Below are 263230 nucleotides of genomic sequence, written 5' to 3' on the forward strand. Positions count from 1 at the left end.
GCTGTCCAGCCATATCTCTGCTGCAGTATCTGAGAAGCTCAGGCTCTGATGGCAGAAGGTTCACTCCTGACCTTCCCACAGCCCCATCGCAGGTGGGCTCCTTCCTGCCACCCCCACATGTGCTGTCAGTGGACCCCTCAGAATCTGTTGCAGCTCCCCCACCCCACCCTGGTCCAAGGCCGTTGACTACGCCAGTTGGTGTATCACCTCAGGACTGGCCTTCTGCTTCTTTCCTTGGACCCCAAATCTATTCTCAACATGAAATGGTAACTCTCATAACACATTAGCTGCAGAATGTCCCTCCTCTGCCCAGAACCATCCAGGGGCCTCACTCAGAGCCAAAGCACAAGAGCAGAGGTCATGGGCCTGAGGACAGCTCGAGTGATGGACCTGTGTGTTGTGTTGATGGAGGTGATAAGCTCCTTAGTGTACACATAGGTCAGAACTCACTGACGTGCGTGTGTTACCCTGTGTGGTTACACCTCAACAGGGCAGAACAGAAAGAAGGAGCCAGAAGCCAGGACACCAGCAGAGAGAGGAGACCCCATCCCATCTCGCCCGTGCCTCCTCCCTCCCCGGAGGTGAGCGGCGCGCTCTCCTCTGCCTCCCAGCCACCCCCCAGGGACACCCGTCCTCCACACCCAGCGCCCCCCCCCCCCGCCCACTCCCCTCCGTTTGAATGTCCTCTCCTTCCCTGATGGGCCATTCCAGTGAGGCTGTCTGAACAGCAGAGCAGAATGAAGCGGGCTCTCTCTGCTTATCTTTGTAACACGACTCCTCAGGAGAGCCGTCTACACTGGCCCACCCAATTTCCTTTCCTGTTTGGTTTCTTAACCCTGCAGGCTTCTGCCCTCCCCCAGAAAAACACTCTGGCCCAGGTCACCCCAGATTCTGTGAGCTGCGTCTGCCATCACCTCTGACCCGCCACGCTGCTCTCTGCTCCTGGAAGCTCAGCCCCTTGGCTGGCAGTCCCGTGTTCTGCCCTCTAACTGGCAGCTTCTTGGACCCTGGCCATCCTCGTCTCCTCTCTCTGCGGCCACACTGGCCAGTGCTTTCACTCTGCCCCGTGCTCTTGAGCTCTGCCCGATGTGAGTGAAGCTCCTGGGCCTGTGCACCGCCGTGTCCCTCGGTGACTGCAGGTGGCGAGCTTCCCCACCTTGGCCAGCAGGGCTCCATCTTTTCTGCTACTGGCTCACAAGCACCTGGGCTCATACCTGACTCCTCCGCTGCTGTTTCCCCACATCTGGTTCATAAGGAGGTCCTCTCAGCTCTGTCTGCACATGTGCTAGATGCGGCCGTGGCTCTCAGCCTCCGCAACTCCTGGCCTGGGCCCACCTGTCCTGTCTAGGTGGCTGCCATACCCCACCACCCCTGGTCTTTCCTGGACAGAGCAGCCAATGAGCTGACCCTCAGCCTCTAGGTCAGAGTGCGCCAGGCCTCCCTCAGCCCCAATCACTGCTCCAGTTCCCAGAGGTCCCACCTCAGGCCTGGGCCCTGCCCTGACTCTGGCCTGGCCTCCTTGGCCCTCCAGGACATGCTGGGCCCTCACACCTTGAGGCCACGGCTGAGCTGCTCCCAGGCCTGAATGGCACTCTGGCCAACCACAGGGCTCCTCCCGCCCTCAGACCTGTGCTCAGATATCTCCTGAGGCCTCTCTTGACCAATCTGGCAACAGAAACACAGAACTTGACAACTTATCTTGTTGGCAAGACTCTCCTCTTGGGTACTGTTGGTGGCAACAAAGAGGGGATGGACAGTATTCAGCACAGCAATGTGGGCATCATCCTTGGGCTCAGAGTCCCCAGGTAGGAAAATACCCTAAAGATACACTGTGTGTGTATGTGCTCACTTTTGTGGTGTCCGACCCTTTGTGACCCTATGTACTGTACCCGCCAGGCTTCTCTGTCCATGGGGTTTCCCAGGCAAAAATACTGGAGTGGGTTTCCCTATCTTTCTTTAGGGAACCTTCCCGATCCAGAGATTGAGTCTGTGTCCCCTGCATTGCAGTGGGATTCTTTACCCACTGAGCCACCTGGAAAGTCCCAAAGATACAAAGTACAAAAGATACAACAGGGCTGCTGACTGCAACATAATTTATAACAGAAAAGCTGGAACAGTCCGTAGGTATGGATGCAAGTACTTAATAAACCATTGACCCTCTACACAGGGGTTCTTGCATCTGTAATAAGGGTGCAGACACCTGTGCATGCTGTCATGGGGTTGCTTCCAGGATGGTGTCCAGGGCACAGCATTAAGGTGGCCAAGCAGGAGAAAAGGGTACCCAGACTGTGGGAGTTACTGCATGTTCCATGTATTTGTCTGGACTAGAAATCTGTGAAGATGGTGGGAGCAGTGGGACTTCAGTCTCCCTGGACCCCTCATAAAACATAGGGAGGTGCAGAGGCCCAGAAACAGTCAGGTGGCTAACACTGACCTCAAGGCCCCATGACAAGCAGATAGAGACAACCTCTTGGCTTGCTTCCTAAGGTCAGCATGTGTGTGGAGGGACTGAAGTCACCCTCCCACCAGAGACAACTAAAAACGGCCACACCAGGCAGTGCAGGCTGTGACCCGAGAAATGGACAAATGGGGCAAGCCACAGTTCGGAAGCCAGGGTGCTGAGGCTTCGGGGAGGCCACAGGAGAGGAGGGCGCTCCAGAACTGAGTCCTGGGCTGAGCCCTGATAAGGAGGTACATGGAGGAAGCTGTCTGGGGCTGCACAGAAGCTCTGAGAGGCGCCGAGACAGATGTTCTGGGAGGTCATGACAGGCGGGCATGTCCCACCAGCCCAGGAGCACTCGTGGGCCAGGCCCCAGGCCAGACGACCTAACCCTCAGCAGGAAGGCAGCCCCTACCAGCCTACATGGAGATGCGTGGAGGGAACAACAGGGTGTCCAGAGTCTGACCTCGCCCAGGACAAAGCACAGGCAGGAAGCACTCTACAAGGACAGTGCCTTGGGTTGGGTCCAGCAGACTCGCCAGCGAGCAGAGGAGAACGCCAGTCACCAGGGCCGACGTACAGCTAATGCCAATGCCAGAACCAGAAAACAGACACTACAATGGATTTTATACCCTATCCACGTGTTCAAAGGCAGGGAGGTGGCTGGGCACTCTTGGGCATGGATCAGGAAATGAAAGGGGCCAGAAAGCAAAGGCGTGGCACGGACCCCTGTGGACAGGAGCCAGGAGCCACATGTGGGTCACTGAGCATCGAAAAGAAGAATAGCAGCAACAGGTTACAATACCTAAACCATGAATGCATGATGCTACTTAAAAACCCAGCGCGGTGGCAGTGTAGGGCCCTGAGGAACCAACGCATAATTTTCAAACCTGATGGATGATGGGAGAAAATCAGGTATCTTCCTGGCCTTGCATACAAACTGCGTCTCAAGGTAACCAAACACCTGATGAGGGACCAGTTTTCTTTATGAATATCCCAGCTGATAAATGAAGAAGTACAGAGTTAAAATACTATTATTTCACAGCCCTAATGGGAATGCCTCCACAAACTATCATACAACTGCATACATTTCACATGCTAGCAAAGTAATGCTCAAAAGCCTTCAAGACTGGCTTCAACAGTATGTGAGCTGAGAACTTCTAGATGTAAAAGCTGGATTTAGAAAAGGCAGAGGAACCAGTGATCAAATTGCCAAAATTTGTTATATCACAGAAAAAGCAAGGGAATTCCAGAAAAATATCTACTTCTGCTTCATTGACTATGTCAAGCTGTGCTAAGTTGCTTCAGTCGTGGGCGACCCTATGAACTGTAGCCTGCCAGGCTCCTCTGTCCATGGGATTCTCCAGGCAAGAATACTAGAGTGGATTGCCATTCCCTTCTCCAGGGGATCTTCCTGACCCAGGGATGGGACCGGTGTGTTTTAACGTCTAACCTACGATGTAGGAGACAGAGATTCTATCTCTGAGTTGGGAAGATTCCCTGGTGAAGTACAGGGAAACCCACTCCAGTATTTTTGCTGGGAAACCCCATGGACAGAGAAGCCTGGAAGGCCACAGTTCATAGGGTCACAAAGTTATGACCAACCTAGACAGCATATTAAAAAGCAGAGACATTACTTTGCCAACAAAGGTCTGTCTAGTCAAACCTATGGTTTTTCCAGTAGTCATGTATGGATGCGAGAGTTAGACCATAAAGAAAGCTGAGTACCAAAGAATTGATGCTTTTGAACTGTGGTGTTGGAGAAGACTCTTGAGAGTCCCTTGGACTGCAAGGAGATCCAACCAGCCCATTCTAAATGAAATCAGTCCTGAATATTCATTGGAAGGACTGATGCTAAAAGTTGAAGCTCCAATACTTTGGCCACCTGATGGGAAGAACTGACTCTTTGGAAAAGACTCTGATGCTGGGAAAGATTGAAGGCAAGAGGAGAAGGGGAAGACAGGATGAGATTATTAGATAGCATCAGACTCGATGGACTTGAGTTTGAACAAGCTCTGGGAGTTGGTGATGGGCAGGAAATCCTGGTGTGCTGCAGTCTGTGGGGTCACAGAGTTGGACACAACTGAGTGACTGAACTGAACTGAAGACAGTCAAAGGTTTTGGGCTTCCCAGGAGGCACTAGTGGTAGGAAGCCACCTCCCAATGCTGTTCAGTTCAGTTCAGTTGCTCACTCATGTCCGACTCTTTGTGACCCCATGGACTGCAGCACGCCAGGCTTCCCTGTCCATCACCAACTCCCGGAGTTCACCCAAATTCATGTCCATTGAGTCGGCGATGTCATCCAACCATCTCATCCTCTGTTGGCCCCTTCTCCTCCTGCCTTCAATCTTTCCCAGCATCATGGTCTTTTCAAATGAGTCAGCTCTTCGCATCAGGTGGCCAAATTATGGGAGCTTCAGCTTCAGCATCAGTCCTTCCGATGAGTATTCAGGACTGATTTCCTTTAGGATTGACTGGTTTGATCTCCTTGCAGTCCAAGGGACTCTCAAGAGTCTTTTTGAACCACCATTCATAAGCATCAGTTCTTCGGTGCTCAGCTTTCTTTATAGTGCAACTCTCACATCCATCCATGACTACTGGAAAAACCATAGCTTTGACTATATGGACCTTTGTTGGCAAAGCAATGTCTCTGCTTTGTAATATGCTGTCTAGGTTGATCATAGCTTTTCTTCCAAGGAGCAAGCATCTTTTAATTTCATGGCTGCAGTCACCATGTGCAGTAATTTTGGAGCCCCCCCAAAATAAAATCTCTCACTGTTTCCATTGTTTCGCCATCTATTTGCCATGAAGTGATGGGACCAGATGCCATGATCTTAGTTTTTTGAATGTTGAGTTTTAAGCCATCTTTTTGACTATCCTCTTTCACTTTCAGCAAGAGGTTCTTCAGATCCTTTTCCCTTTCTTGCCATAAGGGTGGTATCATGTGAATATCTAAGGTTATTGATATTTCTCCTGGCAATCTTGATTCCAGCTTGGGCTTCATCCAGCCCAGCATTTCACATGATGTACTCTGCATAGAAGTTAAATAAGCAGGGTGACATACAATATATAGGCTTGACATACTCCTTTCCCAATTTGAAACCAAGTCCATTGTTCCATGTCTGGATCACAGCACAGTGTGGAAAATTCTTAAAGAAATGGGAGTACTAGACCACCTTACCTGCCTCCTGAGAAACTTGTATGCAGTTCAGGAAGCAACAGTTAGAACCGGACAGATGATACCACTCTAATGGCAGAAAGTGAGGCGGAACTAAACAGCCTCTTGATGAGGGTGAAAGAGGAGAGTGAAAAAGCAGGCTTATAACTCAACATTTAAAGAACTGAGATCATGGCATCTGGTCCTATTGCTTCATGGCAAATAGATGGAAGAAAAAGTTGAAACAGTAACAGATTTTATGTTTGTGAACTCCAAAACGGACAGTGATTGGAGGCACAAAATTAAAGGATGCTTGCTCCTTGGAAGAAGAGCTATGACAAACCTAGACAGCATATTAAAAATCAGAGACATCATTGTGCTGACAAAGATCCATACAGTCTAAGCTATGGTTTTTCCAGTAGTCATGTATAGATGTGAGAGCTGGACCGTAAAGAAGGCTGAGCAACAAAGAATTGATGCGTTTGAACTGTGGTGTTGGAGAAGACTCTTGAGAGACCCCTGGACTGCAAGGAGATCCAACCAGTCTACCCTAAAGGAAATTCGTCCTGAATGTTCATTGGAAGGACTGATGCTGAAGCTGAAACTCCAATACTTTGGCCACATTTTGTGAATAACTGACTCATTGGAAAAGACCCTGATGCTGGGAGAGACTGAGGAGAGAAGGAGAAGGGACGACAGAGGATGAGGTGGTTGGACGGCGTCACCGACTCAGAGGACATGAGTTTGAGCAAGCTCCGGGAGATAATGAAGGACAGGGAAGCCTGGCGTGCTGCAGTCCATGGGGTCAGAAAGAGTCTGACATGACTTAGTGATTGAACAACAGCAGTGTGAATGCCAACCTAAAAGAGAGATGGCCAGACATCCGTGCCTCCTGATCAAGGCAGTGCCGCCTGAAACCCCCAAGCTTGCTCCGTCTGCCCAGGTGCTCCGTGCCTCACCCCGCCCACGTGTCCACTGCTGACCACCCCCGCGAGCACCCTCAGTGGGCAGCACAGTCTGTCCAGTGTCTGTCCTAGGTCATCTCCAGCAAGGGGGAAGAGCAGCCCCCGTGAGCCCCCGAGAGGGAGCCAGGCCCCCAGTGGTGGGGTGTCAGTGGGGCCCCACCTCTGGGAGCTGAAGTTTGAAATGGGCAAAGACCTGAACAAACACCTCACCAAGTGACCTACCGATGGCAAACAAGCATGTGAAAAGATAGACCGCATCAGATGTCATCAGGGAAAAGGGAACCAAAGCAACATTCTGGCACCACTGCATACCTAAGAGAACGGCCAAAACCCAGAACACTGATGACAGCAAATGCTGGTGAGCACGCAGAGCTCTCGTCACTGCTGGTGGGAATGTGAAATGGCACAGTCATGCTGGAGGGTACCGTGACAATCTCTTAGAAAATAAAGATTTCCTACCATTAGATTCAATAGTCGTGCTCCTTGGTATTTACCCAAAGGAGTGAAAATTGCACAGAAATATTTAAAGCAGTTTTAATGACAGTTGCCCAAACTGGAAGCAAGCAAAATGTCCTCAGTAAATGGATAAACTGTGGTCCATCCAGACAATGGAATATTACTCAGCATTAAAAAGAAACGAGTTATCAAGCCATAAAAAGACGTGCAGATTCTTTACCCTCTGAGCCACCCTGAAGAGACATGGAGAAACCTTAAATGTGTATTTCTAAGTGCAAGATGCCAGTGGGAAAGGCTGCATACTGTGTGATTACAACTTTATGATGTTCTGGAAAAGGCAAAACTGTGGAGACAAAGGAAGGATGAGTGGCTGCCGAGGGTCTGGGTGGAGAAGGCGAGCAGGCGGAGCACGGATGGCCTGGAGGGCAGTGAGGCTGCTCTGTGTGAGACGATGATGGTGGACACGCATCAGCACACGTTTGTCAGACCCGCAGAACACAAGCCGTGTCAACAACGAACTTTATGCAGTGTCAACAGACACCAGTACTTACCAATGTATCGACATTGGTTCAGCAATTACAACAAACACACTGGTGTTAATAGGAGACATCATGTGCAGGGGCTGGAAGACAGGGGACATGTGGGAACTCTGTATTTTGTGACCAATTTTTCTGTAAACCTAAGTCTGCTCTAAAAAGTATCTCTCTCTAAGTCACTTCAGTCGTGTCCGACTCTGTGTGACCCCATAGACGGCAGCCCATCAGACTCCCCCGTCCCTGGGATTCTCCAGGCAAGAACACTGGAGTGGGTTGCCATTTCCTTCTCCAATGTGTGAAAGTGAAAAGGGAAAGTGAAGTCGCTCAGTCATGTCTGACTCGTAGCGACCCCACGGACTGCAGCCCACCAGGCTCCTCTGTCCGTGGGATTCTCCAGGCAAGAGTACTGGAGTGGCTTGCCGTTGCCTTAGTATAGCGTGTTAATTAAAAAACAAATTACTAATCAATGTAATGAAAGAGTATGATACTTATATTCTGAAAACTAGGGAACATTTTTGAAGGAAACTGAAGAAGACCTGAACAAATGGGGAGACATCCATGTTCAGGGATCAGAGACAAAGTTAAGATGTGAATGTTCTCACAGCTAATCTATGACCTATATCAAAACCCAGATGGCTTCCTCGCAGATATTGATAATGTGATCCTAAAATGTGTGTGGAAATTCACAAGATCCAGAATAGCCAAAACAATCTTGAAAAAGAACAAAGTTGGAGTACTCCCATTTCCTGATTTCAAAATTTACTACAAAGCTACAGTAATCAAGACAGTACTGGCGTAAGGACAGAAATCCAGATCAATGGACTAGAACTGAGAGTCCAAAAATGAGCCCTCACATTTACGATCAACTGGTTTTCAAAAAGGATGCCAAGACAAATCAATGGAGAAAGCATAATCTTTTTAAGAAATGGCGCTGGGAAAACTGAATATTCACATGCAAAAGAATGGAATTGGACTGCTATCACATATGTATATAAAAAATTAACTAAAAGGCACCAAAGGCTTAAATGTGAGAGCTCAAACTTTTAAACTCTTAGAAGAAAGCATGGGTATAAATCCTGGATTAGGCAATGGTTTCTTAGCAAACAACACAAGCAAGAATGGGTAAGTTGAACTTTGTCAAAATGAAAGACACATGTATTTCAAAGGACACCATCAGGAAGTGAAGAGAAACTCAAATTTTTACGAATCATAATCTGATCAGAGATTTGTACCTAGAACACATAAACAATATGTAAGTGGGTGTCCCTGGTGGTACAGTGGATGAGAATCTGCCCGCCAATGCAGGGGACACAGGTAGATACCTGGTCTGGGAAGATCCCACGGGCCGTAGGGAACTAATCCCGTACGCCACAGCCACTGGGCCAGCCTGCCGCCACTACCAAAGCCCACAGCTCATATGTTTTCTTCCTGTGCTCCGCAACAAGAAAGGCCACCACAGTGAGAAGCCCACATAGTGCAATGAAGAGTAGGCCCTGCTCCCTGCAATTACAGAAAGCCTGCACATAGCAACAAAGACCCAGCACAACCAAAAATAAGTAAATAAGTAACAAAAAATCTTCCTCAAAAAAAGAGTATCTAAGAATACAAACAATGCATAAACTCTTATAACTCAACAATAAAAAGACAATTAAAAAAGTGAACAAATTATCTGAATAGATATTTCTCTAAAGAAGATACACAACTGGGCAATAAGCACACATAAAGATGCTCAACATCATTAGCCTATAGGGAAATGCAAAACAAAACCCCAGATACCACTTCTCACCCGCTGGAATGGCTAGAGTCAGAGGGACAGGCGAGGGACTAACCTGGTGGTCTGGTGGTTAAGACTCCACGCTTCCACTGTGGGAAGGGGAGGGGTTCGATCCCTACTCAGGGAACTAGGATCCCACATGCTGTGTGGTGAGGCCAAAAAGAGAAAGACAGGCAAAAACAAGTGCTGCCAAGGATGCAAAGAAATCGGAATCCTCAGGCAGTGTTGATGGGAATGTAAAATGGTGCAGCCACTTTGGAAAACAGTCTGGCACTTCCTCAAAAAAATTAACCGTGAAGTTAGCATATTACCCAACAGTTCCACACCTAGGTACAGACCCAAGAGAAATGAAAACAAATGTCCTCCCAAAACTGGCATATAAGTGTCTATTATTGGTAAAAGTCTCAAGTTGGAAACGGTCCAATTCCATCAGCTGATGAATGGATAATGAGGTAAATCCATTTAATGAATGAAATATTATTTGACAATAAAAAGAAAGGAAGAACTAACATGCAGAAACATAGATGAACCTTGAAAACATGACTCTCAGTGAGGAGGGCAGTTGTTGTTCAGTGGCTAAGTCCTGTCAAGCTCTTTGCGGCCCCATGGACTGCAGCACGCCAGGCTTCCCTGTCCTCCACCATCTCCCGGAGTTCACTCAAACCCATGTCCATTGATCGGTGATGCCATCCAACCACCTCTTCCTCTGTCGTCCCCTTCTCCTGCCTTCAATCTTTCCCTGCAGCAGGGTCTTTTCCAATGAGTCAGTTCTTCGCATCAGGTGGCCAAAGTACTGGAGCTTTGGCTTCAGCATCAGTCCTTCCAATGAGTACTCAGGGTTGATTTCCTTTAGGATCAGCACTACAGTTCAAAAGCATCCATTCTTTGGCACTCAGCTTTCCTTATGGTCCAGCTCTTACATCTATACATGACTACTGGGAAAAAAATTGCTTTGACTCTACAGACCTTTGTCAGCAAAGTGTTGTCGCTGCTTTTTAATATGCTGTCTAGGTTGGTCATAGCTTTCCTTCCAAGAAGCAAGCATCCTTTAACTTTGTGGCTGCAATCACCATCCACAGTCATTTTTGGAGCCAAAGAAAATAAAATCTATCACTGTCTCCACTTTTCCTGCATCTATTTGCCATGAAGCAATGGGACCAGATGCCATGATCTTAGTTCTCTGAATGCTGAGTTATAAGCCAGCTTTTTCACTCTCCTCTTCCACCCTCATCAAGAGGCTCTTTAGTTCCTCCTCACTTTCTGACATTATAGTGGCATCATCTGTATATCTGAGTTTGTTGACATTTCTCCTGGAAATCTGGAATCCATTTTGTGATTCATCTATCCTGGGGTATTTTGCACGATGTACTCTTCATATAATTTAAATAAGCAGGGTGACAATATACAGCCTTGTTATACTCCCTTCCCGATTTTGAACCAGTCAGTTGTTCCATGTCTGGTTCTAACTGTTGCCTCTTGACCTGAATACAGGTTTCTCAGGAGGCAGGTAAGGTGGTCTGGTACTCCCATCTCTTTAAGAATTTTCTACAGTTTGTTGTGATCCACACAGTCAAAGGCTTTAGCACAATCAATGAAGCTGAAATAGATGTTTTTCTGGAATTCCCTTGCTTTCTCTATGATCCAACAAATGCTGGCAATTTGATCTCTGGTTCCTCTGCCTTTTCTAAATCCAGCTTTTATATCTGGAAGTTCTTGGTTCAAGTACTGCTAAAGTCTAGCTTAAGAGATCTGGGGTATAACCTTGCTAGCATGTGACATAAGCACAATTGGGCAGTAGTTTGAACATTCTTTGGCATTGCCCTTCTTTGGGATTGTAATGAAAACTGTGTCCAGTCCTATGGCCATTACTGAGTTCTCCAAATTGGTTGACATACTGAATGCAGCACTTTAACAGCATCATCTTTTAGAATTTGAAATAACTCAGCCTGAATTTCATTGCCTCTTCTAGCTTTGCTTGTAGTAATACTTGCTAAGGCTCACTTGTCTTCGTATTACTGGATGACTAGCTCTAGATGAGTGACCACACATTGTGGTCATCCAGGTCATTAAGACTTTTCTTGTGCAGTTCTTCTGTGTACTCTTGCCACCTCTTCTTAACCTCTTCTGCTTCTTTCAGGTGCTTACCATTCTGTCCTTTATTGTGCCCGTCCTTGCTTGGAATGTTCCCTTGATGTCTCCAGTTTTCTTGGCTAGCTCTCTGGTCTTTCCCATTCTATTGTTTTCCTCTATTTCTTTGCGCTGTTCCTGTAAGAAGGTCCTCTTATGCCTCCTGGCCGTGTTCTGGAACTCTGCGTTCAGTTGGACGTACCTTCCCCTCCCCCTGGCCTTTTGCTTCTCTTCTTTCCTCGACTATTTGTCAAACCTCCTCAGACAGCCGCCTTGTCTTCTTGTGCTGCTTTCTCCTTGCGACGGTTCTGTTCACTGCCTCCTGTACCGTGTCAACAAACCTCCGTCCACAGTTCTTCCAGCGCTCTGTCTGCTAGATCCACAATATAATCATAGGGATTTGATTTAGGTCATACCTGAAAGGCCTAGTGGTTCTCCCTACTTTCTTCAGTTTAAGTCTGAATTTTGCAATAAGGACTTCATGATCTGAGTCAGCTCCAGGTCTTGTTTCTGCTAACTGTATAGAGCTTCTCCTTCTTCAGCTACAAAAAATATAATCAGTCTGATTTCAGTATTGACCATCTGGTGATGTCTGTGTGACGGTTGTTTCTTGTGTTGTTGGAAGGTGTTTGCTATGACCAGTGCGTTCTCTTGACAAAACTCTTGTAACCTTTGCCCTGCTTTGTTTTGTACTCCAAGGATAAACTTGCCTGTTACTCCAGGTATCTCTTGACTTCCTACTATTTGCATTCCAATCCCCTATGATGAAAAGAATATCTTTTTTTTGGTGCTAATTTTAGAAGGTGTTGTAGAGCTTCATAGAAGTTGTAGACTTCAGCTTCTTTGGCATTAGTGGTTGGGGTGTCGACTTGGATTACTGTAATGTTGAATGGTTTGCCTTGGAAATGAATTGAGATGATTCTGTCATTTTTGATGTTGCACCAACTACTGAATTTCAGACTCTTTTGTTGACTGTGAAGTGAAGAAGAATTAAAGAGCCTCTTAATGAAAGTGAAAGACAGTGAAAAAGTTGGCTTAAAGCTCAACATTCAGAAAACTAAGATCATGACATCCGGTCCCATCACTTCATGGTAAATAGATGGTGAAACAGTGAAAACAGTGGCTGACTTTATTTTTCTGGCCTCCAAAATCACTGCAGATGCTGATTGCAGCCATGAAATTAAAAGACGCTTACTCCTTGGAAAGAAAGTTATGACCAACCTAGACAGCATATTAGAAAGCAGAGACCTTACTTTGCCAACAAAGGTCCGTCTAGTCAAGGCTATGGTTTTTCCAGTGGTCATGTATGGATGTGAGAGTTGGACTATAAAGAAAGCTGAGCTCAGAAGAACTGATGCTTTTGAACTGTGGTGTTGGAGAAGACTCTTGAGAGTCCCTTGGACTGCAAGGAGATCCAACCAGTCCATCCTAAAGGAGATCAGTCCTGAGTATTCATTGGAAGGACTGATGTTGAAGCTGAAACTCCAATACTTTGGCCACCTGATGCAAAGAGCTGACTCATTGGAAAAGACCCTGATGCTGGGAAAGATTGAGGGCAGGAGGAGAAGGGGATGACAGAGGATGAGATGGTTGGATGGCATCACCAACTCAATGGACATGGGTTTCGGTGAACTTCGGGAGTTGGTGATGGACAGGGAGGCCTGGCGTGCTGTGGTTCATGGGGTCGCAAAGAGTCGGACACGACTGAGTGACTGAACTCAACTGAACTGTTGACTATGATGGCTACTCCATTTCTTCTAAGGGATACTTGCCCACAGTAGTAGATACAATGGTCATCTGAATTAAATTAGCCTATTCCCATCCATTTTAGTTAACTGATTCCTAAGAAGTCGGTGTTTACTTTTGCCTTCTCCTGCTTGACCACGTCCAATTTACCTTGATTGATGGACCTAACATTCCAGGTTCCTATGCAGTATTGCTCTTTACAGCGTCGGACTGTACTTTCACCACCAGACACATCCACAACTTAGAGTCATTTCCACTTTGGCCCAACTTCTTAATTCTTTCTGAATCTATTAGTAGTTGCCCTCTGCTCTTCTCCAGTAGCGTATTGGCCTCCTTCTGACCTGGGGCGCTCATCTTTTCATGTCATATCTTTTTGCCTTTTCATGATGATCTTGGGTTTCTTACGGCAAGAATATTGGAGTGGTTTGCCATTCCCTCCTCCAGTGGACCATGTTTTTCAGAACTCCCCACCATGACCCGTCCGTCTTGGACGGCCCCACAAGACATCCTCAGAGCTTTATTCAGCTACACCAGCCCTTTCACCGTGATAAGGATGTGATCCGTGATGGGGATATTGACATGGGGGTTACATCTCAATACAGTGTTATTTAGAAAAGAGGGTTACAAAAGAAAGTGCTAAATATTTAGAACGGATAGAAATTAAAGTGCTACATGTCTATCTCCATGGTAAAAATATTAAATTAGATAACACGCCACAAATATGCACACAGATGTACATAAATGACCATCTCACACAATACACAAAACAGTTATATATCCATCTCAGAAACACATATGAAAGGTTAGATACCTTCTCCCACCATATATAAAAAAAATGAAATCTTTATTTCATGTGAGCGTGTGTTAGTCACTCAGTCGTGTCCAACTCTTTGTGACCCCATGGACTGTAGCCTGCCAGGCTCCCCTGCCCATGGGATTTCCCAGGCAAGAATTCTGGAGTGGGTTGCCAGTTCCTTCTCCATCTTTATTTCATATTATATACAAAATATTAAATATTCAATCACAGCACACACTCAAAAAGATACCATTTCCAATGTACCAGAAAATTTGATAACTGTCTCATACTATACATAAAACATCATGCCATACAATGGACAGAAAAATGAGTATGAATTTCAGTCGAATAAGCAAATAAATTAGCCACTCACAAACACACACACACACATACCCTTATACTTTTCCAACTCAGAACACCATGCTAAAATATTCATCATGCCATATCCACACTAAGAAAATTGGATATCCATCTATAAGTATTTTTAAAAAATAGATCCTAGCAGCTTTCCATGAAAATCTCATATTTCTGTTTCTGTGTGGTCCAGGCACTCCAAGCAAGGCCATTTACAGCCAAGTCAGGAAGGTCCATCTCAGAGACATTCCAGGGTAGACAGGAATGCCCCCTCCAGGGAAAGGTCTGCTTACATTCCAGAGTAAATGAACATTTCTCTCTGTCTGGAAGGCAGGGTGGGAAGTCCCCAGGCAGTACCATATGAGATCAGAGTTCCTAATTTCAAGGTTCTTCTGAAACACACACATCTGCATGCTGGTGGGGAGGAGCTGGAGGAGCTGGTCTGGGCGTTACCGCTGCTGCAAGGAACTAACACTCTTTGCCTCTGACCCGGGGGTTGCTCCCACAGATGGGACACTGCGCTGGGTCACCCTGTCAGCTGCAGGGAGAACTGTCTCAGACCCTTCACCGTTTCTGATCTAACTGTTCATTTTACATCAAAGAATGAGATGCCCGTTTTTTCCATTCAGGCAGAAAAATTAAGTAACCCTTTTACGTACTGCTGCTGCTGCTAAGTCACTTCAGTCGTGTCCGACTCTGTGTGACCCCATAGACGGCACCCCACCAGGCTCCTCTGTCCCTGGGATTCTCCAGGCAAGAACACTGGAGTGAGTTGCCATTTCCTTCTCCAATGTGTGAAAGTGAAAAGTGAAAGTGAAGTCACTCAGTCATGTCTGACTCGTAGTGAACCCATGGACTACAGCCTAAAAGACAAAACCCATCTCACACCTCGCATACCTTGGTAGCTGCTAACCACGCAGCCTTACAGAGCACACCGTGCACACACACTGGACACCGTCTCATGCCAGACACACGGAATGGATGGCCACCCGGCCACGCATGGCGTCGCCTGCTGGCGTCCCTCGCTCCCTCCCTGTCCACCTCCGCGCACTCCAACAGGACGACCTCACACCGTGCATACACAGAATGCTGCCCATCCTGCACAGACATTCACCAAAGGGAGAAAACCAGCTCCTATTTCTCCAACAGGCTGAATGGCTCTGAGAAGCACAGTGCGGGGCCCCAGGGTCCTCTGTGGGAAGGACTGGCAAGCTGGGTCCCACATACTTTTGCCAGGACTTTGGGGTGTATGTGACCCTGTGCTGCCCTCCCCCAGCTACACTGGAGAGAGACCGGTGGTAGATGGGGCGTGGCCCCTGAGGGCCTCTTTCTGGGCAGTCAGAGCCTTTCTGCATTTGAGTAAATATGATCACGTTCCAGGGCAGTTTGGTCAAAAGTTCTCAGCAGACAGACCCCTGCTCGGCCTCCCACGTGGAAGTCGCTGTCCTTCTGAGGAGCTGGAGAATCCGGATTCTGATTTGCTTACTCAGTCCCTGCCAGGGTGGTACCTAGGTGTGTGGTATTAGGGTGTGTGTGCAGCAGGGGCTCAGACTCCAGGAGAGGGGATGCTGTGCTTCAGGACCAGATGGTCTGGCGGGTCCTGCCCCATCGGTGAGCTTGTGGGCCCCCTTGGAGAACCTGCCAGGCAGGCTAGGGCTGGAGACGCAGGGGCTGCCGTGGGGGACCCAGGGAGAAAATGCACCCACCCCCAGCCAGTGTTCTCAGTCACAGCCACCTGCTGGCCCCATCCCCTCCAGGGTTTTGGGTGTGGGCAGACTGGTTCTTGCCCTCATATGGCTGGCAGTCTCCTGAGGGGAGAAGATAAAAACCAAGTAAACAGCAAACAAACAAGATGGAGCAACTCCTCGTGTAACACGAGCTCTCTTCCCTGATATTATTGCGCTGCCTTCGCTCCAGTCTTGGCAGAGACGCCCTTCAGTTGCCTAATTATGAGCAAGAGACACTTTAAGAAAGACACGCTGGCCTGGAGAAGCTTCAGTGAATGGCTGTGTGGGATGCGGATAGGAGTCTGTTTTTGATTCAGAAAAAAAGAAATGGAAACTCAGTTTTGGTCATTATTCTGTGTGCTGAATGTTATTTTAAATAAGCGTTTCTAGATAATTTTCGAAGCAGCATGCAAGGTGGGTTTGTGTGGAGATCAAAGGGTGTGTATTTCCGAGATGTGATGGCTCCAGAGCTGTGCACTGGGATTCCAGGCACAGAGAGACAGGCGTGTGCATGCTGGTGCAGCGTGAGTCAAAGCTGAACAGTGGAGGAGCTTACCCTAAGAAACTTGTCCAGAATTTAAACAAACTCTCATTAAATGTCAGTAGAAAAAGTCATTGTTTCCAAATGAATGTACTTTCCACATTATGTAAGTTTTTAAAAGTTAAGCTTCTTATTTTGAGGTAATTATGGATGCAAATGCAGTTGTAAGAAATAACACTAAGATCCCTTGTACACTTTGCCCAGTTTCCCCCCAGTCTAACTTCTTGCAAAACACGGATGTCCACAGTTACAGCCATAACACAGATATGAATACAATCCCTGATCTTTTTCTCCAGTTTCACTCACACTCATCATGTGTGTGTACCTGACAGGAGCGTATCAATGCCACAGTCAATGTACACCTGTCCTTTTGTGTCCTTTGTCCATATTCTAACTGCACTGCTTTTCTGTTGAGTCTTGAAGGCTCTCTATATGTTCTAGATTCCGGTCCTTTGCTGGGTACGTGACTTGCAAATATTTTCTCCCTGTCCACGTCTGCAAAAATACCTTGGATGGGAATTGCATTAAGCCTACAGATCAACCTGAAAACATCTGCCATATTTACTACGCTGAGTCCTCTGATCCATGAACATAGTATATACCTCCATTTTTTCAGGTCTTCATTGGTTTCTTTCCTTACTGTTGCAAAATTTTTAGCATACAAATTCTCTGTACACTTTCCTAAGCTAACACCCAAGTATTTACTTTTCTTTGATGTAACTGCAGCGAGCAGTGGCTGCGTGGTGCTGGAGCGGCGAGCGGCTGAGAGGAGATGCCCCATGTACAAGGTAAGACAAACCCCAGTAAGACAGTAGGTGCTGAGAGAGCGCATCAGAGGGCAGACAGACTGAAACCACAATCACAGAAAACTAGCCAATCTGGTCACACGGACCACAGCCCTGTCTGACGCAATGAAACTGAGCCGTGCTGTGTAGAGCCACCCAGACAGATGGGTCATGGAGAGGTCTGACAAAACGTGGTCCACTGGAAAAGGGAATGGCAAACACTTCAATATTCTTGCCTTGAGAACCCCATGAACAGCATGAAAAGGCAAAAAGATAGGACACTGAAAGATGAACTCCCCAGGTCAGTAGGTGTCAATATGCTACTGGAGAAGTAACTCCAGAAAGAATGAAGGGATGGAGCCAAAGCAAAAACAACACCCAGCTGTGGATGTGACCGGTGATAGAAGCAAGGTCCGATGCTGTAAAGAGCAATATTGCATAGGAACCTGGAATGTTAGGTCCATGAATCAAGGGAAATTGGAAGTGGTCAAACAGGAGATGGCAAGAGTGAACGTCGACATTCTAGGAATCAGTGAACTAAGATGGACTGGAATGGGTGAATTTAACTCAGATGACCATTACATACACTACTGTGGGCAGGAATCCCTTAGAGAAATGGAGTAGCCATCATGGTCAACAAAAGAGTCTGAAATGCAGTATTTGGATGCAGTCTCATAAATGACAGGATTATCTCTGTTCGGTTCCAAGGCAAACCATTCACTATCATGGTAATCCAAGTCTATGTCCCGACCAGTAACGCTGAAGAGCTGAAGTTGAACGGTTTACAATGACCTACAAGACCTTCTAGAACTAATACCCCAAAAAGATGTCCTTTTCATTATAGGGGACTGGAATGCAAAAGTAGGAAGTCAAGAAACACCTGGAGTAACAGGCAAATTTGGCCTTGGAGTACAGAATGAAGCAGGGCAAAGGCTAACAGAGTTTTGCCAACAGAACTCACTGGTCATAGCAAACATCCTATTCCAACAACACAGGAGAAGACTCTACACGTGGACATCACCAGATGGTCGACACCGAAATCAGATTGATTATATCCTTTGCAGCCAAAGATGGAGAAGCTCTAATCAGTCAGCAATAACAAGACCAGGAGTTGACTGTGGCTCAGATCATGAACTCCTTATTGCCAAATTCAGACTTAAATTGAAGAAAGTTGGGAAAACCACTAGACCATTCAGGTATGACCTAAATCAAATCCTTTATGATTATACAGTAGAAGTGAGAAATAGATTTAAGGGGCTAGATCTGATAGAGTGCCTGATAAACTATGGACGTATGGTTCATGACATTGTACAGGAGGCAGGGATCAAGACCATCCCCAAGTAAAAGAAATGGAAAAAAGCAAAATGGCTGTCTGAGGAGGCCTTGCTGTGAAAAGAAGAGAAAGGAAAAGCAAAGGAGAAAAGGAAAGATATTCCCATTTGAATGCAGAGTTCCAAAGAATAGCAAGGAGAGATAAGCCTTCCTCAGTGATCAATGCAAAGAAATAGAGGAAAATGATAAAATGAGAAAGACTAGAGATCTCTTCAAGAAAATTAGAAACGCCAAGGGAACATTTCATGCAAAGGTGGGCTCAATAAAGGACAGAAATGGTGTGGACCTAACAGAAGCAGAAGATATTAAGAAGAGGTGGCAAGAACACACAGAAGAACTGTACAAAAAAGATCTTCATGACCAAGATAACCATGATTGTGTGATTGCTCACCTAGAACCAGACATCCTGGAATATGAAGTCAAGTGGGCATTAGGAAGCATCACTATGAACAAAGCTAGTGGAGGTGATGGAATTCCAGTTGAAGTATTTCAATTCCTAAAAGATGATGCTGTGAAAGAGCTGCACTCAATGTGCCAGCAAATATGGAAAACTCAGCAGTGGCCACGAGACTGGAAAAGGTCAGTTTTCATTCCAATCCCAAAGAAAGGCAATGCCAAAAAATGCTCAAACTACCCAATTGCACTCATCTCACACACTGGCAAAGTAATGCTCAAAATTCTCCAAGCCAGGCTTCAGCAATACATGAACTGTGAACTTCCAGATGTTCAAGCTGGTTTTAGAAAAGGCAGAGGAAAAGTAAAAAAAAAAAAAAAAAAAGAAAAGGCAGAGGAACCAGAGATCAAATTGCCAACATTCACTGGGTCATCAAAAAAGAGAGTTCCAGAAAAACATCTATTTCTGCTTTATTGACTATGCCAAAGCCTTTGACTATGTGGATCACAATAAACTGTGGAAAATTCTGAAAGAGATGGGAATACCAGACCACCTGACCCACCTCTTGAGAAATCTGTTTGCAGGTCAGGAAGCAGCAGTTAGAACTGGACATGGAACAACAGACTGGTTCCAAATAGGAAAAGGAGTACATCAAGGCTGTATACTGTCACCCTCCTTATTTAACTTATATGCAGGGTACATCATGAGAAAAGCTGGGCTGGATGAAGCACAAGCTGGAATCAAGATTGCTGGGAGGAAATATCAATAACCTCAGATAGGCAGGCAGATGACACCACCCTTATGGCAGAAAGTGAAGAAGAACTCAAAAGCCTCTTGATGAAAGTAAAAGAGGAGAGTGAAAAAGTTGGCTTAAAGCTCAACATTCAGAAAACTAAGATCATGGCATCCAGTCCTATCACTTCATGGCAAATATCTGGGCAAACAGTGGAAACAGTGGCTGACTTTATTTTGGGGGGCTCCAAAATCACTGCAGATGGTGACTGCAGCCATGAAATTAAAAGACACTCCTGGGAAGGCAAGTTATGACCAACCTAGATAGCATATTAAAAAGCAGAGACATTACTTTGCCAACAAAGGTCCACCTAGTCAAGGCTATGGTTTTTCCAGTAGTCATGTATGGATGTGAGAGTCAGACCATGAAGAAGGCTGAGTGCCGAAAAATTGAAGCTTTTGAACTCTGGTGTTGGAGGAGATCTTGATGGTCCCTTGGACTGCAAGGAGATCCAACTAGCCCATCCTAAAGGTGATCAGTCCTGGGTGTTCATTGGAAGGACTGATGTTGAAGCCGAAATCCAATAATTTGGCCATCTGATTCAAAGAGCTGATTCATTGGAAAAGACCCTGATGCTGGGAAAGATTGAGGGCAGGAGGAGAAGGGGACGACAGAGGATGAGATGGTGGGATGGCATCATGGACTCAATGGACATGAGTTTGAGTAAACTCTGGGAGTTGGTGATGGATCGGGAGGCCTGGTGTGCTGCAGTCCATGGGGTCACAAAGAGTTGGACACGATCGGACAACTAAATTGAACTGATGTAACTGTAAAGCACGTGTCTTTAATTTTGGTTTCCGCATGTTTAAAGTTGATGTACGTAAAAGTGATCGATGGTTCTGTGCTGCGTACTCCACCAGGGCCCTCAGGAGAGGGAGGAGAGCTCTGCGTCAGAGCAGGGGGTCGAGAGGAGGAGGAGGGAGAGCGCAAGCCAGCCTCCTGCCTGCAGGGGCCTCAGGAGGAGGACTGCAGGGAGTTGGGTGAGGTGTGGCCCTCAGGGGAGGAAGGAAGCTGGACAGGAGACTGCCCGCCCACAGGAGAGCTCCTGTGAGAGAGAGGATGTGGTCCTTCTCTCCTTCCGGCCTTCAGTTCAGTTCAGTCGCTCAGTCGTGTCCGACTCTTTGCGACGCCATGAATCACAGCACGCTAGGCCTCGCTGTCCATCACCAACTCCTGGAGTTCGCTCAAACTCATGTCCATCGAGTCGGTGATGCCATCCAGCCATCTCATTCTCTGTTGTCCCCTTCTCTTCCTGCCTCCAATCTTTCCCAGCATCAGGGTCTTTTCAAATGAGTTGGCTCTTCGCATCAGGTGGCCAAAGTATTGGCACTTCAGCTTCAGCACCAGTCCTTCCAATGAATATTCAGGGCTGATTTCGTTTAAGATTGACTTGCTTTATCTCCTTGCAGTCCCAGGGACTCTCAAGAGTCTCCTCCAACACCACAGTTCGAAAGCTTCAATTTTTCAGCACTCAGCCTTCTTCATGGTCCAACTCTCACATCCATACATGACTACTGGAAAAACCATACCCTTGACATTTGTCAGCAAAGTGATGTCTCTGCTTTATAATCTGCTGTCTAGGTTGGTCATAATTTTTCTTCCAAGGAGCAGTTGTCTTTAAATTTCATAGCAGTCACCATCTATAGTGATTTTTGGAGTCCAAGAAAATAAAATCTGTCACTGTTTCCATTGTTTCACCAACTATTTGCCATGAAGTAATGGGACTGGATGCCATAATCTTAGTTTCTTGAAGGTTGAGTGTTAAGCCAGCTTTTTCACGCTCCTCTTTCACCTTCATCAAGAGGCTCTTTAGCTCTTCAGTTTCTGCCATTAAGGTGGGGTCATCTGCGTATCTGAGGTTATTGATATTTCTCCCAGCAATCTTGATTCCAGCTTGTGCTTCTTCCAGCCCAGCGTTCCTCATGATGTACTCTGCATATAAGTTAAATAAGCAGGGTGACAATATACAGCCGTGACATAGTCCTTTCTCAATTTTGAACAATCAGTTGTTCCATGTCCAGTTCTAACTGTTGCTTCTTGACCTGAATACATGTTTCTCAGACGGCAGTAAAGTGGTGTGGTATTCCCATCTCTTTAAGAATTTTCTAGTTTGTTTTTCCACAGTTTGACCCCCACAGTCAAAGGCTTTAGTGCATTCAATGAAGCAGAAATAGACGTTTTTCTGGAACTCTTGCTTTTTTATGATCCAACAGATGCTGGCAATTCGATCTCTGGTTTCTACCTTTTCTAAATCCAGCTTGAACATCTGGAAGTTCACGGTTCACATACTGTTGAAACCCATCTTGAAGGATTTTGAGCATTACCTTGTTAGCATGTGAAATGAGTGCAATTGTTCAGTACTGTCCACATTCTTTGGCATTGCCTTTCTTTGAGATGGAATGAAAACTAACCTCTTCCAGTCCTGTGGCCACTGCTGAGTTTTCCAAATTTGCTGGCATACTTAGTGCAGCACTTTAACAGCATCATCTTTTAGGATTTGAAGTAGCTCAGCTGGAATTCCATCACCTCCAATAGCTTTGTTCATAGTAATGCTTCCTAAGGCCCACTCGACTTCACACTCCAGGATGTCTGGCTCTTAAGTGAGTAATCATACCATCATGTATATACAGATCATTAAGACTTTTTAAATAGTTCTTCTGTGTATATTTGCCACTTCTCTGCATCCACTAGGTTCTTACCGTTTTTGTCCTTTATCTGTCCATCTATGCTTGAAATGTTCCCTTGGGATCGCTGTGTTCAAGCCCACAGAAATCTACGTCTCCTGCTTTCTCAGTTGCGAACTGCAGACTCCCAGGTAGGGGGAGGTCACCGGCTCCTCCTTGGCCACGGTCCCGTGCTCTGGCACAGCCCTGTCCCTGGGTAGGAGGACAGGCTAGTCTCCCCCTCCCCCTCTGCCGGCATCATCTCTGCCCGTCCTCCCTCAGTGCTGCTTCTCTGCAGGGCTGACTCGAGTGGAGTCTAGAGCACTGATTGGAGGCGCTTTGCAAACTGACTCCAGCCTTCTCCTCCAGGTTGGCCTCCAGCCTCCAGCTGTTACTTATTTGGACGTCAGGAAATTGGTGGGTGGCGGTGGCGGAAGGGTTCTTTCCACAACCCCTTTCAGGAAATGCGGCCTTTCTGCGAGGCAGTGACTTTCCGGAGCCGCTCCTGACCCACGTGCCTGAGCGCATCCATCGCAGGGACCTCACAGAGGCCCTGCGAGGGCATTTTGGTCCCCTTTCAGCCTGACTAGCGGTAACCCCTGCCTGTGGGGCGGGTTCTGACCCGACCCCACCTCCGAGGGCGGTCCGGGCCCATCAGCGCGGCTCCAAAAGTCGGCGGCCGGGGTGCGGCGGCAATGGCGGGGCCGGCAGGGGACTGGCCGGAGGCCGCAGCGGCGACCTCGGCCCGGAGCGCGCTGGGGGGCTACCGCGCCTACGCCCGCCGGTGGGTCTTCCTGCTGGTGATCAGCCTGCTCAGCTGCTCTAACGCCACGGTAGGGGCTGGGCCGGGGCCTGGCGGGCGGGGCAGGGCAGGCCTGCGGGACAGGCCGGGACCTTGCCGAGCCCGGCCCGTCGACGTCCGGTGCGCGCCGGGCGCCGCGACCCGTTGGAGAATCGGCCGCTGAGAACTCGCTCGGCCAGTCCCGGGACGCAGCCCTCCCGTTTCGCGCCGGCGGAACCGGCCGGGGAGGGCCGCCCGCGACCTCAGCGCGGGCCGGGGGCGGAGAGCCCCTTCCTTGGCCGAGGCTGCGCAGGGAGAGCGGGTCTCCTGTCTGTCCTCGCGGGGCCTGAGCCCAGGCCCTGAGATCCGCGGTGGTTTCGACAGGAGCCCTCTCCTGCCTCCATAAGTCACTGTCCACAGCCACGGAGGGCTCCTCCCGCGGTCTCCCCTCTCTGCCAAGCGCGCACCCACCGCAGCCTGGGCACCCGCTCTGACCCCCCTACCCGCCTCTCTTCCCTGGACCCTGGCCACCCTCCCTGGGGTGTCTGGCTCACTTCCAAGGTCCTTCACCAGAGGCCTTTCTTGCCTGCCCACTCAGTCCCTTTCTTCACAGCCACCCAGCCTGGGGTCGGCAGTGACCCTTCAGCTGTTCTAGAACCGACCCCACTGCTGGCAGGGACAGTGCTCATCATTACAGCCCGAGACCAGAGAAGCCCCTGTGAGAACCAGGTCTGCTGGTTCCGGGGCCCCAACTTTCCCAACCTGCTGCTCCCCAAGACTCGCCTCTTGAGGGCCCAGGCCCTCTGCTGGCCTAGCACGCACCACAGCTCAGCCAGCAGACCTTTCTCTGCTCCTCCAGCCCCGGGCCGTGCCATCCAGAGTGCCCTGGACTGCATGTTCTTCCCAACCTGAGGCTAGTGGCTACCTGGCAAGCGGTCAGGCTGCAGAGCTACGGGGCCCCCGGATCTCCTCCCGTAGGCTGCCTGAAAGAACACCGTTCAGCCTCACACCGGACGTCAGGGAGTTGGGCAGCGAGGGGTGGCCACAATCATGAAATGCAAAGCAGTGGGGGCGGGGGGCAGTGGAGCCCGAAGCTCAGGGAGGCCCCGAGTGGTGGAGGGAGGTCAGATGCAGAGACCCTGACGAGGAGGGGCTGAGCAGGTGAGGGCAGCCCTGGAAGGTACCACCTTGGAGAGGTTCTTGGGTGACAACCCCTCTTGGACGTCATTGCAAACTTTTTGGGACCTCTTTCCTCCTCCCCTTGCTGGCCAGCCCTGTGCTGGGACAAGTGGCACGCCCAGCCTGGGACTTCAGAGACATTTTTCTCTACAGCAGTTGCCGGCCTGCGTCTGAACACTGTGAAGCCAGGACTGGGTTTGGGTGCAGTGGTTTGAGAATCAGAGTGGGGGTCTCTCTCAGCCCCCTCCAGCTGCTTCAGTGTCTGGGGGTGGATGTTGGAGGCTGAGGCTGTGCCCCCGCACTTGTCTCGTCCACAAGTCGTCATGGAGCAGACAGAAATCACACCAGGACTTGTCACGGTCCCCACGGGGTCGCGGCAGGTAGCTCAGGTCAAGAGGTGCACCCTCGCTTACTCCTCCTGCGGCCAGACGCGCAGGGCCCTCGGTCCCAGGCGGGCTGGGAGGCGTGAAGGGCACGTGGGTGGCGCTTGCAATGAGGCCTCAGTGGCCCTGGGGTGGTCTGGGTGAGGGCCAGCGTGGGGGACAGCCCCCCACGTTCTCAAAGGACGCACAGGGCCTCCCGGCAGGCTGGGACACATGGAGGAAGTCCACGCCCTGGGCACACAGTTGCCCCCACGTTGCTGTGTGCGTTTCAGACCTGTCTCTGCCCCACTGGCCACAGGTTCTGGGGAGGACTGAGGTGCGAAGCTGGCGAAGGTGGGCTGTGCTCAGAAGGCGTGGCAGCCAGAGCCAGGCTTTCTCGCCGCTGGATCAGCTGGGCAGGAAGCTGGTGGCCCGCACCAAGCTCTTCCTGAACCTAGAAGCTCTGTCCTGAGAAAAGGGAAGGCAACTGTTGCCCAAGGTCGCTGTCATGTGGGGCTCTGTGGTCAGAGCTCTGTTCGGGTTAGGAGGGCTGGGTCCTGCGGCCTACGCCGTGGGGGCAGGGTGTGAGGCCCGGGTGAGCTTCCGCCCTGCGGTGTCCTCTCAGAGGTGGAGTCCGCGGGCTTTGCTTTGTGGCACCTGCATCTCTGGACCAAACCAGGACGCCTCCCCGCTCCCTCCTGCAGTAAGCCCGGGGCACCTGGGTGTCCTCCGCGGGCGCCACATGTCCACGGAGCGGCCCCCACAGTGCGCGCCTCGGCCTGTCCCGTCCGGGCAAATACACATCCGCGTGACGGGGCCGGGGGGCCCTCTCCCAGCCCCTGGCGCTCCAGCCTTGGCCAGCCGCAGTCTCAGTGCCCCCCACCCTGGCATAGTGGCCATCTCTCTTCTGCTATCAGCCCCAGGCCTTCTCCTCGGAGGGTCAGTCCTGGGGGCCTCGCTGTTCTGCAGGGTCCAGCCAGGTTGTCCACCTCTGTCTGCCCTGGGACCGTGTCTGCGAGGATGGTTCCGGTCCTCTGCTCCGACATGCTGTCTGAGCCCCCAGCTGGTGCCTCCCCTGTGGCATGACCAAGTGAAAACCCCAGCCCTGACGGGACCCCAGGACCCTTTCTCTCCCTCAGACCAGCCGGCCGTGCCCAGGCAGCTGGCAGCCGCAGCGTCTGCGGTGCCCGCCCTGGGCTGATGCCAGCCTGTGTCTCGCAGCTGTGGCTCAGCTTCGCGCCTGTGGCTGACACGATCGCCCAGCACTTCCTCCTCTCCACCGAGCAGATCAACTGGCTATCACTGGTCTACCTCGTGGTGTCTATCCCGTCCGGTGTGGTGGCCATCTGGGTTCTGGACTCCGTTGGACTCCGCTGGGCGGTGAGTCAGACTGCACACCAGGGCCTGCTCTGGGACAGGCGGGTCCCTGAGCGTGGGATCGAGGGCCACTCCCTCCTCCTGAGATCCGAGTCCTCAGGCAGAGCCACTGGGTGGCGAGTGGAGGCTGGGGCGCTGGGGGATGTCCCAGCTTCTGGGCGGCTCTTCTGACCCCACCCTTGCAGACCACCCTCGGCGCGTTCCTGAACTTCTCGGGGAGCGTGATCCGCTCCATGCCCTGCATGGCCATTGGCACCCAGGACCCGTTTGTCTTCCTCCTGGGTGGGCAGAGCCTCTGCGCCCTGGCCCAGACCCTGGTCATCTTCTCTCCAGCCAAGCTGGCCACCTTGTGGTTCCCTGAGCACCAGCGAGCCACAGCCAACATGATCGGCACTATGTGTGAGTCTCAGTGAGGCCGGCGTCCCCTCTGGCTTAGTGTGTGGCCGGGCGCCTCAGTGCGCTCCCCGCTCTGGGGGGCAAGGGCTCCTCCGTGTATGGGGGCCCAGCCTGCCTTCCTGAGCTGACACATGTCCCTGTCCATCTAGCAAATCCCCTGGGTATTCTGGCGGCCAACCTGCTGTCTCCCATCCTGGTGAAGACGGAGAAGGACATCCCTTTGATGGTGCGTGTGCGCCTCTGTGTTTGGTGTGTGGTGTGTGGCTGTGCTTGAGTGTCTGTGTGTGCGTGAGCGTGCGTGTGTGCGTGCATGTGGGCGGGCTGTGTGTGCATGCATGTGTGTGGGCTGTGTGCATGTGTGTGTGCTGTGTGTGCTAGTGTGTGTGTGCATGTGCGTGTGTGCACGTGTGCGGGAGTGGTGGGCTCGTGCCCCGCACTGTCCGTGTGAGTGTGCACTTGCGCCTTCTGTGGACACGGGTGAGTGCACCGCATGTACGTGGGGCTTCCTCCGTTGCAAGTACTGGGCACCTTCCGATCGTCAGGCACAACCCCAGGCGCTGGGATGCTGGGTGTTTTCCTTGGAGGAGAGAGAGCAGCAGGGCAGCGAGAGGCTGGCTGCAGCAGGATGAGGCGCTGTGGGGGTGGCAGGGAGGAGGATGAGGGACCAGAGAGAAAGGCACTGAGGTTGAGACTGAGAGGTGCGGCTGCCAAGCAAGGGGATGGCGGGGGGAAGCATCAATCCAGGTGGCAGGCGGTTGGCTTGATGTGATGGACACCCTGGGGGGATCTGAAGGGGCAGTGATTCCATCTGTTCCAGAACGGCTCCGGGAACGAAACACGTGCCCAGGGTGTGCAGGGAGAGAGCCTGGGCTTTGATGCGTCTGGGGAGTGGGGCGCACTGAGGGCCTTCTAGCTGGGTGAGGGTTGGGGTCACTCACAGAGGTGGGAGAGGGGGTCCAGGTGACAGTTGGATAGAGCTCCCAGAGATGGTCACCCTTGGGTGAAATTTTCAAAGCCAGGCATCTGAATGCAGCAAAGTAGAGGAGGCCCCGAACGGGCCCTGGGCTTGCTGGCGTCCACCTGTAATGACAGGGGGGGCAGGCGGTGAGGAGGCAGCGGCTCGTCTGGAGCCTGGGGAGCAGGCCTGAGGCACCCGTGTGCGTGTGTGTGCGTCCACGGGGACCTGTGTGAGTGCATTGACGCCCGTGTGCGTGTGCGTGCATCAACGGGGACCTGTGTGAGTGCATTGACGCCCGTGTGCGTGTGTGTGCGTCCACGGGGACCTGTGTGAGTGCATTGACGCCCGTGTGCGTGTGCGTGCGTCCACGGGGACCTGTGTGAGTGCATTGACGCCCGTGTGCGTGTGTGTGCGTCCACGGGGACCTGTGTGAGTGCATTGACGCCCGTGTGCGTGTGCGTGCGTCCACGGGGACCTGTGTGAGTGCATTGACACCCGTGTGCGGGTGTGTGCGTCCACGGGGACCTGTGTGAGTGCATTGACGCCCGTGTGCGTGTGCGTGCATCAACGGGGACCTGTGTGAGTGCATTGACGTCCGTGTGCGGGTGTGTGCGTCCACGGGGACCTGTGTGAGTGCATTGACGCCCGTGTGCGTGTGCGTGCGTCCACGGGGACCTGTGTGAGTACATTGACGCCCGTGTGCGGGTGTGTGCGTCCACGGGGACCTGTGTGAGTGCATTGACGCCCGTGTGCGTGTGCGTGCATCCACGGGGACCTGTGTGAGTGCATTGACGCCCGTGTGCGGGTGTGTGCGTCCATGGGGACCTGTGTGAGTGCATTGATGCCCGTGTGCGTGTGTGTGCGTCCACGGGGACCTGTGTGAGTGCACTCAACACCCGTGAGCGTGTGTGTGCATCCACGGGGACCTGTGTGAGTGCATTGACGCCCATGTGCGTGTGTGTGCGTCCACGGGGACCTGTGCACGTGCATTGATGCCCGTGTGCGTGTGTGTGCGTCCACGGGGACCTGTGTGAGTGCATTGACGCCCGTGTGCGTGTGCATGCGTCCACGGGGACCAGTGTGAGTGCATTGACGCCCGTGTGCGTGTGTGTGCGTCCACGGGGACCTGTGTGAGTGCATTGACGCCCGTGTGCGTGTGTGTGCGTCCACGGGGACCTGTGTGAGTGCATTGACGCCCGTGTGCGGGTGCGTGCATCCACCGGGGACCTGTGTGAGTGCACTCAACGCCCGTGTGCGGGTGCGTGCATCCATGGGGACCTGTGTGAGTGCATTGACGCCCGTGTGCGTGTGTGTGCGTCCACGGGGACCTGTGTGAGTGCATTGACGCCCGTGTGCGGGTGTGTGCATCCACCGGGGACCTGTGTGAGTGCACTCAACGCCCGTGTGCGGGTGCGTGCATCCACGGGGACCTGTGTGAGTGCATTGATGCCCGTGTGCGTGTGTGTGCGTCCACGGGGACCTGTGTGAGTGCATTGACACCCGTGTGCGGGTGCGTGCATCCACCGGGGACCTGTGTGAGTGCACTCAACGCCCGTGTGTGTGTGTGTGCGTCCACGGGGACCTGTGTGAGTGCATTGACGCCCGTGTGCGTGTGTGTGCGTCCACGGGGACCTGTGTGAGTGCAGTCATGCATACCCTCCTCACAGCTAGGCACCTACATTCTCCCTGCCGGCCTCGCCTTCCTGCTGGCTACTGCATGTCTCTGGGAGAGTGTGCCCCCCACCCCGCCCTCTGTGGGGGCTGCCCAGTCCACCTCGCTGTCGTTCCTAGCCGGGCTGAAGCTGGTCAGTGCCGCGCATGCTGTGGGCCCCGGGGGTCGGGGGGCGCGGAGGGGGAGGGGCAGGCCGCCCCTGGAGCCCCTACCTGTGCTGCTGAAGCTCTGGACCCAGCCACCCCTCCGCTTTAGCTCGCAAGGAACAAGGCCTACATCGTCCTGGCTGTGTGCTTCGGGGGTGGCATTGGCATCTTCTCCAGCTTCTCGGCCCTTCTGGAGCAGATCCTCTGCGTGAATGGCTACTCCAGCGTGAGTGCTGGCCCCAACCTGGGGGCCCCCTGCCCGGACACAGCCTTGGGGGCCTGTTGACCTTCTGGTGGCTGTGGAGTGGCCCACAAGCTTCCCAAGTGCTCTCCCCACACCTGGACGGGGTGACCTCCTGTTAGGGTGCTCCTGAGATGCTCTATGAGTCTGTCTGCAGACAGTGGGTGCCAGCCGTGGTCTGGGGTGCTGGCAGAGCCCACCTGCTCCCTCGGCCCTCCGCCAGGCCAGTGGGTCCTTCTGGCATTGGACTCGCAGCATCTCTGCTGTGCCTGCTGTGGTCTGGCTTCAGCACTGGGTGTGGGGTTCAGTCCCTGAGTGTTCCCAGTTTCTCAGAAATGACAGGTACCGAGGGTGTCTGTGGAAGCCAGGCCCTTTCTCTAGGACCCGTCCAGTTCCTAGGTGAAGGTGAGACAAGGAGCACACCCAGGGAGGACACCTCCCGCCCCCGAACCTTCCACGCCGCCCTGCTTGGGCCCCGGGCGCTGCTCGGTGACCCCGTCGTCGGCTCCCTGGTGCTGGCGTACATACTGAGGATGCGTGCCGTCTCCTGGGGTCAGGTGATGGACAAGGTGCCCCCTACCCTCCAGGAATTTGCGGGCCTCTGCGGGGCTCTCTTCATCGCGTTTGGAGTCTTGGGGGCAGTGGCTCTGGGCCTGTACGTGGACAGGACCAAGCACTTCACTGAGGCCATCAAGATCGGCCTCTGCCTGACGTCTCTGGCCTGCGTGGCCTTTGCTGTGGTAAGAGTCCTCTTGAGCTGAGACCACCTTGCAGAGGGTGAGAGTGGGGTGCCCCAGGGGAGGGGCAGCTGGCAGGTTGGCCACAACAGACACCCAGACCCACTCAGACCCAGGCGCCCCCGCCGGGGTGTCCCTGGAGTGGTGTGGGCACCATGGCCCCTCCAGCCCTGGCAGTGCCCCGCCCCCGGCAGGGCCCGGAGTCCAGGCTGGGGCACTTCTGAGTCCCGCCTTGCCAGTCTGTGCGGCTCGCTGCTCAGGTGTCCCAGCTGCAGGGACAGACTGTCGCGCTGGCCGCCATCTGCTCGCTGCTGGGCTTCTTCGGCTTCTCGGTGGCGCCCGTCGCCATGGAGCTGGCGGTCGAGTGCTCCTTCCCCGTGGGTGAGGGCGCCGCCGCGGGCCTGGTCTTCGTGCTGGGGTGAGTGCCCGTTCCCACGGCTTTCCTGGGGACCCAGGGACCCTCCCCTTGCCCCCTCCCCCAGGACGCACCGCGGGCGGCCCGAGTGCCAACTGTGTGCTGCCCTCGGGGTGCCGGGGGCAGCACCGGGGTGGGGCTGAGGGCTTCGTGGCTGTGCAGGCAGGCCGAGGGCGTCCTCCTCATGGTACTGCTGACCGCCCTGACCGTGCGCCACGCGGAGCCATCTGTCTCCACCTGCCGGGATGGCCAGGGCCCGCTGGACTGGAAGGGTGAGGGCACCGGCCAGGAGGTTCACCCCACCCAGCCCTGGAGTCTCCCTTCCACCGGCCTTTTTCTTGGCAACCTCCGCTGTCCTGGCGGGCGGGTGCAGAGTGCCCACTGCGGGGGCGAGGTGGGTTGGGGTGGACCTGAGGGCAGCAGGCAGAACCTGGAGCGCAGCCTGGCAGGAGCAGCTCTCATGGGAGCCCACCTGTGACCCCACGTGTGAGCGGTTTTGACATGAGACCAGAGACAGGAGACAGAGTAGGAGACGCACAGAAAGAGACAAGAGTGGGGTCATGCTGCACGCCCACGGCCTCAGACCTGGTGGGGCGGCCTGGGGGCTCACGGCCCCTGGGCCTGCGAACCTGCCTCTTGGGGCTGGGCAGGGATCTGTGCACGAGGTTGCTCTGGGGTCCGCTGCCCCTGGGTGAGGGCCCAGGCGCTTGGGGCACCAGGCAGAGCTGGGCCATGTCTCCCCAGTGCCCGTGCTGCTGATGGCCAGCCTGTGCGTCCTCTTCAGCTGTCTCCTGGTGCTCTTCTTCCACACCCCGTACCGGCGCCTGCAGGCTGAGGCTGACGCCGGCCCCTCCGTTCAGGAGGATGCATGCCCAGCAACTGCAGCAGCCCTGCACCACGCGCCCTGCCTGGCAGCCACGCCCTGAGGCTCTGCCGCAGCACCCTGGCTCCCAGCAGCCCCTTCCTGGGGCGGGTGCTCCTGGCCCTGCCGCCTTCCTCCTGGGAGCCCTCCAAGACGTCTCAGGGGCCCTGCAGAGGGCCAGAGGCTGGAGAGCAGCTGGCTTGAGAAACAGAGGACCTGGGGTGTGCAGGGGAGGCAGGGACATGGGCTGTGGGCCCGCTGGCTTGACCTGTCACGACTGAGGCTGTGGCCGCAGCAAGAAGAGCTGCTGCTGTGCAGACAAGAGGTCACTGGCCAGGGGCACCCCAGTGGCCAGACCAGGCCCAGGGTGAGGGGGAACCGAGTGGGTCTGGGATTCCGAGGGCCCCAGCGTGGCTAAGTGTGGAGTGGACAGGGGTGAGGAATGCCTTCCTTGAAGAAGCCCGTACCAGAGCCACCTGTGTTCCACCTCTGCTGACCACTGAACGACCAGTCCTCCAGCCTGGTGCCAGCACAGATGAGCAGGAGACAAAGAGTGGACCCCAGGCAGATGCTGCTGCTCCCTGAAGACCCTTCTGCTCCAGGGGGTTACCCCCACCCCAGACCTTCTCCAACCCATGGACACTCCCACCCCCAGGACGCCGCCTCTGCCCAACAGAGACACTGTTTGTGGGTTCTGCCCACTCTTTGTGGGCAGGAAGCTTTGTGGGTTCACATTTATTCAACTGGCCACAGCCCCGTGGGGTGGGGTATCTCTCACTCCTCTTCCCATGGGCGAGCACGTGGCTCAGCACCCTGTAGCCCAGGAACAGCTGGTTGACCTGCGGGTTTGGTGGGTGGTGTCAGGCCCAGGCTGGGTGGAGCAAGTGGGAGGATCCCCAAGGCTGCAGCCAGCAGGTGAATTACAGGAACTGGACTCCAGGCTCTGTCTTGTTTCTGAGCATGGGGGGAAGGAAGCTGGGGGAGGCCCTGCAGGGCAAGGGGTGGGGACAGGGCTGGCGTCCCCCTTCCTGGACACTGGGCGTCCCACCCTCCCAATGCTGCAGCTTCTAGGGGCTGATGCACATCCCCCCGGAGCCCCGAGGGTCATGCTTGGGCCTCACAGAGGGCCTTGGGGAAGGATGTAGGGTGCCAGGGGCCATACCTCTTCAGCAGTCATGTTGTCGGCCTAGGACAAAAGCTGCCGCCTGCTGCTGAGGAGAGCAGGGAGGGGCCAAATTAGGCTGTTCTGGGAAAGGCACTGGCCCTGAACTGGAGGGGTGGCCCCAGGGGAGCCCTGTGATGGGTCCTCATGGGGGCAGGTCTGCCCCCTTCAATCACACCTGCTCAAATGGCAGGTACCTCTTGGGAGCCTGGCCCTGGGTGAGTCCTGGGCACTAGGGGGGACCACAGGGAGCCATCCCTGACCCCCACATCCTTGGGGCAACAGCGTGGCACACTGAATAGTCCTGTTCCTGAGGCTGAAGTAGCCCCAGAGGGACTAAAAGCCCAGTGACAGTCTGAGTGGCAGTGACCGCTGGCCCATGCGGGTGTGGCTGATCCTGCCCTGGGTTACCCTGAGGGGCTCAGGATCCCAGGCAGGCTGATCAAGATCTGGAAGCTGGGGCAGGTGGGGTGGAGGCTATGGGTGGGCCTGGCTTCCTCCCGTCCTGGTGGTGCCCAGGTGCCCACGGTCACGCTCACTAGTCTGTGTCGGCACTGCCCTTGCCACTGGGGTCCAGCACCTTCAGTGCGCTGAGGACAGTCTGCTCGGGGTCTGTGCCGGCCAACACGAGGCCTCGCGCCTTGGGTGTCTCAGGCGCTAGTCCCGCCCCTCGCCACACAGGGCTCCACGTCCTTGCCCTCTCGATGCTCTAGGTGGCCTTCCCACTCCAAGCACTTGACGGCCTCAGCTCCCACCCCAGGGTACTGTTGTTGGAGTCCCCTTGGTCCTGCCAGGCCCAGAGGTGGGTGATTTCTCAGTGAGGGACAGAGGCCCCCACCAGCCGGTGGAGGAGAGATGGGCCTTGGCTGGGGGCCAACAGGGCCCCCAGATGTGGGTCCCGGAATGCCAGGTCCTGGAGATTTTCAAGAGGTCTGCAAGTCTGGGTTTTATGTGAGATGTGCAGACGTTAGGAGTCAAGTGCGTGCACACAGAGTGCTGGCAGACCTGAAGCTGGCCTGGTATTCACCACTCAGCTTCTCCCCAAACACGTTCAGGAACATGGTGAAGTTGATGGGCCCTGAGGCCTCCTTGAACGGGGCATCCAGCTAGTCATCCTTGATTCTGATCTCGCCTGTTGCAGGAATGGGGGTTGGGGGGGTCACAGGGCAGGAGTATCAGCGGCCCTGGTGGCCTTGTGGTTGGTACAGGCGCCGCGGGGCTGCCCCCCTCCATCATTCTCCAGGTGTCCCCAATCCCTGTTGCCATGGGAACTGTGTGCAAGCACAGCAGGTTCAGTTGGGAGACTGGCCATCACTACCCACCTCTGGGCAGCCTCTCTGCACACCTGGGCTGGGTCAGCTGTGTCTTCCCTAAGATGACCAAAGAGCTGGTGGACAGAATACCCCATCAGCGCGACCCCTGCCTCCCCGGAAGAAGGCAGCAGAAATGAGGGTGAGGGCCTCTCTGACGTGGACATTGAAACTTGGGGCTGCAAGGTCCTGAGGGCTGGAGTCGGGAGACCGAGGGCCCAGGCTCTGCTAGACCGGCCTTCTCGGGAGGACCCGAGCCCCTTTCTGCCAGGGAGACTCCGCGGGGTGGGGAAACCCTAGCTCTGCCCGGGGGCTGGGAATGAGGCTGGTGGTGGGCGGAGGGGCACCCACGGCCATGCCGCCCCAGGAAGGGGCCACACGGCTGACCTGGCCTGTGAGTCCAGAGGGCCGGACACGGCCACCCCCTCCGCCGGGAGCCAGCTTGCGCTCAGGCTACACTTTGTGCCCGGACGCGGGATTCCCTGCCCAGGCCTCGAGCCCCTTCCCGGGCCGTCGCCGGGGCTGGGCCGGGGGCACCGCGGCCCGGACAGGCCTGGGTGTGGCTGCGGCCGCACAGGAGCCACGGGCGGAGCGGGACAGGCAGGAGCGAGGGCGCTCGGTTTCGCACTTTGTACCGTGGTCTCACACTTTTCAAATATTTGTACCCGAGGGGTGCGGGCCTCGATTTGAGCTCAACCTGGTTAGAAAACGTCCGGCGACAGGAGGGTCCCGCCCGCCGCGGGGAACGCGAACTCGCAGCCGGGCCACTGCGCATGCGGAGCCCGCCGCGCGCCGCGCCTGGTGACGTCACCCGGCGGGCGCGCGGGCCGTTCGCCCTCCGGCCGCCAGGGGTCGGCACTCGGCGTCCCCGCGCTGCGGGTGGCGCATGCGCACGCCCGGCCGCGCGTCTGCGTCTGCGTCTCCGCCGTGTTCAGGGCTTTGGGGCGTCCCCTTCGGTCCAAATTGTGCTTCCGGGGCGAGGGTCACGGACAAGATGGCTCCGCCGGTGCAGGTCTCTCCGCTTATCAAGGTGAACCAGGTTCCGCAGCCGCCGCCTCTGATCGGCTCTGCGTGGGCAAAGCGCTTGAGCGCCTCGGCGGGGCTCGGGGCCCCGGCCCGGCGCCCCCGACTCTCAGCGCCCCCCGCCCTGGCCCGGAGGCTGCGACCCGCCATCGGGCCCCGACGCCGGGGTGCGACCCCCGCTCCCTCACCTCTCAGTGCCGCGGACCCCCGCCCTGACCCCGACCCTGTGGGCTGCGACCCCCATCGGGCCCCGACGCCGGGGTGCGACCCCCGCTCCCTCACCTCTCAGCGCCGCGGACCCCCGCCCTGACCCCGACCCTGTGGACTGCGACCCCCATCGGGTCCCGACGCCGCTTGTGCGACCCCCGCTCCCCCCACCCCCTGCGCATCCCGGACCCCCGCCCTGACCCCGACACTGTGGGCTGAGACCCCCATCCGGCCCCGACGCCGCGGGTGCGACCCCCACCCCCCTCACCTCTCAGCGCCCCGGATCCCGACCCTGTGGGCTGAGACCCCCAGGCGCGGTCCCCCCTGCCGCCCCTGACCGCTTTTCCCCACAGCTCGGCCGTTACTCCGCCCTGTTCCTCGGCATGGCCTACGGCGCCAAGCGCTACAGTGAGTGCCCGCGGGCGTCTGGGGCCCCCCCGGCCGGGGCAGGAGAGGGGCGGCGCGGGAGGCCCTTGACCTGAGACCCGAGAGGGCCGGACCCGCGCGCGCGGCCTGTTGGAGGTTGGCGGGGCAGCCCCTTGCAGCACAGAGGACTGAGTGCCGGGCGGCTGGGTGCCGGGGGTGGCCGCGGGCGTCCTGTAGCTGCTCTCCGGGTCTGGCTCTCCGTTAGAAGGCGGGTATCAGGCCTTTACCTACATCCAGGTAAAGGAGAATGGGAATCCGGCGCCCCTGGCACTCGGTGTACCTGAGGATGGCTTTGCCTGGGAACTGAATTCCTTTTAGAGCTTCAGTGAAAACGTTCACTGGATACCTCCGCCTTCCCTTTGACAGATTACCTGAAACCTCGGGCAGAAGAAGAGAGGAGGCTCGCAGCCGAGGAGAAGAAGAAGCGGGATGAGCAGAAGCGCATCGAGCGGGAGCTGGCGGAAGGTGCTCATGCGGCTGGCTCTCCTAGATTTGTCCCCTGCCCCGCGTTGGGTTTTCAGAAACAACTGCTGCTTCATACGGAGCACCAAGTGGAGAGGAAAGACCGCTTTCTCCGTTTTCACTGGCCCCTGGGCCATCCTGTGCGGGGTGGGGTGGGGTGGGGAAGGAAAGCTGTTGTGGGGCACGGGTGCTAACCTGTCTTTAGTGAGGCTGGGCCCCTGGGCCTTAGAGGTGGACTGTCTCACCCTTAGAGGCCACGCAACCAGAGCTAGGCTCCACCCTCCCTGACTGCAGGCGCAGGTCCCAGTGAGGACCCGCAGGTCAAGGAAGGCTGGGGACAGAGTGGAAACAGACCGTAGCCAGGCTCCATGAGATGAGATGCTGGATGGTTTAACCCCCAAAATCTAAGGTGGCCCTTTTGGGCGGCGCGCCTGTGTAATGGTGTGTTTTTCTTCTAACTTTGCAGCCCAAGAGGATACCATATTGAAGTGAGCCTGCTCTTCTCCAGAGCAGTGTGGATGAATAAAGTTTTCTGTGCTCTGTGAGTCTCTGACTTTCCTTTATTGTCCCCAGTAGTTTGGTTTCTTGACTGACTCAGTTGTATGCCAGCTTTCTCAGATTATGTGTAGTGTGAATGGAGAGGAATCCAGAAAAACTAATCAGTGCTTCAGTGATTGGTGCATAAACAGGGTGGAACACAGAGAAACTTCATCGCTTGCTCTGGGGGCTGGGGGGTGGGAGTGAGGATGCGAGCCCCTAAGGATGCAGTTTGCAACAGAGGCGTAGCTTGCTCAAGCATCATGGGTGCTGCTGAGCTTCTCCGCTCAGCCCTGGCTTAGACCCTTGGACAGGCAGGAAAGGGGGCAGGCTTTGCCAAGTGGGAGGGGTGGGGGTGTTCTGATGCCCTTAGAGGTAGAACTTGGATTTCTTTTCTCCTTTTGCACATTCTCCTCTTGACCCCAGGTAGGGGATTTGGCCTCCTGAGGACTTGGCTGGGGTGCAGCTAGCTCTTCAGTGGGCTTCGGCCTTTGTGCCTGAGCAGACAGCAGACTCTGCCCCTGCTGGCTGCGCCTCTTCAAGCCCAGTGCAAACATGCTAACTTGCTTCAGTCGTGTCCAACTCTGTGCGACCCCGTGGACTGTAGCCTGCCAGGCTCCTCTGTCCATGGGATTCTCCAGGAAAAGAACACCAGAGTGGGTTGCTCTGCCCTCCCCCAAAGGATCTTACCGACCCAGGGGATGAACCCTTGTCTCTTACATCTTCTGCATTGGCAGGAGAGTTCTTTACCACTGACGCCACCTGGAAAGCCCACAAATGTTATATATATAATATGCGCGTATGAGGCCTGGTGTCAAAAGTTGCTATTCCAGCTTTGTGCCTGGAGTGGACTTCCTAGGCTTCGAGTCCCAGTTCATTTGTTTTCCCTGTTTTCAGTAAAGGTGAGGCTGGAGTGCACACCCCCTAGGAGATCCTGAGGTTGGTGGGTGGCTGGCATTGGGTCCACCTGGGAACTGGGTGGGGGACACCAGTCACCCACTTTTGTCCCCAGGTGTCACTGTGAGCTGAAGGTTGTGTGGGGCCCGTGCTTCCCCTGCCCGCTGCTTCCGGGAGCGGTGGGAGAACGTGGCATCTGAACCAGCCTTAACCCAAGTGACTTTGCAGCACTGGCCGTGGCTATAGCCAAGAGGAATTTCCAGTGTCTGGAAACAATTGCTTTGAAGCTAACATTACAAGTTAAAGTCCTTTATCAGATATTTAGCACCCATTTCAAGTGTGAGTCATGTTTTCTATCTGGGTCTGACGGCTTTTCTTCCCGGCTCAGAACCATTTGGTCCTTGGAGGCGTGTAGTTGCTTCCATGAAGGAAACCTCAGGGATGCAGGAGGACTCGGGCAGGCCACAGGTGCGGATCCCTCAGCAAGGTTCAGAGCAGCTCTCCGGGCAGCGTTTATTAACAGATTGTTTCTGCACAGATCACTCAGCTCTGATCACTGGTCTCACAGCCTGGACCTTTCTGGCAGGATTTCTGGTTGGTCACAAATGAATGTCTTCCGCCACATAAAAAAGAGCAGAATGTTTTCTTTTGATTTTATTCTAAATTTCTATTCACGTGTTTGTTCCTAAACCAGATGGGAATTGGCGTCTATGTATCCATTTCTCCACCTGTATACACATAAATACATGTGCAGTTGTGAATATATTCACCCAGTGCTTTCAGACACACAACTCACAGACCCTTTTTGAAGATCTCTTGGTATGATATGTATCCAAAAGTCGGATGAGGGTAAGATAGGCTACACTGTTCAGATCATTCATCGTTGGCTTTAGTTCATAAAAACACAAACCTTAAAAAAGTTCAAAGTATCCAAATGGTCTTCAGTCACTTTCTCAGGCTCCCTAACCTCTTGTACCAGTGGTTAGAGGTGGAGTCCCGGGGTGGGGGTGGGGGTGGGGGATGGGGCAGGGGGCCTGCCGACTGCCTCAGAGAATGCAGCAGGTGGAAGACCGCGGTGCCGGGCCGCCGTTGCAGATTTCTGAGCCCGCTGCAAGAGAAGAGAAGACAGTGAGCGGGGACCACGGGAGGCCCAGCGCCTCCAGGCGCCCTGCGGGGGTAAGGGCAGGGCAGGGGCTGGTGTGCCTAAGCCAATTAGCCCGGCCGATCCTCATTTAGTTCCTGGTGACGCTCCAGCAGTGGCCTCGCAGCTGGCTGGTTTCTGTTGGTTCTCTCCTCTGCGGACGTTTCAGAGAATGGTGATGACAGCCGCAGGGCATAAGCAAGGCTCGAGGATTCTGATTTGGGGGCACCGGCTGGTGACAGTGGCGCTGTGCTCCCACAGCGCTGGGGGTGGGGCGGGGAGGTGGACAAGCTCTGCACCCAGGACGGGAACACCATGCGAGGTGACCCCTAGCTTGCCTCTTGGGTTCCATGGGTCTGCTGATTCAGCTGTGAGGCTGGCGTGGGAGCGTAGATAGAGTTTATGAGCTACTTAAGAGGGAACTGCTGATTGATGATGGGAACAGAGGCGCTGAGGTGGCTTTCCTCCGCTTTATAAAGGTGACTTCCCTCCAGAATCCCTGACCCGGACCCCGAGTCAGACCGGGCTCGTCAGCCGCACTGAGTCAGGCAGCCTGTTAGCAGGGGATGGGCCTCCCTCTGGAGGGGTGGCCGTCTCTGCAGTCCAGAGCCTGGCACACTGGCCACAGGGCCGCCCGAAGCCTGCCCTGTCCAGACGAGTGTCGCCTCACAGCCGCCCCCTGCAGGCCAGGGCCGGGCCGCATGGCCTTGGTGGCGGCTGGAGTGGAGCCCAGACCTTTCTTGGCTGTGGTTGCCGCTTCCTTCTGGTCCTCCAGGGCCTTCACCTTGGCTTCGTGCTCGTCGGCCAAGGCCTTCCACTCCTTCCTGTTGTTCTGCAGCCGGTCGAACATGGGCAGGATCTCCTCGTGGAAGCGGGAGAACTCCTGCAAAGGGGACAGCAGTCAGACCATGTGCCCAGAGGCTCCTGGGCGGGCTGGGCCGGAGGTGGGGCACCTAGAGATGCCACATCCCCAGCAAAGACCTAAAAAGGGAGGAGGCCTTGTGGTTTGTGTCCTTGAAGTTGGAACAGGAGTTGCGGGGTGAGGTCCTGAAGAACAGAGTAGAAAACATCCAAGCTGAAAGGACATTCTCTCGCAAGGGGGCTGCGAAGGGTGGGCAGACGTGCGGGTCCTGGGGCTCCTTCACCCTCCTACATACAGCGCGTGTCACACAGGGCACGTGCTCACACATGAGCACGTGTGGACACAGAGGCTGTGAGGGTAGATGGAGGCGGGGAAGGCGCGGGAGGCGGGTGCCTGGTGGGCCACGTAGGCGAAAGCCTGAGGCCCAGCATGTGTGTCTTGGTCCCGCCTTCCTCCTAGCACTCACAGACCCCAGCCCCCTGGTGGAGGCAGAAAAGGGAGCGGCTGCTTCAGTGAAGGGAAGCACAAGGCCTCGGGGGCTGAGGTGGGGAGTGGGACAAGGTGGTCAGAACCCAATGCCCTTCTTGGAGTATGGGGTCTGCCCCCGAGACTGCAGCAAACAGTGGTGGCAGCTGACCTTTGGGAGGGCTCTGCCCCCACCCCTTGGTCAGTCCCCAGAGCCGAGGTCCAGCACCTGCCCCAGGTCCTTGGCTCACATCCCACTGCCCCCGGCTCTGCCCAGGTGTTTGCGGGGCCGGGCACACCCAGCTGGGGTCTGGACCAACCCCATCTTCCCAGGGCTCAGACCCTGAATGGATGCATTGCACATACCCTGAAGTCGGTGCCTTGACAACACTGTGCAGGCCCTGCATGGGGGTACCTTTAGATGAGGTTCGAGAAGGGATGTTTGGGGTGTGACATTGGGGTGTGCAGGAGGACGCTCTGGGAGGGAGAGACTGGGGTGGGAAATTTCATGATCCTTCTGAGGGACTGACAGAGAGGGGACCCCCTTGAGGTGAGACTGACGATTTTAAGTGCAGATTTGAGCGGGGAGGAGCCCCACAGCAGTCCCCACCTCACCCCTGCCCCGCAAACCCAGCCAGGCCCTGGGCTGCCCTGCTCACCTTGTACACGAAAGTGCACACGAAGTCGATGAAGCCGACCTGCAGCTTGGGGAGCTCGGCCGCCTTGTTCCGGTCCATCATTGGCTTAAGAGGAGCGGGGACGCTGTAAGGCCCCTGACACCTCCCTGAATCACAGGACTCAGCCCCACCCCCGCCTGATGAACCTGTCCATGCAGGGGCTCACCTTGGAAGGGAAACCCGGGACCCCCCACTCCCCTCCAAGACACTACGTCGTTCTGGGGAGCTGCCCTAGGTGGCGCTGGGCCCCTGCCACGCCAGCCCCGGTGCGGAGCTTTTAGCCAAGTTCCTCCGGCTCCCCCAAGAGCTATCCATGGTCCTGACCTGAGACCTGGTCCACAACTCCTAAGGGGCAAAGCCCAGATACTCTGAAGGAGCTGATTTAGTGTCCAGCCTCTGGACTGCCCCCCTGAGCTGCCTCCTGGCAGTCTCTTCCTCGCAGCTGCCCACTGTCTGGAGCTCAGCGTGCTGGAGTGAGTCATGCAGGACCCTAGCAGCCTAGCCCGGGGAGACAGACAGGCTGCCTGTCCTCCTGCCAAGATGCGGGGTTGGTCAGGGCACCCTTCCTGCAGTCTGCACCTGGCCCCGGGCCTTCACAGCCCTGTGCTCAGAGAGCTCTTCAGAGGCTGGAGTTGGCCTGTGAGGCCAAACCTCCCTCCGTTTCTTCTGCTCATTGTTGGGCAGTGCGCGTGTCCTTGTCCCCACACAGCTGCCAGTTCGGTCTAGCAACAGATCTCTGACCCCCACATTGCCGGCCCAAAGACCCTGGCACCCTGTGGGCCTGTGGGCAGAGGGAGCTCCGCCTCCCCACTCACGCCCACTCCTGTGAGGCCTGGTGGCTGCGGGCCCCGTGTCCTTCCAGCAGTGGGTGGTCCTGCTCTGCACACCACCCCAGCCCTGCTGCACACGCCCCACCTCGGCTACTCCCTCCACGGCCACAGCCACGTCCAGGTGAGCCCTGGACTCCGGCCACCAATCTCCCGCCCAGCACTCTCCCCATGGGCCAGGCCTGCCCCACCCTGAGCCTTCCTGGAGCAGCTCGCAGCCACACAGGGGCTCAGCGCAGAGATGCCTGGGCCCACGGTGGCTTTCGGCCAGGAGCCGCAGCCTGGCTCTGCGGCTTCGGCAACAGCGTTCCACCTCTGCGGGGTATCACAGCTTTACCCAGATCCAGGCTCATGCCACGTGACCCCACAAAGTGAGAGTTAGGCCCCAGGATTCCAGAACCCCCGGGGGTCCCCGGTCTGCACCCAACCAGGCCTGAGGCTCCCAAGAACCGGGACAGGTGTGGAGGATACTGGAAGCGACACTCACAATGGGCTGCTGATCTAGAACCGTCCTCTCCAAGTCCCCTTGTTCCCAGAACTCAGCTGCCACCAGCAGGGCGACCTGAAAGCGCGCACAAGGCAAGCACTGGTGGACTCAGCGCGTGGCCAGTGCTGTCCTGAGACCCTGCCAGGGCGGCCAGGGCCCTCGGCCTCCTGTGCCCTGGACTCTGGTGGCCCTACTACTGAAGCTACACCGCCGTGGTGCCCAGGGGCGCAGCAGCCTCCTCCAGCGTGGTGGCTCTGGCTGGGCCCCAGAGCTGGGCAGCCACCCTCGCCGCACCTTGCAGACAAGTGGGGCGTTTCCCTACCCCAGGCCCCACTTAGATGCAACCCCATTGGGACTGGCAAGACGTCCAGGGACCCACGTGACTCTGACCTTGCTCTGGACTTCCCAGGGCTTGGTGATGGCAGACAGGTCACACGCCGTCATCATCATGGCCCTGTGGGCAGATGGAGCTCCAGGTACGCCCAGCCTGGCCTCCCTCCCTGCCCTCCACCCCTGCGAGGCCTGGTGTCCCTGGGGGCACAGATCCAAGCGCCAGTGTCCTTACAGTAGTGGACGTCCTACCCTGCACACCACTCCAGCCCTCCCCTGTCACCCCAGGCTGCCAGGGATGAAAGGCAGCAAGTGTTTCTTGGGGGCCAGTGATTTACACATAGCTCCTCATTGGGCCACTGGGACAGGCCTGGGGCTGGACTAGTTCTGAACCTCCACTTTGCAGATGAAGGAGTGGAGGCTCATAACGTGAGCAAATTATTTAACTGTGGACTCGGCCTGTCTGATTCCAAATCTTGCAGCCTCCCCCGAAAGGAGAGTGGCTGGGGTGGGGGCACGGGCGCTGTCCGGAAGTGAGCTGCTCGGGCTCTAGGCTCCTAGTCCCGCCCGCGGAGCTTTGCAGGAGGCGCTGCAGTCGAGGGGCCGAGCCACGCCCTGCTCACATGACAATCTCCTTCCTCGTGGTCTCCAGGGACAGGTACTCTACCCAGCTCTTCCTGTCCTCGTAGTTCTTGGACTCATCCACAATCTTCTGGAACATCGTCCTCTTCCTGAACCCGAGGGACAAAGGGAGGGAGTCGACCCCTCCCTCCCACTCACACAGGACCCCGCCAACGTGTCCTCCTTGGTCTGCGCCCCACCCACCCTCCCAGAGAGGAGCCAAGGCCGGAGTCCAGGCCTGGGGTCCTGGGGCGGGGCACGTGTGTCTGGGGCCCCAGGTACCCCTCCGCCGGCTCCTTCCCAGCAGGGTCCCAGGGCGCCCGCGGGGCTGCGAGCGGCACCCACTTGAAGTAGAGCGCCAGGTCCGTGGCGATGATGGCGATGTCCATAAGGTGGATCACGTGCTCGTGCTGCCGCCGGTTCAGGTTCTGGTAGATGTTCAGGGTCTGCGCGGGGTTGGGGGCTCCCGTCACAGCTGCGTGCCCTTCTGTGCCTGTCCCCCACTGCCTCCTGGAGGCCGTCTATCTGCCTTCCCCATGCCGCTGGCCATCTTCTCCCCAAGGGTCATGGGCCCCAGACACTGGTGGCCCCGGATTGCACTGGGGGCGTGTAACGCCCACCTGCCCTCAACACCCGGGATCTGAGCCCCAGCCCCCAGGGGTCATTTCCAAACTGGAACCACCAGGCGGTCCCATCGCCCCATCGTTTCAGAGTCTGCGTCCCTTCTCCAGCCCAGAGCAGCGTGGTGTGGTCGCTGGCGGTGGAGGTTCAGGGGTGCGGGCGAAGGTCAGCTGGCCAGGGACTACGGGACAGGGAGGGGAGGACACGGACCTCCTCGGAGAGCAGGAACTTCCCGAACTCCAGGTGGTGTCGTTCCAAAATCGAGGAGCCGTGGAGCTTGGCTAAAGGGTTCTGGGACCTGTCACAGAGGTTTGGCTAAGAACAAGCAGCGGGCAGAGGCCCCAGGGCAGCCTGTGTGCCCAGCACCCCAGGGAAGGGGCCCCAGGACATGCTCTTACTTCATCTGGTAGAGGTTGTTGGTGCCGCGATGGTCGATGTCGTGGCACAGGCCGGCAGTCACCATGGCAAAGGCCTCCAGGTCAGTGTAGTAGCTCTTCAGCTTGCCCGTCTGCAGAGACAGGCGTCCAGATTCCTGCTGCCCGCCTGCCTTCCTGCCCTGCCTGGCCCCCTGGAGCTCAGCAGAGCCTGCCGCCCCTCCCCAGCTCGCTGCCTGCCACCTGCTGGGGCCCTTGAAGGCCCCACATCCAGGCTCCCCGGGCGCCACTGAGGGGGCAGGCGGCTCCTCCCAGCCCCAATCAGACAGGGCGCCCTCTCCCCACCCCTGCCCAGTCCACGCACCATGAGCAGCGTGAACATGGTCTGGGCCACGTTGAAGCCGTGGCGCCAGTTGTGGTAGGTGATTCTCCTGTAGCCCTTGCTCACGGAGAACAGGAACCGCACCAGAACCTGCGGGACGTGCAACACGGGGTCCAGGCTCCGCAGGCCCAGTCCCAGAGGTGCCCTTCCAGCTGGCAGCAGCGCAAAAGGCTCACGGCCCTCCCCGCCCTGCGGCCCTCCTGTCCTCCAACCGCCTCCCGGGTGCCGCCTAGGGGCGGACAGTGTGGGGGCCGGGGAGGGGGAAGGACGGGGAGAGGGGTGTGCGGCTGGGGGTGGCAGGGAGCCGGAGCAGCGGAGCTGAGGCCGAGAACAGCTCCAGCGTCCACAGGGTGCCTGGGGCCTCCATCCTGCTGCCAAACCTCAGGTCAGGAAAGGACCTCCGGCGAGGGGTCTGGGATACTTGAGAAGAAAATGTCCATTTCAGCCGTGGCGTCTGAGTGGGGAAGGATGTGTGGGCACCGGGCACACAGTGGTGGAGAAAGAGGTGGTTGCTGAAGGTCCAGAGGCTGAGGGGCAGCAGGAGCGCGAGCCTTCTTCTGAAGGGCAGTTGCGTTTGGATGATAGAACACGAGCTCAACCACTGCTTCCACAGCGGTTTTTAGGGTCAGAAATTATTTGGAATTCTTGCATTCTGTTAGTATTTTCTATAATGTATTTCTTTTGTATTTTCCCTTAGTTTTTTGTGCAGCGTCTTAGAAAATGCCAGACTGCTGCGCTTGTCCTGACCGTAAAGTAAGATATTCTCTGACTTGACTTGGGGAAGCAGATGCTCCCTGAAGGTGGACTCGGGCAGAAGCTGGAAAGCCACAGGGAAGCAGCAGAGCTGGGAAGGTGGTCCCTCCCGGGGACCAGCCCCGAGGGGCCCTCTGTGCTCACACCTAGACGGCACCGTGTGCTTTCTGCTTCTGCTGGGCCCCCTGCTCCCGACATCAGACCCCCGCAGCCGCCCAGTGATGTGTGATCAGACTGCCTGCAGCATCTGCGTATCACAGTCTCCATCCGTCCGTCCGTCTGGTCACGTAGTCTCCACACACTTGCCGTGTGTATTTTGCCGGCCTGCACTGTCCATTCTCTGTGGACATGGCTTGCCCCCAGACTTCCTGCGGGAACTGGGATCCCGACCATCTCTCTCTGAGCACCTGGGAGAGCTGGGACCCTGGATCACAAATGAGCCCTCACCTCCTGGGGGATCTGGAACTTTCGAACCACACCCAGCTCATAGTACATCTGGATACCGCATTTGACCAGCTCCAGCTCCGTGCACTCCAGGTCTGAGAAGTGGAACTCGTAGATGTCAAACTTGGCGGGCCCCGGCAGCACGTCCTTCTGTGGGAGGGACAGTGGGGCTGAGGGGCAGGCCTGCTCCTCGGCCCCTCTCGGGGTCCTCTGTCCAGCCTCAGACAGCCAGGGGTCTCAGCTTCGGCCTGCAGCTGAGGCGCTCTCAGCCCTCCTGGCTCACCCCTTTCCGCTCCCCTTCTCCCGCCCGTGGCCCAGCAGCAAGAATTTGCCTCCTGGGCAAGTGAAGTTGTGAGGAGACACAGAGGTTCACACACCCCTGGGCGCATGCCGAGATCGGCAAGGACGTGTGAACACACAGGCATGTGGAAGGGCACACAGATGCACACGGTCACGGGACCGCGCTTGAGCGCAAACGCCGCAGGCCCGCCCTCTGCCTCGGGGGCGGCACCTCCCTTGCTCAGGGCGCCCCGCCCCGCCCCGGGCAGGACCTGACTCTGACCAGGATTTTCCCCAGCTCGTCCTCCTCGCAGTCGGCGGGCTCCTTCCCGAGGCGCTCTCTTGTTGGCTGGGAGAGAGGAAGTGTGCTGAGACGGTGACGGCGTCAGCTGCACCCCTTGTGGCTGTGGGACAGGGTGACCCCTCGGGGAGCCCCAGCCGGAGCCTCTGGCCTCAGAGACAGTGGCGGTGGCCTCGGGCCGGCTCTTGTTCCCTCCTCACCGGTCCAAGCTCTCCGCCCGGACAATGATGGTGGAACCCTCACACAGCACGACCGGAAGGGCTGGGGTCACTGCTGGGGGCCTGCGGCCAGGCAGGGAGCCCCAGGCAGCGCAGTGTGTGCAAGTCTAGGCCACGGCCCCGCTCCCCGTGGGAGTGCCGGACGTACCAGGATCAGCTGGATTTCCTCCCGGTCGCATCTCACGTGGTACAGGACCATGTCCTGGGCGATGTCCTTGCGGTTCTCCAGCTTATTCATCTTGTCATAGGTGTCAGTGTTCAGCACCGACCACCCCAGGAACTGTGTGAGGGACTGCAGGCGTGCGTCACCCCACGGGCACCCCGGGGCCGGCCCCCAGGCCTGGGCCCCCACCACCCAGGGGGCGCCTCCGGAACCCCACCTGTGACAGCTGTTTACCTCCATCAGGACTTCATCCTGCTCATCGAAGGGCTTCCCGTCCTTCCTGTTGTAGAATGTCGCGACCCCCACGATCTCCTCCTTCTTGTTGACAATGGGCATGGAGAGGACGTTCTTGACGATCCACCCAGAGTCATCCAGAGGCCCCTCCTGTGGGGAGAGGTGTCCAGAGCTGACCGCTGCCCTGGGTCTGACCCTGGGCCTGCTCATCACCCAGGGAGCATGAACCTCGCTTCTTCTGCCCTCAAAGGGCAGAGGCTGGGTCTCTGCTCCCGTCTGTTGGCCCACCATGCCTGCGAGCCAGTGGTGACCTCTTCCTGGAAGAGGCAGAAGACGTCCATCAGAATGCCTCACTGTGCAAGCGCTGTGATCACATCAGTTCCCGCTCTTGGAGGCCCCCCCACCCCGCTTGACCAAATGCTCTGCTGCCGCGTTCCCAATAATTGCTGAACAAGGGGCCTGGCGTTCCCCCAGGCCCCACAGGCAGTGTGGTGGGTCCCCACTGGTGGGGGGTAAAATATGGACCCTGGAGGAGGCCCTGAAAGATAAAGCCCAGCTCCACCAGTCCATGTGACCTGGGCCTCCTTTGGAAAAGAGCCCACCCTGGTCATGTGTTCCCAGATGGAGCAGACGTGAACCCTCGCTGGGTGCAGCCGCAACCATCCAACCAACAGACCTGCATGCACGGAACATGCTTCGCTGCCTTTAGCCTGTGAGATCTGAGGTTGTTTCTTAAGCAGCAAAAACGAATTCAGTCCACCATTTCTGAACCACAGCATCTTTTTTCCTAAAGTACAGTACACATTCCATTAAGAATAGACAGATACCTGAAAATTGAACATTTCATCGGCAGGGGCATTCATAATGTTGCAGATCTGAAAAAGGATCAGAAACACAATTTCACTTGAAGCGGCCAAATATAGAGTATGATTCTAAAACAGACTGTCCAATCTGATGAGCTTCTATGTAGGCAAGCTGGGGCACACAGGCCTGTGGGAAGGGCTGGGGTGCCATGGATCAGGTGCAGGGCTCTGGGGGACTCACAAAGCCACTTTCTGCCACGTAGGTTGGAAGGCCGCTGGCAAGGGCCCAGTGGTCGGCCGGGGGCGAGCTGTGGGGAGAGAAGCAGAGGGCTGTGGGCAGGCGCTCGGCTGTGTGTGTGCTGATTCCCTTCCCCGGGCTCCAGGTGGGTGTGGGAAGCCGGCAAAGACTTGAAGATGGGTGGGCAGGCCAGGGCTGGGTCTGGGGACACCTGAGCTGCATCGCGCCTCCTTCTCTGCCGGCGAGGAGGCCCTGCTCTGCAGGAAGCCTCGCCTCTTCCTGGGAGCCACAGGCTTCCCCCGGCAGGCCTGGCTCTGGGTCCCGCTCCCTGCGTGGGCCCCGTGGGGTGGGGTCCTGATGGGCGTCTGGGCCTCATACAGCCATGTGGCTGTGGGGCTGGAGGTGACCAGCTGTCCCCCCACCCTGGTCTCTCCAGGCTGCCCTCACCTCCACTGGTCCTGCTGCCCACTGGGCTGGTCCCTCCCGTCCCAGCCCCCGGCCCCCGGCTGTGCAGTGTTGGGCCTCCCTGGAGATTCCGCCTGCGGGCTGGCCGGGTGAACCAGATGAGACCCTAAGGGCCTCAAAGGCCAGTTGCTGCTGACAGGGCCACCCGGACAGCCCCGCTGAGCCTTGAGACATGGTTCATGGGACGTCAGGCCTCCTCGTGACCCCGGGCGTTTCCTCCCGGAGCATTGGGTCAGTCTCCCTCCGAACTCCCCGCGGCGCAGGGAGTGCCAAAGGGTGTGGGGGTGAGCCAGGGGCCGCGGGCTCCACCGTGACGGGTCCTCAGCCCCGTCCAGCCTGGGCCCTCGGGTAACACTTCTCAGAACCCTGACACTCACGGGATGACCTTGATGTCTTCCTTGCCGTGGAGGATGTAGTCGATGACTTTGTAGAAGAGAATTTCCTGAGAAGCAGACCGCAGCAGGCTGAGGGGCTCCCCGACGGGGACCTCACCACACACACCACACCCACACACACGCCATGCCACGTCAGTCCACAGAACGACACGCAGGCACACACGTGCACTGTGCACACGCGGGGACCACCACCGACTGTCCTGGGACACACGTTCGTCTTCCCTCCAGCCACGTCCCCCGACACACACTGGCCTGTGTCCGTCACACAAGTGCGTGCAGCAGAGCAGGCCTGTGTGTCTCCCTCACACACACCTGTCTCTTGTATAACTGGGACAAGTTGTGGTCACAGCTGGCCTTTCTGCAGATATTCCCACATGTCCTTGGCACCCAGAACCCTTGGAGTCCCTGAGACAGCCTGCTGTCACCCCACTTGACAGGAGGGGAGATTGAGTCACGGCTCTGACGTGTGACCCCGGTTGGACACGCAACGTGTGGCTGAGGTATCTGCACACGTCCCTACCCCGCCCACACCCCCACGCGGCCCCGCTCGGGCAGAGGTTAGAGTGATGTAAGAGCAGATGCTGATCAGCAAAGCAGGCTGACAGCCCTCGTCAGGACCGGGCCCGGCCCTTGGCCCCAGAGCACTGCGGGGGTCTGGCGCTGGGGAGACGTTCTCAGGGGCCTGCCCTCTGGAGCTGTCAGAGAGCCAGCCAGCCCTCCACCCTGTCCCCACCTCGCCACAACCTCCCGCCCGGGTTAGCTGGGGCGACCCTGCCCCTCGGTGGAGCTGGGCCAGGAAGCCAGGAGCAGGGCAGTCCTGACCCCCTGCCTGCGACTCACTCGGCCGTCAGGCGTGCGGGGGCCTGAGTACGCCTGGGCCTCTCCCATCAGCACGGGCCACACATCAAAGAATTCCTGGAAGAGAAGAGAAAGGAGCGGGGCACCGAGTCAGCAGCAGGGCAGGATGAGGCGGGCCAGGGGGCCTGTGGGCGCTGGGGCCTCACCTTCTCCTTGGTCATGTCCAGGAGGCCCACTGAGTACCGGTCACAGTTCAGATAGGCCCGTACAGTGTAGAAGGCCTTGTGAAACTGCCTCTCGATGTCTGTCAGCTCCTCAAACACCTTGTTGGCAGACCACAGCAGCACCTGGGGGGTGACACACCGCTGCGTCCGTGGCCACACACCCCCCCTCGTCTGCACAGCAGCACCTGGGTGAGGGCTGTCACACCCGAGGCACGCACTTCCACCCGTGCACACGGAGCCCGGGATGCGGACAGTGATGCCCCAGGGACGCGGACAGTGGTGTCTCTCCCAGAGTCTCTGCAGGGTGCCGGCACCCGAGGTTTGATCCGGCATGTGACCCTCGGCTCCCTGCCTCAGGGTTCCCAGAAGCTTTCTGGCAGCTAAGTTCTCCGGGCTTTGGCCACATCCCTGCCACTCACTCCTCGGTGCTGGCCTCAGGCTGTGTGGTGAGTGAATGAGTGAAAAGTTAGATCAATTGCCATGAGCTTGAAAGACAGCGATCTGACCAGCCAGCACTCCATAACCCGCTTGTGAGAAGCTGGGGCTTGAGGACATGAATTTGTTGTTTTCTGGACATCAGGCGCTTTCGCGGTCTCTGCAAAGTGAGTTGAGAGCAAGAATGCAATGACACGCTCTAGGAGGGCCTGACCAGACCCTGCCCGGGGTCATCAGTCCCGACCAGCCCGGCTGCTGTGCAGGGTCAGCCTCCTCCCAACCTCCTCAGCCGCCCCCGGGGCCGGACCCTCTAGGCCCCACCCCTTCACACATACACTCCCCGCCTCCCTGCCTCCTGACCTGTAAGGAGGGTGGCCTGGTGCCTGGTCACGAGGAGCCAGCCTCCTTGCCTGGCTCCCTTCCTGCCAGTTTGTGAGCATCTGTGGCAATGTGTGTATTTGAGAGTGACTGTGTGCACGTCAGTCACCTGTGCCTCTACCCCCAGAGGCCTGCTGAGCTCCTTGGCACCAGTCCTGGCGGGAGCAGAACCTGTGCCACAGATGTCAGGGGAGGGGCGGTCGGGTGCCCAGGTGTGTCACGGACAGCTGAGCTTGGGGCGGGGGTGTCTGGGCCGCAAGCCTAATTTCTGAGTCGTCTGAGTACGTCAGTCCCCAAGCCTGTCCTCCAGGAGAGGGATGGAGTGAGGAGGAAAGGACTCGGACATCACAGCACAGCCTCCAGGGGAGGCCCCCCTCCAAGTCCACCTTGCCCCTCCAGTGCTGCAGCCGGACCAAGGACCAGTCCCCATGCTGGACGCTGCTCTGAAGCAGGTTCTACCATGGTCCCAAGGAAGTGGGTGCTCAGTGGGTCAGGCAGCGTGTCCACGGTGGTTTAAAGCCAGATGCGAGGCTCACCCCGGGCCTCTGCCTTCCCCTTCTTCCTGTTTCTCTCTGACTTGAGTCTGGGGTTCCGTCTCATAGGGTGAGGGCATCTTAGGGGGCACCTGTAGCCACTGCCACATCAGGTTTTAGAGCATTCCAGCCCCAAGAAGGTCCTCAGCCCCCAGCCAACACCCCAATGCTTCCTGGAACTGCCCCACCGACTGCTGAGTGCTCAAAACTTCGTCTAAATGGATTCATGCAGTGCCTGTCCCACGCCCGTCCCCCTCTGCCTGTCCCATGTCTGTCTGGGCGGCTCTTCCCAGACCAGTCTGCCCTCCCCTCTCTGTGGGTCTTGGACTGCTTGTCTTGACTGCAGCAAGCTGTGCTGTCTTGGTGGTGCCCCTGGAGCCCCTTCTCTGTCTGAGTGACCAGGAGCCTGTGGTCGGCGGGAGCTGCAGTGCAGACCTTCACAGATTCATTAGGGGTGTTCCTCTTTAACGCTCCAAGATGAAGTCTGGGAGGGGCCACCTGGTGACCCTGGAAGTGAGGGGCATCCAATTACATTTGGGGACAGATAATGCAGAGGCCTGCACCGCCCCTGGAGTGGGGAGGCTGGCCTGTGAGGCCTAAGCTTATGCTCATACTATGGGGGGGATATCAGGCTGCCTGGAGGGCAGGGGGAAGATGGGAAAGGTGACCCAGCTTGAGCTCTCAAGGCCCTTATTTAGGGGCACGTTCTCGAATCTTAAAGAATTCTGAGAATCAGTTGTTAAACATAGCCATTACTCAAGTTAAATGATGCTAACTTAAAAATTAAGAAAATTAGGGAATTCCCTAGCTGTCCAGTGGTTGGGACTGTGCACTGTCGATGCTGAGGGTTTGGGTTTGATCCCTGGTCAGGGAACTAAGCTCCCACAAGCCACATGGCCAAAGAATGGAAAGAAAGAAATTACATGAAGGCAAAAATAACAAATATGCAAATGATTGTTTCCCCGTCATTTCACTCCAGGCGACTGTTATTCGTATGCTTATGGTTTCTGACAATGGAAAGAAGGTTCACCCTACGATACATCTTCTCCCAGCCACCCTTCTCCCAGTCCAGTGCCACCAGAGTGGGAGCTGCAGTGACAGAAATCGGCCTGCACTGCCCAGGGGGGCGAGCCAGCCCCGCCTTGCTGCCTCCACTCACATGTCCTGACTTCTAAACCCTTCCACATGTTCACAGATCAGGAATGCGAGATAGCTTTGAGCCTGGGTGCTCTTTAAGTAGGCTTGGGAATTGGGACACCTCCCACCTCGTCCCGGGAGCGGCAGTGCACATGCTCTGATTTCATACCAGCCAACGGGTCATGGGCAAAAGCGTGGCCTGGGCAGCGTAGAGTCAAAGTTCTGTACCCCTGGGGCCTCTCATCCAGCTGGTGCTGCAACACGGGCAGTGGGAATCGCAGCTACAACTGGCCAGTCAGCCTCAGGCAGCAGACCTGAGAGAATTCCGACATCCAGGGCCAAGTGTATGATTTCTTTGTTGTTTCTCTGGCCTCTGACTAAAGTGGCCAAGACACCTTCAAAAAGGGGTTGGTGGGAACCCCTGAGGTGGAGTCCATGGGGAGAGTGACCAGGGCTGATTGATGGTGGTTCTTGACCGGGGAGGGGGCCGAGGTCTATGCGAGGGAGGGGTGGGCACTGTGCAGAGAAGTGCTTTAATTTGCAACTGGGGCTCCCCTACAGTGTGAGGAAGGAGTGGGCCCCAGCCTGAATCGCAGGCAACGCGGGAGCTAGGCTTTGTTCATTTCAGTCTTTTCTTTTCAAAAAGAGCTGTGAGGTAGAGCTGTGAAGTCATTAGAGTTCTTTAAAATGCCGTTCAGAGTGTAAGGTCTCAGAGGGGGCTCTCTACTGGGGTTAGGTGACATCTGAGTGGAAATCAAAGCATTTAATTGAGACATGAATGCCCATTGTTGAAAGTCCCCTTTGTAACTCCCACACCTGTACATGCATGTGGTCTGAAGAGCTGGAAACAACGGGTCTCTGGATGGTCGTGTTTCCTAAGTGTCAGGGGTTCATTTGCTGGAATGATATTTACTGTCTGCCTTAGGACTGGTATAACTGGACGACAGAGCAAACAAAAATCCTTGACTCTTAGATTTATTTTCTAACGCGGGGAGTGCAGGCTAGAACATAAACAAAGCAACTGGATGGCTCGTCACAGGGAGAGGAGCAAATGCAGGGGGTCCAGCAGGTGGAGGTGGGCGGTGGGGAACGCAGGGCTAGAGCGAGGAGGAGCTCAGGTCAGGGGAGACCTGCCCACAAAGGAACCATGGGATGTGCAGGGCAGGGCTCTTGGCAGAGGGACCAGCAAGTCCATAAGCCCTTGAGAGGAGCATGGCTGGGGCAGGATGGTGGAGTAGGGAGAGGTGGGCAGGGGCTGCAGGAGAGGCCCTGAGGGCCCCCCAGTGAAAGGGCCTAAGTTTTCAAAGTGTGGCTCTGACTGGCAGAAGGGGCGGGACCCTGACAGTACGCAGTATGCAGGAAGAGGGGCTGAAAAGTGAGGGGATCCAGAGCAAGGGCTAGGGGCTCAGAACACAACAGAGAGAGAATTAGAAACCTGGCTTCTCCTGAGATCCAACTTTCCTGGAAGGAACACAGTCCCCTGGGTGAGATCTGCTGGGGGAAGGTGTGTGTGGAGGGGCAGAGTCCAGAAGATGCTCCCAGACTTGCCTCCCAGGCCCACACCTGGGCTGTATGGGGTGGGTTTGAATCTTGGCCTGAGGCCACTACTTGAAGCTGCAGATAAGAATTTGGGGATATGTCCTCACAGCAGTTAGGTTAAGGGGCCTGGCTGAGAGGAAGCTGAGAGAAAGGCAGCCTCAAAGCCAGGGTAGGATGAAAGCCACTCAGAACCCCTCCCAGGGGGATGGCTAGGCCTCACCAAAGGCAGAGGAGCACACAGCAACATATGGGAAGAGATAAGGGCTGGAATTTAATGAAATACTTGAATACTACCATCCAGGGGGGTTAACGCACACCAAACAGGATGAACTCAGAGACACCCAGATCATAATCGAGCTGTCGGAAGATGGAGAGACTCTTGGAAACAGTGAGAGAGGGGACTCATCACGTAGGAGACGCTCACTAAGTTTATCAGCAGATTTCTCATCTGCTCTCATTTCAGCACAAAACCTGCTGAAACTCTGGGGACTAGAAGGCAGTGACCTGGTGTCTGGTGGTTCAGTTGCTAAGTTGTGTCCAACTCTTGCAACCCCAGGGACTGTAGCCTGCCAGTCGCCTCTGTCCATGGGATTCTCCAGGCAACTCCACTCCACTGGAGTGGGTTGCCATTTCTTTCTCCGGCGGATCTTCCCATCCCAGGAATCGAGCCTGGATCTCCTGCATTGCAGACAGATTCTTTACTGATTGAGCTGGTCTTCCCAACCCAGGGATCAAACCCAGCTCTCCCATGTCGCAGGCAGCTTCTTTACCAACTGGGCCACTAGGGAGGCCCACAGTGTATTCAAAGTGCTAAAATTAAAAAAAAAAACAACCTATCGAGAATCTTGTATCTTTGAAAACTGCCCTTTAAGAATGAAGGAGAAATTAAGACATCTCTAGAAAAACAAAATTTGAGGGAATAAATGACCACTACAATTTCCCAGCAAGAAATGCCCTCCAGGTGAAATGAAAGGACCTCAGAACTAGAATTATTATAACAATGAAAACTAAAATATTGCTGAAATAAATTAGAAAAGACATAAATAGTTGGAAAGACATTCTTTGCTTATGAAGTAGAAGACTTAATATTGTTACAATGTCAATACTACCCAAAGGAACCTACAACTTCAATGTAATCCCTATCAAAATCTCAATGGTGCTTTTGCAGAAGTATAAAAACACGTTCTGGAGTTTGTATAGCAGCTCAAGGGATCTTGAATAGTTAAAACAATCTTGAGAAAGACTAAAGCTGGAAGACTCATATTGCCTGATTTCAAAACATAGTACAAACCTACATTAATCAAAACATGATGATACTGGCATAGACAGACATAAGACCAGTGGAATAGCTTACAGTCCAAAAATAAACCCTGGCATATATGCTGAAATTATTTTTGACAAAAAAGCCAATACCATTCAATGGGGAAAGAGTAGTCTTTTCAAAAAATGGTGCCAGAAAAACTGGATGTCCACATGCAAAATGATGAAATTGGACCCTTACCTCACATCATAAGAAAAAATAAACTCAAAACGGATCAAGAACTAAATGTAAGATCTAAAACTATGAACTTAAAAGAAAATACGGGAAAAAAGCTTCCTGACATTGGATTTGGCAATGATTGCTTCAGTTCAGTCACCTAGTCGTGTCCGACTCTTTGTGACCCCATGAACCGCAGCACTCTAGGCCTCCCTGTCCATCACCAACTCCCAGAGTCCACACAAACCCATGTCCATTGAGTTGGTGATGCCATCCAACCATCTCATCCCCTGTCGTCTCCTTCTCCTCCTGCCCTCAATCTTTCCCAGCATCAAGGTCTTTTCAAATGAGTCAGCTCTCCACATCAGGTGGTCAAAGTATTGGAGTTTCAGCTTCAACATCAGTCCTTCCAATGAACACCCAGGACTGATCTCCTTTAGGAGGGACTGGTTGGATCTCCTTGCAGTCCAAGGGACTCTCGAGTCTTCTTGCTTATATCTGATTGCTTAGATATAACATTATGACTGACAACAAAAGAAAAAATAGACAAACTGGACTTCCTGAAAATTAAAAACCTTTGTGCATCGAAAGATACCATTAACAGAGTCAAAAGGGAGGGAAAAACGTCTCCACAATGGGGAAAAGTATTTGCAAGTCGCATACCTGGTAAGAGATTAATACAAAGACTATGTAGAGAACTACTAAAATTCAACAACAAAAACAAACAACCAGATTAAAAAATGGGCAAAGAACTTGAATAGACATTTCTCCAAAGAAGAAATACAAATGGCCAATAAGCATGAAAAGATGATCAATATCAGTAATCATTCAGTTCAGTTCAGTTCAGTTCAGTAGCTCAGTCATGTCTGACTCTTTGCGATCCCAAAGAAAGGCAATGCCAAAGAATGCTCAAAGTACCGCACAGTTGCACTCATCTCACACGCTAGTAAAGTCATGCTCAAAATTCTCCAAGCCAGGCTTCAGCAATATGTGAACCGTGAACTCCCAGTAATCATTCAGTTCAGTTCAGTTCAGTCGCGATGCAAATCAGAACTACAATCAAAACTAACAGCCGTTAGGATGACTACTATTAAAACCAGAATAGAAAATGAGTATTGGCAAGGAAGTGGAGAAATTGGGACCCTTTTGCACTGTTGGTGGGAATGTAAAATGGCACAGACACTTTGGAAAACAATATGGAGTTTTTTAAAAAATTATACAGAATAACTGTATGATCCAACATTTCCACTTCGGGTCATACACTCAAAAGGATTGAAAGCTGGATTTCAGAGAGATATCTGTGCACCCATGTTCACAGCAGCATTATTCATAATAGCTAAAATGCTGGAGCAACAGAAGTGTCCATCAACAGATGAACAGAGAAGCAAAAACGTGGTATATACATACAATGGCATACTACTCAGCACTAAAAGAATAAAACTCTGAACATGCTTCGACATGGATGAAACTTGAGGACATTATGCTCAGTGCAATAAGCCAGTCACAAAAAGACAAATACTATAGGATCCCACTTATATGACCTAAGTCATAGAAACAGAGAATAGAATGTGGTTTCCAGGGCCTGGGATGGGGGATCTGGGGAGTTGGTGTTTAAAGAGGATAGAGTTCCAATTTGGGAATCTGTACAGAGTTCTGAAGATGGATGGTGGTGGTGGTTGCCCGATATGAATGTACTTAATGCCACTAAACTGTAGATTAAAAATGATTAAGACAGTCACACACACACCCTGAAGCCCTCACCCCAAATTTTGTCTTCCTTTTCTGGGGACTGGTGATGACTATTCTGTTAGGCCTCCTGTTTGACCCCTGTTTCATCTCTGACAGGGTCCAGGAGTTTCAGATTAAATTGCTGTTACTACAAGGATCCAGCATACAGAATTCTGATACAGAATTCAGACACAGAAACCTGTATACAGATGCAGAATACTTCATCAAGTTAGATCAGGTAGAGAGAGACTTCTGCTCGGCTAGGCAGGACTGTGCCCACACACAGCAGGAAGTAGTTACAGAAGGAGGAGGCCCCCGCCCCAGTCCCCAGAAAGTATCTTGGGTGTGAAGTCTCTCGGGGGGAGCTGTTGAGGGAAGCACGCTGACTGAAACCGCCCGCCCTGGCCAGGCACCATATTCAGCATGTGCATGAGTTATTTCATGACAGGAGGACCTGGAAATGAGCACAGAGCTCCTAAGCCAGCAGCTAGAAGGGCTGGGAAAGGTCACAGGAGACACCACGTGTCTGACCACCTCTCAGAACCCTTCCTGCTGGCGTTTGTCGGGGCTCAGCACTGCGCACCAGGGAGAACTCTAATCGCGATTACTGGCCAAAGACAGCCTGGAAGCTAACCCCATCCCCACAGAACCCGAGACTGAGAGTCACGTGGCGGGGCGGTCCCCCTGATTTCCCTCACCCTGCTGCTCTCTGCAGGTGCCCTTTCCCAGCAAATTCTCTTGCTTTGTCAAAAAAAGCAAATGTAACAACTTAGCCCCCAAAGCTGTCTTTACACGTTAAGACATTCAAGAAAAGCATAAAATTACCATGAGCATCCTCTCTATTACCAAAACCAGTAACGTGATTGTAGAGAAATAAACATAATGTAATCCACTGTCATTCAAAAAAACAAAACAAAACAACAAACAAATATGATTGAGGTAGTAAAATTTTTTATGTGTATTTTATCACAAGGAAAATAATTGGGAAAAAAGTAAAGGAATGGAAAAATATATACCATGCTGACACCAACCAGTCAAAAGAAAGCTGAGGGAGCTGTTAAGTTTATACAAAGCAGAAGAAAAGATTTTTCTTCTTCAGAAGAAAAGTTATCAGGAGTAAAGAGGGACGTTGCATAATGATAACGCGGTCATTGCTCCAAGGAGACATTACTCCTTAGTGTGTATGCACCTAAGAGCAGAGCCGCAGACACGTGACGCAGGAACTAAGCAGCCGCGAGACACAGAGACAGCCCAGGCTAAGCCGGCGGCCTCGGTGCTCTTCTCTCGGTTGATAGACCCTGCAGGCAGAAGCTCAGTAAGAAAACAGCTGAACCTAGCAGCAAGGGCTGCAATGAATATCTGTAGACAGCTTCACCCAACAACAGCAGAACACACATTTTTCTCAAGGTCACATGGAACATTCACCAATGTAAACCATATTCTGGGTCACAAAACATGTCTTAACACATGTAAAAGAATTAAAAATCATAAGAATACATTGTCATACCACAGGGCGATACACTAGAAATCACTAACAGAAAGATACTTGGAAAATTCCAAAACAGATTAAACAATACACTTCTAATTAATATATGGATCGAAGAAGAAGTCTCAAGAGAAATTTATACAGATTTTAAACTAAATGTAACTTATTAAAGTTTGTGGGATACCATGAAAGCAGGGCTTGGAGTGAAATTTATAGCATTGATTGCATGTATTAGAAAAGAAAAGCAGTCTAAAATCAATAATTTAATCCTAGGAAACTAGAAAAAAAGATTATTTTAAGCCTAAAGCAAGCAGAAGGAAATGACTAATAAGTAACAAATATTAAAAACAACTGTATGCCGCCAAATTTGATCATCTAGATTAAGTAGTTTAGATTAAATGAATGTTTCAAAGCTTTCAAAGACACAAACTACCAACAGCAACACAAGGAGAGACAGAATAACCTGAATAGACCTGTAAGTATTCAGGGCGTTGGGTCAGTGACTAAGAATCTTCCAAAAGAAAGCACCAGCCTTGGATGGTTTCACTGGTGAATTGTACAAAACACTTAGGGATGAAATTATGCCAATTTATAGCAATCGTTCCTGAATATCGAAGCAGAAGGAAAACCTCTAAACCTATTCTTTGAGGCTAGCATTACCCTAATATCCAAACCAGATAAAGTCATTACAAGAAAGAAAGTTATAGGCCAAAATCTCTCATGAACATAGGTACAAAAATTCTTAATAAAATATTAGTGAAAACAACTTAATAGCACATAAAAATAATTATGGTCCATGACTGAGTGACAGCATACCTCCCAGGTGTGCAAAGCTGGTCCAGCATTTGAAAATCAATTAATGTTACCCACCATATTGTTGGGCAAAAGAGGAAAACATTAACATGATCATATCAATTGATGGAGAAAAGTATTGACAAAATCCCACCCTCATTCGGAATAAAATCTCTAAGCAAAGTGTAAATAGAGGGGAACTTTGTCAACTAGAAAAAATTCTACAAAAACCCTTCAGCGAATGTCATATCTGATGGTGAGAAACTGGTTCTTTCCCTAACATCAGGAGCAAGGCAAGGATGGCCGTCACCACTCACGGCAGCATCGTACCGAAAGTCTTAGCAGGTGCGCGAAGGCAGAGAGAAAACAACGGAGAGAGACGGGGAAGGAAGGAATAAAACTGTATCCGCTTGCAGATGACATGATCATTCATGGAAAATACCAAGGGATCGATTTTTAAAACCACCTGGAACTAATTACTGTCTTAATGTTATAAGATAACAAAGTTGACATGTCACGAAAGTCAGTTGCTTCCCTTTACACCAGCAGTGAACAGCTGGCACTTGAAATTAAAAACACAATACCAGTTACATTAGCTTAAAATTAAATACTTAGGTACAAAGTAACTCAATATGTACTGAATCCATATGCAAAATTGACAAAACTGAAGAAATCAAGGACAATCTAAATAAACAGATATTCTCCATTCATGAACTGGAAACTCCTTATTGTTAAGACACCAGTTCTTCTCAACCTAATGTGCAGATCTAATCCAGAACCAGTTAAAATGTCAGCGAGCTATTTTGTGCATATGGACAAACTGATTTTAAAATTTATATGGAAAGGCAAAAACTGCAAAATAGCCAGTACAATACTGCAGGAAAAAAAAGTTGGAGAGTTGATATTCCCGTCTTGAAGACTATGAAGCTATAGTGATCAGTACAGCATGGTATTGGTGAAAAATAGGAACACAGATCAATGGAACCGAGTAGAAAGCCCAGAAACAGAGGCACACAAATCCGTCAACTGCAGCTTGACAAAGAAACAAAGAAATTCAGTGGGAAATTCAGTGACTGCTGCTGGAACAATTGGATATCATATGCAAAAAATTGTATGTAGACACAAACCTTACACCTTTCTTGAGATTAACTCATAGACCTAAGTGCAAAATGCAAAGTATAAAACTGCTATAAGCTGACACAGGACAAAACCTAGATGACTTTGGATTTGCTGAGGAGTTTCAAGATGCAACACTCAACTACAATCCATCCTAGTACATTTATTTAATAATTATGTTTATTAATACAATTAATTATATTATACTTAAATTAATATTATGATTAATATTAATATTTTATCATATATTATACTTAATATATCAGTTTATATTAAATAAGTTTATTAAAATTTAAAACTTATGTTTTCAGACTCATGGACAGTGTTTACCAAGGGGAAGGGGGTTGCAGAGGGATGTAGTGGGAGGGTGGGGTTAGCAGATGTAAGTTACTATATATAGGGTGGATAAACAGCAAGGTCCTCCCATATAGCACAGAGAACTATAGTCAATACCCTATGATAAACTATAATGGGGAAGAATATTTGAAAAAGAATGTATACATATTTATAACTGAATCACTTGGTTATACAGCAGAAATTAATATAACATTGTAAATCAACTATACTTCAATTTAAAAAAAGAGAATATAAAACTTTTTTTCCAAATATACTGGTAAGAGAATGAAAAGACAAGCTATACCATTGGAGAAAATATTTGCAAAATACATATCTGATAAGGGACTTAAAACCCAATGTTACAAAAAGCTCTTGAAACTAAATAAGAAAAAAAAATCTGATTTCAAATGGGCAAAGGATCTGAACAGACACGTCACCAAAGAGTAGGAGATACAGTTGACAAATAAGTCTATGGAAAGACGTCCGAAGTCACTGGTCATTGGAGCTGTGGATTAAAGCAACAGCAGGAATGACCAGATCCGAAATCCAACAGAGATGCAGACAGAGCCACAGGGACTTTCGCTCATTGTTGGTGGGGATGTAAAACAGGACAGCCACTCTGGGACAGTTTCCCACAAAGTCAGACACAATTATGTACCATGTTATCCAGCAGTCACACTCTGGTATTTACTCAATCGAATTGGAAACTCACGCCCACACAAAAACCTGTCTACAAACATTTATAGCAGTTTTATTCATGATTGCCCCAGACTGGAAGCAATCAAGATGCCCTTCCATGGGTGAATAGATAAACTGTGATGCATCCAGTCTGTGGTATATTATTCAAGAATGAAAAGAGCTGGGCTACCAAGCCATGAAAAGACATGCAGGAACCCTAAATGCATATTGCTAAGTGAAAGAAGCCAGTCCTGAAACGCTCCATACTGTATGATTCCAAGTACATGACAGTCAGCAAAAGCAAAACTGTGCAGACAGGGAAAATATCAGCTGTCAGGGCTTTGGTGGAGGTGGGGGTTTTTAGGTGGTGAAATGGTTCTTTATGACAGTGTAGCGGTAGATACGTGCCATGATGCACTTGTCAGAATCTATAAAAAGCTACAGCACAAAGAATGAACTGCAGTGTTACAAATAAAAAATCGTTTCGTAGACTGGAGGATTCCAGGAATGAATGCGGACTGTGGCAAGAGAGTGCAAGAGGCCGCCTCACGGAAGCGGGTGGGGAGAGGCATCGCCCTCTGCATTTCGGGAATGATGGCGTCTGCAAGAGCAAGACGGAGGCGTGCACACACCCGGCCGCTTCCTGGGGGTCACAGTTACAGCTTTGACCCTGCCGCGCCCGCGCACCGAGGCTGGACTGCCGGGAGCCAGCGAGGGAAATCCTACCCGTGGCAAAGGTCAACTGGGGAAGAGGCCTGACGGGCAAAGGCTAATCAGGGCTCGAAGAACCCCCTGGACTTACCTGAGCATCTACCCCAAAGAAAACCGGAGTCTGACTGCCTTACTATCTTACGCCTCTTATCAAGTCCTCTAATACTTATGGGGGCTTCCCCTCAACCACCTTTCTCTGAAAACATTAATTCAGAGCTGTAGTTTAAAAGTTCTCCTCGGCTTAATAGGAGTGTTCCAATCCAAGCCCCTCTGATAGCTTTCTAACTTGCATGACAAGTTTGTCCGGGCTCTTACAACTATGAGTGTGACTGTTTATAGCCTCCCAGCCACGCAAGGACAGAAAGCCTAATATTCTAAAATACAGGAATCTGTTGAAGAAGTTAAAATCATTAGAATAGTACTAAAAAAGATTTCATTGTTGAATCAATGCTTGCTGCAAAGTTTCCTCTATCTATTGTATCCTTGGAAATATATTAATCACATATAGAGAATATAAGTAATAGCCTTTGATTTAACCACATCAGATCTTAAGTTAATAAATTCCTTTCTTGTAGCTCACTATACCTGTGCCTTATAGGAATGCAACTTTGTCATGGGTCTAGCACCTGACTTTAGGAAAATCATCTTAAAAGAATATAAGACTTTTTCTAGCTAACTAACCTGTGTTAGGAGAGAGGGCCATAAACTGTTAGTAGGCCACCTGGCCAGAAGATGATGTAAACCACCTAAAACTTTTGTATATCACGAGACATACAAAAAAATGAGCCCTGATCCTGATAAGGGTCAAGACTGCTGACCCTGCGTGATTTTGGCGTGACTCTATACCTCTCTTTCTCTATTTTTTATGTGCACAGCTTAGGGTACAAAAGCAGCAATTGGAAAATAAAGTTTTGGGCCTTGCTCACTGAAGCTTGGTCTCCCCGTGTCGTTCTTTCTCTTTTTCCGTCCTTTTCTCTATTCTCCTTTTTCTGGTTGAGATCCTTGGAGCGCTGGGCCCTCTGAGTTTACTTATCTGCTTGGGCTTCTAAGACCCACTCGAGGGGGTGCCCTGGTGGGGTGCCTCCAGTGATTCGAGAGGGCGTCTGCGGCCTATGTAAACAGAGCAAACCCCGTGCTGGGGTTTTATTGGTTTCCAGCGTAAACCAAGGAATCATCAGCCCCTGTCTCTCTCTTTCTCTCTCTCTCGCTGACGCCGACGCCGTTCATCCCGAGGATACCCTGGGCCATATCGAGGCTGGTCCCCGATACTGGACGACGCCCAGAACAGCAGCAGAGCTGGGAGCTGGGGGTGAGGCGCGTTGGAGACGTCGGCGGGGACTCGGGCCTAGCTTCGTGTGGACGCAAACACCGCTGCAGAAACCGCTCAGCTGTGCACGCGCCCACGCGTCTGTGCGCCGCCAACTGAGGGCCTGCACGCCGCAGCGTGCCACGCCAGGGTCACAGCCGGTGCTCTGGACGTTGTTTCTGAGACTGTCTCCAACAAAAGGAGCCAGGCCCCTTAAGGAATGGGTAATTCCAGGACCGGGCAGGAAAATACAAAGGAGACGGAGCATTTTGCAGAGAGTGCGGATGCGCGAGAGTGAGGAAGTTGCGTGGGAAGCATTAAGGATGCACAGAGGCCCGGGACGAAAACCCGAAAACCCGCCCGCCTGCCGCCAGCTGAACACCGCCCCCAGCGTGACGGGTCGGTGCGCATGCAGAGGGCACAGCAGCCGCCGAGAAACCGAGCTGAACAGTGTGACCAGGGTAGTCACGCTGGGCTGCGCCTTACAGCACAGAGAAAGCCCCCGTGTCCAGACTGATGGACGAATGATAACAGAGAAGGAAGTGGGCGTCGTAATCTCTGGCGCAGCCCGGCCCACCCCGCGGCTCTGCTAAGAGCACTTTGCAGCTCTCGAGGGGCTCTGCCGGCCCCACGCCCGGCCTTGCTCTCAGCCCCACGCTGCAGTCCAGCGCTGCCGGGCCCCCTCCCAGCCCCTCCCTCCCCCGAGCGTCCCCCCACCTGCCCTTCTGCGCAGAGGACGGTGGGCCGAACCCCGCTGAGGCCCCGAGGCCTCCTCGCTCAGGACAAAGCAGCCCTCAGTCCTGGAGGCAATTTCTCTCCTGTGTGGCCAGGGCAGAGTCCACCGACAGGCTTGGCCGGGACTCTCTGACCCTGCTGTACCTTCACGAACCACCCCTGCTCCTTCCAGAGAAGGCTGGAGGCGGCTTCCAAGGCACAGCGGTGACGCCAGGTTTGCAGGTGGTCACAGCCCTGGGCCCGAGGGCAAGACCCCCGGCCTCCTACAGGGTCCTGGCCTCCTTGCCCGCAGCTCCGCACACTCACAGCTCTGACCCACAAGCACAAATCCCTGGCCCTCTCCCTCAAGGTACCCATGGCACCATGTGCCTCTGTCCTGAGAGACGCCTGGGCACATGCAGGCACCCTGGAAGGCGGGCGGGGAGCTGGTGGGGCGCCCTGGCCGGCGGCGCGTGAGGGTACCTGGCCACGGCGAGTCTCGCAGTTGTGCAGGTAGCTCAAGTGGTAGATCTTCAGGTTTAATGTCCCGAAGTTCAGATATTTCAGGAAAACCTGAAACAGAGGTTGTGACAGCAGCAGTTAAAAACCCCGGCTTTCAGATGCACGCCCCAGTGTGTGTTTGTGGAGGAGACGCTCAGCGGCTGAGAGCGGGGACTGCACACGCTGCACTGACCTCGCCCGTGGGCCGGCTTGCAGCAGGTGAGCCCCCGGGGCCACGCGAGGAGAGCGGCCACGCAGACACCACCCCCACGCACAGGCGTGCGCGCCCGGAGCGTCCCCTGACACTCACGTCCTCATCTTCACTTGTGAAACATGGGCCATCCAGCTTGTTCACAGCCATGATCACAGCCACGACATCTTTGCCGTTCATGACGGGTGTGGCCAGGATGTTCCTCGTCACATAGTCGGTCAGCTCATCCGCAAAGGAGCTGAAGTGGGGGCACTGCGAGATGAGAGGAGAGGAGGGAGGGGCCGTTGCTCTGTGGACCCGGAGTCCTGGTCCCCCTTGTCCCTGGGGGTCATGGCTGAGCTGCCCAGGCCAGTGCTAAGACCCAGGGGGCCACGACCTGGGTATCAGGAGCCTGGGAAGCACACGCAGACATGGCCAGCGGCCTTTGCTTGGGGTTCCAGCTTGGCTCAGTCCTTATCACCCCATCTCAGAGCCAACGACCCCCAGATCTCCAACCACAGACTGCAGAGTTTGGCTATGAGCAGGCCTAGCACCTCCACATCTGCTGCCGTCTAGCTAACTGGCCTTCCAGATGCCTCTTGAATCTGTCTAGTCCACGTGTCCCCAAGCTCCTCCTGGCCTGGGCTGCAGTCTCCTCCTGCCCTCAGCAACCCTCAGCCCGCTCCAACACTCACGACCTGTCTGCCAGCTCTGCGGACCTCCTGGGCCCCTGCTCCAGCAGGCATCTGCTCCATGGGGTTTCTTGCCCCCACAATGAGACCTCTGTCCATGTCTGGCCCCCAGGGCAGGTTCCCCCATGTCTTGGAGTTGCTCTTCAGGGCCTCTCCCTGGTCAGGGGCCGGTTGAAGAAAACGGCTCATCTGAGCTTTGTCCTGGTCCAGTTGGCCCTTGCAACCTGGGCCTCATGCCCAGAAACACCTGCCCACCTGTCTCCTTTCCAAGGATTGGCATCCACACACCATCCCAGAGAGGGGACCTAGGCCTTATCTCCCTGTCCCTCAGACCCAGCCAAGCCCTGTGACTTCTTTAAAGTGCCCCCAACCCTGTGCCTACTGCCCAGACCCCATCATTGGTCAGTCATCCCTGGGCCCGCCTGCCTCCTGGTCCACCTGCGCTCTGCGTGGCTTGCCCAGTCCTGCCCTCCTCCCTCGTCCAGGCCATCCTGCCTCCTGGGAGTTTCCCCACACAGCAACTGCCCCCCATGACAGAGTCTAGCTGCCTCAGTGACGCGGGTTCAGAGACCCTGGCATTGCTGGGCACCACCACTCTCCCCCACATTCGACCTCCGCCCACTGTCTCCCCAAGAGCCCTTGGTTCTCAGCAGCTGCCTGGCAGCACCCCCTTCAACCCCTTGGACCAGAACCTCAGAACCAACAGCACAGGTTTGGGTTGGGGGTTGGGGGGTGGAGGCTCACAGAGGGGAGGGAGGGGCAGGGGGCGCTCGGTGCAGCCCCCCAACTCCTGCAGGATGTTTTCCTGGTAATTTACACTCTGGACCCTCGGATTCATGGGTGACCCATTTCCTGAAAAGGAAGTGAAGATGAAGCTAATCCCAGAGATTAGCATATTCAGGTCGCTGGACCAAGGCTTGTTTGAGGAGATAAATTTAAGAGGATTGCAGTCCAGAGCCAGGGGCCTGGGGGTCTGTCCACAGTCTGTTTTTGTCTCGAGGGCTGAGGGGTCACGCCTGCTGTGGCATCGGCCTGTCCCTGTGGGTGCCTCCCTCTGGACCCTTTGTAGCAGGGGAGGGGGCGGAGCCTCTTCCAGGCGAGACCTGTGACCCTCCCGAGGGTGGGGAGGACAGAAGAGGCGGCCAGCCCTGCCTGTGCCCGCTGCGGGCCTCCCCACACGCCTCACAGGTGTCAGCCCCAGTCCCGCCCCTTGGCCCCTGGGTGCCCTGGCCCAGCTTCTTTTTTGTTTTTTTCTGGCCAGGACACTTTTGGATCTCCTCCCCTACCAGGGACTGAATCCCAGGCCATGGAAGAGAAAGTGCAGAGTTCTAACCACTAGGCCAGCAGGGAAACTGGACCAACTTCTGAACCTCCAAGCTTGCCCACCCCAGCAGGCGGTGCGGTCTCTGACGAGGTTGTGAGCTCAGGGCTCTGGGGTCCAGCGGCCCTGCCTTGCTGGCCTCCACACTGCTCCCTGCCCAGAGCTCTTCCTGCCTGAACCCCTCCCGGGGAGTTGTTCCTCAAGTGGCAGCAGGTGTCCTGCCTGCGACCTCAGGCCTCCACCGGCAAGCTCTGAGCTGGCTCTGCTCCACTCGCTGCCTCCTAAAACCTGAGCACCCCCAGGCCTGCGGACCCCACCTCCATCACGTCCTGGACGTTCACCATCTTCTTGGTCTGTGCCACGTGGCCCACGACCCCGATGTCCAGTGGGAAGACGATCTCGGAGTCAGGAGGCACCAGGCAGTCCTCCAGGACGCTGTCGGGATGCACGCTGAAGAGGCGGGTGGCGAGCTCGGCCACGCCGTTGCGCTGGCGGTACATGAAGAGGCTGCAGCGGTCGGCGCGCAGGATGGAGCAGAGGCGCCGCAGGATCTTGAAGACCACGCGCTCCATGTTCACGTTCTCCTGCATGTCCTGCACCAGCTCGAACAGGGCCACGCTCTCCTCCACCTGGCACAGCTCTCGGAAGCTGGTGCAGCCCTCGGGGCACCCGTCCTCGCAGGCGCTGGCCGCATCCTCCGGGCTCAGCTTCTTCCCAAAGTACTGGTCTGCAAAGCTGGGGTTCTGGTCCAGGAACCTGTGCACCTGCTCCTCACTGAGGCTCATGGTGTCCAGCCACCCGTCCGAGAGCAGCACCCGCCCCTGCGCACAGGGCCCTCCAGCAAACACTGTCATCAGCAAAGCCTGTCTTAGCGATGATTACCACACCAGCTGACCCACCCACGCCTGCCCTCCCTCCCCGTGGGGCCCAGACCGCCTGCTTCCTGGGAACATCAGACCCCCTGGGCTGGGCGCTGCAGGGTAATAGCTCAGGGCCTTCTGCCTGTGGCAGAGGTCCTGGCATGGGGGCAGGCCCTCCCACCCACCCATTCCACAAGAGGCCACCCGAGGATCGGGGATGGTCCAGAAGCAGCCCCGGGGCTCCTGGGCCCAGACCCAGGCTCAGGTGTGCTGGGCAGCGGGGCAGATCTCTGCTCGGGGGGTGGGGGTGGCCCCCTGACCGTGCTGCCCACCCCGGGGAGGGAAGTGGGGACAGGGTAGGAGGGGTGGGGGCGGGGGCCCCAGGAGGGGCTCTGCACCGCTTCCCCTTCTCTTCGCACCGAGGAGGGGGCTATTCTCTGTCAAGAGCCTGCATCTCTACCTAGGAGTGGTCTCCACGAGCGCCCACCACACTCCTCTCTTCTCGGCTCAGCCCCCACTTGTTGGGACCCTTACTCAGGCTGCCAGGCCCTCTGCTCACACAGAGCCCAGGGTGGCTCTGCCAGCACTACCCAGTGTTACAGATGGGAACACGGCTGAGTGTCTGGGCCTCACACAGGGACCTGTGCGCCCAGACAGCAGCGGGGGCCTCCGGCTGAGCGCCTCCCTCCTTGAGGTCCGATCCCAACCTCCCTGCGAGCTGGGATGAGATGAAAAACCTTGGGTTACAGCTGGAGGACTCACCCCAGCTCTGCCTGACTCTCCAGTTGCAGGAGTTCCCTTCACTTCCCTTCACACAAGAAACCGTGTGCAGATATGTGTGCATGCACGTGAGTGCATATGCTGGGTGTGCACGAGGATGCACGCGTGTGCGTGTGCACGTGTGCTCGGGGACTGCAGCCCGGTTAAGGGCAGGTGCTCTGCCCACCAGCATGCACATCACTCAGCAGAGTCGGAGGGGCTGGCATTCTGGGCTCGCCTTCTGCGGCACTGGCCCACGGCACCTGTGAGAGAGGTGCTGAGCACCCTGGCCAGAGCGGAAGCGGGGTGGTTTGGCTGGAGACCGAGTCATGAGGGCCGGGAGGAGAAAGGCCTCGCGCTCCTTTGTCCTTCCCGCGTTGCTGTATCCATGTCGTCATCATGCTCGTGGCTGGGAGGCGGGGCTGTGTGCGCGGAGCTGGTGGAAACGCGTGGACGTGCCATGCGTGTGTGGGCATGCATCCACGCACACGCAAGTGGGAGTGTGGCGCCAGCACCTCTGCAGCTGCACGGGCTGCTCAGCGCCAGTCTCCATCCTGGGGGCCTCCGTGTGGGCCCTGGGTGGGTGCCTGGCAGCTGCACCAGCCACAGAAGCCCAGCTGGCCGAGCCCGGGGCGCCAGCCACAAAAGCCCAGCTGGCCGAGCCCGGGGCGCCAGCCACGAAAGCCCAGCTGGCCGAGCTCGGGGTGCCAGCCTGGAGCCGCGCCGTCCCACCTCCTCTTCACGCAGCAGAGCCCTTTCAGGGCTGCACTGAGGGCCCTGCTCTCCAAAATTAGGGAGCGTGGCCGCGGCCGGGGGGCAGCGAGAGGCAGGGGGCACAGGTGCCATGGGCCGGAGCTGCAGAGCTTGGACTGGGGCCCAGGCTGAGGGTCACCTCACTCTAAATCCAGCCCTGGGAAGCTTCTAGGGCCCCCTCCCACCACGAGCTGGAGTCCAGCCCTCCCTGGATGTGAGAGCTGTGCCCATGATGAGGTGGCCATCTGGCCAAACGGTCCAGAGGAGCTGGATTTCTGGGAGTGCGTTTCCCAGGCCCTGCGCTCACCCCGCAGGGGGCCACCTTCCCTGTTTCTGCTTTTCTTCTCTGCCTCTGCAGGGTTGAGAAAAGGAGGAGTGATTCTCCCCTGTGTGGGGGCAGAGGGCCTGGCCCTGGGCTCGGGGCACCACTGCTAGAGGGTCTCAGTGAGTTCTCGGGGCAGAGTACCCATGCGAGACCTCTGCTGGCAGTGGGTGGGCGTGAAGGGGGCCCACAGTGATTTTCTGGTGGGTTTTGCTGCCCCCTGAAGTGCTCGTAGGTATGGGAGCTGAGGCGTTAGTGCCCTGAGGAGCCCTGGGCACATGGTGTAAGCGCCTGGCCACCTCACCTGCAGGGGGGTTTCTCACCCTTCACTTCTAAATGTGCCCACAGGTGAGTCCCAGGCTCTTGAGCATCCCCAGGGGTGGACTCGATGCAATTAGATGTTTCATTTAGGGGTGCCTTTAAGGTGTGCAGAGAGGTGTGCAGAGAGGCTCCTGTGTGGTGCACACGTATTGCTGTTCAGTCGCTCAGTCATGTCCGACTCTGTGACCTCATGGACTGCAGCATGCCAGGCCTCCCTGTCCATCACCAACTCCCAGAGCTTGCTCAAACTCACGTCCATTGAGTCAGTGATGCCATCAAACCATCTCACCCTCTGTCGTCCCCTTCTCCTCCCTCTTTCAATCTTTCCCAGCATCAGAGTCTTTTCCAGTGAGTCGGCTCTTCACATCAGGTGGCCAAAGGATTGGAGTTTCAGCTTCAACATCAGTCCTTTCAATGAATTCAGGACTAATTTCCTTTAGGATGGACTGGTTGGATCTCCTTGTTGTCTAAGGGACTCTCAAGAATATTCTCCAACACCACAGTTCAAAAGCATCAATTCTTTGGTGCTCAGCCTCCTTTATGGTCCAACTCTCACATCCATACATGACTACTGGAAAAACCATAGCTTTGACTAGATGGACCTTTTTCGGCAAAGTAATGTCTGCTTTTTAATGTGCTGTCTAGTTTGGTCATGGTTTTTCTTCTAAGGAACAAGTGTCTTTTAATTTCATGGCTGCAGCCACCATCTGCAGTGATTTTGGAGCCCAAGAAAATAAATTCCCTCACTGTTTCCCTTGTTTCCCCATCTATTTTCCATGAAGTGATGGGACTGGATGCCATGATCTTCATTTTTCTGTTGTTCAAGGGTCCATCAGGCACAGCAGGTAACTTCTCCGTAGGTGAACTGGGAAGGTGTTTGAGGAGGTGTGGGATTGCCACTTCACCTGGTTCCTGCTAATCTTACCTCATCATAGTGTGGGATTTTATCAGCAGGCCCGCCCCGGAGCTGTTGGCAAGGTGTGTCTGGATAGCTATTACACGGGGAGAGTTCTAGGTCCTTGTCCCAAACTGTGGAGAGGATGCAGTTTCATAAGGAGCAAGTGCCCTGAAGTTAAAATGAACCAGGAAAGAGGCTGGAAGGGGTGAGGAAATCAGAATTCACATTCCGAAATATCATTCACTCTGTGGTGCAGAAAATGGACACATCCATTAGGACCTTGTCCTTCCACAAGGCGTGTCATTGGAGGGATGTGGGGGAGGCAGAGGGGAGCTTCAGGGGCTTGGACACAGGCTGGGGGGGGCTTGCACCCCTGCCCCCACCCACCGCCTGACACCAGGGCAGGCACTGGCCAGCAAGCCTCTTGCTGTGCTGCTTTGGGTGAGAAATGGAACCAGGAGGTGTGTGGCTCGGGCGTGGTGCACAGGGACAGCTCCGAGGCAGGGGAGGTGGGGACATGGAGGGAACACAGTTCACCCTTGGGGGCCTGGAGGGAGCCAGCGCGGAGCTGGAAGAGTGGGCGGGGTGAGGGAGCCCCTCTGAGTCTGTGCTGGTCTGGGCAGTGGTGTCAGAAGCTGAAACCTCTTCCCTCTCTGCTGCCATAATCTTCAGAGTAGCATAGACTTGGGTCTTGATGCGCTGGGGCCTGCAGCGTGGAGTGGGGACCTACACCCTTCCAGGGGTGCAGCTGGAGGGCAGGAGCATGAGCCACGCGGTATGCAGAGGGCAGGCACAGCAGCAGGAGGCAGGATGTGCTTCCTCCGAAGATGGTTGGGACACCCTGGGCCCCGCCCTGCAGGGTCTGCAGAGCCCCCAGGGAGACTAAGGATGACTGCCATCCCTTGTGAGCCCACCCCCAGTGGCAGGGGCAGTGGTGGTGCCCATGGAGTGGCTGAGTCTCCGGGTGGGCCAGGGGCTGGCATTCCAGCCTCAGTCACCTGCCAGCTGACCATGGCTGCAACGTGACCACGGGCAAGACTGGCAAAAGTGCCCAGCTCAGCCCAGCCCCAGTGACTGACCCACAGACCATGAGACATGAAGCTGTTTAGGCCACCAAGATTTGGGGTATCTGGTCCTGTCCCAAGTGGCTGATTTGCTGACGAAAGCCTGGGGCAAGCACCTCACAGGAGAGACGCAGTCCCAGGGCAGTGTGCTGGGCAGAGAGCACACCCTGGTTCACCAGGAACCAGAGACGCAGCTGGCTGGGCAGCAGGTGCGACCACTCGGCCCCAAGGCCCAGCACAGCCAAGGGAGGAGAGGAAGGGGGACGTGGTTGTGGCCTTCCCTCCAACCACCCCTCCCCACTGGCTACGGTTTGCCCCACGGGGCGTGGGCGCCCCAGCCCACAGGGGTGTCCCAGCCTGCAGGGGCGGCCACTCAGAAACCCGGGTGGCCTCCCACCCACCGGGGTGGCAGAAGTGGCAGGAGAAGCAGCCAAGGGGGACTGTGCCCGCCCCCAGCGCCAGGCAGCTGGTCGGGGGGCTGAGGTGGGCTGGAGGCAGGGCCTGGGGCACAACCCCGGGGCCACAGTGGGGTCTGAGGCAGTGTTCCTGTGAGTCAGCACTGAACAGGAGGCAGCTCTCCAACTGACTCTGAACGTGTGAGAAGTGACATCGTTGGAGAGCCAGCAATGCTGAGAATCATGCCGCCACCGCCCTGGAGGGGCTGGTGGGTCCAGTGGAGGCGCAGCTGCACTCGCTAGAGCCACACTGTGCCAGGAGCTTTGCCTTTGCTGGCGATGTCGCTCCCCCCCAGACTGCCTCCTCTCTGCACACAAATCCAAGCCAGTGATTCTGTACCCAGACCCAGGGCACGGGTCATTTCTGGCCCGCCATCACTTTTTAGGGGTTGCACAGAATTCCATTTTGAGGAGCTTCCTTGACTTACTTCCTTAGTCTCCTGTTCATGGACACTTAGGATGTTTCTGTTTGGGTTTTGAGGGGAGGTAAATGCTGCAGACGGTGATTGCAGCCATGAAACTAAAAGACACTTGCTCCTTGGAAGAAGAGCTATGACCAACCTAGACATCATATTAAAAAGCAGAGACATCACTTTGTTGACAAACATCCAGCTAGTCAAAGCTGTGGTTTTTCCAGTAGTCGTGTATGGATGTGAGAGCTGGACCACAGAAAAGGCTGAGAACCAAAGAATTGATACTTTTGAACTGTGGTGTTGGAGAAGACTTTTGAAAGTCCCTTGGACTGCAAGGAGATCCAACCAGTCCATCCTAAAGGAAATCAGTCCTGAATATTCATTGAAAGGACTGATGTTGAAGCTGAAACTCCAATCCTTTGGCCACCTGACGTGAAGAGCTGACTCACTGGAAAAGACCCTGATGCTGGGAAAGATTGAGGGCAGGAGGAGAAGGTGCCCTCCAGAGGATGAGATGGTTGGATGGCATCACTGACCATGAGTCTGAGCAAGCTCTGGGAGTTGGTGATAGACAGAAAAGCCCGATGTGCTGCAGCCCATGGGGTTGCAGAGCTGGACACTGAGGAACTGGAACTGACGGATTTGGCTCACTTTCTCCCTGGGGTAGGTTCCCTGGTGAGCTTGTTCCTGGTATGGGGTGAGGGTAGGGGTGTGTCCAGGGGTTGGGCCGGTGGGTGGTTGAGGTGATTTGCCCTTTGGTGATGTTGAGTGCTGGGGACATGTGTGCGCTGCTTTTGCTCTTGACTCCCTGTTTTTGCTTCTGGCTCTTCAGAAGTGGCAGTTGGATTTTTTCTTTTGGTAACTTTTGTTCAGAATTTGGCCCAACTGTGTAGGTATGTGGTTATTTTTGGTCCTATGTAGTTTTTCTGTATTTTGTTGCTGGAGGACGGGTGTGTCCAGGTGCAAGTATGGCAGCAAAGGGGCCCAGGTCCCAGCCTGTCTCAGGAGGAAGCAAGAAACGCCCTCCTAAACAGCCATGAGGCTCCATTGCCTTTTATCTCTTCACTGAACACATCACATCCCCAAAGGGGCTACTTGGGTCCTAGCATGAAGAAGACAGACCTGAGACTGTGAGGTATGAGTGAGGGATACTTTGACTGTTGTGAGCCACATTCATCTGAATCTGATTGCTGCCGCAGCACAGCGCAAAAAGTTAACTTCTTTTTTAACCACAGATCGGAGTTGGGTTAATCTTGTTCCCCAGTTCATGACACATTATCACCATTGGCCCAAGTCCCTCTTTTATTTTATTCACATGTCCTATTTATCCACCTATCTGCCCACCCACCACCCATCTGCTCCCCCAGGTCTTATCTTCCAGTTTGAGTACTATCTTCTAGTATCTTCTATCAGGTAGCACCTTAAAAAGTTATGGGGGCATATAAAGAAAAAATGAATTTTTAAAAATGAATTCAGATTCAAATTAAGGGAATCAATTCACTCATTGTTGATGTAAGCCACTAAGCAATGCTTAAAGGGAAATTAATGCATTAAAAGATTGTATAAGGGCTCCCCCGTCCCTGGGATTCTCCAGGCAAGAACAGTGGAGTGGATCGCCGTTTCCTTCTCCAATGCATGAAAGTGAAAAATGAAAGTGAAGTCGCTCAGTCATATCCGACTCTTGGCGACCCCGTGGACTGCAACCTACCAGGCTCCTCCGTTCATGGGATTTTCCAGGCAAGAGTACTGGGGTGGGTTGCCATTGCCTTCTCCGATAAGAAAATAAGAAAGGTCTCAAATCATAACTAGAAAAAAAAAAAAGAGCAAACTAAAGCCAAAGTAAGCAGAAAAAAGAGGGGGAAATAAAAGAGCAGAATCAATGAAATATAAAACCAAAAATAAAGAAAAGAAATTAGAACGTTGTTTCTGGAAATGACCAAAAACTGACAAACCTCTAGCCAAACTGATCAAGAGAAAAAAATGCAGTGAAGGCTGGGCGATGGCAGTCTTGGAAGTCCCGCTTGCAGACAGCCGAGGCCATGGTACCCCTGTGGTAGACCGGATCAGGGTGGTGGGCTCCGGGTCCCGAGGGATGGGGCACCATACAGGTGACCTTCATGTGTCAGCGCTGCAGCCAGCCTCTGAAACTGGACATGAGCGTCAAGATCCTGGACCGGGTCACCATCCAGGAGCTCACAGCTCCATTACTTGCCACAGCCCAGCTGAAACCAGGAGAGACCCAGGAGGAAGAGGCTAACTCAGGAGAAGAGCCATTTATTGAAACTCGCCAGGATGGTGTCTCTCGCAGATTCATCCCCCCAGCTAGGATGATGTCCACAGAAAGTGCCAACAGCTTCACTCTGATTGGGGAGGCATCCGATGGCGGCACCATGGAGAACCTCAGCTGAAGACTAAAGGTCACTGGGGACCTTTCTGACATCATGTCAGGCCAGACAGATGTGGATCACCCCCTGTGTGAGGAAGGTACAGACACTCTCTTAGACCAGCTGGACACTTGGCTCAACGTCACTGAAAACGAGTGTCAGGACTACAATTGCTGTTTGGAGATCTTAGAGCAAATGAATGAAGATGACAGCGAACAGCCTGGGTTGGAGCTAAAGGAGCTGGCATACAAGGAGGAGAGGCTGATCCAAGAGCTGGAAGACGCGGAGAAGACGTGGAAGATAGTGGAGGAAAATCTCGAGAAGATCCAGGCTGAGGCTGAGAGGTTGGATCGGGAGGAAGCTCAGTATCAAAGGGAATACAGTGAACTTCAAGGACAACAGTTAGAACTGGATGATGAGCTGCAGAGTGTAGAAAACCAGAAGCGTTATGCCCAGACGCAGACGGACAAGCTGAAGAAAACCGACGTCTTTAGTGCAGCCTTCCACATCTGGCACAGTGGACAGTTTGGTACAATCAATAACCAGACTGGGTCAGCTGCCCAGTGTTCCTGTGGGATGGAATGAGATTAATGCTGTTTGGGGCCAGACAGTGTTGCTGCTCCACGTCCTGGCCAATAAGATGGGTCTGAAATTTCAGAGGTATCGACTTGTTCCCTATGGAAACCATTCACATCTGGAGTCTCTGACAGACAAATCTGAGGTCAGTACTCCCCAGTGCTGAATGAACCTAAAGTAGGCCCAAAGTGAGCAGAATGGAAGGGACAGTAAGAATGGAAGCAAAACTAGTACGCATGGTGGGAAAGCTGAAAACGGAGTAAAATCCCACGACACCGATGGGCAGGATGGATCCAGCACTGCAAGCAAGACTGTTCGACCACCTGATCCCTGGAGAAAACGCTGACTTCGATGGTGTGAGGGATTTTCTTGGTGCAGAGCTCAAGCCTGCAGTCCAGTTTCAGGAAAGTTTTCCCTTATGTCCTTGGAAAGATATAGGAATGCTTTCTTTGATCAAATTTTGTAGGAGCCCAGAGACAGATGGGCACCTTACTTAAGAGAGTAAGGCTGAGCTGCTTCCATCACCCCAAAACAAAGCATTTCTTTCCTTCTGCCTCCCTCCTCTCCCCATGAGTGAGGGATGCCTAGGAAAACAGTGAAGAGTTCTGTCACCCTCACTTACCCTCTGCTCCAGGCTTCTTATGTTTGGGTGTGTGTCCTGTCCCTGTACTCCGCAATGAAAATGAGGCTCTTGTGACAGCCTTTTTGGTATCGGGCTTTCAAGCAAATCCAAAATACACTACTGTTCCTCGCCAAGGGTTAATAGATAAAATGACGTGAATGGTCCCATGATCAGGTCCCTGCCCGTTTGCCTGAACTGACTTAACTCAGATCTCGGTTACTAATGAGTTCTGCTGTGTTCACCTGCAGGATGGATGTGGAGAAAGGCAAAGTTGAAGACACAGGAGGCAGTGGTGTCCCCTATTCCATCAAAACTCAGTTTAACTCTGAGGAACAGTGGACAAAAGCTCTCAAGTTCATGCTGACGAATCTTAAGTGGGGTCTTGCTTGGGTATTCTCACAGTTTTATAACAAATGACTTTCTTTTTTTCCTTAGAAGTTTATTTGCCTTAAAGGCTTACAATTTTGTTTTGTTTGCAAAAAAAGAAAGTGTTAAATTCAGGTACTATTAAACAGCATATGTTTACAATACCAAAAGAGGGAAAAAAATCCACAAAAGCCACTTTATTTTAAAATATCATGCAACAGAGTTTCCAGAACCACGACTTGCCACGTGTAGTGTCTGGTCTTTGCCACAGGTTTGACTCTTAACCCCATGCCTTCCTTTCCCTTTGTCTCTTCAAAATAAATAATTTAAGCTTGCTTTTTTTTTTAAACTGAGTTGAATTGAGATTGATGTGTTTTCACTGGAGTTTGTCTTTCTCAACTTCCTGCACTTAGAACATGAACTAGAAACTTTTGTCTCCACTGAGAGGGCAGAAAGTGTGAGATGCACAGTTGGATAACATGAGAAAGTGACCCAGGCTTTGGTCACCATGTCTTGTGGTCAGAAGGCTGGAATCTAACACTTCTTACTTGGTTCCAGTACTTAATGCCTGGTCTGCTCTGTATTAAGAGATATGACATGGTGTTTGATACTGTTTAAGACCTTGTGGGGAGATTTAATTATTTGTAATAAAAGGTTAACTGCAGTCTGATAACTGCCCAGAGGGAAAAAAAAGCAGATTATCAACATTAGGAGTGAAAGAGGGAATTTCACTACAGATCCTACAGATATAAAAAAACTTAAAAAAATTTTAAATTTTTTACTCTTTCACCTTTATTGAGATATATTTTACATATAACAAAACTCACAACTTTTAAGGGAATATTGTGGACAACTTTATGCCAACAAATCTGAAAATTTTATTGCAATAGACAAAAGACACAAATTACTAATGCTTATTCAAGAAAATTATATAACCTGAATAGCCCTACAACTGCTTTTAAAAATTGAACTTACAGTTAAAATCATCCCAGAAAGAAAACTTTAACCCCACATGGCTTCACAAGTGAATTCTACCAAATAGTGAAGGAAGAAACAATAAAGTTCTACACAGATTCTTCAGAACAGAGAGGGTAAGGGAGTTCTTCCCAACTCATTTAGTGACACTGTGACACTGGACAGGACAAAATATTACAGGGAAGCTAAAAATAATAACCCTCAATAGCCCAGCCACAAAAATCTTCAACAAAATAATAGCAAATCACGTGAGCCCAGTATGAAAAGGACGGAACCATTATGACTGCTGAGAAAGGCAGTCTTTAAACCTCTGCCTTGGTGGCGTAAGAGTGGGCCTCAGGAGCATCTCCTCACCAAGAAGCAAAGAGTTTCAGACTGTACTTTGCTTATCGCTTTGGAATATTTTCCCCTCTTTCAGGCTCACAGTATGTCCCTTTTTTCTGCTTAACAGTGTGTGCCATGGGCCCCTGACCAACCCCTATCTGTTCCACGCTGGGGGCAGACCGGGCCCTCCTGCTGCAGCACAAGTGGTGTGCACGCTGCTCTGGGCCACATCGCAGCTGCTGGGAGGACCCGCGGCCACGGGAGCGTGCACAGTAGTGGAGCTGTCCTTTTGCGCTGCCTCGTCCCTGTGTGAGTAAAGCTTGCTCCATCCAGTGCTCGACTAGTTTGTGTTCTCCCTGGTGATGCCTAAACCAAGATGTGAGGAGAAGTATTTGTATTCCTGACAATAGGTACCAGATGCTACTTGTGTGAGAAAAACCAAGTGGAATTTAGCTCAGGGATACAATGAATGTAATTCACCATACTAACAGACTGAAAAGGAAAAACTATGTAAAAATCTCCGCAAATGCAACAGCAGCAACAACAAAAAGCTGAGAAAACTCATCACTTGTTTATGATTAAAAAAAGAGAAACTCTCAGAACTAGAAATAGATTTCAGCCCAGTGAAAATTCCTCCTCGATAGCTAGAGCATACATCATACTTATGGATGAAAGATCAAAATGATTTCCCACTGAAACCAGAACAATAGGGACTTCCCTGGCTGTCTAGTGATTAGCGCCCCAAGCTGCCACTGGTCAGAGAACTAAGATCCCACATGCCATGGTGCAGCTAAAAAAATCAGGAATAAGGCAAGAATTTTTATTCCTGTAACTTCTATTTGCTACTATGCATGAGGATCTAGCCCATGCAATAAAGTAAGAAATAGAAATAAAAGGCATGCAGGTGGGGAAGGAAGCATTAAAACTGTTTCCACTTACCTGTGATATGATTGTTTATATAGAAAATGTTAAGAAATCTATAAAATAGCTGCTAGCATAAGTCAATTTAGCAACATTGCAGGTTTAAAAGGCAACTTAAAAGTCAAACATATCTCCATATCCTTGTAACAAACAATTGGACAACAAAAGGTTATTTAAAGTGATACTTAAAGAAGGATTAAATATATAAAATACTTAAAGGTAAATTTAACATGTGCAAGTCCTTTATACTGAAAACTATAAAATATTGACAGAAATTAATGAAGATCCAAGTAAAAGTAAAGATAAACTGTGTTCATGGAGCAGAAGATTCAATATTGCTAACATATCAGTTATGCTGAAATTAATCTACAGGTTCAATACGATTGCAATCAAAATCATATGGTCAACATTACTAAGAAGACTGCTGGTAACACCAGGGTTTGGTGAAGGGATGGCGTGTGGGGAACTTCATACACAGCTCAGGGGAATGCAGGATGGTACAGCCACTGTGAAAAGCAACTGGTAAGCTTCTTATAAAATTAAATATAAACTTAAGACAAAGCCTAGAAATTCCACTCCAAGAAAAGTTAAAACACACCTTCACAAAAGACCTGTGCATGAATGTTAATTCATAATAACTCCATATGGACAAACTAAAGTCCATCATTTTATGAATGATAAATTTTGGTGGAATTCTTCTCAACAATAAAAACAAAGCATTGTCAAGTGAAAGAACCAAACATGAAAGACAATATACTTTATGACTGAAAGTATCTGAAATTTTATACCAAAACTATAGCAAGAGAAAGCAGATGAGCAGATCTGTAGGGCCTCGAGTGGAGCAGAGCACGCTGAAAAGGGGAACTTTGGGGGGTGTTTGGACTATTCCTGTGCCGTGCTGTGGGGGAGACTCACACCAATGTGTACAGTTGTCTAAAGTCATTGAGTCAAACACTTAAAATCAGTGATTGCTATTGCACATAAATTGTATATAAAAATGGGCACAAAAAGCTGAGCATATATATTACTCATGATCCAGTGAGATCCACGCTCAAGTGCATCAGTGCACAAGCATAAGAAAGTTCACAACAGCTTTATTCATAGTATCCCAAACTAGAAAGAATCAAACGCTCATCAGCAATGTGGGTACACGGGGCATGTTTGCGCAGTGGCTTGGTGCCGGCTTTGACAGAGAGAACCCACAGACGCAGCGACAGGCGCCGAGCTGGACGGAGGAGACAAGGTGTGCCGCGGTCGGGCTCGACACCCACTCGTGCGATAGAGACGAAACGGGCAAAGCCAAACCAAGACGCTCAGGGGGGCGTACTCAGGTGGCTAGAGTACAGATAATCACAAGGAAGCGGTTCAATGAAGTCAGCAGGGCCTTTGGAGGAGGCTGAGGTGAGCTGCCTCCTTGAATCTGCAGTGTTCTGTCTCCTGATTTGGTGGCAAGGACACAGAAGCTCCTTTATGTCATTAAACTGTTACATGCATGGGTATGGGTTTTTCTGTGGCTCTATTATATTTTATAATACAAAAACTTATAAAAGAGTAAGGTACATTCTGTGTCTCCAAGAATTCACAGGCTCTGATTTTGTGAGATAGTTCTTCAGATTTACTATCACCTGTGTAGATGTGGCTGCACTTATACACGAAGATCTATACTGATCATTCCCTAAAAAAGGGGGGCTTAGAATTAGAGAAAAATTTGAGCATTTAGCCTGTTAAAAAGATAAAGGATGAAATATTGGAAAGTAAAATGAAAAACAAATTAGAAAAAATAGTTAGAATCAGCCAAATTAATTGAAGTAAACAGTGTAGGAAATTGGCTTTTAAATGCTAATAAATATGTAAATATTAAAATGCAATTTAACGTTAATAGGGAAAACACTCTTCACTTGACACATGATTCAGTTCAGTTCAGTTCAGTCGCTCAGTCGTGTCCGACTCTCCGCGACCCCATGAATCACAGCACGCCAGGCCTCTCTGTCCATCACCAACTCCCGGAGTTCACTCAAACTCATGTCCACAGAGTCGGTGATGCCATCCAGCCATCTCATTCTCTGTTGTCCCCTTCTCCTCCCGCCCCCAACCTTTCCCAGCATCAGAGTCTTTTCCAGTGAGTCAGCTCATCGCATGAGGTGGCCAAAGTACTGAAGTTTCAGCTTTAGCATCAGTCCTTCCAATGAACACCCAGGACTGATCTCCTTTAGAATGGACTGGTTGGATCTCCTTGCAGTCCAAGGGACTCTCAAGAGTCTTCTCCCAGCACCACAGTTCAAAAGCATCAATTCTTCGGCAATCAGCTTTCTTCACAGTCCAACTCTCACATCCATACACGACCACGGGAAAAACCATAGCCTTGACTAGACAGACCTTTGTTGGCAAAGTAATGTCTCTACTCTTTAATATACTATCTAGGTTGGTCACATAACTTTCCTTCCAAGGAGTAAGCGTCTTTTAATTTCATGGCTGCAGTCAGCATCTGCAGTGATTTTGGAGCCCAAAAATAAAGTCTGACACTGTTTCCACTGTTTCCCCATCTATTTCCCAAGAAGTGATGGGACCAGATGCCATGATCTTTGTTTCCTGAATGTTGAGCTTTAAGCCAACCTTTTCACTCTCCTCTTTCACTTTCATCAAGAGGTTCTTTAGGTCCTCTTCACTTTCTGCCATAAGGGTGGTGTCATCTGCATATCTGAGGTTATTGATATTTCTCCCGGCAGTCTTGATTCCAGCTTGTGCTTCCTCCAGCCCAGCGTTCCTCATGATGTACTCTGCATATAAGTTAAATAAGCAGGGTGACAATATACAGCCTTGACGTACTCCTTTTCCTATTTGGAACCAGTCTGTTGTTCCATGTCCAGTTCTGACTGTTGCTTCCTGACCCGCACACAGGTTTCTCAGGAGGCAAGTCACATGATTACTGCTATAATAAAAAACACATGACGTTTTAAGAATGTTGTCCTGTCTGGTTTTCTGTTTTTAGACTGTGACAGTGATGTGTCCCACACAGAGGTGCCACAAGGGTCCCTGTGAGTTCGCTTGGCATGTGGTAGGCTTTGTGATTCTTAAAATCACTCCTTGCCACCCACCCCTCCCCATGTAGAGTCATTTCTCATGAGGGTGCTGCTTCTTTCTGGCGTGAGCTCCCTGCCTCAGAGTTCACCACGGCCCTCAAGTCAATCCCTGGACCCCGCTGTGCCAGGGGCTGGCGGGGGTGGGGGTGGGGTGGGGACAAGCTTCACAGGTGAGCCTGTCGGGGGCTGGGGAAAGGACTCTGCCAGGAAGCAGGGAGGGCCTCTCTGGTGGCTCAGTTGTAAGGAACCCACCTGCCAATGCAGGGGACACAGGTTCAAGTCCTGGTCTGGGAAGATCCTACACACCTCGGGACAACACAGCCCACGAGCTGCAACTGCCGAAGCCTGTGAGCCCTAGGGCCCGTGCTCTGCAACCCGAAAACCACGGCAGTGAGAAGCCCAGAAACCACAGCTAGAGAGCAGGCCCCACTTGCCACAACTGGAGAAAGCCCAGAAGCAGCAACAAAGGCCCAGCACAGCCATTAACAAATAGCAGTGGAACCGACTTTCAAACTATGCATGGGTTGCAGAGGTGAGAGTGGAGCGGACAGGGTCCCTGGGGCTTTGTGTGGCAGGGACTGCAGACTGCTGTCCCTCCCTCCCGCAGAGACAGAGGGGAGACAGACACACTCATCAAGAGAGTGACCACTGTCCGCGCTCAGGCGCAGCAGCCACAGAAGAGACGGCCGGCCAGCCATCTGCCAGGCGGTGGGGCAGGAGCCCGAGAGTGTGTTCTATGAGCACCGTGATGGGGCAGGACCCTCTACCTGCCCCGACCCCGACATGCTTCCAGCCCCCAGCCCAGTCTTCTCACAGCAGTGTGTCTAGAACACCCCACAGTACCGGACCCTTCTAAGGCCTCCTCACCCTTAGGACCAAGTTCGAACTTGCGCAGCTCAAGGCCCTTCACGACAGGACACCTGCTGGTCACTCTGCCTGCAGGGCTGCACACGCTCTGCTTTGGGCTCCTGGTCAGAGTGCCTTCCCTCACTGCAGCAGAGAGCTGGGTCCTTGCTGTCCTGGTCTGTGTCACCCGGCCCTGTTCTCCTTGTGAGCAAAACCGGACTGACGTTAGATGCTGTCACAGGACAGAGCAACCCCAGGTTGGCGGCAGTCCACCCATTCATTCCTCTGCTCACCTGTCCATTCCACGTGGCCAGGACGGGGCCTGATGGGGAGTCCTGATGGGGAGGGGGTGGGGACAAGCTGGACGTGGACCCTGCTTGCACTGAGCCCACAATATGGTCAGGAAGACAGACATTTAGACCACTGGGAGACCCTGCCTGTTATGGGGGACCTTTGGCCAGGAGCTGAGGGGCAGGGAGGAGGGGGTGCAGGGAGCTGAGGGGCAGGGAGGTGGAGGTGCAGGGAGCTGAGGAGGGGCAGGGAGGTGGGGGTGCAGGGAGCTGAGGAGGGGCAGGGAGGTGGGGGTGCAGGGAGCTGAGGGGCAGGGAGGTGGGGGTGCAGGGAGCTGAGGGGCAGGGAGGTGGGGGTGCAGGGAGCTGAGGAGGGGCAGGGAGGTGGGGGTGCAGGGAGCTGAGGGGCAGGGAGGTGGGGGTGCAGGGAGCTGAGGGGCAGGGAGGTGGGGGTGCAGGGAGCTGAGAGGGGCAGGGAGGTGGGGGTGCAGGGAGCTGAGGGGCAGGGAGGTGGGGGTGCAGGGAGCTGAGGGGCAGGGAGGAGGGGTGCAGAAAGGAGGGTTTGCAGGGAGGTGGGGACCAGGGAGGTGGGCAGAATCTGGGTTTGGGGTGGAACACCTCTGTGAGGATAGCAGAGCCACCCGCCTCAGGGCTCGTTGCCAGGACTGAACAGGAATGTCTTCGGGAGCACTCCTTGCACTGTTCACAGGACAGTGGGCACCCAACAGAAGTTAAGGCAATCAAGGGAGCTGAAGCTAAGGTCTAAGAAAGGGGACAGCAGAGGCTAGGTGAGGATGTGGCCAGGTGAACATAAAGCAGAAAAGGGAACAGCATATGCCAAGGGCTGCTTTGGTAAGAGGCACCACTCACTTAAGGAACAGGGCAGTGGTCAGGGGTCGAGTGAAGGGCTGGCAGAAGCAGGCTCTGGAGGAGAGAGGAGGTCAGACCCTGGAGAAATCCTAAACCACGAGCCTGCCTGGGTCCCTGGACTCGAGAGGCTGCTGCACGGCGCCTGCAGCGCGCCCAGGCCGACTCAGGCCTCCATCCAGGACGGGCTCAGGACCAGCCAAGGCAGCTCACTTCCTCCTGCAAAGCCTCATCAATCTGGCTGCCGCAGCACAGCGTAGGGAATGGAGAAGCTGCTCCATCCTCCACGGAGGTGGCTGCAAACCTCGTCTCCCTGGAAACAGAAATAATCATTGGAAGTCAGCTCCTGGCAACTCCACTCACACGCGTGGGTGCCACGATCATTATACAAGCTGATTTACACACTGTCCTTTAAAACCTATACCCCATAAATGTGAAAGAAGGCTCAGTATCCCTACTTTTCTGGCAAGTAGTCGTGCACGAGGAGAGGACTGAACGAGGAGGTTCAGCTGATGCTCTAAAATCTGCACTCACTGCTAAAAATACAGCGAAACCTGCTCCGTCTTCGCGCAGCCATCGCCGTTCACGTCCGTCCCACGCAAATGTCCAGAGAGACGCACGAAAGGCCTTCACATATATTCACTGGGCAGATGGTTTCCGTGAAACGTGGGCGAGGGTCCCCTTCCGCGGGCTGCCTGGCGAACGTGGGTGAGGCTTCCTCCAGACTCGAGGACCCTCTGGGGGCTGGGGCCCCTGCTCACCGGGCACTGCCGGACATTGTGCAGGAGGGCCCGACGCTGTGAGCTCTGGGGGATGCCTCCACCGGCCAGAACTTGCCCAGCGGGCGGCAGGAACGTGGTGGGGGGGGTGTGTTCTCAAAGCACCCCTGCATCTCGCCCGGCCCCTCCTCCCGCATCGCGTTCCCTAGCTGCTGCGCCGCCCGCTTCCCCGGGATCCAGTGCGAAGTTATTTAACGCTGTAATTAGCCGGCAGGGTGAGTCATCGGTCCCCGGGCCTCGCTGCAGCAGCGGCAGAGCTGGTGTGGAAAGAACCGAGGGCGCTCGGCGCGGTGGGACCTCGGAGGGCTTGCCGGAGACGCGCTCCCAGGCCTCGTTTCAGCAGTCCGGGTGCCCGAGAGGCCCGGGCAAGGCCATCTCCACACTCTGCTCGGCCCCACGCCTTCCTCTCCCACCGAGAGCGCCGCGTCGGTCGGAAGGAGGCGATTTACCCTCCCCCACGCCCCCCCCCAGTCTCCCGCGTTGCTCTCAGGCCGTGAACCGCCTTCCGAAGAATTAACTCACTCGCACCCGCATCTGCGGGGAATTCCCGCATGATCCCTGAGAAGGGCTCGGACGAGACTCCTCCAGGGCTCCCCGAGGCCGCAGCCCCCGCCCCACGCACGGGGGCCCGCGCTCCCCGGCGGCGCCCGAGGGTCCCGGCACCCGAGCGCCTCCTGCGAGCCCACCCCGCGCCCCGCAGCCGGACTCGCGCCCTCGTTCCGCGAGTGGCCGGCTCGCCCCTGCCCGGGCGCCTCTCTCCGCTCCCCTCCCGCCCGCCGCCCCCGCACGCAAACCCCCGCCCCGGGGTCTTCCTTCTCCCCTCGCCCCTCCCCGCCCACGCTCAGGCTTTCCCCGTAGCCCTCAGCGCGGGGGTCCTCTGTTCCGCGCCCCAAGCCAACTTCCTCAGGCTTCCTGGTCTCTGACAGGCGGGCGGCGAGGAGGGAGACCCCAGCCCCGCGGCCTGCGGAGCGCGCCCGCGGGGGCCCGAGAGGCGGGAGGCGCTGGGGGTGGGGCCTGGGGGCGTCAGGGGCGGGCGCCCGGGGTGGGGAGCGGCGTGCCCAGAGAGGCCGCGGCGCTACTCCGGGGAAGAAGCGGCGCGACGCGGCGCGGGGGGCTTCTCCTTGTACGGGGTGGCCGAGGGGTGTCCTAGGGGCGCCGCGGGTTGGGGGGGCGGGGGAGGGCGGTGCCCGGGCCGGGCGCGCGGGGCCGCAGGCGGTGGGGGGCGCTGAGCGTCCTGGGAGGGGCGCCGCGGGCTGGGGAGGGGGCGCGCGCGCCCTGCGGTCCTCCGCGCCGCATCGGTTCCCTGCGCGGGGCCGCGGCGGCGGCGGCGGCGGCGGGAGGCGGAGGATGCGGGCTCCGACTGCGGCGGCGGCGGCGGCGCGGGCCCGGGAGGACGCGGGAGGATGAGGAGGAGGCCGGCGGTCCGGCCGCGCGGCGCCGGGAGGAGGCGCAGGCGGCGGGGGCGGCGGCGGGCGGCGGCGGGCGCGCGGGGTGCGGGCCGGCTCGGGCGCGGAGGATGAAGTGGAGCGTCCGCGGGGCCTGCGCCGCGCTCTCCTCCTGCCTCCTGCTCGCCTGCGCGCTCAGCGCCGCCGCCGTCGGCCTCAAGTGCTTCTCGCTGGGCTCGGAGCTGCGCGGGGAGCCGTTCCGGCTGGGGGCGGCCGCCGGCGCCTTCTATTCGGGGCTGCTGCTGGCCGCCGGCCTCTCGCTGCTCGGCGCCGCCCTGCTCTGCTGCGGGCCCCGGGACGCGCCCCTCGCGGGGCCAGGCCCGGGCCCGGGGCTCGGGGTCGCCGCCGGCTCCGCGGGGGCTGCGGAGGCCGCACCGGGCGACCCGCGGGGCGCCGCCGGGCCCTCGGGGCCGGTGAGCAGCCAGAACCTGCTCCTGCTCGGCGTCCTCGTCTTCATGCTCGGGGTCCTCAGCGCCTTCGCGGGCGCCGTGATCGACGGCGACACCGTGTCCCTGGTGGAGCGCAAGTATTCCCACTACTGCCTGCCTCCGCGCGCGCCGGCCGCGGCCCCCGGCCCGGCCCCGGGACCTGCGGCCGCCGGCCCCGGCCCGGCCCCCGGCGCGCCGCGCGCCCGCGGCACCCTGGACAGCGCCACCTCCGCCAAGTGCCGCCAGCTGAAGGACTACCAGCGCGGCCTGGTGCTCTCCACCGTCTTCAACTCGCTCGAGTGCCTCCTGGGCCTGCTCAGCCTCCTGCTGGTCAAGAACTACAAGTCGTCGCAGGCCCGGCGCGGCCGGCGCGGTCGGCGGAAGGGAGGCCGGGCCCTGGCGCGGCCCCGCGGCGGCCCGGGGCTCCGCGCGCTGCCGCCCGCCTCCCGGGCGCGGCGGGGCCGGCGGGGCCGGCGGGGGCGGAGGCTGCAGCCGCGGCCCAGCGAGGCTTCCATCCTGTCTCCGGAGGAATCGGACTTCGCCGCCCCGGGGGACTGCGCCGGCTTCGCGACGCACCACGCGGTCTCCTACATCAACGTGGGAGTCTTCCACGCGTGTGACGAGGCGGGCGTGGAGGTGTGCTGCGGGGGGCACCCGTCTGTGGAGCTGCCGGGGTACGCTCCCTCGGACCCCGACCTCAACGCCTCCTACCCCTACTGCTGCCGCCCGCCCTGCGAGGCGGCGCGCCCCTGGGAGCCGGGCCGGGCCTGCTGAGCCCCTGGGCCGGTGCGAACGGCCGTGCCCGGCTCCCTGCCCTGCCGCGGCGGCGCGGGAGGTGGGGGGCTGGCGGGGCGCAAAGCCAAGCCTCTCCGTGGCGCCGCAGCTTCAGGGGCGGTCTGGCCCAGCGCCTCTGGGGGCTTCCCGCCGCGAGACTGGTCCTCCAGTACTATTATTTCTGTGTTTGGGAGGTTTCTCTTCTTTTTTGTGTCTGCTCGTATCCGGACTCCATTTTAAAGTTTACAATCAATGTTTTGGGGTTGGCTCGCCCCCACCGCACTTCTCTTTGGCAAGTCCGTTCCCTGGGCGCCCCTGAGGCCCAGGCCAGGGTGAAAGCTCACCCAGAGAGCGGGAAGAACGCTGCCTGAGAGGACAGAAAGACGGAGCGGCTGATACTGTCGGAATGGAAGACGTGAAGGAGCACCCACAGCAACACTTTGTACACGGATGTGCCTGCTTTTGTTGATAACTTTCTTACTGTAAAGCTCTCCATAAACAGTGAAAATGTTTGGTAAATTTATTGCAATTTAAAATTGGTGAGTTCCTTTATTAAATTAATTGCTATGTTATTGGAGATATTCATCAAATTGGGGTCAGAGAATGTTGACACACAAATCAATTTTGGGGGAAAATTATTGAATTTGGTCTGACAGATGTGAGTTTGAACAGTTGTATTATGCTAGCTGGTTGGCTAAATCCAACCTCTTTCTGAGGCTAACTTTCTGTGTGTATATCAGGTCCCATACATTTCTTTTTTCTGGAAACTGGAGATTGGGTTTTTATGGCAAAACTGAGCTTATTTTGTTTAATACATATCAACAATCCAATCCTATTTTGGAAATCACAGTCATAGTTTTTCTGGCAAAGATTATTATCCTGTTGGTTAATTCAGTAATCTGGTAATTTTGGATATTATAGCATTTCATTTGAAATATACCCCTTAAATAGCCTTAACTGATGTGAAGGTCATACTTGTAAATCATTAGGATACACCTGTGTGTGCCTGCTTAAACACAACGTGAAACGCGTTTCCGCCCAGTCCTGTGGTTCCGACTGGGATCCAGGTCGGCTCTGGATCTTGGGGAAAGGGGATCCAACTACCCTGTCCTGGAATTGTGGCTCCAGGCAGGTGTGCTGCTAATTCTGAATGTGCTGTAAGCGGAGTCCCACTTTGGCCCAAATGGTGTGACCCTCCTCTCCTGCAAAGGGAGTTGAGGATACACCCTGTGCTCTGCTAGGGTGAGCACAGCACAGGACACTTGAAGTGAGGAAAGCTAAGGAAATAATCTCTCTAGAGTGCATTGGGGCCCACTGCTAATTGTGGAAAAGCAGCCAGACTTGGTGTTGCAGATGTGGCTTCCAGGTGCAGGCTCTGGGATGAGACCAGCTGCCCTGCCCAAAGCCAGAGTTCCTCTGTACCCAGGTGACCGGGTCCAGCAGCTAACCATGACCAGCAGAGCTGCCCAGCTGCAGCAGAGGCTGCTAGAGAGGAGAGGCCCGCTATCCACGCAGAGAAGTGGAGACCTGCCACCATTCAGTGAAGGTGGCAGAGCTGTTATGCTGATGCTTGGACAATTACTTAGAAACTTGGGGATTCTGATCAAAGGGGCCTTGGGCAGTGTCTTTTCCTTGTTATGTTGAGGCCATCCGAGAAAAAAGGATCATTCCGGGCCAACCTCCCAGGTCCTCATACCCAGACCTCTTCAGATAGTGTTCCGTACGAGGCCTTGAGATTCAGCCAGGCTGAGGGCCCAGCCCAACTAGTTCCCCTGCTGGTCCTTATCACCTGATACCCCCGCTGCCCCCACACCACCAGCCCACTGGCCATCAACCTAAGCAGAAAAAGTGATAAGTGGCAGTAAAAGAGACTTTTGAAAAGCTTTTCCCCATCTACCTAGACCAAATCAATAAGGCAGGGCTGCTCCCCATTCGTGGAGCACAGACCTCAAGGGCTGCTGCAAGGCTGACTTTCCAGAACCACATGAGGCAGCCAAGCGAGGGTGCACCCACTGAGTGGGCACACGGTGAGCTCTTGCGGAAGGCTGCTGGGCAGGGGCCACTGGAACGGAGGAAACTCTTGAGCAGCGCGGACATCTGATGTCAGACCTTCCTGTATCCTTCCTGCTTCCTGAGGTTCTGTCTTACACGGTTTGTCTTTCGAATATGCAGGCAAAATCAATGACCTCTCTCAAGTTTCAGACTTTCCATGGGATGGGGCAGCAGAGGGCATCTGGGGGCACAGACAGTGGCTTCCCCCTGTCAAATGTACGTGTGACCAAGAAGCTAGATGGGGTTTTTAAAGATGTGTTTCTAACTCCAGAATATGATTAAGTCCCCTTTATAGAGGCCGATATAATGATATGGGATACCAGGGTTTTATTTCTTTAAGTTCGCTAAAGAAATAAAACCTCCAATATCCCTTCACTCAAATTGTTCTGAAGACCAGCACTCAGGGAGGCAGGAGAGTCACCACCTCGCTTCCTTCTAGCTGCTTGTGGTGGCTTCAGAGTCCTGGGAGGTTAGCCAGCTCATTCATGCTTTTTCTCCTTTTTGAAAATTTACGTTAGTTGTTTAGAATTGATTCTTATGCTCCTTGGAAAATAATGCCAGCTCTTGGAGCGTTCTTAAAATATGGGTCTTATGCTACTTTTCAGAATAATAATAAACTCTTGGCCTGGTGGAGGCCAAACCAAGAGTTTATATCATGATGAAATACCAAAATTAAATAAACACATTTTTGTGTTTTTACTTTGTTTAATGCTGTTTGTAAGTTATTTTAAACATAAAGTTTGTTTACATTTAGAAGAATGACTTAATTAACAACACATGACACAGTCACCAAACCTGTGTTTTCTTAATGTTGATGAACAAACGCTCCCAGGGTGCCAGGGCTCAAATGCCTTCCTCAGGCAGAGGAGGTGCTCTTGGCCACACAAATCTCAACTACAAAACCGAATTTTTGACTGATATAATTAAGCAACCATTTCACTTAAGAAATTCGTCAGATGGTGCTGTGGTGAAGATCAAACTGCCGGTTATCAATGTTTTTACTCTTGGTGAGCGTCACGATGCCATGCAGGTGGGAACCTCAAATATGTGCAAACGCACACACACGCACACACATGTGTGCATGCAGGAATACATTTGTGACAGATGCATGCACACATGACCTTGTACACACATTACAAGTGTGTCAGCACTAGGAATGCACACAAATGAGCACGTGCATCTATGCACACATATACCTGTGTTTACACTCCCAGACAGAGCATGTTTGCAAACACGCACCAGTGCATGAACACACACACACACACACACACACACTGCTTCCTGGTGTGTGAGGGCCAGGCCAGTGGCCTGCCTGGGGCACCAGGGACTCTAGGTGCAGTGTGTCGGTGGAGTGGCCTGGCTGTGGGCTGGTACCCCTGGCTGAGGCATTGTGGAGCACGCTCGTGGGGAGCATTCCTTGGAGGATTCTGTGGGTGCTGAGCTGCATGTCGGCCTGCACACTCTGTCATATCCAGGTGGGATACGCTGGTGGGACGGCTTCTCACCCAGATGCCAGCACAGCACATCCAGCCACACCAGGGGAGCGTTGAGGTTGGGGCCAGTGTTGTTGGGGGTGTGCAGGTCAAGTTCCCAGGCTCCCAGGCAGCAGTGTTGCAGAGACCTCTGAGTGACCTCCAGGAAGCCCTGCTCTGGGCACAGGCCCCTTGCAAGCCCTCAATGTTATTGCCCCAAAGCACCATTTTCTCACCAAAATATGAATGAAAATTAATAAATAAGAGACTCTAAGCAAAATGAATTCTGGCACATAAGTAAGTATAAATTCTTTATATACCTGTGAACTTCTTTTTATGGGAGAGGGAGCCAGCAGCCTAATGTTAGGTGGTTCATTTTCTAGATGATATGATATCTTTGTTTAATTTGCTACTTTTCAGCACAATAATTACAGGAAAAATCTCACCAAGATGAAAATAAAAATCTAACTTTGGAAAGTAGTGCCCATACATTCTTACATCGCCAGTTTGAATTCTAAGGACGTCCTGGGGGTTCCTGTCACTGTTTTTAATGGTTTTCTCAAAATCTCCACATTTGGAGGGTCATCCTCATACAGGTGAGTTTCATCTAGAGAAGTTCTCTCTCTGCCTTTTCATCTACCATCACTCCTCTGCAGAATATCAACAGAAATCCTGTTCCTTTTGAATCGATGAAGTCTGTGTTAGGGCACACTCTCCACACAATGGTCACTTCTTCTCTGTCTCTGGGTGACTCTGGCCCTGGTCCAGCAGACTGTGTTGTCAAGCCACCCGGGCTACATCAAGGGCAGAAGTGCCAAACAGGCTGGTCAGGGATGGAGGCCACTGTGGCCCTTCCCTGTGCTGCCTGTGGCTGCAGGAGGGGGCCCTTCTCCCGACACCCAGGCGCAGCTTTGACCTGTGCACCTGCTGTGTGCTCACACTATTCCTACAACACCAGCCTGGGTCCTTTATCAGCTCCACTCCTGATAAAACTCTTCTAAAACGTGTGTCAGATTGTGCTGTCCTCCCCAGGAACGTCCAAGAACTACCTTTTCTGAAGAAAAAGTAAAACCTCATGGAGCTGACCCAGTCTGACCTTTCAGCCTTCTCTGTGGGGGACAGGGGGCCCTTGTCTGGGGCCCAGAGAATAAGTAGGTGTGGAGACCGAAGCTGGTGTGCGCCATGGACATGTCAGGAGGTGGGTGTGCAGTGGGGAGGCAAACTGACTGGTGTCGCTGAGCACGGAAGATGATATGGAGTACCAGGATGTAGGCCAGGAACATCTCAGAGGTCTGGACCATCTCAGAGGCCTGGACCATCTCAGAGACCTGGATCATCTCAGGGGCCTGGACCATCTCAGGGGCCTGGACCATCTCAGGGACCTGAACCATCTCAACCATCTCAGGGGCCTGGACCATCTCAGGGGCCTGGACCATCTCAGGGGCATGGACATTGTAGGAGCTTGTCTCAGTTCCCTGGACTGCTGTCACACTACATGGATTAAAACAACAAATATATATTATCTCACAGTCTGGAGGCCAGAAGTCTAAGGTCAGGTAGTTGACAGGGCTGGCTCCTTCTTGAAACCCTAAAGAAGAACTCATTCTCTTCCTCCCTCCAGGCTCTGGGAGCCAGCAGCCCCAGGCATACCTGGGTCTATGGACATACCACATTATACCTGATCCCACTTTTGGTGGCCTCTCTCTGTGTGCCCTTCTCTGCTTCTTATGAGGACTTCGTTGGCTTTAGGTCCCTCTCTAGTTCAGAGTGATCTGCAAAGACCCTATTTGCAGATAAAGTCATGTTCTAGGTGAATAAGAATTTTGGGGACTGCATTGAACACTGTTGAACCTGGTACAGAACTCAGGTGCGTGGTTTGTGCCCTCCTTCCTGCCTGGGGCCAGCTGCTGAGGATCCCCAGGGAGGGCACCCCTTCCCTGAGCCAGGGCACAGGGGTGAAGCTGGTGGTGCCCTCGCTATCTGTCAGATGAACATTAAAAAAAAAAAACTGAAACAGTGAGATTAATCACCCAAGGGGGAAATCTTTCTGAACATTTGGCATATTTGCAAACGTTTGCAGGTAAGAGCGCCAGTGACTGTTATTTCATAAATCCCACCTGGCACACGTTACTTCCTCTTCTCAGCAGCTTGGGGAGGCGGAGGTAGGCGTGGCCTCTGTGTCAGAGGCTGGAGTCCTGCTGGAGACACCACTCTTATCCAGTGAAAGGCTGACGAGTATGCGCTCTGAAGGGGCCTCTCTGCCTGGGGCAGCGTGGACTCTGCAGTGGCCTCAATTTTGCTCATTTTAGGGACTTTTTCTCCACCTGCTCCTTCTTCTCCCAGCCTTGGCTCACACAGTCCCCTCAATACTTGTGTCCATCCCTGGACCCTCACCCCCATCTCGTGTCCTGGCCCTGCTGGGACGTTGCCTTTGCTGGGAGCCTCTTCCAAGTGCACCTGCAGGGCTGTCTGAACCATCGGCCCTGGAGGCAGCGCCCCCTGCTCCTGTGCAGCAGGCTGGCCCTGGGAGCCCCTTCTGCCTTTGAGTGCAGCTTAGGTTATTTTTCCTGAAATGCAAGACTTCAGTTCTCCTTTGTCTACTACTGTGGAGCCGCCGAGAGCTGTGAGCTCTGCCACCTCCTGCCTCCCTCACCTCTTGGCACTGCAAACCCTTCCTGGAGGCGGGGAAAAGCTCCAGCAGTTTCCTGAGACCTCACCCTCACCTGCCCAACCAATTAGCCTTGCCTGAGCCTGCACTCCAGCCCCAGAGTCCTATGCCCACCACCATCTCTGTCAGTGTGGTGTCATTTGACCAATGCCTAGTTTGTGTAGAGAGCTCTTTATGGGCCAGGCCTTGTGTGACAAGCACTTTAAGATTGCTGCCTCCCTTAATCCTGGAAACAGCACTTCAAATGTAGGACAACCTAAGCTTAGGGAGCGGGCTGTGTGCCTGGGATGGAGCTGGTGTGAGAACAGGGGTCTGAGCTCAGTTCTTCGTTGTGCCTGGGTCCCTTGCCTTGTTCTAGCCACAAGTGGGACCAAGGTTCTTTTTTCAAGTGGCATTTGTGGGAGTTCTGTGAGCCCAGGTATGGCAGTGTAGCAACCTCCAGCTCTCTGCAGACCTCTGTGCTTTCAGCGAACGGCCTGCTCACTGCCCTCCTCAGGGTCCCTTAGGACCCTAAACTCAGACTTTTATCAAAACTCAGCCTCTCCTTGTTCCCCACTGAGGGGCTCCACCCCATGCCCGTCACCAGGGCTGTCAATTCAGCCTCTGCTAATTCATCTCCGTGTTCATTCAATGGCTACCCTGGGGACTGGATGTCGGGAATTCCAGAGGGTGCCCCATGCTCCATCCTGCCACTTGCCCTGATGCAAAGTCAAGTGCCACTCTTGGCAGACTGGAGGGTAAAGAGATATATACCTTCCATACTAAGTGCAGAAATCTGGTCGTATATTACACATAAGGCACATCTCAAAGTAGAACGGCCGCCACTCAAAGACTTGATAGCCGCGGTGGTGAGTTGCTGCTGACTGGTCTAACAGTGTCATGGCAGTCCAAGCTCAGGTTGGAAAAAGAGTCTACAGACACAGAGTATTTCAGAAAGGAGTTTATTGAGAGCTGACAGCAGAGACAATGAGGGCCTTGCGAGCACAGTGGCAGACCTCCTGACAGGCCAGGGAGAGCTGATGCTTTTCATGGGTTGTGAAGTGAAAGGCGCTCAGTCGTGTCTGACTCTTTGCGACCCCATGGACTCTACAGTTCATGGAACTCTCCAGGCCAGAATACTGGAGTGGGTAGCCTTTCCCTTCTCCAAGGGGTCTTCCCAACCCAGGGATTGAACCCAGGTCTCCCGCGTTGCAGGTGGATTCTTTACCAGCTGAGCCACAAGGAAAGCCCAAGAATACTGGAGTGGGTAGCCTATCCCTTCTCCAGCAGATCTTCCTGTCCCAGGAATTGAACTGGGGTCTCCTCCATTGCAGTCAAATTCTTGACAAACTGAGTTATGAGGGAAGCCCTTTTCATGGGTTAGTAGCCAATTTTTATAGCCTCAAGACAAAAAAAAATTCCTGCTGCACGTGTGGGATTTAGGTGTGGATTAGGGCATTATATGGCGACTACTGGACTGGGCCTCTGCCTATTTTGGAGTAAGGAAGCGTGTTAGTGATCATCGAGGGTACTTTTGGCAATGGTTACAAAGGGTTTCGTAAGTTCTGGAAATGGCCTTGGTTCTGGGCCCTGCTTCTGTGGCCGTGGTGCAAGGCCTTACACCTGTGACCTTGGTATGGGACTGCGCTCTTAGGACACCTCTTCCCCACACACTTCCTTTATTTTTATCAGGAAGCATGTTACATCTAATGTATTGCAAGTAATATAATACATGCATCAAAAATAAAACACAACAGTTAAAAATATCATTTCCCGTGTTCAGGCCACAGCTCTCTTTTATTGTTAAACACGCAAAGTGTCTAGGAGCAGCCACAGCACCCCTCACCCTCTGGGTCACCCTAACCTCTTGCCTGTCGTGGGCCACACTTGGAGTGTGTCTGCGCTTCCACAACAAAGGTGTGTCTGTGCACACTCATAGCGTTGCTGGCATGTATTCTAAAAACGGAAATATCGGGGACTTCCAACGTTGTGTTAATTTCTGCTGGACAGCAAAGGGATTCGGTTATATATATATGTATTACACCCAGTCCATCCCTCCGCCACCCCCCTGCCCCCACTCAGCAACCACAAGTCTGTTCTTTATGTCTGTGGGTCTATTTCTGTTCTGTATGTAAGTTCATTTGTGTCATGAGATCCCACATGTAAGTGACATCGTACGGTGTTCGTCGTCATCTGACTTACCTCACCTAGCATGATAATCTCTAGGTTCATCCATGTTGCTGCAAATAACATCATTTCACTCTTTTTAAAAAAAATGTCTGTTGTTTTATGTATTTAAAATGTTGTGTTGGTTTCTGCTGTACAACAACTTGAACCCGCCATAATTAAATATATATATATATATATATACACACACACATATATATATACATACATATCAGTTCAATTCAGTTCAGTTTCTCAGTTGTGTCCGACTCAGTTGGTCGCAACCACATGAACTGCAGCACGCCAGGCCTCCCTGTCCATCACCAACTCCCAGAGTTTACCCAAACTCATGTCCATTGAGTTGGTGATGCCATCCAAACATCTCATCCTCTGTCGTCCCCTTCTCCTCCCGCCTTCAAATCTTTCCCAGCATCAGGGTCTTTTCCAATGAGTCAGCTCTTCACATCAGGTGGCCAAAGTATTGGAGTTTCAGCTTCAACATCAGTCCTTCCAATGAATATTCAGGACTGATTTATGATGGACTGGTCGGATCTCCTTGCAGTCCAAGGGACTCTCAAGAGTCTTGTCCAACACCACAGTTCAAAAGCATCAATTCTTTGGTGCTCAGCTTTCTTCACAGTCCAACTCTCACATCCATACATGACCACTGGAAAAACGATAGCCTTGACTAGACGGACCTTTGTTGGCAAAGTAATGTCTCTGCTTTTTAATATGCTGTCTAGGTTGGTCATAACTTTCCTTCCAAGGAGTAAGTGTCTTTTAATTTCATGGCTGCAATCACCATCTGCAGTGATTTTGGAGCCCCCCAAATTCAGTCAGCCGCTGTTTCCACTGTTTCCCCATCTATTTGCCATGATCAGACTTCATGATGCCATGATCTTAGTTTTCTGAAAGTTGAGCTTTAAGCCAACTTTTCACTCTCCTCTTTCACTTTCATCAAGAGGCTCTTTAGTTCCTCTTCACTTTCTGCCATAAGGGTGGTGTCATCTGCATATCTGAGGTTACTGATATTTCTCCTGGCAATCTTGATTCCAGCTTGTGCTTCATCCATCCAGTCCAGAGTTTCTCATGATGTACTCTGCATATAAGTTAAATAAGTAGGGTGACAATATACAGACTGGAATGATGTATTCCTTTTCCTATCTGGAACTAGTCTGTTGTTCCATGTCCAGTCTAACTGTTGCTTCCTGACCTGCATATAGGTTTCTCCAGAGGCAGGTCAGGTGGTCTGGTATTCCCATCTCTTTCAGAATTTCCCACAGTTTATTGTGATCCACAGTCAAAGGCTTTGGCATAAGTCAATGAAGCAGAAATAGATGTTTTTCTGGAACTCTTGTTTTTTCGATGATCCAGTGGATGTTGGCAATTTGATCTCTGGTTCCTCTGCCTTTTCTAAAACCAGCTTGAACATCTGGAAGTTCACGGTTCACGTATTGCTGAAGCCTGGCTTGGAGAATTACTTTACTAGTGTGTGAGATGAGTGCAATTGTGCAGTAGTTTGAGCATTCTTTGGCATTGCCTTTCTTTGGGATTGGAATGAAAACTGACCTTTTCCAGTCCTGTGGCCACTGATAAGTGTTCCAAATTTGCTGGCATATTGAGTTCAGCACTTTCACAGCACCACCTTTTAGGATTTGGAATAGCTCAATTGGAATTCCATCACTTCCACTAGCTTTGTTCATAGTGATGCTCTCTAAGGCACACTTGACTTCACATTCCAGGATGTCTGGCTCTAGGTGAGTGATCACACCATCCTGATTATCTGGGTCATGAAGATCTTTTTTGTACAGTTCTTCTGTGTATTCTTGCTGCCTCTTCTTAGTATCTTCTGCTTCTGTTAGGTCCATGCCATTTCTGTCCTTTATAGAGCCCACCTTTGCATTAAATATTCCCTTGGTATCTCTAATTTTCTTGAAGATATCTCTAGTCTTTCCCATTCTACTGTTTTCCTCTATTTCTTTGCACTGATCACTGAGGAAGGATTTCTTATCTCTCCTTGCTATTCTTTGGAATTGTGCATTCAAATGGGTATATCTTTCCTTTTCTCCTTTGCTTTTTGCTTCTATTCTTTTCACAGCTATTTGTAAGGCCTCCTCAGACAGCCATTTTGCTTTTTTGCATTTCTTTTTCTTGGGGATGGTCTTGATCCCTGTCTCGTGTACAATGTCATGAACCTCCGTCCATAGTTCATCAGGCACTCCATCTATCAGATCTAATCCCTTGAATCTATGTGTCACTTCCACTGTATAATCGTAAGGAATTTCATTTAGGTCATACCTGAATGGTCTAGTGGTTTTCCCTACTTTCTTCTATTTAAGTCTGAATTTGGCAATAAGGAGTTCATGATCTGAGCCACAGTCAGCTCCTGGTCTTGTTTTTGCTATCTGTATAGAGCTTCTCCATCTTTGGCTGCAAAGAATATAATCAATCTGATTTCGGTGTTGACCATCTGGTGATGTCCATGTGTAGAGTCTTCTCTTGTGTTGTTGGAAGAGGGTGTTTGCTATGACCAGTGTGTTCTCTTGGCAAAACTCTATCAGCCTTTGCCCTGCTTCATTCCGTGCTCCAAGGCCAATTTTGCCTGTTACTCCAGGTGTTTCTTGACTTCCTACTTTTGCATTCCAGTCCCCTATAATGAAAAGGACATCTTTTTTTTGGTGTTAGTTCTAGAAAGTCTTGCAGGTCTTCACAGAATCGTTCAACTTCTTCAGCATTACTGGTTGGGGCATAGACTTGGATTACCGTGATATTGAATGGTTTGCCATGGGAATGAAGAGATCATTCTGTTGTTTTTGAGACTGCATCCAAGTACTGCATTTTGGACTCTTTTGTTGACTATGATGGCTACTCCATTTCTTCTAACGGATTCTTGCCCACAGTAGTAGATTAATGGTCATCTGAGTTAAATTCACCCATTCAAGTCCATTTTAGTTCACTGATTCCTAAAATGTTGATGTTCACTCTTGCCATCTCCTGTTTGATCACTTCCAATTTGCCTTGCTTGATTCATGGACCTGACATGCCAGGTTTCTATGCAATATTGCTCTTTACAGCATCGGACCTTGCTTCCATCACCAGTCACACCCACAACTGGGTGTTGTTTTTGCTTTGGCTCCATCCCTTCATTCTTTCTGGAGTTATTTCTCCACTGATCTCCAGTAGCGTATTGGACACCTACTGACCTGGGTGGTACATTTCTCAGTGCCTTATCTTTTTGCCTTTTCATACTGTTCTCAAGGCAAGAATGCTGAAGTGGTGTGCCATTCCCTGCTCTGGTGATATTTGGATATGCCTCTCTCCCCTCCGCCACCCACCCCTCTAGGTCATCAGAGTGCTGGACTGGGCTCCCGGTGTCGCACAGCAGCTTCTCACCCCTCCAGGTCATCAGAGTGCTGGACTGGGCCCCCCGTGTCGCACAGCAGCTTCTCACCCTTCCAGGTCATCAGAGTGCTGGACTGGGCTCCCGGTGTCGCACAGCAGCTTCTCACCCCTCCAGGTCATCAGAGTGCTGGACTGGGCTCCCGGTGTCGCACAGCAGCTTCTCACCCCTCCAGGTCATCAGAGTGCTGGACTGGGCCCCCCGTGTCGCACAGCAGCTTCTCACCAATGCCCGTGTCAGTGTGTGTGTGCTGGTGCCACTGTCCCCATCCGTCCCACTCTCTCCTTCCCCCACTGCGTCCACAAGCCCATCTCTGTATCTGCGTTTCCATCCCTCCCCCGGAAACAGGCTCACCAGCACCATTTCCCAGACTCCGTACATATGCGTTCATGTACGATATTTGTTTTTCTGACGTACTTCACCCTGTTCAAGCCTGCAGGTTCTCCCCACCTCGCTAGAACGGAGCCAGATTTACTTCCTTTTATGGCTGCGTGGTCCTCCGCCGTGTGTACGTGCCACGCCCTCTTGATGCGTCATCTATCGGAGGACGCTCAGACTGCTTCCGTGTCTTGCTGTCGTGAAAAGCGCTGCTACCAACACAGGGCACATATTTTTATCCTTACTCAGTGGTCTCATACTGAGAAGAGTTGCTGAACCCAGTTCCAAGGACCGCATGTGGAGGCTCCTCCTGACCAGGCAGCTGTCTGTGGCAGTATGGAGTCCGCGAATCCCACGCAGTCCCGATGCTGCCAACCCAGAGACAGGATCCGATCCCACCCTGCACTTCCGACACCACCAAAGCCGGGGCCAGGCTGCGGCCTGTGCCTCTGACTGACTGACTGTCAATCAGAGGCACCCAAGAGCCTCGCTGGTCATTCCCTCAATTGGATAGAACGGCTAGCAGAGTTCAGGGAACATTATGTTTACTCACTAGTTTGGTGATTTACTATCAAACGATGTTAAAGGACATGAATTAAGAAGCAGATGAAGAGGCATGCAGGGGAAAGTCCTGAACAAAGGCCTTCTGTGTTTGTGGACCTGGAGGCCCAGCATGCTGGCACATAGAACATTCCTGGTTCCCTGACTTGGGAACTCTCAAAAAGGGTAAGAAAACACTCCTTTTTATTTTTTTTTTAAAGGGAGGATTTATTATATAGTCATGATTGACTAAGTCATTGGCCAATAGTGATTGACGCACCAGGAATCGGGGCAGGCCTGAAAGTTCCAGCTAATAACCTGGCTGGTTCTCCTTGCAACAAGCCTCCATCCTGGCTGTCGTTCAGTCGTTCAGGCATGTCTGACTCTTCGTGACCTCATGGACTGCAGCACGCCAGGCTTCCTTGTCCTTTACTATCTACTGGGGTTTGCTCAAACTCAAGTCCATTGAGTCGGTGATGCCAACCAACCTTCTCATCCTCTGTTGCCCCCTTCTCCTCCTGTCTTCAATCTTCCCCAGCATCAGGGTCTTTTCCAATGAGTTGGTAATTCAAGTCAGGTGGCCAAAGTATTGGAGCTTCAGCTTCAGCATTAGTCCTTCCAATGAATATTCGGCACTGATTCCTTTATTTTTCTTTAAAATGGTATATTAACATGCAATACGGGCTTCCCTGGTGGTTCAGATGGTAAACAATCTGCCTGCAATGTGGGAGACCCAGGTTCGATCCCTGGGTCAGGAAGATCCCCTGGAGAAGGGAATGGCAACCCACTCCAGTATTCTTGCCTGGAGAATTCCATGGGCAGAGAAGCCTGGTGGGCTATAGTACTTGGTGTCACAAATGATTTATATCTTTATTTTTAATTGAATATATTTATTTTAAATGTCTTAAGTTTTAATTCTAAATGCCATAAATGCTGACAGATATAGCCCACATAAACCCAAGCTTCTGGGACCCCTGGTGGTTCCTGGATCATGAAGGCCCTGAGCTCTGCAAGGGGACCCTGGCAGCAGGTGAGCCTCGTCCCACAGCCTCCCTGGACACTAACAAACCTGGAAACTTTGTATTCTTCAATTTAAACACATATATTCAGGTAACTTATCCAGAGGAAATTAAAAGCTCAAAAGTTTCTGGAGTGATTGTCAATAGGGAAATACGATGCATATCCAGACTAAGGATTTTTAAATGAGCTTTTTAAACTACTTACGACGCAATCTAAATTCAAATACAGTGATCAAAGAAGTTGAAGCTATTCATCAACCTTATAGAATTCACATCTTCTTCTAAAAGAATAAACTTGCATTTAAACAGATATCCTTCATGACACAAACCCATGAAGTAAACAAAAGAATTTAAAAATATATAACTTTCTCAGTGTCTTAATAGCTCAGTCTAAGACTGTGTGTTGGTTTGGTCCATGGCTGTGAAGAATATGCAGACAGCAGCTGTGATGAGTAGATGCATTCCCTCATAGAGAAGTTTTGGAGAAAACACACTCCATATAAACAGGTGGTAACGCAGGGATGTCACCAGGACGATGTACACAGAGGCTGGAGCGGAACAAATGAGCGCGTAGCAGAAGCAAGCATGCCTCAGGGCTGCGCCGCTGTCAGCAAAAGGGGACACGCATTAGAGCATGCCGCTCTGGATCGTCTAAGTCACGAGCACACACGTGACCGCCAGAGCACGTGCCCTGCAGTGAGTCTTCAAGCCCAGCCTTGTGTCCCACTTGGGATCCAGTCCCTTGGGCAGCGGTTCTGGGAGAGCTGGGCCTGAGGCATCACCTCCTCCCCTCCTGGGGCCTTGGCCTCAAAACCCAACACAGGAAACCCCTGGGGATGGACCTGGTAGACGGGCCTCGGCACAGGCTCTGCCGCCCTCCTGGGGTGCCAGGGCACCTGTGCTCAGAGGGAGCCTGCCGACCCCACGGCCCTCTCGACCAGACAGGGAGGTAGGGAAACTCAGGACACTGACTTGCTTGGGTTCAGTGTCACGCACGGGGAGCATGACCCGTTTAACACTCTGACTGGTCCCTCCACAGAGACAGCCCAAGTGAGGAGCCAGTTCCTGTAACCTCAGCATAAGATAATTTGCACCTGAGGGGGTGAACAGAGGTCCTGCAGCTAGGCTGTCTGTCCCCACCGCTAAGTTCCAGAACAGATGCCACCTCCTCAGTAGAGGGGCATGGTCTACCCGTTTTTGAGTCATTAGAAATACATTTTCAGAGCTTCCTTGGTGGCCCAGTGGTTGAGAATGTAGCTTTCCAATGTAGGGGACATGGCTTAGATCCCTGGTTGGGGAACTAAAATCCTACATGCTGCGGGGCAGGAAGAGCCCAGGGTTCAACTGGAGAGCCTACCTGCAGAAAACCACAGAGCCCATGTGCCAGTCAGAGAGAAGCCTGCATGCTGCAATAAAGAGCTCATGTACCTCAAATAAGACCAGATGCAGCCAAAAATAAAAAACATTAAAAATTTAGAAAAATCATCTCCCTCTTAAAAAAAAAAAAGTGTTAGCTGCTCAATTGTGTCCAACTCTTTGCGACCCTATGGACAGTAGCCCCCCAGGATCCCCTGTCCATGAGATTCTCCAGGCAAGAATACTGGAGTGGGCTGCCATTCCCTTCTCCAGGGGATCTTCCTGACCCAGGAATCAAATAAGAAAAGAAATTTTCTTTTTCTCCCACTTTAGTCTGGTTATAGTTTTCTGATTTTACTGGAAAAATAAAAACAGAAACAATGAGTGAAACTTGACTGAAAATGAAGAAGAAAAACTTTTTCTAAAAGAGAAACACTCCTTACTTAGGGAAAACACACAACACTCCCCAACTGACTAAAATGCTTTCAACTCACTTAAAAAACACGCTAACATCTTTTTTGCTCCCCAGTACAAGTGTAATAGATGTCAAGTGCCAGGAAAATCAAGCTGTGATTTTAGCACCAGCGAAGCTGCTCTTCACAGAAGACTGGGCTCTCACAGCCCGGCCCTCAGCTGCCCTGTCCACCTGCCCGGCTGGCCTGCAGTCACCGGCGTGATGCGTGCCGAGCCGGTGCCACACAGGCAGCCCTGCAGGGCAGGGGGCACACATCTTACCTGCTCACGCCCAGCTGTGTGAAGGGACCTGCCAGCCTCCTGACCCAACCAAACCCACAGTTCAGGATGACCTCATGGCCAGGGAGGGCTCACATGCAGCATGAATAACGCAAGGGCATCCCAGGCCACACACCCACCCCATGTCCCTCCACGGCTGCCAGCAGGCACCCGGCTCATGGGTGAGCACAGCCAGCCAGCAGTGACTGCGAGTCGGGGGAAGTCTGTGACCTCAGAGCAGGAGCTCTCTCCTCGGCAGGTGCCTCCCCAAAGTCCTACTCGAGTCTTGCCAGCCTCACACTGTGCTCACCTTCACCCTAAACGTCCACGGGGAACAAGCATGGGGGCGGAGGCCGAGGCTCCCTGAGGCCTGTGTCTCAGGACCTGGTCTGGGATGAACCTGTGGGACTGAGAAGAACCTGTGACGGAAGCCACAGAAGTGGGGCTCAGGCATCGGGCCAGCACTCGCCCTGGGAAGGCCTGCGCTACCCTCCAGGGCAGAGAAGTTGGGGCCTCGGGGCAGGCAGGGACAGGAGGCTCACCTGCCCCCTGGCTGGAAGGGTCCTCCCGGGGCCTTCCTGACCAGCGCAACTGCCCAGTGTGCGAAGGGGAGCATGTCAGGGGTTCAGAGGTGCTGAGGGAGCCCTGACATACAGACACTGCACTCCTCACACTCCAGCACCTCATAGGAGTCCACCGCCCACTGCAGCAATACCAGCACCCTGTCTGACTGATGAGGGTGGCCCAGCAGCAGGCTGCCACACACCAGTCAGGCCGCACACTGCCAGGTGGCCTGGGCACCCAGGTGAGCATGTGGACGGAAGCTGGAAGCCCTTCCTCACAAAGCCCCTTTCCAAGGGGAGTGGTGTAGAAACAAGGAAGGAAGCATGGAATGTGAGGCGGTGGAAACTCTGTGGAGTAAACGGGCAAGGGAAGGATGGATGGAAGGACGTGCCTGGCAGGACAGCGTGGTGGGCTGCCCCATCAGTCTAATAGGATGGAGGCTTTGGGGCTGGTGGCTGTTGGCTTCCATGGGGGCAGGACAGGCTGACAGTCACGGCCCCATGGGGAGCCCCTTGGGACCGTCCAGGCTCCCCTCTCCAGCAGGGATCCTGGAGGTGAGAACTAGCTTCTGTGAGAACGAAAGAACTCCTGCTTTCTTGTTCCCAGTGGACAACCCCCTCCCTTGGCGCCAACCAGGTCCCCAGCAAGTAGATGAGAAGGGGCTTTCCATCCTGTCCAATGGGAGACCCAACTTAGTATGATCTAGAAGAAGCCAGCAGGGAGGTCTGAGCTGTCCCTACACAGACCTGTCCCGCACCCCACACTGGCCACGCACTGTGGACTGTTCATTCTTATTTAAGGAAAAGAAAACTAATGAAAAAGACCTCTGAGTTATTGGGAGCAGGAGTTAACCCTCCATCAGATTAAAGATGAGGAGCCTCACCTGCTGGCTTCTGAGGTCAGGAAGTTCACCAGGTGGCTGGCCCACAGCAGAGGCCCCGAGTATGTTGCAAATGCCGTCAGGAATATGGCTGGGATCTCCATGTAGGCATCCAGGCCCACGAAGCCTGCTGAGATGTCCACAGTGGCAATGCTGTTGGAGTTTCCCTGGATGAGGGCAGAAGCAGTGCTGAGGCAGCTGGTCCTGTACCATGGCCACAAGGGACCACAAGAGCCTGTCGTGGGGACGTGGCCCCAAAGCCCTGCTGCCCGTTCACTCCCGGCTCTGGGGCTGACCTTGGATGACGGCCCTCTACCTGCCCACCTCACTCCCAGGCTTGGGGAGCAAGTGGAATGTTTTTTACCTTTGAGAACTATACGGTGTAAGTCTGCTGATGGAGTGTGGAAAGCCCCAAACTCTGTCAACTTCAGGCAGACACACCAACCTCCCTCCTCGGGGCCCTGTCTGCGGGGCTAAGGGCAGTGTTGCCACCCGGCTTATAGGAGCAGCAGGGCGCTGCTGTCAGGGAGTGCAGTGAGTGTCAGGCCCAAGATCCTGGCCATGAACAGGACAGCTCGTCCCACCAGGGAGGGTGGCGTTTTGAATCCAAGTGAGGGTCTCCCAAGGTTTGGCCCCCCACCCTTCAGTCTTCACTGATGCTGGTGGCCTTTTCTAAGACACTTGCGCTATTTACAGGCCTGAGAGTACAAATGTCTGTCCCAGCACAGTGAAGGCCCTTCCCAGGAACTTTTTACCCTATGGCCCAGGACATGGGTCCAATCTGGGTGGAGCCCACCGCTTCCTCCCCTGGCTGCGTGCCACTCTGCGTGCCACTGGGTGGTGGCGCCGACCCCCAAACACCTCAGGCCATGCCCACTGCCCGTGTGTGCACTGCCCACGCTGGGTCACCCTCTGACAACAAGCTCCTTTGTGCAGCTTCCCATGACCCCCTCTGCTCACGTCCATCTGGGCTCTCCCCTGACTGTATGATTCCCTCCCTGGAGTCTGAGGAGACCTCGGAGCTGAGAGGAGGAGAAGGAAGAACAGGAATCTCAAACGTCATGGCGAGGGGAGGCAGGCTGATGACGGAAAAGTGGCTCTGACCCCAGGGGGTCGCTGGAGGTGCTGCCAAAGCTGACTCCGCCGTCAGGGAGGGCTGGCCTAAGGTGTGGCCCACACGCTCTGGGGCTTTCCTTGCGTTAGGTCACTAGGTTCTCAACAGTCCTGATGTTGTGTGTGTGGGTGGGGGGAGAAGGGGTGGTCTAGAGGCAGAGAGAGACTGAGGGGCCCATGGAGGGCTGTGGATGCCAACTGGGCACCATGCTCCTGACCCTGTACCATGAGGAGTCGGTGAGCTGAGGGCTGGGGAAGGGGTCAGTGAGCCTGTCAGCCTCCTGCCAGGAAACCCAACAGTGAGAAAAGGACGTCCCAAGGGAAGGGCTGTGGGAGGGGAGACGAGAGAGGCCCTGGGGGCCCACTGTGCTCCTAAGGCCACACAGCTGCCCACGCGTCTGACCTGTGGAGGGCCTGCCATGTGAGGGCTGGCCGTGCTGGTCTGCTCCTTGGGCACCTGCAGCGTCTGACGGTGCCTGCTGCAGGTGCACCCGTGGCTGTCAGACACACGTGCTCTGGCTGCCTATGGGCAGTGCCTGAGATGTGCCGATATCACAAACTGTCATGGGAGCTTCGTGTCCGGCCGTGGGACGAGGCCACACGTGGCAGAGAAGCAAACTGAGCGTCAGAGACCGCCTCCTTGCTCGGGGGCGTGGTCTGCAGTCGGTCTTCCCGACACCGAGGCCTCAGCGTTGGGTGGAACTGCTCGGTTCACAGGGAGCCTGTGGGCACCTTCCTCATCAGGCGGCAGGGTCTGCTGTGCCACCAGGGGCAAGTGGGAGACTCTGGTGAGCTGAACTCTGGGTACGGGGAGCAGGTCAAAGGCAGGGCCGAAAGCTGAGGTGGAACTCGGTCCCTCCAAGGCCAGGAGCTGGACGCTCTGTCCACCTGTCCAGTGCTGTCCCGAGTACACAGTTGCACCCTGAGGTCTACCCTGGAGGTGGCTGGGTCTGCCAAGAGGAGATGCGACAAGCACGGGTCCCAAGAGAGTAGCAGCCAATCGGGAGCTCCAGCAGCGCCCAGTGCTGAGAGCCAGGGAGCAGGGAGAGCAGTCACCAGCCAAGTTGATTGAGCCAAGCACTCACTCCCCTGACTGCCTGCGGGAAGCAGACCTGCACAGCAGCTGCACGTTGCCACCAAGCATGCCTGTCTTAAATAACTAACTGTACTTTATCTTATAAATATATGCATGATTTAAGCATAATTCACCTTGCCATGCCAACAGCTCTTTCACTAAACTTCCTAGCTTATGGTAAAATTTTCTTAAAAGAAAAACTAAAAGATAAACAACATAAAAATTAAAGAGTCTTCTATCCATGATAATGATGAAAACCTACCTGAAAATAGAAGAATGCCTGACCAAACCAGTAATGCATCACAGTGACCTCGGCTACGCTGTGCCTCAGGGGCCTCCAGATGAACCGGGTCATGATGGTCTGGATCACAAGGCCCAGCACCAAGACGGGAAGACTGTGGGGTCTGAGGAGCAGCGCTGCCAGGAGAACGAAGCCGCTGTGTATCTCCCAGAGGCCTGCAGTCCTGGCCGTGAAGTCTGCAGCAATGATCTGAGATTTAAGCAAGTCTTTGCTGCCCGTGAACAGAATGCCAAGGGCAAAGACATAAACAAAACGAGCCTCGGTAATGCCCCTAAAGGAAGCAAGACAAGGCAGATTCATTAGCACCAGCTACAAAAAAGCAAATATGTATTTTCCCACAAAAACCATGTGTCTACTGAGCCGAGCTGACAATACAAGCTTCGGGACCCACCCACTGTGGGGGGCTCTGTGGAAGTAGGGGTGTCTGCCTGTGAACGTTACCCCCCCAGGACCCCCAGAGGCTGGCAGGACTGTCCTCTATGCGTACACTTCTCTGATGGAGCCGGCTGACAGGAAATCGTGCTCATGTGGCCAAGGATCACCTGGATGAAAGATCAGAGCCATCACTTGTGGCCAAAAGATCTGCCCACCTGCTTTGCATAGTTAATTTGAAAAACTGCTGCAGTAGGATAAGGTCAAAGAGGGAGAAATCCGCAAAGGCCCAAGTAATCAGAGACATTTCAAGAAGAAAGGGGCTCGGTCCCGTGTCAAGGAGGACACTGCGCAGGCTGACGATGAACAGGAAGGAGAGCACCACCGATGTCTTTAAGGGTCCCCCTCTTGCCCTGACCACCCAGCTGTGCCTGGGCGTCCAGAACCACTGAAACCAGGCCTTCCACCCCAGCCAGGTCTGGGCTTCAGAGTGGAGAACAAAGTCAGCAGTTAAATGTAGAGGACTCCAGAACACCGAAGGACAGCAGCACCTGTGGACACTGAAAGGAGAGAAACAGTTTTTAGGGAGATCGAGAATCGGGGCAGCTTTAGAATCAGGGCAGATCCAGAACCAGGAGGGAGTCTAGAATCAGGACGGGCCTGGAACCAGGATGCATCTATAATCAGGATAAATGGGGTGGGGAGTGGAAGCATTTTACAGGAAGCATGGGAATCAGGCAGTGCAGCTTGATGAAAGGGTGCACTGGCCTGTGTTTCGACACCAACAAGGTAAATACTGTTGTCTCCATGAAAGGTACGGAAGTGATCCATATCTTGACGCGCGTGATGCTGAAATAAGATGCATCTGAGAGGAAAGAGGAATGTACTCATACATCACCCTTTGATTTGTAAATAAGTTCATCTATCATTTTTGAGACCCTACATGTAAGCAATATACACTTTGAGATTTAAACAAACAGTCCTGAGTTGGATGCTCTCACATGTGACAGTCAGTCTTGACATCTGCACAGAACTCTGACTTTGAGGTAAACAGCCTTTAAGGTGTCTCCCCACCATGCCTCCCCACCTGACCTTCTTTCCGCAGGTTAACGCCTGCCACTTGGCTGTCACCTCAGCCAGCCCCTCAGCATCATCTCGACCCCCCACACCAGGTGACAGGCCCTGTTCCCAGGAGTGCCCCCTGTGCCTCTTGGCCACCCAGACAATCTGGCCACAGCTGAGAACTCACCCTGACACACTTTCAGAGAGGGCAACACTTGCTTTTCTTTCTCTGACTAGCAAAGCAATACGAAACATTTAGAGAAAACCTATCCTTCTCAAACTATTCCAAAAAATTGCAGAGGAAGGAATGCTTACAAACTCACATTATGAGGCCAGCATAACCCTGATATCAAAACCAGACAAAGACATTGAACACAAAAAATTATAAGCCAACATCACTGATGAACACAGATAATAAATCATCAACAAAATAGTAGCAAATAAAATTCAACAAAACATTAAAAGGATCATACACTGTGATGAAGTGGGATTTATCCCAGGGATGCAAAGATGGTTCAATATCCAAAAATCAATCAAAGTTATATATCAAATTAACAAACTGAAGAATAAAAACCACATGATCCTCCTCAACAGATGGTGGAAAAAGCTTCTGACAAAATTCAACAGCCATTTATGATTTAAAAAATTCTCCAGAAAGTGGGTATAGAGGGAGCATACCTCAAAATAACAAAGGCCATGTGTGATAAGCCCACAGCTAACATCATATTCAGTGGTGAAAAGATCTACACTAAGAACAAGACAAGGATGTCCACTCACCACTTTTATTCAGCATAAAATTGGAAGTCCTAGCTATAGCAGTCAGATAAGAAAAAGAAATAAAAGGACTCCAAACTGGAAAGGTAGAAGTACAACTGTCTCTGTTTGCAGACGCCATGATACAATACACAGAAAATCCAAAATACCACTACAGCTTATCAAAGAATTCAGTACAGCTGAAAAATACAAAATTAATATACAGAAATATTTTACATTTCTATAACAACAAATTATCATAAATAAAAAGTAAGAAAACTATCCCACTGATAACCACATCAAAGTAATAAAACACTTAGAAATAAGTCTAAGAAGGAGATAATAGAACTGTACTCAGAAAACCGTAAGACACTCATGAAAAAGACTGAAGACAGCACAGACTGATGTAGAGACGTTTAGACACACCATGTTCTGGGAAAAATTAAAACTGTGAACACGATCATCTACTCAAGGCAGTCTACACATTCATGCAACCCTTATCAAAATACAAGTATGTTTCACAGAACTAGAACAGGTAATTCTAAAATTTTAAATCTTGTAAGGAAACACAAAAGATTTCAACTCGCCAAACAATCTTGAGAAAGAACAAAGCTGGAGGTATCACAAGCCTTAACTTTAAACCATACTACATAGCTACACTAATCAAAACAGCATGGAACCGGCACAAACACACACGTCACACACACAAACAGACTGATGGGATGGAATGTAGAGCCAAGGTGAACGCACACTTAGGTGGGGAATTATCTGACGACACAGGAGGCAACAATATGCAGTGGGGGAAAGACAGTCTGTTCGGTTAGTGGCATTGGGAAAACTAGAGCGCTACACGTAAATGAAGCAAACTGGCAACTCCCTCACACCACAAACGTAAATGCAAAATGGATTAAAGACCTGAAACCACAGACCTCAGAGACTCGTCCACAACAGCTGGCCAATCACCTCATTTTTTACTATGTGCAACCGTAAGCAGTGCTTCAGAGAACACAACCATACCCCAGTCTCTTTTCATGTCTGGCTGTATCTTTGAGATGAATTCTGTTAAGAGTACACCCAAGTCAGAGGATTGGACAAAATCAAGATTCTTAACACATTTTATGAACAGCCTTCCAAAAGAGGGTCTGCTCACCCCAAGCCTCGTGACTGTTAAAAACAGAAAGCCCTGTGGCGTGCAGAAAGTGGTGTTGACAATTTGCAGGAGCTCATGTAAATTATGGAAAAGCTGGGCTTTCTGCCAGGATTTGACCCCCAACTGCTAGGAGTACCCACTCATTATTACCCTCATCACTAGTTACTTCTTAGTGGAGCAAAGTGAAATCCTTTAAATTCTTTATTTTTAAACAATCCCTTATTTAAAAAAAAACAACACCTCAGTGACCTTCAGTTCAGTTCAGTCGCTCAGTCGTGTCTGACTCTCCGCGACCCCATGAATCACAGCACGCCAGGCCTCCCTGTCCATCACCAACTCCCGGAGTTCACTCAAACTCATGTCCATCGAGTCGGTGATGCCATCCAGCCATCTCATTCTCCGTCGTCCCCGTCTCCTCCCACCCCCAATCCCTCCCAGCATCAGACTCTTTTCCAGTGAGTCAACTCGTCGCATGAGGTGGCCAAAGTATTGGAGTTTCAGCTTTAGCATCAGTCCTTCCAGTGAACACCCAGGACTGATCTCCTTTAGAACGGACTGGTTGGATCTCCTTGCAGTCCAAGGGACTCTCAAGAGTCTTCTCCAACACCACAATTCAAAAGCACCAATTCTTCAGTAACCTTACTTCCAAGTTATTTGTCTCTCTCCTACCAAAAAAAGAGGCTAACAGAACTGGCTCACTGAGGTATTCTCAGTAACTGTTGACAAAATCACAATTCACAAAAACGCAACTCTAACGTTCTCAAGACTGCATGGCATTTTTAGTACACAAAACATTACAACAGGTCTAAAAACAGGTGCTTGTGTCTGCTAGTGCACTTACTTTGAAATGTCTTTGCTGTCTTGTTGCCATGGGAACAGCACATTCCCAATGGCCGCCCGGTAGCAATAGACGCCCAGCAGGCCAAACGCCATGGCCACTTTTGATGTGACGGAGCACCTCTTCTGAACCAACACAAAAATCATGGTGAGGGAAAGTGCGGCCAGAACAGAGAGTTCAGTCTTATGATCAGAGCTGGAATGAAATGTAAGATGCCAGAAATTACTACCAAGGACAACTAGAATGGAACAAATAAAAGGCTGTTAACCCAAACTCTCATTGCTCATTCACACCTGGTCCCCACCATCAGCTCTGCATGGGTCAGGGCAACACTGCCTGCTGGCTCTCCTTTCTGGGGTGGCCTCGCTTTCCCCAACCACAGGTGAGGAGGTTCTGGGCAAAAGCGGTGGTTCCCAGCGCACACCCACTCACAGGAGACATGTCCTGGGACCATCCTCTGCCATTCACGTGTCAGTGCAGAGGGAATCACTCAGGAGTGTCTGCACCCCGGCAGGTGCCCCGGCAGAGAGGCTGGGAACACAGCTGTCACAGCTGTCTCTCTGCGTGACCTTTGCCCATGCCCCCTGCTACTTCAGTGAGCTGTCCTGGGCGGCAGGGCTTTCCCATTTTGTTCACTGCAGCTTACGGTCATGAAGCCCAAACACTCAATAACTGTGAAGTGGATGAGTCAAGATACATACACACCACATGGAAAAACTACTAGGAAAGATTCAGGGAAAAGGAGGCCAGTGTCAGGGCGTGGGTCCTGGGGATGGTGACAGGGTTACACTGGGGCCTCACTGCTGCTCTGCAAGCTGCACTTTATGCAGATCCTGGATCACTGTCACACATGGAAAGCAGAGCATACAGGAGGCGATTCTGGGTGCCTGTCCTGAAGGAGGAATCGCTGAAACTGCAGCTCCTCACAGACAGACTAGGAGGGTCAGGCCCCGAGGGAAAGGCGCAGGGGCCAGTGCGCTGGGGGAGGGTCCAGACTGCAGCGGGCACGCCACACCCTGGAGAGGGGGCGGGGTGGTGCCCTTTGCATGCACGCCTGTCAGTGCACCTGTGGATGGAAACCGCCAAGCTCTCCAGCAGTGCTGCAACGTCCCAGGAGAACACTGTCCCAGCTCTTGCCCTCACATACTGGGGCTCTGCACGCCATGCCTCAGCTCCCCTCTGCTTACGCACCCCAAGCAGGGACAGGCCAGTACACTCTTTTCAAGGCTGCTGTGAAAATGGAACGAGTGGGCACACAGCAGTCAACTGAAATATGCTACCTGGGGTTACTGTGGTTGCCAAAGATTTGCTAGTACTGTTATCACTGGGGAGAAATTTACCATAAGAATTATTTGGCCAGAGGAATAAATAATCCTACAGCTTTTAGTGTACAGTTCCAGAAGGACTTATCCAAAAGGACTGAGCCAGTGTGTGGTCCCAGGATGCTCTGGTGCTCACCAAGCGCTCAGCAGGCATAAAACTGCACTTTGTGATCTGATGCTCCCGAATTACCAGCAGGAGCGCGCCTATCCCTGCTCCTTCCTCTGGGACTCCCTCCCTTAGGAGTGTCCTGCCAGCAGTTCTGAAAAAGCCTCCCCAGTGATACGGCAGTGACCGTTGTCGGTCTCTCTTGGAAACGGTGGTTCATCTTGCTGTGCTCTTACTTTAGCTGCTTTTCAGACTTGGTTGCCAGTGAAATTTATGATATGTTTGGCCAAATCTTGGTCTTTTCTGTCCCAGTTTCTTCTGTTCCCTCAGTCCTCTGTGCCCGCTGTACTTTCCACCGGGTTACCCAGCCACCGTGAGAAGCCTCAGAAGCAGCTGAAGACATGCCTCCAGGCTCCAGCCAATGCAGCTGCCCCTCTGGGGGGAGGGGCTGGGGGAGGCAGGGGGCTCCTGGTCAGCCTGTCACCCCAGCCCCGCACTATGGGGGACACGGCAGCGAGTGATGAACTACATCCCACTGCAGTGATCATTATAAAACTCACTGGTTTTCAAACAGGAACACTTACAGTGATTCGGCAATGAAAAAGCAAATTACCAGGCAGGCCTCAAGTAAATTCACCTTTCAACTCAATTCATGGGTTAGTCTTCTATTTCTTCAGATTTCAAATACCATTTCTATCCTGAGTAGGAAGAACAGGTCTTTGGTCTGGCCCAAGGCCACAGCTCACACCCTTACCTGGTGAGCCAGTGCCCCAGGTCGGGCCGGTGGGCCCACTGCACACCGGTCTGGTTCAGGGACCGCAGCAGCCGGCAGCAGGCCAGAACCAGCCAGGGGCTCGCCAGCACCATCCAGCGCTCAGGGCCTCTGAGGGCTTCCAGGGAGGCGGGGTCCGTGGGCACCCGGCCGAGCTCCCACCGCTCGGGGCCAGCGCGCTTGCCCGGCAGGGCCACTGCGACCCTGCTACACTCGTCTTCCGTGTGTGGGCAACGCTGAGGGGCACCGTCGTCTCCCGGGAAGCAGTTTCTGCAGAGCTGGTGGCACAGAGCCAAGCACAGCGTGTTAACGAGGAAGTACCAGGTCTGGTGCTCTTCTTCGATGAAGCTGCTTGCGCCCAGACTCAACACATGGCCCACGGTCCCCAAGAGGCTGAGAAGGTCTAGCTCTGACCACCGTGAGGTGCACTGAGGTGGGTTCTGTGGAAAGGAAGATGCACTTTGTAAGGAAGCATGTGCAGCCCACCTTGCTGCACGAGTGAACAGCGCTCACTCACAGAAGGTAACCTGCTGCTCCTCATGCCCAGCACCCACTCCACCCTGTCCCCCCGGGTGAACCAGAGGACGTGGGGACAGCAAGGCGACTCTGCCCTGGGTGGCAAGCCTGCAGCTGAGGGACAAGGGGACTGAAGATGTCTGGACCCCCCTTCTCGGCAGTGCCAGAGCTCTCGGCCCGTCCTTCACGCCCTGTCCTTGCCTCTCACAGCAATGGCTCGAGACCAGAGAAACCCAACGGCATACTCCACCAAACCAGACATCTAGCTTCTCCATGAACTGGCCAGAAATCCAGAGTTTCCATTACAGTGGTAGGGTATCACAGTGCTAGCCCTTAAATACACTAATGTGAAGCATTTTAAGTGAAGATAAGGGCTCAGTGGCATCATTTAATACTAGCTGGTATTCACTCTATTAACTGTGTGCACCTGGTACGTGATGGTGACACGCTGAACCTAGTTAAGCCCTAGAGAACTGACTCCCCTGGGGAACCCCACACTTGAGTGGGTATGGAAATGTGTGGGAAATGACATCATACCCGTTCCCTCAGCCACCGGCACATGAGGAGGGGTGGGTGTCTGTGGCCCCATGACCAGGAGCTGCCCTCTGGGGCCTGGAGTCATTGCCCTCGGTCCCTTGGGCCCTGGGCACTGTGAACCTACCAGGACTGCCTGTGTCTCTCTCACCAGCCTGCTGCCACAACCAGCTGATGAAAGAAGGTGTCAGAGGCCAAAGGCTGCAAGAAAGTCTAGAACAGGAAACTGTACTTTCCGAGGCAGAATGAGGATGAGGTCTGAGTTTCTTCTCGATCTGTCAGTCAGCTGCTTCCTCCTCTGTGCAGCCACTCTAGAGAGGCCCCTAGTCGGTCCCAGGGACACCGTCTTTCCAACTGAGAAAGAAGGCATGAGGCCTGACAACACAGGTGAGTGTGTGAAGCAGGGACGCTCAGGGGCCTGGGAGACTCGCCGCTGCGTGTCCCGTCAGCTCCCATGAAGCGTGGGCCCTTTCCTCAGCTCCCACCAGCACCGTGCCTGCTACACAGGGCCTGGATGAGGGTTAAACCCACATCTCATCAGTGGAGCTACAAGAGCAGCCCATCTGAAAAGCCAGTCCTACCTGACTCAGACACTTTCCATTGGCAAAAATCCCGGTGAGAGCAGACATGGCCGCACAGAGCAGTGCGGAAATCAGCACCATCACTCCGCCCGCAGCCAGCCACGGGAGGCTGCAGAGGTAGCACGAGCTGTCAGCAGCGGTGCACACGACGCCGTGGAGCGCCACGAGCGCCAGGAGCAGCAGGCAGAAGAGCAGAGAGAACACGGGCGACAGCAGGGGGACGTCCAGCTCAGCCCTGCGGCTCAGCGCCTGCGGGACACTGAGCAGGAGCAGGGTGAGGACCTGCAACAGGAACAGTGGGTGTCCAGGGCTGGACAAACAGGGAGCGCTCCTGGCGCCTTTCAGAAACACCGATCTCTACGTCCTTCAACTACCAAATGCTGGCGGAGCTGTCCGTTCAGCAACGCAGCGGCCCTGCCGGGGGACCCGTACCTCCAGGACCAGGATGGTCCCCACCACCATGGAGTAGACGTCGTACAGGGCCGCTCGTCTGCTCAGCGATGCAGCGACCCTGCCGGGGGACCCGTACCTCCAGGACCAGGATGGTCCCCGCCGCCATGGAGTAGACGTCGTACTGGGCTGCTCGTCTGCTCAGCGACAGCCTCAGCGCCCTCAGTGCGTCCAAGTACTGCCTGCGAACCTTGGCTCCCAGGTTGGAAAGGGCTTCTGAGCTATTTTCCTCCAAGAACAATCTGATCCAGTTCCTGTGCGATCTTTCTGACACTTTAAACTGCTCAAATCCAGGCTCTAAGAAGAAAAGGCCACACAACACAAATCACCAACACGCACACGTAGCCTGCGAGTCCTGTGACTGATGGCACGTGGCAGAGCCTGACACTCATCAAGATGAACTCCTGGGAGGGGTGGCCGCCCCTCAGGAAAACCCCGACCGCGGTGACACTGGCCTGTGCCCGCCCCGTCCTTCCTCCCACTGCCCCACTCGCGCAGACAGAAGCCCCTCCTTCTCGGCCTCCTGCCTGCTGCCTCCTCCCTCTCCTCTTCTTCCTCAAGGTGCAAGAGTGTGACAGCCCATAAAAGCAGAGCACTAAGAGGCCCTCAGTTCTACAGAATCCGCCCAACCCTCAGGCTGTGTGACGGCGGGGCAGGAAGTGCCTGACACCCACGCCACTGCAGCCCTTTCCCCAAGGCCGGTGGGCCCCCCGCTTTTCCCTGTCAGCGCTCCTTTTACTTGCTTTCCTTCTTCACAGACCCTCTCTGGGAAGGGATGGCAGTCTCCCAGCCCCTCCTGCCACAAGGCTGAGGTGCCCCACCTGCTAGATGATCCACGGCTGACACAAAGCCAGGGCAGCGAAATGGCCCATCAGTGGGGCCCAGCCCTGGCTGTGGCGCGCTCCCCCTGGGACGGTGGTGACAGGCTGCCCAAGGTCGGGGGCTGCCCGCTTCCTTTTAGGGCTGAACCAGACTCAGTCGTGACTTGACTGGCCGGCAGAGCAAGAACTTCTTTTCTGAGGCTCCCTGGTACTTAACATGCTTTTCCAACTTAAAGCAGAGCTGTTTCAAGGTGGTCTGGGCCATGCCTTTCAGGGGCCTTGGCCCAAACCACCAGCAGCGTGCCCACTCCAGCCTCCCGATCACAGGCTGGCGTCCTCGCTACACAGCTCGAGTGTGGGCTCAAACGTCCACGGCCCCACCACTGCCACTGTGGGCAGGACCTGCGCCAAGTGCTGGGGGCAAGCATGACCCCACGCCCACTCAGTCCCCTCCCCAGGACCAGTGGCACTGGGATGACTACATGCCCGTCTCAGAGGAGGCGACTCAGACACCAGCTCGCTGGCTGGCAGTGAGAGCTGGGGTGAGGCTGGATCCGAGCTGGCTCCCTGACTCGCCACCCTCTACTACGCCAAAGTCACAGACACGGGTGTGTCTGGGTCGGGACCCCACTGCCTGGAGTCACCGAGAAATGGGGGACCTGTGCACGCACCCAAGCAGAAACAGAACACTTACTGCATGCTAGGCGCACGAGGCGCAGGTCCTGCCAGTGTGGGCCTGTGGCCCAGCAGGGCTGTCACACACGTGCAAACCACACACAGTGAGGAGTGCTGTGGAGGGAAAGTAGAGGGGCTAGCGAGAGACGCTGGGAACACAAAGGGAATTGACACGAGGCTGAGGTTAAGCGTGGGGACAAGGGCGGTCAGACGGCGAAGTGAAAGCACGGAGGGCGCCCAGGAGCCACCCGGGGGGGCAGGGGGAGCAGCACATGCAGAGGTCCTGAGGCGAGCAAAGCCCCCACTGCCACCGGGTGACAGGTAAGTGAGCTGCTTCAGACTCGGCCGGACAGCACAGCAGGCCTCAAGGCCTGTCTCACTGTGAGACAGGTGCGCAGCTGTTTCAGAGACACTGCCATTGGCGGTGCAGGCGACAGGCACCCTGGAGGGGCGGGCCCGGGGGCGCCTCCTCACACGGGGACTGGCCTCAGATTCATCTCACAGGCTCGTTATGGCCACATCCGCTGCAGCACTCAGTTCTCTCAACCCTGCTACCCTGTTTTTGGTTTCCTCTTTATTGGTTCTTGGTATACGAGAAGGGACACATGGTACCAGCGACAATGATTTGCAAGTTATCTGCTTTTGGTCCAGACTGAAACGTGCACGTAGCCGGGCCTCCTCTCTGACAGGGCCACCCACAGGGAGGCCTCACGATCTAAGAGCTGACACTCCCCAAGTTCTCTTGCCAGTCAGGATACCTGGTTCCCAATCCCTCTCTACTGGCAGGGTGTGTCTTCCACAACCAACGCAAGGCCAGGTTATCTCAGCACAAACTCATGGCACTCACGCTACTTGGCAGTGCCCCACTACTTCAAGTAGGAAAACACACCCACATCCCATTGAATGTCATCTCAAACCAGGAAGTGACCTCGGCATCCAAACAAGCTCAGCCCCAGCGGTAAACACCAGCCTTGACATACCTGGCTGGGCCAGATGAACTCTCTAAAGCCATGCCCCTCCTGTTCTGTGTCATCCCTCAGTTTAGGTCAGTCACTGAGTCGTGTCAGACTCTGCGACCCCATGGACTGCAGCACCAGGCCTCTCTGTCCATCACCAACTCCCGGAGCTTGTGCAAACTCACATCCATCCAGCTGGTGTCATCCCTACCAAGCTATAAATACCTTGTTCTTCTTCCCAGCTCAAAAACAAGAACACCCCCTTCTTGGCCCCCATTCAGCTCAGACAACAGCCCGTCTTCCCGATCCCGTTAGACACGCTGCACCTGCTGCACCCATGCCAGCCAGCACGTGACCACCTCTGTCAACAAAGCTGCTGAGATCTCACCTGCCAGAGAAGTGGTCAGTTCTCAATTCCTCATTTTACTTTTGCCCACGCCCTGCAGCTTGCAGGATCTCAGTTCACCAATAAGGGATTCAACCTGTGCCCCTGCATTTGGAGTGAGGGGTCCTACCACTGAAGTGCCGGGGATTCTCCTTAGTTCCTTTATTTTACCTTGAACCCTATCCAACACATGCACTCACTCCCTCCTTCCCGAAGTCCTCTCTTTACTTGGCGCTCTCAGCGCCAGTCCCACCCTGGCCCTCCAGCACACACACCAGTGCCCTGCCCCACAAACTCGCGCTTGACGCCGCCGTGCCCACCTCAGTGATTACGGCGTTTGGCTGAAAACCAAAGTTGCCTTTCATGCAACCGGCTAGTCCTCCTTGGACTACTTTCAAAACTGGCCTAGAGGCGACCTCTGTCCTGGGCTGCCGGGCCCTCACCCTCCGCCCGCACTGACACCACACCCACCTCCTACAGTGCAGCTCAGAGCACCTGAGACGGCCTCTGGAAACGCAAGGGGAAGATTTCAGGTTCTGGACGACCCCCTGCAGGAGCTCTCCACTTACTCAGAATGGAAATAAGAGCCACTTAACGCCTAGAAGGCCCTCAGCCCTCATCTCCTTCTGACTCCCCTCGGTTCACAGTGCTCCAGCCACGCTGTCCCCTGGTCACTCCTTAACTGTGTGGGCATGTCCTCACCACAGGACCCTGCCTGGCCACAAGGCTCCCTCCCAGGCCACCTGCCCCACGGCCCTCACCCACCTGCGTGCCCATCTCTGCCTGGTTCAGCCTTTCCCTCAGGTGCCCGTCACCACCTGGCACCCTTTCCTGGCCATCGTTCTCTCTCTCCCGCTTTGGATGAGAAGCTCCGTAAGGGCAGAGCTCTCCTCCTGCTGTGCCTCTAGTGCTCTCAACAGCCCCTGGCTGAAGAGGAACATAGTGAGAAAATTCAGCATTTGCTAAATAAATAAATTTATGACTGTTTCATACTGTTCATGGGGTTCTCAAGGCAAGAACACTGAAGTGGTTTGACATTCCGTTCTCCACTGGACTATGTTTTGTCAGAACTTTCCACTATGACACATCTGTTTTGGGTGGCCTACACAGCATGGCTCAGAGTTTTATTGAGTTAGACGAGGCTGTGGTCCATGTGATCAGTTTGGTTCGGTTCAGTCGCTCAGTCGTGTCCGACTCTTTGTGACCCCATGGACTGCAGCAAGCCAGGCCTCCCTGTCCATCACCAACTCTTGGAGCTCACTCACACTCATGTCCATTGACTTGGTGATGCCATCCATCCGTCTCATCCTCTGTCGTCCCCTTCTCCTCCCGCTTTCAATCTTTCCCAGTATCAGGGTCTTTCCAAATGAGTCAGCTCTTCACATCAGGTCGTCAAAGTATTGGAGTTTCAGTTTCAGCATCAGTCCTTCCAATGAATATTCAGGACTGATTTCCTTTACAATGGACTGGTTGAATCTTTTTGTAATCCAAGGGACTCTCAAGAGTCTTCTCCAACACCACAGTTCAAAAGCATCAATTCTTTGGCGCTCAGCTTTCTTTATAGTCAAACTCTCACATCCATACATGACCACTGGAAAAACCATAGCCTTGACTAGATGAACCTTTGTCATGGCAAAGTAATGTTTGGTTAGTTTTCTGTGATTGTGGTTTTTATTTGTCTGCCCTCTGATGGATAAGGATCAGAGGCTTATGGAAGCTTCCTGACAGGAGACACTGACTGGGGGAAACTGGGTCTTGTTCTCATGGGCAGGGCCATGCTCAGTAACTCTTTAATCCAATTTTCTGTTGATGGGCGGGGCTGTGTTCCCACCCTGTTGTTTGGCCTCAGGCCAAACCACTGTAGGGGTAATGAAGATTGGCAGACTTTATTATTTTGGGCTCCAAAATCACTGCAGATGGTCACTGCAGCCATGAAATAAAAAGACACTTACTCCTTGGAAGAAAAGTTATGACCAACCTAGACACCATATTAAAAAGCAGAGACATTACTTTGCCGACAAAGGTCTGTCTAGTCAAAGCTATGGTTTTTCCAGTGATCATGTAGGGATGTTGAGAGTTGAACTATAAAGAAAGCTGAGCGCTGAAGTATTGATGCTTTTGAACTGTGGTGTTGGAGAAGACTCTTGAGAGCCCTTGGACTGCAAGGAGATCAAACCAGTCCATCTTAAAGGAGATCAGTCCTGAATATTCACTGGAAGGACTGATGCTGAAGGTGAAGCTCCGATACTTTGGCCCCTGATGCGAAGAGCTGACTAATAAACAGGATCACACAAGGACCCCTGCAGTGCCCATCATGGGAGCATCAGGAAAGACGCCAATGGAGGCATCCAGCATGGCAGACATATTAGCAGCTGCTAACTGGCTTACCTTTTTCATATGATGGAACATTCTCCTGCAACAACTTGATAAGCTGCACTGCATTTAAATGTAGAAACCTCAGCTGTTCCCGCAGTGGTCTTCTTTCTACAACTGGGAAAATAAGACTGCCAGTACTGCTCTTTGGAATCGGCAGACCCAGTCCTATTGAGAGTGTGGCAGCCAAATCAGTCTGTTGAATGCGCGTTGGATGTCTGACATCACCTAGAAAAAAGGAAACAGTTTAGGTGACAGGTTCTAGGACACGTGTGATGGTAGTCATTCTTAAATCTGACCTTCTACAAGTAATGTTAAATCAAATCACCCTGTGTGCTTCCTACTAACCACAACCTGGCCTAAACCAGCCAAAGCCACAGGATCTGAATCTACTCATGCCTCCAGGTCACATGGGATTTACCAGGTGAACAGAGGATATGTTAACAGACAATGCAGAAAGAGACTCCACAGGACAACTAATCAAACTCTTTAACAAATAATCACGATAAAACAGGACAGGGATGGACTTGTAAGTTAAAGGAGACCTACAGACACATCAACAACAACTGAAATTATTTTAAGAAGAATGTGAGCAATTCAAGCCTAAGGGTGCTCTTGAAAACTATGGAGGTTTTGGAGGTAAGTAACTAAGGATGAAAGTGAAAGAGGAGAGTGAAAAGGTTGGCTTGAAGCTCAACATTCAGAAAACAAAGATCATGGCATCTGGTCCCATCACTTCATGGGAAATAGATGCGGAAACAGTGGAAACTATGTCAGACTTTATTTTTGGGGGCTCCAAAAGCACTGCAGATGCTGATTGCAGCTATGAAATTAAAAGACGCTTACTCCTTGGAAGGAAAGTTATGACTAACCTAGATAGCATATTAAAAAGCAGAGATATTACTTTGCCAACCAAGGTCCGTCTAGTCAAGGCTATGGTTTTTCCAGTGGTCATGTATGGATGTGAGAGTTGGACTGTGAAGAAAGCTGATTGCCGAAGAATTGATGCTTTTGAACTGTGGTGCTGGAGAAGACTCTTGAGAGTCCCTTGGACTGCAAGGAGATCCAACCAGTCCATTCTAAAGGAGATCAGTCCTGGGTTTTCATTGGAAGGACTGATGCTGAAGCTGAAACTCCAATACTTTGGCCACCTCATGCGACGAGTTGACTCACTGGAGAAGACTGATGCTAGGAGGGATTGGGGGCGGGAGGAGACGGGGATGGCAGAGAATGAGATGGCTGGATGGCATCACTGACTCGATGGACATGAGTCTGAGTGAACTCCGGGAGTTGGTGATGGACAGCGAGGCCTGGCGTGCTGTGATTCATGGGGTTGCAAAGAGTCAGACACGACTGAGCGACTGAATTGAACTGAACTGAACTAAGAGGAAGCTGGCAGCTTCCTGAGAGCAATAAGCTGAACCACAGGCCAGTTGCAAGTGTGTAAGCCGAGAAGGGCTCCCCTGGTATCAGAACAACCCTGAAGACTGGCCTTGAGAAAGACTCTTGCAAAGTGGCCCAAATGTGATGAGTTTGGACCATGGAGAACACTGATCATCAACTGTCAAAAATGAGGGTGCAGTCAGCCTGCAATGGAGTCGTGCCAACAGCTGGGTGGGTCTGACAGCAAGAGAGGCAACATTTCAGAGCCACCATGGAAAGTGACCATCATAGAGCTCTGCCGGCTCCACCAATTCCCAGGCTGCAGTACCCTCACAGGAATGCCAGCACAGATTTCACGTGTGGGGGGTCAAGGTTTCATTGGCATGGTCTAGTCAAAGTACTCAATAAATCAACCAAGCTAGGCTTCAAAGAGTCGGACACGACTGAGCGACTGAACTGAACTGAACTGAGGCTTCAACAGTACATGAACCAAGAACTTCCAGATGTTCAAGTTGGATTTAAAAAAGGCAGAGGAACCAGAGATCAAATTGCCAACATCTGCTGGATCATAGAAAAAGCAAGAGAATTCCAGAAAAAAACATCTGCTTCATTGATTATGCCAAAGTCCTTGACTGTGTGGATCACAACAAACTGTGGAAAATTCTTAAAGACATGAAAATACCAGACCACCTTACCTGCCTCCTGAGAAACCTGTATGCAGGTCAAGAAACAACAGTTAGAACCAGACATGGAACAGCAGAATGGTTCCAAATTGGGGAAGGAGTACATCAAGGCTGTATATTGTATATTGTCACCTTGTTTATTTAATTTATATGCTGGGCTGATTAAGTACAAGCTGGAATCAAGATTGTAGAGAGAAATGTCAATAATCTCAGATATGCAGATGACACTACCCTTATGGCAGAAAGCGAAAGTGAAAGTGAAGCCACTCAGTCGTGTCCGACTCTCTGCAACCCCGTGGACTGTAGCCCGCCAGGCTCCTCTGTCCACAGGATTCTCCAGGCCAGAATACTAGAGTGGGTTGCCATTTCCTTCTCCAGGGGATCTTCCTGACCCAGGGATAGAACCTGGGTCTCCTGCCTTGCAGGCAGACACTTTAACCTCTGAGCCACCAGGCAAGCCCTAAGAACCTCTTGATGAAGGTGAAAGAGAAGCATGAAAAAGCTGGCCTAAAACTCAACATTCAAAAAACTAAGATCATGACATCTGGGCCCATCATTTCATGACAAACAGATGGGGAAAGAATGGAAACTTTCTTTTTTTTGGGCTCCAAAATCACTGCAGATGGTGACTGCAGCTGCGAAATTAAAAGACGCTTGCTCCTTGCAAGAAAAACTATGACAAACCTAGACAGCATATTAAAAAGCAGACATTACTATGCTGAGAAAGGTCCGTCTAGTCAAAGCTATGGTTTTTCCAGTGGTCATGTATGGATGTGAGAGTTGGACTATAAAGAAAGCTGAGTGCAGAAGAATTGATGCTTTTGAACTATGGTGTTGGAGAACACTCTTGAGAGCCCCCTGGACTACAAGGAGATCAAATCAGTCAATCGTAAAGGAAATCAGCCCTGAATATTCATTGGAAGGACTGATACTAAAGCTGAAGCTCCAACACTTTGGCCACCTAATGCAAAGAGCTGACTCATCAGAAAAGACCCTGAAGTTGAGAGGCTGAAGGCAGGAGGTAAAGGGGACGACAGAGGATGAGATGGTTGGATGGCATCATCGACTCAATGGACATGAGTGTGAGCGAGCTCCGGAAGATGGTGAAGGACAGGGAAGCCTGCTGCAGTCCCTGGGGTCACAAAGACTCAGACACGACTGAACGACAAAAATAAAACAATGACAACAGGCCCTGTGAGCAGTGTAGTATTTAATGTTTGGTTTCCATCAGAAACTACATGCAATCATGCAAAGAGACAGCAAAGTATAGCTGAAAGAGAAAAAAAAGCAGGCTGCACAAGCGTCTTGGGAAGGGTCCATGTGTCAGAGCTAACAGACAAAGTCTTCCAAGCAGTCACAGTCCACACAGTCAAAGAACTAAAGGAAACTAGGCAGATTTCCTCGCCTCGGAAGGTAGTAAAGATAGGTAAGAGGACAGGGTCCCACCCTTCAGAGATCGTCAGTAAAAGGTTAGGGATCAGATGGAAACTCTGAAGGCGAGAAGTATACCTGAAATCAAAAATTTACTACGAAGGCTCAATAGCAGATTTTCAACTGGCAGAAGAATCAGCAAAGACAGATTGATAACAATTATACAATCTGAGAAACAGAAAATCTCCCAAATTTGATGAGAAACATTAATTTACACATCCAAGAAGCTCAATGAGCTCCAAGTTGGACAAACACAAACTACAAGGAGTGAAGCAAAACTAGTTAGATCGATGGTCGATGTCTCATCAGAACCACAGAGGCCAGAAGGTGGCAGGACAGCATGTGCAAAGAGCTGAGAGAACCAGAATGCCGAACCAGCAAAGCTACCTTTCAAAACCTCGAGGGGAAATGAAGACAGCCCGAGACCAGGAAAGCAATAAAGACAGCTCGTTACTAACAAACTCAGGGTTCAAAAAACTAAGAGTATGGCATATGGTCCCATCACTTCATGGTAAATAGATGAGGAAAAAGTGGATTTTATTTTCATGGGCTCTAAAATCACTATGGATGGTGACTGCAGCCACGAAATTAAAAAGACGCTTATTCCTTGGAAGGAAAGCTATGACAAACCTCGACAGTGTATTAAAAGGCAAAGACATCACTTTGCCTACAAAGGTCCACATAGTCAAAGCTACGGTTTTTCCAGTAGTCATGTACGTATGTGAGAGGTGGACCACAAAGGCTGAGTGCCAAAGAATTGATGTTTTTGAACTGTGGTGCTGGAGATGACTCTTGAGAGCTCCTTGGACTGTAAGGAGATCAAATCAGTCAATCCTAAAAGAAATCAACCTTGAACATTCATTGGAAGGACTGATGCTGAAGCTCCAACACTTTGGCCCCCTGATAAAAAGAGCCAACTCATTAGAAAAGACCCTGATGTTTGGAAGGATTGAAGGCAAAAGGAGAAAAGGGCAGCAGAGGACAAGATGGTTGCATGGCATCACCAAATCAGTGGACATGAGTTTGAGCAAACTTGGGGAGATGCTGAACAACAGGGAAGCCTGGTGTACTGCAGTCTGCTGCTGCTATAAAGTCGCTTCAGTCGTGTCTGACTCTGTGCGACCCCATAGATGGAAGCCCACCAGGCTCCTCTGTCCCTGGGATTCTCAAGGCAAGAACACTGGAGTGGGTTGCCATTTCCTTCTCCAGTGCATGAAAGTGAAAAGTGAAAGTGAAGTCGCTCAGTCGTGTCTGACTCTTAGCGACCCCATGGGCTGTAGCCTACCAGGCTCCTCTGTCCATGGTATTTTTTTCCAGGCAAGAGTACTGGAGTGGGTTGCCATTGCCTTCTCCGTACTGCAGTATATGGGGTCACAAAGAGTGGGACACGACTTAGCGACTGAACAACAATAAACCTGCCTTACAAGAAATACTAAAGGAAGTTCTTCACACTGAAAGCTACTGACTCCAGATGGTAATCTGGATCCACTTAAAAAAAAAAAGGTAAAGAGTAACAGTAAATGTAACTATATAGTTATAAAAGATAACATAAAATGTATTTTTCTCTTAAATTCCAAAAAATTATATAAAACTATATGTATGTATGTATCAAATCATATATATATTGTCAGGCTACAGCATATAGAAATAGCATGTATCTGACAAACAGCAGAGCAAAGTGAGTAGAAGCAAAGTTCTAGTTGAGAAAGAAATGACACGGTAGGAAAATATATGTCCACACAAAAACTTGTTCAGAATCATTCACAGTGGAATGGAATGTTTCCAAAAAGTGGAAACAACCCAAACATCTATCAGTTGATGGATGGATAAACAAATGTAGAACATATATACAATTGAATATTATTCAGCAAAAGAAAGGAATGAAGTCCTGACACCTGCTACAGGATGAATGAACCCTGAAAACATTACCCTAGTCAAAGAAGCTGGTCACACAAGACCATTTATTGTTCTTGTTCAGTTGCCAAGTAGTGTCCAATTCTTTGCGACCCAATGGACTGCAGCACACCAGGCTTACCTGTCCCTCACCATTTCCGAGTTTGCCCAAGTTCATGTCCACTGAATCGGTGATGACATCAAACCATCTCATACTCCGTTGCACCTTTCTCCTGCCCTCAATCTTTCCCAGCATCAGGGTCTTTTCCAGTGAGTTGGCTCTTCACATCAGGTGACCGAAGTATTAGAGCTTCAGCACCAATGAATATTCAGGGTTGATTTCCTTTAAAACTGACTGGTTTGATCATGCAGTCCAAGGGACTCTCGAGAGTCTTCTGCAGCGCCACAGTCACATAAGACCATTTATTACAGGGCTCTATCGGTAAGGAACGTTGAGAAAAGGCAGATCTGTAGAGACAGGAAGATTAATGGTTGCTGGTGGCTGAGGATGGGGATGATACTGGGTTGAAGAAAGCGGAGCTGACCAGTAAAGAGTTGATGCTATATCCCCAAATTGACACTAACGATGGCTAACCAACTCAGAATGAACTAAACGGAAGGTATGGAGTCCTGGCTCAAAAAATAAGTTTGATAAGAACACAGACTGTAACTACTCTCACAGCAAACAAGTCAACAAAACAAGGAAGAACTTACTATGGGCACTGAGGTCAGCCCACACAGGCAGTCCCTAGGCACAGCCGCCCTGGCCCTCCCTAAAGATGCGTCAGGCATCCCAGGGAGGATATCCTTCAATGCCCATCTAAGCCGTGAAACATCAGCAGTTGAGTTAAAAATAACCCTAAGATTCCTATAATATTAATGACAACAGGCCGGCCTCGCTGTCCCTGCTCTTCCTCAGACTATAAGCTCCCTGTCTGCAGTGCCAGCACAGCACCCAGCTGACTGCGGGTGCCCAGTGTCCTCTACGGGATGGGTGGACAGATGGTGGGAGAGGGTGCATGTGGCCTGGTGCTGTCACTGAGGGAGACGAGCCCCACAGGACCCTGCTCTGGGTGTGCATGTGTCGGAGGCCAGGGCTCTGGTGGGTACTGTGTACACTCAGTGGAAGGCAGGCTCCAGCTGGGCACCCAGTAAAGGCTCAAGAGCCAATACCTGATGCCTTTGGAGTCTAAGAGTAGGTAATGCTGTAAAAAGAGAAAAGGAAACAGGTGGAGCTTCTTCCCCAGCCAGTCCCTGCTCAAGTGGAAGATTCATTCACTCCGTATTTTCAGTACCCGCTGAACAGCAGGCAACGCTGAGGCCCCAGGCAGATGGTGACGCATGAAACAGGCCTGCCCTGCCCCACTCTCGCTCACAGGGAGAAGGAGACGCACGTGAATCACAGTTCATCCTGTGGTTATAAACCGTGGTGAGGACGGCGGTGCAACAGACAAGTGCTGTGAGAGGTGACCACGGGGAGGTGAGACTAAGGACGAGCGTGCGAGCAGGCTGAGGGGCACGGGCCAGGGCAAGTGAGGACGAGCTTCACACCTGGAGGACGTGTGCGAGAGGGCAGAATACAACGAGGAGCAGGGATGTGCCTCCAGACAAGGCCGTGAGGGAGCCAAGAAGCCTCACGTGGGGTTTCCACTTTATCCGAGGTTCAGCTTCTGAAAGGTGGTATGTATGGGAGCCTGGGACAGTCTGGCATAGATGAGGAGCAGGGAGAGAGTAGACCAAGGCAGACGCCCAGGTTTCCAACCTCAAGAACTGTGTGAACGGCACCATCTGTTGACAGGGATACAGGGAGGGCCAACTGCAGGGGTGGCTGTCTCATTTGCTCTACCTGTGGGAGATCCAGGAGGATGTTGGTAGGCAATGGGGCTGACAGTTTGGAGGTTGAGAAAGAGGCACAGCGGGAGGATAAATCCAACAGGTGTGAGCCCATTCATGGCATTTAAAACCATGGAAGAGCATGCGAGCATCTCAGGGGTAAATACAGATCAAACAGAGGCAGTCCAGAAAAAAGGCTAGGGCAAGGCTGCTGAGCTGGCCAAGAGGACTGGACAGCAGAGCAAGAGGTGGAGGGGACCCAAACAGGTGGGAAGTCCCAGGACCTGGGGTCAGCAGAGCCAACGGTACTGAAAAGTGTCAGAGTGTCCAGCGTGGAAACAGCCATGAGCTGATGGCCTGCGTGTCCTAAAGGGAGGAGGCAGGGGTCTTGTGCAGGCCTGTGCTAAGTGAGGGGCCCAGCATGCCTGGGTTGGAGAGCTGAGGTGTGTCTCAATGTTGAAGATGGGCTCTCAGACAGTCCTACTCTGACTGGCCCTATGACCCTAGCTGACATTGCTATCTATTCAAGATAGTCTCAAATAATAGATTCTTTTTCTTAAGTTTAATTTTTTATGTTTCTTTCAATTCATACATGCAGTTCAGATGTTCCTAAGCCTCTGGCATTTTTTATTATTTAGATATCTAGGCAGTGACATTCATACCACACAATTCCCAAAAGGAACATCCGTATTTTAAGAATCAGGGCAAGAAACATAAACTCCAAATCCTGACTGGTCCTTGCCCCATTAATTTTCATTCTCATTATTCAGGGTTTTTCAAACTTACATAGCTTCCAGAAATGGTTTTTAAAATTAAAATCAAAGTATAGAAATGAAAGAAATAAAGTACAGGTTTAAACTGTTAAACATCCAGATCTCACCAGGTTTCCTTTCAAATGCAGAGCTAATTAAGACCAGAGCAGTGTTTACTTCCTCCATGGAAGAGGCTCCATGACCTCCAGCTTCAGACATGCCATGATCACCACAGAGGACCAGCAGCCTGGGCAACAGAGTGTCTCTCTCCTGTGAGGCAAAGGGAAAACATTTCAATTGTACCCAGACTGGGGAGAGCACATGATCTTGTTAAGAAAATTACTTCAGATTTCAGCTTTGCTTTGTAAATAGTAGCTCTTTCTAAACGAGTTATTTTTATTTCTTCCCCCTAACCTGTGAACTTACAGTCAGATTAAAGGGTCAAGGTCGAGTAATGTCATAAATAGGGACTTCACTGGCAGTCCAGGGGCTTCCCTGGTGGCTCAGCTGGTAAAGAATTTGCCTGCAATGCAGGAGACCTGGGTTCGATCCCTGGGTTGGGAAGATCCCCTGGAGAAGGGAAAGGCTACCCACTCCAGTATTCTGGCCTGGAGAATTTCGTGGACTGAATAGTCCATGGGGTCGCAGAGAGTCAGACATGACTAGGCGACTTTCACTTTCTGGCAGTCCAGTGGTTAGGACTTTGCCCTTCCACTGCAGGGGGCTTGGGTATGATCCATGGTCAGGTAACTAAGATGCCACACACGGCCAAGAAACCCCCAAAACCAAAGACAATAATGTCTTAAGTAAGACAAATGGGATTAAATGGAGGTCACAGAGCACAGGAGTCTCCTTATCTGTCACACACAGCTGCCCTCTGCCCCTAGGGCTCTGGCCAGTGGCTCCTGCTGCCCCTGGGACGGACCTGATAGGCTCTGAATGGCCCGTGCTGCTTCTTCGCCTGGAACGTACCTTCTTACGTGGCTTACTGGCACTCCCGCCTCCTTCAGGCCTCTGCTCACCACTCACACGTCCTCAGACAGCTCTGATCACGCAGTTTACAATCCTGGCCTTTCCCTCACATGCACTCCTCCTGCCCTACATTCTGCTACAGGATCAACTACTGTCCAGGACACCTCTGACTCACTGATCATGCTCCCTGTTTTCCCTCCTGGCTACAGGCTAAGCTCCTCAGGTGTCTGTATAGGAAGTGACAGAGAAGGCATTCAGGAGAAATTATCTGGATGAACAGGTGGAGATCTAAGAGCCACTCTTCGGCAGGGCCGCTGGGTAGTGCCCAGCACACGGCATGTGCTACGTAGGTGAAGGTTGCCTGAGTGCTGGTGGGCATGAAGCTCATGCAAGGTCACTAGAGTTCACTTTAGAAGCTACATTTCCTCCACGAAACACTGGCACCTTGACATGCTCACCTCTGACAGCAGCGAGGTGTGGATCTTCATCAGGATGCTGTCCATCTCACTGAGCTTGTGCCCAATCAGGGGGCTGCTGGGCCCAGAAATGTGGCCAATGTGGTCCAGCCCGAGGAAGTGCAGGATTAACACATCCCAGTCCTGCCTTTTTAATACTTTATCCAAATGCCTTGTAACATTATTATCTACCTTTAAAAGGATAAAAGCACATATCAATAGCTTCCCTAATTTCCCTGGTGTTCACCATGAAAAGTGACATGGTTATTTTCAAATCTAGTGTTTTTTTTTTAGGTACTCGGATTTGTGGGAGTTTGCAAAGACCAAAAAACAAAACAAACCTCCAAAATAAAAACTGTCTTAAAAAATGTTTGGATTAGATCAAGCTTTCATTAATATTTTTATGTCTCTAAGTTATGAACAGAACATATGATCATTTAAACGCACAAGGGTTGTTCTGACAAAACAATTCTGTAAGACCACTACTGAAGCATAAACTAAAGCTGACCAGATGACCAAGTTCAACAGGTACCAGGTTGTTACGAGGCAACTAAGGGCTAAGGGCAGTTGATAAGACAGAACAGTACCCAGAGTTCAAGAAACCAGTAGAGTGAAGCTGAGGGCATCTGTGTGTCCTATAAGAACGCTATTCAGGGAGGAAAGACACACACTCAGTGGTTCCCAGTCAAACAGCCCCCGAGAGACCCATTAGCCTGGAGAGCCCTGACTCCTCAGATGGCCCTTCTCCCTTCCACTGAATTATCTACCACGAAGAGAAGTACTTCTGAGTGGTCATACACAGGAAGGGCAGTAACTGCTATGTCTGTACAGGTCACCTTCAGTGAAGCACACACTCCACAAGGCCAAGCACACGGACCCATCCAACGGCAGCTCAGACTTGCAGTGTCTCTGCCCCATGGGCCAGCTTTCTCAATGTGGGTCTAATTATGCCCTTTTCCTCTTTGGAGACTGCACACCCAGCACAGGGTCGATGCCTCTCGGGACCAGGCTCACCCTGCACACGTCTGCCCTCATGCTGCCAACCTCACAGAACAGCTGCGAGGCAGGATCCCTGGCAGACCATGGAGACCTCAGGCTCTGCCATGCACAGATGTTGTTAAAACGAAGGCTGAGGGATTCCTCCTGGGAAGCCCTTCCTGACTGTTGGTACCCATCAACAGGTATCTATCTGGGCTTTAGGGTCAGAGAACTAAGCTCACACCTGTGTCAGGGTTTATGTTTCTGGCTTGGAGTTGATTATGGGAAGGAACAAGTTTTTCAATCTCTCCATACTATTCTTAATGCATTAATAAAAGCCACATACAATGCAATGTTGCTCCTTGCTAAGAACAGGGTACCAGGCTCTCATAGGATATATTTTTCTTAAAAACTGACCTCTGTATAGTCTGATACAAAAAAAGACGTTGTTCCATCGTATTCCACAAAATGCTTTGGGAATAATTTCACCCATGTTTCATCTCCATAAAAGATGATTCTTTTCCCAGCAGCTTTGGCTCGTGTGATCACATTGTCTTCCAACAATGTGGGAGAATTGAGGTTCCTGACGACATCGATGAAGCCAGGGAGGCTCCCTGTCAGCAACGCCTGCAGGAGGGAGCACTCAGGAGTCAGTCCATGGAATCTGCCCATGGTGTCCAAGTGTGGTGTGGTGATCAGGGATGGAAATGACTTGATGACTAAAGGAGGCAAGTACAGAGCTAAAGCAACCCCAGTACTGAAGGCTGGGTCAGAATTAGGACAACGCAGGGCACATATTCTGGGCACAACCAGCAAACTAAGTAGTGAAGAACTGACTACATTTCAGTTAATGAGAGGATAAAGGAGGCGGCTGTGGGGTAGCCAGATGATAGCTGCGGTCCAAAAGGCAGCAACAGATTTTAAGAACTGAAGCAGATGGCAAAGGGTGGCAAGAACTCTGTATATCCAAACCCATTGACTGGTCCTCACCTAAGCTTCAGATCTGCCTCACACAACAAACTACTGACCCTAAAATCCAGCAATTCTATTGTCCACCCCTGAGAAAGAATAGCTTCCCACTCACCCAGGAAGGAAAGCAGCCTCTAAACAAGAATTCTCACAGTAAACTGGCCCAGGGATGCTGGTAGGACATGTTCCGCTCCCCACCCCCCATAATTAGTGAAAAAGTGGGTGGGTGTAACATGTCCTTACAACTTTCTGATACAGAATTAAGTCAATCACTCCCCCACCCCACCCCTGCACTTGAGCAGAGTCTAAATGGGTCATGGGTCTCTGGGATCTGGAGTGAGCTTGCAACCCACAACACTGGCATAAAGGGACCTGTGTGATAAAAATAAAACGGAATCTGGACAATGTGAACAGTGTAACAATTTTGCCAAGACCTCTCTATTAGCAAATAATCAAACATGAATTAATCTTGGACTTGGAGAGTGAGGAACTTGGCAAACCCTCTCCCCCAAGAGCAACGATAACTCTGGATGTAACTGTCAAACAGCCACTACCGGACTCTGAGAACTCAGTAAGGATACACACACTGAAACGCTCTTATTCAAAACAAGCCTTCAGATTCCAGTAAGAGCTGTGAGTACTTGTGGTGTTTTATCAAGGGATGAGGTGACAGAATTCCCTCTGAGCTACTTAAAATCCTAAAAGATGACATTGTTAAAGTGCTGCACTCAATACGCCTGCAAATTTGGAAAACTCAGCAGTGGCCATAGGATTAGAAAGGGTCAGCTTTCATTCCAATCCCAAAGAAGGGCAATGCTAAAGAATGTTCAAACTACTGTACAATTGTGTTCATTTCACATGCTAGCACGGTTATACTCACAATCCTTCAAGCTAGCCTTCAGGAGTACATGAACTGAGAACTTCCAGATGTACAGGTTGGGTTTAGAAAAGGTAGAGGAAGCAGAGATCAAACTGCCAACAATCACTGGATCATGGAGAAAAGCAAGGGGATTAAAAAAAAAAAAACCAAACAAACACAAAAAAACCCCATCTACTTCCCCTTTACTGAGTACACAAAAGACTTTGTGTGGATCACAACAAACTGTGGTAAGTTCTTAAAAAGAGATGAGAGTGCCACCTTAACCACCTCCTGAGAAACCTGGACTGGTTCAAAATTGGGCAAGGAGTACGCCAAGGCTATATATTGTCACCTGCTTATTTAACTTCTATGTAGAGTACATCATGTGAAATGCCCGACTGGATGAATCAGAAGCTGGAATAAAGACTGCCAGGAGAAATATCAATAACCTCAAATATGCTGATGATATTACTCTAATGGCAGAAAGTGAAGAGGAACTAAAGAGCCTCCTGAAGGTGAAAGAGAGTAAAAAAGCTGGCTTGAAATTCAACATTAAAAAAACTAAGATCATGGCATCCAGTCCCATCACTTTATGGCAAATAGAAGGGGAAAAACTGTACACAGTGGTAGATTTTATTTTCTCGGGCTCCAAAATCACTGCAGATAGTGACTTTGCCAACAAAGGTCTGTACAGTCAGAGCTATGGTTTTTCCAGTAGTCCTGTATGAATGTGAGAGTTGGACCATAAAGAACACTGAGGGCCGAAGAACTGAAGCTCTCGAACTGTGGTGCTGGAGAAGACTTCTGAGAGTCCCTTGGACAGCAAGGAGATCAGGCCAGTCAGTCCTAAAGGAGATCAACCTGCATATTCGCTGGAAGGACTGATGCTGAAGCTGCAATACTCTGGCCACCTGATGCGAAGAGCCAACTCGTTAGAAAAGACTCTGATGCTGGGAAAGACTGAAAGCAAAAGGAGAAGGGGGCAGCAGATGAGATGGCTGGATGGCATCACTGACTCAACAACAAGAATCTGAGCAAACCCTGGGAGACAGTCGAGGGCAGATGAGCCTGGGGTGCTGCAGTCCATGGGGTTGAAGAGTCGGGCATGACTCAGTGACTGAAAAACAAGTTCCCCTCTCGCACACTCAGCCATGAGTACCAGGAAGGGCCCACCCGATGTGGGGCTCCATTGAAAAGTCCCATGCCAGGGACAAACTGAAAATGGGAAGGCCAACGTCATAGCTCTCTGGGGCTTCAATACTGGTTGTGGAAAGAACAGAAAACCTAGAAATGGAGTCTGGGGCGCGGGACGATTACGGCAGACCTCTGTGAGCTCCCACACATTCCTGAAATCTGGAAGGCTGCTTGCATACACGGGGTGACTGTGCACTCAGGAGAGGAGAGAGAGAACTGTTTGGATAACAGAGATAGCTATCTGTTCATTCCAGCTGTTTGCGACTTGCTCAGACAGACAGTTAAGAGTTAGGGAGATGCATAACGTGCCTGAAGATGAGTGTGTGGCCCAAACCACACACAGGGCAGAGGCCACATCACATGTGCGCCTAAGCACAACCTCTGACCAGTCACTGGGTCACCACTCAGCCATGCTCACCTGGCTGCCCCTCAGGAAGACTAGCTTTAAAAAAACAAACAAACAAGAGCAGAGACCTCAGTGAGTGCACATCTCAGGATCTCATGAGAAACAGACTCTAGATTCAGCAAGCCAACAAAACAACAGTGACAACCGCTACCACTTCTGGGTGGGATCGGAACCCAGAGTTGAGGTGGGAGTCACACGGATGCATACAGCTGTTAAATCTCACCAAATTATATTACACTCTACTACACAAAAATTCTACCTCAATGAGGTTATTTTAAAACTTGATCTTTTCACCCTAAAAATCTGCTCTCTAAAGGCAACCAGTTACTTTGGATGAGTATCTTTTCATCCTTTTGTTCTGTATGTGTATAATCACAAATATATAAAGTACACATTTTATAAAAATGGTAACTATATAAATAATTCTGCAACTTGCTTTTTTCACTTAAATCTTTCTGCAGAAAGCATACAGGTATTTCACTTTTTTTTAAAACAGCTACAGTACTCCAGAGTTTGGATGTACAGTATATTTATCCAAGACTGATTTAATGACCACTGCTTTTAAAAATCTGACAGTTTGGAAATGCCATTGGAGCTGCGGTGTGAAGGCATAGTGTCATCTCGGTGAGGCAAAGTGGGGCTTTCCAGAGTGAAACACAGCAAACTGTGAAAACCCCACCGTGAAAGCGGGTGGCACACATGGGGGACGTGTGATCTGCTGGATAAAAGACACAGGAGGGGGAAATGGGCTTAGATGAGGGTGAAGAGAGAACAAAGGCAGGACCTTGCACCCTGAGGCCTGAGTTAGGAGGCAGAGTGCAAGCCACTGGGGGTTGTCGGGAGTAGAGGAGAGTGACCTATCTGTTCGGACAGGTTCTGGGTGAGAAGAGGTGCTGGCAAGGGTTTTACAGGCTGAGATCACGGCAGACTGGATGAGGGTGGGAGGAGTCTAGGTTGAGTCTAATTCAGTCACACGTGCAGTGTAAACAGATCTGTTCACCTGATTTCTTGTGAACAGTGTTATCATTAACCTTTCAATGTTTACAGCATGCTTGTTTAGTTGCCTTTGATCTGATTACTAGTAAAGAATCTTTTCATGTGCTTATGGCCATTTCAATTTCTTCCTATGTGGAATTCTTTATATCCTTTGTCCAGCTGCCACCAGACTGTTGCTTCTGATCAAATCCTCCTCACATATTATGAGATTTACACCTTGTTTGCTGTGTTACCTGTAAATAATTTCCCTCATTTATTGTCAGTTGACTTTTGTTTACAATGTCTTCCACCACTTAGGGTCGATCTGCCCATCCCTTCCTCTGGGCTTTCATAAGACACTTCCCTCCTCCTCCCACTAGTTTGAGTTCACACTGACATTTTCAGAAGGGCAGGGACTAGCTGGTATCCCCTTCAACTCAGGACACAGGCAGGCAGCAACCGAGTTATAGCTGATAGCCTAGGAACTTTAAATGAGCGCCTGTCTGTCAGCTCCTTGGAGGCTTTCCTGGGGCTGCTGTGGTCTTGGGAACAGTAGTTTCTTGTCTTCTGAGAATTAAGAAGGGCTCTGCAAAGACTACTGAAAGAGAATCTGATCTGGTCACCTCATTCTTCAGTACCACTGTAGAACAAATGTGACCAGCAGAGGCTCTGGAAGCAGACAAACACAGGCTTATGATCAGTTTCTAATGTCAGCTGTGAGATTTTTACCACTTCAAGCCTGCTTCCTCATCTGGGAAACCAAGAGTGGCGCTGAGATCAAGGAGCCTCGTCCATGGGCTGTGGTCAGAGGGCAGAAAACAGTGCCAGCACCATGGGCACACTGCAGCCAGTGGTTAACTGCTCGTTATTACAACTGTAAATTCCCCCAAAAGGAAAGGCATTCATAAGTTAGTTACAACGTTTTAGAGGAAAGTTACTGTATAATCTTGGCTTCCCTGATAGCTCAGTTCGTAAAGAATCCTCCTGCAATGCAGGAGATCCTGGTTTGATTCTTGGGTTGGGAAGATCCCCTGGAGAAGAGAAAGGCTACCCACTTCAGTATTCTGGCCTAGAGAATTTCATGGACTGTATGGTCCATGGGGTCACAAAGAATCGGACATGACTGAGCAACTTTTACTTTCACTTACTGTATAATCTTAGCACAGAACAGAATTTGAACATGCTACTAGAGATATCAGTCTTGAAATTTTAAAACCATGTTTCATGACAAGTGTATCAGCACCTCCAGATGAACCAAGTCCCTTCCCTGAGTGGAAGCAGGACAGGGGACACACTCTTTAGTGTGTGCCTTACCTGATCCTATCAAATTCCAGAGCTGTAAACTCCTGAGTCCGGGATGGAGTTCCTGTACACTAGTTCCTCACTGGTGAAGAATAGGAGCAAGAACCTACAAGCACCCAACACACAACACTGGTTTGGTGAAATGAGACAAGCTGGGGAGGGGAGGACCGCACTGGTCAACGTGCAGGACTGAACAGAACCCAGAGCAGGCCTGCTCACACACTTTCTCTTACAAAACTTCCCAGATTCCTAGTAGCACTTTTCCTATCAAAATGACAGAGGCATGAGTTCCTTCCACACGTCCGCTGACAGGACAGATAGAGAATCAATGACCTTGATGGTCATGAGCCTGGATGCCTTTCTTCCAGCTTCCACAGGACTCTTCAGCAGAATGACTGCTCATCGAGAAGCTGTTCCTGAGCAACCTGACTAGAGGGGGCCTCTGCCACTGCCCATCACTCTCTTCATGTTCTCCTACTCAATTTCTTCCATAGCACTTACCACTTACTGAGACTGTTCTATTTATTTGTATACTTACATATTTTCTGTCCCCTCAATTAGAAAGTAAGCTTCATGAGTATAGGATAGTTGCTGTCTTGTTCTTCACTGAATTCCTCTTATCTAGAACAGCATGCGATACAAAGCAGATGCTCAATAAATACTGCTGAATCAAGGACAAACCACATCCAGAAGTGGCAGAGAAAATGGGACACTCAAGAAAAAGAGTCTTTTATTAAGATGCGGCATTAACCCCTTCAACCCCAGACTTTTATTCATCCAGGAGTCATTTATTACTAATGCTGCCCCCAAGGTTTAAATCAAAAAGTGACTCCTTCTCAACAAATAATAAGGTGTCACATAATCATCCACACATGTAAAGCTCAGCTACAGACTTCTACACCATACTGGCCTGCAGTATATTCACAAACTTTTAAGCTCCTGTCCTTTTCTGATACCATGTCTTTACTCATCCTTCAGATCCAAGCATGAATGTAATTTCCTCAGACAGGATTTCTGAACCATCCCAAACTAAACTGAGCCCCTAGCTGGCACTGAACATCACACCTTGTTCTTTTTGATTATGCATTAATCGCATTTTGTAACTGCACGTTTACTTGTATGTTTACTTCTTTAATGGCTATGCATCTCATTAGAGACTGAAAGTTCCACGAAGGCAGAGATACTGTTTTTTTAAAAAAGTTTTTGAGCCAATAAATAAAGCTTTACCCTTTTCTTTCCCCATAGTTCTTGAGTAAACCACTGTGCATGTCAAGTCTCGCGCACCAGGCTGAACACCTGAAGGTGGTTTATACAGTAGAAACAGAGATCTGCTGAGGCCAGGGCATGTTGATTTGGTCACTGTATACACCAAAATATTCGATGAGTCATTTAACTCATTTGAGTTTGCTTCCTCATCCATAAAATCAAGAGATTGAACTAGATAACCCTAGAGGCTCCTCTCAGAATTCTAACTGACTCACTGACGATTAAAAACATCAGGCTAGCAAAGATGGTAGCTCTTGAATTAGACTGGCCAAGAAGATCTGGCTCTAAATCTGTTATGCTTCCCCTGAAGCATGAGCTCTGGCTACCTGAAAGAGGGCAATCATGAGTCTTAGTTCCAGTCTATCTGGAAGGCTTCTTCAGCATTCTATTGCCCCAGCCAGGAGGACAGTACCAAAGTAGTTTCCACTTAGCTAAAACTGGGACCCCAAGTAAAAGACAACAGAACATTCTTCTAAAGCTCTGAAAGAGCTAAACCATGATCTATAATATATTAAATCAAACTGTTTACCTTGATTCGAGGCATAGTAACGGTAGGTGGCTTTGCTTCAGCCACAAAACTGAGAGATGATCCCTTTTCCACAAGATAAGTTGTGTAGGGCATAAATTTCACACCCTTTGACCCAAACACAAAATCATCTCTCAAGGCGTCTACCAGCATAATAACAAGTTTACTGAAGAGAGGTGGTGGAAGGTCGGTCCAGTTGGAACTGGCTCCTGAAGTGTTTGAAAAAGAAAAAGGAAATTGAATTTTAAGCTCTTTTTTAGTATCCAGGAACTTTATAGTCTGGTTTCTCCCTATTTCTCCAGCACATACTCTGTCACATCTACACATCCGGACCCAAAGGAAAGGGCCTATTCTTGGGAAACAACGCTGAGGTCAGAGGGTGGGTAACAAGTAAGCTCAGGAGCGTCCCTATTGAGGAGAGAATCGTCCTTAGCACTGTGGGGTGTACTGACACTGGGGAGTTTCTTCTTGCAAGTCCTACAATGGAATATCAGGGAGCTTGATATAAAACAGTGCTGCAGGAAACGGATGGGCGAGCATTGACAAACTGTCTTTCCCTAGTTATTAGCTAGTGTTGTGTGGCTTTGGTCCAAAACGCGAGTTCTTTTACCTAATATTTATGGCTGGGTATTTGAGAGCTCTACGCAGGGAGGTCTTTACAGGAAAAACGGGCCCTTGGAGGAATGCCACAGAAGAAAACACGAGAGGTCGCAGGAATCTTACCTGCTGTGTCTTACTGACCAAAAAGGATGCCTGGAACAGGGAGTGACCCAAACATCTGCTCAGGAAGGGGGTTGGGGTTCACTGGATGAGTACAGCTGGGGAGTCTTACTTTTTACGGGTACAGGGAGCTTACTTTGCGGTGACCAGGGACGAAGATCTTAGTGGGGCTGGTAGTGGTGCTCGCCACAAAGTTGTAGGCTACAGAAAAGGAGGCTGGAGCGGCAAGAAGGGGATCCTAGGAGGCTGGGGTCAGAACGGAAGAGACCCCCGGGAAGAAGACGAAGAGGAGAGGCTCGTAAGGGCAGAGTAGGGCCCGGGAAGCAGAGACGCTGTGGGGCGGGGGGCGCAGTCGTACCAGCAGAGGGTTCGGGCGCCGGGGACGCTGCCTGTCGCTCCGCTCCGGAAAAGACGGGAGCCGGGAAGAAGCCCCGGAGGAAGAGCGCGACGCCGAGCACCTCGACCACGACGCAGCCGGCAGCGAAGGCCCCAGAGCCCAGCCGCATCGTGCCCGCTCTCTCCGCCGAGAGCCGGACTCCCGGACCCTGGCCACTTCTCGCCCAGGAGCGGAAGCGCCCTGCGTCCTCCCGCGCGCGCCGTCGCGCCGGAAGTACGCCCAGGAGCCAGCCGCTTCCGGAGAGGCGGCCGCGGGCTCAGACGGCGCTTCCGGCGCCCGCCCGCAAGGCTCCGCCCCTCGGCCGCTCGGCGCCGTTGGGCCGCTCCCGGCTGATGCAGTGGAAGAGCTGCGCTCAGCGTACCGGCGAATGCGGAGAGCTCAGCAGTGCCCACCGCTTTGGAAAAGGTCAGTTTTCATTCAAGAAGGGCCATGCCAAAGAATGTTCAAACTATCGCACAGTTGCCCTCATTTCACATGCTAGCAAGGTAATGCTCAAAAATCCTTCAAGCTAGGCTTCAACAGTATATGAACCGAGAACTTCCAGATGTACAAGCTGGATTTGGAGAAGGCAGAGGAACCAGAGATAACGTTGCCAACATCCGTTGGATCATAGAAAAAGCAAGGGAAGACATCTACTTCACTGACTACACTAAAGCCTTTGACTGTATGGAGCAAACAAACTGTGGAAAATTCTTAAAAGAGATGGGAATATCAGACCACCTTACCTGCCTCCTGAGAAGTCTGTATGCAAGTAAAGAAGCAACACTTAGAACTGGACATGGAACAAAGAACTGGTTCCAAATTGGGAAAGTGCAGTTCAGTTCAGTCGCTCAGTTGTGTCTGAGTCTTTGTGACCCCATGGACTGCAGCACGCCAGGCATCCCTGTCCATTACCAACTCCCAGAGCTTGCTTAAACTCATGTCCATTGAGTCGGAGATGCCATCCAACCATCTCATCCTCTGTCATCTCGTTCTCCTCTTGCCTTTAGTCTTTCCCAGCATCGTAATGAGTCAGTTCTTCGCATCAGGTGGCCAAAGTATTGGAGCTTCAGGATCAGTCCTTCCAATGAATAGTCAGAGTTGATTTCCTTTAGGATTGACTGGTTGGATTTCCTTGCAGTCCAAGGGACTCTCAAGAGTCTTCTCCAACACCACAGTTCAAAAGCATCAATTCTTCAGTGCTCAGCTTTCTTTATAGTCCAACGCTCACATTCGTACATGACTACTGGAAATGCCATAGCTTTGACTAGATGGACCTTTGTTGGCAAAGTGATGTCTCTGCTGTTAATACAGTGTCTAGATTTGTCATAGCTTTTCTTCCAAGGAGAAAGTGTTTTTTGCCCCTCCTATATTTTGGTTGGGGCTTCTCCATTGCCCTTGGATGTGGGGTATCTTTCTTTTTGGTGGTATCCAAGTTGGTCACGACTGGGCAACTGAACTGAACTGAACATTCTCCTGTGGGTGGTGGTTCAGCAGTGAGTTGCAATTTTGGAGTTCTCCCTGGAGAAGATGAGCGCTCATCTTTCTACTCCATCATCTTTATATCATGCCAAATCAGGAAAGGAGTATATCAAGGCTGTATGTTGTCGCCTGTTTATTTAACTTATATGCAGAGTACATCATGTGAAGTGCTGGGCTGGATGAAGCACAAGCTGGAATGAAGGTTTCTGGGAGAAATATCAATAACCTCAGATACGCAGATGCTAGTACCCTAATGGCAGAAAGCAAAGGGGAATTAAAGAGCCTCTTGATGAAGGGCAAAGAGGAGTGTGAAAAAGCTGACTTAGAACTCAACATTCAAAAAACTAAGATCATGGCATCCCATCCCATCACTTCATGGTGAACAGAGGGGGAAACGATGGAAACAGTGAGAAACTTAATTTTCTTAGGCTCCAAAATCACTGCAGATGGTGACTGCAGCCATGAAATTAAAAGATGCTTGTTCCTTGGAAGAGAAGCTGTGACAAACGTAGACAGCATATTAAAAAGCAGAGACATTAGTTTGCTGACAAAGATCCGTATGCTCAGTGCTATGGTTTTCCCTCTGGTCTTGTATGAGTGTGAAAACTGGACAATAAAAAAGGCCGAGTGCTGAAGAATGATGCCTTCAAACTGTGGTGTTGGAGAAGGCTCTTGAGAATTTCATAGACAGCAAGGAGATCAAGCCAGTGCCTTGGACAGCACGGAGATCATATCCTAAAAGAAATGAACGCTGAACATTCACTGGAAGGACTGATGCTGACGCTGCAGTCACAGCACTGTGGCCGCCAGTGCCAGGAGCTGACTCGCTGGGAGACTGAGGTGGGAGGAGACGGGGAGACAGAGGGTGAGGCGGCTGGTGCATCACCCACTCGGTGGGCATGAGTGTGAGCGACCTCCGGGAGATGGTGAAGGCCAGGGAAGCCTGGCGTGCAGCAGTCCATGGGGTCACAAAGAGCCGCAGAGATGGGCCAAGGGGCATGCTGGCTTCTCCAGCCAAGGGCCCTGTCTGTGGCAGGAGGTCCTGGGCAGTCACCCTCCATCTGATCAGGCAAGACCGGCAGGAGGCATGTCCAGCTCCACAGGCCCTCAATTTCCCGGCAGGCTGATGAGTCTATCCCCAGACACAACCAAGGCCTTTCTCCGTGAAGGCAACCCAGGGACCAGTCTTTAAAGGAGCCACGTCACCTTCCTAGGAACATACAGAGGCCACCACACATCCACCCCTGAGTGACCCACACATTACAGCTGAGGGTGCCTGCCTACGATGTCCCCGTCCTGTAGGCTCCTGCCTGGCCCTCTTGAGATCCATCATTCCCAGAGGGCTGTGGCTACTGCCCCTTGGTCTCTCCCACCTCTGCCTGTCCATCTGTCTTCCCCGAATCAGGACACTGCCTCCCCCCCACACAGTGCTCCTGGATTCCCGCCTTGGAGCTTGCCCCTGTGAACTGTGTTGACCATCAGCATTTGTCACCCCAAGCGGCCCCCAGGAGGATGAATGAACCTCGTGTACAGCTGAGCTGTCTGGGTTGAGCTGAGGTCACTTGATGAGCCATGTGCAGAGTGTGTGTGTGGGGGGTCCTCGGAGGGGGAATTTGGACACAGACATATGGAGAACAAAGTGATGTGACAGCAGCAGTGGAGATGGGGTGATGGAGCCCCAGGAGCTGGGCGGGTGTGGAGCTGACCATCCTGAGGACCTGCAGGAGGAGTGGGCCCCGTACACTTTGACCTCAGGCTCCAGGACTGAGAGTAGGTGTGTCCTATTGCAGCCCCTCAGCTAGTGTGATGCGGGGTCCTTGGGTGGGGAGTGGGGCCGCGCTTGTTGAAATCCAGGGTCATCTCTGGCCGCCTCCTCTCTGAGCACAAGCCCCACTCTTCCTTGGGGAGAGAAGCCCTGGACCCAGGACTCCCGCACCTTGCACATCCCTGTCATTGCCAGCTGCCCCCATCAGCCCCATCCCCAGGGCGTTCCAGGCCCCATCCGGGAGCCACACTGTGAGTGGCTGTAGGCCAACCCCTATTCCACCGCCTGGACTTGAGTGCAGTCACCCGAGAATTGATTCACCGGTCCTCACATGCACCCCATCTCACAGGACAGGTCACTGTTCCTAGTTCGGGGGTGTTGAGTGTGGTCCTTGAATCTGGACAAAGAAAACTCTTCCCAAGAGACAAGGGCACAGCTGGACCAGGATGTCAACACTGCTGCCTCCCATCCCCCATGGAGTGAGGTCAGAGCCCCAGTGACACCCAGGAAAGGATGTGACAGCCAGAGGAGCAGAGCATCCTCAGATTGGGGCCCAGTCACCAACTCACGCCTCAGAATGTGACCACTCCCCCAGCAATATTCAGGCTCAGGGAACCAGCCAAATGGAAACCCCATTCCAGTGTATCTGGTACTTACAGGCCCAGCCTTGGGGTGGGGGGATAGTTCAGCTTGAAGGAAGATGGATATGCTCCAGTTCTGGACGCTTGCTGTCCAAGCCCATGCATTGCTGTCCCTGCCCCACCCCCATCCCCCTGTCCATCTGTGAACCCGTCCATCCTTGACCCCACCCATCCCTGACCCCGTCCATCCCTGCCCCTGTCCATCCCTGCCCCTGTCCATCCCTGCCCCCACCCATCCCTGACCTCACCCATCCCTGAACCTCACCTGTCCCTGCCCCCCATCCGTCCCTGCCCCCACACATCCCTGCCCCCCATCCGTCCCTGCCCCCACTCATCCCTGCCCCTCACCCATCCCTGACCCTGTCCATCCCTGACCCCGCCCATCCCTGACCCCATCCCATGCCAAGCCCCCATCCGTCCCTGCCCCTCACCCATCCCTGCCCCGTCCATCCCTGACCTCACCCATCCCTGCCCCTCACCCATCCCTAACCTCACCCATCCCTGCCCCTCACCCATCCCTGACCCTGTCCATCCCTGCCCCCCATCCATCCCTGCCCCCACCCATCCCTGACCCTCACCCATCCCTAACCTCATCCATCCCTGCCCCTCACCCATCCCTGACCCTCACCCATCCCTGACCCTCACCCATCCCTGACCCTGTCCGTCCCTGCCCCCCATCCGTCCCTGCCCCCACCCATCCCTGACTCCACCCATCCCTGCCCCTGTCCATCCCTGACCCCACCCATTCCTGACCCCATCAGTCCCTGCCCATCTTCCATCCCTGCCCCCACCCATCCCTGCCCCTCAACCATCCCTGACCTCACCCATCTCTGCCCCTCACCCATCCCTGACCTCACCCATCCCTGCCCCTCACCCATCCGTGACCCCACCCATTCCTGCTCTCACCCATCCCTGCCCCCATCCGTCCCTGCCCCCACCCGTCCCTGACCCTGTCCATCCCTGACCCCGCCCATCCCTGTCCTCCATCCTTGTCTGTCCCATCTCTCTATGGCCTTGTTCCCCTCAGGAAACCCTCTAGGCTCCAAGTGTCCACTTTCCCACCTCAACTGCATCCCTCTGTCCCGTTAAATTTGCAGGATTCTTGCTCCAGTGAAGATAGGGCGAATGCCCCACATGGGCATTTTTAGCAGTGACTTGGCTTCCCTTCTCTTCTGGGCTGGGGTCTGACTGGATCTGATTTGGTTTCCAGCTGCCGTGGAGGTGGAACCAGGCGCCTCGTCTCCACCATCACCCCTAGCTCCACACCTCTCATCCAGCCTCAGGGCCTACACAGACCTCCCTGGACTCCCCCACTTGCTCACCCTCCATCCGGTCCTCAGTCCACCTGTGCTGACAGGTGAGAGCTCCCTCCAGATACTCGCAAGTGCTTCACCCCAATATCCTCCCAGGGATGGCCCCCTGTTGTGCAGGGAGGCCACTCACACCAATCCCCACCTTCAGGCCTGCAGTGGGCATCAGACATGCTGCATGCAATGGGTGAACCTGCCTCAGGACCTGGGAAGGAGCAGCCACGCCCTGGGAGTGGGAGGTGTGATTGACCACAGGCTGGACATCACCACCTGTCTCACCAGGCGAGGGCAGCTGCTTCTCCCGTCTCAGAGACTTTCTCACCCATCCTGATGATGACCTGGCCTTGTTCCCACACCCCGTTTTGCCTCCACTGGCCATGCTCTTGTCGTGAGCAGAGCAAGACAATGTGGTCAGTGGCTGCGGGCTAAGGCACATGGGCCCTGGCTGACCGTCCTGTGCTTGTGCTGACCGGCCTCTGCTCCCGGCTCCGGGAGGTCACCTGAGTTTGATGGGAGTGTCCGTGCTCCCTGGGCCTCGGTCCATGTTGGTCTGTGCTGATGGCTTGATGTGCAGTGGGGCTTTTGGAGACCTGAGCAGAGGCTGAGGTTAAAGGTCAGCCATGACTCATGCTTCCTGAGTGGTCACATCCAGTGGACGCCCAGCCCTGCCTCCTACCTGTGCCCTCAGCTGACGTATCTGTGTCCTTTCACCTGAGTATGCAGCGCAGTAAGCCTTGGGAGCCTCCAGGAAAACCTCCAGGATGGTCTTGGGCCCCAACCGCACAGTCAGGTTCAGAAGTAGGGATCTCCAGGCCCTGAAATCTGCAGGGCCCCCTGCCAGGGGAGGGGTAGGAGACCCCATTTGTAGTTAAGCTGGGTCCAGGGCCCTCCTGCATATGGGCATCCTAGCCGTGCATCAGGAAGGGGCCAGCTTCTGCCCTCTGGCCCAGTCCCTGGCTTCTGTGCCATGACCTGGGAGTGCCAGTGCTGGAGGCGCCCCAGTGCTGTGGGCTCCTCAGGTTCCAGGGACACACAGGGCACACAGGGTGACCACGGTGCTCCCACAGTGTTAAAGCCCTTTCCTAGGATTAGCCTGTAGGTGAGAAACACCATCCCAAGGCGGGGCGGGGGAGCTGGAAGATCACCCAAGGGTGGGCTCTCCCTGCTGTGACCTCCATGTGAGCCAAACTGCAGGCAGGGGCGGACCCCTCCAGTTGGAGCTCTTGTGGCTCAGACGCTCATGTCCTGGGCTCTGGGGGGACAAACACCCTGGCAACTGTGGGCCTTGCCTGTGTCTGCTCTGGTTAGAGCCTGCCCCGTCTCCTCTTCGTGACAGGGTTCTCACCCCTCCCAGCAGGCCTGTTGGGCGTTACTGGGACAGAAGTGTCCACAGCAGGATTGGAGAGTCTATAGTGGAGGCCACTGGAGGCTATACAGTAGGCAGGACAGCTCCCATCAGTCTCGCCCTCCCAAGCATCATGACTGTAGGCCCACACACAGTGCATATTTCAGTGTGGCAGAAGGTGCAGTGACCCAGGGATTGGTTCAGCCCACTGGGGATGCCCAGGCCATGTAGGCGTCAGCGTGGAGTGCATGGGGAGCCCTGGCCGTGCTCCCACACTCCCAGGAGGACCCCTTGGTGTGATCCCTGGAAAGACCAGAAAGTCAGCCAGCAGTGTCCCCCCCCATTCCTCCCAGCCAATTTGCAATGGGAAACATAAGGCACCTTGAGGGAGGGGGGCAGGAGGAAGCTGGTGCAGGGGTGGCCCGGTGCCTCCCTATGGTGTGCCGTGACCCAGCTCAGCTGTGAGCACACAGGCTGTGCTGAGCTGTGTGAGCCTCCCAGCAAGTCCCCAAAGATGAGAGTGGCCCAGCAGACCTCGCCCCTTCCCTCCATGTCTAGTAGGTGGGAGGGCCTCTTCCCCTTGCCATTCTGGGAGCTGTTCTAGGTTTTTGTGGGTTGGGCCCCTGCCTGTGCTCCCTGCACAGAACTGTTTGCGCTGTGGCCTGATGTCCCCTCCTTGATGTTCTCAGGAAAGAATCAGGGGTTTCCATAGCAGTGTCTGCAGGCAGCTCTGCATTTGCACCCATGTTTGCATCTTCCAGGTAAGCACACGGCCTTCCTTGGCCTTATCCTCCTCATCCATAAGGGGATGGTGGCTTCTGCTCATGGGTGGGTGGAGGGCACACCTATGGCCACAGCATTGGCTCAATGGACAGTATGGCCCCTTGTGAGCCTGGACCCCCACCAGAACGACACCACCTGCACACAATCATGACTCAGTGACTCTGGCTGCCAGGTGTTCAGTCAGGAGGAACCCAAAAGTAGCACCAAGAGGTAGATCAGATATGCTTTTTCACAGTCAGTGGATGTACTGGTTATTAGTTCAGTTCAGTGTCCAACTCTTTGCAACCTCATGGACTGCAGCACGCCAGGCTTCCCTGTCCACCAACCACCAACTCCTGGAGCTTGTGCAAACACATGTCCACCGAGTCGGTGATGCCATCCAACCATCTCATCCTCTGTCGTCCCCTTCTCCCACCTTCAATCTTTCCCAGCATCAGGGTCTTTTCAAATGAGTCAGCTCATCAGGTGGCCAAAGTATTGGAGTTTCAGTGTCAGCATCAGTCCTTTCAATGAACATTCAGGACTGATCTCCTTGAGGATGGACAGGTTGGATCTGCTTGCAGCTAAGGGACTCTCAAGAGTCTTCTCCAACACCACAGTTCAAAAGCATCAATTCTTTGGCACTCAGCTTTCTTTATAGTCCAACTCTCACATCCATACATGACCACTGGAAAAACGATAGCTTTGACTAGATAGCTTTGTTGGCAAAGTTATGTATCTGCTTTTTAATATGCTGTCTAGGTTTGTCATAACTTTTCTTCCAAGGAGCAAGCGTCTTTTAATTTCATGGCTGCAATCAGCATCTGCAGTGATTTTGGAGCCCAAAAAAAATAAAGTCTGACACAGTTTCCACTGTTTCCCCTTCTGTTCGCCATGAAGTGATGGGACCAGATGCCATGATCTTAGTTTTCTGAATGTTGAGTTTTAAGTTAACTTTTTCACTTTCCTCTTTCACTTTCATCAAGAGGCTCTTCAATTCCTCTTCACTTTCTGACATAAGGGTGAGGTTATTGATGTTTCTCCCAGCAATCTTGATTCCAGCTTGTGCTTCATCCAGCCCAGCTTTTCTCATGATGTACTCTGCATATAAGTTAAATAAGCAGGGTGACAATATACAGCCTTGACGTACTCCTTTCCCGATTTGGAACCAGTCTGCTGTTCCATGCCTGATTCTAACTGTTGCTTCTTTACCTCCATACAGGTTTCTCAGCAGACAGGTAAGGTGGTCTGGTATTCCCATCTCTTTAAGAATTTTCCACAGTTTGTTGTGATCCACATAGTGAAAGGCTTTAGTGTAGTCGATGAAGCAGAAGTAGATGTTTTTCTGGAATTCCTTTGTTTTTCCTATGATCCAACGGATGTTGGCAATTCGATCTCTGGTTCTTCTGCCATTTCTAAATCCAGCTTGAACTTCTGGAAGTTCTCAGTTCATGTACTGTTGAAGCTTGGCTTGGAGAATTTTGAGTTTACTTTGCAAGCGTGTGAGAGGAGTGCAGTTGTGTGGTAGTTTGAGTATTCTCTGGTATTGCCTTTCTTTGGGATTGGAATGAAAACTGACCTTTTCTAGTTCTGTGGCCACTGCTGAGTGTTCCACTGCTGGTTATTAGGACTTTGCTTTGTGCCTAAAAAACAAGCTGAACTGTTAGAAGTTGATATGAGCTGTGGATGTGAAACCCACATGCAGGGCCAGAGTTCCCACTGGACCATGGCTTGGAAGCTTCTGCACAGGTGATGACCACACCAGTGCTTCCTGCCCAACCCCTCCAGGCCTCCCTGGTGGGCACAGCTGGACCCACACTCTCAGGCACCTTGACTCAGAGCCTGAAGGGGCAGTATTAGCAGCGCCTGGGGATGAGAGCAGTCACTCGAACAGCACTGCTCAGTCCTCTGCAGTGACTAGGAGAGGGAAAGGTCGTGGAATACAATGCTCAGCATGGGCCAAGCTCGATGCGCCCCCTCCAGTGTACCGCTGGTCCTGCCCTGCTCACTCAGGCCCACTGTCTGCCCCTGCTGGTGCCCTCGTCTCAACAGCCCACACTCCTGGTGAAGATGTCCATATGCACAAGCTGCCCCATGTCCCCTTCCCACATGGGGCAGCCCCCATCCCTGCCTCTCCCTACTGATGGCCTGGACTTTGAATGTTCTGGGTAGGAAGAGGGCCACAGAGGAGGCCCTTGTGTCACATCTCCCAGGGGCTCACACACAGGCTTAGGGTCTGCTGGGCCTTGAGGTACAGACACTTCCAGGTGTGGGATGGACCAGCCACTGCCCCCTGAGCCTGATACATGTGTCTATTCACATTTGGAATTTTTTTCATATAGATTGTTAGAGTGTTGACAGCACTCCCTTGGTATAGCTAGGCCTTGTTGGTTACTTTGCGTGAATGATCATATTTGCTGGCTCTAACCTCTGGGTTTGTCCCTGACCCTCCTCTCCCTCCACTCGTCGGCATCTGTTCGTGTTTTTAAGTCTCTGAGTCTGCGTGTGTTTTCTCAATTAAGTCACGGGTTTGCATGTTTAGATTGGTAAGTGAGAGCTTACAATAGATCTTCTTCTGATTTTGACTTTCTTCACTTATTTTGACCCCAGTTTTATCTTTGTTCTTCTTTTAAAAAAATTTATTTATTATTTTGGTTACTCTGGATCTTAGTTGAGGCGCGTGGGATCTAGTTCCCCATCCAGGATTGACCCTGGGCTTCCCGCGTTGGAAGCACAGAGTCTTAGCCACTGGACCACCAGGGAAGTCCCTCATCTTTGTTCTTGAAAATCACGTAAGCCATCATTCGTTTTCCCAGCTGAGCCATATTGCCTTGCATACACGTGTACAAGCGTTCTTTATTTGTTCATCTCTCCATAAACATTTTGTCTGCTCCCATTTGTTGGCTGTTATAAATTGTAGTCCATTGCACACTAGGCTACACGTGGCTTTTCAAAATCTTATTTTCTCCTCAGATACTCTTTGGAGTGGGTCTGCGGTGTCTCAGGGCAGCTCGCTGTTTATGTCTTACAGGCAGTTCCATAGCCCTCTCTCTGCTGATTTTTCCCATTTATTTGCCACAAGCACCATAAAAGGGTTCCCTTTCCTCCACGCCTTCTCCACCGCTTCTTCTTTGTAGATATTTCCTGATGGCCTTTCACACTGGCGCAGGGGGTCCCTTACTGTGAGCAGGACCGACTGTTGAAGTTTCCGTCTTGATAGTCTGCCCATGTTTTAATCATTGTCTTTCCCTTTCTGAAGGTTTACTGTCGTTGGGGAGTGAGCACTTTGCGGCGCTGTTTGGGTTTCTGTCATGCAGCAGCGTGATTCCGCTCTAAGCGGACGTGTGTCCCCTCCCTCCTGAACCTCCTTCTCACCCCCACCCCGTCCAGCCCCTCTAGTCGCAGTGGCGGCTGAGCTCCCTGGGCTGCGCAGCAGCGTCCCCTCAGCGGTCTGCTCTGCGTTCCGGCGACGCCTGTGTTTCAGCCGCGCTGGCACTGTGTCCCGCCCACTGCCTCCCCTGCTGTGTCTAAGGGCCTGCTCTCTGTCTGTGTCTGTTCTCTATCCCCGCCCTGAAAATAGGCTCATTAGCACCTTTGTTATAGATTCCACATCGGAAAAGACACACGTACCCCAGTGTGCACTGCAGCGCTGTTTAGAATAGCCAGGATAGGAAAGCAACCTAGATGTTCATCACAGATGAATGGATAAAGAATTTGGGGTACAGATTTACAGTGGAATATTACTCAGCCATAAAATGGGATGAATTTTAGTCAGTTCTAGTGAGGTAGATGCGGAGAAGGCGATGCAAGCCACTCCAGCACTCTTGCCTAGAAAATCCCATGGATGGAGGAGCCTGGTGGGCTGCAGTCTGTGGGGTCGCTATGGGTCGGACACAACTGAGCGACTTCACTTTCACTTTTCACTTTCACACATTGGAGAAGGAAATGGCAACCCACTCCAGTGTTCTTGCCTGGAGAATCCCAGGGACGGGGGAGCCTGGTGGGCTTCCGTCTATGGGGTCACACAGAGTCGGACACGACTGAAGTGACTTAGCAGCAGCGAGGTAGATGAACGTAGAGCCTGTTGCACAGAGTGAAGTAAGCCATGAAAATTTCTTAAACGCAGGTATCATTTAGAACCCAGCAGTCCTTGTGAACGTGAAGTGCCCAAGAACAATAGTTTTAATGTTGTTTTGGGAAATGGCCACAAGACCATTTCTTCATGTCCTGCTCTTATTACTATGGTAACTGGAGCCTTAGGGTTAGTCTTAGTTCCTGGTTGTAAATTAGAGTGGAATGTTTGAGAGGAAGCCAGAAAAGGTTGTGTCTCATTGCTTTTGTTTTTAAGTTAATGTGTATTTTTATTGGAGTAAATTTGACTTGCAACATTGTGTTTGGGGCAGGTGCATAAAATGTTAAGTTATACCCATACGTTTATCTTTTTGTGTTTGACTGTTTTTCACATATAGGTTATTATAGAGTTTAGTACACTACCCTTGGTACTGTAGGTCTGTATTGATTCAGTTCAGTTCAGTCGCTCAGTCATGTCTGACTCTTTGTTCCCCCATGGACCACAGCATGCTAGGCCTCCCTGTTTATCACCAACTCCTAGAGTTTACTCAAACTCATCTCCACTGAGTTGGCAATGCCATCCAACCATCTCATCCTCTGTTGTTCCCTTCTCCTCCCTCTTTAAATCTTTCCCAGTGTCAGGGTCTTTTCAAATGAGTCAGCTCTTTGCATCAGGTGGCCAAAGTATTGGAGTCTCAGCTTCAACATCAGTCCCTCCCAAGAACACTCAGAACTGATCTCCTTTAGGATGGACTGGTTGGATCTCCTTGCAGCCCAAGGGACTCTCAAGAGTCTTCTCCAACACCACAGCTCAAAAGTATCAGTTCTTTGGCACTCCGCTTTCTTTATAGTCCAACTCTCACATCCATACATGACTACTGGAAAAATGATAGCTTTGACAAGACGGACCTTTGTTGGCAAAGTAGTGTCTCTGCTTTTTAATATGCTGTCTAGGTTGGTCATAACTTTCCTTATGCGGAAGTTTGAGCATTCTTTGGCATTGCCTTTCTTTGGGATTGGAATGAAAACTGACCTTTTCCAGTCCTGTGACCATTGCTGAGTGTTCCAAATTTGCTGGCATATTGAGTGCAGCACTTTCACAGCATCATCTTTTAGGATTTGAAATAGCTCAGCTGGAATTGCATCACCTCCACTAGCTTTGTTCATAGTGATGCTTCTTAAGGCCCACTTGACTTTGGACTCCAGAATGTCTGGCTCTAGGTGAGTGATCATACCATCCTGATTATCTGGGTCGGGAAGATCTTTTTTTGTACAATTCTTCTGTGTATTCTTGCCACTTCTTCTTAATATCTTCTGGTTCTGTTAGGTCCATAGCATTTCTGTCCTTTATTGAGCCCATCTTTGCATGAAATGTTCCCTCGGTATCTCTAGTTTTCTTGAAGAGATCTCTTGTTTTTCCTGTTCTGTTGTTTTCCTCTATTTCTTTGCACTGATCACTGAGGAAGGCTTTTTGTTTTTTAATCTCTCCTTGCTATTCTTTATAACTCTGCATTCAAATGGGTATATCTTTACTTTTCTCCTTTGCTTTTGGCTTCTCTTCTTTTCACAGCTATTTGTAAGGCCTCCTCAGACAGCCATTTTGCCTTTTTGCATTTCTTTTTCTTGGGGATGGTCTGGCTCCCCGTCTCCTGTACAATGTCATGAACCTCCGTCCATAGTTCATCAGGCACTCCGTCTATCAGATCTAGTCCCTTAAATCTATTTCTCACTTCCACTGTATAATCGTAAGGGATTTGATTTAGGTTATACCTGAATGGTCTAGTGGTTTTCCCTACTTTCTTCAATTTAAGTCTGAATTTGGCAATCAGGAGTTCATGATCTGATCCACAGTCGGCTCTTGGTCTTGTTTTTGCTAACTGTATAGAGCTTCTCCATCTTTGGCTGCAAAGAATATAATCACTCTGATTTTGGTGTTGGCCATCTAGCGATGTCCATGTGTAGAGTCTTCTCTTGTGTTGATTAGGTATGTTATTTTATTTCACTATTTTTTAAAATTTATTTTTAATTGGAGGATAATTGCTTTACAATGTAGTGTTTTTTTCTGCCAGTCAACACCGTGAATCAGCCCCAAGTATACATACCTACCTCTCCTACCTCTTGAACCTCCTTTCCACCCTGTATTTTATATATCTTGGTTGGTATAATTTAATCCTAACCTCCTTATTTATTTCTTTGTCCCACTATTTTCTTTTGGTCACCATAAGTTTATTTCCTAAGACTGTGTTTATTTAAAATATAAATGAGCTCATCTGGATTGATTTCTCCTTCCTACTGATAGGTGATACTGTATGATATATCTATTGATATTATCTTGTGATATTTTGCCATGTTTTACATTTTTTGGTCAGTTACACCTGGAAATTTTTGGAGAGCAGGTATCATTTAGAGCCCAGCAATTTTTGTGAATATTAAGTGTGTGCTGAATCGCTTTAGTCATGTCTGACCCGTCATGACCGTATGGACTGTAGCCCACCAGGATCCTCTGTCCCTGGGATTCTCCAGTCAAGAATACTGGAGTGGGTTGCTATGCCCACCTCCAGGGGACCTTCCCAACCAAGGCATTGAAACCGCATCTCTTATGTCTCCTTCACTGGCAGCCGAGTTCTTTACCACTAGCACCCCCTGGAAAGTTGGAATATTAAGTACTCATAAGCAATAATTTTCAGGTTGCTGTTGCAGGGAATACCCGCAGGTAGTAGGATGCTCTCATAGATAACTGTTGGTGTGACTGCAACAGAAGCCATAGTGAAGTCCCATCAGGGGCTTAGTTTCTGGCACAGCCTTGGTCCCCAGGATAGTGCTGCTCAGGTTCCTGAGATGTGGCCCCCGCCCAGGAGACTGATGCCTGAGGGGAACATAGCAAGCATTTCGTTTTATTTGTCAGTTTAATAGTTATTTTATACTGGAGTATAGTTCATTTGCAATGCTGTGTTTGTTGTTGGTATACAACAATAAGAGTACGGTTTCCAAAGGCCCGTTTCCAGTCTATTTTGGAGTCTTTGCCCCTATATGTTATTTCAGAGTGTTGATTAGGGTTCCCTGATGTTTACAGCAGGCCCTTGCAGATAATGTGTCCTTCTTTATGGAAGTGTGTGTTCATCTCAGCCTGCTTTACTCCTAACCCTACATATTTCACCTGACAAAAGACATGAGTGTCTCTATGCTGTTGTTTTGTTGCTAAGTCATGTCAGAGTCTTTTGTGACCCCATGGCCTGTAGCCCACCAGGCTCCTCTGTGCATGGGATTTCCCAAGCAAGAATACTAGAGTAAGTTGCCATTTCCTTCTCCAAGGGATCTTCCCAACCCGGGGACTGAAATTGCATCTCCTGCATTGCAAGTGAATTCTTTACTGCTGAACCACCCAGAAAAGCTCTAAATATCTCTAGACACTTAACTATAAATGTCTATATACATATAGATATAAATGTATCAACTGCCTCGGTCTGGTTACATATTGCAAAATTCAAGTGACAGTCTTATAAAATAGATAACATAAGTCTTACAGCTAGTAACACTAATAAAACCATGCTGAGAGAGAGAGACAGAGAAAGCAGAAAAATTTTTAAAATAAGGAGAACAAATCAAAACAATGATTAGTATAATTACTTGAAATCTGGTCACAATAAACCATCAAACCTGTAGGGGAGCCAATTGGAGAAGCCAAGTTCTGGAAGCATCAGATATAGAAAAAGATAAATGCTTCATCTTTGTTTACACTTTACCAACTTGTTGCTATCTACTTAAGTATGTATCAGCCTGTACATACTCATGTAGCGTCTTTCAGGAGGAGAAGAGGATGACAGAGGATGAGATGGTTGGATGGTATCACTGACTCGATGGACATGAGTTTGAGCAACCTCCGGGAGTTGGTGATGGACAGGGAAGCCTGGTGTGCTGCAATCCATGGGGTCACAAAGAGTTGAACACGACTGAGCAACTGAACTGAACTGAACTGAAAAGGTGCTAGCAGTTCTCAGTTTAATTTTTTTAAGAGGGTCTAGAAATCATTTAAACTCACAGCCATTCTTCTTGCTTCATCGTGTTCTAATTCTTAGAGACGAGAAAAGTTTTGGCAGGAATGTTCAATATAATCGTAACTTCAGCCGCTCAGTCATGTCCGACTCTTTTTGCCAGATATTTATTATTTGGCATAAATGCAGATCTGAGGGATAGAATTTTGGGGGGTACAAAAAGAAAAATCTTGAATGTAGGGACATTACTAGAAATTGGGAGAGGCATGTGACCAGACAGTAATCACAATGGATCAACTCTGCCTCCATGAGCTATGCAAACAAGGTTATCTTGATGATAATAGTATTAACAACCTAGGGGTTAAGGTTAGGACAGGAGTTTGAGAAAGTTCCAGGAGTTGGTCATGGACAGGGAAGCCTGGCTGCAATCCATTGAGTCGCAAGGAATCAGATCTGACTGAGCAACTGAACTGAACTGAACTGAGGGGTTAAAATGTTAAAGTGTTATTGTGAAAAATTATTAATAAAAAGACAGAGGAAAAGTTTTCATGATAGAACACAACTTTCAAAGAGGGTGTAAATTTCAGCTAAATGTTTCATTATTTGGAATTCAGAATTTGTTACTCAGAAGCATTACAGACTGTTCAGAGAAACTCACTGCTCCTGCCTGGGATGAATAGGTCACTGTCTGATTCACACACTTGCGTCACACTTAACAGGATTTAGCCACAATCACTGTTGGAGGGTATTCTAAAACATATTGTGCCAACCAGCTACCGATCTGACAAAAAACATTCAGTCTCACATATGGGATGGCACAGTTTCCCTCACTATTGCCTGCTCTGCAGCTGACCAGGTGGTGCAGTGGTAAAGAATCTGCCTGCAAATGGAGGAAGCGCAAGAGACATGGGTTTGACCCCTGGGTTGGCAAGATCCCTTGGGGTAGGAAACGGTAACCTGCTCCAATATCCTTGCCTGAAAAATTCCGAGGACAGAGAGGAGCCTGGAGTCGCAAAGAGTCAGATATGACTGAGTGACTGAGCACACATTTTCTGCTATAGTTAGACCCTTGGTTAATACATAAGTCCATGTAACCTCACACTGCGTAATTAAGTCAAATAGGAATCTAAGCTTTATTGTATGGAGGTGGTTTGTCTACCAGCAGTGTGGGAAGGGTCCCTTTTCTCCAGGCCCTCTGCAGCATTTATTGTCACTGAGGCTTGAAAGGAATAGAATAGGCATTTCAATTTATTTATCTGATTAATGGTTATTTTATTTAGAATATAGTTCATTTCCAATGTTGTGTTTGTTGTAGATGTACAGAACAAGATTAAGACATTCATAGACCCATATCTAGTCTCTTTTGGAGGCTTTGCCCCTGTAGGTTATTTCAGAGTGTTGCGTAGAGTTCCCTGTAGTATACAGTGGGCCCTTGTGGATGATCTGTTTTTCTTGTGGGTCTGGGCCGTGTTCTTTCATTCCCCCACTCCTGGCACCACGTGAGAGTCACGACTCAGTGACACCGGCTACTGGGTGTCCAGCCAGAAGGGACCGAGAAGCAGCGTGTGCAGCCAGAGAAGATGTGTCTTTTCATGGGCAGTGGACATACTGGGTGTTAGGACTTTGCTTTGTGTCTGGAAATCTGGTCACAATAAACCATCAAACCTGTAGGGGAGCCAATTGGAGAAGCCAAGTTCTGGAAGCATCAGATATAGAAAAAGATAAATGCTTCATCTTTGTTTACACTTTACCAACTTGGTGCTATCTACTTAAGTATGTATCAGCCTGTACATACTCATGTAGTGTCTGAGTTGATCTGAGCTGTGGACTTGAAACCCAGGTGCAGGGCAAGAGCTCCCACTGGACACTGGCTTGGAAGCTTCTGCACAGGTGACCATATTGTGTGCAGCTTCTTGAGACTGGATTCTTTCACTTAACAATATATATGTCAGATAAGATTTATCCTTGTCTTTCCATGGGTTAATGGCTCATTCCTTTCTATTGCTAAGCAGTATTTCATTGCATGTGTATGGGAAGAAAAGCAATTCTTCCTCTATTCTTCTAGATTCTTAGTTGAGACTTCGCCTGTAAAAAAAAATCAAAAACAAAGAAAAAATAGATTACCAGGACAAAAACAGAAGTGTAATAACATGTGTACCTCCTATATAAGGGAGCTACCCAGGAAAACTGAGTCACTCCCTGAAATGTCCAAAACCATCACCTCAAATACCATCTTCAGATACAAACAAAAGAAAGACCTTGGGGTGGGGGAAGCCAGTTATGGCAGCTATCTTGCGAAACACAGTAAAGAAGCATATGGTTTTTTTGCAGATTTAACTCAGGACTTCTCTACTGATAAGAGCTACTTAAGATTTAATCATTTGTGTTTTACTGGTGCAAAGAGGGACAGCCCTTAAATATGGAGATTTCTCTGTTATAAATGTGCTTCACAAAAGGGCAATCACTACTCAGTTTTCTGAGATTTCATTCTTTCTTTATTTTTAAAGACTGAATAAATCCTTATGCCAGAGAGTCATATTTTGGGGCAGCATACTCTAGTTGCCTTGACATGGATGTACTCCACTTTGGTTGCATTCATCTGTTGAAGGATATCCTGATTTCTTCAAGTTTTTAGCTATTATGAATAGTGCTGCTGTGCATAATTGCATCCTTGTTTCAGTTTGGACATAGATTTTCAAAGCAGTCGACCAAACACCGAAAGCATGATTGTTGGATAACAAGGTGAGACTTGTTTAGCGTTGGAAAAAAACACCAGCTGTCTTATAGAGTGACTGTGCATGCCTCCCACTAGCAGTGAGGGAGGGCTCCTGTTGTTTTTTACCCTCCAGCACTTGATATTGTCATATATTTGGGACTTAGCAGAGCTAATAGGTGTGGTGTGATATCTCATGATTTTAATTGGTGATTCCCTAGTTCAGTTCAGTTCAGTCGCTCAGTCGTGTCTGACTCTTTGCGACCCCATGAATCACAGCACGCCAGTCCCTAGTAGTATATGTTTATATGATTTTTGAAATCTGTATATGTCTTTTGGACAGGCGTCCATTCAGATCCTTCCGTTCCGTTCCGTCGCTCAGTCGTGTCCGACTCTTTGCGACCCCGTGGACTGTAGCCTACCAGGCTTCTCCGTCCATGGGATTCTCCAGGCAAGAATACTGGAGTGGGTTACCGTTTCCTTCTCCAGGGGATCTTCCCGACCCAGGGATCGAACCTGGGTCTCCCGCATTAGAGGCAGACGCTTTAACCTCTGAGCCACCAGGGAAGCCCATTCAGATTCAGATCCTTACCCATTGCTTTATGGGGTTGTTTTAGAAGTCTTTATCTATTTTGAGTCCAAATCGTTTATTAGATATGTAGTTTACAAATATCTTAAAATTTATAAAGTCCAAAATGTTTTTATTTTGTACACTTTTGTGTGTGTCAAAACTCAAAGCCTATGATCTGAAAACAAAAGCCAAGGTCATGTAGATTTTCTGCTATGTTTCTCTGTAATTTTGATAATTTTGCATTTTAAATGTTTGTGAATAAATTTCAGTGAATTTGGTGCAAATTTTAAAGTTCATGTTTATAGTTATTTCATTTCATATGGTTTCTTTCCACTTAAGTGTTTCTTATCTATTTTGGAGAAGTCCTGGGATATTTGGCTCTATTTAAATAGGAATTTGTACAGTTTAATGGAGGCCGCAGACCTGCCTTCATGCGGCAGGGCCTCCACTGACCTGTGAGGCAACTCGGCCTGCACTTTCCTACTGGCTAACAGGGAATGCGGAGCCTGCGTCCCTGAGCTGGTGGAGCATGTTCTGCCCAAGGACCTTGCGCTGGCACAGCTGACTGGAGCCCAGTCTCCTCAGGACCCGCTGGGGCTTCAGCTTTGGGGCCTTGTGGCATCCAGTTCACACTGACGGGAGCTGGTGTCCTCAGGAGCTTCTGGGAGCTGGAGCTGCTGAAGGAGGTGAGGAAAAGTGGGGAGAAGGTTCCTGTGCGTGGCTGACTGCCGAGGGTGTCTGTCTTCAGAGGACCCAGGAGAGGAAGGGCTTGATGTGGAAGGCCGGCTTTTGTGCCTGTGTAGACAGCTCAGTGTCTTCGGGGTGTGGGGTCGGTTTGCCAGCACCATTTGTTGAGGGGACGGTCCGTTCCCCAGTGTCTGTTTCCGGTTCCGTTCTGTGCAGTAATGGACTGCACACCCTTAGGGCTGTTTTTGGCTCTCTGTTCTATTCCTTGGGCCTCTGTGTCCGTTTTTGTGCCAATTCCACATTTTCTAGGTGGATTAGCTACGTCATGTCAGGTGAAATCTGGGAGGGAGATGCCTCCAGCCTGTTCCCTTTTCTCAGTGCCTTTGGCTATTCAGAGTCCTTTGTGTTTCCACACAAGTTTTCAGCATATTTGTTCTGTTTCTGTGGAAAATGCCATGGAGCTTTGACCAAGCTTGCTTTGCATTTGAATATTTCTTTGGGTCCCTGACCCAAAGAGGGTCCGGGAGTTGGTGATGGACAGGGAAGTCTGGCATGCTGCAGCCCATGGAGTCACAAAGAGTCAGACACAACTGAGCTGCTGAACTTGGGTTCCTGACAACATCTTAACAACATTCTTTGCGTCCCTAAGCACAGGATAGTGTTTCATTTATTTGTGTCTGTTAAGTTTCTTTCATCCCTGTCTTAGAGCTTTCAATGTGCTTTCACAGCCTCAGTTAAATTTATTTATTTACTTTTAAAAAGGCTTCTTCCCAGCCTGGAGGCCCTGTGGGCTTTGAGGTTTTTTAAAAAATATTTATTTTTCTTTATTTATTTGGCTGCGCTGGGTCTTAGTTGCAGCGTGTGGGACCTAGTTTCCTGACCAGGGATGGAACCCAGGCCCCCTGCATTGGAAGCATGGAGCGTCAGCCACTAGACCATCAGGGAAGTCCTCTTAGTTAAATTATTCCAAGGTATTTTTTGAGACAATTGTAAATAGTATTGTTTTCCTAATTTCTCTTGCTTTTAAGACATTTTGTTTATCTCTTGGCTGTGCTGGCTTTTGTGTGCGTGCTTTCTCTAGCTGTGGTGAGGAGGTGCACTCTAGTTGAGAAGCATGTGCTCTAGAGGGCAGGTGCTAGTATTTCTGGCACAGGTGCGTCATTGCCCGGTGATGTGTGGAATCTTCCCATGCATTTGTAGGTGAATGAACCGGCTGGTTCCCCTGAACCAGCAGGGCAGTGCTTAATTTCTCTTTCTAATGGCACCTTATTAGTGTATAGAAAGACAACAGGTTTTTGTATATTGATTTTTGTACCTGGCAGCGTTAATGAATTCATGTATTCTAACAGTTTTTTGGTGATTTGATGTGGAAAACTAGATTCCAGATATCCCAATTTCCACTATGACCAAGTCTTCCATAGTACCCAAGACAAGTGATAATCCTGTGGATTGAAAGCACACAGGATGATTATGACCTGATTGGCCTTTTCTGTGACTTACGTGACCTAATGTCTTCAGTGTTCACCCATGTTGTAACCTGTAGTATTGCTTCTTTCATTTTCATTGCAATTAAAAATATGTAAGATCAAGCATGGAAACCACTTCACGTGTACAGTTCTATGCCATTAACTACAGTCACATTGTTGTACACATATTCTCACCATCCACCTCAACTTCTCACGGGCTTGTTGACCATTTGTGTCTTATTTGGAGAAGGGTCTATCCAAGTCCTTTTTCCATTAAAAAACGAGTTGTTTGCAGGGACTTGCAGCGCCCCCTGGCCCAAGCCAGGTCCGCCAGGCAGTCCTCTTGGCGGCATTGGTCTTGGTGAGTCCAGCCTGGCCTGGTCTTGTACCGACAGTTGGGGATAGGGGGCATAGCTAGCGGTGTTGCAGGGACGCCACTTTCTCCCTGGCGCTTGCAGGAGAGGGGCCTCCAGGCCCCAGGGGCCCTGGCCCGCGAGTGCGGGGAATCTGCGGCTCCACGTGGACGCGGCCCAGGCGGGGCCGGATTTCCTCGGCACTGGCTGTGGCTCACCCTGGCGCAGCAGCGAAGCCCGGGGCCTCTTCTGGAAGTGGGCGTCAGGGCGGAACGCACCTCGCGCCTCGCCCCAGCTCTTAGCTTGGATCCCAGCGTGCTGGCAGGGGTCTCGGGAGCCTGCGCCAGGCGGCTGGGAGCGCCCCTCTTGTGCGCGGAGTTGGGGTGTGGGATGCGGACCACAGATAAGGGGACCGCAAGTAAGCGGAGGGTGGAGCTGGGAACCACATATTACACCCTCCCTTGGCACAGTCCCGAAGCTTCCTAACCCTAACCCTAACCCGGCGGTCGCGGGAAGGGCTCGCCTTTGGGATAAAGGCTTTGAGGACATTCCCAAGCCTACTCCATCGCAAAAAGCTCAGTCTCACACGGTTTTGCCAAGCAGCCTACTGCCCCCAGCGAGGTCTCTGCAAGCAGAACCTGAGAGCGGTTGGTCTGAGTCACCTTTGGCCTGTGGGAAGTCCAAGGGAATTATCCTCCATGGTGATTTCACCTGCTGGGACCCCCAGCATTCATTCTGGCCGGCTGGCCCAGCCCTGCCTCCTGCACCTTTGCAGTCCTGCTGGCCCTTGGGCACCTGCTGGAATGGGAAAGGGAAGGACTGCACTTTAGCGCGGCGTGGATTAAAAAACCTGATTCAGTTCAGTTCAGTCTCAGTCGTGTCCGACTCTCCGCGACCCCATGAATCACAGCACGCCAGGCCTCCCTGTCCATCACCAGCTCCCGGAGTTCATTCAATACATATGAAATTAAAAACCTTTCCTTGTTAGAATGGTGATTACATACCCAGAAGCACTGATTACAAAGGACAATTTTATTTATAAATTCTCAGACATTTCTTTCTGGACTCACCAGAAATTCTGGAGCCCGTTATCTGATTTTGCATTTTCCCAGTAGATTACAAGAATGAATCCTATTCTAAATGTAGGTTTTACATGTTACTGATACAGTTAAAGAAGATGTGACCATTTCCCCAAATATGTGTAGTTGATCACATTTAAATTTCACTATAAATTGTATTTTAGAAAACTGTTTATGTATTTCTCTTGTGTTGTTGGAAGAGGGTGTTTGCTATGACCAGTGCGTTCTCTTGACAAAACTCTATTAGCTTTTGCCCTGCTTCATTCTGTGCTCCAAGGCCAAATTTGCCTTTCAGTTCAGTTCAGTTCAGTCGCTCAGTCGTGTCCGACTCTCCGCGACCCCATGACTCACAGCACGCCAGGCCTCCCTGTCCATCACCAACTCCCGGAGTTCACTCAAACTCATGTCCACAGAGTCAGTGATGCCATCCAGCCATCTCATTCTCTGTCGACCCCTTCTCCTCCCGCCCCCCAACCTTTCCCAGCATCAGAGTCTTTTCCAGTGAGTCAACTCGTCGCATGAGGTGGCCAAAGTATTGCAGTTTCAGCTTTAGCATCAGTCCTTCCAATGAACACCTAGGATTGATCTCCTTTAGAATGGACTGGTTGGATCTCCTTGCAGTCCAAGGGACTCTCAAGAGCCTTTTCCAACACCACAGTTCAAAAGCATCAATTCTTCAGCGATCAGCTTTCTTCACAGTCCAACTCTCACATCCATACATGACCACGGGAAAAACCATAGCCTTGACTAGAGGACCTTTGTTGGCAAAGTAATGTCTCTGCTTTTTAATATACTATCAAGGTTGGTCATAACTTTCCTTCCAATGAGTAAGCGTCTTTTAATTTCATGGCTGCAATCAGCATCTGCAGTGATTTTGGAGCCCAAAAAAACAAAGTCTGACACTGCTTCCACGTTTTTCCATCTATTTCCCATGAAGTGATGGGGCAGGATGCCATGATCTTTGTTTTCTGGATGTTGAGCTTCAAGCCAGCCTTTCCCTCTCCTCTCTCACTTTCGTCAGGAGGCTCCTTAGTTCCTCCTCACCCTCTGCCTTTCCTGAGGCATGAAAGAGGGCAGGAGGGCGCTTTGCTGCTCTCTCATTGTGAAACCAGTGGCCATCCTGCTGACAGGGTCCTTTCCATGGAGAGACTCTATGCAATGAGTTTGGTGTCTTGGAACTGAATAATTAGAATGTTTAAAAATTCTAAATTATGTGGTCCTTTAATTTAAAAACAAAACCCCTAGAACTTCTCAGTTTTTGGTAAATTGAGGTCTAAAAATTGAAGGCCTATTTTCCTACCACTGTGGCAGTCTAAGAAGAAATGTGCGTTTTTCGAGAAAAGAGTCAGAAAAGGGAAGGAAGGAGAGAACCCAGAGGTGCCCCTGCAGTTTGGCAAAGGCCCTGGGAGGTCACTTGTAAATGCTGAGCTTTGGGGAGCCTGCAGCCAGTCTCTTCCTGTGTCTGATGGGCACAGACCTCTGCAGGGTTGTCTTTTGCGTGGGATACTCTTGTTTGTGGAAATCCAGTTCAGAGCCGTGTCTTGATGTGTAAGAATTTCTCAGACTAGGTCCCCAGACAAATCCTGCAAGGCCAGGGGTTCCTTCCTTCATTAAACCTGTCTGTTTGACTGAAAACCAGCAATGACATATTTTTCTTTAAATCTGGTCTGTAATCTAGGCCTTAGAGTAGGCCTGGGTGATATTTCCTCTCCCCATCAAGAGGCTTGGGTTCCAGGAATGAATTATCAGGATCTTTCCTGATCCTGACTGAGTCCCTTCTCTTAACTGGGTTTCCCTAATCTCCATTTAGGCACCTTTGCCCTAGGTGGCACTAGTGGTGAAAACCTACCTGCTAATGCAGAAGAGGTAAGAGTTTGATCCTTGGATTGGGACAGTCCTTTGGAGGAGGGCATGGCAACCCACTCCAGTATTCTTGTTTGGATAATGCCCTGTGCAGAGGAGCCTTGTGGGCTCCAGTCCATAGGGTCACAAAGCATCAGACACAACTGAAGCTACTTAGCACACACACAGAGGACCTTTGCACTGTAGACTCATGTGATTGTTTTGGCTCTTTGGAGTCCCTTTTAATTCCACATGTATGTTAGGGTCAGCTTGTATATTTCTTCCTAAAGGCCTTTTTTAATTCATAGTGAATCTTTATATTTAATCTTCATTTTGGATTGAAGATTCATTACAAATTATTGCCATCTTAAGTGTTTCCATCACTGGAATAGCTTTACATTTATTTAGGATTTTTTTCAGCAATGGTGTATAATTTCCAGTGTGATAGTCTTGGCATCCTATTAAATCTATTCGAAATTATTTTATTAATGTTGATATTATTGAAAGGGAATTGTTTTTTAAATTCCTTTTCAGGTTTTTAATTGCTGGTGTATACAGTTTGGAAAACTTGATAGTTTATTTAAACTTTTGGTGACAGTCCAGCACTGCACTAGGTTACTTAGTTTGTTCTTGTTTTGGCTTTTGAGAGCTACTTTCATTGCCTCTTGTTTTCATTTAACATTTCTCTTTGTGGGTTTCTTTGCTTCGTATTTCTTTACTTTCTCATACTTGAAGATTATCCTGGCTCGAATAGTTACTGTCTCAGTCATTTCTTCAAAGAGCTTCTGTTCTTTTTTATAAAAATTAATTTATTTTTGGCTATGCTGAGTCTTTGTTGCTGCATTCAGGGTTTCTCTAGTTGCAGGGAGCACAGGCTACCCTCTATTTGCTGTGCCTGGGCTTCTCAGTGCAGTGGCTTCTCTTGTTCTGGAGCTTGGGCACTGGAGCCTGCAGGCTTCAGTAGTTGTGGCACCTGGCCGTGTGGAATCTTCTGGGACCTGGGATTGAACCCGTGTTCCCTGCATTGGTAGGCAGATTCTTTACAACTGGACCACCAGGGAAGTTTCCTGTTCCCCTTTTATTGGAGAATGATATTAAAAACATACATGTAGGACATGATATGCTCAGCTGACATTTAAACCTAATGGAAATATATATATGTATTCCAGTTTATCATTAAAAGTATTCAGCTAAAGGTAAGTTATGATGCTGTCTCCAACCTGACCCATTGTGTCACGGACACTGTAGTCTTCCGTTTATCTGTAACCTCCCGCTCCGGTGGTGAGAAACCTGGCTTCCGCCACTTGTCCTGGATTCAGTGCTTGTTCCACGTGATTGCTGGTACAGCAGTTTCGGTACTGTTCGCTCCTGTTTCCCGTGGGAGAGAATTTAGAGTGCACTGCTTATCTGTGCTATAGATTGCCTTTGACCAGCAGCTTATGTTCATTTCCAAAGTTTGCTTTTGTCAGCCCATGTCGTCCCTGCCGCCAAAGAAGAGCGGGTTTTTTCCCGCATTTCTAAGTCGTCAGACGCTGCTGCTCTGTGTCCACTCTGTGACACTCTCATGCCCTAAATGACCGCATTTGAACAGATTATGATTTACTAATTGAGGTCTACAGATCTGTGGGTTCATACAAATGCACAGTGGAAGATACTCATCTGTAATGTCAGTTCAGTTCAGTCGCTCAGTCGTGTCTGACTCTTGCGACCCCACGGATTGCAGCTCGCCAAGCTTCCCTTTCCATCACCAACTCCCGGAGCTTACTCAAACTCACCTCCATCGAGTCGGTGATGCCATCCAACCATCTCATCTGGAATGTATCAGATGGAATATTGAAACTCCTACCTCATAATCTTTTTCTAAGTCTGTTTTGCCTTTTTCAGAATGTCGTATAAATGGGGTCATTAGTGTGTAGACTGGATTCTTTCACTTAGCAGTATACAGGTAAGATTTATCCATGGTTTTTGCTTGGTTTGATGGTTCATTCTGTTATATTTCCGAATACTATTCCATTGCATGTATATTGGAGGAAAAATAATGTTCCCTTTATATTTCTCTTTTCCTCATTGAGACCTTCCCCTGCAATGAAGGGCAGATGAACTGGAGGAAAACAGAAGCTTATTACCATGCATACCCACTATATGCTTGTAAGGTACATAGGAAAACCTGAAATGGCCCAAGCCTGTAACTTATGTGCTATCTTTAGCTAAGAACAGAAGAAAGATATTGAGGGTCGGCGGGGAGGGGCAGAATGATTTGGGAGGTTTGGAGGCAAAGCACAGTAAACAAGGGTCTGGATATTATGCAGATTTACATCCAGGCCATCTCCATGGATTAGCTTCTCTTAAGACTTATTTATCCTTCAATTTCTGGTACACAGGTGGAGCCAGCCTTACAAGTGGAGATTTCCCTGATAAATGTAAATTTAATTCCTAAAAGGGCATTTTCAAACATTCTCCTGGATCTGCTGTTTTTTAAATGTCAGTCCAGAATTATCCTGATGTCAAAAAGACACAACTTGGGGTGGCATATTCTGTTCCCCTTGATATATATGTGCCCTAATTTGCTTATTAATTCATTTACAGAAGAACATTCTGATGTCTTTCAGTTTTAAATCAATTTTATTTTATGCTAGTTTTTGTTTGAACACAGTTTTTCAAAGCTGTTGTCTAAATACAAGAGGTGTAGTATTGCATCCTAGATGAGTCTGTTTAGCTTTGGAAAAAACTGTCAGACTGTCTTCCAAAGGTGGCTGTGCATGCATCCCACCAGGATCTTGAGTATCTCTTCCTTTCTGTTATTTGTAAAGCCTCCTCAGACAACCTTTTTGCATTTCTTTTTCTTGGGGATGGTCTTGATCACTGCCTCCTGTACGATGTCACGAACCTCCATCCCAATTCTTCAGGCACTCTGTTTATCAGATCTAATTCCTTGAATCTGTCACTTCCACTATAATCATAAGGGATTTGATTTAGGTCATACCTGAATTGTCTAGTGGTTTTCCCCACTTTCTTCAATTTGTCTGAATTTTGCAATAAGGAGTTCATGATCTGAGCCACAGTCTGCTCCTGGTCTTTTTTTTTTTTCTGACTGTGTAGAGCTTTTCCATCTTCGGCTCATAAGAATATAATCAATCTGATTTCGGTATTGACCATCTGGTGACGTCCACGTGTAGAACTTGTGTTGTGTCAGCTCTTGTGTTGTTGGAAGAGGGTGTTTGCTATGACAAGTGCATTCTCTTGGCAAAACTCTGTTAGCGTTTGCTCTGCTTCATTCTGTACCCCAAGGCCAAATTTACCTGTTACTCCAGGTATCTCTTGACTTCCTAATGTCCTATAATGAGAAGGACATTTTTTTTTTTCTGATGTTAGCTCTAGAAGGTCTTGTAGGTCTTCATAGAACCGTTCAGCTTCTTTGGCATTACTGGTCGGGACATAGACTTCGATTATTGTGATACTGAATGGTTTGCCTTGGAAACGAACAGAGATCATTCTGTTGTTTATGAGATTGCACCCAAGTATTACATTTCGGACTCTCTTGTTGACTATGATGGCTACTCCATTTCGTCTAAGGGATTCTTGCCCACAGTAGTAGATGTAATGGTCATCTGAGTTAAATTCACCCATTCCAGTCCATTTTAGTTTGCTGATTCCTAAAATGTTGATGTTCACTCTTGCCATCTCCTGTTTGACCACTTCTAATTTACTTTGATTCATGGACCTAACATTCTGGTTCCTATAACACTGCTGTTTACAGCATTGGACTTTACTTCCATCACCAGTCACATCCTCAACTGGCCATTGTTTTTGCTTTTGCTCCGTCTCTTCATTCTTCCTGGAGTTATTTTTCTGCTCTTCTATAGTAACATATTGGGCACCTACCAACCTGGGGAGTTCATCACTCACTCTCCTTACCTTTTTGCCGTTTCATACTGTTCATGGGGTTCTGAAAGCAATAATACTGAAGTGGTTTGCCATTCCCTTCTCCAGTGGGCCACATTTTGTCAGAACTCTCCACCATGACCCGTCTGTCTTGGGTGGCCCTACACGGCATGGCTCATAGTTTCATTGAGTTAGACAAGGCTGTGGTCCATGTGATCAGACTGGTTAGTTTTCTGTGATTGTGGTTTTCATTCTGTCTGCCCTCTGATGGATGAGGATAAGAGGTTATAGAAGCTTCCTGATGGGAGAGACTGAGGAGGAAACTGGGTCTGGTTCTGGTGGGCTCAGTAAATCTTTAATCCAATTTTCAGTTGATGGGCAAGGCTGTGTTCCCTCCCTGTTGTTTGACCCGCAACCAAACTATGGTAGGGGTAATGAGGATAATGGTGACCTCCTTCCAAAGGACTTGTGCACGCATTGTTGTATTCAGTGCCCCTGACCCTGCAGCAGGCCACTGTCGACCCACGCCTCTGCCAGAGACTCCTGGACATTCACAGGCAAGTCCGGCTAAGTCTCTTGTGGGGTCACTGCTCCTTTCTCCTGGGTCCTGGTGGGCATGAGGTTTCGTTTGTGCCCTCCAAGAGTCTGTTTCTCCAGTCCTGTGTAAGTTCTGTAGTCAAATCTCACTGGCCTCCAAAGTCAAAATCCCTGGGAATTCTCAGTCCCTTTGCCTGATCCAGAGGTTCAGAAATCTGTTGTTGGTCCTAGAACTTTCTTAACAGTGTGAGAATTTATTTGGTATAATTGTTCTGCAGTTTGTGGGTTGCATGCTTGGCGGCTCTATGGTGGGGTTAGCCCTCCTAGAGAGCTTATACCACAGGCTGTGTGACCCTGGTCTGCTGCACCCAGACACTTACGCCTACAGGGAGGTTGTTGTTTCTTTGCCCTTTGCTCTTCATCTGTTGCCATATTTATCTTAGTTAGAAATAAGTTGGACTAATTCAAAACAACTCTATTTCTATCAAAGTGGAATGCTAATATAAGCAAAACTGCAGGTTCAGAAAAAAAAATAACGTAATATTATTGGAAGCTATTATTGAGGGCTATGGGTCAGGCACAGGGCTAAGCATTTTACGTGTATTAACTCATTTAATCCTGATAACAACCTCATAAGGTATGCACTATTATTATTGTGCTCACAAGAAAACTACATGTAGTTTGGACAGGTCCCCTATCCAAATATTTTGGAATAGATGGAAATTAGCTTTCTGTCTAAAGTTCAAGTGTAGAAGAGACATATGGTGTATTTGGGGACTTTTCAGTTGCCTCAATGGCAAAGAATCCACCTGCCAATGCAGGAGACATGGATTCGATCCCTGGGTCGGGAAGGTCCCCTGAAGAAAGAAATGGCAACCACTCCAGTAGTCATACCTGAGAAATCCCACGGAGAGAGGAGCCTGGTGGGCTGCAATTCATGGGGTTGTGAAAGAGTCAAATATGACTTAGCAAGTAGATGACATCAACAGAGTTTCTTTGACAAGCTATAGAAAGTCACCCTGAGGAGGAAAACTAGCTTCCCTACCAAGCCCTTATTGTAATCAGGATGAATATATTAACATATGTAAAAATGGAGTTTTCAAGAAAAGAAAAACCAAAAAAATCCAAAATGCAGATATAATGTATCCAGTATTTCTGCCAAGAGGCAGTAAATTTAGAAATAAAAAGCAAAATAAAAACATGCAAAAAAAATCCTCAACTATTTGAAATTAAAAAATCAGTCCCCCAAACTCTCTTGGATCAAAGAGAATTAAATATTACGTACTGAAGAAGGTCGACTCAATGGACATGAGTTTGAGGAAGCCCAAGGAGATGAGGAAAGTCAGGAAAGCCTGGCATGCTGCAGTTCATGGGGTTAGGGTTAGGGGTTAGGGGTAGGGGTAGGGGTAGGTTACGGTTTAGGGTTAGGGTTAGTGTTAGGGTTAGGGTTAGGGTCAGGGTTAGGGTCAGGTTTAGGGTTAGGGTTAGGGTCAGGTTTAGGGTTAGGTCAGGTTTAGGGTTAGGGTCACACAGATAGTAGGGAACTCTAACCCTGGGAGACATGGTTGAATAGCCCATGAACACCACAGTTCAAAAGCATCAATTCTTTTTCAGTCAGCTTTCTTTATGGCCCAACTTACATCCATACATGACTACTGGAAAACCCGTAGCTTTGACTAGAATGCCCTTGGTCCTCAAAGTAATGTCTCTGCTTTTTAATACGTTGTCTAGGTTGGTTTAGCTTTTCTTCCAAGTAACAAACATCTTTTAATTATATGGCTGCACTCACCATGTGCAGTGATTTTGGAGTCCAAGAAAATAAAGTCTCTCACTGTTTCCATTGTTTTCCCATCTATTTGCCATGAAGTGATGGGACTGGATGCCATGCTCTTAGGTTTTTGAATGTTGTCTTTTAAGCCTACTTTTCCGCTGTCCTCTTTCACTTTCATCAAGAGGCTCTTTAGTTCCTCTTTGCTTTCTGCCGTAAGGGTGGTGTCGTCTGCATCTCTGAGTTTATTGATATTTCTCCTGGCAGTCTTGATTCCAGCTTATGCTTCATCCAGCCCGGCATTTCTCTTGATGTACTCTTCGTGTAAGTTAAATAAGCAGGGTTCAATATACAGTCTTGACATACTTCTTTCCCAATTTGGAATCAATCCAGTGATCCATGTCCGGTTCTAACTGTTGCTTCTTGACTAGGATAAAGTTTTGCAGGAGGCAGATAAGGTGGTTTCGAATTCCCATCTGCTTAAGAATTTTCCAGTTTGTTGTGATTCGCACATTCAAAGGCTTTAGCATGGTCAATGAAGTAGAAGTAGACGTTTTTCTGGACTTCTCTTGTTTTTTTATGATCCAGCAGATTTTGGCAATTTGATGTCTGGTACCTCTGCCTTTTCTAAATCCAGCTTGAACATCTGGGAGTTCTTGGTTCATGGACTGTTGAAGCCTTGCTTGGAGCATTTTGAGCATTACTTTGCTAGCATGTGAAATCACTGCAGCTGTGTGGTAGTTTGAACATTCTTCGGCATTGCCCTTCTTTGGGATTGGAATGAAAACTGACCTTTTCCAGTCCTGTGGCCACTGCTGAGTTTTCCAAATTTGCTGGCATATTGAGTGCAGCACTTTCACAGCATCATCTTTCAGGATTTCAAATAGCTCAGCTGAAATTCCATCACCTTCACTAGCTTTGTTCATAGTGATGCTTCCTAAGGCCCAGTTGACTTCACACTCTCGGATGTCTGGCTCTAGGTGAGTGATCAAATCATCTGGGTCATTAAGATCTTTGGTTATCTGGGTCATTAAGATCTTTTTTGTACAGTTCTGTCTATTCTTGCTGCCTCTTCTTAATATCTTCTGCTTCCGTTAGGTGTATACCATTTCTGTCCTTTATTGAGCCCATCTTTGCATGAAATGTTCCTTTGGTATCTCTAATTTTTTTTTGCACATATTCGAGTATTTTAACTGGGATGGGTGGAGAATGTTCAGAAGCAGCTAGCCTAGGGATCAGGCAGCATTTACTTCAAGATGCCACTGCATGGTCCCCCAGCTTCCCACTGAGGAGCCTCCTTGTGGGAGTGGGGGTGGGGGGTCGGGAGTGTGGAGGAGGGGGTCGGGAGTGTGGAGGAGGGGTGGGAGGGTGGAAGGACTGCTGTCTGCACGTAAGTCCCCACCCCCGACCATCTTCAGAATTGCTCACTGGTGTAGCAAGCATCCTAATTGGGTTTTCACCTGTGTAACTGGTGGGTTCTTAATGAGCAATGTGAACAGTGACATTGAATGTCCTCAGTCAGGACTAGATACTTACTATGCCACATACAGGTGTAAGAACTGGGGAGGCATGTGCAGCCAGTACCCCTCGGGACAGGGTTCAGACTTGACCCCTCAACTTTCGGGTTCAGCCACTGCTTTAGCATTTCTGAGGGCCCAGTGCTGACTCTAAGGGTTCTGTAATCCAGCCTCCATCTTCCTTTAGCGAGCCCCACACTTAGGATCCTACAGAGCAGGGCCTGCGTGAGTTCTCTGTGGCTTCTCTAACAAACGACCACATGTTGGGTGATTTAAAGCAACAGGAGTTCATCCTCCCCAGTCCTGGAGACCGGACACCTGAGAACAAGATGGTGCAGGGCTGAGGTCCCTCCAGAGACTCCAGGATAGCGTCCTTCCTGCCTTCTCCAGCTTTGGGGCTCCAGGGGTCCCGGGGCTTGTGGCCCCTCCCTCCCATCTCTGCCTCCATCTTCACGAGGCTTCTCGTCTGTCCTCTTTCATCTCTTTTAAGGACTCTGTCATGGATTGAAGGTCAGCCTAACCCTAGATGACCTTACCTTGATATCCTTAACTACATCTACAAAGACCCTTTTCCCAGATACGGCCCTGTTCCCGTGTTCTGGGGGGACACATCTTTTGGGGCCACCATTCACCCCATTATCTGTATATAAAATAACCTTTTTTAGGAGATCACCACAGACCAATATAGATGGGCACAGACAGCGGCCACACACGTGGAGTCTGGAGAGAATGAGGATGCTGGAGTCACCTGGAACGGATCAAGGCCTCACTACATCAGGTGAGGGGAATCACAGGGAAGAGCGGGGCATGGTCCTGTTCAGGCTTCAGAAATACCATGTTGGGTGGGATGTGAGACGCACCGTGAGGACAGGGAGCTTTGTGGGGCCTGATGGAGGGATTAGGCTTGGGCCAGGGCCGTGGGTGTAGAGGGGAATTAGCGTGGGGGTTGGCCATATGCCCTGCAGAAGGAGCTGACAGTCCCTGGGGCACAAGGAACTGGGAACCAAACTTGAGTCCACACACCTGAGTGCAGTGAAGCCAGTCGCCTGACGCCAGTTGCAGTAAAGGAAAGTGCGGCAGTAATTGTAAAGGCACCGATACGTGGAGATGGGTAACTCGTGCTCTAAACCCTGAAATCCCTCAGGGTTTCAGGAAAGCAGTTTTACAGGCCACATGAGGGAGGGGGTCACCGAGTATGTGATTCGCTGGTGCATGATTCTCTGGTTGGTGAGGTAACAGGCGGCTAACCTCACAAATCCTCAGGCACTGGACACCCTGGGGGTGACATGTTCATGCTCATCAAGTAGTTAACTTCTGCCACTCAGTGGGGCTTTTAGCAGCTGTGAAACAACTCCCTGAGTGTGCCTCAGATACTGTTATCTCCATATGTCAGCAAGGAGCTACAGTAGAGGATACTGGAAGGGGTCTGTCCTGGGAGGGCCCCATAGGCTCCTGCACGGTTACACCAGATGTCTGGGCTCAGCAGCTGGAGAAGTTGGGGCTGCCTCCTGGCGTGGGGAGCAGCAGGATCGCAGTCCTTGAGGTGCCTGTTAGCCCCCAGGATGAGATGGGGAGGCCGTGGATGGACAGACGCACCTGCCTGGGAGAGGGGTGCAGGCTGGAAATGTCACTGGACTCATCGCAGGGAGGAAGGGGAAAGGCCAGGAGGGGGCAGGAGGGTTATAGCACCTACATGCAAGTGGTGGTGGTCCTGTTGGACACAACTCAGAGCCACAAGGAGTGGTGGTCAGGGACTCAGCTTCATCCTCTTGTTCTTTGCTTATCTGTAACTTACCAGTCCTGCAGCGAGGAGCCTGGCCTCCACTATTTGCATTTGTCAGCTCTTTTTTCCTCTTCAGATTCCATGTACAGTAGTCTCAGAATTGCTAGCTACTGCACCCTGGAAAGATCTCTATAAAATGAAGCCCAGTGTTTATGTGCAGGCCATTTTGCCTTTTGTGTATCAATTCATTCATTTCCAAAGTCAACACATTTTGCCCCATCTCCTACAGTGAGATGTCTTCTTCGTGCATTTCTAATGTGGTTAGGTTTTGTTGCATTGTGTATTCATTCCTGCGACTCTCCTACACTCTAAATAACTATGCTTGAATAGATTGTTTGATCCCTTGGGCTATACAAATCGATGAGTATAGACAAAGGCCTAGTGACAGGTGTCCATCCTAAAGCATCACAGGGAATACTTCACGCCCTTCAGCAGACGATCTGCTCATCATCTGTGCAGCTCTGCTTTGCCTGGAAGGTCATAACTGAGGTCACACTGTGTGCTGTCTCTCCAGACTGTATCCTTTCACCGAGTGATATGCACGTGAGAGTTAACCCTGCTTTTCAAGGTTTGGAGGTTCATTCCTTACTGCTGATGAGTAATACTCCATTGCATGTGTATGGGAGGAAAAGCAATTTTCATCTGCCCTCCATAATAAAAGACAAATTACCAGGAGAAAAAACAGAAGCATATCTCCTATATGCTTCCCCGGTGGCTTTGTGGTAAAGAATCTGCCTATAATACAGGAGACTTGGGTTTGACCCCTGGGTTGGGAAGATCCCCCTGAGAAGGAAATGGCAACCCACTCCAGGACTCTTGCCTGGAGAATCCCATGGACAGAGGAGCCTGGCGGGCCACAGTCCATGGGGCCGCAAAGAGGCGAACATGACTTAGTGACTAAAACAACAAATAGCTTCTGTATACGGGGAGCTACCATAGAAACCTGAGTCACTTCCTGAAATGCCCAAAGTCGTCACCTTAAATGCCATCTTCAGCTAAAAACAAGACCCTGAGGAATGGGAGAAGCCCGTTATGGAAGGTAATTACACAAAACACAGTAAAGAAGGGTATGATTGTTTATAGATTTAAGTCGGGACCTCTCCATTGATAAGTTACTGGAGTTTTAATTATCCTTTTATTTCTGGTGCAAACAGTTCAATTTAGTTCAGTCTCTCAGTCGTGTCTGACTCTTTGCGACCCCATGAATGGCAGCACACCAGGCATCCCTGTCCATCACCAACTCCTGGAGTTCACTCAAACTCATATCCATTGAGTCGGTGATGCCATCCAGCCATCTCATCCTCTATCGTCCCCTTCTCCTCCTGCTCCCAATCCCTTCCAGCATCAGGGTCTTTTCCAGTGAGTCAACTGTTCGCATGAGGTGCAAACAGGGACAACCCTTAAATGCAGAGATTTCTCTGTTGTCAATGTCCATCACAAAATGGCAATTGCTACTTAGTTTACTAAGAGTCCTCTTTTTTTTTTTCATGGAAGTGGACTTAAGCAATCCTCACAGCAGAGAGGCATATTTTGGGGTGGCATGTTCTACTTGCTTTGACATGGATATACCCCAATTTGATTATGCATTCATCTATTGAAGGATACCCTGATTACTTCAAGCTTTTAACTATTGTGGATAGTGCTGCTGTGCCTAAGTTCATCTTTGTTTGCATTTGGGCATGGATTTTTCAAAGCAGTTTCCTAAATACTGGAAGTACTATTGTTGGATCCTAAGGTGAGGTTTGTTTAGCTTTGGAGAAAACTGCTCAACTGTGTTACAAGGTGGCTGTGCATGCATCCCACCAGCAGTGAGGGAGCGTTCCTGCTATGCCTCAGCCTCCAGCAATTGGTATTGTCATATATTTAGAGTTTAGCAGCCTAATGTGTGTAGTGTGATAGCTCGTGACTTTACTTTGTAATTCCCTAATGGTGTATGATCTTGAGCGTGTTTCTGTCTTGTACTATCTGTATAACTTTTTTTTGTCTGGGTGTCTGTTCAGATCTTTACTTATTGTTTATAGGGTTGTTCAAGAGGTCTTTGTCTATTTTGTGTCCAAAGCCTGTATCAGACATGAATTTTGCAAATATTTTTCTCCCAGTTTGTTACTTGTATTTTAATTTTCTGAATGAGGTCTTTCAGAATAGATATCTTTATTTCTATGAAGTCTACAATATTTTTCTTCAGTGCACTGACAGCTTGTGTGTTAAAGCTCATGAAATACAGGCGAAACCCAGGGTCATGTAGATTTTCTATGTTTATGTCCACAACTTTGGTAGTTTCATAATTTAAATGTGTTAATAAATTTGAGTGAATTTGGAGACTACATTTCATTCTATACAGTTTCAAGTTAATTATTCCTTAATTATTTTGGAGAAGTTTTGGATATTGGCGATGTTTCAGTTTGAATTTCCATAGTTTAATGGACCTAGCAGAACTGTCCTGAGGGGGCGGAGTCTCCGCTTGACTGCGCCTGCGCGAGTGAGGGCGGATAGATCTGCGGTTCTCATTGGCTGGCAGGAGCACGGAGCCCGCCTCCCGCCCCGCCCCCACCCCAAGCGGCGTTCCCGCGCTGACCGACCGCCAGACTGCGTGTGGCTGCCGCCGGGAGTCTGGTCTCCTCAGGACCCACTGGGGCTTCAGCTGCGGGACGTTGTGGGGTTCAGTTCAGGCTGAAGGGAGTCTGGTCTCCTCAGGACCTGCTGGTGCTTCAGCTCTGGGACATTGTGGGGTTCAGTTCAGGGAGACGGGAGTCTGGCTACTGAGGACCCACTGGGGCTTCATCTTTGGTACTTGTGGGGTTCAGTCGAGTCTGACAGGAGTCTAGTTTCCTCAGGACCTGCAAGGAGATGGTGCTGCTGAAGGAAAAGGTGAGGAAAATTGGGAAGAAACTTTATGTGTGTGGCTGTTGCTGAGTGTGTGTCTTCAGAGGACCCAGGACAGTTAGGGCTTGATGTGGAAAGTTGTGGGTTTTTCGTCAGTTTTTGTCTGTGGTATAGAATGGTGTCCAGTGTTGCTCCTTGGTGTGTGGTGTCCATTTTCCCCTGCATGGCTTATTGAGGGGGCTGCCCTTTCCTGGGTGTATGTTCTTAGCTCCTTTCTTGTAAATTGATTACCATGAACCTGCAGACTTATTTCTGGGTCTCTGGTATCTGTGCCTGTTTCTGATACAGTTCCACACATCTTGTGGTGCCTTTAGGTGCGTAATGTAGATTGAAGTCAGGGATGGATGTGCTGCCCGCCTGTTCCCTTTCTCAGGGTCACTTTGGCTCTTCTGGGTCCTTTGTGGTTCCACACAGATGTTAACATTGTTTTTGTTTCTGTGAAAAATGTCAATGAGATGTTGGTAGTGATGGCATGAATGTGTATGTTACTTTGGTTAGAATGGAGGTTTTAACGGTACTGTTAGCCATGAGCATGGGATATCTTTTCATATCTGTTCAGTTTAATTGAGCACTGTGTCTTGCAGTTTTTAACTTGCAGTTGTTTCAAGTCCTTGGTTAAATTTCTAGTTTTGGGGGGATGCAATTGTACAGGGTATTATTTTCTTAATTTTTCTTTCTGATAGTTCATTATTAGTATAGAAAATCACACATGATATTGCAGTTCTACTGATTTATTTTTTGGCCATGCAACTCAGCATGTTGGATCTTTCCAAGGATCAAACCTGGACCCCCTGCAGTGGATGTGCAGAATCTTCACCACTGGACTGCTACGGAAGTCCCTGAATTCACTTTATAGTTCTGACATTGTTTTGGTGTAGTGTTACATGGAAAACTAGAATTCAGACATCTCATTGTTTCAGTTCCATCAGGGCCATCCACAGCACTCAAGGCGTGGTGGCCTACTCTTCCTCTCAATACCATGTGGACTACTATAAGGCAATTAGCATTAATACTTTAGTTGAGTTTGGTCTGGTTAAGTCTTGGAATCTATTGCAATGTTTGATGCCATCTCTGATTTTCTGGCATGTGACGTATATGGTTGTACTGAAAAGTAATTTACTTTCTAGTAAAATTTCAAAAGCTTCAAGTTTAAATAGTGGTACAAAGTTTTCTATATTCACACTGAAAAATGCAATGTGTTTTCCCTAAACAGGGTCACTTTCCCAGGGAACCAGCCCATAACCCCCAAATGGGGGATAGTTATGGTGTCCACATTACAGTCCTATCCATAGGACCACTTCAACTTGCATCAGCTGCCCAAACTTTGTGCAAATGTCTTTCTCCATTCTAATGCACTTTTCTTTTTCTGGGACCACCACTGGGGCTTTCCCTCAGGTCAGAAACTTTCGTGGATTTACAGTGACAAGATGACTATGATCTGCATGGTTTTTTCTGTGTGGCTTCTTTCACTGAGGATGTTTTCAGTGCTTTTCCATGTTATAACCTATATTATTTTTTAATTGTGATTACAAGCATATAACATTTACCATTTGAGTCATTTTAAGTATGTACTTCTATAGCATTAAGTGCACTCACGTTGTAAAAATATCCTCACCATTTATCTCCAGAATCTTTTCCTTTTCCTGAAGTGACACTGTAACCATTAAACACTCACCACCCTCAATCCCTGTCTACCTTATTCTACTTGGAATTTGTCTTATATGGATATCTCGTACTAGTGGAATCATGGGACATTTTTCCTTTTGTGTTGGCCTTGTTTCACTTCAAATAATGACTTGAAGGTTCTTTCACATTAGAGCATGTGTGAGAGTTATCTTGTTTTTAAAGGTTGAATCATATTCCATTGTGTACATACTACACTGTGCTTATCCATTCATCTGTTGAATGCTTGTGTTGCTTCCACCTTTTGGCTACTTTAAATATGGGATATGAATATCTGTTCCAGTTCTTGGTTTTAAATATATTTTGGGTATATTCCCTAGACCGAAATTGATGGATTCTGTGTTAACTCTGTGTTTGTTTTTGAGGAGCCCCCTACTGTTTTCTGCAGCTGTGGCTCTATTTTACTTATGGCATATATTACTGTATACCTTTATATGGCAGAGCAATGCATCTTGTGGATGGATCTACTTTATTTTTGCTTATTCATTCACCTGTTGGTAGACATTTTTGTTGTTTTTACCTTGAGCTGTTGAGAACTGTGCTGCTATGAATATTGGTGTACAACTTTATATTTGAACACCTGTTTTAAATTCTTTGTATGTATGTCTAGGAGTGGAGCTTCTAAAACATATGATAGTTACATTTCTATATTTTTGAGAAAATGCTGAATTTTTTTTTTTTTTTTACTTTTCTATTACTTATATTTGAATGAGATAATTTTTCCCCCTGGACTAAAAGCAGAGATTCCTGTGGGAAACAGGGTGATGGTCCGTGGTAACTTTCTTTCTTTTTTTTTTGTTTTTTGATTTCTTTTTTTTTTATTCCATCTATTTTTTTAATTTATTTATTTTTTCAAAAACAATTTTAGGAATCTTTACTTAAAAACAACCCTATCTTAAAATGGAGTAACTTTGGTTTTATGAGCAGCAAGCGAAGTACAGAAGCAAAAATGCATTACAGGAGCATTAAGTTCTACATTAGGTCACAGCGTCTAATCTGAAATCACACCCGTAATATCATTTTTCAGGATATCTGGGAAATAGTTATTTCCCAGGATGTCTGAACCATAGCTACTCTATTTTGACTTTTAGTTGTAAAAAAAAAAATTTTTTTTAATAGCCAAAGCAGATTTCACCATTAATGACGTCAGTGTTTTTCTAGGTATGAGAAGATGCAAGAATTGGAACTCATAAAACCTTTTTCTGAAAAGATCTGACTATCTGAAGGCCTGTTCTGCCAGTTTTTTTTTTTTTTCAGGGCACAGAGTGCCTCATTCCTGATTTTCACCCTGAACTTCTTTCAGGGGGTGTTGAAGGTCAGCAGCTTGCAATGGTCATGATGTAATCTTTGTAGAGGCAGCTGGCAAGTACCAACTTCCAGTGAGCAGGGTCCCTTCATAGCCACATATCTGACCATGTGACACCATTTCATGGCCATTGTGTCCCGCGGTGCTGGGAAGGCTCATTCCCAGGTCTAGGGAAGTGATGGGCCACTCAGTGTGCTAAAATTGGACCAGGCCTTGCAAGTAGCAAAAGTCTCTGGACCACTGTCTTACTAGCTTCCTGGTCCAGGAAAATATTTCCTCTTGTTGCTTTTTCCCATACCTAGAGTCACATTATTACAATTATTGATCTCATATGGAACTGTCAGTTCAGCATTATAGCACAGGCTCAGTGAAACAAGTGACATAGAAAATAATATAGCCATAGCTAGCAGTTATTAGTAAAATAAGAATTATAAGTGAAGAACTTTCATTAGATAAAGCCTGGTACACCCCAAGTCACCTGACTTCATTCATTAAATGATTATAGTCTGGTGTTAATCTCCTGGTTGTACATTATGGAGCATTCGACCTTTATCTGAAGATTGGTTACTGAGATAAGCCTTAGAAACTAATCTAGAAATGCTGAAGTTTTACACACATTGATTGCACCATTTTACATCACCACAAGTAAAGTTTGAGTTCCAATTTCTGTACATTTTGCCAACATTTGTTATTTGTCTTTATTGTTGATTTTCCCCATGTCCATCCTGTGTGCCTTATTAAGGAGGAAGTCATAATGCAGGACCCATACTTGAGGAGAGGGAAGTTAGCTTCACATACTTGATGGACAGCCAAGTGTCTGTATCATTTGTTTAGACTCTTTCTGCATAGAGATATTTATTCAACACTATTCATAAAACCTATGCAAATTTTTTTTAAACCAGTTTGGACACATGAAAATTATTTTAAACTTGTGGTTATAATCCAGCACTACATTATTAGACTGCTTAGTTTTATTCTTGCTTTGGCTATTGAGAGCCTTTTCCATGCTCTCCTGTTTTTATTTTACATAATTCAGCTTTTTGGGGGTTTTTGGTACTTCTTTCTCATATTTTAAGATTATCTTGCTTTACATATTTACTGTCTTAGTCCTAGTATCAGCCACATATTTAAAGAGCCCTTGTTCCTTTTTATTAGAGAATGGTAATAAAAACTTCCATGTGGGAACTTACTATTCTCAGTAGACAGTGCATGAAAATACATATGCATGTATCCCAGACTATGCATACACACAGTTATGAAGATTTTCACAGGGAGCTATGTGTTTAAAGAGAGTTTATAATTATGTCTCCAACCTGATCTGTTATGACACAGGTATTGTAACCTTCTCCCTTTGTCTGCCTGTAACTTCCCACTCCGGTGGTAAGAAACCTGGCTTCCACTACTTGTCATTTATCAAATTCAGTGCTTGTTCCATTCGATGACTGATACAGTAGTTTCAGTCCTGTTAGCTACAACCTCCCATAGGAAAGAACTTACAGAGTCCATTGTTTACGCATGGTACATTTTTCCTTTGGCCTGCAGGTTTCATTCCTTGCCACAGTGAACTTAGGTCAGCTCATTTTGTCCTACCACTAAGAGTGGGTTTTTTCTTTTTCTTCTTTTTTAAAAATATCTCTTGGCTGTGCTATATGGCATGTGGGATTTTAGGTCCCTGACCAGGAATTCAACCCCCCTTTCCTGCATTGGCACTGTGGAGTCTTAATCACTGGACCACGAGGGAAGTCCTGAAGTTTTTCATACATTTCTCAATCAGTTAGATTCTTTGTTAAATTCTGCATTCCAATCTTTGACACTCCCATACCATAAATAAATAAATGTGAATAGGTAATAATTTACTTGTTGGGTTCTAAAAAGAAAAATATATGTGCTTAGACAAATGCATAGTGGCAGGTATTCATCACTGCAATACCATATGAAATATTTCAACCACATATTCCATAAACTGTTTATCATGTTTGGTTTGCCTTTTCTAGAATGTCTTATAAGTTTGTACAGTGTGTAGCACTTGAGGCTGGATTCCTTCACTTAGTAATGTGTTAGATTCATGCTTTTTTAATAAATGGGTTGGTGGTTCATTCCTTTGTATCTCTGAATACTATTGTGTTGCATTATATGAGAGGAAAGATAGTTTTCTCTCTATCCTTTGATGTTCTTCATTGAGATCCTCATAATGAAAGGGAGATAAACTGGAGAAAAACAATCGAAGGTTTAATATATGCCACGCATTCGTGTAGACTTGAAAGATACCTGGGAAAACTGAGTCACTTCCTGAAATGGTGCAAGTTCAGTTCAGTTCAATCACTCAGTGGAGACCAACTGTTTACAACCCCATGGACTGCAGCACACCAGGCTTCACTGTCCATCCCCAACTCCCAGAGCTGGCTCAGACTCATGTCCATTGAGTCAGTGATGCCATCCAACCATCTGATCCTCTGTTGTCCCCTTCTCCTGCCTTCAATCTTTCCCAACATCAGGGTTTTTTCAGATGAGTCAATTCTTCGCATCAGGTGGCCAATGTGTTGGAGTTTCAGCTTTAGCATCTGTCATTCCAATGAATACTCAGGACTGATTTCCTTTCGGATGGACTGGTTGGATCTCCTTGCAGTCCAGGGGACTCTCAAGAGTCTTCTCCAACACCACAGTTCAAAAGCATCAATTCTTCAGTGCTCAGCTTTCTTTATAGTCCAACTCTCACATCCATCCATGACTACTGGAAAAACCATAGCTTTGACTAGACAGACCTTTGTTGGCAAAATAATGTCTCTGCTTTTTAATACGCTGTCTAGGTTGGTCATAACTTTTCTACCAAGGAGCAAGACTCTTTGAATTTCATGGCTGCAGTCATGAAGTTTTGGAGCCCAGAAAAATAAAGTCTCTCACTGTTTCCATTGCTTCCCCATCTATTTGCAATGAAGTGATGGGACCAGATGACATGATCTTATTTTTCTGAATGTTGAGTTTTAAGCCTACTTTTTCACTCTCCTCTTTCACTTTCATCAAGAGGTTTTTCAGTTCCTCTTCACTTTCTGCCATAAGGGTGGTGTCATCTGTGTATCTGAGGTTATTGATATTTCTCCCAGCAATCTTGATTCCAGCTTGTCTTTCATCGAGCCCAGCATTTCCCGTAATGTACTCTGCATATAAGTTAAATAAACAGGGTAGCAATATACAGTCTTGATGTACTCCTTTCCCGATTTGGAACCAGTCCCTTGTTCCTTTGTCCGATTCTAACTGTTGCTTCTTGACCTTCATACATATTTCTCAGGAGGCAGGTCAGGTGGTCTGGTATTTCCATCTGTTTAAGAATTTTCCACAGTTTGTTGTGATCTACAAGTCAAAGGCTTTGGCATAATCAATAAAGCAGAAGTAGATGTTTTTCTGGAATTCTGTTATTTTTTCTATGATCCAGCAGATGTTGGCAATTAGATCTCTGGTTCCTCTTCCTTTTCTAAATCCAGCTTGAACATCTGGACATTCGTGGTTCACATACTGTTTAAGCCTGGCTTAGATAATTTTGAGCATTACTTTACTAGTGGGTGAGATGAGTACAATTGCACGGTAGTTTGAACATAGGTTGGGAAGATCCCCTGGAGAAGGAAATGGCAACCCACTCCAGTATCTTTGCCTGGAAAATCTCATGGACAGAGGAGCTTGGTGGGCTGCAGTCCATAGGGTCGCAAAGAGTCGGGCACGACTGAGCGAGTAACACTTACTTACTTACTTACTTGAACATTCTTTGGCATTGCCCTTCTTTGGGATTGGAATGAAAACTGAACTTTTCTAGTCCCTTGGCCACTGCTGAGTTTTCCAAATCTGCTGGCATATAGAGTGCAGCACTTTCATACCATCATCTTTTAGGATTTGAAATAGTTCAATCGGAATTGCATCACCTCCAGTAGCTTTGTTTGTAGTTATGCTTCCTAGGGCCTCCTTGACTTCATTTCCAGGATGTCTGGCTCTAGGTGAGTGATCACACCATCGTGGTTATCTGGGTCATGAAGACCTTTTTTGTATGGTTCTTCTGTGTATTTTTAATATCTTCTGCTTCTGTTAGGTTCATACCATTTCTGTCCTTTATTGTGCCCATCTTTGCATGAAATGTTCCCTTGGTATCTCTTATTTTCTTGAAGAGGTCTGAGGTCTTTCCCATTCTATTGTTTTCCTTTATTTCTTTGCATTGATCACTGAGGAAGGCTTTCTTTCCTTGCTATTCTTTGGAACCCTGCATTCCAGTGGGTATATCTTTCCTTTCTCCTTTGCCTTTAGCTTCTCTGCTTTCCTCAGCTATTTGTAAGACCGCCTCAGACAACCATTTCGCCTTTTTCCATTTTTTCTTCTTGGGGGTGGTCTTGATCACTGCCTCCTGTACAATGTCACGAACTTCCATTCATAGTTCTTCAGGCACTCTGTCTATCAGATCTAATGCCTTAAATCTGTTTGTCACTTCCACTGGATAGTCATAAGGGATTTGATGTAGGTCATACCTGAATGTTCTAGTGATCTCCCCTACTTTCTTCAATTTAAGTCTGAAGTTTGCAGTAAGGAATTCATGATCTGGGCTCCAGTCAGCTCCCATTCTTGTTTTTGCTGACTCTATAGAGCTTCTCCATGTTTGGCTGCAAAGAATATAATCGATCTGATTTTGGTGTTGACCATCTGGAGATGTCATCATCCAATTCCTGTCCCAGAGAGGGACACAACCTTACCGATGGAGATAGCCTTAATAAATGTGAATCTGCTTCATAAAATGGTGTTTTTCCTTGGTTTTCCAGGATTCTCCTGGTGCTGCTGTTTTTAAACAAATCTGTCCAGAATAACCCTTTTGTCAGAGGCTCATGTTTCGGGTGTGCTGTACTGTGCTCCCCTTGACACGTCTGTGTCCTGAGTTACTTATGAATGCATCAGCGGAAGGACATCCTGATATCTTTAAGTGTTTAGCTATCATGAATAGAGCTCTCGTACACTACTTGATGCTAGTTTTTATTTCACAGTTTTGCTAAGCACTTGTCTAAATACAAGAGGTACACTTCTTGGATCCTGAGGCGAGACTGTTTAGATTTGGAGAAAAGTGCCAAACCATCTTCCAAAGTTGACTGGACATGCATTCCACCAGCATCTGAGTGTACTCTTGTATGCTTATTTACTATCTATCTTCTTTGGCCAGGTGTGTATTTCAATCTTTACCAAATTTTAAAGAGGTCGTTTGGTATAATTTGAGTCAGATCCTTTTTCAGATAAATGTGTTTTGGAAATGGCACTAGTGGTAAAGAACCCACTTGCAAATACAGGAGACTTAAGAGATGTGGGTCTGACCCCTTGGCTGGGAGGATCTCCTGGAGGAGGGTGTGGCAACCCACTCCAGTATTCTTGCCTGGAGAATCCCACGGACAGAGAAGCCTGGCAGGTTACAGTTCATAGGGTCACAAAGAGTCAGACATGACTGAAGTAACTCAGCATATATACAGTGTGTGCTTTGTCTTTTGGTTTTCTGAATAAGGTCTTCCATAGAGTAGAAATTTTTAATTTTATAAAGTCTACATTATTTTTTCTTTTGTTGACAGGCTTTTTTTTTGAGTTATTTTTTATTTTTATTTTTAGCTGCACTGGGTCTTTGTTCTGCATGGGCTTTTTCTAGTTGTGGACATGGGGCTACTCCTAGTTACAGTATGTGGGCCTCCCTTGGGAAATGGCCTCTCTTGCTGTGGCGCAAGGGCTTCTAGGCCCTTGGGCTCAGTAGAAAATATTTTTAAAATATTTTTCCTGATGCATGAGCATAGGATATTTTTCTTTTCTATTTTCAATTTATCAGTGTCCTATAGTTTTCTGATTATAGGTCTTTTATGTCTTTAGTTAAATTTATTCCTAGTTTTTTTCTTGAATTGTGAATGGGATTGTTTTCTTATTCTTTTTGATAGTTTGTTATTCGTGTATAGAAACAAAATTGATTTGTGTGTATTCCATTTTTTGTGCTGAATTTATCTTTTAAATAATGTAAAAGATTGTGAAACTTTTAAAATAATGTAAAAAAACTTTTAAAATAATGTAAAAGATTGTGAAACTAAAATCTCACTGTTTCTCCTGCAATCCAGATCATCCACAGGAACCACGACTTAGTGGCTACTAACACCCTCTTCCCACGATGCCTCTTAATACTAATACCATATGGACTCCTCCAAGGGAAATAAGTGTCACAACTTTGGTTGAACTTGGTCTGGTAACTCTTGGCTTCTATAACAAAATCTGATGCCTGTCTTATCTGATGTCTTGAATGGTATTGTCATGGTTGTTTTGAAAAGTAACTCACTTTCCACTAATTTTAAAATGTACAGAAAGCTTTTAATAATGGCAAAAAGTACTCATATTTTCAAATTCACACAAAATGTTCAGTGTGTTTTACCCAAAACAGTGACACTCTCCTGAGGATCCAACACCTAGCCCCCACGAGGAAATCATGACTTGTGTGTCATAGTTTAATACACAGGCTCACTTCCACTTTTACCTGCTGCCCCAACTGTGTGAAGAAACCTTTTTCCATCCTGATCCAGTTTTCTTTTCCTGGAACCAGTACTGAGTTTTCCTCTCATTTGGACAGCCTTGATGGATTTAAACACAGAAGATGAGTATGGGATCTGGGTGGCCTTTTATGGTATGGCTTTTCTCACTAAGGATGTTTTTAATATTCATTATTGTTGTAACAATTACGACCACACTTTTTTTCTCATTGTCATTAAAAATACAAAACGTGGCATTAGCCATTTAATTCATTTTAAGTTTGCAGTTTTGTGATATTAATTACTTTCATGTAGCTGCACAAACAAGTTGAATAATGTATGTACCTCGTGTGTGCATGGGAGATACTTAAATATATGTATGAAGTGAAGTGGAGTCGCTCAGTCGTGTCCGACTCTTTGCGACCCCATGGACTGCATGTGTGTATATATATAAACACACACACCACAGCCACACACACGTCTTTATCCATTCGTCAGTTGTTGGACAGGTAGGTTCACATCTTTGCTGTTGTGAACAGTGCTGCTGTGAACACAGTGGTGAATGTGTCTTTTCGAATTATAGCTTTGTCTGGATATATGCCCAGGAGTGAGATTGCTAATTCATATGACAACTTTTTAGTTTTTTGAGGCGCCTCCATACCGTTTTCCACAGTGGCTGCATCAGTTCCCACCCACAGTGTAGGAGATTTCGTTTTCTCCACCCCCTCACCAGCATTTGCTATTTGTAGACATTTTATCGATGCCATTCTGACGACTATGAGGCGATACCTCACTGTGGTTTTGATTTGCATTGCTTTAATGATTAGCAGGGTGAAGTGTCTTTTTATATGCCTGTTGATCATCTCTATGTCTTCTTTGGAGAAATACCTATTTAGGCCTGCCCTTTTGAAAAAAAATTTTTTTTTTTGAGATGCACGTGCTGTTTGTGTATTTTGGAAATCAGACCTTTTTGGTGGCATCGTTTGCAAATATTTTTCCCCAACAATTAGTACAGGTGCTGGGACAACCAGATCCCACATGCAAAAGAACAAAGTTGGACCCCTACTTCCCTCGCTATACAAAATCAACTCAAAATGCATCAAAGGCCTAGATGTAAGAACCAAAGTTATTCACACCATGGAAGAAAACATATGAGAAAAACTTCATGACTTGGATTTGGCCGTGATTTCTTAGATCTGCTACCAAAACCACAAACAACAGAGGACAAAAGAGATGAATCAGACTTCTTCACAACAAAAGTTGTGCAAAAAAGGAGTCAGGGAAAAGATCCGCCACCAAAATGGCACAAGATGTTTTGCAGATCATGTACCTGATAAAGGTCTGTAGCCTACAAGCCGAGACCCTGCTGGCCCAGTGGGGTGCCCGTGGGGCCCCTCCCGTCCCAGGTGATAAGGGGGTTTCAGGCCCACAGCACCCTTGGGCTGGACACTGGTCGTCCTCAGCACCCTCAAGGAGTGAGTGCTGGATGGTTTTGAGCCCCGCTCCTTCTCATCACTGCCCTCAAGACTGGAGGCTTCAACATGTCTCCAGAAGAACACAGAGTCTTTGCAAGTCTTTGAGAACCAAGGGATCATCCTTCACTTCGTGAAAAGTGCATCTTACTTCATCGCAGTGACCTTTTCCAGTGTGGCCCCCGTGGTGTTCTCCCACCTTCTCCATCTCTCTGGAAGTGGCCAGGACAGTTCGAGGGTCTCCAGTCCCCGCACCAGGTGACGAGGCCAGTGGTGTCAGGTCCTGGTGGTCCTTGCTTTCACTGGATACTAACTCAGACTCGCAGGTTGACTTTGAACGTGGACGCCCCTGCTTATCCATCAAGAATTCTCATCTCTGCACCTTCTCTTTTCCTCTTGCTTTTCAGTCTCAGATTTACCTGACATCGCCACTCACTGTTCCTGAAGAGCCCAGAGATTTCTCCTGAAGGACAGGTTCTGAAAGATTCATAGGGATAAATAAAGAATGCAGATGATTCCTACCTCGTGCTGATGCCTCGAGGGTGATGAGAGTGAGTGTTTTCTCATGAGAACTGTAAAACCCTCCAAGTGATAGATCACTGGGGGCATCCTTTGTCTTCTTGCTCATTCTAATAATGTTGTTCCTGAATTATAATTCAATCAAAATTTATCTTATAAATATGCCAATATCTTATAAATATCCATTTAAAAATGTTACTGAAGTAATTCCAAGGGATTTACAACAAATAGGGACACAGAACCTGAGGTCGGACACTGGCTGAGAGAGTCCCACCCTGAGCCACTGTCCCTTGGAGGGTGGAATGGCCATGACCATCCTCCGGTAGGTAAGCCTCCTCAGGTGCATCCTATGTGGGACCACTGCATGACAGAATCTTAGATTGGCCAATGGCTGGCAGCTGGCGAGAGATGAGGGAAACAGAAAGCTGCCCAGCAGCCTGGGACAACTCCTGGGCAAGGACTTAGTAAGGGTCCGCGTCAGGCCATTCGTTAGAGCCAGCATCAGGGCCTTAGACACAGTGTCAGGATCTCAGAGATAACTTGATGGCCTTAGCAAGAGTCAGTTAAGGCTGTTCATTAGGGACACTTTGCAGACTTTATCAGGGACATATTCAGGGCCTTGGTTATGGACAGAATCAGAGGGATATTTGGTGACAGCATAGACTATGAGGGACCTAGACCTAAGCTAGGGAGAGTGTCAAGGCTTCAGGTAAGGTTGTTCCTTAGGGATATCTCAGGGCTTTCACTAGGACCAGCGTCAGGGCTGTAGTTAGAACCAGTGTCAGGGCATTAGTTAGTGACAAAACCAGGGTGTTACTTAGGGGAAAAGTCAGGTCATTATTATTGACAGTGTCAGGGCCTTTGTGAGGAGGAGCTTCTTGACCTTACAAAGGAATAGGATCAGAGAAATAGGACCATTCTCAGGTTTTGAGTTAGGGCCACAATTAGGGTGTTATATAGGGAAAGAATTAGGTTGTTAATGACAGTGTCTGGGCCTTAGATAGAGTCATCATCAAGACCTTAGTTAGGAAGAGCTTCAGTCAGTTCAGTTGCTCAGTCGTGTCCACCACTTTGTGACCCCATGGACTGCAGCAGGCCAGGCTTCCCTGTCCATCACCAGCTCCCAGAGCTTGCCCAAACTCATGTCCATTGAGTCAATGATGCCAATCAGCCATCTCATCCTCTATCATCCCCTTCTCCTCCTGCCTTCAATCTTTCCCAGCATTAGGGTCTTTTCAAATGAGTCAGTTCTTTGCAACTGATGGCCAAAGTATTGGAGCTTCAGCTTCAGCATCTGTCCTTCCAATGACTATTCAGGACTGATTCCCTTTAGGATGGACTGGTTGGATCTCCTTGCAGTCCAAGGGACTCTCAAGAGTCTTCTCCAGCACCACAGTTCAAAAGCATCAATTTTTCAGTGCTCAGTTTTCTTTATGGTGCAACTCTCACATCCATACATGACCACTGGAAAAACCATAGCTTTGACTAGATGGACCTTGGTCAGCAAAGTAACGTCTCTGCTTTTTAATATGCTGTCTAGTTTGGTCATAGCTTTTCTTCCAAGGAGCAAGCATCTTTGAATTTCATGGCTGCAGTCACCATGTGTAGTAATTTTGGAGCCCAAGAAAATAAAGTCTCTCACTGCTTCCATTGTCTCCCCGTCTATTTGCCATGAAGTGATGGTACCAGATGCCATGATCTTATTTTTCTGAATGTTGAGTTTTAAGCCAACTTTTTCACTCTCCTCTTTCACATTCATCAAAAGGCTCTTTAGCTCTTCTTCGCTTTCTGCCATAAGGCTGGTGTCGTTGTGTATCTGAGGTTATTGTTATTTCTCCCAGCAATCTTGATTCCAGCTTGTGCTTCATCCAGCCTGACATTTCGCATGATATACTCTGCATATAAGTTAAATAAGCCGGGTGATGATATCCAGCCTTGACATATTCCTTTCCTGATTTGGAACCAGTCTGTTGTTCCATGTCCAGTTGTAACTGTTGATTCTTGACCTGCATACAGATTTCTTAAGAGGCAGGTCAGGTGGTCTGGTATTCCCATCTGTTTAAGAGTTTTCCACAGTTTGTTGTGATCCACACAGTCAAAGGCTTTGGTGTAATCAATAAAGCAGAAGTAGATATATTTCTGGAACTCTCTTTTTTGATGATCCAACAGATGTTGGCAATTTGATCTCTGGTTCCTCTACCTTTTCCAAATTCAGCTTGAACATCTAGACATTCATGGTTCACGTACTGTTGAAGCCTGGCTTTGAGAATTTTGAGCATTACTTTGCTAGCATGTGAGATGAGTGCAATTGTGATGGAATTCCAGCTGAGCTATTTCAAATCCTAAAAGATGATACTGTGAAAGTGCTGCATTCAGTATGTCAGCAAATTTGGAAAACTCAGCAGTGGTCGCAGGACTGGAAAAGGTCAGTTTTCATTCCAGTCCCAAAGAAAGGCAATACCAAAGAATGCTCAAACTGCCACAAAGAACTGGACACGACTGAGCGACTGAACTGAACTTCACATTCTTTGGCATTTGCCACCTCTTCTTAATGTCTTCTGCTTCTGTTGGGTCCATACCATTTCTGTCCTTTATTGTGCCCATTTTTGCATGAAATATTCCTTTGGTATTTCTAACTTTCTTGAAGAGATCTCTAGTCTTTCCCATTCTTTTGTTTTCCTCTATTTCTTTGCATTCATCACCAAGGAAGTCTTTCTTATCTCTTCTTTATATTCTTTGCATTTAAATGGGTATATCTTTCCTTTCTCCTTTGCCTTTAGCTTCTCTTCTTTTCTCAGCTACTTGTAAGGCCTCCTCAGACAACCGTTTTGCCTTTTTGCATTTCTTTTTCTTGGGAATGGTCTTGATCACTGCCTTCTGTATAACGTCATGAGCCCCTGGCCATAGTTCTTCAGGCACTCTGTCTATCAGATCTAATCCCTTGAATCTATTTCTCACTTCCACTGGATAATCATAAGGGATTTGATGTAGGTCATACCTGAATGGTCTAGTGGTTTTTCCCTACTTTCTTAAATTTAAGTTTGAATTTGGCAATAGGGAGTTTATGATCTGAGCCACAGTCAGCTCCCATTCTTGTTTTTGCTGACTGTATAGAGCTTCTCCATCTTTGGCTGCAAAGGATATAATCCATCTTATTTTGGTGTTGACCGTCTGGTAATGTCCCTATGTAGAGTCTTCTCTTGTGTTGTTGGAAGAGGGTTTTTGCTATGACCAATGTGTTCTCTTGGCAAAACTCTGTTGGCAGGGCAAAGGATAACAGGAAGAGCATCAGGGACTCAGATTCAGCAGCAGGACATTAGTTAGGGCCAACAACAGGGCCTTAATTAGGGACAGTGTTAGAAACTCAGAGATAACTTCATGGCCTGAGTAAGAGATAGTTCAGGCTGCTAGATGCACTTCAGTGACTTTCTGAGGGACACAGTCAGGGCCTTACTAATAGGATCAGGGTGTTATTTTGTGACAGCTTAGGCTATAAGGGGCAGTATCATGGCCTCAATTAGGGGCAGTGTCAGAGTTAGGGATGGGCTTAGGGCCTTCCTGAACTATAGTTCAGGCCTTAGCTAGGGAAGTGTCTGGGGCTTAGCTAAAGACAGTTTCAAGGCTTCAGATAGAGATAACCCGAGGGCCTTAAAGAAGTTCAGGCTGTTACTTAGCAGCATCTCAGGACCTTAATAGGGCTAGCGTTGGGTTCATAGCTATGACCAGTGTCAGGGTTTCAGTTAGGGACAGCGTCAGAGACCTACTTCAGTACATATTCAGGGCCTTAGTTATGGATAGGATCATGCAAAAGTAGGGATATTGGGGGCTATTAGGGACACCATCAGGGCATTAGGAAGAGTCTCAGGGTGTTCTTTAGAGGCAAAATGAGGATGTTAGTTAGTGAAAGAGTCAGAAAATTGGTTTCAGACAGTATCAGCCCCTCAGGTAGAGACTTCTTCAAGGCCTTAGTGCCTTGAAGTGAGGGAGTGCATCAGGAGTGCATCTTCAGTTCCAGAGAGAGGGAGTGCATCAGGCCGTCACGTAAATACAGAGTTAAGGGCTTAACTAGGGAGACTGTCAGGGCCTCAGAGAAAACTTGCAGACCTTAGTAAAAGACACTTTAGACCATTTGTCCCAGGGGTATTGTCAGGGTGTTCGTTACAACCAGCATCAGGGCCTGAGTTAGGGAGAGAGTTAAGAGGACAGACTGGGAAACCTCAGGCCATCATGGACAGCTCAGGGCCATAGTTAGTGTAGGGTCAGGGCCTGGTAGTGAAATCGAGCAGGACCCTGTGAGGCTCCTGGGTCCAGAAGCCTTTCCCATGTCCCCTCTTTCTTTGTTGGGAATAGACTCCCGGCTCCATGACCTACCCTGAGCTCCAAAGGGCAGACTGGAAGAGGTGCTAATCAGGGAAGGGAGGGAATGCAGAGAGAAGGAAAGAGCACTCAAGAAAGAGTATTTTGTCTTGGGTCAGGGTCCTGTTTCTGTCCAAAGGGATACACATAAAAATATCTAAATTTTTACCCAACTAAACATCCTCTCCAACAAAATGGAAAATTGTAGCATTCTTCATTCCAGAGAAGCTCACCAAGAGACCATCTGAGGTCTGATGAAGGGAGTTCAGTCCCTATACACACCCTAATCCTTACAACAACTCTGCCCTTTAACCACTGCTATAAAGTGAAAGTTGCTCAGTCTGAATCTTTTTGATCCCATGGATTATACAGTCCATGGAATTCTCCAGACCAGAATACTGGAGTGGGTAGCCATTCCGTTCTCCAGGGGATCTTGCTAACCCAGAGATCAAACCCAGGTCTCCCGCATTGCAGTTGGATTCTGTACCAGCTGAGCCACCAGGGAAGCCCAAGAATACTAAAGTGGGTAGCCTATCCCTTCTCCAGGGAGTCTTCCCAACCCAAGAATGGAACCAGGGTCTCCTGCATTACAGGCAGATTATTTACCAGCTGAGCTACCAGGGAAGCCCAGAGCTATAAAACTCCTAAGCAAATCCTCCTGCTTTGGGGCAGTTTTTGAGGGCACAAGTTTTCTGTGTCCGTTTTTGCTAGCAAAGCAGTAAAGCTATGCTTTTCTACTTCTTTTAGAGGGAGGCCCAAGTGAGGACCAGAGGCAGGGTTGACTGAGGATCAGAGTCACGTCGAAGTGAGGCCGAGTCAGGGCTGCAGTGGGGCCCAAATCTGGATGGAGAGTAAAGTAAGTCAGGATATAGTGAGACCAGTGTCAGCACAAAGTGAGAAGCAGTGTCAGGAACTGCATGGAAGAGTGTCAGGACATAGAACCAGGATCGAAGTGTGGTCAGGTGCAGAGTAAGGCACAGTGAGGACCGACGTCAGGGAGTAGTGAGCCAGGGTCAGGATGGAGTGAGGAGCAACGGCGGGCCGTCGAGAGGACCTGGGGACCCGATCTGGCCGATGAGAGGACCTGGGTGGGAAACCACGGAGAGAACCTGGCGGGGGGTGGTGGTCCGCGGAGAGGACCCTGAGGGGAGCGGTCAAGCAGACCTGGGGTGGGGAGTCGTAAGTGGACGAATGGCTGCGCACGGGGTCTGTGGAGAGGACCTGAAGGGGGCCGTCTCAGGGCACAGAGAAAGGAAAGAAGTCCGGACTGGCCACAGGCAGCGTCAGGTCCTAAAGAGGAAGAGCTCAGGGAGCAGTGAGAGGCGGCGTCAGGTCCTAGAGAGGAAAGACATCAGGGAACCGTGTTCCGGTTAGGGTTTTAGGGTTAGGGGTTAGGGTTACGGATAGGGTTAGATGAGTTAGGGTTAGGGTTCCTAACATGGCACCCGCCCCCCTCAGACGCACTCCCGCAGCCCCCTCACCCATGGGCAGGACTGCGCTGACCTAGGAATTTGTTCGCAAGGCTCGCAGAGTGCAGGCTGACACCCAGCCCTGACACGGGTAGTCAGTTCTTTGGAGCAGGCCTCGCAGGTCTGGTGCCTGAGGAGCCAGACACTAGGACGATAGCGGCCCCAGCAGCCTGGGTGCTGAGAGTCACTCTAGGCTGGGAGCACTGGCTGGGAGATTATTTTGCAATTTCAATGGCCCCTAGGGCCCCGTGCCCAGGCAGAGCTCCCACACTCCCAGGGAACGTCAAGTCAACCTCCGCACGGTTGTTCCATTATATTTGCTCTGCAGGAGAGCGCTCGTGAGCCTAGGCCTGTCTGCACGGCTCCTGCGGGATTTTCGCCCGGGGAGCCCTAACGTGGGGCGGCCCAGCAACTGCTTGCAAAGGCTTCCCGTGGCTGTTTGCTTCCTTCTGCCAGAGCTAGCTTTGCTCCCTACTCTGGCATTGGACATACCAGGTTCTGACCCGCCACCCCTCACCGGGATTCCATGGGAGGTGCAAGGTGCCCTCGGCCAGGTGACCCCGGCATGGCATCCGGCTCCCTCAGACGCACTCCCGCAGCCTCCTCACCCATGGTCAGGGCCTCTCTGACCTAGGAATGTGTTTGCAAGTGCAGACCAACTCCCGGCCCTGACTCGGGAATTGAGGCCCTGGGGCCAGGCCCGGAGGTCTGGCGTCTAAGGAGCTAAACACTGGCTGTGCTCAGTTCAGTTCAGTTGAGTTCAGTAGCTCAGTCGTGTCCGACTCTTTGCGACCCCATGAATCACAGCACGCAGGCCTCCCTGTCCATCACCAACTCCTGGAGTTCACTGAAACTCATGTCCATCGAGTCGGTGATGCCATCCAGCCATCTCGTTCTCTGTCGTCCCCTTCTCCTCCCACCCCCAATCCCTCCCAGCATCAGAATCTTTTCCAGTGAGTCAACTTGTCGCATGAGGTGGCCAAAGTATTGCAGTTTCAGCTTTAGCATCAGTCCTTCCAATGAACACCTAGGATTGATCTCCTTTAGAATGAACTGGTTGGATCTCCTTGCAGTCCAAGGGACTCTCAAGAGTCTTCTCCAGCACCACAGTTCAAAAGCATCAATTCTGCGCTCAGCTTTCTTCACAGTCCAACTCTCACATCCATACATGACCACGGGAAAAACCATAGCCTTGACTAGATGGACCTTTGTTGGCAAAGTAATGTCTCTGCTTTTTAATATGCTGTCTAGATTGGTCATAACTTTCCTTCCAAGAAGTAAGCATCTTTTAATTTCATGGCTGAAATCAACATCCGCAGTGATTTTGGAGCCCCAAAATAAAGTCTGACACTGTTTCCACTGTTTCCCCATGTATCTCCCATGAAGTGATGGGACAAGATGCCATGATCTTAGTTTTCTGAATGTTGAGCTTTAAGCCAATTTTTCACTCTCGTCTTTCACTTTCATCAAGAGGCTTTTTAGTTCCTCTTCACTTTCTGCCATAAGGGTGGTGTCATCTGCATATCTGAGGTTATTGATATTTCTCCCAGCAATCTTGATTTCAGCTTGCGCTTCTTCCAGCCCAGCGTTCCTCATGATGTACTCTGCATATGAGGTAAATAAACAGGGTGAAAATATACAGCCTTGACGTACTCCTTTTCCTATTTGGAACTAGTCTGTTGTTCCATGTCCAGTTCTAACTGTTGCTTCTTGACCTGCATACAGGTTTCTCAAGAGGCAGGTCAGGTGGTCTGGTATTCCCATCTCTTTCAGGATTGTCCACAGTTTACTGTGATCCACACAGTCAAAGGCTTTGGCATAGTCAATGAAGCAGAAATAGATGTTTTTCTGGAACTCTCTTGCTTTTTCCATGATCCAGTGGATGTTGGCAATTTGATCTCTGGTTCCCCTGCCTTTTCTAAAACCAGCTTGAACATCTGGAAGTTCACGGTTCACGTATTGCTGAAGCCTGACTTGGAGAATTTTGAGCATGACTTTACTAGCGTGTGAGATGAGTGCAATTGTACAGTAGTTTGAGCATTCTTTGGCATTGCCTTTGGGATTGGAATGAAAACTGACCTTTTCCTGTCCTGTGGCCACTGCTGAGTTTTCCAAATTTGCTGGCATATTGAGTGCAGCACCTTCACTGCATCATCTTTCAGGATTTGAAATAGCTCAACTGGAATTCCATCACCTCCACTAGCTTTGTTTGTAGAGATGCTTTCTAAGGCCCACTCGACTTCACATTCCAAGATGTTTGGCTCTAGGTAAGTGATCACACCATCGTGATTAGCTTGGTCCTGAAGATCTTTTTTGTACAGTTCTTCTGTGTATTCTTGCCATCTCTTCTTAATATCTTCTGCTTCTGTTAGGTCTATAGCATTTCTGTCCTTTATCAAGCCCATGTTTGCATGAAATGTTCCCTTGGTATCTCTAATTTTCTTGAAGAGATCTCTTGTTTTTCCTGTTCTGTTGTTTTCCTCTATTTCTTTGCATTGATCACTGAGGAAGGCCTTCTGATCTCTCCTTGCTATTCTTTGGAACTCTGCATTCAGATGCTTATAACTTTCCTTTTCTCCTTTGCTTTTGGCTTCTCTTCTTTTCACAGCTACTTGTAAGGCCTCCTCAGACAGCCATTTTGCTTTTTTGCATTTCTTTTCCATGGGGATGGTCTTGATCCCTGTCTCCTGTACAATGTCACGAGCCTCCGACCATAGTTCATCAGGCACTCTATCTATCAGATCTAGTCTCTTAAATCTATTTCTCACTTCCACTGTATAATCATAAGGGATTTGATTTAGGTCATGTCTGAATGGTCTAGTGGTTTTCCCTACTTTCTTCAATTTAAGTCTGAATTTGGCAGTAAGGAGTTCATGATCTGAGCCACAGTCAGCTTCCATTCTTGTTTTTGCTGACTGTATAGAGCTTCTCCATCTTTGGCTGCAAAGGATGTAATCCATCCGATTTTGGTGTTGACCGTCTGGTAATGTCCCTATGTAGAGTCTTCTCTTGTGTTGTTGGAAGAGGGTGTTTGCTGTGACCAGTGCGTTCTCTTGGCAAATCTCTATTAGCCTTTGCCCTGCTTCATTTCGTGCTCCAAGGCCAAATTTGCCCGTTACTCCAGGTGTTTCTTGACTTCCTACTTTTGCATTCCAGTCCCCTATAATGAAAATGACATATTTTTTGGGTGTTAGTTCTAAAAGTTCTTGTAGGTCTTCATAGAACCGTTCAACTTTGGCTTCTTCAGTATTACTGGTTGGGGCATAGGCTTGGATTACTGTAATAGTGAATGGTTTGCCTTGGAAACGAACAGAGATCATTCTGTGGTTTTTGAGATTGCATCCAAGTACTGCATTTCAGACTCTTTTGTTGACCATGAGGGCTACTCCATTTCTTCTAAGGGATTCCTGCCCACAATAGTAGATTTAATGGTCATCTGAGTTAAATTCACCCATTCCAGTCCATTTTAGTTCACTGATTCCTAGAATGTCGACGTTCACTCTTGCCATCTCCTGTTTGACCACTTCCAATTTGCCTTGATTCATGGACCTAACATTCCAGGTTCCTATGCAATATTGCTCTTTACAGATTTGGACCTTGCTTCTATCCCCAGTCACATCCACAACTGGGCATTATTTTTGCTTTGGCTCCATCCCATCATTCTTTATGGATTTATTTCTCCACTGAACTCCAGTAGCATATTGGGAACCCACCAACCTGGGGAGTTCCTCATTCAGTACCCTATCATTTTGCCTTTTCATACTGTTCATGGGGTTAGGGTGAGGGTCAGGGTCAGGGTGCCCATGCGTGCCCCAACCTCCCCAACCCCGCTCCATCCTCCGCTGGCTCATGCTCCCCTCCCGCCCTGCCTCGGTGTCTCCCTCTCCGCCGGTCCCCCCGCTGCTGCTGCCGCCGCCGCCGCCACCGCCGCTGCCACCAAACCCTTGAAGGGACGATGGGTAGGCGGCAGGGTCGGCAGTAGGGTTGCTGTGTGTGCGTGGGGAAGGGGGCCCGGGGAGGCCGGCCGCGGGTCTCTCTGTCCCCTTCTGGGACCCCTCGTAGGCGCCCTCGCCCTGTGCACTCTTGCGCACGCCCTCCAAGATGCGACCTCACATCAGACGTGGCGACCTGCTGAATTTAAGCATATTAGCCAGCAGTGGAAAAGAAACTAACCAGGATTCCCTCAGTAATGGCGAGTGAACAGGGAAGAGTCCAGCGCTGAATCCCCGCCCCGCGGTGGGGCGCGGGACATGTGGCATACGGAAGACCCACTCCCCAGTGCCGCTCGTGGGGGGTCCAAGTCCTTCTGATCAAGGCCCAGCCCGTGGACGTTGTGAGTCCGGTAGTGGCCCCTGGCGCGCTGAGCCGGGGTCTTCCCGGAGTCGGGTTGCTTGGGAATGCAGCCCAAAGCTGGTGGTAAACTCCATCTAAGGCTAAATACCGGCAAGAAACCCATAGTCAACAAGTACCATAAGGGAAAGTTGAAAAGAACTTTGAAGAGAGAGTTTAAGAGGGCGTGAAACCATTAAGAGGTAAACGGGTGGGGTCCGTGCAGTCCGCCCCGAGGATTCAACCCGGCTGCGGGTCTGGCTGTGCTGGCTGCCCGGCGGATCTTTCCCGCTCCCCGTTCCTCCTGAACCCTCCACCAACCCTCCCTTGGCCCCTCACCGCTCTCCCCTCCGTCTCTGGGCGGAGGTGGGCGGCGGGGGATGGGGGGGGTCGCAGGGGTGGGCGGGTGGGGTCGGCGGGGGGCCGTCCCCCCGCCGCCGGGCCGGCGATCGGGCGCCGCCGGGCCGGCGATCGGGCGCCGCCGGGCGCATTTCCACTGGGGCGCTGCGCTGCGACCGGCTCAGGGACGGCTGGGAAGGCTGGCGGTGAAGGTGGCGGTGGGCCACCCCCCACCCCCAGTGTTACAGCCTCCGGGCAGCAGCACTCACCAAATCCCAGGACCAAGGGAGCCCAGACCTGTAGTCGCGCTCTCGCCCCTCCCAGCGCTTCCCCCTCGGGGGCGCTCACTCGATGGGGTGTTCCCTGCGGGGGCATGGCGGTGTTGAAACACGGACCATGGAGTCTAACACGTGCGCTAGTCAGGGGCTCGCACGAAAGCTGCCGTGGCGCAATGAAGGTGAAGGCTGCCTTAGCCGGCGGCTGAGGTGGGATCCTGAGGCCTCTCCAGTCCACCGAGGGCGCACCACTGGCCTGTCTCGCCCATCGCGCTGGGGAGGTGGAGCATGAGCTCACGTGTTAGGACCCGAAAGATGGTGAACTATGCCTGGGCAGGGTGAAGCCAGAGGGAACTCTGGTGGAGGTCTATAGCGGTCCTGACGTGCAAATCGGTCGTCCGACCTGGGTATAGGTGCGAAAGACTAATCGAACCATCTAGTAGCTGGTTCCCTCTGAAGTTTCCCTCAGGATAGCTGGCGCTCTCCCAACGAAAACCCACGCAGTTTTATCTGGTAAAGCGAATGATTAGAGGTCTTGGGGCCAAAACGATCTCAACCTATTCTCAAACTTTAAATGGCTAAGAAGCCCAGCTCACTGGCATGGAGCAGGGCGTGGAATGCGAGTGCCTAGTGGACCACTTTTGGTAAGCAGAACTGGCGCTGCGGGATGAATCGAACGCTGGGTTAAGGCGCCCGATGCCAATGCTCATCAGACCCCAGAAAAAGTGTTGGTTGATATAGACAGCAAGACGGTGGCCATGGAAGTCGGAATCCACTAAGACTCACCTGCCGAATCAACTAGCCCTGAAAATGGATGGCGCTGGAGCATCGGGCCAATACACGGACGTCGCTGGCAGTCGGAGAGGCGCGAGAGGGACGGGAGCCCGGGTGTGGGGGGGAGCCGAGGGGGAGGACCCGGTCCCCCCCCGCCCCACCCCCCCACCCCCTCGGACGCTACACCGCGACGAGTAGAAGGGCCGCTGCGGAGAGCCTTGAAGCCTAGGGCGTGGGTGCGGGTGGAGCCACCGCAGGTGCAGATCTTGGTGGTAGTAGCAAATATTCAAAGGAGAACTTTGAAGGCTGAAGTGGAGAAAGGTTCCACGTGAACAGCAGTTGAACACGGATCAGTCGGTCCTGAGAGATGGGTGAGCGCCTTTCCGAAGGGATGGGCGGTGGCCTCCGTTGCCCTCAGCTTATCGAAATGGAGTTGGGTTCAGATCCCTGAATCCGGAGTGGTGGAGATGGGCGCCGCCAGGCGTCCAGTATGGTAATGCAACCGATCCCAGAGAAGCCGCTGGGAGCCCCAGGGAGAGTTCTCTTTTCTTAGTGAAGGGCAGGGCGCCCTGGAATGGGTTCAACCGGAAAGAGGGGCCGTGCCTTGGAAAGCGTCGCGGTTCCGGAGGCGTCCCGTGAGCTCTCGCTGGCCCTTGAAAATCCGGGGGAGAGAGTGTAAATCTCGCGCTGGCTGTACCCATATCCACAGCAGGTCTCCAAGGTGAACAGCCTCTGGCATGTTTGAACAATGTAGGTAAAGGAAGTCGGCGAGCGGGATCCGTAACTTCGGGGTAAGGATTGGCTTTAAGGGCTGGGTCGGTGGGGCTGGGGCTCGAAGCGGGGCTGGGCGCCTGCCCTGGCTGGACAAGGCGCCACCGGCCCCCCCCACCTGGGGCCACCTCCGTGGGCCCTCCCCCGCCGCACTCCACGCAGCTCCCTCCCAGCCCAACTCCCGCTATCCTACCGCCACCTCCCCCCGCCTTCCCCCTCCGAGGGGGCGGGTAGGGGGTACAGCGGGGCGGGGGGGGCCAGGGCTGGGGCAGGGGAGGTACCCCAGCGGGTGCATAGGCACCTGGGGGGCCGGCGGCGTCAGCGACTCTGGACGCCGAGGTGGGCCCTTCCTGTGGATCACCCCAGCTGCGGTGGGCGTCATGGCCCGGCAGGTGCGTGCGGTGCGCGTGTGTGCTCCCGCCCTCCCCTCCACCCCGGCAGCTGCGCCGCCCCACGCCACCCGTCCCTGCCGCCCCTCGCGGCCCGTGGTGGCGAGTGCGCCCCCCGGGGCCCTGGTTGCGCTTGGTGCCTGCGACTAGCAGCCAACTTAGAACTGGTGCGGACCAGGGAATTCCGACTGTTTAATTAAAACAAACCATTGTGAAGGCCCGTAGCGGGTGTTGACGCAATGTGATTTCTGCCAGTGCTCTGAATGTCAAAGTGAAGAAATTCAATGAAGCACGGATAAACGGCGGGAGTAACTATAACTCTCTTCAGTTCGGTTCAGTTCAGTCGCTCAGTTGTGTCCAACTCTTTGCAACCCCATGAATCACAGCACGCCAGGCCTCCCTGTCCATCACCAACTCCCGGAGCTCACTCAAACTCATGTCCATAGAGTCGGTGATGTCATCCAGCCATCTCATTCTCTGTCGTTCCCGTCTCCTCCCTCCCCCAATCCCTCCCAGCATCAGACTCTTTTCCAGTGAGTCAGCTCGTCGCATGAGGTGGCCAAAGTATTGGAGTTTCAGCTTTAGCATCAGTCCTTCCAATGAACACCTAGGACTGATCTCCTTTAGAATGGACTGGTTGGATCTCCTTGCAGTCCAAGGGACTCTCATAAGTCTTCTTCAGCACCACAGTTCAAAAGCATCAATTCTTCGGTGATCAGCTTTCTTCACAGTCCAACTCTCACATCCATACATGACCACGGGAAAAACCATAGCCTTGACTAGACGGACCTTGGTTGGCAAAGTAATGTCTCTGCTTTTTAATATGCTATCTAGATTGGTCATAACTTTCCTTGCAAGGAGTAAGCGTCTTTTAATTTCATGGCTGCAGTCAGCATCTGCAGTGATTTTGGAGTCTAAAAAAACAGTCTGACACTGTTTCCCCATCTATTTCCCATGAGGTGATGGGACCAGATGCCATGATCTTTGTTTTCTGAATGTTGAGCTTCAAGCCAACATTTTCACTCTCCTCTTTCACGTTCATCAAGAGGCTTTTGAGTTTCTCTTCACTTTCTGCCATAAGGGTGGTGTCATCTGCATATCTGAGGTTATTGATATTTCTCCCGGCAATCTTGATTCCAGCTTGTACTTCTTCCAGCCCAGCATTCCTCATGATTTACTCTGCACATAAGTTAAATAAGCAGGGTGACAATATACAACCTTGACGTACTCCTTTTCCTTTTGGAACCAGTCTGTTGTTCCATGTCCAGTTCTAACTGTTGCTTCCTGACCTGCATACAGGTTTCTAAAGAGACAGGTCAGATGGTTCTGGTATTCCCATCTCTTTCAGAATTTTCCACGGTTTATTGTGATCCACACAGTCAAAGGGTTTGGCATAGTCAATAAAGCAGAAATAATGTTTTTCTGGAACTCTCTTGCTTTCTCCATGATCCCTCAGATGTTGGCAATTTGATCTCTGGTGCCTCTGCCTTTTCTAACACCAGCTTGAACATCTGGAAGTTCACGATTGACGTATTACTGAAGTTTGGTTTGGAGAATTTTGAGTATGACTTTACTAGCGTGTGAGATGAGTGCAATTGTGCAGTAGTTTGAGCATTCTTTGGCATTGCCTTTCTTTGGGATTGGAATGAAGACTGACCTTTTCCAGTCCTGTGACCACTGCTGAGTTTTCCAAATTTGCTGGCATATTGAGTGCAGTACTTTCACAGCATTATCTTTCAGGATTTGAAATAGCTCAACTGGAATCCCATCACCTCCACTAGCTTTGTTTGCCTTAGAAAGCATCACTACGAACAAAGCTAGTGGAGGTGATGGAATTCCAGTTGAGCTATTTCAAATCCTGAAAGATGATGCTGTGAAAGTGCTCCACACCTGTACATGATATCAAACAATGTTTCCCTGTCTCAATCTGACTTACTTTACCTTCTAAGATTTCCTCTAGATTTATCTATCCCTTCGAGTAGCATTACTTCATTTGCTTAAGTTCAGTTCAGTCCCTGTTCAGTTCAGTCCAGTTGCTCAGTCGTGTCTGACTTTTTGCGACCCCATGGACTGCAGCACGCCAGGCCTCCCTGTCCCTTACCAACTCCCGGAGTTTACTCAGACTCATGTTTATCGAGTCGGTGATGCCATCCAAACATCTCATCCTCTATTTTCCCCTTCTCCTACTGCCTTCAATCTTTCCCAGCATCAGGGTCTTTTCAAATGAGTCATACCTGTCCCTGTATAGCCTGTTAACGTCTATGTCTTGGCTACTGTAGGTACTGCTGCAGGGCAGACTTCAGTGATGCATTTTACAAAATCTGATTTTCTCCACATACACTCCCAGGAGTTCAACTGTCAGATTATATCCGTTCTGTTCCGTCGCTCAGTCGTGTCCGACTCTTTGCGACCCCGTGGACTATAGCCTACCAGGCTTTTCCATCCATGGGATTCTCCAGGCAAGAATACTGGAGTGGGTTACCGTTTCCTTCTCCAGGGGATCTTCCCGACCCAGGGATCGAACCCAGGTCTCCCGCATTGGAGGCTGGCGCTTTAACCTCTGAGCCACCAGGGAAGCCCGTCAGATTATATAGGGGGGTCTATTTTTTTTTAAAAAAGGGTACATCTATGGAAATTCTCATGACAACTGTTAACAATGATATTTTACCAGCATCACATTAGGGTCCTTTCTCTTCACCTCATTCTAGCATTTCTTGTCTGTAGACTTTTTTGAGATTGGTCTTTTTCACTTCTCTAAGGTGATTCATCATCGTCAGTTTGATTTTCCTGTGTCTATTCACCCAACTGAGCGACTTTTCATGTCATTTTATATTAAAACCTTGTAGATTTTATTTGCCTCTTGATATTTTCTTCTGATAATTTGCCCTGCTTTGCATGTTTTTATTGTTTTGCTCAGGAGGTTTCTTGAGCTTGTGTCACTTAGAACACAGCATTTTTTGTGCGTATTCAGTTCACTTCGGTTCAGTTCAGTCGCTCAGTCGTGTCCGACTCTCCGCGACCCCGTGAATCACAGCACGCCAGGCCTCCCTGTCCATCACCAACTCCCGGAGTTCACTCAAACTCATGTCCATCGAGTTGGTGATGCCATCAGCCATCTCATTCTCTGTCGTCCCCGTCTCCTCCCACCCCCAATCCTTCCTAGCATCAGAGTCTTTTCCAGTGAGTCAACTCGTCGCATGAGGTGGCCAAAGTATTGGAGTTTCAGCTTCAGCATCAGTCCTTTCAATGAACACCCAGGATTGATCTCCTTTAGAATGGACTAGTTGGATCTCCTTGCAGTCCAAGGGACTCTCAAGAGTCTTCTCCAGCACCACAGTTCAAAAGCATCAATTCTTCGGCGCTCAGCTTTCTTCATAGTCCAACTCTCACATCCATACATGACCACGGGAAAAACCATAGCCTTGACTAGACGGACCTTTGTTGGCCAAGTAATGTCTCTGCTTTTTAATATGCTATCTAGGTTGGTCATAACTTTCCTTCCAAGCGTATTAGGTACTGATAAGCAAAAATTTAAAGGTTGCTATTGCAGGGAATAGCCACACGGGGGCAGGATTGTCTCATGCACAAATGTGGTAATGCTGGAAATGAAAGCTTTAATAAAGGTTTCCCGCTGGAGGAAGAAATGACAACCCACTCCAATATTCTTGCCTGGAAAACCCCACGGACAGAGGAGCCTGGTAGGCTACAGTTCAATAACTATCTTCTCATCTGTAAGTCATATGTATCAGTATGTAAACAATCCACGGATTATTTGTTACATAAAAATGGTTGTGACGGTTTAGTCGGTAAATCATGTCTGACTCTTGTGATCCCACGGACTGGAACCCACGAGAAATCCAACAGGGATTCCATCCAGTTATGGCAAAATATCATTTCATCCATACTACAAAGTTTAGGGTCAATGGTTGCTTTGTTTCTATTAAAGGTCTTAGTAATTCTAGTAGTAGGCTAATTTGACCTTCGAGGGTAAGGGTGTTAGTTCTAAAAGGTCTTGTAGGTCTTCATAGAACCGTTCAACTTCGGCTTCTTCAGCGTTACTGGTTGGGGCATAGTCTTGGATTACTGTAATATTGAATGGTTTACCTTGGAAACAAACAGAGATCAATCACGAATGAGTGATCACTCACCTAGAGCCAGACATCTTGGAATGTAAAGTCAAGTGGGCCTTAGAAAGCATCTCTATGAACAAAGCTAGTAGAGGTGATGGAATTCCAGTTGAGCTATTTCAAATCCTGAAAGATGATGCTGTGAAAGTGCTGCACAATATGCCAGCAAATTTGGAAAACTCAGCAGTAGCCACAGGACTGGAAAAGGTCAGGCTTCATTCCAATCCCAAAGAAAGGCAATGCCAAAGAATGCTCAAACAACCAAAATATTGCACTCATCTCACATGCTAGTAAAGTCATGCTCAAAATTCTCCAAGCCAGGCTTCAGCAATATGTGAACTGTGAACTTCCAGATGTTCAAGCAGTTTTTAGAAAAGGCAGAGGCACCAGAGATCAAATTGCCAACATCTGCTGGATCATGGAGAAGGCAAGAGAGTTCCAGAAAAACATCTATTTCTGCTTCATTGACTATGCCAAAGTGACAGAAATGAAGAGGAACTAAAAAGCCTCTTGAGGAAAGTGAAAGAGGAGAGTGAAAAGGTTGGCTTGAAGCTCAACATTCAGAAAACAAAGATCATGGCATCTGGTCCCATCACTTCATGGGAAATAGATGGGGAAACAGTGGAAAAAGTGTCAGACTTTATTTTTGGGGGCTCCAAAATCACTGCGGATGCTGCTTGCAGCCATGAAATTAAAAGACGCTTACTCCTTGGAAGGAAAGTTATGACCAACCTAGATAGTATATTAAAGAGCAGAGACATTACTTTGCCAACAATGGTCTGTCTAGTCAAGGCTATGATTTTTCAAATGGTCATGTATGGATGTGAGAGTTGGACTGTGAAGAAAGCTGATTGCTGAAGAATTGATGCTTTTCAACTGTGGTGCTGGAGAAGATTCTTGAGAGTCCCTTGGACTGCAAGGAGATCCAACCAGTCCATTCTAAAGGAGATCAATCCTGGGTGTTCATTGGAAGGACTGATGCTAAAGCGGAAACTCCAATATTTTGGCCACCTCATGCGACGAACTGACTCACTGGAAAAGACTGATGCTGGGAGGGATTGGGGGCGGGAAGGAGAAGGGGACGACAGAGAATGAGATTGCTGGATGGCATCACCGACTCAATGGACATGGAGTTGGTGATGGACAGGGAGGCCTGGCATGCTGTGATACATGGCGTCGCAAAGAGTTGGACATGACTGTGCGACTGAACTGAACTGAGGGTAACGGTTAGGGTTTAGGTTTAGGGGTTAGGGTTAGGTTTAGGGTCAGTGATAAAAAACTCAGAAGAGCTGATACCTGGTTTGAGCCAGAATGGACAGACAGGTTTCTTAGGGAATGAGGCAGACAGAATTGCACTTACCACATTAACACATTGCTTTCAGGTAGATAGGAAATACTAAGAGTTTTTTTGTTTTTTTTTTTTTTGTTTTTTTACAAAATATAGGCTTCCCTGGTGTCTCAGACAGTAAAGAATCTGCTGGCAATGCAGGAGACTTGGTTTGATCCTGGGTTGGGAAGATTCTCTGGAGAAGGGAAAGGCTTCTCACTTCAGTATTCTGACCTAGAGACTTCTGTGGACTTTATAGTCCATGCGTTTGCAAAGAGTAGGGGACATGACTGATTGACTTTCACTTGGCTTATTTTAGGACACAGTTTACAATACCAATGAGACTTGTAGAAAACTTAATATTAAATTATAACAATGTCACAGCTTTGAGTCCAAGTAATATTCAAGCTCGTAATACTCTAATCCTTTATTTTAAAAAAAACAGTGGTTAACATTTATTGATCATTTACTACATGATCAATCTTTCTGGCCACTTTAAACTGTATTCTTTCATTTAGTCCTCATAAATAACCTTAAGAGCCTATCCTACTATTAATTTTATTTTACAGAAAAGAAAGTGTCAATATGGAGATTGTCTCTTGTCCAAGATCACACAGCCAATAAGTGATGGAGCCAGAATCCCAACCCACGACCTCTGCCTTCAGAGATTAAAGGGGTATTTTGTAAAACCCTGATAGGTCAGAGGTTAAAGCGTCTGCTTGCAATGCAGGAGACCCGGGTTCAATCCCTGGGTCTGGGAAGATCCCCTGAAGAGGGAAATGACAACCCACTCCAGTATTCTTGCCTGGAGAATCCATGGACGGAGGAGCCTGGTAGGCTACAGTCCACGGGGTCGGAAATAGTCGGACACGACTGAGCGACTTCACTTCAGTTCAGTTCAGTCGCTCAGTCGTGTCCGACTCTCCGCGACCCCATGAATCACAGCACGCCAGGCCTCCCTGTCCATCACCAACTGCCGGAGTTCACTCAAACTCACGTCCACAGAGTTGGGGATGCCATCCAGCCATCTCACTCTCCGTCGTCCCCTTCTCCTCCCGCCCCCAACCTTTCCCAGCATCAGAGTCTTTTCCAGTGAGTCAACTCGTCGCATGAGGTGGCCAAAGTATTGCAGTTTCAGCTTTAGCATCAGTCCCTCCAATGAACATCCAGGATTGATCTCCCTTAGAATGGACTGGTTGGATCTCCTTGCAGTATAAGGGACTCTCAAGAGTCTTCAACACCACAGTTCAAAAGCATCGATTCTTCGGCGATCAGCCTTCTTCACAGTCCAACTCTCACATCCATACATGACCACGGGAAAAACCATTGTCTTGACTAGACGGACCTTGGTTGGCAAAGTAATGTCTCTGCTTCACTTTACTCACCTGTAAAACACTGGAAGCTGATCACAAGCTGGAAGAGTTTTTGCATTAAAAATGTGAAATCATGTTGAATTTGCTGTATTTTGTCTAGGCCCTTGAGCCTAAAAAAATGGGAGGTAATCTTTCCTAATTGCAATTTTGGGACAGCAGCACCATTAATTTATTGAGGAATTCCGAATTAACATTTTTAGTACCGAATTTGGAACACAGTGAGCACTCGGAAAACACTGCCTCTTAGTGTCTCCGCCGACGCCTGGGTGAAGGCGCTCACCTTTCCTCGTCCGCGCACCGCCGGGGGCGCGGGGCGCTGTCCGCCGCAGGGGCGCCCTCAGAGGGCCTCCCCCGGCCCTGGGGCGCTCGCCGCCGCTCCCGCATCTAACACACGAGGTGCCTGCCGGCCCGAGCGCCGGGGAGCCGGCGGGGCGGGCGCAGACCCCGGTCCCTCCAGGGCGGCCCCCCGGGCGCAGCCCGCCTGCCCGAGGCCCCTGCCGGAGCTGCCCCGGGAGGACGCCCCTCAGCCCTCGCCCCGCCGCCGCCACTCTCCGCTCCTCCGGGCGCTCGGAGGACCAAGGCGCGAGCAGGGGCCCGGAGCCGACGCGCCTCGCTCCCTGCGGCCCCGCCCGCCGAAGCCCCCGCGGCCAATGGGCGCCCGGCGCGGCCGGCAGCCACCTATTGGAAGGCCGTACGTCTTCCTGGGGGCGGGCCTAGCCTCGCCCCGCCGCTTCTGGGAAGAAGCGGGGAGCCCGACGCCCGTCAGCTGGCGTTGGCTGGCGGTGGCGCGCGGCCTGCGGGTTGGGGGTCGCGGGTGGGCCGACTCCGCGCGGGGTGTGAGCCGGCGCCCGCCGAGCGCCTGAGGGCGGGTTGCGCGTGGCCGCGAGTCCGGCGGGGCGGGAGAGCGCAGAGGCCTGAGAGGGCTCTGAGGGCCGCTCGGGCCGACTCAGAGACGGATGGAGTGTGCGCTGGCGGGAAGCGCGGGCGCTCTCGGCCCCCGGGACGCGTCACCGCCGTGCGAGCGGGTCCTTCTCAGCGCGGGCTTCGGGGGCAACCCGGAGGTAGGGGCTGCGGGCGGGCGGGCGGCTGCGGTGGCCTCGCAAAGCGCACCTGTCTTCCTGTGTTGGGAGGCGGGTCACCCATCTGACGGGGCGTTTGCAGATACATTTACTGGGATATGTGGTTTGAGAACCAAGAGAAGGAAGGAATGCAGTGCTACGCTATTAGTTATTTTAGACTCGAACTAGAAAATAGTATTTTATAAAATTTTTATTTAGAGTCCAGAAAAAGTTCACCTAGCACCACCTGATAGTTATTATGGGCAGATTTTTAAAATCTTACCTGAGTGTTCATATATAACAGGAATAATGGCTTGGTGATTACTTGTTCCTTAGTGTCTTACATGTATTCATCTGTAAAACAAACCTACCTTGGGGGGCTATGTGGATTCAGTGACATATAAAGTATGTAAAACTCTAACCAAAGCACTTTTAAGGGAGTGTCTCAAGCCATTATCCTATATACATACAAAACCCACAATAATTGACCAATAATAATTAGCAAGTGAGTGAGCCCCAGGCCTAGCTCCTTAAGGCAGATTACTTAATTTCTGAGTAGCTGAATTTGGTACAGGCATACTGAGCTCTAAAACTGGGGCACTTAACCTGCAGGAAACGCAAAATGTGTTTCACAGGCTCTCTATTGGGCATCTACCTGTGCATAGCATGGGGGACTAGAAATCAAAGACCCAATACATGCCCGGAAAGTTTACACTGTTAAACGGTGTATGGGGAGGAACAACTCCACATTAACCATTTCCAAAAAGTAGAAAATTACTATCTCTATTAGAATTGATCTGTGGGTACATTGCTCAGTAGTTTGCCTATTCTGTCACAGAATCTGGTAGAATTTGTTTACAAAATTAACATGGATTTTTTTTTTAAAAGAGTTGCATAAAGTTACACATCACTTATGCCTCACTTCAGTTTAGTCACTCAGTCGTGTCCGACTCTTTGTCACCCCATGGATGGCAGCACACCAGGCTTCCCTGTCCATCATGAACTCCCCGAGTTCACTCAAACTCATGTGCATTGAGTCGGTGATGCCATCCAACCATCTCATCCTCTGTCATCCCCTTCTCCTGCCTTCAGTCTTTCCCAACATCAGGGTCTTTTCCAATGAGTCAGTTCTTCGCATCAGGTGGCCAAAATATTGGAGTTTCAGCTTCAGCATCAGTCCTTCCAATGAATATTCAGGACTGATTTCCTTTAGGATTTACTGGATTGATTTTCTTGCAGTCCAAGGGACTCTCGAGTCTTTTTGAATGCACTGGTCATAGCAAATACCCTCTTCCAACAACACAAGAGAAGACTACACATGGACATCACCAGATGGTCAATACTGAAATCAGATGGATTATGTTCTTTGCAGCCAAAGGTGGAGAAGCATTGCCTTTCTTTGGGACTGGAATGAAAAGTGACATTCCTGGGCCTGTGGCCGCTGCTGAGTTTTCTAAATTTGCTGACATATTGAGTGCAGCACTTTCACAGCATCATCTTTTAGGATTTGAAATAGCTCAACTGCAATTCCATCACCTCCAGTAGCTTTGTTCGTTGTGGTGCCTCCTAAGGTCCACTTGACTTTGCATCCCAGGATGTCTGTCACTAGTGAGTGATCACACCATCATGGTTATCTGAGTCATGAAGATCTTTTTTGTATAGTTCTTCTGTGTATTCTTGCACCTCTTCTTAATATCTTCTGCTTCTGTTAGGTTCATACCACTTCTGTCCTTTATTGTGCCCATCTTTGCATGAAATGTTGCCTTGAACATCTAATTTTCTTGACGATATCTTTAGTCTTTCCCATTCTATTGTTTTCCTCTATTTCTTTGCATTGATCACTGAGGAAGGCTTTCTTATCTCTCCTTGCTATTGTTTGGAACTCTGCATTCAGATGGGTATATCTTTCCTTTTCTTCTTTGCCTTTCGTTTCTCTTCTTTTCTTAGTTATTTGTAAAGCCTCCTCAGACAACCTTTTTGCATTTCTTTTTCTTGGGGATGGTCTTGATCCCTGCCTCCTGTACAATGTCACAAACCTCCGTCCCAGTTCTTCAGGCACTCTGTTTATCAGATCTAATCCCTTGAATCTGTCACTTCCACTATAATCGTAAGGGATTTGATTTAGGTCATACCTGAATAGTCTAGTGGTTTTCCCCACTTTCTTCAATTTGACTGAATTTTGCAATAAGGAGTTCATGATCTGAGCCACACTCTCTTCCAGGTCTTTTTTTTTTTTTTCTTTCTTCTGACTGTGTAGAGCTTTTCATCTTCGGCTGCAAAGAATATAATCAATCTGATTTCAGTATTGACCATCTGGTGACGTCCATGTGTAGAACTTGTGTTGTTGGAAGAGGGTGTTGCTATGACCAGTGCGTTCTCTTGGCAAAACTCTGTTAGCCTTTGCCCTGCTTCATTCTGTACCCCAAGGCCAAATTTACCTGTTACTCCAGGTATCTCTTGACTTCCTAATGTCCTATAATGAGAAGGACATCTTTTTTTTTTCTTCTGATGTTAGCTCTAGAAGGTCTTGTAGGTCTTCATAAAACTGTTCAACTTCAGCTTTTTTGGCATTACTGGTCGGGGCATAGACTTGGATTACTGTGATACTGAATGGTTTGCCTTGGAAACGAACAGAGATCATTCTGTCGTTTTTGAGATTGCACCCAAGTACTGCACTTTGGACTCTCTTGTTGACAATGATGGCTACTCCATTTCTTCTAAGGGATTCTTGCCCACAGTAGTAGATGTAATGGTCATCTGAGTTAAATTCACCCATTCCAGTCCATTTTAGTTTGCTGATTCCTAAAATGTCGATGTTCACTCTTGCCATCTCCTGTTTGACCACTTCTAATTTACTTTGATTCATGGACCTAACAATCTGGTTCCTATAACACTGCTCCTTACAGCATTGGTCTTTACTTCCATCACCAGTCACATCCTCAACTGGCCATTGTTTTTCCTTTGTCTCTTCATTCTTCCTGGAGTTATTTCTCTGCTCTTCTCCAGTAACATATTGGGCACCTACCTACCTGAGGAGTTCATCATTCACTCTCCTTATCTTTTTGCCTTTTCATACTGTTCATGGGGTTCTCAAGGCAATAACACTGAAGTGGTTTGCCATTCCCTTCTCCAGTGGACGACATTTTGTCAGAAGTCTCCACCATGACCCGTCCATCTTGGGTGGCCCTACACAGCATGGCTCAGTTTCATTGAGTTAGACAAGGCTGTGGTCCATGTGATCAGTTTGATTAGTTTTCTGTGTTTGTGGATTCTACCTGAACAAACACAAAAGGGCTTGAGTCTCACTACTATTTCCCCATAAAGTGTCACACAAACACCCAATCCAGACTATTCTTTTCAGGGTCCACTGTACACTGCTGAGGGTGCTTATACGCCAAGAGGCAGCATTGACAGTAAGGAGGCTTGAACTGAGATCCCCAGGACCAGCAGAGGTGAAGACTGGCTTAATTTTGCCTTGGAATTCCTAGTGACGTTGATCCCACAATGCAATCTTGTCCCAGCCCAACATAGCATAGCACACCAAACCCTTAAAAATTGTTCAGTGAAGGGCACCCTGCCAGACTGTTTCCACCTCACCCCAGTTCAGCAGTGGGACTCAAGCCTGCTCAGCCTCCAGGGATGCGATAGTGTCCCAAGCCAGGGAGGTCGGACATCATACAGTAGGCACTGCTTTCCTTCCCTTTTCTTTAACATCTTGCCAATACTACCCGCAGCATAGTCCAGTTGACCTGCCGTGACGATTGTCACTGCACTGATTCGATGTGAAGTCATCTGTGGGTTTTCTCTATGGTGTTCAGGGGACTGTTTGCCTTAGGAGTTCGAGCGGAGTGATGAGCATCAGGTCTTCATGCCTTTTCTACCTCACATACCCTTTCTGCTGCCAGTGGAAAGCAGGAAGATAACAGATAACTGGTCTGGATCATCTCTTAGAGCTACAGAGTTGTACGTCTGTGTGGATGGAAGGGAGGAGGAAAGGGTACAGTCCACGTGGGTGATTCATTACAGAGACAGATCTGCTTTCGTTTTGGGTACTTACCCGCTAATTTGTTCCAGGCCGTGCTCTTTCTTTCTTTCTGAAACCCTTTGACTTTGAACTCTCAGCATCTCTTTCTGGGATGTCAGTTTGTTGCCTTCTATGTCTGTCCTCACTTGGCCTAGACTAGACTTCATATACCTGGATCTTCCTCTGCCTGACTGACTACTCTTGGCCTCCGATCCTTCATGGGCCATCCAGCTGTGTGTCTCTCAGTGTTAGAGTTCCCTACTTTCCATATATTTTTTTCAGTGAGTAAGAAACCGTCCACCAGATCTATGTACAACATTTTCTTTAAGCTTCAGTGTCTCGTTGGGGATTTTGCTGGGTGCACGTCTAGGCTCCTGAAGGAAGCAGTGCTCGAGGTTTGTTGGGGTGCAAGTGCCTTTTGATCGATGGAGCGCTCAGGAGGCCAAAGTGTGGGAATGACGTAAGGCCCGACTTGAGAGTGAATCTTTCAGGCATTCAGAGACTGTCAGTCTCCATTCTAGTGGCTGCTTTCAATGGGTGTTCCCACCCACAGCCTGGGGCGGTTCTTCTTCCTCTAGACTCTCTTCCACGTTGATTGCCTGTAGCCTTGCTGTGTCAGCATTTGTGAGTATCCCAATGTGATTTCCCATTGTCCTTTCAATTGGCATTCCTGCAGTGATTAGGGATGCTGAGAGCCTTGTTTGGTGGGGGAGGTTGGGTGCGTCTGTGCTTTTCTGTTTTTTTCTTTCTTTCTTCTCCTTTAAGGGTGTGAGGATGATTTATATTTGGCAGTTGGATTCCTGAATATCTGTGGGGAGCCGGCCTGAACAAGGCCCCAAATGTTGGCCCTGGGAATGCCTTGAAAGTGCGGTTCCCTGTCCCGCCACCCCTTAAGAGAGTCATAAAACGTTTGTTTACCAGGCCTTATTTGTTCTTCCTTGAGAAAAACAGAGCAAATAATCCTTTGCTAGGTTTCTTGTTTATTTCCCAGATTTATGTAGGTATGTTTTCCTTATCTCTTAAAATGGATTAAGAATGTACCCCCTAATCTTTATAGCCTGCTGACTAGTTTTTCTTATCTTGTGAGCATTAGTCTAAATGCGAAGCTTGTCTTAGAAAGCAAACAAGCCTTTGTAATCTTCTATAGATGCAATAACTAACCTGGTAAAAGACTTGGTATTTTTATGTACCCTGTTCCCTGTCTCACTTGGTATAAAAACCCTGGCCCTTTTCAATAAAGTTGCTGATTTGCCTCACGAGCATTCAGTCCTCTCGACCCCATTCTTTACTCCTTAATTCTTTTCTCAGGCTTCTACGTCGTTGCGGTCCGGACCTGTTCTCTTTGCCGGCTGGCACCGGCAGGTGGCGCCCGAACAGGGACTTGATCGGACTACGTAGTCACAGCCGCCCGAACCGTGAGTACGAGGGGATCCCAGTAGATAAAATAAAAGAGGTAAAGTAAAAAGTTTTTGTAAAGGGCGGAGAGGGTTTCAGTCGAGGGTATAAACTATGGGTCAAGGTAATAGTCGACAGCTTTTTGTAGCTATGCTTAAAACCATGCTAAAAGTTAGAGGAATAATTGTCGCTAAAAACAAGTTAGAAAAGTTTCTATCATTTGTAGAAGAAGTTTGCCCCTGGTTCCCAGAAGATGGTACTGTTAATATTGAGACCTGGAGAAAGGTGGGGGAACAAATTCAGCAATATTATTCTTTACATGGGGCTGATAAGGTACCTTTGGAAGCTTACTCTCTGTGGACCTTAATTCGAGATTGCTTAGATCCTGAACATGAGAGTAAAAAACTAGAGGCCACATTAAAGACCATTATCAACAGGCCTGCAACTTTGCCCACTGCTCCCACCTTGGAGCATATTAATGATACACCTAAAAAACCTCTTGCTCCATCCTTTTCTGGCTCCAACTCGGAGTCAGAATCTGCCAATCAGGCAGATTTAGAAGAAGCTGTGGCCCATCACTCTGAAGAAAACCCATGGGAAGTATTCGCAGCTGAAAAAACCGTAAATACATCCCCTTTCTCAGAGGTTAGGGAATTGCTTACCACTATAACTAAACGTCTTGATACCCTCAGTTTTAATTATCCCCCCCAACCTACGTTCCTCTCTGATCCTGCTCCCCCGCAGCCTCCTTCAGTCACAGCAGGGTTAGATCCACCATCAGTGGGTTTAATTAAGGAACCAGAAGCTCCTTTTTTGGTTCCCGCTAACAAAAATCCGGCCCCTATTACCCAGACTCTCTCTCCTTTACAGCTCGCCGTTCAGCAGGCGAGACAGCATGGAGAGACGTTAGAAGGTTTTCCTGTTTTATTCCCTGTCCTTGAAGACGCTCAACAGAGGAGATATTATGAGCCTCTACCATTTAAACAGATAAAGGAATTAAAACAAGCCTGTGCTCAATATGGGCCAACTGCCCCTTTTACAGTGTCCATCATTGAAGCTTTAAATAGCCAATACTTGCCGCCCAATGATTGGAAGCAAGTATCTCGAGCCTGTCTCACAGGAGGAAATTATCTCTTGTGGAAGTCAGAATTTGGAGAACAATGTGGGATTTTGGCGGAAAGAAACAGAAGAAATGGGTTACAGATAAGCTTTGAAATGCTTATGGGAGAAGGGGTATATAGGGTCACTAATCAACAATTAAATTACCCCCCTGAGGCATATCCCCAGATTAATGAAGCAGCGTTAACAGCCTGGAAAAGACTGCCCACATCTAATAAAAAAACAGAAGATTTATCAAAAATAAGGCAGGGCCCTGATGAACCCTATCAGGATTTCGTGGCTCGACTGCTAGAATCAGTCTCACGAGTCATAGGAGATGAAGAAGCCGGTATGGTAATAACTCGACAATTGGCCTATGAAAATGCTAATTCTGCTTGTCAAGCGGCTTTGAGGCCTTACCGGAGAAAAGGGGGAATAGCCGACTACATTCGAATTTGTGCCGATATTGGGCCATCTTATATGCAAGGCTTAACCATTGCAGCTGCTTTGCAGGGAAAGACTGTAAAAGAAATATTATACCAACAAGCTGCAAAAGGAAGAATCAAAAATAGAATTAATGGGCCCCCCGGGAGTTGTTTTTCTTGTGGTAAGATGGGACATCGAGCCATACAATGCCCCCAACAACAAAAGGGGATAATTGACAAGCAAAATGAAGGTCCCAAAATTTGCCCAAGATGTAAAAAAGGACGACATTGGGCTAGAGATTGCAGGTCTAAAGCTGATATTAATGGAAAAACTCTGGAGCCTATGTCGGGAAACTGGGTGAGGGGCCAGCCCCAGGCCCCGAAACAATGCTATGGGGCACTCCAGGGAAATCACCCAGAGATGATGGCAAACCTAGAGTTAGAGACCTCCACAGAGCTACCTCAGGCAGCGCAGGATTGGACCTCTGTTCCTCCTCCTATACAGTATTAACTCCAGAAATGGGCATGCAAGCCTTGCCCACCGGAGTTCATGGGCCGCTGCCTCAAAATTCAGTAGGATTATTATTAGGAAGAAGCAGCTGGACTATGAAAGGTTTGCAGATTGCCCCCGGAGTAATTGATTCAGATTTCACAGGAGAAATAAAAATAATGGCCTGCGCCCCCAAAAATATCATCAGTATCCCCTCAGGACAGCGAATAGCTCAATTAATCATACTACCAACTATACCTATTGGCAAAATTAAAAGAGCTCAACCTAGAGAGGGTGCTTGTTTTGGATCCTCAGATGCTTATTGGATTCAAAATATAAAAGAAACGCGTCCTGAGCTGGAACTTATTATTAATGGTCATAAATTTATTGGAATTCTAGATACTGGGGCCGATGTCTCAGTGATTTCTTTAGATGACTGGCCAAAAAATTGGGCAAAACAGGTAGCCATATCCACTTTACGAGGAATAGGTCAATCCCATAATCCTGAACAAAGCTCTGAGTTGCTTCTGTGGAAGGATGCTGAAGGACATGAAGGACATATACAGCCCTATATTTTACCCAATATCCCGGTTAATTTATGGGGGCGAGATGTTATGAAACAAATGGGAGTCTATATTTTTGCACCTAATGACACAGTAGGTCGGATGCTAATGGATCAAGGTTTATTGCCAAAGCAGGGATTGGGAAAAAACGGAGAAGGAAATCCGTTGCCTGTTCAAATTAAGTCCTTGCCTCATCGGTCAGGTCTTGGATATTTTTAGGAGAGGCCATTGCATCTCCTGCGGCTCATGCGGACGCAATCACTTGGAAAAGTGACGTCCCCGTGTGGGTCAATCAATGGCCTCTTACAAAAGAAAAAATCATGGCCGCTGAACAATTGGTGCAGGAACAATTGGCACTTGGTCACATTGAGAGCTCTAACTCACCCTGGAACTCTCCTATTTTTGTTATAAAAAAGAAATCTGGAAAATGGAGGCTGTTACAAGATCTTAGAAAAGTTAATGAAACTATGGTTGCTATGGGTCCTTTACAACCTGGTTTACCTTCCCCCATTGCTATCCCAAAAGGGACATTTAAATTGATTATCGACTTAAAAGATTGTTTTTATACTATTCCCCTAGCACCCCAGGACTGCCCCTGGTTCGCGTTTAGCGTTCCCTCTAATAACTTCCAGCAACCCATGAAGCGTTATCATTGGAAAGTTCTTCCTCAGGGCATGGCTAATAGCCCTACTTTATGTCAAAAATTTGTTGCTAAAGCTTTGGAACCCACACGTTTGAAATATCCCTCACTGTATATGGTTCATTATATGGATGACATCTTGTTAGCCCATGATAATAAAAGTGTTTTATTATCTGCCTTTTCTGGTTTACAAGCAGATTTGCAACATTATGGTCTTCAAATAGCACCTGAAAAAATTCAGTGTAGTCCCCCATATTCCTATCTGGGATTCCGGCTGGAGGGGGAAACGTTTAAAGCTCAAAAATTAGAACTTCGTAAAGATAATCTGAAAACACTTAATGATTTTCAAAAATTACTAGGAGACATTAATTGGATTCGACCTTATCTAAAAATTACTACAGGGGAATTGAAACCTTTGTTTGATATCCTTAAAGGACCAGTAGATCCGACCTCCCCCAGATCATTAACTGACGAGGGACGCAAAGCATTACAAATAGTAGAAGAAGCTCTAGCCTCTCAAACCAGTTCCCATTGTGATTACACAAAAGAATGGGGATTGTATATTTTTCCTTCCAAACACTCCCCTACTGCTGTTCTTTTCCAAGATTCCCCAATGTATTGGATACATTTGCCTGCCTCCCCCGCCCGAGTACTAACTCCTTATTTTGACTCAATCAGTTCCCTCATCGCCAAAGGTCGACAAGAGTCTCGGGAATTACTTGGTAGAGACCCTCATTTTATCTGCCTGCCTTATACTAAAGAGCAACAAAACTGGTTATTCCAGTTTAGTGATGCTTGGAATGCTGCCCTAGCTCATTTTGCTGGTCGCCTAGAAAATCATTTCCCAGCTAACAAACTGCTACATTTCGCTAACCAGCATGAGTTTGTTTTTCCCTCCACCGTTGTTAATCAACCTCTTGCAGACACTGTAACTGTGTTTACTGATGGATCTTCAAATGGAAAAGCTGCATATGTTGTCAATGAACAAATTACCTCTTGGTTTACAGGCTGTACTTCCGCGCAAGAAGTAGAACTTTGTGCTGTATTTGCTGTTTTGCAACAATTTCACTCTGAACCTTTAAATGTTTTTTCTGACAGTCACTATGTCGTTCGGGCACTTAATCAAGTAGAAACTGTTCCATTCATACACACTGTTAATTCTGTAATTCAACAGCTCTTTCGAGATATTCAAATCCTTTTACAGCGTAGGACTTACAAATGTTTTTTTGGCCACATCAGAGCTCATTCTGGCCTGCCTGGACCCCTGACGTCAGGAAATGAATTGGCTGATTCTGCTACTCATATCTTTCTTTCCCAAACACAAAAGGCGGAACAATCTCATCGGCTTCATCATCAAAACAGTCATACCCTCAGGTTACAATTTAAAATACCCCGAGAGGCAGCCAGACAAATTGTTAAACGCTGTCCTGTCTGTCCTCAGTTTCTTTCTGTCCCTCACTATGGCGTTAACCCCCGGGGCCTTCTACCTAATCACCTCTGGCAAATGGATGTTACACATGTCCTATCGTTTGAAAAATTAAAATATGTACATGTTAATATTGATACTTTTTCTGGTTACATTTTTGCTTCCTTACAGACTGGAGAAGCTGCTCGACATTGTACTGCACATTGCCTTGGGCTTTTTCTGTTATGGGCACTCCTAAAGTCATAAAAACAGACAATGGACCTGGTTATGTTTCGCAAACATTTCTTAATTTTTGTTCTCGTTTGTCCATTTCTCTGAAAACAGGTATTCCCTACAATCCTCAAGGACAAGGCATAGTGGAACGCGCCCATCAGACTCTAAAACATCAACTTTTAAAATTAAAAAAGGGGGAATTGTACCCCCTGACACCTTATAATTATTTGCATCATGCCCTTTTTATCCTTAATTTTTTAAATTTAGATTCAGAAGGAAAAACTGCAGCGCAACGATTTTGGACGCCCATGACCTACAACAAACCCCTCGTAAAATGGAAAGACCCCATTACTAACCAATGGCATGGCCCCGATCCTGTTTTAATATGGGGACGGGGGCATGTTTGTATTTTTCCACAGGATGCCGAAGCGCCGCGCTGGCTCCCGAAGAGGTTGGTACGCCAGGCGGAGAAGACACCTGACGGCTCAGATGAGGAAGCTACAAATAGGAGAAAGGAACGTCCTGCCGACGAATCAACAATTACATAAATTTGTGGAGCAAGCAAGGCGTATTGCAGTTGATACAACCCAACCACACGTTTCTCTATCCTATTTGGTGCTTGCACTAGTCTGTGCAGTAATGAATCAAGCATTTCCCCAAGCTGAAGGAAATGTTTTTCTATCCTGGGCTCATTCTTATGCTGATTTTCACAACAGCTCCGCCTGCTGGGTTTGTACTGCTCTGCCTTTGTCTGTAGTCGATGGGTTTCCTTGGTGGGTATCCCCTATACAGCAAATGCATTTTCCTGCAGTCTGTGACTTTTTAACCCAGTATAAGCAAACTCACAGAAGTCTCAACACTCTAAATGTCTCTGCCCTTCCTGAGTGTAACGACATGGGTAATCAGAAGGCGAGTTCCTCGCTACAGTTCAACGTTAATGCGAGTTATAAGGCTGTTAAAGATGCGTACCGCACTTATTCTAATACCAACAAAAATAAGACTCGTACAAGTCGGTTTTTTGGAGATTATTATCAGATCTGGGATGAGTACTTTTGGATGACCCCGGAGAAAGGACAGTTACTGAGACAAGCGGACATTTGCTGGGAACAACAAGAACATCAACCCCATTTTGGGGGAAAAGATTTTGGCAAACATTTGTTGAAGCATGTGGGTATTACCCCTATTTCTATGTGTACTCGGGTGACTAATGTAACCTTTAATTGTAATGCTCCCACCCTCTGGCCGGGATCCGATTGGAAAAACAGTCCCGGTATAAGATGGGTGGCTCCTAACGGGACAAAATGGATTTGTGGCTCTAATGTTTGGCCCTGGCTTCCCATTGGTTGGGTGGGACGCTGTAGCCTTGGATTTGTGTTTGCTCCTGGCCGAATCACTCGCTCTCCTATGAAAAACCCCGCTAATCTTCCCCTTTTGAAAGCACGTTGATCTCGAGCTGTATTCCACTGGTATGATTATTTAGCGGCAGTATTTGTCCCTTCTATTGGAACAACAGATATAATGGCCCATGTGGATGCTTTAACAAATTTTACTCAGCAGGCATTACTGGACACAAAAAAAGCCATAGAAGCATTAAATGAAGAACAAAAACAAATGCGTAAGGCTGTTCTACAAAACCGAATGGCTCTGGATATTCTTACAGCTGCTCAGGGAGGGACCTGTGCTGTTATAAAAGTAGAGTGCTGTGTTTATATTCCTGATCTGTCTTCCAATATATCTGATGCTGTTGATGATTTACAGCATCAGATCAGATCTATGCAAGATCCCTCTCCCCCCTTTTGGGAACAAGTTAAATCCTGGTTCCATAGTGATTGGTGGAAAACCTTACTTATAATATTTGTAATTATACTTTGTCTCCTTTGTTGTGGACCATGTTTCCTACAATGTATTATAAATTTAGTTACTGAAAGAATCATGATGTTTTCAGTTCAGTTCAGTTCAGTTCAGTCGCTCAGTCGTGTCCGACTCTCCGCGACCCCATGAATCACAGCACGCCAGGCCTCCCTGTCCATCACCAACTCCCGGAGTACACTCAAACTCATGTCCACAGAGTCGGTGATGCCATCCAGCCATCTCATTCTCCGTCGTCCCCTTCTCCTCCCGCCCCCAACCTTTCCCAGCATCAGAGTCTTTTCCAGTGAGTCAACTCGTCGCATGAGGTGGCCAAAGTATTGGAGTTTCAGCTTTAGCATCAGTCCCTCCAATGAACATCCAGGATTGATCTCCCTTAGAATGGACTGGTTGGATCTCCTTGCAGTATAAGGGACTCTCAAGAGTCTTCTCCAACACCACAGTTCAAAAGCATCGATTCTTCGGCGATCAGCTTTCTTCACAGTCCAACTCTCACATCCATACATGACCACGGGAAAAACCATTGCCTTGACTAGACGGACCTTGGTCGGCAAAGTAATGTCTCTGCTTTTTAATATACTATCAAGGTTGGTCATAACTTTCCTTCCAAGGAGCAAGCGTCTTTTAATTTCATGGCTGCAATCAGCATCTGCAGTGATTTTGGAGCCCAAAAAAACAAAGTCTGACACTGTTTCCACTGTTTTTCCATCTATTTCCCATGAAGTGATGGGACCAGATGCCATGATCTTTGTTTTCTGAATGTTGAGCTTCAAGCCAACCTTTTCACTCTCCTCTTTCACTTTCATCAAGAGGCTTTTGAGTTCCTCTTCACTTTCTGCCATAAGGGTAGTGTCATCTGCATATCTGAGGTTATTGATATTTCTCCCAGCAATCTTGATTCCAGCTTGTGCTTCTTCCAGCCCAGCGTTCCTCATGATGTACTCTGCATATAAGTTAAATAAGCAAGGTGACAATATACAACCTTGACGCACTCCTTTTCCTATTTGGAACCAGTCTGTTGTTCCATGACCGGTTCTAACTGTTGCTTCCTGACCTGCATACAGGTTTCTCAAGAGGCAGGTCAGGTGGTCTGGGATTCCCATCTCTTTCAGAATGTTCCACAGTTTATCTCACGTATTACTAAAAAATGACTGCTTTTTCTCATGGAATAAAACAAAGAGGCTGGTCTTTTTTCTTTTCTTAATAAAAAAGAAAGGGGGAGATGCGGGGAGCCGGCCTGAACAAGGCCCCAAATGTTGGCCCTGGGAATGCCTTGAAAGTGCTGTTCCCTGTCCCGCCACCCCTTAAGAGAGTCATAAAACGTTTGTTTACCAGGCCTTATTTGTTCTTCCTTGAGAAAAACAGAGCAAATAATCCTTTGCTAGGTTTCTTGTTTATTCCCCAGATTTATGTAGGTATGTTTTCCTTATCTCTTAAAATGGATTAAGAATGTACCCCCTAATCTTTATAGCCTGCTGACTAGTTTTTCTTATCTTGTGAGCATTAGTCTAAATGCGAAGCTTGTCTTAGAAAGCAAACAAGCCTTTGTAATCTTCTATAGATGCAATAACTAACCTGGTAAAAGACTTGGTATTTTTATGTACCCTGTTCCCTGTCTCACTTGGTATAAAAACCCTGGCCCTTTTCAATAAAGTTGCTGATTTGCCTCACGAGCATTCAGTCCTCTCGACCCCATTCTTTACTCCTTAATTCTTTTCTCAGGCTTCTACGTCGTTGCGGTCCGGACCTGTTCTCTTTGCCGGCTGGCACCGGCAAATATCCACTGCCATTCCCTGGGGGCAGCTGGCTGGAAGGGAAACCCAGGCCTTGCGGATTGACTGAGGTGCCTGTGGTCATATTGTAGTTACAGAAAATGTCCACAAAGTGGCTGCACTTTCCCATGCCCACCTTTGGATCCTCGGGGCAAGTGGAGCCTTAGAGCCAGCTGGCTTCCTGGGCTGTGCAAGAAATTAGTGGGATGTGCCTGAGCAGAGAGGACAGGGCCTGAGTCTCACTCTTTTCTCCCTACTGCTGCTGCTGCTGCTGCTAAGTCACTTCAGTCGTGTCCAACTCTGTGTGACCCCATAGACGGAAGCCCACCAGGCTCCCCCGTCCCTGGGATTCTCCAGGCAAGAACACTGGAGTGGGTTGCCATTTCCTTCTCCAATGTGTGAAAGTGAAAAGTGAAAGTGAAGTCGCTCAGTCGTGTCCGACCCGTAGCGACCCCACGGACTGCAGCCTACCAGGCTCCTCCATCCATGGGATTTTCTAGGCAAGAGTACTGGAGTGGTTTGCCATTACAGCATCACACAAATAGCCCATCCAGACGAGTCCCTTCAGGGCCCACAGTGCACTGCTGGGAGTTCTTAGGTGTTAGAAGGCTGCAGTCTCAGGCAGGAGGCTGGAACTGGGATCCCCAGCACCAGGAGAGGGATATATTCACTAGGTTGCCGAATAAGCTCAGGTATGCAGATGACACCACACATATGCCAGAAAGTGAAGAACTACATAGCATCTTGATGAAAGTGAAAGAGGAGAGTGAAAAAGTTGGCTTAAAACTCAGCATTAAAAAAACTAAGGTCATGGCATCCGGTCCCATCACTTCATGGCAAATAGATGAGGAAGGAATGGAAACAGTGCTTTATTTATTTATTTTTTAAATTTTCCTGGGTTCTAAAATCACTGCAGATGGTGATGTCAGCCATGAAATTAAAAGACACTTGTTCCTTGGAAGAAAAGCTATGACCAACCTGGACAGCATATTGAAAAGCAGAGACATTACTTTGCTGACAAAGTCCGTCTAGTCAAGGCTATGGTTTTTCCAGTGGCCATGTATGGATGTGAGAGTTGGGCCATAAAGAAGGCTGAGCACCAAAGAATTGATGCTTTTGAACTGCAGTCCTGGAGAAGACTCTTGAGAGTCCTTTGGACTTCAAGGAGATCAAAGCAGTCCATCCTAAAGGAAATCAGTCCTGAATTTTCACTGGAAGGACTGATGTTGAAACTGAAACGCCAATCCTTTGGCCACCTGATGCTAAGAGCTGACTCACTGGAAAAGACCCTGATTCTGGGAAAGATTGAAGGCGAGAGGAGAAGGGAACGACAGAGGATGAGACGGTTGGATGGCGTCACCGACTCAATGGAGATGAGTTTGAGTGAACTCGGGGAGTTCATGATGGACAGAGAAGCCTGGTGTGCTGCCATCCATGGGGTGACAAAGAGTCGGACACGACTGAGCGACTGAACTGAAGTTAGATATGAGGAGATGCAAGGATTGGGATAATCAAATCTGTCCCTAAACACATCCAGCGATCTAAAGGCCTGTCCCACCAGGTTCCCTGTGTAAGGTCGGACCCTGGTGGCCTTCTTGGCTTCCCCTTCCTGGTGGTTATCTCGTCTCCTTTTCCCCCTCTTCATCCCCTGCCGGAGGGAAAAAGTCCCGCCAAACCGCTGAGGAATTTCTGACGTAATAACTCTCTGCCGAGATCTATCCCCCCTTCCTGACCTCCAGGGTGACCAACCCGGTCTAGCTGACCACTCACAATCTCGCATTCCCGAGCTTTACCTTATCTTAGGCCTGTCCAGGTTATATGATGCCACTTCCTGCCCCGAAGGCATAAAAATCGCACCCTGCCTTTGTTCAGGGCAGAACTCCTCGTGGTCATTCTTGCGGTCAGTGGGTTCTGCCCAGGAGCGCACTGCCAATAAAGCCTGTTACTTTCCCTTGGTGTCTGGGTTATTTCCTCACAGCTTGAGACGCCTGTTTCCGCGACCTTGCACCCTGGATCACGGAGCGCTTCACTCCGCCCTGCACGCCTCAGCGGGCATGGAGGGCCAGCAGCTGTGGCAGCGTGGGCTTTAACCTCTGCAGAGGCAGACGGCAGGTGCCTTTGCTGTTCAGTCGTTGGCAATGCTCTTGTTAAGTGCCAATTTGTAATTGACAGTGGGTTATTCTTGTTTGTGGAAATCCAGCTTAGAGCCATCCCTTGATGTGTGAGAATTTCCCAGACTAGATCCCCAGACAAATCCTTCAGGGCCAGGGGTTCCTTCCTTCATTATATCTGCTTATTTGACTGGAAGCCAGCAATGACATAGTTTTCTTTAAATCTGATCTATCATCCAGGCCTTAGAGTAGGCCTGGGTGATATTTCCCCTCCCCCTCTATAGACTTGGGTTCCAGGGATGAACTATAGTCAGACGTCCATGTTTTTACAGATGAGGAAACTGAGAGCCAGAGAGGGTGGAGGACTGTCCAAGGGGGAGCAGGACATCCTTCCAGGAACCCTGGCTGCTGGCTTTTTTAACGAGCTTCCTACCCAGCATGGTCTTCAATCAGCAAGTGTTGATGTTGAGGATAAACTATGGGTGAAAATGTAAAAGGCTTTTTTAAAGAACGTGCCTACCAGCTGTGCCTCTTATGGAGTATTTTCACCGTATTTCCAACCCTGGGAAAGTTCTGGGCACAGAGCAGATGCATAGTTTTTATTGAATAAGTTCAGTTTCACAGAATTATATCCATAGTGTCAGCAACACTATGAGGTATATTAGAACAGTGGTCTTCACAGTTGGTCCTTCACGGATCAGTAAAGAGAGCTGTTTTCATTAGGAAGACTGTAAGAGAATTGCTAAGTTTCAAGTTTCTCTCACAAGGATATTTTAAGAAAATGAAACAAATCTTTCCCATCATCTCCAAGGCTATTGGAGGTCTGTTGAGGACCCCATGCAAGGGAGGGTCTACCTCTTGGGACAGCCCTGCTTCTGCATCTCCCTAAGCCAGCAACCTGGAACAGCTGAGTACTTGAAGTTACTGCCTTGCCTTCAGGGCTTTTGTGGAGATAGTTTTTGATGGACAGGAGTGGGGGAAGCTTTCAGGATGTGTCAGGTGCAGTCCCCTTACTGTGCGCTCTATTTTTGACGGACGGAGTGGGAAGGTTTCAGGACGTCTCCGGCGCGTCCCCTTACTGTGGACTCTATTTTGACGGACAGGAGTGTGGGAGGTTTCAGGACATCTCAGGCGCAGTCCCCTTACTGTGTGCTCTATTTTTGACGGACAGGAGTGTGGGAGGTTTCAGGACGTCTCAGGCGCAGTCCCCTTACTGTGTGCTCTATTTTTGACGGACAGGAGTGAGAAGGTTTCAGGACGTCTCAGGCTCGTCCCCTTACTGTGCGCTCTATTTCTATCTCCATGGGCTTCCCTGCTGGCACAGTCAGTAAAGCGTCTGCCTGCGATGCGGGAGACCCGGGTTCAACTCCTGGGTCGGGAGGATCCCCTGGAGAAGGACATGGCAACCTACTCCAGTATTCTTGCCTGGAAAATCCCATGGACAGAGGACTGGGGTGGGTTATAGCCCATAGGGTCACAAAGGGTTGGACATGGCTGAATGACCAAACACTTATTTCTAATACATTACATCAGCTCCACCTCAGATCATCAGGCATTAGATCCTAGAGGTTGGGAGCCCCTGCTCTAGTTCCCTCTTTACACAGCTCCGGCCTGCTTCCTCCTCCTCTTCCACCTGCAGAACTACCTGCTGGGCTTCTCTGAGTGTGACTATGAGCCTCCTTTCCTCACTACCTTTCCTGATCCTAAGTCCCTTCTCTTAACTGGGTTTCCCTGATCTCCATTTAGACACCTTTGCCCCAGGTGGCCCTAGTGGTAAAGAACAAACCTGACAATGCAGGAGTTCGATCCCTGGGTCGGGAAGATCCCCTGGAGTAGGGCACAGTGACTCACTCCAGTATTCTTGCCTGGAGAATCCCATGGACAGAGGAACCTGGCGGGCTATGGTCCACAGGGTTGCAAACAGTCGGACATGACTGAAGCGATTTAGCCCAGCGTACCAGAGGACCTTTGCACTGCAGAATTATGTGATTGTTTTGGCTCTTTGCAGTCCCTTGTCATTCCATGTGTATGTTAGGGTCAGTTTGAGTATTTCTTCCTAAAAGACTTTTGTAATTCATATTGAATCTTCATTTCAGATTGAAGATACATTGCATAGCATTGCCATCTTAAGTCTTTTCATCAGTATTGAATATCTGTACATTTATTTAGGGTTTTTTCCATCAATGGTGTATAATTTCCAGTGTGACATCTTTTCCTCCTCATTAAATCAATCCCAAAGTATTTTATTAATGTTGACATTATTGAAAGCAAATTCCTTTTCAGATTATTAATTGCTTGTGTATACACATAAAACTATGTAATCATTTATTTTTATCAGTTTGGACAACTTGATAATTCATTCAAACTTTTGGTTATAAGCCAGCACTACATTATTAGGTTGCTTAGTTTGTTCTTGCTTTGGCTATTGAGAGCTACTTCCGTTGGCTCTTGTTTTCATTTAACATTTCTCTTTGTGGGTTTTTTGCTTTGTCTTTCTTTACGTTCTCATACTTGAAGATTATCCTGGCTCATATATTTACTGTCTCAATTCTAGTCTCAGTCATTTCTTCAAAGAGCTTCTGTCATTTATTTTTTACATTAAATTATTTTTGGCTATACTGGGTCTTTGTTGCTGCACGCGGGGTTTCTCTAGTTGCAGCGAGCAGAGGCTACTCTCTAAGTTCTGTGCCTGGGCTTCTCTTTGCAACAGCTTCTCTTATTGCAGAACTTGTCCTCTGGAGTGTGCAGGCTTCCCTAGCTGTACGGGGGCTTAGTTGCCCTTGTGCATGTGGAATCTTCTAGGGATTCAACCCGTGTCCCCTGCACTGGTAGGCATATTCGTTACCACTGGACCACCAGAGAAGTGTCCTGTTCCCCTTTTATTAGAGAGTGATATTAAAAGCATACATTTAGGAGCTAATATGCTCAGCTGAAAATACATGTAAATATATACATGTATTCCAGCTTATCTTTGAACATATTCAGCTAAAGATAATTTATGGTGATGTCTCCAATCTGATCATTGTGATGTGGGTAGTCATAGGGCCCACGTGGGTTCTCGTTGATAAGATGGCTCCATATGTCGATCTCGCAAACAAAGAATAGAATCACAGTGATCCGTGAGACTGACCAAATTGCCCAAATAGCGTGCTGTTTTCTCACTGGCGCCTGTCTTCTCAATGCTGCAAGACACCAGATTCCAGACCTCCGGATACATGACCATCCCATGAGAGGATTTTTCATTGGTGGGGTATAAGAAGGACTCCGTCAGAAAGGGGTTGCTGGTTCTCCTTAAGGGCCAGTCACCCTCTGGTTTCCCTCTAATACGTTTCCTTTTCTTGCCTGACTGCCCGGCTCGCTCTCTTTTTCTCTGCACTCGCCTTACATTCTGGCGCCCTAACCCGGGAGGGAAGATCCACCGCAACTGGGTGGGCTCCTCGGATGAGTCCACCTCTGGTGGTCCCCTCCCTTGGACCTTGCTGAGAAACTGAGACGAGCTCTGCGATGGGACCCTCCACTCACCTTGCTGGCCTGACATGCACACCACACACTGGCCCACACTGCATCCGTGGTAATATACGTGTTTCAATGCTATTCTGTCACATCATCCCACCTTCGCCTTCTCCCACAGAATCCAAAAGTCTGTTCTTTACACCTGTGTCTCTTTTGCTGTTGTGTATAGGGCCGTTGTTACCATCTTTCTAAATTCCATATATATGTGTTAATATACTGTATTGGTGTTTTTCTTTCTGACTTATTTCACTCTGAATTACAGGCGCCAGTTTCATCCACCTCATTAAAACTGACTCAGATGTGTTCTTTTTAATGGCTGAGTAATACTCCATTGTGTGAATGTACTACAGCTTTCTTATCCATTCATTTGCCGATGGACATCTAGGTTGCCGCCATGTCTTGGCTATTCTAAACAGGGCTGCGGTGAACACTGGGGTGTGGGTGTCTCTTTCAGTTCTCGTTTCCTCGGTGTGTATGCCCAGCAGTGGGATTGCTGGGTCATATGGCAGTTCTGTTTCCAGTTTTTTAAGGAATCGCCACAATATTCTCCATAGTGGCTGTACTAATTTGCATTCCCACCAACAGTGTAAGAGGGTACCCTTTTCTCCACACCGTCTCCAGCATTTATTGTTTGTAGACTTTTTGATGGCAGCCATTCTGACTGGTGTGAGATGGTACCTTACTGTAGTTTTGATTTGCATTTCTCTGATAATGATTGATGTTGAGCATCTTTTCATGTGTTTGTTAGCTATCTGTATGTCTTCTTTGGAGAAATGTCTGTTTAGTTCTTTGGCCCAGTTTTTGATTGGGTCATTTATTTTTCTGGTATTGAGGTGCATGAGCTGCTTGTATATTTTTGAGATTAATTCTTTGTCAGTTGTTTCATTTGCTATTATTTTCTCCCATTCTAAAGGCTGTCTTTTCACCTTGCTTAAGTTTCCTTCGTTGTGCAAAAGGTTTTAAGTTTAATTAGGTCCTGTTTGTTTGTTTTTGGTTTTATTTCCATTACTCTGGGAGATGGGTCATAGAGGATCTTGCTGTGATTTATGTCAGAGAGTGTTCTGCCTATGTTTTCCTCTAGGAGTTTTATAGTTTCTTGTCTTAAATTTAGATGTTTAATCCATTTTGAGTTTATGTTTGGAATGTGAAGTCAAGTGGGCCTTAGAAAGCATCACTACTAACAAAGCTAGTGGAGGTGATGGAATTCCAGTTGAGCTATTACAAGTCTTGAAAGATGATGCTGTGAAAGTGCTGCACTCAATATGCCAGCAGATTTGGAAAACTCAGCAGTGGCCACAGGACTGGAAGAGGTCAGTCTTCATTCCAATCCCAAAGAAAGGCAATGCCAAAGAATGCTCAAACTACCGGACAATTGCCCTCATCTCACACGCTAGCAAAGTCATGCTCAAAATTCTCCAAGCCAGGCTTCAGCAATATGTAAACCGTGAACTCCCAGATGTTCAAGCAGGTTTTAGAAAAGGCAGAGGCACCAGAGATCAAATTGCCAACATCCGCTGGATCATGGAGAAAGCAAGAGAGTTTCAGAAAAACATCTATTTCTGCTTCATTGACTATGCCAAAGCCTTTGACTGTGTGGATCACAATAAACTGTGGAACATTCTGAAAGAGATGGGCATACCAGACCACCTGACCTGCCTCTTGAGAAACCTGTATGCAGGTCAGGAAGCAACAGTTAGAACTGGACATGGAACAACAGACTGGTTCCAAATAGGAAAAGGTGTACGTCAAGGTTGTATATTGTCACCTTGCTTATTTAACTTATATGCAGAGTACATCATGAGGAACGCTGGGCTGGAAGAAGCACAAGCTGGAGTCAAGATTGCTGGGAGAAATATCAATAACCTCAGATATGCAGATGACACTACCCTTATGGCAGAAAGTGAAGAGGAACTCAAAAGCCTCTTGAGGAAAGTGAAAGAGGAGAGTGAAAAGGTTGGTTTGAAGCTCAACATTCAGAAAACAAAGATCATGGCATCTGGTCCCATCACTTCATGGGAAATAGATGGAAAAACAGTGGAAACAGTGTCAGACTTTGTTTTTTTGGGCTCCAAAATCACTGCAGATGCTGATTGCAGCCATGAAATTAAAAGACGCTTGCTCCTTGGAAGGAAAGTTATGACCAACCTTGATAGTATATTAAAAAGCAGAGACATTACTTTGCCAACCAAGGTCCGTCTAGTCAAGGCAATGGTTTTTCCCGTGGTCATGTATGGTTGTGAGAGTTGGACTGTGAAGAAGGCTGATCGCCGAAGAATCGATGCTTTTGAACTGTGGTGTTGGAGAAGACTCTTGAGAGTCCCTTATACTGCAAGGAGATCCAACCAGTCCATTCTAAAGGAGATCAATCCTGGATGTTCATTGGAGGGACTGATGCTAAAGCTGAAACTGCAATACTTTGGCCACCTCATGCGACGAGTTGACTCACTGGAAAAGACTCTGATGCTGGGAAAGGTTGGGGGCGGGAGGAGAAGGGGACGACGGAGAATGAGATGGCTGGATGGCATCACCGACTCTGTGGACATGAGTTTGAGTGTACTCCGGGAGTTGGTGATGGACAGGGAGGCCTGGCGTGCTGTGATTCATGGGGTCGCGGAGAGTCGGACACGACTGAGCGACTGAACTGAACTGAACTGAACTGATGGTGTTAGAAAGTGTTCCAGTTTCATTCTTTTAGAGATATTTGACCAGTTTTCCCAATACCACTTGTTAAAGAGATTGTCTTTTCTCCATTGTATATTTTTGCCTCCTTTGTCCAAGATAAGGTGTCCATCCGTTCCGTTCCGTCGCTCAGTCGTGTCCGACTCTTTGCGACCCTGTGGACTGTAGCCTACCAGGCTTCTCCGTCCATGGGATTCTCCAGGCAAGAATACTGGAGTGGGTTACCATAGGTGTGTGGATTAATCTCTGGGCTTTCTGTTTTGTCCCATTGATCTATATTTCTGTCTTTGTGCCAGTACAATACTGTCTTGATGACTGTAGCTTTGTAGTATAGTCCAATTGACTTCCTACTTTTGCATTACAGTCCCCTATGATGAAAAGGACACCTTTTTTTTTTTTTTTTTGGTATTAGTTCTAGAAGGTCTTGTAGGTCCTCATAGTACATTCAGCTTCAGCTACTTTGGAATTAGTGGTTGGGGCATAGACTTGGATTACTGTGATATTGAATGGTTTGCCTTGGAGATGAACAGAGATCATTCTGTCATTTTTGAGATTGTCCCCAAGTACTGCATTTTGGGCTCTTTTGTTGACTATGATGGCTACTCCATTTCTTCTAAGGGATTCTTGCCCACATTAGTAGATGTAATGATCATCTGAATTAAATTCACCCATTCCAGTCCATTTTAGTTCACTGATTCCTAAAATGTCAGTGCTCACTCTTGCCATCTCCTATTTGACCACATCCAATTTACCGTGATCACGGACCTAACATTCCAGGTTCCTATGCAATATTGTTCTTTCTGGCGTTGGACTTTACTTCCATCACCAGTCACATTCACAGCTGGGCACTCTTTTCACTTTTTCTCCGTCTCTTCATTCTTTCTGGAGTTCTTTCTCCACTCTTCTCCAGTAGCATATTGGGCACCTACCAACCTGGGGAGTTCATCTCTTAGCGTCATATCTTTTTGCCTTTTCATGCGGTTCATGGGGTTCTCAAGATAAGAACACTGAAGTGGTTTGCCATTCCCTTCTCCAGTGGATCATGTTTTGTCAGAACTCTCCGCCATGACCTGTTCGTCTTGGGTGGCTCTACACAGCCTGGCTCATAGTTTCACTGAGTTAAACAAGGCTGTAGTCCATGTGATCAGTTTGGTTAGTTTTCTGTGATTGTGGTTTTCGTTCTGTGTGCCCTCTTATGAAGAAGGATTAGAGAGTTATGGAAGCTTCCTGATGGGGGACAATGACTGTGGGGAAACTGGGTCTTGTTCTGGAGGGCGGGGCCACACTCAGTAATCTTTAATGTAATTTTCTGTTGATGGGGAGGCTGCGTTCCCTCCCTGTTGTTTGGCCTGAGGCCAGAGTGTTGACCCAGCTTCCACCAGAGACTCCTGGACTCTAACAGGGAAGTCCAGCTCAGCCATTGTGGGGACACCGCTCCTTTCTCCTGGCTCCTGGTGCACACAAGGTTCTGTTTGTGCCCTCCAAGAGTCTGTTTCCCCAGTCCTGTGGAAGTTCTGTAATCAAATCCCACTGGCCTCCAATGTCTAATTCCCTGGGGGTCCTCAGTCCCTTTGCCAGATCCCCAGGTTGGGAAATCTGTTGTGGGTCCTGGAACTTTCTTAACAGTGCGAGAATTTCTTTGGTGTAATTGTTGTGCAGTTTGTGGGTCATCTGCTCGGTGGCTCTGTGGTGGGGCTGGCTAATGGCGACCTCCTCCAGGAGGGCTTGTTCCACGTGCTGCCTGACCCAGGTCTGCTGCAGCCAGAGCCCCTGTCCCCGCGGCAGGCCACTGCTGGCCTGCGCCCCGCAGGAGACCTTCACGTGCTCAGAGGCGGGTCTGCGCAGTCTCTGCGGGCCCTTGGGTCCTGGTGCGGAGGTTGTGTTTGAGCCTCCGGGCGTCTCCGCCGGGCACAGGGTTTGATTCTAAGCGTGATTTCGCCCTCTTGCCGTCTTGTTTGGGCTTCTCCGTTGCCCGTGGACGTGGGGCGTCTTTTCTCGGTGGATCCAGCATGCTCCTGTCATTGCTGTTGTTTCGGAGTGAGTTTCGTTTTGGAGTTCTCGCAGAAGATGACCACACGTCCTTCCACTCTGCCATCATTCCCCTTTTAAGTCATTACAAAATGTTGAGTGCAGTTGCCTGTGCTATACAGTAGGTCCTTGCTGATTATCTATTTTGCTTTAGTTTTTTAAATGTTGATTTCACTTGTTTATTTCATCTATTTTTGGCTGCACTGTCTTTGTTGCTGTGCATGGGTTTTCTCTAGTGTCAGTGAGTGGGGGCTACTCTTCCTTGCGATGTGAGGGCTCCTCATTGCAGGGTCTTCTCTTGTTGTGGAGCCCAGGCTCCAGGGTGTGCGGGCTGCTATGGCTGCAGCACGTGGGCTCAGCAGCTGTGGCTCCAAGGCTCTCACGCACAGGCTCAGTAGCTGGATGAGAAGCCCTCACACTGCAACCAAGAGAAGCCCACACGCTCCTCAACTGGAGGAGAGTCCACGCAGCGCAGAGATCCGGCGCAGCCAAAATAGACAATAAATGAATAAAATTATAAAATAACAGCAGCAATAACCCCCGCAAAAATCAGAGCTGGCATCAGGTAGCCTGGTCATTAGGTTCATTTGTCTCTAGTTCATGCTCCTCAACTGGAGGAGAGTCCACGCAGCGCAAAGACCTGGCGCAGCAAAAATAGACAATAAATGAATAAATAAAATTATAACAACAGCAATAACCCCCACAAAAATCAGAGCTGGTATCAGGTAGCCCGGTCATTAGGTCCATTTGTCTCTAGTTCATTGCACTGCTGCTTTCTTTCTGAAATGCAAAAGGAAGGAACACTACAAGGGGTGGTCTGTGGGAAAGGTAAGCACCGGGGTGTAAGTAGCATGGGGTTAGAGGAGACTAGGTACAGGATGTAGCTCAAGCAGACTTAGGGAGCAGAAAAGCAGACTTAGCTACAGAGTGCAGATTAGGAGCACTGAAGGAAAATCTAGGAGGGATCTGGCCTGCTCTCTGTTCTCTTTATCTTCTTTGTTCTTAGGAAAGAAAAGAAAATCATTTCTCTCTTTTCTTTTCACTGTGAGAGGGTAACAGGGAGGAAGGCCATGGGTCTCCAAAAGGAAGAAATAACCTGCAAGTATCAGACATTTTTATCTCTCTTAAGCAGCAGAAGGAAACAAACTAGCGATACTGTTTTCTTCTCTTTACAAATTTAAAAGGAGGTTTCTCTTAAAATACAGTGTTGCCATAATGACACCTGATTTCACCTGAAGTTAACTATTCTCAAACCTTGAGTTAACCAATGCATTTTTCTTATGGAAATGTTGGTCTCAAGCTATGTTAATGTACTATGCATGAGGTGGCCAAAGTATTGGAGTTTCAGCTTTAACATCAGTTGACTCACTGGAAAAGACTCTGATGCTGGGAGGGATTGGGGGCAGGAGGAGAAGGGGACGACAGAGAATGAGATGGCTGGATGGCATCACCGACTCGATGGACATGAGTTTGAGTGAACTCCGGGAGTTGGTGATGGACAGGGAGGCCTGGCGTGCTGTGATTCATGCGGTCGCAAAGAGTCGGACACGACTGAGCGACTGAACGAACTGAACGGAATGTACTATGCATTTACCCCAGACTCTGCCTTCAAGGCAGTTCCACCTAATGGCTCAGAACCTACTTGACAAACCAGTATGTTATGCTCAGATATTGTTCTCCTAGTCTATGTAATGGAGAAGGCAATGGCAAGCCACTCCAGTACTCTTGCCTAGAAAATCCCATGGATGGAGGAGCCTGGTAGGCTGCAGTCCGTGGGGTCGCTAAGGGTCGGACACGACTGAGCGACTTCACTTTCAATTTTCACTTTCACATATTGGAGAAGGAAATGGCAACCCAGTCCAGTGTTCTTGCCTGGAGAATCCCAGGGACGGGGGACCCTGGTGGGCTTCTGTCTATGGGGTCACACAGAGTCAGACACGACTGAAGTGACGCAGCAGCAGCAGTCTATGTAAACGAAGCTATATGTATGGTAATCTGCCCTTCCACAAGATTCAAGTCAATTCTTTTATGGCCCGGGATGAACCATCTGGTGCCAAGATTACCCCAAAATGCATCTTATGGGTGAGGGGCCTGTCTGCCATTCTGAGTTTTAAGACAGTCCTTTCTTTCACTAACAGACTGCCAGTGACTATATAACATCCACCTGAAGACTAGCAGGGGGTACTCTTTCTGTCCCCTTCTGATGCCTATGTCAGATGCTTTCTCTATCTCCTTTATACTTTAATAAAACTTTATTACACAAAAGCTCTGAGGGATCAAGCCTCGTCTCTGGCCCCGGATTGAACTCTTCTCCTCAGGAGGCCAAGAATCCCGGTGTCTTTTCATTCAGCAACAACCTGTCAACTGCAACGCTGATAGAAGCAACTTAGATGAGAAGGAGTGGCCTTCAGGAGCCCAGCCTCGTTCTCCAGTTGCTGTATAAAAGCAGTGAGTTTGAGACATCACCAGGAGAAAAGCAGACATTTAATAACTTGTATACCTCGGACTGTGAAGAAAGCTGATCGCCAAAGAATTGATGCTTTTGAACTGTGATGTTGGAGAAGACTCTTGGGAGTCCCTTGGACTGCAAGGAGATCCAACCAGTCCATTCTAAAGGAGATCAATCCTGGGTGTTCATTGGAAGGACTGATGCTAAAGCTGAAACTGCAATACTTTGGCCACCTCATGCGACGAGTTGACTCACTGGAAAAGACTCTGATGCTGGGAAAGGTTGGGGGCGGGAGGAGAAGGGGACGACCGAGAATGAGATGGCTGGATGGCATCACCGACTCTGTGGACATGAGTTTGAGTGAACTCTGGGAGTTGGTGATGGACAGGGAGGCCTGGCATGCTGTGATTCATAGGGTCGCGGAGAGTTGGACACGACTGAGCAACTGAACTGAACTGATACCTCCTGTATATAGGGGAACAATCCAGGAAACCTGAGTCACTCCGTGATATTGTTGTAGCCATGCATTCCGGGAAACAAACTCACTCAGAAGGATAATGCAGATAGTGGAGTGCAGTTTATTACACCAGCAGGCCCAAGGCAGAGTCTCCTCTTAGCCAAGGACCCCGACCAGCATTTGTGAAAATCTTTTATACCTCATGTGTACGTGTCTGAACACACCACTACAAATTCCTTGAGACTTACATAAACCAAGGAAAATACGACCCCCAAAAACCTTATCATTCACGTGCTATGTCCTCATGTGCTCAAACAGTCAATTAGCCAATAATCAATAAACACGAGGTTACACTCCAATAGATACAGAAAAATTTACTGCCTGTCTGGAGGAAGGGGTGATTAGTGTATGATTTCTCTTAGGCGATGAGTAACCTAGATACAATCTTCAAGGTTTCCCTGTCTGGAGGGGGTCTTATCCTTCTGTTGTCGTTTTCATAGGCACTAAACACAGAGTTCAGAGTCCATTGGAAAGATGGCCGAGCATGATCAGCATGAATAGGCCTAAGATGGAGTCCAGGCCCTATGAATTCCTTCTTCAAAATGTCCAAAGCCATCACCTCAAGCATGATCTTCAGAGAAAAATAAAGACCTTGGGGAAAGGGGGAAGCCTGTTATGACAGGTTATCATGAAAACATAATAAAGAAATGTATGATTGTTGCAGATTTAAGTCAGGACCTCTCCACTGATAAGAATTACTTGAGAGTTACTCATCATCAACTTCTGGTGCAGAGGCATAGCCCTTAAATATGTAGAGTTCTCTGTTGTAAATGCCCTTCACAAAAGGGCAGTTGCTACTTAGTTTCCTGAGATTTCTGGTTTTTTTTTTTTAAAGTTAGACTGAAATAATCCTTATGCCAGAGAGGCATATTTTGGGATGGCATATTCTACTCATCTTATCATCGATGTAACCCATTTTGCTTATGCTTTCATCAATTGAAGGATATCCTGATTTTTTTTCCAAATTTTAAGCTATTATGAATAGTGCTGCTATGCATAATTGCATCCTTGTTTGAATTTGGGATAAGTTTTCAAAGCAATTGACAACACTGAACACACGATTGTTGGATCCAGTGTTTTGGCTTTGGAGAACACTGCCCAGCTGTGTTATAACGTGGCCATACACACATCCCACCAGCAGTGAGGGGGACTTCTTGTTCCTCATCCTCCAGCAGTGGATATTGTCACGTATATGGAGTTTAGTAGTCCTGATAAGTGTGGTGTGATACTTCATGATTTTAACTCAGTGTTCCCTAGTTGACAACACTGAACCCATGATTGTTGGATCAGTGTCTTGGCTTTGGAGAACACTGCCCAGCTGTGTTATAACGTGGCCGTACACACATCCCACCAGCAGTGAGGGGGACTTCTTGTTCCTCATCCTCCAGCAGTGGATATTGTCACGTATATGGAGTTTAGTAGTCCTGATAAGTGTGGTGTGATACCTCATGATTTTAACTCAGTGTTCCCTAGTTCAGTTCAGGTCAGTGCTCAGTCGTGTCCGACTCTTTGCGACCCCATGGACTGCAGCACGCCAGGCCTCCCTGTCCATCACCAACTCCCAGAGCTTGCTCAACTCATGTCCATCGAGTCAGTGATGCCATCCAACCATCTCATCCTCTGTTGTCCCCTTCTCCTCCCACCTTCAATCTTTCCCAGCATCAGGGTCTTTTCAAATGAGTCAGTTCTTCGCATCAGGAGGCCAAAGATTTGGAGCTTCAGCTTCAGCATCAATCCTTCCAATGACTATTCAGGACTGATTTCCTTTAGGAATGACTGGTTGGATCTCCTTGCAGTCCAACGGACTCTCAGGAGTCTTCTCCAATTACCACAGTTCAAAAGCATCAATTCTTTGGCAGTCAGCTTTCTTTATGACCCAACTCTCACATCCATACTACTGGAAAAACCATAGCTTTGACTAGATGGACCTTGGTCAGCAAAGTAATGTCTCTGCTTTTTAATACGTTGTCTAGGTTGGGCATAGCTTTTCTTCCAAGGAACAAGCATCTTTTAATTTCATGGCTACAGTCACCATGTGCAATGATTTTGGAGCCCATGAAAACAAAGTTTCTCACTGTTTCCATTGTTTCCCCATCTATTTGCCAAGAAGTGATGGGACTGGATGCCATGAACTTAGTTTTTTGAATGTTGGCTTTTAAGCCTACTTTTGCACTCTCCTCTTTCACTTTCATCAAGAGGCTCTTTAGTTCCTCTTCACTTTCTGCCATAAGTGTGGTGTCATCTGCATCTCTGAGTTTATTGTTACTTCTCCTGGCAATCTTGATTCCAGCTTGTGCTTCATCCAGCCTGGCATTTCTCGTGATGTACTCTGCATGTAAGTTAAATAAGCAGGGTGGCAATATACAGTCTTGACATACTTCTTTCCTAATTTGGGTTCAGTCCAGTGATCCATGTCCGGTTCTAACTGTTGCTTCTTGACCGGGATAAGGTTTTGCAGGAGGCAGATAAAGTGGTCTCGTACTCCCATCTGCTTAAGAATTTTCCTCAGTTTGCTGTGATTCACACAGTCAAAGGCTTTAGCATGGTCAATGAAGCAGAAGTAGATGTTTTTCTGGAATTCTCTTGTTTTTTTTATGATCCAGCAGCTGTTGGCAATTTGATCTCTGGTACCTCTGCCTTTTCTAAATCCAGCTTGAACATCTGGGAGTTCTTGGTTCATGGACTGTTGAAGCCTTGCTTGGAGCATTTTGAGCATTACTTTGCTAGCATGTGAAATCAGTGAAGCTGAGTGGTAGTTTGAACATTCTTCGGCATTGCCCTTCTTTGGGATTGGAATGAAAACTGACCTTTTCCAGTCCTGTGGCCACTGCTGAGTTTTCCAAATTTGCTGGCATATTGAGTGCAGCACTTTCACAGCATCATCTTTCAGGATTTCAAAAGCTCAGCTGGAATTCCATCACCTTCAGTAACTTTGTTCATAGCGATGCTTCCTAAGGCCCAGTTGACTTCACACTCTCGGATGTCTGGCTATAGGTGAGTGATCAAATCATCTGGGTCATTAAGATCTTTGGTTATCTGGGTCATTAAGATCTTTTTTGTACAGTTCTGTCTATTCTTGCTGCCTCTTCTTAATATCTTCTGCTTCCGTTAGGTGTATACCATTTCTGTCCTTTATTGAGCCCATCTTTGCATGAAATGTTCCTTTGGTATCTCTAATTTTTTTTTGCACATATTCGAGTATTTTAACTGGGATGGGTGGAGAATGTTCAGGAGCAGCTAGCCTAGGGATCAGGCAGCATTTACTTCAAGATGCCACTGCATGGTCCCCCAGCTTCCCACTGAGGAGCCTCCTTGTGGGAGTGGGGGTGGGGGGTCGGGAGTGTGGAGGAGGGGGTCGGGAGTGTGGAGGAGGGGTGGGAGGGTGGAAGGGCTGCTGTCTGCACGTAAGTCCCCACCCCCGACCATCTTCAGAATTGCTCACTGGTGTAGCAAGCATCCTAATTGGGTTTTCACCTGTGTAACTGGTGGGTTCTTAATGAGCAATGTGAACAGTGACATTGAATGTCCTCAGTCAGGACTAGATACTTACTATGCCACATACAGGTGTAAGAACTGGGGAGGCATGTGCAGCCAGTACCCCTCGGGACAGGGTTCAGACTTGACCCCTCAACTTTCGGGTTCAGCCACTGCTTTAGCATTTCTGAGGGCCCAGTGCTGACTCTAAGGGTTCTGTAATCCAGCCTCCATCTTCCTTTAGCGAGACCCGCACTTCTAGGATCCTACAGAGCAGGGCCTGTGTGAGTTCTCTGTGGCTTCTCTAACAAACTACCGCATGTTGGGTGATTTAAAGCAATAGGAGTTCATCCTCCCCCAGTCCTGGAGACCGGACACCTGAGAACAAGATGGTGCAGGGCTGAGGTCCCTCCAGAGGCTCCAGGATAGGGTCCTTCCTGCCTTCTCCAGCTTTGGGGCTCCAGGGGTCCCGGGGCTTGTGGCCCCTCCCTCCCACCTCTGCCTCCATCTTCACGAGGCTTCTCGTCTGTGTCCTTTTCCATTTCTTGTAAGGACTCTGTCAGTTGGGTTGAAGGTCAGCCTAACCCTAGATGACCTCACCTTGATATCCTTAACTACATCTACAAAGACCCTTTTCCCAGATACGGCCCTGTTCCCGTGTTCTGGGGGGACACATCTTTTGGGGCCACCATTCACCCCATTATCTGTGTATAAAATAACCCTTATTTTAGGAGATCACCACAGGCCCATTTAGATGGGCACAGACAGAGGCCACACACGTGGAGTCTGGAGAGAATGAGGATGCTGGAGTCACCTGGAACGGATCAAGGCCTCACTACATCAGGTGAGGGGAATCACAGGGAAGAGCGGGGCATGGTCCTGTTCAGGCTTCAGAAATACCATGTTGGGTGGGATGTGAGACGCACCGTGAGGACAGGGAGCTTTGTGGGGCCTGATGGAGGGATTAGGCTTGGGCCAGGGCCGTGGGTGTAGAGGGGAATTAGCGTGGGGGTTGGCCATATGCCCTGGAGAAGGAGCTGACAGTCCCTGGGGCACAAGGAACTGGGAACCAAACTTGAGTCCACACACCTGAGTGCAGTGAAGCCAGTCGCCTGACGCCAGTTGCAGTAAAGGAAAGTGTGGTATTAATTGTAAGGGCACCGATACGTGGAGATGGGTAAATCCCTGAAGGGTTTCAGGAAAGCAGTTTTTCAGGCCACATGAAGGAGGGGGTCACCGAGTATGTGATTCGCTGGTGCATGATTCTCTGGTTGGTGAGGTAACAGGCGGCTAACCTCACAAATCCTCAGGCACTGGACACCCTGGGGGTGACATGTTCATGCTCATCAAGTAGTTAACTTCTGCCACTCAGTGGGGCTTTTAGCAGCTGTGAAACAACTCCCTGAGTGTGCCTCAGATACTGTTATCTCCATATGTCAGCAAGGAGCTACAGTAGAGGATACGGGACAGGGTCAGTCCTGGTAGGGCCCCATACGCTCCTGCTCGGTTACACCAGGTGTCTGGGCTCAGCAGCTGGAGAAGTTGGGTCTGCCTCCTGAGCAGCAGGAGGATCGCAGTCCTTGAGGGGCCTATTAACCTCCAGGATGAGATGGGGAGGCCGTGGATGGACAGATGTACCTGGCCTGGGAGAGGGGTGCAGGCCGGAAATGTCACTGGAATCATCGCAGGGAGGAAGGGGAAAGGCCAGGAAGGGGCAGGTTGGTTATAGCACCTACATGCAGGTGGTGGTGCTCCTGTTGGACACAACTCAGAGCCAGAAGGAGTCGTGGTCAGGGGATCAGCGTCCTCCTCTTGTTCTTTGCTTATCTGTAACTTCCCACTCCTGCAGCGAGGGGCCTGGCCCCCACCATTTGCATTTGTCAGTTCTTTTCTCCTCTTCAGGTTACATGTACAGTGGTCTCAGAATTGCTAGCTACTGCACTCTGGAAAGATCTCTATAAAATGAAGCCCAGTGTTTATGTGCAGGCCATTTTGCCTTCTGTGTATCCATTCATTCATTTCCAAAGTCAACATATTTTGCCCCATCTCCTACAGTGAGATGTCTTTTTCGTGCATTTCTAATGTGGTTAGGTTTTGTTACATTGTGTATTCTATCCTGCGACTCTCCTACACTCTAAATAACTATGCTTGAATGGATCGTTTGATCCCTTGGGCTATACAAATAGATGAGCGTAGACAAATGCATAGTGACAGGTGTCCATCCTAAAGCATCACAGGGAATTCTTCAACCCCCTTCCGCAGACTATCTGCTTGTCATCTGTGTAGCTCTGCTTTTCCTGGAAGGTCATGGATGAGGTCACACTGTGTGCAGCTCTGCTTTTCCTGGAAGGTCATGGATGAGGTCACACTATGCGCTGTCTCTCCAGACTGTATCCTTTCACTGAGTGACATGCACATGAGAGGTAACCCTGCTTTTCAAGCTTTGGTGGTTCATTCCTCACTACTGATGAGTAATACTCCATTGCATGTGATGGGAGGAAAAACAGTTTTCACTCTGCCCTTCCATAATAAAATACAAATTACCAGGAGAAAAAACAAGCTATGCTTCCCTGGTGGCTTTGTGGTAAAGAAAGAATCTACCTGTAATACAGGAGACCTGGGCTCAATCCCTGGGTTGGGATATCCCCTGGAGAAGGAAATGGCAACCCACTCCAGTATTCTTGCCCGGAGAATCCCATGGACAGAGGAGCCTGGCGGGCTACCATCCACGGGGTCGCAAAGAGGAGAACACGACTTAGTGACTGTATACAGGGGAGCTACCAAAGAAACCTGAGTCACTCCCTGAAATGCCCAAAGTCATCACCTTACATACCATCTTCAGCTAAAAACAAGACCCTGAAGAATGGGAGAAGACTGTTATGGAAGGTAATTACACAAAAGACGGTAAAGAAGGGTATGATTGTTTATAGATTTAAGTCGGGACCTCTCCATTGATAAGTTACTTGAGTTTTAATTATCCTTTTATTTCTAGTGCAAACAGGGACAACCCTTAAATGCAGAGATTTCTCTGTTGTAAATGTCCATCACAAAACGGCAATTGCTACTTAGTTTACTGAGAGTCCTCTTTTTTTTTTTCATGGAAGTGGACTTAAGCAATCTTCACAGCAGAGAGGCATATTTTGGGGTGGCATATTCTACTTGCCTTGACATGGATATTCCCCAATTTGATTATGCATTCATCTATTGAAGGATACCCTGATTTCTTCTAGCTTTTAACTATTATGGATAGTGCTGCTGCGCCTAAATTCATGTTTGTTTTCATTTGGGCATGGATTTTTCAAAGCAGTTTCCTAAATACTGGAAGTACTATTGTTGGATCCCAAGGTGAAGTTTGTTTTGCTTTAGAGAAAACTGCCCAACTGTGTTACAAGGTGGCTGTACATGCATCCCAGCAGCAGTGAGGGAGCGTTCCTGCTATTCCTCAGCCTCCAGCAATTGGTATTGTCATATATTTAGAGTTTAGCAGCCTAATATGTGTAGTGTGATAGCTCGTGACTTTACTTTGTAATTCTCTAATGGTGTATGACGTTGAGCGTGTTTCTGTCTTGTACTATCTGTATAACTTTTTTTGGCTGGGTGTCTGTTCAGATCTTCACTTATTGTTTATAAGGTTGTTCAAGAGGTCTTTGTCTATTTTGTGTCCACATCCTGTATCAGACATGAATTTTGCAAATATTTTTCTCCATTTGTGGCTTGTATTTTGGTTTTCTGAAAGAGTCTTTCAGAATAGACATCTTTATTTCTATAAAGTCCACAATATTTTTTCTTTTGTGGACTGACAGCTTGTGTGTTAAAACTCAAAGCTCATGATATACAGGCCAAACCCAGGGTCATGTAGATTTTCTATGATTATGTCCACAATTTTGATAGTTTCAAAATTTAAATGTCTGTTAATAAATTTGAGTGAATTTGGTGAGTACATTTCATTGTATACAATTTCAAGTTAATTATTCCTTAAGTATTTTGGAGAAGTTTTAGATATTGGCAATGTTGCCGTTTGAATTTCCATAGTTTAATAGACCTAGCAGAACTGCCCTGAGGGGCGGAGTCTCCACTTGGCTGCGCCTGCGCGAGTGAGGGCGGCTGTATCTGCAGTTCTCATTGGCTCGCAGGAGCGCAGAGCCCGCCTCCCGCCCCGCCCCCACCCCAAGCGGAATTCCCGCTCTGACCGAGTGCCAGACTGCGTGTGGCTGCCGACAGGAGTCTGGTCGCCTCAGGACCCATTGGGGCTTCAGTTTTGGGACGTTGTGAGGTTCAGTTCAGGCTGAAGGGAGTCTGGTCTTCTCAGGACCTGCTCAGGTTTTGGCTTTGGGGCATTTGTGGGGTTCACTTCAGGCTGACAGGAGGTGGTTCTCCTCAGAACCGATTGGTGTTTCGGCTTTGGGACATTGTGGGGTTAGTTCAGGCTGAATGGGTGTCTGGTCTCCTCAGGACCTGCTGGTGCTTCAACTCTGGGACTTTGTGGGGTTAGTTCAGACTGAATGGGAGTCTGGTTTCCTCAGGACCCACTGGGGTTCCAGCTTTGGGACTTTGTGGGGTTCAGTTAAAGCTGACGGAAGTCTGGTCTCCTCAGAACCCACTGGGGTTTCAGCTTTGATACATTTTAGGTTCAATCCAGGGTGATGGCAGTCTGGCCCCTCTGGACCCATTATGGCTTTGTCTTTGGGACTTTGTGGGGTTAGTTCAAGCTGATGGGAGTCTGGTCTCCTCAGGACCTGCTGGTTCTTCAGCTCTGGGACTTTGTGGGGTTCAGTTCAGGCTGACAGGAGTCTGGTGTTTTCAGGACCCACTGGGATTTCAGCTTTGGGACATTGTGGGGTCCAGTTCAGGGAGACAGTCTGGCCACTGAGGACCCACTGGGGCTTTGGCTTTGAGATGTTGTGGGGTTCAGCTTAAGCTGACGGGAGTCTGGTCTCCTCAGGACCCACTGGGTTTTCAATTTTGATACATTTTGGGGTTTAATCCAGGGTGATGGGAGTCTGGCCCCTCAGGACCCATTAGGGCTTTGGCTTTGGGACGTTGTGGGGTTCAGTTCAGGTTGACAGCCTGGTTTCCTCAGGACCTGCTGGGGCTTCATCTTTGGTACTTGTGGGGTTCAGTCGAGTCTGACAGGAATCTGGTTTCCTCAGGACCTGCAGGGAGGTGGTGCTGCTGAAGGAAGAGGTGAGGAAAATTGGGAAGAAAGTTTCTGTGTGTGGCTGTTGCTGAGTGTCTGTCTTCAGAGGACCCAGGACAGTTAGGGCTTGATGTGGAAAGTTGTGGGTTTTTCGTCAGTTTTTGTCTGTGGTATAGAATAGTGTCCACTGTCGTTCCTTGGTGTGTGGTGTCCATTTTCCCCATCATGGCTTATTGAGGGGACTGTCCTTTCCTGGGTGTATGTTCTTAGCTCCTTTCTTGTAAATTGATTACCATGAACCTGCAGATTTATTTCTGGGTCTCTGGTATCTGTGCCTGCTTCTGATACAGTTCCACACGTCTTGTGGTACCTTTAGGTGCGTAATGTAGATTGAAGTCAGGGATGGAGATGCTGCCAGCCTGTTCTCTTTCTCAGGGTCACTTTGGCTCTTCTGGGTCCTTTGTGGTTCCACACGGATGTTAACATTGTTTTTGTTTCTGTGAAAAATGTCAGATGTTGGTGGCATGAATGTGTATGTTACTTTGGTTAGAATGGAGGTTTTAACGGTACTGTCACCCATGAGCATGGGATATCTTTTCATATCTGTTCAGTTTAATTGAGCACTGTGTCTTTCAGTTTTTAGCTTGCAGCTCTTTCAAGTCCTTGGTTAAATTTCTAGTTTTGGAGGGGTGCAATTGTACAGGGGATTATTTTCTTAATTTCTCTTTCTGATAGTTCATTATTAGTGTAGAAAATCACACATGATCTTGCAGTTCTACTGATTTATTTTTTGGCCATGCAACTCAGCATGTTGGATCTTGGTTCCCTGACCAAGGATCAAACCCGAACCCCCTCCAGTGGATATGTAGAATCTTCACAACTGGACTGCCAGGGAAGTCCCTGAATTCACTTTATGTTCTGACAGTTGCTTTGGTATAGTGTTACATGGAAAACTGAAATTCAGACATCTCATAGTTTCAGTTCCATCAGGGCCATCTGTTATGCCCTGAGTCTGGTCCCCCCATACTGGTAGAATAAGATACTCACAGCAATGCAAAAGCAAGAATGGGGTTTATTTCTAACTCGAGCTAGGGCTCATGCCTCCTCCAGCGCATTGGAGTGCGGACAAGAGCCCAGAGCCCAGGTCACAGCGGTTTTTATAGTCTCAGATTACATAAGCACCTATTTTTGTTCAAACGATCAAGCTGGCAGAAGCTCATTAGCCAGTTCATGCATGTGCAGGGTTTTTCTGGGGGATTTCCCTTTTTCTTCTGATTGGCCCAATTTTTGGCACCATTGGGACTTTTCTAGGGAGGAGTTTCTTAATTTTGGTGCTGGTGGGATTTTCTTAGGGAGGGGTTTCTGTGAACCTAGTCTCCACCCTGTCTCCAGGAAATCGAAACTTAGGCCTAGGCAAGGTCTCAGGCCTATTATGGCTACTCAGATGTTAGGGCTCCTAACACATCCACAGCACTCAAGGCATGGTGGCTACTCTTCCTACGGTGACTTTTAATACCATGTGGACTACTACAAGGCAATTAGCATCACTACTTTTTTTGAATTTGTTCTGGTTAAGTCTTGGACTCTATTGCAATGTTTGATGCCATCTCTGATTTTTGGCATGTGACTTATATGGTTGTAGTGAAAAGTAATTTACTTTCTAGTAAAATTTCAAAAGCTTCAATTTTAAATAGTGGTACAAAGTTTTCTATATTCTCACCGAAAAATGCAATGTGTTTTACCTAAACATCGTCACTTTCCCAGGGAACCAACCCATAACCCCCAAATGGGGGATAGTTATGGTGTCCACATTACAATTGAAAGGTTGTTGGGGAATGACACAAAGACACTGGGATCTTGGCCTCCGGAGGAGAAGAATTCAATCCGAGGCCAGAGACGAGGCTTGATCGCTCAGAGCTTTTGTATAATAAAATTTTATTAAAGTATAAAGGAGATCGAGAAAGCTTCTGACATAGACATCAGAAGGGGGCAGAAAGAGTACCCCCCTGCTAGTCTTCAGCTGGATGTTATATAGTCACTCAGTTCAGTTCAGTTCAGTCGCTCAGTCGTGTCAGACTTTTTGCGACCCCATGAATCACAGCACGCCAGGCCTCCCTGTCCATCACCAACTCCCGGAGCTCACTCAAACTCATGTCCATTGAGTCGGTGATGCCATCCAGCCATCTCCTTCTCTGTCGTCCCCGTCTCCTCCCACCCCCAATCCCTCCCAGCATCAGACTCTTTTCCAGTGAGTCAACTCGTCGCATGAGGTGGCCAAAGTATTGGAGTTTCAGCTTTAGCATCAGTCCTTCCAGTGAACACCCAGGATTGATCTCCTTTAGAATGGACTGGTTTTACCTCCTTGCAGTCCAAGGGACTCTCAAGAGTCTTCTCCAGCACCACAGTTCAAAAGCATCAATTCTTTGGCGCTCAGCTTTCTTCACAGTCCAACTCTCACATCCATACATGGCCACGTGAAAAACCATAGCCTTGACTAGATGGACCTTGGTTGGCAAAGTAATGTCTCTGCTTTTTAATATTCTATCTAGGTTGGTCATAACTTTCCTTCCAAGGAGTAAGCGTCTTTTAATTTCGTGGCTGCAATCAGCATCTGCAGTGATTTTGGAGCCCCAAAAATAAAGTCTGACACTGTTTCCACTGTTTCCCCATCTATTTCCCATGAAGTGATGGGACCAGATGCCATGATCTTTGTTTTCTGAATGTTGAGCTTCAAGCCAACCTTTTCACTCTCCTCTTTCAATTTCATCAAGAGGCCTTTGAGTTCCTCTTCACTTTCTGCCATAAGGGTGGTGTCATCTGCATATCTGAGGTTATTGATATTTCTCCCAGCAATCTTGATTCCAGCTTGTGCTACTTCCAACCCAGAGTTCCTCATGATGTACTCTGCATATAAGTTAAATAAACAGGGTGACAATATACAGCCTTGACATACTCCTTTTCCTATTTGGAACCAGTCTGTTGTTCCATGTCCAGATCTAACTGTTGCTTCCTGAACTGCATACAGGTTTCTATATTGTCACAAGCAGTCTGTTAATGAAAGAAAGGAATGTCTTAAGGCTCAGAATGGCACCAGGCCCCTCACCCATAAGATGTATTTTGGGATAATTTTGACATGGGACGATTCATCTTGTGCCATAAAATGACTAACTTGAAATCCTATAGAAGGGCAGATTACCATACAAATAGTTTCATTTTACATAGGTTAAGGGAACAATATCTGAGTATAACATACAGGTTTGTCAAGTAAGTTCTGAGCCATTTGGCGGAAACGACTTGAAGATAGAGTCTGGGGCAAATGCGTAGTACATTAGCATAGCTTAAGACCAACATTTCCATAAGAAAAATGGATTGTTTAACTCAAGATTTGAGAATAGTTAGCTTCAGGTGAAACTAGGTGTCATTTTGGCAACACAGTAAAAGCTTCCTTTTAAATTTGTATAGAGAAGAAAAAAATATCGCTAGTTTGTTTCCTCCTGCTGCTTAAGAGATAAAAATGTCTGAGGCTTGCAGGCTATTTCCTCCGTTTGGAGACCCCTGGTCTTCCTGCCTGTTACCCTCTCACAATCCTATCCATAGGACCACTTCTACTTGCATCTGCTGCCCAAACTTTGTGCAGATGTCTTTCTGCATTCTAATGCACTTTTCTTTTTCTGGGACCACCACTGGGGCTTTCCCTCAGGTCAGAAACTTGCGTGGATTTAAAGTGACAAGATGACTATGATCTGCATGGGTTTTTCTGTATGGCTTCTTTCACTGAGGATGTTTTCAGTGCTTTTCCATGTTGTAACCTGTATCATTTTAAAATTGTGATTACAAACATATAATATTTATCATTTGAGTCATCTTAAGTATGCACTTCTATAGCATTAACTGCACTCACGTTGTAAAAGTATCCTCACCATTTATCTCCAGAATCTTTTCCTTTTCCTGAAGTGACAAGTAACCATTAAACACTCACCACCCTCAATCCCTGGCTACCTTATTCTATTTGGAATTTGTTTTATATGGATATCTGGTACTAGTGGAATCATGGAACATTTTTCCTTTTGTGTCGGCCTTGTTTCACTTCACATAATGACTTGAAGGTTCATTCACATTAGAGCATGTGTGAGAGTTATCTTGTTTTTAAAGGTTGAATCATTTTCCATTGTGTATATACTACACTGTGCTTATCCATTCATCTGTTGAATGCTGTGTTGCTTCCACCTTTTGGCTACTGTGAATAATGCTGCTGTGAATATGGGATACGAATATCTTGTTAGGAGCCCTAACATCTGAGTAGCCGTGATAGGCCTGAGACCTTGCTTAGGCCTAAGTTTCAATTTCCTGGAGACAGGGTGGAGGCTAAGTTCACAGAAACTCCTCCCTAAGAAGATCCCACGGGCGCCAAAATTAAGAAACTCCTCCCTAGAAAAGTCCCGCGGCGCCAAAAATCGGGCCAATCAGAGGAAAAAGGGAAATCCCCCAGAAAAATCCTGCGTGAGCGCGCACATCTTGATCTTTTGAACAAAAATAGGTGCTTATGTAATCTGAGACTATAAAAACCACTGTGACCTGGGCTCGGGGCTCTTGTCCGGCACTCCACTGTGCTGGGAGGGGCAGGAGACCTAGCTCGAGCTAGAAATAAACCCCATTCTTGCTTTTGCATTGCTGCGAGTGTCTTATTCTACCGGTATGGGGGGAGTGGACTCAGGGCATAACAATCTGTTCCCGTTCTTGGTTTTAAATATTTTGGGTGTATTTCCTAGACCGAAATTGATGGATTCTTTGATAACTCTGTGTTTGTGTTTGAGGAGCCCCCTACTGTTTTCTGCATCTGTGGCTCTATTTTACTATGTGGCGTATATTACTATATGCCTTTATAGGGCAGAGTAATGCATCTTATGGATGAATCTACCTTATTTTGCTTCTTCATTCACCTGTTGGTGGACATTTTCATTGTTTTTACCTTGGGCTGTTGAGAACAGTGCTGCTATGAATATTGGTGTACAACTTTTTGTTTGAACACCTGTTTTAAATTCTTGTATGTGTGTTTAGGAGTGGAGCTTCCAAAACATATGATAATTACATTTCTATAGTTTTGAGAAAATGCTGAAGTTTTACACACACTGATTGCACCATTTTACATCTCCACAAGTAAAGTTTGAGTTACAATTTCTGTACATTTTTGCCAACATTTGTCATTTGTCTTTATTGTTGATTTTCCCCATGTCCATCCTGTGTGCCTTATTAAGGAGGAAGTCATAATGCAGGACCCACACTTGAGGAGAAGGAAGTTAGCTTCACATATTTGATGGACAGCTGAGTGTCTGTGTAAATTCTTTAGACACTTTCCGCATAGAGATTTTTATTCACTTCTCATAAAACCTATGTAACTTTTTTTTGAAACCAGTTTGGACACGTGACAATTATTTTAAACTTTTTGTTATAGTCCAGCACTATGTTATTAGACTGCTTTGTTTATTCTTGCTTTGGCTATTGAGAGCTTTTTCCATGTTCTCCTGTTTTTATTTTACATAATTCAGCTTTTGTGGGGTTTTTTTGGTACTTCTTTCTCATATTTTAAGATTATTTTGCTTTCCATATTTACTGCTTCAGTCCTAGTATCAGCCACATATTTAAAGAGCCTTTGTTCCTTTTTATTAGAGAATGGTAATAAAAACTTGCATGTGGGAACTTACTATTCTCAGTAGACAATGCATGAAAATACATATGCATGTATCCCAGACTATGCACACACACAGTTATGAAGATTTTCACAGAGAGCTATGTGTTTCTGTATTAAGCTAAAGATAGTTTATAATTATGTCGCCAACCTGATCTGTTAAGGCACTATTGTAACCTCCCTTTGTCTGCCTGTAACTTCCCACTCCAGTGGTAAGAAACCTGGCTTCTTGGGCTCAGTAGAAAATATTTTAAAAATATTTTTCCTGATGCATGAGCATAGGATATTTTTCTTTTCTGTTTTCATTTTCTTTATCAATGCCCTATAGTTTTCTGATTATAGGTCTTTTATGTCTTTAGTTAAATTTATTCCTAGATAGTTTTTTTCTTGAATTGTGAGTGGGATTGTTTTCTTATTCTTTTTGATAGTTTGTTATTCATGTATAGAAACAGCATTGATTTGTGTGTATTCCATTTTTTGTGCTGAATTTATCTTTTAAATAATGTAAAAGATTGTGAAACTTTTTAAATAATGTAAAAAAAAAACTTTTTAAATAATATAAAAGATTGTGAAACTAAAATCTCACTGTTTCTCCTACAATCCAGATCATCCACAGGACCCACGACTTAGTGGCTACTAGTCAAGGCTATGGTTTTTCCAGTGGTCATGTATGGATGTGAGAGTTGGACTGTGAAGAAAGCTGAGCACCGAAGAATTGATGTTTTTGAACTGTGGTGTTGGAGAAGACTCTTGAGAGTCCCTTGGACTGCAAGGAGATCCAACCAGTCCATTCTAAAGGAGATCAGTCCTCGGTGTTCATTTGAAGGACTGATGCTAAAACTGAAACTCCAATACTCTGGCCACCTCATGCGACTAGTTGACTCACTGGAAAAGACTCTGATGCTGGGAGGGATTGGGGGCGGAAGGAGAAGGGGATGACAGAGGATGAGATTGCTGGATGGCATCACCGACTCAATGGACATGAGTTTGAGTGAACTCCGGGAGTTGGTGATGGACAGGGAGGCCTGGCGTGCTGTGATTCATGGGGTCGCGGAGAGTTGGACATGACTGAGCGACTGAACTGAACTGAACACCTTTTTCCCACGATGCCTCTTAATACTAATACCATATGAACTCCTACAAGGGAAATAAGTGTCACAACTTTGGTTGAACTTGGTCTGGTAAGTCTTGGCCTCTATAACAAAATCTGATGCCTGTCTTACCTGATTTCTTGAATGGTGTTGTCATGGTTGTTTTGAAAAGTAACTCAATTTCCACTAATTTTAAAATGTACAGAAAGCTTTTAATAATGGCAAAACGTACTCATATTTGCAAATTCACACAAAATGTTCAGTGTGTTTTACCCAAAACAGTGACACTCCCCTGAGGAACCAACACCTAGCCCCCCATGAGGAAATCGTGAGTTCTGTGTCATAGTTTAATACACAGGCTCACTTCCACTTTCACCTGCTGCCCCAGCTGTGTGAAGAAACCTTTATCCATCCTGATCCAGTTTTCTTTTCCTGGAACCAGTACTGAGTTTCCCCCTCATTTGGACAGCCTTGATGGATTTAAACAGACAAGATGAGTATGGGATCTAGGTGGCCTTTTATGGTATGGCTTTTCTCACTAAGGATGTTTTAATTTAATTTATTTTGTAACAGTTATGACCACTTCACTTTTTTTCTCATTGTCATTAAAAATACAAAACGTGGCATTAGCCATTTAATTCATTTTAAGTATGCAGTTTTGTGATATCAATTACTTTCACGTAGTTGCACAAACAAATAATGTATGTATCTCGTGTATGCATGGGAGATACTTAAATATATATATGAAGTGAAGTGGAGTTGTTCAGTCGTGTCTGACTGTGTGCGACCCCATGGACTGCGTGTGAGTATATATATATATATACACAAACACACACACCACAGCCACACACACACGTCTTTATCCATTCGTCAGTTGTTGGACAGGTAGGTTCATATCTTTGCTGTTGTCAATAGTGCTGCTGTGAACATAGTGGTGAATGTGTCTTTTCGAATTACAGCTTTGTCTGGATATATGCCCAGGACTGGGACTGCGAATTCATATGGCAACTTTTTAACTTTTTGAGGATCCTCCATACTGTTTTCCACAGTGGCTGCATCAGTTCCCACCCACAGTGTGGGAGGTTTCGTTTTCTCCACCTGCTCACCAGCATTTGTTATTTGTAGATATTTTATCGATGCCATTCTGACGACTATGAGGTGATACCTCACTGTGGTTTTGATTGGCATTGCTTTAATGGTTAGCAGTGTGAAGTGTCTTTTTATGTGCCTGTTGATCATCTATATGTCTTCTTTGGAGAGATGCCTATTTAGACTTGCCCATTTAAAAAAAAATTTTATACACAATGGAGTATTATTCAGCCATTAAAAAGAATACATTTGAATCAGTTCTAATGAGGTGGATGAAACTGGAGCCTATTATACAGAGTGAAGTAAGCCAGAAAGAAAAACACCAATACAGTATACTAACACATATATATGGAATTTAGAAAGATGCAAATGATAACCCTGTATACGAGACAGCAAAAGAGACACAGATGTATAGAACAGTCTTTGGGACTCTATGGGAGAGGGTGAGGGTGGGATGATTTGGGAGAATGACATTGAAACACGTATGTTGTCATATGTGAAACGAATCACTAGTTCAGGGTCAATGCACCTTATAGGATGCTCGGGGCTGGCATGCGGGGATGACCCAGAGGGAGGATAAAGGGAGGAGGGAGGTGGGAGGGGGGTTCAGGAGGGGGAACTTATGTAAACCCGGGGCAAATTCATATCAATGTATGGCAAAACCAACCAATATAATATTGTAAAATAATTTGCCTCCAATAAAAAATAAATTAACTACATAAAAAAAAAATTTTTTTTTTTTTGAGATGCATGTGCTGTTTGTGTATTTTGGAAATCAGACCTTTTTGGTGGCATCATTTGCAAATATTTTCCCCCAACAATTAGTACAGGTGCTGGGACAACCAGATCCCACATGCAAAAGAACAAAGTTGGACCCCTACTTCCCTCGCTATACAAAATCAACTCAAAATGGATCAAAGGCCTGGATGTAAGAACCAGAATTACACACCCCATGGAAGAAAACATGAGAAAAACTTCATGACTTTGGATTTGGCCATGATTTCTTAGATCTGCTACCAAAACCACAAACAACAGAGGACAAAAGAGATGACTCAGACTTCTTCACAACAGAAGTTGTGCACAAAAGGAGTCAGGGAAAAGATCCGCCACCAAAATGGCACAAGATGTTTGCAGATCACGTACCTGATAAAGGTCTGTAGCCTACAAGCCGAGACCCAGCTGGCCCAGTGGGGTGCCCGTGGGGCCCCTCCCGTCCCAGGTGATAAGGGGGTTTCAGGCCCCACAGCACCCTTGGGCTGGACACTGGTTATCCTCAGCACCCTCAAGGAGTGAGTGCTGGATGGTTTTGAGGCCCGCTCCTTCTCATCACTGCCCTCAAAGACTGGAGGCTTCAACAGGTCTCCAGAAGAACACAGAATCTTTGCAAGTCTTTGAGAACCAAGGGATCATCCTTCACTTTCTTGAAAAGTGCATCTTACTTCATAGCAGTGACCTTTTCCAGTGTGGCCCCCGTGGGGTTCTCCCACCTTCTTCCTCTCTCTGAAAGTGGCCAGGGCAGGTCGAGTGTCTCCAGTCCCCGCACCAGGTGACAAGGCCAGTGGTGTCAGGTCCCGGTGGTCCTTGCTTTCACTGGATACTAACTCAGACTCGCAGGTTGACTGTGAACATGGACGCCCCTGCTTATCCATCAAGAAGTCTCATCTCGCACCTTCTCTTTTCCTCTTGCTTTTCAGTCTCAGAGTTAGCTGAGATCGCCACTCACAGTTCCTGAAGAGCCCAGAGATTTCTCCTGAAGGACAGGTTCTGAAAGATTCATAGGGATAAATAAGGAATGCGGATGATTCCTACCTCGTGCTGATGCCTCGAGGGTGACGAGAGTGAGTGTTTTCTCATGAGAATTGTAAAATCTTCCAAGTAATAGATCACTGGGGGCATCCTTTGTCGTCCTGTTCATTCTAATAATGTTGTTCCTGAATTTTAATTCGGTAAAAAATTTTCTTATAAATATGCCAAGGGGGTGATCCATTAAAAAGATGTTATTGAAGTAACTCCAAGGGTTTTACAACCAATAGGGACACAGAACCTGAGGTCAGACACTGGCTGAGAGAGTCCCACCCTGAGCCACTGTCTCTTGGAGGGTGGAATGGCCATGACCGTCCTCCGGTAGGTAAGCCTCCTCAGGCACATCCTATATGGGACCACTGCATCACAGAATCTTAGATTGGCCAATGGCAGGCAGCTAGCGAGAGATGAGGAAAATAGAAAGCTGTCCAGCAGCCTGGGAAAACTCCTAGGCAAGGACTTAGTAAGGGTCAGTGTCAGACCATTAGTTAGAGCCAGCATCAGGGCCTTAGAGACAGTGTCAGGATCTCAGAGATAACTTGATGGCCTTAGCAAGAGTCAGTTAAGGCTGTTCATTAGGGACACTTCGGAGACTTTATTAGGGACATATTCAGGGCTATTTAGTGACAGCACACACTATAAGGGACCAAGACCTAAGCTAGGGACAGTGTCAAGTGTTCAGGTAAGGTTGTTTCTTAGGGATATCTCAGGGCTTTCAATAGGACCAGCGTCAGGGCTGTAGTTAGAACCAGTGTCAGGGCATTAGTTAGTGACAAAATCAGGGTGTTACTTAAGGGAAAAGTCAGGTCATTATTATTGACAGTGTCAGGGACTTTGTGAGCAGGAGGTTCTTGACCTTACAAAGGAATAGGATCAGAGAAAACTTATTGGGTCATGAGTTAGGGCCACAATTAGGGTGTTATATAGGGAAAGAATTAGGTTATTAATGGCAGTGTCTGGGCCTTAGGTAGAGTCATCATCAAGACCTTAGTTAGGAAGAGCTTCAGTTCAGTTCAGTCGCTCAGTCGTGTCCACCACTTTGTGATCCCATGGACTGCAGCAGGCCAGGTTTCCCTGTCCATCACCAACTCCCAGAGCTTGCTCCAACTCATGTCCATCAAGTCAGTGATGCCATCGAACCATCTCTTCGTCTATCATCCCCTTCTCCTCCTGCCTTCAATCTTTCCCAGCATCAGGGTCTTTTCAAATGAGTCAGTTCTTTGCAAAAGGTGGCCAAAGTATTGGAGTTTCAACTTCAGCATCTGCCCTTCCAGTGACTATTCAGGACTGATTTCCTTTAGGATGGACTGGTTGGCTCTTCTTGCAGTCGAAGGGACTCTCAAGAGTCTTCTCCAACACCAAAGTTCAAAAGCATCAATTCTTGAGCGCTCAGTTTTCTTTATAGTCCAATTCTCACATCCATACATGACTACTGGAAAAGCCATAGCTTTGACTAGATGGTCCTTGGTCAGCAAACTAATGTCTCTGCTTTTTAATATTCTGTCTAGTTTGGTCATAGCTTTTCTTCCAAGGAGCAAGTGTCTTTGAATTTCATGGCTGCAGTCACCATGTGCAGTGATTTTGGAGCACAAGAAAATAAAGTCTCTCACTATTTCCATTGTTTCCCCATGTATTTGCCATGAAGTGATGGTACGAGATGCCATGATCTTATTTTTCTGAATGTTGAGTTTTAAGCCAACTTTTTCACACTTCTCTTTCACATTCATCAAGAGGCTCTTTAGTTCTTTGCTTTCTGCCATAAGGCTGGTGTGGTTGTGTATCCAAGGTTGTTGTTATTTCTCCCAGCAATCTTGATTCCAGCTTGTACTTCATCCAGCCTGGCATTTTGCATGATATACTCTGCATAGAAGTTAAATAAGCCGGGTGACGATATACAACCCTGACATACTCCTTTTCTGATTTGGATGTTGTTCCATGTCCAGTGCTAACTCTTGATTCTTGACCTGCATACAGATTTCTCAGGAGACAGGTCAGATGATCTGGTATTGTCATCTGTTTAAGAATTTTCCACAGTTTATTGTGATCCACACAGTCAAAGGCTTTGGTGTAGTCAATAAAGCAGAAGTAGATATTTTTCTGGAACTCTCTTTTTTGATGATCCAATAGATGTTGGCAATTTGATCTCTGGTTCCTCTACCTATTCCAAATTCAGCTTGAACATCTAGACATTCATGGTTCATGTATTGTTGAAGGCTGGCTTAGAGAATTTTAGCATTACTTTGCTAGCATGTGAGTTGAGTGCAGTTGTGATGGAATTCCCGCTGAGCTATTTCAAATCCTAAAAGATGATGCTATGAAAGAGCTGCACTCGATATGTCAGCAAATTTGGAAAACTCAGCAGTGGCCACAGGACTGGAAAAGGTCAGTTTTCATTCCAGTCCCAAAGAAAGGCAACGCCAAAGACTGCTCAAACTACTGCAAAGAGTTGGACACGACTGAGCGACTGAACTGAAATGAACTGAATTGAACTTGAATATTCTTTGGCATTTGCCACCTCCTCTTAATGTCTTCTGCTTCTGTTAGGTCCATACCATTTCTGCCCTTTCTTGTGCCCATTTTTGCATGAAATATTCCTTTGGTATCTCTAATTTTCTTAAAGAGATCTCTAGTCTTTCCCATTGTTTTATTTTCCTCTATTTCTTTGCATTCATCACCAAGGAAGTCTTTCTTATCTCTTCTTGCTATCCTTTGCATTTAAATGGGTATATCTTTCCTTTCTCCTTTGCCTTTAGCTTCTCTTCTTTTCTCAGCTATTTGTAAGGCCTCCTCAGACAACCAGTTTGCCTTTTTGCATTTCTTTTTCTTGGGAATGGTCTTGATCACTGCCTTCTGTATAAAGTCATGAACCCCCGTCCATAGTTCTTCAGGCACTCTGTCTATCAGATCTAAACCCTTGAATCTATTTCTCACTTCCACTGGATAATTATAAGGGATTTGATATAGGTCATACGTGAATGGTCTAGTGGTTTTCCCTACTTTCTTAAATTTAAATCTGAATTTGGCAATAGAGAGTTTATGATCTGAGCTACAGTCAGCTCCCATTCTTGTTTTTGCTGACTGTATAGAGCTTCTCCATCTTTGGCTGCAAAGGATATAATCAATCTGATTTCGGTGTTGACCGTCTGGTCATGTCCCTATGTAGAGTCTTCTCTTGTGTTGTTGGAAGAGGGTGTTTGCTATGACCAGTGTGTTCTCTTGGCATAACTCTGTTGGCAGGGCAAAGGATAACAGGAAGAGCATCAGGGACTCAGATTCAGCAGCAGGACATTAATTAGGGCCAACAACAGGACCTTATTTAGGGACAGTGTTAGGACCTCAGAGATAACTTCATGGTCTGAGTAAGAGATAGTTCAGGCTGTTAGTTAGATGCACTTCAATGACTTTCTGAGGGACATAGTCAGGGCCTTAGTAATAGGATCAGGGTGTTATTTTGTGACAACTTAGGCTATAAGGGGCAGTATCATGACCTCATTAGGGGCAGTGTCAGAGTTAGGGACAGGCTTAGGGCCTTCCTGAACTATAGTTCAGGCCTTAGCTAGGGACATGTCTGGGGCTTAGCTAAAGACAGTTTCAAGGCTTCAGTTAGAAATAACTTGAGGCCTTAAAGAAGTTCAGACTGTTACTTAGCAGCATCTCAGGACCTTAATAGGGATAGCGTCGGGTTCACAGTTGTGACTAGTGTCAGGGTGTCAGTTAGGGACAGTGTCAGAGACCTACTTCTGTACATATTCAGGGCCTTAGTTATGGATAGAATCATGGCAAAAGTAGGGATATTGAAGGCTATTAGGGACACCATCAGGGCATTAGGATGAGTCTCAGGGTGTTATTTAGAGGCAAAATGAGGATGTTAGAGAAAGAGTCAGAAAACTGGTTACAGACAGTATCAGCCCCTCAGGTAGAGACTTCTTCAAGGCCTTAGTGCCTTGAAGTGATGGAGTGCATCAGTAGCGCATCAGGCCATCACTTAAATACAGAGTTAAGGGCTTAATTAGGGAGACTGTTAGGGCCTCACAGAAAACTTGAAGATCTGAGTAAAAGACACTTTAGACCATTTGTCCTAGGGATATTGTCAGGGTGTTCGTTACAACCAGCATCAGGGCCTTAGTTAGGGAGAGAGTTATGAGGACAGACTGGGAAAGCTCAGGCCATCATGAGCAGCTCAGGGCCATAGTTAGTGTAGGGTCAGGGCCTGGTAGTGAAATCGAGCAGGACCCTGTGAGGCTCCTGGGCCCAGAAACCTTTCCCATGTCCCCTGTTTCTTTGTTGGGAATAGACTCCCGCCTCCATGACCTACCCTGAGCCCCAAAGGGCAGATTGGAAGAGCTGGTAATCAGGGAAGGGAGGGGATGCAGAGAGAAGGAAAGAACATTTAAGAAAGAGTATTTTGTCTTGGGTCAGGGTCCTGTTTCTGTCCAGAGTGATACACATAAAAATATATCTAAACTTTTTACCCAACTAAACATCCTCTCCAGCAAAATGGAAAACTGTAGCATTCTTCATTCCAGAGAAGCTCACCAAGAGACCACCTGAGGTCCGATGAAGGGAGTTCAGGCCCTGTACACACCCTAATCCTTACAACAACTCTGCCCTTTTACCATTGTTATAAAGTGAAATTCGCTCAGTCTGACTCTTTGTGATCCCATGGATTATACAGTCCATGGAATTCTCCAGACCAGAATACTAGAGTGGGTAGCCATTCCCTTCTCCAGGGGATTTTCCTAGCCCAGAGATCAAACCCAGGTCTCCCGCATTGCAGGTGGATTCTGTACCAGCTGAGCCACCCGGGAAGCCCAAGAATACTAATGTGGGTAACCTATCCCTTCTCCAGGGAGTCTTCCCAACCCAAGAATTGAACCAGGGTCTCCAGCGTTACATGCAGATTATTTACCAGCTGAGCTACCAGGGAAGCCCATAGCTATAAAACTCCTAAACAAATCCTCCTGCTTTGGGGCAGTTTTTGAGGGCACGAGTTTTCTGTGTCCATCTTTGCTAGCAAAGCAGTAAAGCTATGCTTTTCTACTTCACCTGAAACTCTATCTCTGAAATTCGGTTTAGCACAGGTGTACAGAGGTGGTGTTTTGGGATCAGATTTGGTGCTCAGTGTGGGGCTCACTTGGCGATGGCCCCTGTGGGTCCTCTGACTTGATCAGATGCTCCAAGATTTTTTCCATGCCAGCCTCTTTCAAGAGAGTGGAGGGTTGGAGAATGCCATGAGAGGGCAGATCGCCTGGCATTCTTGCCTGGAAAGGCTGAGACCGAGTCATACCCCCTCTGGCAATTGGAACTCCAGGGCAGGAGCAGACAGCGAAGAGGGACTGCCCTAGCCATTGCCAAGGCCAACTCTGACTTGAGGAAGATCCTCTCTTCATCCTGCCTGGACTGTTCCAAATGTCCTACTTCAAGCAATTAATCTGGGAAACCAGGAAAGTAGCACGTGGGATGTTGCAAGAACTCAGACAGTGTGTGATAACTCGCTGACATGCACTTTGTGGTTCTGCAGACTAAGGGTAATCTTGGTTCCCACTTTGGTGGTTGTTCATTCCAAGAAATCTCATCTGGAGTCTGCTTCTGAATTGCTTTACTTTGAAGTGATCTGTATTTGTGTAGAGTAAAGTAAGTCCGGATATAGTGAGACCAGTATCAGCACAAAGTGAGAAGCAGTGTCAGGAATTGCATGGAAAATTGTCAGGACGTAGAACCAGGATCAAAGTGTAGTCAGGTCCAGGGTAAGGGCACAGCGAGGACCAGAGTCAGGTGGTAGTGAGGTCCAGAAATGTTCCACAGTGAGGACCGGCGTCAGGGAGTAGTGAGCCAGGGTCAGGATGTAGTAAAGAGCAGCGGTGGGTTGATAAGAGGACCTGCGGGGGGGGGGGGGGACCACGGAGAGAACCTGGCGGGGGCTGGCAGTCCACGGAGAGGACCCTGAGGGGAGCGGTCAAGCGGACCTGGTGTGGGGAGTCGTAAGTGGACGAGTGGCAGCGCACGGGGTCTGTGGACAGGACCTGAAGGGGGCCGTCTCAGGGCACAGAGAGAGGAAAGAAGTCAGGACCGGCCACAGGCAGCGTCAGGCCTAGAGAGGAAAGACCTCAGGGAGCAGCGAGAGGCCGCCTCAGAACCTAGAGAGGAAAGACAGCTGGGAACTGTGTTATGGTTAGGGTTTTAGGGTTAGGGGTTAGGGTTACGGATAGGGTTAGATGAGTTAGGGTTAGGTTTCCCGACATGGTAACCTCAGAGTCGGGTTTCCCGGCCCCCTCAGACGCACTCCCGCAGCCCCCTCACCCATGGGCAGGACTGCCTTGATCTAAGAATGTGTTTGTAAGGCTCGCAGAGTGCAGGCCGACTCCCAGTCCTGACTCGGGGATTGAGTCCCTGGGGTCAGGCAAGGATGTCTAGCTTCTGAGGAGCTGAACAATGGCTGCGAACTCAGTTCAGTTCAGTCGCTCAGTCGTGTCTGACTCTTTGCGACCTCATGAATCACAGCACGTCAGGCCTTCCTGTCCATCACCAATTCCCGGAGTTCACTCAAACTCATGTCCATCGAGTCGGTGATGCCATCCAGCCATCTTATTCTCTGTCGTCTCCTTCTCCTCCCGCTCCCAATCCCTCCCAGCATCAGAGTCTTTTCCAGTGAGTCAACTCTTCGCATGAGGTGGCCAAAGTATTACAGTTTCAGCTTTAGCATCAGTCCTTCCAATGAACACCCAGGACTGATCTCCTTTAGAATGGACTGGTTGGATCTCCTTGCAGTCCAAGGGACTCTCATAAGTCTTCTTCAACACAACAGTTCAAAAGTACCAATTCTTCGGCGCTCTGCTTTCTTCACAGTCCAACTCTCACATCCATACATGACCACTGGAACAAACATAGCCTTGACTAGACGGACCTTTGTTGGAAAAGTAATATCTCTGCTTTTTAATATGCTATCTAGATTGATCATAACTTTCCTTACAAGGAGTAAGCGTCTTTTAATTTCATGGTTACAAACAGCATCCCCAGTGATTTTGGAGCCCCAAAAATAAAGTCTGACACTGTTTCCACTGTTTCTCCGTCTATTTCCCATGAAGTGATGGGACCGGATACCTTGATCTTAGTTTTCTGAATGTTCAGCTTTAAGCCAACTTTTTCCCTCTCCTCTTTCACTTTCATCAAGAGGCTTTTGAGTTCCTCTTCACTTTCTGCCATAAGGGTGGTGTCATCTGTATATCTGAGGTTGTTGATATTTCTCCCAGCAATCTTGATTCCAGCTCGCGCTTCTTCCAGCCCAGCGTTCCTCATGATGTACTCTGCTGCTGCTGCTGCTAAGTCACTTCAGTCGTGTCCGACTCTGTGCGACCCCATGGATGGCAGCCCACCAGGCTCCGCCATCCCTGGGATTCTCCAGGCAAGAACACTGGAGTGGGTTGCCATTTCCTTCTCCAACGTGTGAAAGTGAAAAGTGAATGTGAAGTCGCTCAGTCTTGTCCGACTAGTATTGACCCCCTGGACTGTAGCCCACCAGGCTTCTCTGTCCATGGGATTTTCTAGGCAAGAGTACTGGAGTTGCTTGCCATTGCCTTCTGCATATAAGGTAAATAAGCAGGGTGAAAATATACAGCCTTGACATACTCCTTTTCCTTTTTGGAACCAGTCTGTTGTTCCATGTCCAGTTCTAACTGTTGTTTCCTGACCTGCATACAGGTTTCTCAAGAGGCAGGTCAGGTGGTCTGGTATTCCTATCTCTTTCAGAGTTTTCCACAGTGTATTGTGATCCACACAGTCAAAGGCTTTGGCATAGTCAATAAAGCAGAAATAGATGTTTTTCTGGAAATCTCTTGCTTTTACGATGATCCAGCGGAGGTTGGCAATTTGATCTCTGGTTCCCCTGCCTTTTCTAAAACCAGCTTGAACATCTGGAAGTTCTGGGTTCACGTATTGCTGAAGCCTGGCTTGGAGAATTTTGAGCATGACTTTACTAGTATGTGAGATGAGTGAAATTGTGCAGTAGTTTGAGCATTCTTTGGCATTGCCTTTGGGACTGGAATGAAAACTGACCTTTTCCAGTCCTGTGGCCACTGCTGAGTTTTCCAAATTTCCTAGCATATTGAGTGCAGCACTTTCACAGCATCATCTTTCAGGATTTGAAATAGTTCCACAGGAATTCCATCACCTCCACTAGCTCTGTTCATAGTGAGGCTTTCTAAGGCCCACTTGACTTCATATTCCAGGATGTCTGGCTCTAGGTGAGTGATCACACCATCATGATTATCTTGGTCTTGAAGATCTTTTATTACAGTTCTTCTGTGTATTCTTGCCACCTCTTCTTAATATCTTCTGCTTCTGTTAGGTCAATAGCATTTCTGTCCTTTATCGAGCCCATCTTTGCATGAAATGTTCCCTTGGTATCTCTAATTTTCTTGAAGGGATCTCTAGTCTTTCGATTTTCTATTGTTTTCCTCTATTTCTTTGCATTGATTGCTGAGGAAGGCTTTCTTATCTCTCATTGCTATTCTTTGGAACTCTGCATTCAGATGCTTATATCTTTCCTTTTCTCCTTTACTTTTCGCTTCTCTTCTTTTCACAGTTATTTGTAAGGCCTCCTCAGACAGCCATTTTGCTTTTTTTCATTTCTTTTCCATGGGGATGGTCTTGATCCCTGTCTCCTGTACAGTGTCACAAATCTCCGTCCATAGTTCTTCAGGCATTCTATCTATCAGATCTAATCCCTTAAATCTATTTCTCACTTCCACTGTATAATCATAAGGGATTTGATGTAGGTCATATCTGAATGGTCTAGTGGTTTTCCCTACTTTCTAGAATTTAAGTCTGAATTTGTCAATAAGGAGTTCATGATCTGAGCCACAGTCAGCTTTTGGCTTTTTTTTTTTTTTTTTTTGCTAACTGTATAGAGGTTCTCCATCTTTGGCTGCAAAGAATATAATCAGTTTGATTTCGGTGTTGACCATCTGGTGAAGTCCATGTGTAGAGTCTTCTCTTGTGTTGTTGGAGGAGGGTGTTTGCTATGACCAGTGCGTTCTCTTGACAAAACTCTATTAGCCTTTGCCCTGCTTCATTCCGTTCTCCAAGGCCACATTTTCCTGTTACTCCAGGTGTTTCTTGACTTCCTACTTTTGCATTCCAATCCCTTATAATGAAAAGGACATCTTTTTTGGGTGTTAGTTCTAAAAGGTCTTATAGGTCTTCATATAACTGTTCATCTTTGGCTTCTTCAGTATTACTGGTTGGGGCATAGGCTTGGATTACTGTAATAGTGAATGGTTTGCCTTGGAAAAGAATAGAGATCATTCTGTCGTTTTTGAGATTGCATCCAAGTACTGCATTTCAGACTCTTTTGTTGACCATGATGGCTACTCCATTTCTCTAAGGGATTCCTGCCCACAGTAGTGTATGTAATGGTCATCTGAGTTAAATTCACCCATTCCAGTCCA

At 49.3% G+C, this 263230-nt stretch overlaps 6 protein-coding genes and 2 pseudogenes across 12 annotated transcripts; 6 read left to right on the top strand and 2 right to left on the bottom strand.

The window, feature by feature from the left end:
- Positions 1-23056: 23056 nt before the first annotated feature.
- SLC49A3 (solute carrier family 49 member 3) lies at positions 23057-32651 on the top strand. 6 transcript variants are annotated; one of them, XM_055434704.2, is made up of 10 exons: positions 23059-23419; positions 26130-26288; positions 26471-26684; positions 26831-26907; positions 29307-29444; positions 29567-29683; positions 30286-30438; positions 30696-30853; positions 31013-31122; positions 31595-32651. In XM_055434704.2, the coding sequence occupies exons 1-10, from the start codon at positions 23282-23284 to the stop codon at positions 31774-31776; spliced, it is 1446 nt and encodes a 481-aa protein (XP_055290679.2). In that variant the 5' UTR covers positions 23059-23281; the 3' UTR covers positions 31777-32651. The 6 variants fall into 6 exon arrangements, with proteins under 6 accessions (XP_055290677.2, XP_055290679.2, XP_088692768.1 ...); XM_088836642.1 differs by lacking the exon at positions 23059-23419 and adding an exon at positions 25414-25611; XM_055434702.2 differs by having other exon boundaries at positions 23057-23419; positions 31013-31738.
- Positions 32652-35092: 2441 nt separating this feature from the next.
- ATP5ME (ATP synthase membrane subunit e) lies at positions 35093-36847 on the top strand. The gene is made up of 4 exons (XM_055434712.2): positions 35093-35214; positions 35768-35822; positions 36207-36305; positions 36769-36847. The coding sequence occupies exons 1-4, from the start codon at positions 35179-35181 to the stop codon at positions 36792-36794; spliced, it is 216 nt and encodes a 71-aa protein (XP_055290687.2). The 5' UTR covers positions 35093-35178; the 3' UTR covers positions 36795-36847.
- Positions 36848-38782: 1935 nt separating this feature from the next.
- On the bottom strand, positions 38783-67762 carry PDE6B (phosphodiesterase 6B). 2 transcript variants are annotated; one of them, XM_055434679.2, is made up of 22 exons: positions 67226-67762; positions 65016-65168; positions 64688-64777; positions 49821-49961; positions 49657-49731; positions 48799-48863; positions 47960-48026; positions 47743-47790; positions 46916-47065; positions 46667-46810; positions 46283-46348; positions 45724-45870; positions 44506-44613; positions 44166-44275; positions 43978-44065; positions 43492-43592; positions 43149-43256; positions 42586-42649; positions 42196-42270; positions 40864-40947; positions 39613-39760; positions 38783-38844 (listed from the first exon to the last, which is right to left on the bottom strand). In XM_055434679.2, the coding sequence occupies exons 1-22, from the start codon at positions 67760-67762 to the stop codon at positions 38783-38785; spliced, it is 2631 nt and encodes an 876-aa protein (XP_055290654.2). The 2 variants fall into 2 exon arrangements, with proteins under 2 accessions (XP_055290654.2, XP_088692242.1); XM_088836116.1 differs by lacking the exons at positions 64688-64777; positions 65016-65168; positions 67226-67762 and adding an exon at positions 50091-50171.
- A 4002-nt stretch (positions 67763-71764) lies between these two features.
- On the top strand, positions 71765-80203 carry LOC129562159 (beclin-1-like; annotated as a pseudogene).
- A 6096-nt stretch (positions 80204-86299) lies between these two features.
- Positions 86300-87430, top strand: TMEM271 (transmembrane protein 271). Its single transcript, XM_055434673.1, has one exon. It carries the CDS (start codon positions 86300-86302, stop codon positions 87428-87430), a length of 1131 nt encoding a protein of 376 aa, XP_055290648.1.
- Positions 87431-94530: 7100 nt separating this feature from the next.
- PIGG (phosphatidylinositol glycan anchor biosynthesis class G (EMM blood group)) lies at positions 94531-139997 on the bottom strand. Its single transcript, XM_055434193.2, has 13 exons — positions 139747-139997; positions 138672-138877; positions 131589-131798; positions 130197-130385; positions 128895-129036; positions 120807-121019; positions 115661-115878; positions 115132-115413; positions 113483-113940; positions 111304-111495; positions 107087-107396; positions 104640-104803; positions 94531-101708 (listed from the first exon to the last, which is right to left on the bottom strand). Exons 1-13 carry the CDS (start codon positions 139892-139894, stop codon positions 101495-101497), a joined length of 2946 nt encoding a protein of 981 aa, XP_055290168.2. The 5' UTR covers positions 139895-139997; the 3' UTR covers positions 94531-101494.
- A 67-nt stretch (positions 139998-140064) lies between these two features.
- Positions 140065-219127, top strand: LOC148777952 (uncharacterized). Its single transcript, XM_088836646.1, has 6 exons — positions 140065-140190; positions 144863-145009; positions 146997-147068; positions 172213-172325; positions 213625-213731; positions 218986-219127. Exons 1-5 carry the CDS (start codon positions 140153-140155, stop codon positions 213699-213701), a joined length of 447 nt encoding a protein of 148 aa, XP_088692772.1. The 5' UTR covers positions 140065-140152; the 3' UTR covers positions 213702-213731; positions 218986-219127.
- Positions 197658-199985, top strand: LOC148777953 (28S ribosomal RNA; annotated as a pseudogene).
- Positions 219128-263230: the final 44103 nt, after the last annotated feature.

Source organism: Moschus berezovskii, chromosome 5 (genome assembly GCF_049115385.1).
Source record: "Moschus berezovskii isolate FMDL1 chromosome 5, NW_MosBer_1.0, whole genome shotgun sequence".
Classification (NCBI taxonomy): Eukaryota; Metazoa; Chordata; class Mammalia; order Artiodactyla; family Moschidae; genus Moschus; species Moschus berezovskii.

Excerpts from the sequence above, each read along its gene's own strand:
- SLC49A3 (XM_088836641.1), top strand. The coding sequence starts at position 25,417 with ATGTGGGGCTCTGTGGTCAGAGCTCTGTTCGGGTTAGGAGGGCTGGGT. Across the intron at positions 26,289-26,470 it reads CCGTTGGACTCCGCTGGGCG|ACCACCCTCGGCGCGTTCCT; the intron begins GTGAGTCAGACT and ends CCACCCTTGCAG. Across the intron at positions 29,445-29,566 it reads TCCTAGCCGGGCTGAAGCTG|CTCGCAAGGAACAAGGCCTA; the intron begins GTCAGTGCCGCG and ends CCTCCGCTTTAG.
- PDE6B (XM_055434679.2), bottom strand. The coding sequence starts at position 67,762 with ATGACAGTGTTTGCTGGAGGGCCCTGTGCGCAGGGGCGGGTGCTGCTC. Across the intron at positions 46,811-46,915 it reads AGGATGAAGTCCTGATGGAG|TCCCTCACACAGTTCCTGGG; the intron begins GTAAACAGCTGT and ends GCACGCCTGCAG. Across the intron at positions 44,066-44,165 it reads AACAACCTCTACCAGATGAA|GTCCCAGAACCCTTTAGCCA; the intron begins GTAAGAGCATGT and ends CCTCTGTGACAG.
- TMEM271 (XM_055434673.1), top strand. The coding sequence starts at position 86,300 with ATGAAGTGGAGCGTCCGCGGGGCCTGCGCCGCGCTCTCCTCCTGCCTC.
- ATP5ME (XM_055434712.2), top strand. The coding sequence starts at position 35,179 with ATGGCTCCGCCGGTGCAGGTCTCTCCGCTTATCAAG. Across the intron at positions 35,215-35,767 it reads AGGTCTCTCCGCTTATCAAG|CTCGGCCGTTACTCCGCCCT; the intron begins GTGAACCAGGTT and ends TTTTCCCCACAG. Across the intron at positions 36,306-36,768 it reads CGAGCGGGAGCTGGCGGAAG|CCCAAGAGGATACCATATTG; the intron begins GTGCTCATGCGG and ends CTAACTTTGCAG.
- PIGG (XM_055434193.2), bottom strand. The coding sequence starts at position 139,894 with ATGCGGCTGGGCTCTGGGGCCTTCGCTGCCGGCTGCGTCGTGGTCGAG. Across the intron at positions 129,037-130,196 it reads ACACCTCGCTGCTGTCAGAG|GAGAGAGACACTCTGTTGCC; the intron begins GTGAGCATGTCA and ends TTTGCCTCACAG. Across the intron at positions 115,414-115,660 it reads GGACCATCCTGGTCCTGGAG|GTCCTCACCCTGCTCCTGCT; the intron begins GTACGGGTCCCC and ends TTCCTGTTGCAG.
- LOC148777952 (XM_088836646.1), top strand. The coding sequence starts at position 140,153 with ATGCGGAGAGCTCAGCAGTGCCCACCGCTTTGGAAAAG. Across the intron at positions 145,010-146,996 it reads CAGTCCACCTGTGCTGACAG|GAAAGAATCAGGGGTTTCCA; the intron begins GTGAGAGCTCCC and ends TGATGTTCTCAG. Across the intron at positions 172,326-213,624 it reads TCAAGGCCTCACTACATCAG|GCTTCTACGTCGTTGCGGTC; the intron begins GTGAGGGGAATC and ends TTCTTTTCTCAG.